This window comes from Eschrichtius robustus, chromosome 1 (assembly GCF_028021215.1).
Source record: "Eschrichtius robustus isolate mEscRob2 chromosome 1, mEscRob2.pri, whole genome shotgun sequence".
In the NCBI taxonomy this organism is placed as follows: domain Eukaryota; kingdom Metazoa; phylum Chordata; class Mammalia; order Artiodactyla; family Eschrichtiidae; genus Eschrichtius; species Eschrichtius robustus.
The window spans coordinates 37,947,946-38,204,022 of NC_090824.1; the positions used below are offsets into that span (position 1 = coordinate 37,947,946).

General features: G+C 39.0%; 2 protein-coding genes across 4 annotated transcripts; both read left to right on the forward strand.

Moving 5' to 3' along the window:
* Positions 1-24,765: 24,765 nt before the first annotated feature.
* Positions 24,766-176,033, forward strand: PPP2R5E (protein phosphatase 2 regulatory subunit B'epsilon). 3 transcript variants are annotated; one of them, XM_068544337.1, is made up of 14 exons: positions 24,766-25,375; positions 27,570-27,733; positions 101,707-101,903; positions 134,311-134,412; positions 140,488-140,580; positions 154,981-155,111; positions 155,274-155,333; positions 156,323-156,431; positions 157,880-157,933; positions 158,036-158,086; positions 159,821-159,940; positions 164,234-164,361; positions 166,485-166,586; positions 171,311-176,033. In XM_068544337.1, exons 2-14 carry the CDS (start codon positions 27,577-27,579, stop codon positions 171,408-171,410), a joined length of 1,404 nt encoding a protein of 467 aa, XP_068400438.1. In that variant the 5' UTR covers positions 24,766-25,375; positions 27,570-27,576; the 3' UTR covers positions 171,411-176,033. The 3 variants fall into 3 exon arrangements, with proteins under 3 accessions (XP_068400438.1, XP_068400456.1, XP_068400447.1); XM_068544355.1 differs by having other exon boundaries at positions 166,485-166,571; XM_068544346.1 differs by having other exon boundaries at positions 27,573-27,733.
* A 56,609-nt stretch (positions 176,034-232,642) lies between these two features.
* On the forward strand, positions 232,643-237,238 carry GPHB5 (glycoprotein hormone subunit beta 5). The gene is made up of 2 exons (XM_068523778.1): positions 232,643-232,846; positions 237,050-237,238. Exons 1-2 carry the CDS (start codon positions 232,643-232,645, stop codon positions 237,236-237,238), a joined length of 393 nt encoding a protein of 130 aa, XP_068379879.1.
* Positions 237,239-256,077: the final 18,839 nt, after the last annotated feature.

A 256,077-nucleotide genomic window follows, 5' to 3' on the forward strand; every position in this document is an offset into this window, starting at 1 on the left:
GTGAGAGAAAAGATAAAGGCCGCAGGAGGGGTCTAATATCAGACTGATGGTGTTATAAAGTGAAAAAAAAATTTTTTTTTAAGGGATGGGAAGGGATTATTAAAATGAAATAACATAGGAGGCTATCCCAGAACTTCAGTCTTTAGGTTGAAAGGCCCAACAAGGGTGTCAAGTGTAATGAATGAAAAAGACCCACACCAAGGCATAGCACTGTGAAGTTTTAGAACTCTAAGAATAAAGAGAAAATCTTAAAAGTTTTCAAAGAGAGGGTAAAAAACAATCACTTAGGAACAAGAATAACATCCACATTAGACTCAGCAAATCTGGATAACAAAAAATGGTAGATCAATGCCTTCAAAGTTCTGAGGACAAATTCCTGCTATCTGAACTTATGCTCTCCAAATTCATGAAGACTACAGTAGATTCAAACTATTCAATCTAAACTCGGATTACAATAAATTTTTTTGACACATCTCTTGCTAAGTGAACACTTCCTTCTTGCTCTCTGAAACTCAGGAACCAAATTTATTTAGCTAACAGTATTCGTTGCTAGCCAAACTCAATGGCTGAACCTAGGAAATAAAAGAGATTTGGATTTCAGGAGATACTTGCTTTTCCAACCTATAATTCTGTGACCAAACTACCCTCATGTTTTAAACTTCAAGTTTAAAACATGAAGAGAAGTTTAAAACATTTAAGACATACAAAATTTTAAACTTTAGTTTCTATGCAGCATTTTTCCAAAGAAGATATACAGATTGCCAACAAACACATGAAAGAATGCTCAACGTCATTAATCGTTAGAGAAATGCAAATCAAAACTACAATGAGGTATCACCTCACACCAGTCAGAATGGCCATCATCAAAAAATCTAGAAACAATAAATGCTGGAGAGGGTGTGGAGAAAAGGTAATCCTCTTGCACTGTTGGTGGGAATGTAAATTGATACAGCCACTGTGGAGAACAGTATGGAGGTTCCTTAAAAAACTAAAAATAGAACTACTATTCGACCCAGCAATCCCACTACTGTGCATATACCCTGAGAAAACCATAATTCAAAAAGAGTCATGTACCACAATGTTCATTGCAGCTCTATTTACAATAGCCAGGACATGGAAGCAACCTAAGTGTCCATCGACAGATGAATGGATAAAGAAAATGTGGCACATATATACAATGGAATATTACTCAGCCATAAGAAGAAACGAAATTGAGTTATTTGTAGTGAGGTGGATGGACGTAGAGTCTGTCATACAGAGTGAAGTAAGTCAGAAAGAGAAAAACAAATACCGTATGCTAACACATATATATGGAATCTTAAAAAAAAATTGGGAATAAAGACGCAGACCTACTAGAGAATGGACTTGAGGACACGGGGAGGAGGAAGGGTAAGCTGGGACAAAGTGAGAGAGTGGCATGTAGATATATACACTACCAAATGTAAAATAGATAGCTAGTGGGAAGCAGCTGCATAGCACAGGGAGATCAGCTCAGTGCTTTGTGACCACCTAGAGGGGTGGGATAGGGAGGGTGGGAGAGAGTTGCAAGAGAGAGGAGATATGGGGATATATGTATAACTGATTCACTTTGTTATAAAGCAGAAACTAACACACCATTGTAAAGCAATTATAATCCAATAAAGATGTTAAAAAGAAATGGAAAAAACCAAAACTTAAATAGGAACACTTGCAAAATAAATTGTTGTTAATTATGGCAAAAAAAAAAAGGCTCATCTAGGAAAAAATAAATAAAATAAAAGTCTATTGGAGGATGTAGTCCACAAAAAATAAGGGAGTAAGTCAAGGGAGGCAAGAGATACCAGAAATCAGTGCCCCAACCCAGTATAGTGGCAGGATAACATTTGCAGCAGGCCCACAATATTCAGTCCAGATTGGAGGAGGATGAGCTATGGGGAGGGAGATGTCCAGGGAGAAAAATGAACTGACAGGTTACCCAATGCATTTGACCATGGGGAAAATGGTATAAGCGGATTAAGCTCACCAATTACAGGAGATCCTATATTGAAAATTTTTAAGTGAAAACCTTTAGAAATAAAAGTTTTTAAAAGATTAAAAAATAAAAGAAAAGCAATAAATAAGATTCACTTAAAGGCATAAGTTAAAAAATAGAAGGATGAGGAAAGGCATACCAACCCACAGAATGGTAGAAAATATTTGCAAATAATAGATAAGAACTTGTATCCAGAACTTATTTAAAAAAAATAAAAAAAAAACTTGCCACTCAGTAATAAGACCACCCAGGGACTTCCCTGGCGGTCCAGTGGTTGGGACTCCATGCTTCCACTGCGGGGTGTGCAAGTTCATTCCCTGGTCAGGGAACTAAGATCCCACATGTGGCGCCGCCAGAAAAAAAAAAAAAAAGGAAAAGAAAAAACAAATCGGTTAAAAAAATAGTAAGACACCAATTTTTTGACTGGTCAAAGTATCTGAATAGACATCTCTCCAAAGAAGATATACAAATGGTCAGTAAACACAAAAAAAGATGTTTAACATCATTAGTCATTAGGGAAATGCAAATTGAAACCACAATGAGATACCATTTCACACCCACTAGGGTGGGTATAATAAAAAAATATTGGTGAGGGTGTAGAGAAATAGAAAGCTTCATATACTGCTGTTAGGAATGTAAAATCGTATAGTTGCAGTCTGGCAATTCCTCAAACGATTAAACAGTTGCTATTTGATAACAGCAGTTCCACTCCTAGGTATATGCTGAAGAGTGTTGAAAACAGTCCACACAGAAACTTGTACATGAATGTTCATAACAGTATTCATAATAACCAAAAGGTGGAAATCCAAATGTCCCATCAACTGATGAATGGGTAAAAGTATATACGTACAATGGAATATTATTCATCCATAAAAAGGCATGAAGTACTAATACAAGCTACAGCTTAGATGAATCTTGAAAACATGCTAACTAAAAATAGCCACAGAAGACCACATGTTGTATGAGTCCATCTACATCAAATGTTCAGAATAGTCAAACCTATAAAGAGAACATATATATATATATAGTGGTTGCCTAGGGCTGGGAGGTGGCGGGGAAATGAGAGGGTGTGAATGATAGCTAAAGTGTATAGGATTTCTTTTGGGGGTGATGAAAATATACTAAAATTGTGGTTACGGTTGCACAACTCTGAGCATATTAAAAACCATTGAATTGTACACTTTAAATAGATGAATTATATGGTATGTGAACCATATCTGAATAAAGCTCTTGCCAAAAAAAGAAAAAAGTATATACCAGAAAAATGTGAACCCAAAAGCCCAGATTGCAATCTTAATTATTGACAAAATAGAATTTAAGGCTAATGTTGATTTCAAAACCAGATGAAAATGAAGAAAAAGGGCCCATTTTGTTTATGAATATATATTCACAGTTAAAAATACTAGGTACAAAATCCAATGGTGTATTTTAAAATACGTGACCAAATAGGATTTATCTCAGGAATACCAGGATGACTCCACATCAGAAAATCTATCAGAATAATGGACAAAAAAGGAAAAAAAGCGTGATTATCTTAATTGGTATAGAAAAGCATATGGTAAGGTTTCACACCTATTTATGAAAAATACAGCATCAAGCCAGCAATGGAATAATTTTTTAACTTGGTTAAGGTTTATATATAAAAAATCTAAACTAAATGTTATTCTTAGTGGAGAAATGTTATTAGATTAAATGCATTTCCTTCAAGACCAAGACAATGGGTAAGCCTATCATAGCATGGATTCTGTCTAATACCATAAGGAAAGATTAAAAAAAAACTATAATATGTAAGGATTGTAAGAGAAGAGGGGAAAAAAAACTCTCCTTTGCAAAAGATAAATACCTGAAAAAATCCAACAATCAACAAATTATTTGAACTATAAAGAGGTTCAGCAAAGTTGCCAGAAGAAAGCCTATAAAAATCCAAACATCATTTCACAATAGCAAAAGTTAAAAACTATCAAGGAATTAACCAAGAATATAAGAGATCTATTTGGAGAAAACTCTAAAATTCCAATAAAAACATAGAAAATGATCTAAGAAACATTCCATGCTTCCAGTGAGATGATAATATTAAAAAAGTGAACATTCTAAATTTAATCTTAAAAATTAATCCCAACCAAATTCCAGTTGAATTTTTTGAGGAATCCAAACTTACTTTAAAATTTGTATGGAAGAATGAGGTCCACAAATAACTAAGTAAACTTTAGAAAGGGGGATTTTCCCTATCAGGTATTAAGATATTCCACAAACTCATAGCAGTAAGAACTGATATGGCCATAGAACAATGTAAATGAATAGAGCTCAGAGACAGCATGGATATATGGCAACTTAATATTTGTAAAGGTGACATAATAGAAAAGGAGAGTTTTTTATTAAGTGGTTTTGAGGATACTAGCTCACTATATAGAGAAAAATAAAACTAGATTCCTTAAATGATAGAATTAAATGATAAAAGGTTATAACTATAAATTTACAAGGACGCATGGGAGAATCTCTCTAACCTAGAGGGTGGCAACTGGCTTCTTAAACTTCAAAAGTATAAAGTATAAGACAAAAAAGAAATTTGATTATATCAAAATTAAGCATTTCTGGTCACAGAACATCTATAGATAAATGACAGAATGGGAGAAAAGATACTTGAAATCAATGAGTGATTAAATGTAGACTATAGAAGGAATTCTGCAAATCAATAAAGGAAAACAATACCAATGGAAAAATGAGCAATGAATATGAAAAGGCAAATTTCAGAAGAAACCAAAGAAATCATCAAACTCCGTAGTAATTAGAAAAATGAAAACAAAATACTCACCTTGTATCTTTTAGAATTACAGAAGTTAGGAAATTAAATGATACCAAGATATTGGAGACATGTGGGCATATAAGAACCCTCATGCACTGCTGATGGGAGTGTAGACACACAGATACAGCTATTCTGGAGAGCAAAAACATATGTGTTCATCTACCCTCTGACCTAGGAATGACACTGCTTGGTGTGATATCCCAAAGATATTTGCATACAGGTCCGTTGTCGGTCATTATTTGTGATGTCATGGAGTTGGAGACAACCTGGATATCCATCCCTGAGAGACAGGTAAAAATGTGGTGGATGTACACAATGAAGTACTCTGCAATACTTACAAACCACAGACTAGATATACTTTAGCCATATGGCTTGATCATAAAAATATAGTACCAAATGAAAATAGTAAGAAATTGAATACATGTGTGGGGAAAACCATTTATATACGTTTAAAATATACAAAAAGCAATTCACATTTTGCAAGAATATACAGACAATTATACATGTTAATCACCTTAGGGTGGTTGCCTGGTATGGGGAGAGAAGGGAATGGAAGTGGGTTTAGAAATAAAAGAGGAAGGGAGACTGAGAGAGGAAGGAAAGAGAGATAAGACAATAATTTTAATAGGAAAGAAAAGAAAATCACTTTGAAGGGATATTACAACCCCACTGGAGAGTTTGAGAGCTAATCATAGGCACATGGAAAACCATGCAAATGAAGAGGCGGGGGATAATTTTTAACTCCAAGGGGGAAAAAATTGTATGAGAAAAGAAATGGAATTGTAGTATACTGCTTGACCCAGGGGCGAATAATATTTATGTAGTCATAGTGTAAGGACAATATTGATTTAATCAAAAGTTGTAAAACTATATTGAGAGCAAGGAAGGAAAGTGAAAGGGGTGTGCAAATGCTTAGCTTTCCTTTTCCATAGTAAAAAGTCAGCATTCTTTCTGTGGATAAATCAAGAAAATAGCCATATAAGCATTATTTTTTAGAAGTATGTAAGTAAATCACCTGCCAAAACAGAAGAGTTGAAAGTGGTTCCCTCTGGAGAAGAAAGGCAGAAAAGAAAGGATAGGAGACTGCTGTATTTGTTGTTCTTTGATTTTTGTTATATGCATACCTTCTGGTAGAATATCAGGATACTTTTGGCTGCAAATAACAGCTCAATTCAAATTAACCAAATAAGGAACATATTACCTTGCATAAGTTCAGAAGTGAAGCATTCCCAGGGCTGGTTGTTAGCAAGAATTCAAATTCTTTCCATTTTTCTGCTCTGCCAGTTTTCATCTTGTCAGGTTCAAGTTCGCAAGATGACTACAATCAGCCAATGAGCACATCCATACTCAACAAAGGTTTTTTTTTTTTTTTAATATATAAATTTCTTTCTTTCTTTTTGGCTGCATTGGGTCTTCGTTGCTGCACGCGGGCTTTATCTAGTTGCGGCGAGCGGGGGCTACTCTTTGTTGCAGCGTGCGGGCTTCTGATTACAGTGGCTTCTCTTGTTGCGGAGCACGGGCTCTAGGCGGGCAGGCTTCAGTAGTTGTGGCTCATGGGCTCTAGAGCGCAGGCTCAGTAGTTGTGGCGCATGGGCTTAGTTGCTCCACGGCATGTGGGATCTTCCTGGACCAGGGCTCGAACCCGTGTCCTCTGCACTGGCAGGCGGATTCTTAACCAGTGCACCACCAGGGAAGTCCCCTCAACAATGTTTAATGGAGACATTTGCTTGTGATTCTTTTTTTTTTTTTTTTAACTTTGGGTTTATTTATTTATTTGTTTGTTTATTTATTTATTTTTTAATGGCTGTGTTGGGTCTTCGTTTCTGTGCGAGGGCTTTCTCTAGTTGCAGCAAGTGGGGGCCACTCTTCATCGCCGTGCGCGGGCCTCTCACTATCGTGGCCTCTTTTGTTGCGGAGCACAGGCTCCAGACGCGCAGGCTCAGTAATTGTGGCTCACGGGCCTAGTTGCTCCGCGGCATGTGGGATCTTCCCAGACCAGGGCTCGAACCCGTGTTCCCTGCATTGGCAGGCAGATTCTCAACCACTGCGCCACCAGGGAAGCCCTGATTCTTTTTATTAACGATTACACACACTTTCTGAGAAGCCGTGCAGCAAGTGTCATTGGCTGAAATTTCATTATGTGCCCAAGCCAAAAATAGTCACTAGCCAGAGAAATACAATCACCACCAACTGGCCCAATCATGATTCACTGCCTATGGTTTTGGAGATAACATATGCTCCTCTGAAGCACAGGGGTTCAGAGAAGGGTATGGAAAAGTAGGTTGGGGTTGATGAATAGTTCTTCTACAGGTACTGATTACTTCAGTTATGTGTATGTGTTACTTCAGAATATTTTTCATTTTATCATTGAATCAAATAAATAAATGTAAGATATTTGTGAGGGAAAACAAATGGTTCTGAAGAACCTAGGGGCAGGACAGGAATAAAGACGCAGACGTAGAGAATGGACTTGAGGACACGGGGAGGAGGAAGGGTAAGCTGGGACGAAGTGAGAGAGTGGCATGGACATATATACACTACCAAATGTAAAATAGATAGCTAGTGGGAAGCAGCCGCATAGCACAGGGAGATCAGCTCAGTGCTTTGTGACCACCTAGAGTGGTGGGATAGGGAGGGTGGGAGGGAGGAGATATGGGGATATATGTATATATATAGCTGATTCACTTTGTTATAAAGCAGAAAGTAACACACCATTGTAAAACAATTATACTCCAATAAAGATGTTTAAAAAAAAAGATATTTGTGAGATGATTAACTTGCACTGTTGTAATGATCAACATGCATTAAATGCAAACTATTATATCTATATATCTATTATATCTTTATTGGACTATTATTTAGAAGAGAGGTAGACATTTAAAAAATTGAAAGGAAAACTACTATACATAAAATAGATAAACAGGGACTTCCCTGGTGGTCCAGTGATAAAGAATCCACCTTGCAATGCAGGGGACGCGAGTTTGATCCCTGGTCAGGGAACTAAGATCCTACATGCTGCAGGGCAACTAAGTGTGTGTGCCACAACTATTGAGCTCCTGCGCCTCAACTAGAGCCCACATTCTGCAAACTACAGAGCCCACGTGCTCTGGAACCCGCGTGCCACAACTGCAGAGCCCACGCACCCTGGAGCCTGCACACCACAACTAGAGAAGAGAAAACCCACACGCCACAACTAGAGAGAAGCCTGCGCACCACAATGAAGAGCCCGCATGCCGCAAGGAAAGATCCCGCATGCCTCAACAAAGATCCTGCGTGCCGCAGCTAAAAATAAATAAAATAAATATTTTAAAAATATTAAAGTAAAAAAATAAAATAGATAAAGTCCAACTGTATAGCACAGGGAACTATAATCAATACTCTGTAATAAACTATAATGGAAGAGAATATGAAAAAGAATATATATGTATAACTGAATCACTTTGATGTACACCAGAAACTGACACAACATTGTCAATCAACTATACTTCAAAAAAAAAATTAAAAGAAAAATTGAAAAATGTGCCAGATGATTTTTGTTGTCTTTTTCGCAAAGTTTATGTAATCTTCTGCCACTGCAATCAGTAATATCATATTGAATTAATTTATTATTCAATTACTGACTCATTAGTAAATCCATCTCTCAGATCCACAAACCAGCTCTCAATTGTCTGGCTTTGAGCTTACTCACACGTTATGTCTTCTGCACTTTAGTGCTGCCTGGGTTTTGTGCTTTTCACTGCCCATTATCTTTTTGACCACGTGAAGTGTCAGAATTAAAATCATACGACTTTGCAGCCTTATCACCCTTCATTCTTCCCACTCTTACACCTTATGCATAAACCAAAAGAAATTACTTGAAATCCCTGAATACACCATGAAAATAATGCAACCACACTTTGCATCAGTTTTGTTATTTGAAAAATAAAGATGAGTATGTGACAGAACCTGCTAATTGTCTCCCATTATCTGTTCTCCCTTTCCATACTTACGGAGCCTCCACATTTCAGGTGGGGATGTAATGCCCAGAATAAAGATTATATTCTCCAGAGTATTCTGCAACTGTTTGTGGTTACAAGACTATGTGGGGGTGGGAGTTCCCTGGTAGCCTAGTAGTTAGGATTCTGGGCTTTCACTGCCATGGCCTGGGTTCAATCCCTGGTTAGGGAACTGAGATCCCATAAACCACATGGTATGGCCAAAAAAAAAAAAAAAGACTATTTTGGGTTAATGAGATGTATGTAGACCCTCCATAAAATGACCGTTGAGTTCCCTGTGCTCTCTCCTGCCATCTGGAATGTGGATGTGATGGCTGGAGCTCTAGCCAACATCTTGGACCAGGAGGATGAAGGCCACAACTAGCTTCTAGAGTAGTTGGCTAAAAGGAGCCTGGGACCCTGACGTTTTGTGGAGAAAGGAACCATTAAACTACTGCTTAAGCCACTGTTATTTTAGGTCTCTGTTGTAAGCAGTGGGACCTAACTGATAACATTGTATAAAGTTTTTAAGATTGTTCAAAACATTATGTGAACTGATAATATGTCAAAGCTCTTAGAGCACTATCAGCTCTTAGAGTGAGTGCAAAGTAATATTTATAATGTTATACTATTTCCATGCTTTGGTAAGGTTGTTCCCTCTGCCTAGAGGTTTATTTGGCAAACTTGTATTTGTCCTTAAGCCCCAGATTAATCATTTCCTTCTCTCTGAAACTTTTTCCTGATCCCCACCTGGGAAGTTAATCCTTCCTTTGCTTTATACTGGTTCTTAATCTTGTGTATACTTTTATAGCAACTTGATATTTCAGTTTACACATTTGTCTCCCTATTAAACCACTCTTTCTCATTGAAAACAAAACAAACAAAAACAACTGGGATTCTCTCTCAGTAAACATAAAAATCTCATGGCTCATGTAGATTCCGATACTGCCCCTAAACCTATTACAATATTAATATGCCAATCCTGCAAACCCCTCCTCACTCCCCGCCCCCAGACCCCTGCCAAAAGATCCTGATGCACCACCCTTAGAGGAGACATAACCCTCCTCCCCTCTCCTGGCCGATTCAGTTGATCAGTTAGGATAAATATCTGTTGGACTGGGCACTGTAGTAGATGATGCTGGAGAAAGAGATTTGGTCTCTGTCCTCACAGGGCCTGCAAGGTGCTAGATGATACAGAGTCTCTAATAATAATAATACGATGTACACAGTGCACAAGTAGGAGGGATGGGAATATGATTCATTCTGTTCTCAGGCGCAGGTTGAGAATAGATGATGCCTGGACTGTATTTTGAAAGAAAAATAGTTTACCCGATAGACTGGAGAAAGGGGAGAAAAGAGCAACAGAAGATAAAATGGGCAGAAGGAACAACATGTGCACAGACGCAGAAGCCTAAAATACGTGGTTAATTTTAGTCATGAGCATCGGACTCCGGTCTTCCTGAGTTTCTCTGCAAACACATTCACAAAACATTTCTTAGGGTGAGTTACCTCTGCAGATGGCTCATCGCATCTCTTATGTCTTGATTTGTCACTGTTTTAATTCTGAGGACTGTGTTTCCCTGAGCCTGTTTCCTAGCCTCAATACCGGTAGATAGTAAGTGAAGTTGTTAATATTACTCTTCTGGAGAAGTGTTCCTCAGTGCCAGTTCAGGGCCTCGCCGTTGACTCATCCTGCAATTGTGCACGTTCAGAAGCTCTTCCTTCTAAAGGCTCATGCCCATCTCTGACGTTCAGAACATTTGCAAGATTGCTTTGTAAAAACTTCCTGCTTAGTTTTTAGCTTTTCGTTTCTAGTTAACAGCAGGTTTGTTAGTTTTCTACCCTCTGTCTTTAGTCCCTAGCCTAGGGGCAATGCTGCATTCATTTAGCTTCAGTCTTCTTGTTTATTTGTTTTTTGGTTCCAGTAGCCTCCTCATTGATTAAACTAGACTGTATTTACAAAGTGGCTTCTGTTCTGAAAACTGGTGACATCCTCACGGTTGTCTGTAGGAGGCAGTAATGTGATCTGTGTGGTTAAGAGTGTGGACTCAGATGTCAGATTGCCTGCGTTTAAGTCCTGGCTGTGTTAATTATTGCTTCTGTGGATTTGGGGGGCAAGTTACATAACCTCCTGTGCCTTGGCTTCCTCATCTGAAAAAAATGGAGCAATTAATAGCCTTTACCTTTTGGGTTGTTATAAGAATTAAATGAATCAATATGGGTGAAGCACTTAGCATAGTACTTGGGACAAGAAAAGTCCTCGATGACATCATCATCATTGTCGTCACTGGAACCGAGTCTGTCAGGTAGCAGAAGTCAGACAAAGTGAGGCCCACGGCCATTAGTCACTGATCCCAAAAATTTGTGCTTGCACAATGTTTTACAGTCTTCGAAGAACTTTCACATTTATTATCCCGCCTGATTCCTTCACTCTATTGGCTGGTATAGCCAGTTATGCCATCTTCATTTTATGGATTCATTCAACACTACTTAGAGAGGCCTCTTATGTGCCAGGCACTGTTATGTTCTGAAAATTCAAAGATGGAAACGTATGGTTCCTGCTCTTTGGTTATCAAGAGCTATCTTTGGGAGTGGGTTTTGAGAGGCCATTTTACTTTCTACACTTTGTTTGAATTTATATGATAAAAGTATATTAATTTTACGGTCAGAAAAGTAAAAGGTGTGGTGCAAGGGAAGAGTCTAATGGTGAGGCAGGGATGCAAATGTCTAATTATAATACAATTGTCATTGTGGAGGTACAGATAAGGGTCAGCGGACATATAGGAATTCCAGGAGGAAAGTCAGAGGAAAGTAGCATTTAAGCTGGGACAGGAATGTTGAGAAGTTTGCCAAGTAAATGAAGAGAGGAAGGTATTCAAGCAGAGGAAGCTTGAACGACTATGGTGTATCTTGAGGAAACTACGGACCATTCAGTGTTGCCTGTCACGAAGTGAGGGGCAAATGATGTAAGTTAACGCGGGTTAGGTAAGCAGGAGTCAGATAATGAAGGGATGTACTAGTCAGAGGTGTTCAGAATTTGCCCTATAGGTGATGGGAGCCCATGAAGAATTTTATGTTAGGGAGTAACAATGATGAGATTTGTATCATTCTGTTGGCAGTGTAGACAAGGGGGACTGATAATTCTCTGAAAGGCTAAAGTGGTCAAATCAATACCAATATCAGAACTCAAGTCTTTTTGACCCAAGTTTAGCAGATTTTGCATTAAACCATGCTGACCCCTCTATAGAGCAGTGTATAAAACGTCCCACTATTTACTGTATTGATTTGCTAGTGTGAATTTAAATTCTTAACTAAGAGAATGGGAAAGAATTTCACAAAATCACTGAACAACTTAACCTTGTCTTTCCTCTCTTTGGAAAGACATGCCTATTAGAAAATACTTTTCTCTTGAATTCCATCTCCTCATTAAAATGGAAGAGAGCTACAATTCATTCATTCTTCAGATATGTGCAGAGCACAGATTCCACTGAGCAATTTGTTCTAGTGCCTATATCCTTTATAAATTCATGTAATTTTTTAAGTCTAAATTTAATTTTCATTGATACAGTGTAATCCCATTTCTCCTTTCATAAGATTATATATTAAGTCCAAAGACATGTGGACAGCAGCCTTTAACAGGAGAGCTTGCTTTCTCATTGAGATAATAACTACCCTCAGTGTGTTTAATCCTCTCTTTGCTTCTACACCCCTGTCCCCAATAGAGGGCATCAGTCAGCCTAATGCACAGCAAGCTGGCCAGCAGAGAATCTTCCACTTGGGGTGACAATGCTTTTGCTTCTGATGCTCTCTACCCAGGGCTCATGCTGTCTGGCAGAAGAGAAGGGAAATACAATCCTGCACTAATAGCGCCCTCTCTTGGCTTTTCCTACCTAGAGCACTGTCCCATCAATCTGGCAGGACCTTAGAATTCCAAGGGTTCTCTGAGCCCGCCAAATCCTTGTGGTTAGTATGATCCTACGTTATCAGCAGAGATTTAGTCTGAATTCATCCTAGGGATGTTATCATCATTCTGGCAAAATTCATGTCATTGAGTGTTTCTTTGCCATCTGTGTTCTACTTCCTGCTTGCTGGAACAAGAAGTGCTAAACTATTCTCTCTCATCAATGACAACACCCACTTCTGGGGTTAAGTTCAATTTTTCAAACTATACCCAGAAACATGGTCTTTTGTTCATATACTTATTCATTTATCCATTTTTTGAGTGCTTATTCTATGCCAGCGACTGGATTAGTTACTTCAGGCACAGTATTGGACAAAACAGATAGGTCCTTCCATCATGTATCTTCTGATCTAGTGACCCTGATAATTGGGGGGGGGGGTATTAAAAGTGAAGAGCAGCTTGTCAACTGAGAATGGGAGGAAATGGAAGTGTCTACAGTTGCCAACATTGTAATTGATGCATCTTAAGTAAGAAGTTTAAACATACTGTAATGTTTGTATATGAGCATGATTGCTATTTTCAATTTAATTAGAGGGAAGGCAATATGCCGCCTCTTAACATGTTGCAGGAGAGTCCACGAGAATGGGGCTATTTGTTTAAAAGATAACTTGTTCCTTAAAAAACTAAATGTAGAATTACCATGTGATCCACTTTTGGGTATATATTCCAAAAGAATTGAAAGCACAATTTTGAAGAGATATTTGCACCTCTATGTTCATTGCAGCATTACACAATTGCCAAGAGGTGGAAGCAGCACAAATGTCCATGGACAGATGAATGCATAAAGAAAATGTGGTATAAACACACAATGGAATATTATTCAGCCTTAAAAAAGAAGAAAATCCCATCATATGCTACAACATGGATGAACTTTGAGGACATTATATTGAGTGAAATAAGCCAGTCACAAAAGGACAAATACTGTATGATTCCTCTTATATGAGATATCTAGAACAGTCAAAAATCATGGAAACAGAAAGTAGAATGGTGGTTACCAGGAGCTGAGGGCGGGGAGGAATGGGGAGTTGTTTGATGGCTAAAGAGTTTCAGTTTTGCAAGATGAAAAAATTCTAGACATCTATTACAGAACAAAGTGAATATAGTTAACACTATTGAACTATACACTTAAAAATAAAGAGGGAAAATTTATATTATGTGGGTTTTTTGCTACAATTAAAGTTTTTTAAAAATAATTTTAGGGGACTTCCCTGGCCGTCCAGTGGTTAAGACTCCATGCTTCCACTGCAGGGGGCATGGGTTCGATCCCTGGTTGGGGAACTAAGATCCTGCATGCCTCGGGGCTCGGCAAATAAATAAATAAATAAAGATACTTTAAAAAGTTAACACAGTTATCATGGAAACAACCGTGGGTGTGATAAAATGAGTGGTGAGTAGCTGTCAGTTAGAAGGCTGGAGTTGTAGACCTAGCACTGCCAATTCCTAGCTGTTTGACCGTGACCTTGGAATTGCATTTAACCTCTAAGTCTCAGTGTCCTCCCTGGTAAAATGGAGATCATGTCACTACTTCAAAGAGTTTTTCAGGGTTAAATGAGATGATGTGTGTGCAAGTTGGCAGACCCTAAAGCACTGTTTTATGGTGAGGATGTGGATTTCTCTATTATCTGGCTTCCCCACTGTTGCATCTGGCCATGCCCAGGCATGGTGGGATGTTGAAGCACCATGAGAGATGTTGAGCTTCTGTCTTCCATTTGTCCTGCTATTTTCTCCACTTCCAGATTACAGATTTTAAAAGTGGAATGCCTAACCTGGTTGCTGATCCTCTTACCAGCAACTGTTCTTACCAACTTCTCTCCAGGCAAGTTCTACTTGCCTCCCTTTTCTTATTTTAGTTAACGCAATCATAGAATTGGAGAGATTAAATACAAACACATGAGAAAATTGAATTGCAATGCAAGATAGTGGGATAACTCCTGACTAGGACTCTTAGAGTAGCTAGGACCCCTTCCTTCTTCTTTGAAGGAAGGAAAAGTCTTGAATAAACAAAACAGGGGAACGGAAGGAAGGGTTAGCATTTCTGGCGGGAGGGAACCTCATGAGCAAAGTTTGGAGATAAAAATAGATGATGAAAGCTTAGGGGACAAAGAGGACACAGGCCTGCTTGAAATGATGAGCCTGAAAGTTGAGAAAAGGATACAGATATTGGGGGGACTTCAGTAGTGGCTGAGGATACTGGATTTTGTGCAGTGAGGAGTTTAGTCATTTCAGTTTGAGAGTGGAAGAATGATCTGTTCAGTGTGGGTTTTAAACTAAAATAATTCTTGGGCCTAACGCAATTGCAATCAAATCTCAGTGAATTATAATATTTAGGAGAGCTCTACAACATGATACCAAAATTCAACTACACGAGTCATCAGGTGAGAATAAGGAAGAAAAAGACTTAAAAGTGTAATGAAGAAGGACTTGTCGTGACAATAAATGATGGTGGGAAAATTGATTATTTATAAAAAATCAATTTAGGTTCTCATTTTACACCATATACCAAAATTAATTCAAGCTCAATTAAACAGTATAGTGTAAGAGAAAAATAGAAAAAAATTAGAAGATAATGTAGATAAATGTCCACATTCTGGATGAGGAAGGAATTTTTTGGACATCAGAATCTCCTATATACTGCTGGTGAGATTGTAAATTTGTACAAACATTTAGGAAAGCAATATGCCCCTATCTTGTGAAGTTGAAGAGCACATACCCTAAGACCTAATGCCACTTCTAGATACACACACTGGAGAAACTACAGTACACAAGGAGATGTTCACAGCACCACTGTTCAAGATAGTAAAATTCTGGAAACAACCCAAACATCACAAAATAAGAGGATGAATAAACTGCAGAACATTTGTAAGTAGAATGCTATAGCAGGGAAAGTGAATGATCCAAGTACCTCTATCAACATGGTTAAATTAAAAACACATCATGTTGAGTGAATAATTATGTTACAGAAGATAATGTACAGTATAACACCAATTGTATACAATCATAAAATATGAAAAAAGTACTACATGCTGTTTAGGAACATGTACTTATTTAGTAAAGTATGACATCATGGGAAAAATAAGCTCCAGATTCAGGGTCATGGTAACCTCTGAGATAGAAGGGATGTGATGGGAGACTGTTACATAGGAGACTTCCACCACGTTGGTATTTATTTCTAGAGTTGTGTGGTTATACTATTGTTATATTACTCATTATGGCTCTTTGTAAGTCTAAAATGTTTTGTTAAATAAGATTTAGGATGATGCATATTCCTTATACAAATTGAAACAGTATCTCAGTATATAATTTAATCTCTACTACCTACCTCTGACCCATGCCCCAAAATAGTCACTGTTAACAGTTCCAAGTATATTCTTCCAGACTTTTTCTAGATATTTACCTTTTCTAGATATCTATATATCTAACTATACGTCAGGTTTCTCCTAATATAAATAGAGTACTACTTAACCTAAAATTTTGTAATTCTTGCTTTTTTCACTTAATGCCATAGCTACCTTTCCATATGAGTACATATACATCTCCCGTATATTTAACGGCTACATAATATTCCATAGTATGAATGTACCATAATTTATTTTGCTATTCCTCAACTGATACATATTTAAGTTGTTTATATTTATTGTTATTAAAATTCTTCAGTGAATATCCCTGGTAAACCTTAGGAGTATTTTTGTTTGAAATATTTCCAGAGGGAGGAATTTTTAAGGCAAAGACTTTCTAAGAATTTATGCTTAGCAATGAAAGAAATCCCAAAGGAAATCTGGTATACTCCTGTATGTAAAAATCAATGTGTAGAAAGCTCATGTAAGTAAATCACGAAAGCATTAAAACTGTAATAGAAAAATAAGCTATGAATGCTAATAGACAATTTGCAGGAAAAGAAATATAAATGACTACTAAATATGTGGGAAATATTTTAACTATTTTAGCTCTGTAATTAAAGAGATCAAAGTTATGATTAGTTTCAAATTTGGGGCCTATCAACTTAGACAAGATGAGAAAGGGAGTGATAGTGTTGGCAATGTGGCGGAACTTAATCAAGCACTTAAGGAATATTCTTATCCCTAGACCATTAATTCCACTATTATAAATTTAATTTGAGGAAAAAAATCAAAGATGTCGTAAGTAGACAATCATCGCATGTGTTCTGGGGCAATGGCTCCTTTTCTTCTTTTTCTTTCCCAGCACACATCGAAACAGCAGAGAGCCCCAATCACTCATTTTGTGCAACACGCCTCTGATGTCCTGACCATAGTTGATTGGACCAGACATGGGTACCTGACCTAGGCTGGACCAAAGCCCCCTATCCAGGGATTCTAGCCTAACTTCTGGATGCTCTCTTAAAAGGAGCCAATGAAAATGTGAGAGCTTGATCTGCCATTTTGCACCATGTAGCCTTGTCCTCGAGAAAACCCCTCTTTAATGAGAGAAAAAAATAGAGTACAATCATAGCAAGGGACAGAGACAAAAAAAGACCTCAGAACTTTCCTGTCCTGCCGTTAGTCCCTGCTTACTGAGGCTGTGTGTCCCTGCCCAGAATTCTAACAATTCCTCCCCTTTGCTTACACCAGCTAAGTCCCTGGTAAGGCTTCTGCTGCTCTGACTCAAGAGAGAGACCTCTAGATTCTGCCTTACCTCTCAATATCCCAGCACACAGAGAGTGAAGGGTAATGAGTATCCTAATTCTTAATTCTGAAGGTGGCCTAGGGAAGATGTGAAGGAATGGAAGGAAGAATTCAACCCCGGTTGAGCACTTATTAATAAAATGAAAACAATCTATGCGACTCATTTGGATAGTTCCTGGCCTATAGTAAAGAATAAACAAATGAACAAATAAGATGTCAAGCCAGGAGTGAATGAGAGCTCTGAGTGTCACAAGGTTCAGCTTATATATCATGCCCTCTTTTTCCTTTAAAATTTTTTTTTCCATTTCCCCCTCCTGGTCACAAGGTATTACACTGGGCTCTGGGCTCCCATAATAATTAGCTCTTGATCATGACATCTTGTAATACACTAGAGTGATAGTACTTATTATGTCTTATTCATATTTGAATTTTCCCAGAGCACAGAGTAGTTACTTAAATGTTTGGAATGAATGCATGAGGGAATGATTAAGTGAAATAATGGAAATTTGGTTAGGAAAGTTCTCCGATATTAAGTGTTTGAAAGGCTTATTGAAATGTACTCACCATCATGATCATGATGATTTCTCTTGAAGCTGAGCACTTGCTCCCATTTGCCTCTGAAGCCAGTGACTTTTAGTTAATTATAACTTTTTTCCTCTAAAGGTCAAGACAGCTGGAATTTTATACTTTGAATGAGTCTCTTCCAACGCTTGTTCTTCAAAAATACTTCTTCATAAATAGTTTGTTCCAGTTGCCAACTGGTTTGTTAACCAGGTCACTTACCATCCAAATCTGAGAATAGAAGTTTGTTTTGTTTTGTTTTGTTTTGTTTGGCCGCACTGCATGGCATGCAGGATCCTAGTTCCCCGACCAGGGATCAAACCTGCGCTCCCTGCAGTGGAAGTGCAGAGTCTTAACCACTGAACCTCCAGGGAAGTCCCAAGAATATAAGCTTTATTGACTTTGAAACCCACCAGACAGAACATTTTCAAATACTACAGATGACTTCTGTCATTATCCCTGTTTCAAAGCTCTTTAAGACTAAGTTTTCCAAAACAAATCTCTTCAATAACAAGAAGGTTGATTTGGATCCACACTGCAACCTAACTCCACCAGCAAAGTGTGCTTCTCACCAAAGACATAATGGGGCTTCTTTGTTATTTTGGAAAAAGGCTTAAATATCAAGGGAAATGAGCTAGAAAGGTTTCATGTTTTCTACATATTCTACACAGCACTATATACAAACCAGATTGTATAGCCCATTTCCCAGGGGAGACAGGCAGTAAAACAGTTTTGAATTTCAGTGCCTGTCTTCTAGTCTTGACTTCTGCCCAAATTCTGCCACTTACTAGCTGTATGACCTTTGAAAAGAAAATAAGCTTTCTGTATCTTAATTTCTGCACCTGTAAAATGGGATAAAATTACTTACATTAACAGGTTATTTTAAGAATTAAGAGAATACATGTAAAATGTCTGCCATTGTTCCTGGCTTATAGAGTGGGAGTTCATGTTGATGATGATGGAAGACTTGGCCCATCGTTTATGCTTTTGTTTTTTTCTTTATGACATTGTATAGGACATTTAACCTCTGTATCTTATTAGTCTTTCCTTCTGTAAGATGGAGAAAAGAGTAGCCTCATATTCAATTACTTGGCCATATCATTAGCAAACAAGGATTTAAAAATAGAGGTAACTTGGTACAGTGTGAAGAGGACTGGCCCTTGGAAGAACTGGATACAAATTGTGGTTCTACTAGTTACTAGCTGTGTGGCACTGGAAAACTTCCCTGATACTCACTTTTCTTATATAAATAAGAAAATAAATAAAAAATAAAATGGAAATAATATGTATCTGCAGAATTAAGGTTCAAATTAAATATTGCATAGGAAAATGAGCTAAATTGCTATGCACATGTTTGCAGTTATTACCAGCACCATACAAGATTGGATATATTGTCCTTATTGTTTTTTTTGTTGTTGTTGTTGCTTGCTTGCTTGTTTTAATAAGTGTATTCAGATTTAAGTTCTCACCCTCTTTTGGTTGTCTTGCCCCTTGAGAACATTTTAGCAGTGATTTACCTTATGTTCATAGGCTTTACCCAATTTTATTGATATGTTAAAAGCAATGTTTGCTCTCTATGACAGATAGATAAGAACCTTAGATGCAATATTCAATCATAGGCTGCACTTTCTAAAATATGGCCTTGGTGTTTTAAGTGACACAGTAAAAATAACCTAGTGAAAAGCAGCAGTTTGCTAAGAATAAAGCTTATTTTCATGTTTGGTAGGTCACTTCACCGTCTCTCCTCATGTAAGTGTATTCTAGGGGAACTTTATAGGTGCAATTCTTAAGAATATCTGCCTTGAGTCTTAAAATAAAACCCAACAAATAAATTCGCCTTGATAAATTACATTAGGAAAGAATTTCTAGCAGGATCACTTTAAATGGTTTTCTTTCATGCTTAGGATTAGATTTCACCTAAAGATTTCATTTAGTTCAACCAGTAGAAAACCCCAGATTCAGGGCCTAAGAGTAAACTGAGGTTTGGAGAGGTTTAGTGACTTGGCCATGCATTATTAGTCAGTATTTTTTTGGGTGTAGGTTATAGACATTCGACTCCAAAGTGGCTTAAACAAAAAATGGAATTCACTGGGTCACACAACAGAAACTAGCTTCCAACATAGCTGAATCCAGTAGCTCCAATCATGTTCTTAAAACTCAGCATTTGCCAACGTTTTTCCCACAGTATTGGCTTCCCCCAGGATGGAGGAGAGGGAGGGAGATGGTCATAAGTAGCTCCAGCTTACATCATTTCTATGGTTTATGATCCAAAAGGAAGAGCGGCATCTCTCTCCCAGCTTTCACAGAGCAAATTTTGTGGAAGATCAAAGTGATCCCCTTGGATCCAAGAGAGATAACCCATCACTCTTGGTTAACAGTCCCACCAGGATCACATGAAGTGAGGAGTGTGGTCCTCAAAGGGAAAGTGGGGATGCATGGGAAGCAGATATCCACCATGCCAAGGCTAGGGCATTATTAAGGTGGGGCTAGGACTCAGTCCTAGTGCCGTTCAGAAGGTTGCAGTGCGAAAGAGAAATAGGTAAGCTTAGAGCAAAATAGTTTAAGCCTCTCTTGAAGGTGTATAAATTAGAGATGAAGATAAAGCTCTGAAATGATGTTAAGTCAAATGACTATTTTTTTTTCTTTTACTTTCAAAAATATATGGATATTGTAAAATGCAAATCCCTGTTATTGCTAATGAATGCTCCTACACGCACTTGATAATTTAGTGTGGAAGTGGATTGAAAGGCATGCCTCTCATTTCCTTGCTCCTTGTTTTCTTCCTGTCACAGAGGGGTATTCCGGAATATAATTTTGAGGGAAAAAAAAAGACAAAACTTAACTTAAAGAAAAATTTCTTTAAGTGAATAAAAAGCATTAAAATGTGAAGAAAGTGGATGATTACGGTAATAACTAGTATTTACTTAGCAGTTAACATATGCCAGGCACTATAGTAAGTGCATAACCTCATTTAAGTCTGATGACCATCCTATGAGTTAGGAAGTGTTATTCTGTTCATTTAGAGGCCAGGAATCCCAGGCTGTGAGGAGTGAGAAATTTGCCCCAGCTCCTGGCTCTCAGAGCTGGGATTCCACCTTGGGTATATCTAATTCCAGAGTCTGTGTTCTCATCATTAAGCTTATAATTAGTTATAACTTTAATTCATTTAATTGTGTAAGTTGACTATTTTACCAGCAAAATTATTGCTTGTGGTGCATTATTTTGTGTTTTATCCTGTGTGAAATAAAGTGCACTTGAAGCTGGCTTTCTCCCTCCCCCCCCCCCCCTTTTTTTTTTTGGTCCATTTTCCTTCCCCATCAGTGACATAGGGTCCCTGTTCCTGCCTTGATCCACTAGTGACCGAGGATCTCTCACTGCTAGGAATGGAACTGGAGCACCTAAACATTTTAAATCTCAAGCTATAATTATACACATTAATCACACGGAAAGCCATGCATGACCTGTGACTTTTGAGGCACATCTGAAAATGCAACTGTACTCGTTAAAACTGTGACCCAAGAAAATGTCACTGCTGAGGGTGTTACCTGTGTAGATAAATGTGGCTCGAAGAAATATAACACCAAAGTCCCTTGTCTACGCTAGCTGTGTATGTAATCTTTTATTGTTTTTCCTAAGAGAGCAGCTCTTGTCTCAGGCTTTTTCACTATTCTTTCCTCTCAGCTCACAACCAGTTTAATGTACCCTCCACCCGCACTCGCAACCGGGCTAGTCTACCTCTGATGATGTCGTCTTATCAGCATAAGGTCTTTTCCTCCTATACTGGTTGATAATTGTTTTGATGATACTGCTGCTTATCTTATCCCTTCTTTAGTTCACCGGTCAGCTACCATTTGATAGACTACTACGTCTTCCAGTCTCATCACATGGCCAGTCTGCCAGTAGGTTCATGATAAGCTCAGCCTTGATGTCTGGGAAGTGAATGCTTTCATCTGATAGCAATGGACAGTGCTTTGTCACTTGATAATGGCTTCCCAGACAGCTATAATGTATTTCTTTCTGTATTATCTAGAGTAGCGGTCTCCAAACTTTTCTGATCATTCATTCCAATCAGTGTATTTTCTTGGGAGCAATTCTTAACCAAATATATGTATATTTATTTGTAAAGTATATATCATCATTAGCTTATCTCCATTATAATATATGCTCAGGGTGAAGTCCATTGTTAATGACAGTGGATATAAATCCACATTCAAATAATCTTGATGAATTTGATATTTTTTAAGCCAAAATTTGGTTGGATTTATTAGATCGTTATTTTAGTTTTGAAATGTGCTGTCAAAAAACCTGATACTGGGAGAAAGGTCAGTTCCGCCATTTGCTTGTTTTCCTGTGGTTTCTTTGCAAAGGACTCTGGTAAACTAACTTGCCTATTTTCTATGGGTTAGTTTAATTAAACCTAGATACTGTAATCAGTAAGTCCACTTAACCTAGCAAACCACAATAAGTCAATACATGTTGACAAGGACTGACTGGGTGGGACCACCACTGCCAACCCCTGGAAATGGGTAACTCCCACTTTTCCTTGAGGACATCTCCTACGATGTTCTGGGCCAAGAGACCATTCCATGGGCTGGGCCCCTCATTAGGTATATAAAATATTATATAAAATATTTGCTTTCTTTTTCGATTAGAACTAAGCATAAATAGATGTCCTCATATTTTCTTCTCCTGCATCCCAAACGGACTGCCTTGCATTCTTCCTGGAATATACATACTCCTGGGATGCATGGACCTCCTTTAGAAACTATTTGTCCAAGGAAAAATCTCTCACATAGGCAAGGATGTTTCCATTTAAAAAAGACCTACTCATTTCAGTTACTCAGCCATTTTACAGAAAGTGAAAGAGTTTTGAAATGAATCATCTTTACAGAGATTCATAATTTGCAAGCAAAATCCCCACTCTACAAAATGTGAAATGTTCTAAGCAACAGCTGTGAGCATTTCAAACGTGCACTACTCTTTGACAATTCAATTGTTGCCAAGGGAAATTGAGTTGGCTTTAAAATCTTCCTTGGTTTGAATTCTGCATTTACCCTTAATCAGAAATTGAGCAAACAAGTTCTGCATGGCTGGGGCACTGAACTTTTCATGAAGACTGGTATGGGAAACTGAGATGTGGAAATGTAAGTTTCTTGCAGGTGGCAAGGAGACTGGTATTCTAGCCAGTTTTGTAAGGCCTAGGGGAGGTGAACTTTTCAGAGCAAACACAGACACTATCTATACAGTGACCAATCACCTGGAGTCAGTAGAGGAAGCCTGCTTCCATATAAGAGCACCATCTTTTCCTGTTTCCCATTTCAGTTCAAAACAGGAATTAAAAAAAATTTCAATGGCACAAAAAAACTTCTTCCATTCAAGACCCATTTCTGGGGATGTGCATAGAAATCTGCAACACTTGAGCGCTAAATAACACAAACAAGAGAAATACAATGCATTTTTTTGTTATTGTCAGTTGTATAATATGTTACAGTTTTATTTATATATAGTTCTATTTCCTAACTGTATAGAAAACATGATATAATGCGAAGGGGAAAAACTACAGAACGGAATACACAATTTTAAAGAAAAAAAATACTGGACAGAAGTACACCAAAATGCTAACAGTGGTTATCTCTGGGTTGAAGGATTATAAACGTTATTATTTTTCATTTTCCAAGTTTTGAACATTTGGTACCCTGACATTTGTACTTAGCATTAAGAATTTCTTCCTTCCTTCCTTCCTTTTTTTTTTTTTTAACCCTCTCAAAAGACATACGTAGAATCCACTCAAATAGAGCAAGAGTCCAAGAATATTCTCTGGAAATGCACCACTTGGCCTAGGACTCATCAAGGATGCAAACATATCTCTAAATATTTTATCACTTGTTCTAGCTAGAGTTAAGTGAAGCCTTCTCCATAAACTCTTTCGGATCCAACTTGCCACTTGAAGAGCTCCCAAGCTCCCTCAGTTTGAAGCTGGGTTTCCCTGAACTCTGTACAGCGGGTGGGCCCAAGAGGTCGATCTCAATAAATGATCACAGAGCGTAGAGACCGCGTTCCCACCTGCACAAGTTACACTGAACTGGCCCCAACCAGGCTTGCAGGAGCTCCAGGGAGCTGATATTCAAAACAGAGGTTTAGGGAAAAGGAGACTAGGCGAGAGAGAATTCGAAGCGACACCCAACCCTTGGCCGGGCCCCAGGGGTTCAGATTTCCGTGCCAGGCCTCCCACAAGGTGGAGCGGAGAGCGACTGCTGGGGGTTTTACAGCCCCGGGCTGCGAGGGGCCCATCTACAAAGGCAGCGGCACCCAGGCTGCCTTTCTTTCGTTCTATGCGGCTTTGGTTCTCGTCCGAATGGGATTCCTCGAGTCCGGAAGGGCCAGCCTCGCCGCTGAAAGGGGAGGAATCAAGGGCCAGGGACGCCCCCACCCTTAGCCGACCCTTGCCCTTGGAATCCTCAGGTTGCAGACGACCGCCGCCCAGAGGATCCGCACAGCGCGGAAACCCATCGCACTGGTGTCAGGCGCACCCCTCCGGGTTTAAGGAGCTCCTCTCAGGCCTGGCAGCGGCGGCGACTCCCCTCTTCAGCCTACCCCACCGCCTGGCGGAAGCGGCGGCAGCGCGGCCGGAGATCGCGGTTGCATCCGGGTCCCTCTCGCCTCAGCCCAATCCTCGTCCTCCTCTCTTCCCACCCTCCTGTTTCTCCGCCCCCCCGCCGCCAATCCCTGATCGGGTCTCAGCCCAACATGCTGACAAGGGAGTGAAGGCGGACGCCGGCCAGTGAGACCTCGCTTCCCGTTTGAAGCCTCCAGTGAGTGGGCGCTGGAGGCGGGCGCTGCTGGCCAGAAGGTTCGGTTGCGCGTGTGCCATGGACTCAGCTGCCCGGTGATATTGACAATAGGAGAGAGAAAGGGGCATTGACGGGGACCCACCGCGGGCACCGAACGGCGGCTCTGGCAGCGGCGGCTCCAGCCCCAGCGGCTCCTTCTTCTCCTTCCTTCTCCTCCTGCTGCCGCTGCGGATCCACTCTTCTTCCCTCCCTTCCCCCCTCCCCTCGTCGTCGCTGCAGCCGCCGGGTCCGGGGCAACGAGCAGAGGCGCCGCCCGCCGGGAATGTGAGCGAGGAGCCACCGGCGGAGCCGCAGCGGGGTCGGTGCCGATTTGATGGGACGGGCCCGCGGGGGAGGATCGTGAGGCCGCCGGAGCGCTGAGGTTCAGGTCCTGCCGTGAGGCCTAGAGGCGCCGCTGCCGCGGAACCGGAGGGACGCCGCTCCGGACAGCCGTCGCCCCGGGCTCCCTGCCGCTGTCCGGACCTCCCCCCGCACGCCCCGGTCCCGCCACCCGCCCCCGCTGCGGCCCTCTCTCCCGTCTCCCGCCCCTCCGAAACCACAGATCATCTTCGGATTCTTCTCCAGAAGCTTCAAGGTAACTTAGTCCCTCCAGCACCGCGGCTCGTCTGCTTCCTTTCCTCCTTTCCTGCCTCTTACCCGACCTCCTGGGGAACCTGCAGGGCACCGGCCTGGGGAAGGCCTGGCCTGGGCCGGCGAGGGGTGCGATGGGGTGAGGTGCGGGAGAGGGAGCGCCGGTCCCACTTGTCTGATTTACCTGCAGATGCTTCTGATGATGCCTTTCATTCACTCTGCCCTCCACCCCCCTTTTTCTCCACCTTCCGGCATTGGAGGCGTATTCTTGTCCCCCTTTATCCACTGACGGGGGCGGGGGGGAGGAAAGGGGGATTGGTGTAGTGAGAAGGATTTTGTAGCAGCTTATCTTCTCCAGGGCTTGGGGTGGCGTGGGGGGCGGGAGGGGGTGGGAGCAAACGGAGTATGTGAGCATCCCTACAGACCAACCTCTTCTCTGCCTTTCTCCTCCACCCAGTACCCCCTTTAGGTTATCCTGTACCTTGGAAATGCCCCGTGCCCAATGCTTAGAGGATGATAAAGCTTCGGGCGTCCTAGCCCAGGGCGAAACCTGTTTCCCCGGGCTTTGTACGGACCCGCTGCTACTGCACGTTCAATTCTGCAGCGCTTTAGGGTTGAGATCCTTGACGTTTATCCTGGGCCGCGGGCAAAAGGGGCAAATGATTAAAAAAAATTTGTTTTTTGCTACCAGTAAATCATCTTTAGAGATGGGAGATAAAGAATAAAGGAGAGACAAAAAGAGTGGAGGCGGAACACGATTTACGGAAATCTTGTGTTGTGAGGGTTAAATGTAGTCTGAATAATTCACATACCAGATTGGAAAAGCAGCCCCTAAATTTACAACATACAAATTGATGTGGAGCTTCTTGCAGATGCAGTCATTATGAATTTTTAAATCATCTTACTTCTTCTATAATCATTCATGGTTTGTAATTCCTTTTTATCTATCACATTTTATTTAAGGCTAAAGGAGATTGCTAAAAACTTTTTTTAAAAAGGAGTACCAAACAGACTTCAAAATTCCAAACCTCGACATCATATGGTTTTGTTTGTTTTTTGTTTATGTTTTTGTTATTTTTACTTTGTCAGAATCCAGTTAATCCAGGTAACTTTTTATTCTCATACGTTCAGGAAGAAACTCCCTTACTCTTTTATTTAGAGGTTAAAAAACACTTATGTTATGTATTGGAATGCCAGGTGAGTAATTGCATTTCAGCATTTCCCCCATGTGCGTTATTTCTATTCAAGTCTGCCATTAATCTTGCATGGAGCATGGAGCCTCAGTGCCATAGAAATGATGGCATCTGTTTAAATTGGTGAATGAAACTGAGCTTAATCCTTGTTACTTTTAGGAAATAGCCTTCATTTTAATGATTTGAGAATGTTAAAAAAAATCCCAAAGAACTGTTCAGTTCCATTAGTTTGATAGAATGAAAATTAATATTTGATGATGAACTTCAAGGGAACTCAACTTGGTTGTCTAAGTAGGCTGTGAATTTGTTTTTATTTCAACTTTGGTGTACCATTTCATCATAGTTTTGTTTATTAAGCTTTAGTAACTTCAGATGGCTTCATTCAAAAAGAAGACTTCTTCGAAATGATTTTAATTATGCCTTTTATGTGTTCTGTTTAAAGTAGCCTAGCTTGTCCTCCTTTGTGGTGTGGTGTAGTTTATCATAGCTAACACAGCACATTGCATTAAAAGTCATGTCTTGGTAGTTGCGAAATTGTAAATTTCACCTTGCTGTGATACATTGGTGTAGATTCTTGAAGTACCATAAGAGTTTCAACTCTGGAGCCCATTCATAATATTAACTATCTTGGGAAAATGTTTGGATGGAAATTTTGTAGCTGCAGAATAGTTCCTCAATTACTTCAGGATCTCAAGATGAGAAGAGCTGTGCAGTTAGAAAATGAGTACATGTTCAAGTATAAATGAACATCTTTAATGCATATTGTAGTGGGAGTAGCACAATGTATTAACATTACAATATTGCTTATATAGTACTTATATTCTATTTTCCACCAAGTTTTTCTGTTTTCCCATGGAACATATGACTGCTCTTAATTGATTTTATTTGCTTTCTTTTAAACATATTCCCATTTTCAAAAATAGTGTATGGGAATTTTAGAATTTGAGTAACTCACTTGTATGCTTCTTCCTCGGGAATGTGTTGATGATACTTCTTTCTTTTCAGTAGGGATATGTCCTCAGCACCAACTACTCCTCCATCAGTGGATAAAGTAGACGGATTTTCTCGGAAGTCCGTCAGAAAAGCCAGACAGAAGAGGTCGCAAAGTTCCTCACAGTTTAGGTCTCAAGGCAAGCCTATTGAGTTAACACCTCTGCCGCTGCTAAAAGGTAAGGCTCATGACCAGGTGATGGATTCCTTTTCAATTGATCCTTTTGTATCTGTATATAATTTTCTTTTTTGTAGCGTTCCATATTTGTTAAAATTCCGTGTTGCAAATTGAAGGGATGGAGGTTTCCGATATGTTGAAATTATTGGTGTGTGACCAGATACACCCACTCCCCCTTTTAAAGGGTTCAATTTAATATAAATAGCCATGGACAAATGAAAAGAAACTTATTATCAGAGAATCTCTCACACTGATAAGTAGAAAAACTGAATGCCACAGAAACTTTATGAGGTCTGGGTCTGTGTTTTTCTTATTGTCTTCTGTTGACATTTATATGTATACATTGTATGCAGTGACAACTACAAATTGTACAGTTTTAATCACAGGAGGTAGACCTAGTAGAGGAGATGGTGCCATTAACTTACATATAGAAAATGATGTTTGAAATAATTCAGTTTTTAAAATTGAGAAAAAATGGTCAGTAATTGATTACATGCATTTTTGTTTTCAGATAGTACAAATAGAAAAAATATTTGATGATCGTATTGTTTATGGAATTAATATGAGAACTTTTTTTTCTAAATTAAACCTTTTACCTTTTGTTTGAGTATGTGGGTACTTTTTGTTCCATTTAATTTTTATCAGTTTGCTTTATGTTTATGAACAAGCATTGTTTGAAATGTATCCGAACATAGCATTTATAGCATGGCGCTATTAGAATCTACTGTTGAAGGTAGATTTTTGTCTGCTGAACACTTAAGAGTGAGGAGAAAGGGGACGTGAACAATACAATGCACTTTAGTGGCGCAGAGGAAATCAAAAAACTTGGTTGCTAGTTAGTTAGTGAACATATATTTCTGTAACAATTTGTGAAATCAGAAGGTATTAAAAGAAAAACTGTAGTGTGACTAGAAAAGATCCTCAAAATGTAGCCTAGGATATTTCAAACTTCTGTTTTTCCCGTATGAACATTTTTTTTTAAGGGAGGGAGATTCATAAATGAGATTTCCATGTTTATACTTGAAATTGGTAAACATGAAATGAATACTATTACTGTAAAGATGATATATCTGCAGTTAATGAAGATGAGCTAGTATGAGTCTGGGGGGAGAAAATTTTGGCTAAAGTTTTTGCTGGTAAAAATGAAAATAATCTTTATGAGGCTTTGGAAGAAAAATGAAGGAAAAACTCGCTAGGGATAAAAGTAACTGTACTTGAAATACAAAGTTGGGAGGTATATTGGATTCTTTAGTAGTTTATTTAATCTGAAATAGACATGTAATAGCTATTAGTGTCTATATCTGGCAAAGGACTTTATTCTGAGGAAGCAGTTTAAACTTTCTTAGGGTTAGAACAGATTTAAACTTTGTTATATTAATTTCTTGGGGCCCATGGTAAACATTTAAATTAGAACTTAACTGACCACTCAGAGCCATGGTGTTGGTTTCGTGGGTAGTGAAAGAAGCATGTGTGAGAAGAATTTGGCACATGTTTTAATATTTTGTTGTTTCTTATCTCATTAAAAAAAAATTGTAATATATATATAACATAAAATTGACCATTTTACCTATTTTTAAGTGTGCATGAAGCATGGCATTAGGTACAGTCACATTGTTGTACGTCCATCACCACCACTCATCTCCGGACTTTTGATCTTTCCTAGCTGAAACTCTGTATCCATTAAACACTAACTCCCCATTACCCCTCCCCCTAACCTCTTTGCAACCACCACTGTCTCTGTGAATTTGACTACTCTAGGTATCTCCTATATGGGGAATCCTACAATGTTTGTCTCTTTTGTGGTTGGCTTATTTCACTTAGCGTAATGTCCTCAAGATTCATCCATGTTGTAGCATGTGTCAGAATTTCTTTCCTTTTTAAGGCTGACTAATATTCCATCGTGTGTGCGTGTGTGTATGTATATATATGCCACATATTGTTTATCCATCTGTCAATGGATACATGAGTTCCTTCCACCTTTCAGTGATTGTGAATAACGCTGCTCTGAGAACATGGGTGTACAAATATCTTTCTGAGTCCCTGCTTTCACTTCTTTTGGGTATATACTCAGAAGAATTGCTGGAGCATATGTTTAATTTTTTGAGGAATTGCCATACTGTTTTCCATAGCAGCTGTACCATTTTACATCCCGACCAGCAATACCCAAGGCTTCTTCCAATTTCTCCACATTCTCACTGACACTTGTTATTTTCTTTTCCTTTTTTTTTCTTTTTGATAATAGCCATCATAATGTGTATGAAGTAGTATTTCATTGTGATTTTTATTTGCATTTCTCTAATGATTAGTGACATTGAGTATCTTTTCATGTGCTTTTTGGCCATTTGTATATCCTTTTCTCATATTTTAAGTGGAGTCTGATAGTATTGTAAAATTTCCAAGAATTCTGCTCTCCAAGAGTATGATTTTTGTGAACTTGTATATTTTGCCAGCATAGGAGCATTGGAGAGCAACAAGATCATATAACACTACATACATCCACAAGCTTAATTTCCAGACAGACTACAAGTGATTCTTGTGTAATAAGCACGTTCTGGGAAAATATTCCGGGAAGCATTCCATAAATTAGATTTCCATATCTGTAGAATAACAAAGAAGTACAATCATGTATAGATTTTAGAAATGTGTATTTGTTCTTGATTATTATAGTGAATGTAAAGAGTTTGTTAAATGACATTTGTTTTCCTTACAATGGATTGAGTTTTATTTGTGTGCCTTCTCACAACTTTAGGAGGTAGTTTATGAAATATAAGGAAAACATAAAAGGAATTTTTTTTTTTTGCCATTTTCTTAGGAAAAACCAGAATAAATTATATATGCATGCCAAAGGGTAGTTATTGATTTAATTTTCTATAGAATTGTTTTGACTGAATTGGAAGGTTTAAGTTAATTTTATTTGGGGGTACAATATAAACTGTAGTTGAATTTTGGGGGTTGCTTTAAAGAGTAAAGAAAAAACATGTCCTTAAGGTCTTTAATTTTAGGGGAGTTTGAAAACGGAAATTGTGTAAACATAGTAATTATGTAGCTCATCTTTTTAATATATAATTTTTGAAAGCTCAAAAATTAGGTATTCATTAATGATCACTTGTTTTGTGTGTTTGCTTTATAAGAATGCTTATTATATGCCTCATAATATTTGACTGACTTATAAGTAACACTGCCATTATTTCTTAGCATTTTAAAAGTCTCTTCACTTGCAGAACTGTAACAAAGTGAAAGGAAAGTTTCATCTCTTTTGCTCTTTTCCTATTAGGTGGGGTTTTGAAATTTGTATCCATGATGTTATTTTTCTGTAGACAGCAACACCAGCATGTAGTTCTGTGTAAATATATCAGAGTGACCTGGCTTTTCCTGCAATTGTGAAATTGCAGGATAGACCTTGACATGTAGACATTTGAGTTTTCTCCATAAAGTACTTCTGAAAATATTTTCAGAAGGTCCTAAAGTTTTTGAGCTTGAAGGACTTTTACTCACTTTCCTGATAAGGGAAATTCAGTAGAGGTTGAGTGCCTTATGTGCTTGATAAGAAAGTAAAGACTTGGATGCTTTCTGGGTGCCTGCACAGCAGGACATAAAGCAAGCTTTGACAGTTACCTAGGTAAGTCGCTGCATAAGGACAAAATAAACACTTAGGCAAATAGACGCACACACATTAATAATAATAGCAATAATAATAAATAATAATAACTACTAGGAGTAGTCGTATCTGGTTAGGTGGTTTATGTTTTCTACCCACGCCATGTTTCCTTCTCTTTTTAACTTTAAACGATTATATATGTTTAGATATGAGTGAGATGTTTTTGAAAGCTACCACCTCTTTGAAAATGGGATTATAATGAAAGTGGCATCATTGTTGCTAGCCTCACAATTCATCATATGTTTCTAAAGCATTTTGCTCATAGTTTGGACAGTCAGTATCAAACACTCCAAAAACTTTGATGGCTAGAGGTGCTGTTCAGCAGAAAGAAACTCTTTGCCCCTGGGTGTTGAAACCTTTAGATTGGTAACGTATTTCTATAACACTAATTCTCTGATGTTTTTTTAACTCTATGCTTATGATTCAGCTTACATTTTTATTTTATAGGGGGACAGTTTGTAAGGACTTGAAAAATTCCAAGTTAAAACTAGTTTGTGTGCTTTTAAAATTATTGGATGGGATAATTCGTCTCTTTCATCTGTATCTGCTTTGTGTAGTGTAAAGGAGCATACAGATAGAATTCCCAGTTTTATAGTGGACTAGTGCTCTAAACTGTATTTATAATGCGAATGATCTCCTAAGAAATAATGTCCTTGATTTTGGCGTTCACTGTCTTCCTTGTAGGTTATGCCATGGTGTCGCATGGGAGGAAGTACACGGGCTTTGTTGCCTGCAAGAGTCCTGGCTAGCTCACTAGCTGTGTTGCCTGGGGCAAGCGAGTTAGCTTTTGAAAGCTTGGTTTTCTTGTCTGTCAAATGGGGATGATAATAAAAATCGAGATGCGGCAGTACCACATTCAATACATTACTAGCTGTTGTCGTTTAACTGGGATTTCAGAAGTTACAATATGAATAATGTGAAATTATTATTTGACTTTTTGTATTTTCCTAGCAAAAAAGTTGAAACTGGAGATTTCTCTGAAAATTATGAAACAAGAGCATAGTTTTGAGGTCATGAACCTTTTTCAACCCCCAAATACGAAGAAACAGTGTGCAAATGTGTTGAATTTAGTAGACTAGTTATTTTAAACATCTTTACGTGGCGGTTTTTCACCTTCTGCATTGGTATCCTGCCACATTTTTTAGTGTAGTGCTTTTTGACTTACTCGTTTTTTGAATAGATAATACAGTTATATGGTTCAAATTCCGAAAGATACAAAAGGATGTATAATGGAAAATCCTCCTCCCAAGTCGGTTTTCCTAATTAGCTCCCCTTCCCAGAAACAGCCAGTCATAATATACTTGTATTGTAGGTATTCTTAAACCCTTGAATGAATTTGAAATGCATTGAGCAGGCTGAAATTATATGCACATTTTGTATGCATTTGTCCATTTTTTAAATGGGATAATTCCATAGCATTTTTCAAATTCTCAAAGGGGTGTCTGAATCAAAAAAGTTAAGAACCATTGATCTAGTTTGTACCTTAGATTAACGATGTATGTTCTTTTTTTTTCTTTCCCATTATAGTTTATTACAAGATGTTGAATATAATTCTTTGTAGGACCTTGTTGTCGTTTATCTATCTTATATATAGTAGTTTGCGTCTGCTAATCCCCAACTCCTGCTTTATCCCCCCTCCCCCCACCCATCTTCCTCTTTGGGAACCATAAGTTTGTCTTTTATGTCTGTGAGTCTGTCTCTGTTTTGTAAATAAGTTCATTTGTAATTGATGTATATTCCTTAGGCAACTAAATTGTAGTGTGAGTGTGTGTGTATGTGTGAATGGTTTTAAAAAAATAATCATGAGCTTTGCTTTTGAACCAGAAGAACATCTGTAAGTTAATAGGTGTTAATATTCAGCTTTACAGCCCTTGAAGCAGTGTGGTAATATATTTCTTTGGGGGAAGAAATTATAAGATCTTGCACAAAACCAGTATCAAATGACACTGTTATCATGTGCGAAAGATTATACTAGTTGTAGTGAAGAGGCATTTCATTCACTTTTAGGTGAGAATTTTATATATCTATATCTATATCTATACCTCCTAATAGTTTGTTTCTGTAGCGTAGAGAAAATTCCCATACAATGTCTTATGTGGGCCAAAATAAATTGAGAGTAAGCGTTCCTGATTTGTGAATCATTTAAAAGTAGGGTAAGCAGCTTGCATTCATATCCGTCCCATCTGAGTGTGATAATTACTGCTTAGTTCTTAACCTAGGGTTCATGGATTTCTCGTTGGGGATAGGGTGTGTGCATCGTGGATGGGCTTCAAGTTTCTAAGAACCTCCTAAAATTATATGTAAAGTTTCTGTGTAGGTGCATTTTTTTTTTTTTTTTGGAGGATAGAGTTCATTGCTTTCATCAACTTTTCAAAGATTTAGCTCTACCATTCCTGCTCTTTCCCCAGAGTTAAGAGCTTTTGGCTTAGACCAAAAGATTGGGAATTATTATTATTATTGTTTTTCCTGAGTATCATGTTAGCTTTATGTGTGCGCAGATGCATTGGATACTTACCAATAAATATTGTAAGCTTTAAACAGAATTCATCATAAAATGGGTCTCTCCAGGATATAACCCATCCAGGGCATAAAAATATTAAGGTGCCAAATGAAACCTCTCCTAAGGTGAGGTGGTCCTTTTCTACTTAGAACTTTCTTCTCTTGACTTTGTATCATTCTTCAAGTTTCAGCACAAATGGGACCTTCTTAGGGACCATCCTTCATCACTTTTAAAAATAGTCTTCTTTGACATTTCTATCACTCTGTTGTTTTTTACATCATATTTATAATCTGAAATTACTTTATCTTTGTTCACTTGTATGTTATCTGTTTTTCCTCCCCCATGAGAATATAATCTTTGGTGTGGAAACCTTGTTTCTCTAATCTCTAGGGGCTAGATCAGTGCCTCATACATAGTTGGTATTCAATAAGTATTTGCTGGTAAATGAATGAACACTGTTAGTTGAAAACATCTAGGTTATTAGTAATAGCACTATAGACATTTATTTTTCCTTTCTAAATATTAAATTTTGCCCCCCAAACCCAGGCCATGCAGATTTTATTTTAACTAGTAATTTACACAAAATTATAAACTTGTTTAATGAAGACTTTATTTTTAAAGGATCAAATTGCTGAGTGTTCACTTAAAAAGCTGAGAGTGGTTTTCTTCTCTGGTAATTCTGCATGTTTCAGGTTAAAAACAGAAGTCATATCTTGTGGAGGAGAGGATGGAGTGGATTTTATGTATGACAGACTAAGAGTCATTCCTTTTACTTAGGGGATTCATCACTTTCATTTTGTAGAAGTTAAGATGTTAAGTACAGTGAAATTTCTTTTTTCTGCTGGTGTTTGGGGACTGAATTATGGGCTGATCAGATCACCAGGCTTTCTTTCTTTATATAGTTTAAGAGAGAATAGCACATCTGATGTTATAATGGACTTTCAGAGCAGTGTTTTATGGTCAAATTTTCTCTTGTCTTTAAAACTTTTATAATAATGTAAGCTCTTAATATTAACTAGATTTTGTAGTGCTTGAAAAAAAACAGTAAAGTTTCTAGATATTACAAAAAGGCTAACTAAAGTAGTTCTTTGGTTTGTTTGCCAGCAATGACATTCTCTTTTACCACTTAAAAATATTTTTCTACCTTTTGTATTGTAAGATTTTATAAAAACAAGACAGGGATCTTATTTTTATATTATAGTAGAATTATGCATAAAGGAACTTATTAATTAAACAGTATAATATTATTATATTATTACCTAATATATAACAGTATATACCTAATATATGTAACATATTACCTGAGGGAGGCAGGTGGCCTCTCTGAGGTAAGAATGGAGGCTCTGGGGTCACACACACGTAGGTTCGGATTCTAGGTCCACTCACAGCCATGTGACTTCCAAGCATTGGTTTTTTTATCTCCAAAATTGGGAGAGGAACCCACTTCATAAAGTCAGATTAAGTGCCATCAAGCAGGTAAAACATTTAGCTCAGTGCTGGCGATGTTGTAGGAGTTGAAGAATATTAACTATTATAATTATAGGAAGAACTGTGTAGTGGAAAATGTATACCAGTGTTTTTCAGTTGATTATTTCTTTAATACATTACATGAATTATTTACACTTAAGGAAGAAAAATATGGAGTATGTGGAGCTGTGAGAATTAGACTTTTAAAGCAAAAAGGAGAACTGGTTCTTGTGGAACAATCTCAGCATTACTGTTTAGTCAACATCAGTTTGAAACTGACTTCTCATTTCAGGAATAAGAACTTAAGGTGGCTCATGTGATTATTTTCAAGGGGAATTCCATTTGTGGAGAGTTAACCAGGAGAAATTATTGTTAGGTAAACTCATTTTGGCAGTTGTCTAGTAGGACAGGATCTGCAAACTTTTTTTGTGATTGCTTACTCCTATCAGTAAAAATAATGTATATTTCTGTTTATATGTTGTACACATGTGCTATTATACGAATATATAATGCACGTTAAGAATATACACAGACATAGAAAGTTAAAAAGGATGATACTGGAAAATGAAATGCGTAGATGTTCTTAATACTTAATTTTTTTTACCTCCTTTTCCTTTGCCCACCCTCCCAGCACATTCACTAACCCTGAACACATCTTTGTTTTGACATTTTGCTTAATAGAGAGAACCTTCTCTTCAGGTTTTGAGCCCCGTTAATTTTGTAGCTTTCTGTTTTGAGCCAGAAAGAGTTGACATTGGAGCCAGATGTGGAGAGTGAATGAGAAAACTTCTTTCTTTATCTTCTTGAGGTTTTTGTTTAGGCTTTTGAATTTATTGCACCTTAAAATCTGAGTTGAGGATTTTGCCAGTTTAAGGAGTATCACAGAAGGTTCTTTGTCGAGGGCTCTTATTTTGCTGTTGATGGGTGGGTTTTAGAGTGTCCTTAACCCTCTTGAAATTCCAGGCAGTTTTTGTGTCTCTGTGCAGACTGACATTTTTTGGGGGCAGAGGGTTTAGAGCTTTCATCAGATTCTCAAAGGAGTTTCCCTAAAGGCTAGCAACCATTGCCTTGGGTGGTAGGTGTCAGTTTCCTCACTCAGAGCAGAGAGAGAGAATTTGTCATATAATTCCTTTCTGCAGAAGGGAGATCTCATGTCAAGAGGTTTCTCCTGCATGTGTTTTCTGATTTTTAATTCTTTTTTTTTTTTTTGATTTTTAATTCTTTTTGATACCAAACAGAATTTTAAAAGGTATTTGAGGGTAGAAGTTACTACATGACTCCAGTGTGGTTGTTTGGAAATTTTTGATCAGTGTCATTTGAAAAATTAAGCTGGGTGAGTAGAACTACCGTTGGTAAAATTGAGAGTGCCTGTAAAATAGCGTTTTCTCTGGAACAGCTGTGGACCTGGAAGAAGTCGGGAGGAGAAACTCAGGTTATCTTTGCTGGTGAAGAAATAATTTAGTAACCAGTGAAGGAGAAGAGAAGCAGTATCTCTTGGTCCTGCTATGTGCCAGGTGAGGTACCACATGGTGTCTCATTGAAGCTTCCCAACAACACCAAGAACAAGGGATGTTTGCTGTTGACTGCGGGTGGAGAGAGCCTGAGTTGGGACCCCAGTTCCCTCTGGTTCCAAAGCCAGGGCCTTTTCCATTATGTGCGTTAGTGGTGGATGAACACAGGTGAGCACTGGAGCTAACAGCCTTCTTGCTCATGCCGTGCTGGGATGATTTATTAAGTGAATCATCTTCCTACCTCTTGTAAGAACCCTGAAAACTGTGAGGAGACTGAGGTGATGAGAAAGAGAAGTGGAGAATAGCAGAGGGGGGAGCGGCGGGGCTGGCTGTAGAACTGGGTGGTGGATGGTGACAGGGAAGAGGTGAGGAAGAGCAGCGGGCCGCACAGACTCAGCTCCGTGGAGAGGCCAAGGCAGTGCCACCAAGAGGCAGACAGGAAGGGTCGCTGGCACCGCACGTTGGCAGGGAGGGGGAGATGCCCCTCTGGACCCCTGTGGGACACAAATGCTGTCACCATAAAGGCGGGAGAGTTAGAGTTTGGTAAACAGGTAGCGTTCTGGCAGTGGTATTTTTTTACCATCATCTTCCCATCTTTGGGAACTAGCATATTGTAGGAAAGGGTATGGGTTCAAGCCTGGGTGATAATTCTGCCTCTGTGATTTGAGATCAGGTATTTAACCTCTTTGGAGCCTCAGTTTCCACTTTTGTAAAATGGGACTCATACATCCCAAGGTGGTTGTGAGGAATGAGATGATGTGGGTAAACTGCTAATGTGTGGTCGGTGGCCTAATAAATATTCCTTCCCTTGTCTGTCTGTTTGCCATTGATCTTTCTTTGAGTCACTCCTGTGGGCCTGCATCGTGTTTCAGAATTCACAGTGTTGTGAGGGAAGGGGTCTGGCAAAAGTTCATCCATTTATGTAGGCACCATGAAGGACTTTCATCTTAAGGTGAGGTTACATTTTATGTAATTAACTCGCCGTTGCTAGTGCCTGGAACACTGTTCAAAGTAAAACGTTAAAACATTAAAAAGAAAGTGGAGAAAATTGGGACTTGCCACCATTTCAGGAAAAGTACTGTCTTCTAACAAGGAAGATACAGGCTTTGGAATTAGCCTTTCACCAAAGCAAGCCCAGAAGACAATATCTGGGAATGGAGGGGTTGCGCCTTCGCCATACCTAATAAGGATATACAGTGAGAGTGCAGAGCGGTTTCAGGCTCCAGAGGACCTCTCATACATTCTTACATTAGCAGTTTGGAAATCACAGCTAGATTGTACCTTCCACATTATAGGCATGTACCACTTTTCTTTTTGAATGAGTATTTTGAATTCAAGGACATTTGTAGCAAAAATGAAGCTTCTTTTGTGGGTCAGAAGGCTATTTCAACCTTTGACTCATCAAGTTAATCTTTCGGAAAGATATAGTGATGAATCAGAAGGATTGGTGTTTTTCCCTAATTTGTGAGCAAAAGTCAAAATGACTTGAAAGCAGTTTGATACAAGGGACTTTCTAAAAAGTAAAAGGATGTTTCAGTACTCTCTGTTCTGCCTTGTCTTCCATGCATTCATCTGTGTTTGCCTCTTCAACTACATCTGCAAGTGGTATAACTAACTGGTGTTTTTAACGATACCTAGTCATTTAGAAATAAATAAAGTTCATTTCGCTTTAAGAAAGCTTAAAGATATTTTAATCAATAACAGTTAAGATGAAGTTCTAAAACTTAGTTGCTTCAGTTTAGGGTGTGGCTGGTTCTTGGAGGTTTATAAGTTTTTAGCTATTGAGGAACCTTGATGTAACCTTTGGCTGCTGAGAAAACCTTGTGCTTTACTATCTAGAGTTAGTTATTTCCTAAAGATTTGGGATAGAGCTATATTTTATTGTGTTTAGATTTATATTTTGACGTTGTAAAAGACATTTCAACTAATGGTGGAATTTGTTTAGGCATTTCTGGTTTAGTGGTATGTTCTAGAAATGGTATATACTTTAAATACCCTTGGGCTTAGGAGTGGTAGGCCCTGTACTACTCTTGAATTATGGTGAGACTCGAATGAAATAAATGGTGTGCAGGTATTTTTCAAAGTATATATGAAGCAAATAGCTATGAAAGGAGTCTGCATATGACCTGGCTAAATCAGTCACATCCAAAGGCCTCAAATTCTCATTTTTGAAATTTTTCTGTGGGCTCTGTAATTCAGTTCATTCATTCATTCATCAGATTTCTGCTGTGTGGTGTGATGTACTAGGCACTGTCCTGGGAACACAGTGATGAGCAAAACAAGAAGATTGATGAGGTACTTCTTCTGAAAAGGCCATTGTAGCTGGAGGTCAGAGACTGATGGAGCTATTTAGGTCGTTGGGCCAAATCATCCAGGCTGGGTTAAAGTTTGTCCTTGACCCTGAGGGCATTTGTACATAGCCGTAAATATACAACGACAGAGTATATAAATCACCCACAAACCTCCTACCTAGTCATGAGTATTTTTCCCTCATGTTTATATATTCTTGTGTTATGCTTCAAAAAATTTTTGTTATATGTGATGATTAATACCATTTTAATTACTTTGAGATAGTCTTATTATTGGAGTTGGAATTTTAAAAAGTTCTTTTCTCTTGTTGTGGTAGCATCATGCTTGTCATCTTATGATACTGAGGTTTCTTTGAAAACAAATTGCCTAATCATTGCTTGCTTTTTGAAAATTATTACCAATGTACTTTCACACTATAAACATGAAATGTACCAACTAAAAAAAAAAAGATATCAAGTCCTTTAAAAACTAAATAAAATCCATCTGTAGGTCCAGCTACATACTCTGTAGATGGCACTGTGTTATTAAAGTGCATGATCTTAAGTTTTCATGTGTTTAATTCACTGTTTTATGAACTGCTGCTTGGAATAGTGGGGAACATAATACATTAGATTTAATTCATTAACAGGAGAAAGGTGTAGAAAGATCAGAGCTAGAATTATTGTCAGCACCACTTAAAGTTCATTAAATGAGAATGCAGGCAACAGTAAAACCAGTTAGGCAAAGCAATTAACATTAGTAAGTGTTATGGTTACTGTAAAGATTGAGAAAAATAAATAATTGAAAGTATTTTAAATTTGACAAATTGAATGAAGTTAAAAATCGAATCCACCCCCTTGTCATTTGCTAATTTTAAATTTTCCTGAGCTATTATGATTTAAATTATTGAGTGTTATCTGTGCTGCATTCTGTAGGTGGTGAAAATTGAGTGGAGTGAGTGCTTTTCAGTACCAGTGCTTGAAGCAGAACTGAATTTGTGGTGGTTTACATAAGGAAAAAGCATAATCTGTGATTACCTCAGACTGTGACTTGTGGGGAAATCTAACAAAATAAGTAGAAACTGTAGAGTCTGGAGTTTTTGACAGTCAGGGCTTAAAGAACCACTCTTGTACCTTAGTGGTTAATGAATTTCAAAATGATTTTAGAGTCCATGTGCACACCTCTAAGTGCAAATCTATATTTAATATTAATATACTCTTGGTAAAATTATTATATTTTTTTACAGTTTTACTTAATGGAATATTTTCTTTTATGTGTTAAAGTAGGTAGGACACTTTACCCACATACATTTCCTGGCTAGAAAGATATCCTTTTTTTATTTTGTACTGTCTTTTAAGAGAATAATTTTACATCATAGCATCATAGTTAATGATTTATACTCATTTCTCCATAAATGCAAGGATAATTAAGTAGTTATTTGCCTCTTTCTTGGTGAGAAAGTTGTGATGTTTAGCTTGACTCATTTGGAAATGATGAGAGATCAAGAACTTCTTCACAGGGTGGTTTTGAGGATTGAATGAGTTAATATAGCTAATGCTCAGAGCAGGGCCCAGATCATGGCAAGTATTATATAAATGTTAGCTATCTTTGTCATTGTCGTTACTGTTATTATCATTTATTTATAAATACTACTTAATTGTCTGTATCTTAAGGCTTGGGTTTCAAGTGGATCCTGTAAAGATGATCTATTTTTGTATACTATGTTTGGGAAGTGGGTGTTTTGTTTTTTAAAATCTATTTAGTCTATACACAGACTAAATTGTTTAAGTAAAACAGTATAGCACTATGTATTACATTTGCTAATGGACTTTAGAGAACATTTAAAATGAATTTTTGAGTGAAGTAACATTTGGAAGCTGTCAAAAAAAAATTACTGAACCCAAGGGCTAGTCTAGCCAAGAGTGAGCTGCATTGCATTATGTTCACCTAGAGCATTGTGTTCACCTGTCTTCCCCAGCTGGTGCATTTGGTGCTTTGTGGGGAGGGTGGGTTGGGGAGTTGCATGTGTGTGATGACACTGAATGAACACTGTCACTGTGAAACATTAGGAGGGACCGTAGGTGGTTGCTAAATGGAGTTAAGATGTTGTTGGATGCTACCTGGACAGATAGGAAATAGCTATCAACCTAACACCTTTCATTTCGTGGGAACACTGAAAAATTGTAAAACAAAGCAAAACAAAACACCAATCCCCACCCCCCACCCCTTCCCAATCTAAAGAGTTTACTAGGAGTTTTGCAAAAGTATCTTTGGAACAAGTGGCTTAAAATATGAGTTTCATGTGTATTAGAAGTTTTTCTTCACCTGTGAGTTTTTACCTAAAGCTATTTTTATGAATTGAGATTTTGGATTTGTTGTGTATGTGTAATTTTGATTAGCAGTGAAACCTGTATTTAGTCTTTATTCAGGCCTAGACCTAGAAAGTTTTCTTTTTCCCCCATGGGAAGTTATGGTTATTACAATGTCCAAAGCACTCTTTTCTCAAACTTAACTCAAGATAATGAGTATTCTCATTGATATGTCTTCAGTTTCTGTTGAGAAATAATGAATTCAAATAAAATAAGTGACCGTGAATTGAAAATATTCATAAAAGCAGAGTGTACATACATTTGAAGTAGGTATATAATGAGGGAAACCAAGGCTCCAAGAAATCACTGGCAGTTCAAAGTTGAATGGGAATGTTAATCAGAAAAGAACTCTCTCTTCCAAGTTACCTATCTCCTTGAGCTGGTAGATACTGATGTTTCTGTTCTACTTTGAATTTTTACTTTTTATCTTAAAGATTTAAAATAAAGACTCACAGACTGAAAAAAAGAAAGCTTCAGTCAAGGCAAGGCACTTTATGTGTACACCATACTGCTTGACTTCAGCTTTACTGAAGCTTGAGACAGTTCCCAGACTTTATTTTCCCATCTGTTTAGAAAATTTTTTAAAACAAAATTTCAACATTTGTTTTTCGTTCTCTGTTTCTCTTGCTTAGTTTTTTTTTTCAGGTGGGTTTACTTCAGGCCGTATTGAGCTGTGACCAGGTCAGCAGTACAGAGGTAGCATGGGAAGCTAGGGAGACTGATGATTAAGACACAAAGATGTTGCATGTCTAGCAAGGTAGAGTTAATGGAAAGAGGATAGATTTGTGAGCCAGCAGCCAAAAGTCTTGGAATTCCAGTCAGTTTTCCTTGCAAACTGGGTGACTTTGGACAGACGACCTTCTCAGAGCCTCAGTTTACTCATCTGTAAAGTGATAATATCTGCCTTGCGGGATTAGTTTGAGAGGCCATGTCTGTGATGTGTCTAGACCAGTACCTCATACATGGTAGACACTTGGTAATTGACACTCGTCATGATATTTCCATCCTTGGGGTCAGGGACCATGTCGATTTATGGTTGTATTCCCATTGTCTAGGATAGTGCCCCCCCCCTCACATCTTCCCTGCTCATTGAGTACCTGTTGAGTGAAGCCATCCTTCAGGTAGGAAAGGAATTCTTTATGTATGTAAAGCAGTGCTGACTCATTCCTTTTTGTTTTCTGATTAGTATCTTAAATATTCTTTTAACAAATGTATATATCAGTATATATTTTAATGTGTAATGTAGTTGTCTAATAAACTGAGCATAACTTTAAAGACAAATGTTTATGTAAGTTAACCTTAAAAATGCATTCCAGTATACATTAGGTGCAAACACATCCTGTTTGATTCCACTTATTCGAGGTACCTAGAATAGTCAAATTCACAGAGTCAGAAAGTACATTGGTAGATGCCAGGGGCAGGGGTGGGGGTGAGGGGGTAGGAAGAGGGAATGGGGAGTTAGTGTTTAATGGGGACAGAGTTTCAGTTTAGGAAGGTAAAAAATTTGGGAGATGGATGATGGTGAGGGTTGCACAGCAATGTAAATGTACTTAGTGCCACTGAACTGTACAGTTAAATATGGTTTAAAATCGTATGTTTTATATTATGTGACTTTTACCACAATAAAAAAACCAAACAAACAAAAAAGACAAATGTTTATGGTTATGGCCCACTCTGGTTAGCTGAAATGGTGCTGCTTTGGACAGAGCACAGTCTCTGAAAGGATTATCAAAAGTTGCTAAGTGCTGGACTTCCCTGGTGGCGCAGTGGTTAAGAATCCGCCTGCCAATGCAGGGGACACAGGTTTGAGCCCTGGTCTGGGAAGATCCCACATGCCGTGGAGCAGCTAAGCCTGTGCGCCACAACTACTGAGCCTGCGCTCTAGAGCCCGCGTGCCACAACTACTGAAGCCCGTGTCCCTAGATCCCGTGCTCCGCAACAGGAGAAGCCACCGCAATGAGAAGCCCGCACACCGCAACGAAGAGTAGCCCCCTCTGGCCGCAACTAGAGAAAGCCCGCGCGCAGCAATGAAGACCCAACACAGCCGTAAATAAATAAATAAATAAATAAATTTATATTAAAAAAAAAATGTTGCCAAGTGCTTTGAAAGGCTTCCTCTTCTGGTTTTATCTTTAGTCTCTGCAGCTGTGATTGAGAGCAGGCTGTGACATGGAGTGAGTGTTTATAGAATGAATGAATATGGTGGTCGTTAAGATATCAAAATATAGTGGGGTCTTCACTGGGTGATTTTTATTTGATCAGCTTTGAAAAGCAGAAATAGTATGCAAACATTAAATGAATTTTAGTACCTCCTTGACAGTAAAACCAACTCAGTTTCCTGTCACATCTTGGGTTTGGATCAAACAGATTTGCCGGTTCACAGTAATTGCTGCTGACACTAACCTGGCACTTTGCTGCTCTCCTTAAAATACACCATAGAGAAGTTTCCCCTGGGCTAGAACCTAGGACCTGAAAAGCATCACGTTTGTGTAGTCTCCTCTGGATGGGGGATGTTTGAGTGAAAGAGTGAGCTGCGGGAGAGAATGTGGATGTTCTAGTCTTTTCTCTCACTTCGGCCCCTCTTGCCTTGTAGGGATTTATGTCAGCTCAGACACACCGGTTCTGGCTCACCATGATTAATGAGAGAGAAGTGCTGTAAAAGTTACTACCCTGGTCCTCTGTGTAGTTTCTCTTTCCTCTTAGGTGGACTTTTTTCTTCACCCAGTGTGTCTTTACTGTTGTTTGGTGTGTGTTCAGGAAATCTAAAAAGCTTATTTTAATTCTAGCCTTAAGCAAACATAATTAAAAAGGAAAAGTTTCTGTTGGCTGTTGCAGGAAGCCCTCCCTGCTTCTACCCCCTGCCTCCTACCCCCTATATATTTTTTTAATACTCAGGAAGAAGTGAATGTTAGGTTATTCATGTTTCTGTCCCTTCATTAGTATAATTAAGAGGTGCAAGGATTCGATGTGGCTTGCTAAAGTTTTAAGTAACATGAGAAGCACACTTCATGGTTCATATTTTTGAAAATCCGTACAGTATTTGGGAAGATTTTCTTTTACTAGAAACCTCATTTTCTGGGCTCTTCATTTTGCCATGCACGCTTTGATAAGACTCAATCTATCTGTCCTTGTCCTTTGTACTTGAAAGGAGATGCAGTGTATATTCTGAATAGACCAGTCTGTGACCCTGGAAGGCCTTTCTTTGGTGAGCATAGCTTCAGAAACGGAGGTAATCAAGATCTGTCACCAGGAATTTCCTTTCTTCCCGAAGACCCATTTCCAAACGTCAAACGTAAACTAAGCCCCTAAACTCTGGCAAGCTCTTTCATTTAACCATCTAAACAGTTTCTGTTTCAGTTCCAAAAAAGGTGATTTACCCTCACCCATTAAATACTTCGGTTTCAAATTTTTAAAAAAATATTTTGTGAGGGAGAGTGGACTAAGAGTGATTATCTTTGGGGAAATAGGAATGGAGGGTTTCACTTTCTACCTTGACATTTAAAAACATTAATTAAAAAACAGAACGGTAGTCCTGTGTCTGTTTTCCAAACTAGTGAAAGTAAGCAAACTAGTGGGAATAAAGTGATCCATTTAACATTGGTGATTGTTAGATTAAGCCTCAGTTGTAACGTGAGAAAATATATACAGGAGTCTTTCCATACAGCATAAATATTTATACTGAAGGTAATTAATAATCGAAGTATTATTGATGTATGTATGTCTGTCCTTCCATCCTTCCATCCTCCATCCACCCATCATCCATCTACCCATCTGTCTGTATCAGTCAAGGAACTGTGACCTCAACTTGTGCTCTCTTTAATATAATTGGTTTCTTTTCTATAAGGGAAGAGCTTTAATTGCTCATCTATCTGGATAACCTTGAAAAAGCATTATTTTTAACGTTTAGAAGGAGGGTAAAGTACTTGGTAATTTTCAGAAATGGTGTGTAGGACATTCAAAAGATAAATTCTATAGGTGTGAAATCTTTTATTCTCACAGTTTTCTGAGATTCTTATCTTGGTGATTTTATTTCACAAAGAACTCAGCTCCCTGGCTGTCATACACCACACTTTAATGAGCTACACAGTAATTTGTGACTTGTGCTCTCTCCTTTTTTAATCAGCTTATCAGCTGATCAATATCATACCCATTCTGTATCAATTTACCTTAGAATTGAAATTTTCTTTTTGTGTAATGCCATTAGAGAAACCAAGAGAGCTTAGTGGTTTGTTTTCGATTTGCCGGGGGGGTAAAAAGATATTGAATCAGCTTTTGCTGTTTAATAAACCATTCCAAAACTTGGTGGCTCAAAACACAGCCCGTTATTTAGCTCACCATTCTGTGGTTTGGCCGCTGGGGCTGGGTTCAGCGACGTGATGGTCCTGGCCTCTGCTGGGCTCACTTTTGCACCTGCAGTCAGTTGGTGCATAATGCTCTCATTCACATATCTGATGGTTGGCTGACCGTTGATTGGCTGTGGCTACAGGGGTGTCTGGGCTGTGTGAGTCTCAACATTTGGCAGGTTAGCCTGGTTTTCTTTACGTGGTAAGTTGTGGGGTTCTGTGAAGCAGTGAGGGAGGACAAGCTTTAAGGCTTAAGTACTTTTCAGATCTCTTGCATTAGGTTTGCTGTTATCCCACTGGCCACAGCAGGTTACAAGCGAGCTGAAATCCCAAGGCTGGAGAAAGACTCCACCCCTTTGTGGGAGGAGCTGTAAAATTATACTGCGATGTCATGAATACAAGGAGGAAAAGAATTGGTGGCCATTTTTGCAGTCTGCCACAGATATTCTGAGGACTTCAGATCTTGGTTCAGTGGATATTGTCTCCCTTTTGAAATACACGTAGAATCTGCCGCCACTTCTCACCACTTCTGGTGCTACCTCCGAGTCCAGACCATGATCACCTTTTGCCTCCTTACAGGTCCCTTGCTTCCACCCTTGCCCCCTGTGCTCTACACAGCAGCCAGAGCAAACTTTTCGAATAAAAGTCAGATCAGGTTCAAAACCTTCCATTCGCTTCCTATCTCTTTCAGAATAAAATTTAAATTCCTTACTAAGGCTGCAATACTACACGATACAGCTCTTTCTCTGACCTCATCTTACGTCACTCTTCTCATCACTCATCCTATCCAGCTACACTTCCCTTCTGGCTGTTTCTCAGATACACTAAACGTGCTCCTGTCTCAGGGCTTTGCGTTTGCTGTTTTCTCTGCCAGATATTCTGCATGGCTCCCTCCTTCACTTCTTTTAGGTTTCCATGTATGTGTCACCTTCTCAGAGAGGCCTTCACTGATATCCCTACATAAAATAAGTCTTTCCTACCAATCTCTGGCTGGCTTTATTTTACTCCCTAGCACTTATCACCACCTGACGTGTTTGTTTTCTCTCTTCTCCAGTTAGAACGTAAGCTCCTTGAGGGCCGCAACTGAGTGTTTATCCACAGTGACTAGAACAGTGCCTGGTGCAGGGTATATGCTCCCTGAGCCTCAGTGGAATGACTGTTAAGTGAAATTCATCACCTGGTCTCAGTGGTGGCTCTTCCCTAGAGCTGGTGATACCTGTGTCCTATCGTTGCTGGGCTAGAGGCAGCGTCTCTCCTCCCGTTGCCCAGTGCTCAGCTGGACTGGTGTAATGATATTTAATGAAGTTTTTATTCTATTTCCCTTAGAAAATTTTAAACAATTTAGATTTAATGGTTTTCGGATCATTTTTCTTTATAAATGTCTATCTTCATGGACTCAGAAATATAATTATTCTATTTTATCCTGATGGCTTAGGTAAATAGATAAATACTTATGTTTTTTTTTTGCAGAGGGTGGCACACAGCAAACTCTCTGGGCTAGACGTGGAGGCTCAGTTGTTGTGGTGTTAATACCTTCTTCTTGTACTCTTGAAATTCCTTCAGTCCCCAAGCCCCTTTTTCTTAGGCCTGTGTACCAAATTCAGGTCCTACTGGGCTAGGCTTCCCCTGAGCTTTAGCTAACCCAGGCATAGGGTTGCTGTCCTTCAAGTGCAATTTGTCTCTCAAATGGCTTTCCTGTAGCTGCCTCTCAGGCCTTGAATCTGAATTGTTAGTCCACAGGAGTTTACCATCTGCAGGTATGTGTTTGTAACATAGAGTCAAACCTCTAATTTGGAATAACGAGATGGGACGGGAATGAGTAGGAGGAAGGGCAGTCTGGCTTAGTGAAGCCTCCAAATCACAGAATACTTAAAAGTAAAGACAATTATATGATTTTTAAATTATAGTGCATATTATAGACTAATATGTTAACTGAGACATAATGAGCCGTGCGAGCAGCGGTATGGAAATATTCACAATTCACAACAAGCCTACAGAATAAACTAAGAATGGTAAGCAGCAAAGTCTTTGTGAGGGTTATTTGACTCAGAATTTGAAGGCTAATCCAAAGAACCTGAAGAATCATAAATTTCCTGAAAGCTTTGATTTGAAAAAGTTACTGATTTTTGTATAGAGCGTTCCCCATTAGTGAAGACCTGAAAGTATGCAGGTACAGATGGACTTGTACTTGATCATAATCACATTCTTCAAGTTTAAAGTGGAAATATGGAAGAGGAGGAGCTGTGACAGGAGGTGTCACCACCTCACCTTGCTTCCTTCTGGATGTTCAGCTAATCCTCTGTGGAAACATCTTCTCCCATCCTAGAAAGTGGGTGGATACGTATTACTTTCTGTTGCCCCAAAGCTGGTTGAGTTAGGAAGTTGGAAAGCAAAACAAGAGGAATTTTAAAATAATTTAGTGGAAAAGAGAGTGCTCATAAATGGCAGCAGGGACTGGGGGACTGTTCTGGTCTCTGGCTTCTCACGATGGCGTGGACAGGGTTAAGAACGTGCACTTTGGAGGCAGGCTGAGGTTTTAGTCCAGATTTTGCCATTTACTGTTCGAGTGATCTTAAATTACTGAACCTCTCTACATCTCAGTTTCCTTTGTCGTAGCGGGGGTGCTGATAGAACCTATATTTTGGATTTTTTGTAAGGAATAAGTGAAGTTAATGTATGCAAAAGGCTTAGTACTAGAAAAGGCACATAATATATACTCAGGAAATGTTAGCTAATATATAGAGAAGGCATACTTTTTCAAGAATTCAGGAAAATGATGGTACCAGAAGGGCTTAAAAAATGGGCACGAGGACACAGTCTTTTGTGACGTTTTGGCCCCTATGAAAATATTGAATATGTGCGTTAGTTTGTGAGAGGGACAGGGCGAGCGGTGACAGGGAGAGGGAAGGGGCTGTCATAGCATTCACAAGGCCTGCAGCTGGGGTGGGTAGCCCGTGGTTTAGCAAGGAATGGGCAGGGCCTTTGACGTGTGCAAAGTGGCTCCATAGAGAGGAGTGCGCGGTTGAGTGAGGAGAGAAAAGCATGTGTGTGGTAGTGGGGGCAGAGAGCTACAGGGGCAGGAGGAGAGCACTGGTGTGGATAGGAGTGTGTTGGGCACCGGGTGGGAGGGCAGGGGGTGGAGTGAGGACTTGCAGGCTTCAATCTGGCAATTATATTTGATGGCAGAGGCATTTAGGAGCCATTCAAGCGAGGCCTCTACAAGGAAGGATGAGACAAACTAAGGCTCTCCTGTTGGTATAAGACAGATCAGTAGGGTAATGCTCAAATTTATCCACTCAGGTGCCTCTAGGCATAAGAGAATTGCCCTTGCCACAATCCTGCAATTTCTTTGAAGTCTTGTTTTTACTTTACAAATTCAGAGATTTTTGCATTCCATAGTATATTAGCTTCTTTTCATTCTAAAAATTGGTGTTTTTGGTAAAGTTTATGGCTCCAGGGAGATGTGCCATGTTTATCCTATGGCTTCTGGAAGACACTCGCACTGCCCTCCTTGGATCAGTCCAGGAGCAAGGTAATTAGTAAGTACGGTATTTGGAATGCGAGGGCCAAGGGCCTTTAGGAGGGCTTCACGCTCAACATCCTGCAGGCAGGCAGGCGGGGTCCCTCATTATTCTTCTTCCAGGCCTTGTAGGCCCCAAATCCTTTCTGTAAGGCATCTAGAGAGTTTTTGAAAGCCCACTAACAGTGCTTTAGTGCTTACTGCTTCCCCACCTTTTTTTTTTTCTTCTCTTCCCATGGCCTAAAATACCCAGCCTCTTTCTTACTGCTTTTTTCAAGAAATTTTATTGAGATATAACTTACATACTGTACAGTTCTCCCATTTAAAGTGTTCAGTTCAGCGTTTAGTGTGTTCACAGAGTTGTGCAACCATTACCGCTGTCTAATTTTGGAACATTTTTGTTCCTCCTAAAAGAAACTGTACCCATTATCAGTTACTCCTCATTCTCCTGCCCCCACCCCTGCCACCCCTAGTCCTTGGCAACCATAATCTACTTTCTGTGTGTAGGTTTGCCTATTCTATTCACATAAATGGAATCGTACGTTATGTGGTCCTTTGTGACTGACTTCTTTCATTTAGCGTGTTTCCAAGGTTCCTAATGTTGTGACATGTATCTGCTTCATTCCTTCCTATGGTTGATCATATTCCATCGTAATACATTTTACTTATCCATTTGTCAGTTGATGAACATTTGGATTGTTTCCATTTTTTGGCTGTTACGAGTAATGCTGTGTTTTTGTGTGGACATGTTCTCAGTTTTCTTGGGTAGATACTTTAGGCATAGAATTGCTGGGTCATATTGTAATTCTGTGTTTAACTTTTTGAGGAGTTGCCAAACCGTTTTTCACAGTGGTGTGCCATTTTGCATTTCCATTAACAATGTATAAGGGATCTGGTTTTTCTACATCCTTGGCAACACTTGTTATTCTTTTGTCTTTTTGATTAGCGCCATCCTGTTGGGTGTGATTTGTACTTTCCTGATGGCTCATGATGTTTAGCACCTTTTCATGTGCTTATTGGTCATTTGTGTATCTTCTTTGGAGAAATTTTTGTTCAAATCATTTGCCCATTTTTGGTTTGTCTTTTTGTTATCGAGTTGCGAGAGTTCCTTTAATATTCTGAGCGCAAGTTTCTTATCAGACACATGATTTGTAAAGATTTTCTCCCATACTGTGGGTTGTCTTTCACTTTTTTGATAGTGTCTTTTGAAGCAGAACAGTTTTTCATCTTGATGAAGTCCCATTTATCTATTTTTTTCTTTTATTGTTTGTGCTTTTCTTCCTGCTTTTTTTTTTTTTTTTTAATTTCCTCTTCTTTTTAAAAAATATTTATTTATTTGGTTGCACTAGGTCTTAGTTGTGGCAGGCGGGCTCCTTAGTTGTGGCGTGCGAACTCTTAGTTGTGGCATGCAAACTCTTAGTTGTGGCACGCATGTGGGATCTAGTTTCCTGACCGGGGATGGAACCCGGGCCGCCTGCATTGAGAGCACGGAGTCTTAACCACTGTGCCACCAGGGAAGTCCCTCTTCCTGCTTTGTAATCCCAAGCTATTCTGTGGAATGTTGGGATAAGAACAAGAGAACCTGGGTTTTAGTCAATTTTACCACTAATGAACTGATTGACAGTGGGCCAGTCACTGTCTGTTTGCCCTGCTTACACCAGTCTGTCCTCCACAAAAGAGATCTTTTTCTAAAAACTCCATGCTGATCATGTCACTTCGCTCTTCAGAAATGTCTATGTTTCTTATTGTCCATAAAGGATAAAATCTAAATACTTAAGTTTGACATTTAAAGCTGGCCCTCTATTTCTTTAGCACATCCTTTCTAGACATGCTGAGTATCTCACCAATGTTTAAACCTATGCTGAATATCTCACCTATGTCATACTCTTTTCCTACTTCATGACTCTGCTTGTGCTTTTTTTCTTGACTAAGAGATCTTTCCCCATCTCCTGTTCCTCTTTATTTAGTAAACTCCCTACTTAGCCTTTCAAGATCTAGGGCAAATATTCATTGTTGTGCCCATGCAGTGCCTGGTACATAGTACATGCTTAATAAGTAATTGTTGAATGAATGAATGAACCACTATATTTTCTTGAAAGCCTTGCCAGGCTTTTTATACAAAATTGTTAGTTTCTATTTTGGATTTCTAGAGTATATGCTTTTTTATGTCTGTGATAATACTCCCACACAGTTTTGTAATTTGTTTGTAATATTTTTCTCTTCCACCCAGTGATACTTTGGGAAGCAGGTGATATGTCCATTATGTTCCCAGCTAAGTTTCTGGCATGTGCAGCAGGATAGTATAAGGTGGTCAGTAAATGTAGCCTGTGAATGGATGAGTTTCTCTGGGGAACTCTGTAAATTAAAGAGGGGATATGGATTGTTGATTCTCAGCTTTCAGAAACCAGGTTAGAGAAAGATTATAAAGCGGATGTAAAAGGATGTGAGGAGTTAAATCCTCAGCAAAAGGTATTCCTTCAAACTTTGACAGAGACTGTTTGGAGACAGGCTGGCTCCACGGACACAGCCTCCCTTGCCTGGTCTTTTGAGAGTGGGGAAGGAGTTGGGGGGAGAGTGAATGGAAAGAGTGTGTGAGGAGGTGGTTATTATTACGGTTCCATAGTCCCCACTGTTTATGTGGATTTCCTCAGTTTTAAAGTAGTTACTACTGAGTTTAATTATCTTTTTAACCTTAGGGATGTAAAGCTGTTTTTGGCATCTTTGGAAACTTCCTTGGGAGTAACCAGATTACGTGATCCTGCTAATGCTATAATAAGATCTTTTCCAGCTCTAAGATTTCATGGTTCAAGACTTTGTCTTACCCATGAAATATTTCTTGATTACTTTAGTCCTCAATGATCTCTGTCTTCTTATCCTAAGTCATGCAAGACATATTTATGTGTACTGCACCGTATCATTCATTCATTCAGGAGACATTGTACTGGAAATGTGCTAGATGTTGGAGTGACCAAGATGACTAAAGCAGCATCTATTTAACAGCATTTGTTGAACATATATTTTATACTATGTCCTAGGGACAAAGTGCGAATAATACAGGCAAGGCTCTTACACGGTACAGGCTGTTACTTTTCATGGGTGTTGGTTTGCTCTCCCTAATTAGACTGTAAGTTGTGTGTTTTGTATTTCATTCCTGCAGTTATCTTAATATCCTGAATAAGTAGTTCTCAAGAATTACCTGATTGACTTCTTGGATGGGGTTCTTTTGATTGCCAGGAAAAATTCTGCTTGCCAAGAAAACACGAGGGCTGTTTGGTGAAATCAGAACTTTGAAGTTTATAATGTATACAATGTGTCTGGGTCTCCCAAGTGGCTACCCAGTTAGTGTGATAGGAATAATCCATACCTGTAGCTGATTTTTCATTTGGAAGAAGAAAAAAAAATTTGGAAGTAGCTCATACTCCCTGGCTGTTTACCCAGATTTCATTTCTGAGTAATGAACTTATGTTTTCAAATTTGGGACTCAGGACCCTGGCATGTGATTTTGGTGCTGCATGCTAAATCAGAACTTCAAAGAGTTTTTCTGTTTTGTTTTGTTTTTAAAAACAGGGCCATGCCCTTCCTAGTAAAGCAGAATTTTTTTGTTTGTTTGAGTTGATTGGGGTTTTTCCAAATGTTTTCCGTTGCAATCTGCTATTAATAAGGGCTTTCAAGGCCCTCGTACAATTCTCACAGTTTCATTATACCTAAGAGGAGATAGACTATTTATGATTGTCATATCATTTTCAAACATTTTCTCCTATTCCGTAGGTTGTCTTTTTGATTTGTTGATGGTTTCCTTTCCTTTGCAAAATCTCTTAAGTTTAATTAGGTCCCATTTGTTTATTTTGGCTTTTGTTTCCTTAGCCTTAGGAGACAGATCCAAAAAAATATTGCTATGTTTTATGTTAAAGAGTGTTCTGCCTATGTTTTCTTCTAGGAGTTTTATGAATTCCAGTCTGACATTTAGGTGTTTAATCTATTTTGAGTTTATTTTTGTATATGGTATGAGAAAATATTCTAATTTAATTTTTTTACATGTAGCTGTTCAGTTTTCCCAGCACTGGTTATTGAAGAGACTGTCTTTTCCCCATTGTATATTCTTGCCTCCTTTGTCATAGATTGACCATAAAATGTGTGGGTTTATCTCTGGGCCCTCTGTTCTGTTCCCTTGATCTATGTGTCTGTTTTTGTGCCAGTACCATAATGTTTTGATTACTGTAGCTTTGTAGTATAGTCTGAAGTCAAGGAGTGTGATACCTTCAGCTCTGTTCTTTCTCAACATTGCTTTGGCTAGTTGGGGTCTTTTGTGTTTCCATACTACTTTCGTATTTTCACCTTACTACTAGCTTTGTATGTGATTGATTTACTACCTTTACTGTGTTTTTGCCTTTACCAGTGAGCTTTTTCCTTTTGTAATCTTCATGTTCTAGTTGTGGCCTTTTCTTTTTTGCTTAGAGAAGTCCCTTCAACATTTCTTGTAAAGCTGGCTTGGTGGTGCTGAACTCTTTCAGCTTTTGCTTGTATGTAAAACTTTTGATCTCTCCATCAAATCTGAATGAAATTTTTTGGTTGTAAATTTTTACCTTTCATCATTTTACATATATCATGCCACTCCCTTCTGGCCTGCAGAGTTTCTGCTGAAAAGTCAGCTGATAGCCTTCTGGGAGTTCCCTTGTACGTAACTTGTTGCTTTTCCCTTGCTGCTTTTAATATTCTCTTTATCTTTAATTTTTGCCATTTTAATTACAGTGTGTCTTGGTGTGGTCCTCTTTGGATTGATCCATTTTTTGTGACTCTCTGTGCTTCCGGAGCCTGAATGTCTGTTTCCTTTCCCAGGTTAGGGAAGTTTTCAGCTATTGTGTCTTCAAATATGTTCTCTGCCCCTTTCTCTCTCTCTTCTCCTTCTGGGACCCCGTAATGCGAGTGTTAGTACACTTGATGTTATCTCAGAGGTCTCTTAAACTGTCCTCGTTTCTTTTTATTCTTTTTTCTGTTCAGCTTCAGTGATTTCCACTGCTCTGTCTTCCAGCTTGCTGATTCATTCCTCTGTATCATTTAATCTACTGTTGATTCCTTCTAGTTTTTTAAAAAAATTTTCTGTTACTGTATGCTTCACCTCTGGTTCTTCTTTATATTTTCTAACTCTTTGTTAAAAACTTCTAACTTTTCACTCTGCTCATCCATTCTTCTCCCAAGTTCTTTGATTATCTTTACCATCATTACCTTGAACTCTTTACTGGGTAGATTGCCTATCTCCACTTCAATTAGCTCTTCTTTTGGGGTTTTATCTTGTTCCTTCATTTGCAGCATATTCCTCTGTCACCTCATTTTGCCCAATTTGCTGTTTTTATTTCTGTGTGTCTGGTAGGTTGATTATGTTTCTTGACCTTAGAGAAGTGGTCTTTTGTAGGAGACGTCCTATGCGTGCCAGCACCCCACTTCCCTCTGGTCACCAGGGCTGTATGCTCTAGGAGTGCCCCCTATGTAGGCTGCATGGGTCCTTCTGTTGTGGTGGGCTGACTGCTATGGGCAATCTGGTAGGTGTGGCTGGCCCCCAGCCCAGTTGGTTGCCAGACCTTGCCTTGTGTGGAGGCTGCCGGCCACTGGTTGGCAAGGCCAGGTCATGAGATAGCTGTCTGCGGAACCCCAGGGTGGGTCCTACAGCTAATGCTGGCTCACTGGTAGGCAGAACAGGGTTCTGGAGTGAGTGGTTACAGGACCAGTGTTCCTGGATCTAGTGTTGGCCTGCTGGTGGGTGGGGCCAGTTCTTGTCGTGGCTGCTTGTGGGTTTCAGGGTGTTCCAAAGCTGGTGCTGGCCTGCTGGTGAGTGGGGCTGGATCCTGGGGTGACTGGCTGAGGAGTTTAAGGTATTTCAGAGCTGGTGTTTACCTGCTGCTGGGTGGGGCCGGGTTCTGGGGTCTCTGGCTGCAGGGCTTTGGGGGTTCTGAAGCTGGTATCAGCCCACTAGTGGGTGTGGCTGCTGGCTGATGGGCCCAAGGTGTCCCAGAGCTGGTGTTGGTCTGCTGGTGGACAGGACCAGGGCCCTGGGGATCCTAGGGCTTTTGCCAGCCTGCTGGCATGTTGCATGGGTCCTGATATGTCAGTCTGTGGGGCTGCGGTGGTCCTGGGGCTGGTGCCTGCCCACTGGTACATGAGGTTGGTCCCAGTCTAGTGCTGACCTTCTAGTAGGTGGAGCCAGGTCCCAGAGTCTCTGACTATAAGCCTGGGGGTCCTGGAATTGGTGTGTTGCTGGTGGGCGGGGCTGAGACCCAGTGAGTCTTGGGGTTGGTGCCTGCCCACTGGTGGGTGGGGCCAAGCCCAGGGGTTCCTGGGGCTGATGCCTGCTCACTGGTGGGTGGGGCTGCATCCTGAGTCCTCTGGTGAACAGGGCCCTGTCCTGGCGTAGCTGTGGTTTCAGGGGGTTTTAAGACAGCCTGCCTGCTGGCGGGTGGGGCTGTGTCCTTGCCCAATTAGTTGCTTGGCCTGAGACTTCCCAGTACTGGTGCTGACAGTCTGATCGGCGGGTCCAGGTCCCCAGTGCTAATAAGCTAGAGGGAGGATTCCAAAATGTCGCTTGCCGACACCAGTGTCCACATGGTTGAACAAGCTCCCAATAATGGTTGCTGCCGGTGTTTGATGTCCCCAGGGGGAGCTCCCGTTGCCTCCTGCCTCTCTGGGAGACTCTGCAAGATCAGCAGGTGGGTTTGACCCAGGCTCCTTTCAAATGACTGCCTCTGCCCTGGGTCCCAGAGCATGTGAGATTTTGTATGTGCCTTTTAAGAGTGAAGTCTCTTATTTCCCACAGCCCTCTGGGTCTTGTGAAAGTCAGTCCCACTGGTATTCAAAGCCGGATGTTCTGGGGGCGTGTCTGGTGCAGGATCCCCGGAGCCGGGGAGCCCAATGTGGGGCTCAGACCTGTTGCTCCTTGTGGAGAACCTCTGCAATTGTAATTATCCTCCTGCTTGTGAATTGCCCACTCAAGGGTATGGGTTCTGACTATACCGCAACCCTGCCCCTCCTACCCATCTCATTGTGGTTCTTTCTTTGTATCTTCAGTTGTAGAAGATCTTTTCTGCTAGATTCTGGTCTTTCTTATCAATAGTTGCTCTGGAAGTAGTTGTCATTTTGGTGTACCTGTGGGAGGAGGTGGGCTCAGGATCTTCCTGCTCTGCCATCTTGCCCAAGCTCCTTGACTATGTAATTCTTGATGTATGGGGTGTACTGCTTATTGGACCATTCCCGTATATTGGACTGCCTTACTAGCATACCTTTCAGGGCTCCCACGTACAGCTTCGTAGATTTTACACTCACTGCATAATGTACAACCTTTTAATATAAAAAATTGTCCATTCTCTCATTAAGATTTTCAGTTCCTTGAAAGTAGGAATAATCTTAGATTTTTATGTTCTCCATAGCACCCAGTTAATTGTTTATATTCAGCTTATTTCTTCTAATATTTTTATCAATTTCATATAACAAAAATATGGTGGTACTATTTTATCTTTTATTTAGGAAAGAACTGTACTAACAGAAATGATTTAAGATTAGTCACAGAGTCTTAAATTTGATGAAAGTTCTTTTTTAATTTTTAGAGTTCTTTTGCCACCAGTGCTTCATTTCCATTATAACTTAGTATGTGATGAGTAATGTTTTAATAACCATTAAAATTAAAGTACTGTTGATTGAATATTGTCTTATGGAATATACAGTTGCTAAAGGAAATTTTGACATAACAATTCCAGTTAGAAGCCTTGAGCTAAGTTTTTCTGAACCTCCCCCCACCACCCTCCAAATGTACAAATTGTTCCTCTGTGAGTAGTTGAATGTGTTTTTTGGTCTTCTTCTGAAAAAGAAAAAAGGAAACTTTTTCAAAGTTATAAAAGTCATGCATATATCATTATAGAAAATACAGATGAACATTATAGAAGGACATAAAAATAATCACCTATTCTCAGCTCCAGAGATGATTACCATTTCAAACATTTTGTTGTATGTTCTTCAGGCTTTTTGGAGGGGAGGGGGTGACTCTGTGTATGGGCTCATGGTCTTGAAAATAATTCTGAATTTATTTATTTACTTATTTTAAAATTTATTTATTTTTACTTATTTATTTTTGGCTGTGTTGGGTCTTCGTTACTGTGCACAAGCTTTCTCTAGTTGTGATGAGTGGGGGCTACTCTTCGTTGCAGTGCGTGGGCTTCTCATTGCGGTGGCTTCTCCTGTTGCAGAGCACGGGCTCTAGGTGCGTGGGCTTGAGTAGCTGTGGCACGTGGGCTCAGTAGTTGTGGCTCACGGGCTCTAGAGCGCAGGCTCAGTAGTTGTGGCGAATGGGCTTTGTTGCTCCACGGCATGTGGGATCTTCCTGGACCAGGGCTCGAACCCGTGTCCCCTGCATTGGCAGGCGGATTCTTAACCACTGCGCCACCAGGGAAGCCCCTGAATTTATTTTTAAATTAACCCCACATTTTTTTGGGAAGGGCTAATTCTATCTTATCCACGACTGTGAGTAATTTATATTAATTTGCCTTTTTTATCAAGTTACATCAAGTAATTGACTTAGCCAAATAGTAGTATATCTCTTGGTTAGATCAGTGCTTGTTGAGCAACAAGACTGAAATATAAAGAACATAAAGCAGTGCCACTAGAATATTAGGTCATATGTCCTCTGCTTCATTCGACTACCCATTTTGGGAACCACTGACTTTTTTTTAATATTGGAAACTGAGCCAAAACATTTTTGCTTGTAGTTTGAGGAAGGAGAGTACTCACGCTCAGCTTCTCTGCATTTTGGAGAATGATGATTCATGACATAATGTGTACATTTCTCCAGTTCCCTTCTCACCCTTCCATCTTCCTGGCAGAAGGAATCCAGATAACTGCTGACTAATGCCAATACAAAGATTTCTTGTATTCATAGAGGGAGTATGGGGGAGTGGAAGAGAACAGGCCTTGGTGATTTGCTGCTTTCTACCTGTGTATGACCCTTGGCAAGAACTTAACCCTTTTGAGTCATAGTTAACTCATCCATTAGAGTCTTTGCTCCAGTGGTCATCTCTGCTGTTATCCTGGCTGTCTTTCGTCACATTTACGTTTCATTTGGTTCTCATGGCAGGTGAGGGAGTGAGGAGGATGGGTATTATCATCCTCATTATTTAGATAAGGGAAGTTACAGGTGGTAGGAGGCAGGCCCAGCACCTCATGCCTCTAGCTCTGGTACCTTCTGCTTTATGCTGTGTTGATGCTTCCATTAAAGACAACAACAACAACAACAACAACAAAACAGAACTTAAAATAATTTTAGATTTAAAGTTGCAAAAACAGAGAATTCAAATTGCTTCCCTAATAGTAGCAATTTACATAACTGTCATCTCCATTTTTTTCTACTGAATATGGTTCAGTTTTGAATATATTTCACCACCATCTTTTCTTTTTTAAACAGCTTTATTGAGATAAACAGTTGGCCCTCCCTACCCTCAGGTTCCAAATCTGTGGATTCAACCAACCGTGGATTGAAAATATTCAGGAAACAAAAATTTCAGAATGCTCCAAAATGCACAACTTGAATTTACTTCATGCTAGCAACTATTTACATAGCATTTACATTGTATTTACAACTATTTACATAGCCATTTACATTACATATTATAAGTAATCTAGAAATGATTTGAAGTTATAAGGGACAATGTGCATAGGTTATATGCAAATACTGTGCCATATATGCAAATACTATGCCATTTTACATAAGGGACTTAAGCACCTTAGGATTTTGGTATGTGGGTGGGGTATGTGTCCTAAAACCAATTCCCTGAGGATACCGTGGGATGACTATTATATGCATACCATACAGTTTACCCATTTAAAGTATACAGTTCACTAGTTATTTAGTATATTCACGGATTTGTGTAACTATCACCACAGAATAATTTTAGAACATTTTTTTTTTTTTTAATTAATTTATTTATTTATTTTGGGCTGTGTTGGATCTTTGTTGCTGAGCGCGGGCTTTCTCTAGTTGCTGAGAGCAGGGGCTACTCTTCGTTGCGATGCACAGGCTTCTCATTGTGGTGGCTTCTCTTGTGGCGGGGCACGGGCTCTAGGCGGGCGGGCTTCAGTAGTTGTGACACACGGGCTCTAGAGTGCAGGCTCAGTAGCTGTGGTGCATGGGCTTAGTTGCTCCGCGGCATGTGGGATCTTCCCGGACCAGGGCTCGAACCCGTGTCTCTGCATTGGCAGGCAGATTCTTAACCACTGTGCCACCAGGGAAGTCCCTAGAACATTTTTATCACCTCAAAAAATAACCCTATACCCATTAGCAGTCACTGTCCATTCCTTCCTCTACCCCTTCCCCCAGCCCCAGGCAACCACTAATCTACTTCCTGTCTCTCTAGATTTGTCTAGATATTCTGGGCATTTCATGTACATTTTCCACCATCTTTGTGTCTTGTTAGCATTTCCTATACAGACTCTAGAGCTACACTTTCTGAGTTTAAATCCCTTACTAGAATCTGACTGTGAACTCATCATTTAATTTGTCTGTGCCTTGTTTTTTTAGTTTGTAAAGTAGAAGATAATGATGGTACCTACGTATGGGGTTTTTTGATATTTATTTATTTATTTGGTTGTGCCGGGTCTTAGTTGTGGCAGGCGGGCTCTTAGTTGCGTCTCGCCAGCTCCTTAGTTGCAGCAGGTGGGCTCCTTAGTTGTGGCATGTGGGCTCATTAGTTGCAGCACGTGGGCTCCTTAGTTGTGGCAGGTGGGCTCCTTAGTTGTGGCGTGTGAACTCTTAGTTGCGGCATGCATGTGGGATCTAGTTCCCTGATCAGGGATCGAACCCGGGCTGCCTGCATTGGGAGCGTGGAGTCTTAACCACTGTGCCACCAGGGAAGTCCCCCGTACATGTGGGGTTTTAAAAATAAAATGAGTTAACATGTGGAAGGCACTTAAAATTGTATCTGTCCCCAATAAGTACCCTGTAAATTTTAGCCATTGTTATTGTGCTATGACCTGTCATATTTCTGATTAATTCATTTTGAAGTTTTCTTTATTAGTATTTATTGTTTCTGTGTTGTTAACAGCTAACCTTAAAGTGTATACAAATTATTCAGGTCAGTTTTAGTACTGTGTCCTAACTCCAGGGTTTAGAATTTAGTCATTGTAAACTGTTTCCTGTCACAGAGACTTAGTTGGTCTAAAAAAAAAAAAGAAAAACAGCCTGCAGCATTTGGCAGTATAATTATGCATCTTCATTTGGCACCTTGATGTGTTTATTTGAATGAGAGATGATGCACCCATCTGATTTAGTTAAAGTAAAGTAAATCTAGGTCATTGGTTTCTGAAAACCAAATTGGACTTCATTAAAGTAAGTTTGTTTCTTGAAAAGTTGCACTTGAAACTGGTTTTTTGAACACATTTGTTTTTCATATGTTCTTATAAGAAAAACTCACAGTGCCCAAAAAACATATCCACCACCACCACTTCCATAGATGGGTAAACTCTGAGGCTCAATTTAAATGATCTGCAGGATAGTAAAATGAAGTGTGAGAAAGTCTGTTTAAAATAGTTATCGTTGTCAAAATAATTTTCAACATAAATGCGAATCAGATCTAGATTAGGACATGTGAGAGGGATTGTGAAATACCAGATAAGACACTAGAGATGCTGGGCTAGGAACCAGAAGTTCTGGGACTACGACTTGCTATCAGTCGTCAGCTGAGCAACCTGGAGCATGCCACTTAGGCACTTGAGTTTTCTCATATGTAAAATGAGACAGTGGGTCCAGGATAGATGGTCTCTTGGGACTCATCCAGAGCAAAAGTTCTTTGGTTTATTTCTCATTTGCAATAAACAAGATACTACCAAACATCGATCAATTCTCTGTGCATTAGTAAGGGAAGGATAGGGCAGAGAAATCACTATATCTGTGTTTTTATTGCTCTTTTCCCCATTCTTATCATTACTCCCACAGCTGTTCTAGTTTCATGGTGAGGTGGCTGTTTTCTGATTTGTATTTATGCATTTCTGCCATGTGTGTTTGTCTCTTTCACAAGCAGCTCTGACTTGTGATACCTTCAAAATCTTATTAAGATTGTAGTTACAGATGGTCTGGCCGGGCAGTGTAGCTCAGGACTAAAATCAACCTTCCCTCGGTGGTGGTAGAAATGGAAGCTGCCTTGTCCTGTGTTCCAGGGTGTTCTGAAGCCTTTTTATGAGTAATTGCATTTCTTAAAAATTGCCTATGAAGTGAATGCTTGTATGTAAATGATTTTTGTGACTACTTTTGATTTTAAATTTGGAATTGTAGTTTTAGAGGGAAAAAGCGTATTCATACCTAACACACAATAAATTGTCACTTCAGATTCCACATACTTACTGTAGAGAGCTATACTGTTTGTAACTAGGCAGTTTTGTATTTCATATTCTCTGCCAGTGGTTCCCAACTGTGGGCTTTAAAAGATGAGCGATATGTAGTTATTGTAAGGGGTTCACTCATCTATGCAAACCCCTAAGCTGCCAACTAAATAAATAGGCCTTGGGCATAAATGTAGTAGTGTTTTTCAGATATATATAGGTGCTTGTGATTAATAAAGCACAAATGTTTTAAAAAACATGTACTGAATTCAGAAAAATCTTTTGTCCTTGTATTTTCTTTAATGATATTAATGATACAATTACTAGCATGTAAAGATCCACAGACACTTAAAAGCCTTCCAAAGGTTCATGTACGTGAAGCTTGAAAAACATTCTTCTCTAAAACCATGTCAAGAAGGTAGTGAAATGGTCAGCTGAACCCACCTGATATAGATTTGTTTAGAAACGTGTATATATTAAGTAGTTTCTGTTTTAAGTAAAACTTAATTTAAGCAAGCTTTGCCTTTTCACTTAATAAAACCCACATTATTTGTCTCTTTAATGGATTTAGGGCATTTGGTCTCAAGACAAAAAGACAAACATTCAAATAGGCCCTCAAGACTTGGTTGATCCTAACTAAAAAAAAGCTATCTAACTTATAAGGGAAAGATATTAACTTCATTTCTAAGATGATTATTTTGTTGACTGAATTGGTATCCTGCTTAAAATAAGACATAAGCTATAGAAACTGATATTGGCAATATCAGTAATAATTGCCAATAATATTTGGCAATATTATTATTGCCAAAGTTTCACTAAATGTATTATCTTCTCCTAGGTGAATAAGGAAATGAGATTTATTGATATTTGTGACAAAAGAAATATGAACAATAGAGATGTGATACCAGGTGTTGCCACTAAAATGAGTGTGTTTCTGGCCATGAAAGGAGCAGTGTTCTATGACAGCTTGCAGCAAGCACTGAGTTACTTTCCAGTTTCTGGGTAGACTTTGAGCAGCCTCATGTGTTTCTACCCAGTTACTTACCCTGTACTCTGTTAGTTACCTTTGGAGAGTGAAGGGCTATGGTTTATCTAGAGATGGTGCTTGTCAAGAAAGAAAAGGATTGTGACCTTACGATGTGAACTCAAGTTTTATGAAATCCCATGGAGCCAGTCTTCAGATCCAGGGTTCTAATTGAATAAAGACCTTCAAGGTTCTTTTGTCATATTGTTCTTTAAATGGAAGGGAAATAGTATCACACTCATATTAATGCATCTCTGTATAAAATATTTAGAAATGGTATCATATGGATGTAGTATATTTGTGATAAATGCCCGAATAAAGGTTAAAATGTCTTGGAAAAATGGGAAAGCTTAAGCAGGAGGAAATACAGTTTATTTTTATAATGTAGAATGTTCCATTTAAAAGCAGTTAAACTGGTTAGAGCTGAGGGTAGAGGGAGGGGTGCTAGGATGGTTTAAAGGCCATAGCTATTACGGTGAGTGCCTGACATTTTGATTTGAACTGTGTCTTCTCGTTTATTGTAGAACCAGAAATTTTTTTTTGGAAAACTACCTTTTCTACTGTGCACACAGATAAAATAGTTTGTTATTCTAAGTCTAGAATTGAGGTTTTAATTTTTATTAATCATCAGGTCTGTCAGTCCTTCACACGTTTGACTTTGGTTATTCATTGGAGATTTAAGTAGGAAAGGAAAAGCCGCATCATTAGGTATTGATCATTTAGATCAGTAAATTGAAAAGAAAATTAGAATCAAATTTAAATTTCACTGCCTGAGATCAGAGTCTGCTAAATTAAACACTGAAACATTTATTAAACATTTCATAAAAACTAAAAAAAAATCTGCTAAATTAAACTACTTCTTTCTGGATATGTTCTTAGTTGTCAGCTGGTTATGGTTCAGGAGGGCAGCTTGGTGAGGTTTCTTACCTCTTTGAAGCTGGTTTGGCAAATTGAATTAAGCCTTATGTGACTTGCTTTGAAGGCATAACAATGTCAGCATAATGTTGGTGAACAAACAGTGGACACCAATACACCCCAGTGTGTGATATAGAATTATCCACAAAGCTTGATTTATCGAAGAAGTGACACACAGAAAAAAACAGTTTTTAGGCCTTAAATTTGAAAAATGAAGATAGCCCAAGTCTAATTTTAAGTCTGTGTCTTGAAAATTACTGTTAAATGGCTTAAAAAAGCACATACTTGTTGAAAAACTGAAAACAAGTTGGTGTATATTCTTTCAGACTTTTTCTTTGTCTGTATCTACACAGATATATACATGTTTATTTTTACAAACATGAGACCATACTCTTTCTCTCTCTCTATATATGTATTTCTTTGTACATTTATTTTCCACTTAACAGTTTGTCTTATTGTTGCTTTTTTAACGAAAAATAGCTGTACAGTCTTCCAAGGTGTGAATATACAGTAATTTATTTAAAACTATTTTCTTATTGACATTTGAAGTATTTCCAATTTGTTGCTATTGTAAACAGTGCTGTGGGAACTGCTTAATGCATACCTCTCCTCGTGCAGAGGTGAGCACATCTGTAGGATAGATTCCTAGAAGTGGAATTTTGAGTAAAAAATAAAGTTTGGTAGATGCTGCCAAATTGCTTTGTAAGTAGCAATTTACATTCCTAGAAGGGTATCTGAGAATACCTGTTTTCCTACAGTTCCTGGATGTTCTCAGTCCTGTTATTGTTTTGCTAATTATATGGGTCACAAATAAAATACTTGGAGACTTTTTTTCCCTCTTATTTCTTTTATTTATCTATTTATTTATTTATCTATTTATCTATCTATTTATTTATTTATTTTTGGCTGCGTTGGGTCTTCGTTGCTGTGCACGGGCTTTCTCTAGTTGTGGTGAGCGGGGGCTACTCTTTGTTGCAGTGTGTGGGCTTCTCATTGCAGTGGCTTCTCTTGTTGCGGAGCACGGGCTCTAGGTGCACGGGCTTCAGTAGTTGTGGCACGCGGGCTCAGTAGTTGTGGCTTGCAGGCTCTAGAGTGCAGGCTCAGTAGTTGTGGCTCACGGGCTTAGTTGCTCCATGGCATGTGGGATCTTCCCAGACCAGGGCTCGAACCCGCAGGCAGTTTCTTAACCACTGCACCACCAGGGAAGTCCATGGTACCTTATTTTTATTTAAAACTGTATTAAAAAAAATAACAATCTGTCTTTAGGGGTTGGAACATCATGTCTTCTGAATAATTATTGTTGGTTAATCTAATAAAGAACAATGTTTACAAACTGAATTAGTTACTGAAGCAGGAAGCTTCACTTCCACTGTAGCTGAAGAACCTTGCGTCATGTGAAGCTCGGCTGGTTCCGATCCCTAGAGTACTTCATTAAATTGTTATCCTTCATGTTTGGTCATATCAGAAACTTCGTCAGAAGTATTTCTTACCAGGTACGCAAGACCAGCTGTTTGAGTACAACTTAAAACCCTACGTACAGAGAAAGCTGCCTTTGATTTGGCGGCTACTGCAGCTTTTTCCAGGTGCTTTTGCTCTCTACCAATGATTCTTGGCCAGGGGCATTTTTGTCTCCCAGGGGACGTTTGACAATGTCCGGAGACCTTTTTGGTTGTCACAACTCGTGGTGGGGGTGTGTGGGAAGGAGATTACTACTGGTATCTAGTGGGGGGAGAGGCCATGGATACTGCTAAGTATCCTACAATTCACAGAACTTCGCCCTCAATAAAGAATTTTCTGGCCCCAAATACCAGTAATGTGAGATTGAGAAACCCAGCTCTACACAAAGAAGTTAGGATGTTTAGCCTTAACAACTATTGGATTCCTTTTCTTAAACTGTACCCCCGTTTCTTGCAGCTTCATGCCAGGTCTGTCTTTAATATGTCAGGATTCCTCACTTAGAGTGACTGGCTGGCGGGTGACTCTAGGGCTACCCTTAGCTACCTTTGGGGACTTTGTTAGAATTTCTAGCTTCTTCATGTTTTGCTCAGACGTAGAGACAGGCAGAGTTAAGTAGAGCTTGACAAAGTAAAGCCTGGTATAAAGAGTCGACTTCTGAGTTCCAGTGAGGACTCTGGTAATTTCTGCCTTGGAATTGGCTATTATTATTTTGCTATTATTTTCCACTCAAATGGAGAAGTAAAACAAATACTCCCCCTCCCCCAACAGAAGAACAGAAGAACAAAACCCAAAAACCCAACCAAACAAAAAACTCCCAGCAAACAAAAACAAAACACCTGGTGAACAAGGAGAGCCTAAAGTAATTATCTTTATCTCACATTTCAAGTTTGTACTTGACTTGGGCTAGCATAAAAGGAAACTAACTGGTATGACTGTCCTGAATGCATTTCCAGTGAAGAGGCTGGGAGAGTCCAAAAGAATGTTTTGAGTCATCAGATCCTTTTAAAATGCCAGATTCTTTCTGTGGGGTTAATTTAAACCTGTTGTGACCCTTTAAAAATCTTCACAAGAGGCCTCAGAGTTGTAACAATATGGAATACTGCTTGTTTCGTGGAAGTCTTTCTAAAGGGCACCTTTATATTTGGCCACATTTCTTACATTATTAACCATCACGTAAGAGAAAAACAGATAGGAATTTTGGGGTCCTTAACAGGAAAGAACAGTTGCTTAGGGTAGAGATTCTAATGAAGTACATTTCCTTTTGAATAAGAAGGAAGCTCTCCCATTGGAAAATAAGGTATATTCTTCTTTATTCCTTTTCCCTGACAGTTTAGGTTTAGGCTAAGTGTATATCAAGGTGTAAAAATTCAGTGTGCTGTTTATTTAAGGTTTGCCTGCAATTCTTGTCCAGAGGTAGTAAGCTGTAAGTCAGGTTATTGAAGAACAGAGAATGGTTGGGTTTCTTTTGTGACCACAGAGTAGAAAGTTTCTGGGCTATTCCAGGTCCAAGGGAATGGGGGAAGTTTTCCCCTTTGTTTTTTGTTGTATCAATTTGTCTCCTTTTTTTCTTTTGTTGCGTTAGTTTAGTGCTTCCTCCCCAAAATAGGACAAACCTCAAAGTGAGCCACATACATGATTTAAAATTTTCTAGTAGCCAGATTTTTTTTTTTTTAAAGTTTTATTGATTGATTGATTGCTTGATTGCTATGTTGGGTCTTCGCTTCTGTGCTAGGGCTTTCTCTAGTTGTGGCAAGTGGGGGCCACTCTTCATCGCGGTGTGCGGGCCTCTCACTATCGTGGCCTCTCTTGTTGCGGAGCACAGGCTCCAGACGCGCAGGCTCAGTAGTTGTGGCTCACGGGTCTAGTTGCTCCGCGGCATGTGGGATCTTCCCAGACCAGGGCGCGAACCCGTGTCCCCTGCATTAGCAGGCAGATTCTCAACCACTGCGCCACCAGGGAAGCCCTAGTAGCCAGATTTTAAAAAAAGGAAAAAGAGACAGGTGAAATCAATTTTAATAATGTTTTAACTCAAGTTATCTAAAATATTATCATTTCAATATGTAGCTGATATAAAAATGAGTTATTTCTTTCTTCATACTCAGTCTTTGAAATCTTACGTGTATTTTATATTTATAGCATACCTCACTTAGGACTAGTCATATTTCAAATGCTCAATAGCTACATGTGGGCTACTGGATTGGACTGAACAGTTTTTTTTTTCTTAACTGAAGTATGATTGACAAATAAAAGTTATATGCATCATTAAAGTGTACAATGTGCTATTTTGATACATGTATGCATTGTGAAATTACCAGTCAGGCTAATTAACATACTCATCACCTCACATAGTTACTGGTTTTGTGTGTATGTGTGACTGTGTGTGTGTGTGTGTGTGTGTGTGTGTGTGAGAGAGAGAGAGAGAGAGAGAGAGAGATGAGAACACTTGAGATCTATTCTTTTAGAAAATTTCAGGCATACATTATTATTAACTGTAGTCACTATATTACATATATTAGGCCTCCAAGAACTTATTCATCTTATAGCTGGAAGTTTGTTCTCTTTGACCAACATCTCGCCATTTCTTCCACCCCCTGGACAGCGCAGTTTTAGTTGATCTGTTTCAACTGTGTAAGAATTTTTATTACTTATTAGTTACAGGGCATTCAGACAAAGGCAGTCATATACTAACACATATAATTTAAGAAAAAAAACCCTTAACCATTCTTTTTTAGGATACTCCAAATGTGTCTGTCATGTTTCAGCATTGTAGTTGATGGCATAAATTGGCCTGGATTTCACTGTGTTTGTGGCTGTGCAGTTTTCCTGTGACGGGTAGTCTTTAAAACCAGTTGTAAAGCTGAGAAAAGTGTCATCTAAGGAAAAAATGACTTGTACTTGAATTAAATTTTAAATTTATTTATTTATTTATTTTTGGCTGTGTTGGGTCTTCATTTCTGTGCGAGGGCTTTCTCTAGTTGTGGCAAGCGGGGGCCACTCTTCATCGCGGTGCGCGGGCCTTTCACTATCGCGGCCTCTCTTGTTGCAGAGGACAGGCTCCAGACGCGCGGGCTCAGTAGTTGTGGCTCACGGGCCCAGTTGCTCCGCGGCATGTGGGATCTTCCCAGACCAGGGCTCGAACCCGTGTCCCCTGCATTAGCAGGCAGATTCTCAACCGCTGCGCCACCAGGGAAGCCTGAAATAAATTTTAATGTACTGTGATAGAAACATTCTAAACCTCAGTGTCCTCAGGAACTTGTTGATAATTAAAATTAAGAATTTTGGTATTTGGTAACCAGCATTGAGTGTGGTACTGTAGTACAAATCCATAAAGAAGAAAATGGATTCTGCCTTTATTAAGACTTTACAAATTAAAGATAGGACTCAGTTGGATTTAAACTTACACTTCTGTAAATGAAACTCTGAGTTTTGAGACATATAATTTGTCCTGGATAAGGGTATGTGAAAGGCAGTGGCACTTTAAAAGTGAATCAACAATATTTTATGCTCATCTTTTACTTTCCGAATATTCTACAGTGAGCTTTTACTATTTTTATAATCAGAAACACCCTCCCTGCCAAAAAAGGGGAAAAAAACCTAGAAGGGAAAAGCAGCACAAAAACAAAAAACCAAAACCACCAGTTGTACACAAAAGTGAGGAGGTTTGAAGACCTGGTTCTAATCCTGGTTTTGTTGTTAATCTTCTGTATCATTTGGGGCAAGTCGGTTAACGTCTTTGAGTCTCTATTTCTTCACCTGTAAAACCAGAAATTAAGTTGATTAGGTTCTTTAGGTCTTTGGTCATAGAGTAATATAATTCCATGGCAGTTTTCACGTAAGACTTTTGAGAACATTTTTAGGAGGAATATGTAGCCTGAAGAGAGTCTTGAGAACTCCTTCTGAAGTCATACACTGAATGAATATTTATTAAGTGCCTCCTAAGTGCCATGCAGTGTCCTTTAGCTCTAAAGAATTTGGAAAACATTGTCCTAAGTAGTAGTGGTGATGGTTGAGATGGGGGTAGAAAGGAGGAATGAAGCACAAAAATGAGAACAAATAATAGAAAAAAAGTGAGTATGTACATAGTATTGTATAAATTAAAAAGTACTTTTTTGTTTAGTATCTCATTTAACACCATTTAATGTTTTGGAGATGTGGGAGAATATACGGAAGTAGTTGGGACCGTGTAAAAGGTGAATAAATAAGAGGAAATTATTAAGAAAACCTTGAGTACTATAATAAAGCAGTATTTGGAATAATCTGAGAAAAGAGTATTTTGACTGAATCTGAGAGAAGAATTAAGAAAAAATGATTGTGTTGAGCTGACAAGTGTGAGGCTGGAACCCTGAAATTAAGTGTTGTTGAGTTTTAGAAATAACAGGAAGGGTTCTTCGGGATAGTAAATATAGAGAGAGTACACAGTTGAGTCTATCACTGAGTTTAAAGAGTTTTGAAAGCTGAATGACCAACTGGTGAAGTAGAAAGGATTAAAATTACAGGTTTGTTAAGAACCTCAAAACATATTCCTCCCAGGTTCATATAGTAGTCTCTGAAATGCTTTTCAGAAACCACTGGATTGATTTCTAAACGCCCATATCCTTGGCACCGACCCTGTCCACTTATACACATTTAACCACTGTGCTTCCCTTCTGCTTTTTTTTTTCAAATTAATTAATTTTTTAAAGTTTGTTTATTTATTTATTTATTTATTTATGGCTGTGTTGGGTCTTCGTTGCTGTGAGCGGGCTTTCTCTAGTTGTGGCGAGCAGGGGCTACTCTTCATTGCGGTGCGTGGGCTTCTCATTATGGTGGTTTCTCGTTGTGGGACACGGGCTCTAGGTGCGCGGGCTTCAGTAGTTGTGGCACACGGGCTCAGTTGTTGTGGCTCACAGGCTCTAGAGCACAGGCTCAGTAGTTGTGGCGCATGGGCTTAGTTGCTCTGCGGTCTGTGGGATCTTCCCGGACCAGGGCTCGAACCCGCGTCCCCTGCATTGGCAGGTGGATTCTTTACCACTGTGCCACCAGGGAAGTCCCCCTTCTGCTTTTTAACCATTTTCAAGCCCCTTTTCTTCTCCAAATGGCTAAGCTGAAGAAGAAAATCATCTGTTGCTCTGGAGAAAGACCAAACATTTGAGAGAGGCAGGATAAATGGTTTTAATTGTTTAATTATTTTAATTCCAAGACTGATTTCCTAGTGGAATATATAACTTTTATTTTAAAATGTCTTAACAACTTGAGCTAATATTTATTTTCACTTTCAAGTCATATATTTAGTTGGTGGCATTATGGAAACTGAGGCAATGTGTTAAAGTACTTAGGATACTGGTTTTGTATTACTTTTCTGAACGAATAACTTGCTTCTCAAAGAGCCGGGGTACCCGTGCAGCTTTATGGGTAGCTGTATTTAAAATAAATTATTTGCTACAGAAACACATGGGTTTCAGACAGCTCAGCTCTATTCATGTTATGTGTTAGTCTCATAGGGGCTACAGGGTACAAATATAATTAAATATAATTCCAAGAGGGCAGATATTATTTCGCCCTGTAATCTAGTTGAGTGCAGTAAGAGAGGTACAAGCAAGGGGTCCCTGCAGTTCAGAGGAGGGGAAAGATCACATCAGGTTGAGGGAATCACCAGGAATGGCTTCATGACAGAACATTGTGCAAGTGACATTTGCGGATGGATGGACATAGAGCCTGGAGGGGGAAGGGGCCAGAACAGGGAGAGTGAAGACTTGCTGGGGGTCTTTTAACTGAAACACAGATAACAATTTGAATGGGGCTTGGAGTTTATATGGGATGATGGGGAAGGAGGAGGTGGGAAAGCAGAGGAGGGATAGGAAAGAAAATGGGAGGGGAAGGAAATGGTGGAGCATGGTGGATCTCATGATTTTTCCAGTTTTATATTCTGTTATATCCCAAATGATGGTGTTGGTAAACAGTTTGTGATGAGAATTTACAGTGTGTAACTTAGTATGTACATCTCAAAATAATATTGGCAAAATGTAAAATACTGGCATATATACATAATAGATCTTTCTGTTTGAGAGAGAGAGAGGAGAGAGAGAGGGAAACTTGCGGAAAAGTGTGTCTTTTGGATTTGTTAGAGAACCTCTCATTTGTGCAAATGTTTCCACTTATAAGCATCATGGAAAAAATATTGCTTCATGGTGAAAATGTTAAAGAATGTGTGTGTGTGTGTGTGTGAGAAAGAGATTGGAGGAGTCGGAAGTTAGGAGAGGGTGGGGGGAGAAAGGTGAGGAGGAGAGGAGAGAAGTGAAAAGAGCGGTTGGGGAGCGTAGCTAGTACTAAATGTAACGAGGACACATTTTTTTTAGAGGAAATGCCTTTGGGAGGCTTCTCTACCACAAAAGTTTGTCAGTATACACACAGATTGCAAATTAATTACAAGTTATATGTTACTAAAAATGGAAACAACTGTAGCCTTTTTTTTAACTACCTTAAAAAAAAGGTAAGAGAAACATGGAAGAGAGCATTCATATTTCATAGTTCCTCTTGTTGAACTATGTATGTAAAAAGTATGTTTTTACTTGAATACCGTAGCAGCACCAGCTCTTCTGTGAGTCAGAGATAGCAGGCCAAAACCCTACAAAAGGAATTGATGCTTCTTTTGGATAGAACATTTACTTTTGTGAAAACAAAGCATGTGAAAAGGCTATTTAAAGACATGAATGGTTGAGTTTGGATATAATAATGGCTTTAAGAGAAAGATTTTTTCCCCCCTTCTCTTGAAGTGCTGATAAGTAGTTTTTAAAATAAGAGGTGGGGTTCCATTGTCCCTTCCTACAGGAGTGTTGTCAGGAGTGCTCCCTCTGAGGAGAGATGAGCAAACCTGCCCAGTTTGCTGCAGGCAGCTCTTCTTTGCTTCCTTGGTCGCCTGCAAATGTAAAATAATTTGTTGGCTTATCTGTTTTCATTGTGAATTATTGAGATATTAGGCCATAAAAGTTGAACTTCACGGTGCCCTGGTAGTGTTTTTAAACTTCTTGTGTCTTTGACTAGCCTGAGAATACTGTGAAGGACTCAGGAAATATACTTGGCCTAGATTTAGAACCTTGTTGTGTCTGGCTTTCCTGATCTTTTGAGTGGGTTCTGAATACTTTTCTTTGGTTTGAATTATAACATTGTTTCTTGTGGTTCTGAAAACTGTCTGTAATAGCCTCATTCTTGTTATTGCCTCATTCTTAAGAAGTTGCTTTTTGCTTTGGGGTAATTGTGGGTGTTTGAGACAGTGCATGCTTAGGACAAATGAAAAAAATATTAAGAGTAGTGTTGTTGCAGGCTACTTCCTTCTGAAAAAGGAAATGAGTAGAAGTCGTTGGTGCTGTCTTTATAATTGATATAATCGTGTGTGTGTGTGTGTGTGTGTGTGTGTGTGAGAGAGAGAGAGAGAGAGAGAGAGAGAGAGAGAGAGAGAGAGGGAGGGAGGGAGAGAAAGGAAGGGAGGGAGGGGAAGAAGGAGGGAGGCGGAGAAAGAGAGAGAGAGATCCATTCTGATGCCTTCAGCTGCCCCTCCCAGGCTAGAATTTTCCCTAATCCAGATCTGCATTTCTAGCTACTCTGTGGTCCCTTTCACAGGTACCTCACATTGAGCGTGCCCCAAATCTCTCTAGGGTCTCTTCTGAGTTTCCCCATTTTAGGAAGTGGCACCTTCATCTCCATTGTGGGGCTCGCTGCATCTATTTGGGCTCCGACTCTTCTACTTCTAGCTGCTCAGTATATGTTTGAGTCTGTCCTGTCCTCTCCTTTCCCCATCACTGCCTCTGCTCTTTCATTTCTTGCCTGGTCCCATGTGAAGCTACCTTTCAGAGCTGCCTGTATGAGCTTTCTGTAGCACAGCTTGGTGGTAGAAAGCCCCCCTGCCCCAGAAGATGGAACCCCCCCTGCTCTGACCCCTGCCTGCCTCTCTGGGCTGCCTCTTCCCCATCATGTACACTAGGCTTCATCCCCGGGAGGCCAGCTGCTCCCAGTGCCCTGGGCTGTTGCTTCTCTCTGGGCCGTGGCACATGCTGTTCTCTGGGCAAGGGGAGCCTGTTGTCCTCTTGTGCTTCTGGCCAACTTCTCTTGCTCTCTCAAAAATTGGCTCAGATGTTCCTTCCTCTGGGAGGCAGAATTAAGTGCCTCCTCCTCCTCCTTCCCTCTGAGCCTTGATCAAATCTCATGTGTTATCTATCACATTGATGTCATAATTAGGTAACTGTCTGTCTTGGCCACAAGTCTGTGAGCTCACCCTACTTAAAATTGTAACCACGCCGCCCTCCCCATTGCTCTTTCCTTGCTTTCTTTTTCTTTTTCTTATTGCACTTATCCCCTTTTAACATACTAGCTAATGTTCTTATTTATAATAGTATCTGTGCCCGATGCTAGAACATAAACCCCACCAGGGCGGGGCTCTTCATCTCTTTTGTTCACTGCTGTATCATCAGTGCATAGAGCAGTGTCTGATACACAGAAAATACTCAAGAAATATGTGTTGAAGGAAATATGTCGGGGCTCAGCTCACAACAGGCATTGGATACGTTAAACTGTTGATGAATAGTTTATTCTGTTATACTTGTCAAGAGGTGTATGCCTGTGCCCTTGTCTGGTACGTAGAAGTAGCTATAATTAAATACTTTTTAGGATTTTTATGCGTTCAAATAAATTTGCTCTTTTGTAAAAAGCTGGCTTACTCTCTGTTAGTTTCAGATGTCCTAGTTGGTGAGATGTGTTTCATGCCAACTTATATTTACCCCCCTTTCTTATATAAGCCAGAACTCAACAACTAAGAAAATATTTCACCAAAACTCATGCTTTCAGAATACCATCTATATAGAGTCCAAAATCACACATACCCCATGGCAACAGTTTTCAAACATTTTTAGTCATATAAACCTGATAGAATTTTGTAGAACGTTGAATTTTTGAATTGATTCTGACAAGTTTATCTTGTATGTTTAGATAATTACACAGTGTGTAATTTCCAGGATATTGTAAATATTGACATTTAGAGAATGTCAGAAAGAGAAGCTGGATGATGGGTACATGGGGGTTTATTATATTGTTTTTCCTTTTGAGTATATTTTAATACAAAACAAAAAGTAAAACAAGACAAAGCATGTGTATTCTGGTGTGAGACCACTGTCCTTTGATGCTACTAACACCATTAGTCTTAGTGCTGTTAACAAAGTAAGGCGTTCTCTTAGGTTGAACCAAATGAAATTGCCTATATTTCATATAGGCCTAGGACCACTTTTGACTTATAAAAATGATAGTTTTATATATTTCGACATAACAATATTTGATCGTATGTATTGGTTTTCTCTCCATACCACTTTCATTTCACTAATTGGAACAGAGCTTGATGGCTCAGGGAGAATTTTTTTTCAGGGTCTTTAATCCTTATAGACAATTTTTTTAGTTAAAATTTGTCAAAAAGATTCTTAATTTGCTGTCAGTATGGTGCTAGGTACTATATAGCTTGAGTTAAACATGTAGCCTTGTCTTACCTCTATGTACCAAATACTTAAGTTACGTTTTGTTCAGGTCTTTATTCCTAAGTGTGGGCAAACAAATGGGTCAGTTCATTTAGTGAGGTGTTAAGTGAACAGACAGATGGAGCTGTCAGACAGATGGAGCTGTCACCTGAATAGTACCTGACAAGTTGACTTTAGAGAGAAATTAATCTCCTAAAGAGCTCAGAGTGTGTGTCTCTGTGTTTTTGTCTTTGTTGTGAAGTATGGGAATAACAGACTGGAGATAGATACCGTTCTTAATGTTTTCTATAGCCAGAAGGAGATTGGTATCTGGAGAAGGTAAGTGATTTAGTGTGCTGTCATGGTAAATCAGGGATAGAGTCAGCTTCGCATGGACTCACAGTGTTGTATGCTCCATACCCTAGACTAGTTGTACTCAGAGTATGCTGCGTTAGCCAGCTTGGTCGTTGTCACCCAGAGTTTCCTGGCTCTCTAGTTAAATGTGTTACTTTTATACTTTTTAACTTAATAGAGGATAAATATTAAGCATTTAATGCATTTTTTTTTTTTTTTTTTGCCTAGTTAGGTATCATATGGCATAAATTACAACAAAACTCTGGCTTTTGTGATATATAGATTTAGACTCTGAATTTTCTTTTTATTTTCTTTTATTTATTTTTTTTCTTTTTGGCCACACTGCACGGCATGTGGGATCCTATTTCCCCAACCAGGGATCGAACCCAAACACCCTGCATTGGAAGCACGGAGTCTTAACCACTGGACCACCAGGGAAGTTCCCTGAGTTTTCTTTTTAGAAAGCTCAGCAGAGAGCTTTGCCCACAGTACAATTTGCTTCGATACTTTAGCCTCACTATAGAGAATCTCAGGCATATCATATGATGATTTTGTGTTATCTCACAAAAGAATAATAATGCTCAGAAATTATCTTGAGTTTATAGTAAAGTACTTTTGTGTTTTGGACGGGAAAAAAAAGTTACTATGGTTTAGAACTGCTAAGCCGTATGATTTTAGTGTCACCTGAGTTTTGTAGGGTGACTTCCTTGGTGCAGTTTTGGATGTATGTTTCAAGTTCTAGGTTTCATGTAGGTACCATGTTTGTATTTTCAAAACCAATAGTTGGAGCTTAGGGTCTGGCAAAGATTTAATTTTTCTTCATGATTTTTGATACACATATGTATAAAACTCAGATCCTATTTAGTTAATATACTTCATTTCACCTTTACTGAAAAATACAAGATCACATAAAAGTGGAACTATCCTAGAAAATCTAAGATGGTGTTTTTCTGATTTTTTGCTACCTGCAGTAAAGAATTCATTTTACAGTTTGACCGCAATATATGCACATCCCCCCCCCCCCAATTAATGCAACAGTGTACATGTAACCAATATAAAAGTTAAATGAAATAAAACTTATACTTACTATGTTAGATGCATTTGTTTATATTATGTTGTTTCTGTTCCACTTCATTTAAAAATACATGGTGTTGCAATTCCCTAAGTTGATTTTGAAAAAAACAATGAAATGGTACATATTGTTACTGTACATATGGTATAAGTGCCTTCTAGAAGGAATTTTGAAGAACTGTATTGAATATCAATTCTTCTGTTCATTATTTGTGTAATCTTTCTTTCTTTCCTCCCTGCCTCCAGTATTTAATGGCTACTCTATTCCAGGCCCTGTACAATACCAACTGTCTAAGGCAGATACAGTCCTCTCCCCCTAGAAGGTTGTATTCATAATGATAACAATGATAACTGCCATCTTCTGAGCCACCTGCAAGGAGATTGGAGTAACATTAAAACCAATAGCTACCACTTACTGAGTGCCTATTACTTGCTAAATGTTGTACATTCTGTTTTCTTTATTTCTCATCACAGCTTGCTGGGAGAGTGGTATAATTTTCCCGTTGGATGAGGAAAGTGAGGCAACATTTAGTCAGTGAGGGAACCAGGATTCTACTCCAAGTATGTCTTATTCCAGTATGTACTTGCTTTCCACTGGACTGTTTGGCTTTTTTGTGAGACTTAACTGCTCTGGGTTTCAATTTCCTTATTCTTTTTTTTTTTTTTTTTTTTAAAAAAAAGGGTTGGATGTTGGATATTAGGTTGCTGAAGACCAGAAGTTGTCATTTGATGTTTAGCAGTTGAAAACAGTAGTCTCAGTGTTCAATTATACAGGGTCGGTGTCCACATCATAAAAATCTTTATTTGATTTTCCCTTCTTTGGTTTCCTTATTATTGTTTCAACAGATGACCAAGTATTAAATGAACCACGTATTAAATGAAATTGAGCTATGTCTTTTTTTGTTGTTACAATTTCCACATTTGAGGCGGGAAAGGAGCCTCAAGTGAGTATTGGAAGAATCTCAAAGCTAAATCAGATTGATTCATTTGCCCATGTTTTGCTTAAGAGCAGTACCAGTTGGAATTCATTGTTTCTCTCATGTAGATTTTTGGGCTTTTAACTCTATTATACACGTTAATTAAGTGCTTTTTCTGTAGGATCCAGTAGTGGATAGATTAGAGACTTAACCTTATGGCTATTCTACACTTACACTTTCTTTGAAAGCGCCTGCCTTAAAATGAGGATTTGCATTTATTTGGCAGTTAATTTTTACAGATAATGTACCTAACTTCTCTTTCCCTCATTTTCCTTATTCCTTCTTCTCCTCTTTCCGTTTCCTTTTTCTATCACTGAATTTTTTTTTTTTTTAACATAAACAAATCAGTAAAATGAAAGAAAATCACATTTTATTACAAAGAGATAAACCTTTGGACAGTCGTCATTAAACTTGGCCATTCTTTCTGAAAGCTTTGACTTGTTTCTTCTGGAGGTGTTACCTATGGATCTATTTCCTTCTCTCTTCCCAGTTTCCTTTTGCTTTCCTCATTCTTTTCTTCTACTGTTTTTATTTTACTTGATTGTTATGAAGATTGGGTAATATTGGTAACAATTATTAGCATTTATGGAGTGTTTATCATGTGCCAGACATTGTTCTGAGCACTTTACTTAAATTAGCCCATTTCACCTGCACATGATGAAGAAGGAACAGAGGCTCTGGTGATGGGTTTCTCCCTGACTGCCAGTGTGACCTTGGGCAAAATGCTTAGTCTCTGGGGATCTTAGTTTCTCCGCTTGTAAAGTGTGGTGTAAGGAGGTCATTTCTGTAAACCACAGAGAACATTGCTTGGCTCTCTTTAAAGGCTCAGTAAATGTTAGCTGCTATTATTTTTTTGTTATTGTTAAAGTAGATTGACAGTTCCTGGAGTGTATCAAGTGCTCAGTAAACAGTAGTTATTCATATTATTTAATATTATTGCATTGCATATTTGCTTTCAGATGGTGCATCGAGTTTGGCTGAGGCAGATATGAAGTAGTAGTAGTTTTATATGCTGTCTTAATTTCTAAATGAGATTTTTTTTTTCTTAGGAAATGATGCAGGTGCCGGATCATGGCTATGATCCAGACATATTTAGTAGATATTGTGGACTTCATAAAGGATACTCCTGAGAACAGCCATTAAACTAAATGAGAAGTAGGGAGAAGATTTGATACTGGTAAAATGGCATTTTAGGTTGCAAATCTAGGGCAATTTGAATCATAATGTATTTCCATGCCCTGTGCTGTCTTATTTTCCTAGAGCAAGAGTGTGAATAGCAAAACACTGGGGTCCTGAAAGGGGAAGCAGGAAGGTGTCTCAGTGGAGAAAGGGAGAAGAGGAGCATTAAGGACAAAGTTCTGGCACCTGCTCATTTTGCCTGGAGCCTTCCTTGATTCCTTTAGATATGCTCTGTCTATTATGGTAGCCACTGCATGCATGGTACTGTTGAGCACTTGAAATGAGGCTAATACAAATTGAGATGTGCTGGGAAGTATAAAATGCACACTGGGTTTTGCAGACTTAATGTGAAAAAAGAATGCAAAATATCTCATTAATATTTTTATATTGATTACATGGTGAATGATAATATTTAGATATATTGGGTTAAATAAAATGTCCTATTAAAATTTTAAAAAAAAGATTTGATACTTGTAAATAAGCATTTTAAAAAGTAGAGATCTGTTTGATTTTTTTTCTTTTTGGTGTATGTATAAGTCACAAAACAGACCCTCTGATACTTTACAATCTAAATGATTCGCCTCATTCTTTAATTTTCAGCTATTATTGGACTCTTAGTTAAGTTTGTGTTAAATATATTGATATGATCTTATGCGTGAATGTCATGAATGAGTAATTTATAGATTACTTTATGACTACTGATTGTTAATGGGTTTGAATCAGTGGAACTTCTAAGAAAGGATGGAAACACAGTGACCACCAGCAGTCTTATAATGAGTTCATTAGGAAAAATAATAGCATAATGAATGAACTGTCAAAATTGGCTTTCTGGTAATATACCGGTATAGGAGGGCATCTAATACCTCAGAACTGATAATCAAAGCCTGGTTAATATTATTACTTGGGTGAATAGTTGAGTCTGTTTTAGAAGTCACAGTATTTTATGTGATATTTGAACCAATTCCAGCAGGGATTTGAAACCCTTTAATTAAAGGCTATATTAATGTAAATTTTGGTATAGGGAGAAGTGGACCTCTTGAAGCCTACAAGACATAGATTTGAATGTGGTCCCTGTTACCTCCTATGTGTATAATTTTGAGCAAATTGTGCATCTTTGGTGCAACTCAGGTTCCTCAATTGCAAAATTAGTATCAAACCTAGCCAGTCTAACTCATAGATTTGTTAGGATCACTAAATGAAGTAATATATTTTAAGGATGCCTTGAAAATCTTTTGAGTACTATACAAATGTAAATTAATATCAGCTCTACTTTCAAATGCAAAGGCATTGTTTGAGGAGTGTTCTGGCTCCAGCTTGTGTTTATGGTTTTAATTTTTTGTTTAGGTTCATCAGTGGGAAGTGTAAGCTTCAAGTATCATGATCCTCTATTTTTTTGACCACTAATTGAAATGAAGGATGTATGCATTTGTGTCTGGCTATATAGACAGACATAAGTACATGACAGCAGTGCTGTTCATGACACTACAGTTAAGCATTTGTCAGAGTTTCCACTGTAAACTTCCCTTTAGATGTTTTTTTTTCCCTTTTTTTCCTTCATTTTAGCTTAGCTTTCCTGTGGGATGAAATTATAGGGCCCGAATGTTTTTGGTTGGAAACTTTTTTTTTTTCCTTTTTAAAATAGGGAATGAATGCATGCTATTAAAAAACTTTTTCTTGCACTTTATAACATTTTATCGTAAAAGTTTTAAAAACACATGTACATATTTTTTCTTTAATGATTAAAAAATGTATTAGATAATTTCACTCCATATTCATAAATAGTTTTTCTTTGCTGTCGTAGTTTTTCCACTTAAAATGATCACTGTCTTCAATGTATTATCCAAGGTAAAGGAGTGTAAATCGTTTTTATAAACTTATGATAAGATCTAAAAACAATGATATCTTGAACACCTGGATACTTATCTCAAGTTAAGAAAAAGTAAACTGCTTATAATATATAAACTTTCTTAGACCTTCATCAGTAAAAATATTCATTGATCTTTGTTTTAAATTTGAGTAAAGTATATTAGAGACAGGCCAAGACTTAGAATACCCATTATATCCACAGACCCTCTTCTAAAGGATGTCATGTAGAACCTTGTGGTCTGGTCTCAGATGATTGGATCAGTGGCCACCTGACCCAAGACCATCCAGTGGATAGGCAGGCCTTTGACCCAGGCAGTAATCCTACCCAAAGTGTCTACCCAACAGATGAGAGTGATGTGTTGTACCAATCAGAACCCCTAAGTTTGAACTTGGCACAGAGCAGTTGAAGGCAGGAATAGAAGCTGAAAACACAAGAAAAAACAGTTATGTTTACAGTGGGGCCACAGGGTAGGATTCCATAAATTCTTGCTGTTGTGTGGTTCTGCCTTTATTGTTGCTTTATTGAAATTTCTTGTCAAGGCCACCTCCAAATCCTGATGAACACATGTCTATCCGCAACACCTGACACTTGTCCACATCCTCCTTGGGGAAACATACTCTTCTTTGGCTTCTGTGACACTCCTCACATTTTCTTCCTACCTCTCTCTGTTTTTTCTCATTTTCTTTGCTGGTTCTTCCTTCTCTACTCCACTTGTATGTGTTATATTTTTCAGGGCTCCTTGTACTTCACTTTCTGCACTCTTACCATAGGTGATATCATCTATGCCATTGGCTTTAAGACCATTTATGTACTGTTGGCTTCCACATTTCTATCTCCAGCTCTGACTTTACTTCAAACTTTGGTCTTGTATATACAGTTACTGACTGGACATCTTCAGCTATGTGTCTCCTAAACATCTCTAACTTAACGCAGTCTCAGTGGAACACTTGATTTCCCCCACCAAACTATTTCTTTTTTACTTAACGACTCCTCTGTTCACCCAGCTATTCCAAGCAGACAACCACTAGTCATCTTCGATTCCTCTCTGTTTCTAACTTTCAAGTCACCTTCATACCCTCCCCCCAGAACGGTTACTATCAGCAAGTACTTTTGATGCCACGTCCAATATATATCTCTAATTTGTCCACTTTGTCTCCAGTCATTATAGCGACTCATAGCAGTAGCCTTTTATATACCAGTGGTCTAATTGGTTTTCCTACTTCTTCTCTTGCCCCTTTTCCATTCATTCAGCTCATAGTGACCAGAGTAATCTTTTTAAAAGTAGAAATCGTATGCTATGTCTCTCCCTCAGGCTTTAACATTGCCATGGGTTTTCACTGCATCTGGAATTAAATCCAAATTCCTTACCTTCACCTTTTGCTCTTCTCTCTTCACCTTGGCTTTTTTCATGCAATTTTTTTTTACATTACGAATTAAAATTTAATATTGAAATCAAAAGCATGTAGGTTAAAACTCCTGAGTGTCTAAGAGCTTGAATGGACTTGATTTTTTTCCTCTTTCGTCTTCTCGTTTCCCTCTTGTTTCTTCTCTTAATTTGATAAAAACCACATCAAAGCCAAATTACAACTAGCTCTGTCCCAGTCTCCCAAGTCTTTGATTTCATTGGGTATCTCTCAGACCTCTTTGGGAACTTGTTTTGTTTGTTTCATTAGCATCAGGAGAATTTCTTTAAGACTACAGAGGACTTTTTTTCCACTTGTATGTCTGTCATACACTGTTAGCATTGGATGTGGATTAGAAGCTCTACTTACTGTTTTTGGTTGACACTTCATCTTCTTGGTTCTCTGTCCCATCCCACACTGAGCTTTCTGCCTCGTTGTTAAGTTTTCTTTATCTTGTTTCTAGCCACTTTATGGTTCTATTTTTTTTTTTTTAAACATCTTTATTGAAGTATAATTGCTTTACAATGGTGTGTTAGTTTCTGCTTTATAACAAAGTGAATCAGTTATACATATACCTATGTTCCCATATCTCTTCCCTCTTGCATCTCCCTCCCTCCCACCCTCCCTATCCCACCCCTCTAGGTGGTCACAAAGCACCGAGCTGATCTCCCTGTGCTATGCGGCTGCTTCTCACTAGCTATCTGTTTTACATTTGGTGGTGTATATATGTCCATGACACTCTCTCACCCTGTCACATCTCACCCCTCCCCCTCCCCATATGCTCAAGTCCATTCTCGAGTAGGTCTGTGTCTTTATTCCCGTCTTGCCACTAGGTTCTTCATGACCTTTTTTTTTTTCCTTAGATTCCATATATATGTGTTAGCATACTGTATTTGTTTTTCTCTTTCTGACTTACTTCACTCTGTATGACAGACTCTAACTCCATCCACCTCATTACAAATACTTCCATTTCATTTCTTTTTATGGCTGAGTAATATTCCATTGTATATATGTGCCACATCTTCTTTATCCATTCATCTGATGATGGACACTTAGGTTGCTTCCATGTCCTGGCTATTGTAAATAGAGCTGCAATGAACATTTTGGTACATGACTCTTTTTGAATTATGGTTTTCTCAGGGTATATGCCCAGTAGTGGGATTGCTGGGTCGTATGGTAGTTCTATTTGTAGTTTTTTAAGGAACCTCCATACTGTTTTCCATAGTGGCTGTATCAGTTTACAGTCCCACCAACAGTGCAAGAGGGTTCCCTTTTCTCCACACCCTCTCCAGCATTTATTGTTTGTAGATTTTTTGATGATGGCCATATTGACGGGTGTGAGGTGATACATCATTGTAGTTTTGATTTGCATTTCTCTAATGATTAGTGATGTTCAGCAACTTTTCATGTGTTTGTTGGCAATCTGTATATCTTCTTTGGAGAAATGTCTGTTTAGGTCTTCTGCCCATTTTTGGATTGGGTTGTTTGTTTTTTTGTTATTGAGCTGCATGAGCTGCTTGTAAATCTTGGAGATTAATCCTTTGTCAGTTGCTTCATTTGCAAATATTTTCTCCCATTCTGAGGGTTGTCTTTTTGTCTTGTTTATGGTTTCCTTTGCTGTGCAAAAGCTTTTAAGTTTCATTAGGTCCCATTTGCTTATTTTTGTTTTTATTTCCATTTCTCTAGGAGCTGGGTCAAAAACGATCTTGCTGTGATTTATGTCATAGAGTGTTCTGCCTATGTTTTCCTCTAAGAGTTTGATAGTGTCTGGCCTTACACTTAGGTCTTTAATCCATTTTGAGTTTATTTTTGTGTATGGTGTCAGGGAGTGTTCTAATTTCATACTTTTACATGTACCTGTCCAATTTTCCCAGCACCACTTATTGAAGAGGCTGTCTTTTCTCCACTGTATATGCTTGCCTCCTTTATCAAAGATAAGGTGACCATATGTGCGTGGGTTTATCTCTGGGCTTTCTATCCTGTTCCATTGATCTATATTTCTGTTTTTGTGCCAGTACCAAACTGTCTTGATTACTGTAGCTTTGTAATATAGTCTGAAGTCAGGGAGCCTGATTCCTCCAGCTCCATTTTTCGTTCTCAAGATTGCTTTGGCTATTCGGGGTCTTTTGTGTTTCCATACAAATTGTGAAATTTTTTGTTCTAGTTCTGTGAAAAATGCCAGTGGTAGTTTGATAGGGATTGCATTGAATCTGTAGATTGCTTTGGGTAGTAGAGTCATTTTCACAATGTTGATTCTTCCAGTCCAAGAACATGGTATATCTCTCCATTATGGTTCTATTTTTAACCTTCTGTTCTTAGTTCTCCATTTGCTTTGTCATTGAGCTTATCTGTTTCTCTAACTTTCACCTTTATGCGAAAATTCTGGAATCTCTATTCTCTAGTTTAGCCCCATGTTTCCAATACTGTCATGAATTTCTCCTCCCTTGCATGCCCTGGAGTTAACCTCACACTCCATTGTCCCCAACACTGAAATACATGAGCTTCCTTTATAAACCCTCTCTGGTGATTCCATTTTTATCAACAGTATCATCATTCTCTCAACCTGGAAACATTAGTAATCTTTGACTGTCTTTCCTTTTCATTATATCTAGTATGACCAAAAAAAAAAAAAAAAAAATCCCTTTGTTCCCATCTTTTAAATGTATCTCAGACTTCCTTTTCTTCCATTCCTCCATTGCCATCACTGTAGTGTAGGCCATCATAACTCTTCATGCTTGGTTTTGGTGACAGAGTTTTGGCTAATTTAATTGCCTCTGTCCAAACCTCTCTAAAACACTTATCGTGTTTGCTTCTGCCCAACAGATCTCTGTAGTCAGCTGCATGAAACCCAGATTACCATGTAGATTACTATCCTTCGAGGCCAGATCTGTTCTAATTCTTCATTCTGGTTTCCTACTCTTCCCAATCAACTATCTCCTCTATCCAGTCAGTCTTGCATATCTTCTCATATTTCCCATATAATGTGCTCACTCTTTTCTTTTTTTAAAAGAAAATTTATTTATTTTGGCTCCGTTCGGTCTTTGCTGCTGCACGCTGGCTTTCTCTAGTTGCAGCGAGTGGGGGCTACTCTTCCTTGCGGTGTGTGGGCTTCTTATCGCAGTGGCTTCTCTTGTTGCGGAACACGGGCTCTAGGTGCACGGGCTTCAGTAGTTGTGGCATGTGGGCTCAGTAGCTGTGGCTCACGGGCTTAGTTGCTCTGCGGCATGTGGGATCTTCCTGGACCAGGGCTCGAACCCGTGTCCCCTGCATTGGCAGGCGGACTCTTAACCACTGTGCCACCAGGGAAGCCCCAGTGTGCTCACTCTTAACCTCCATTTTCTTCCTGCCTAAAATGTCTTCTTACCTTTCCTTTGTTTATTCCTTGTCCTATTCGTGCTTCCCTTAAGTCGCATTGCCATCTACCTGCTGGATGTCTTCTTGACCTTAGGCCCTGCCAGTGATAACAAAGGGTTGAACACTCAGTTTGACTCATCTTATGAAAACATATGAAGGATCAACAAATGTCAGGTGTTCCAGAACAAAATGCAACAGCTAAACCTCTGTGTCATTACATTTCCCTGAAAAGTAAATTAAAGCCGAACAGAAAGAATGTTGAAGTCTTTAAGGTAAGGCAGCTTAGGCGCAAAGGAGAATGTTGGAAGGCCAGAGAAGACTTGTAATCATCATTTGACAGACTTAACACCAACATAAAGAGGTCCTTTAAATATTAACAGAAATAACAAGCCAGCTAGAGAATCTGTATAACCCCTGGTACTTGCATTTTGTTTGGTCAAAGTGGAGATAGATCACTGAGCTCATGCCTGCCACAGTCTGTATTAAAGAATCTATTAAGAGGATTAACCTTTTCAGATAGTCTCTCTAGTGTATGTTGTAGGTATGAGATGAAAAAACAAAAGTGGTTATTGATAAGCCAACTCATGTTACTCTCTAGCAGAAGTGATACAGTGTATAGGTGCCAGATTGCCTGAGTCTGAGGCTCAGCAGGGCTCCTTTCCAGCTGTGTGACCGAGAGCAAGTTACTAAATCTCTCTGGGACTCAATTTCCTGTATGTAAAATAAGGATAATAATGCCTCCTGCACAATACTGTAGAAAGAATTACATGAGTTAATACATGTAAACTGCTTAGAATAGTGACTGTCTCAGAGTAAGTGCTTACTAAGTTATTACTATTATTATGTATACATGATATGGCTGGGAAAGGGTGACTCATTCAAGATTTTCAGAAAGAACTATTTATTGTGAAACAGGAAATGGCTCTTGAAAATGTGTTTCTTTTTTTTCATACCTGATCTGTCCTTGGTGACTCTTGTTTATTTTGATTTATTCATTCATGAACTAATATATTTTGACATTGTTTATAGTGTTGCAGATCCTAAAAGAGCAGATTGTCTGTAGGAGATCATGGCATTTTCAATAGAGGATGGATTTTGAAAAATACTCTAATGAGAGTTGTGTGAATGAGGTTCTCCTGGCCCATCTGGATCTATGAACAATCTATATAGATAAAGCATCTGGTTTTATTGGAAGTTGGAAACATACACATTTTAGCATGTGCTTTCTATTCCCACGGAGAATCTGGTGCATTTTTTTTTTTTTTTTTTCCAGTTTAGGTAGTATGAGAATTTCCGAGCTCTGGATGAATGTCATTCAAAACTCTGCTGAGCTTGCTGCACTTTACCCTTTCAAAGAGACGTTGTCGTTTGCATGCAGTGCTTGGTAACGCTCAAGACTTTGGACTTCAGGGAGGGGCAATGGCTCAGAAGCTATTGCTTAGTTAACTTTGTGAACTCAGTGTGCACTAATGGTATGAACGAACAATGTAAATTTTTTAAACTTCAGAATAGATATTTCATCTTTTTAAGGCTGAGGTGAGTGAGGGTGAGGGAAGGGGGAATTGGGTGAAGGCAGCCAAAAGGTGCAAACTTCCAGTTATAAGATAAATAAGTACTAGGGATGTCATGTACAACATGATAAATATAATTAGCCCTGCTGTGTGTTATATGTGAAAGTTGTTAAGAGAGTAAATCCTAAGAGTTCTCATCACAAGAAAAGAAATTTTTTTTCTATTTCTTTAACGTTGTATCTATATTAGATGATGGATGTTCACTAAACTTATTATGATGATCACTTCATGATGTGTGTAAATCAAATCATTATGCTGTACACCTTACACACGTACAGTGCTGTATGTCAATTATATCTCAATAAAACTGGAAGAAAAGAAAGATATTTTCTCTTTTTATCAAGATGTGTTCTTTTATTCCTGCCCAAGATCTGTTGATAAGGCTTGCCTTATGATGACGTGAAAGTAATACAGATGTCGCTGGAGGGGCTCCAAGTAACTTGCCCATTTTGTTTGAAATTTCCATTGTTCAAATTAGACCATTGGATGAAGCCATTTTGTTATTGTCTATGAAGTCTTTGCAATAGTATAAATATGTTTCTTTGTGGGGTTAAACCCATTAGCCCTTTAGCATTCAGGGTAATCAACCATATTTTCAGAGGACAAGGCAGATATTTGTAAGTGTGGAAAGGTCATGAGCACAGGGTATGATTGTGAAAATACCGTGTGCCTTGGAGAGTTGGAGGTGGGCTGTAATAAGGGAAGTAGAGGATGAGGAGGACAGATTCATTGCTCTGGTCTCCACATTCCTGTTGCCACATATATCTGTCCAAATTAATGTCAAAGAAAGATTCCATTTTGATGTAAAGTTATCATACCTTCTGGTTCTGTATAATGAAACTGCTTCTACACCATGGTTATTGGCCCATACTAATAAAACTGAATATCTTGCAGCCTCAGTTTTCTTATCTGTAAAATGGGAATATTAATGCCTACCTTTCAGGATTTTTGCAAGACCTCAATGAGAGAACACATGGAAGGACCCTGGCTGGAATATTTTAGGTCCTCGCTAAATACTTTTACTTTCCTGTCTTTTAGTCCATGAAATTTAGGTACTTAATTGTATTTTTCTTTATTTTTTGCTCTTATTTACATATGTTAATCTTGCTTCCCACCAGACTGAATTTTTTTGAGGATAAGCATCATTTCTTTTTTTATTCTCTGCAGTATATGCTCTTATAGTACCTTGTACCTTTTCTTCATAGTGCAGCCTGTTTTATATTTATGTATATGACCATTTAATTAGGTTTTCTTCCTTTTCAGTCTGTAAGCTTCATGAAGGCTAGAATCTTGTTTGATCTTGCTCAGAAATGTGTACTTAAGGCCTAAACTAGTGCCTGGCATGTAAAAAGTGTTCTGTAAATATTTGTGGAATGAATGAATGAATGATTGATTATTAAGTTAAACATAGTAGATTCTAAGTGAATACTTGTTCTGGGAAGGCTGAAACTACCTATCATATTCCTTCCAGACTTAGCCTGAAGCCTTGTAGGAGGCTATAAAAAGTTTGCAGAATTTTAACTAATACTTTAGATCTTTAAATAACAGAGTGTGTGGAAAAGAAAAAAGGTTTACAAAATACTTTGAAGTGGTTCAGTACGTGATGTTATTTTAGTGGGAGGTCAGTAATGTTTGTTATAAATATGTTGTTGTAAAGAACGCTTTAAGTGTAAATTACTGTTATTACTTTTAGCTAAAATTTGTAAGCATTAACATCTGTGAATACCAATATTATTTTAAAATTTAGGCTTGAAGGGCAAAGCTGTGAAACACTGTTTATTTTTCTTTCCTTTGCGAACTTTGCATAAACCTGATTGTATCTGAAGGGATCTTTGAGAATGTGTGAGAACCTGGTGTGTCCCGGTCTTGGCAGTGGTCCTCCAGTTTGTTGTACTTCTCATAAATTCTTGCTTTTCTGTTCCCAGTGCTCTGTTAGGCCATCATTCGCTCATCCAAATGCTGACTCTCTTCACCCTTCAGGATTTTGACACATTGCTGATGCATGTCCTGACGGCGGAATCATTTCACGTATTGAATTGAGTCAGCATCTTCACCTTTCCTCTAATCAAATTACAATTTTATTTCAAAGTAATCTCACTGGATATTAGTAGGTCAAAAGCTCAATATTATTTTCTTCAAATATGGCTTACACAATTGGACGCACACACACAAAAGGGGAGGAAAGAAACCCTACGTGTGTCATCAATTTATGTTGTTCATTTGTTAGGTATTTTTTAGAAAGCTGACATTTATGGAACATTTTCCATGTGCCAGGCATTGTGTGAAGCATTTTATGTATTATCTTATGAAATGCTTGAGCTGTCACTGTGACAGAGCTGCTCTTCTTAGATTCATGTTGCAAAGGATAGGCTCAGCAGTGCTTTTTGACAACAACAATGTAGCAGCTAAAGTTTATGAAGCACCTAAAGTGTTCCAGACATTGTTCTATTTTTATTCACTCACTTAATCCTTAAGTCAATCATATGAGGTAGGTACTACTCTTATGCCTTCATTTACATGAGGAAACGAATGTGCTCAGTCTCACCTCTGGTTTTCCACCTAGGAAGTGGCAAAGCCAGGCTTGGAATCCAGCATTCTGGCAGTCTGATTTTGTAGCCCATTGTCTTAACTGCCATCCTACTCCCCAAATTGCCAAGGTGGTACACGGTGGAGCCTGATTAGAACCCAGGCCCCCGACTTCAAAGTGTGGGACCTGAAGAATAATCTCAGCCATTTGGAAGAATTCAGAATGAGTTTATATTTTTTTCAAGTTTCCAATTTTTAATTGTGCAAGAAATTGTGCTGAAGGAAATCAACTTAATTTGGCATTGTAAACATTTCTGTGATGTTCCTCCAGAATTACAACTGACAAACTTTCGAGATAGTAGACTTAGGTGCCCTGCTTAGTGTTAATTTTATTACTCTTATTAACGCCAGATCTTATTTTTCATATTTGGTCTGGCTCCTTAAGTGGAAGACACAGTTGTAGAATATGTTTCCTAAAGGTCATTTTTAGTATAACTGAAGAAAAAATGTTTGTACTACCCAGTGGCATGTTTAGCTAAGCCCTTGGGATACCACATTGGGTAGAGAATGCTGAACTATATCTAGATTCAGTAAAGAGGCTTGTGCTTAGAATTGCCTCATTTGCATGCTTATCTTCAGGTTTCAATGACTCTTCCTACCTTTGGTGACAGATATTTGTAGCCGGGAAGTCAGTAGCAAAGAAGGGACTTCTGTCATAAATATTCTGGTTCTAACTGGTATCATATCTTACTATTTAGTGTTTTAAAATGCTTCTCTGCTCTGAAGGTGTTAAGCTTTCCAGGTACATTCTTTGTCTTTCACAAAATTTCTGTACTACTTTTCTCTAAGTTTCCATTTTGGAGTCAGGCACCCACAATTTTGCATACATATGTACATAATACATGAGTACATACATGTAAGTTCCTGTCTCTCTGTTGCTTTATACTTGACAGTACTGTTTTTATACATAATAAGAAATAAGGTTTCAAAATAGATTTCATTTTTCTTAGTATGGTATTTCAAATCTGAATTTTGGATTTCCTCAAATCTTATATATGGGCTTTACATTTATATTTAATTTCTGTTAATTTGTATGAAGCATAGGCATATTCCACAATTAGTATGGTGTACTACATGCCATCACTGGATTTTATTGCCCAGATTATGACTTTAATTGTACATATACACTCTTTCTTACTCTTGGGATTAGAGGCCATTCCAATGTACTCACTCAGTCCTGTGTCACTCTCAGGAGCTTAAGGTCTCATGTTTAAAACTCCCAGCTGAGGTTCAGAAATAGCATCTCTAAGCTGGCATTGCAACATTGGATTGACTCTTTTTTGTACTTTAAATCTTTTTTTAAAAAAAGTTTAATATCTTTGGTGTCAGCTATAAGTTGTGAAATACCAGACATGGGCTTAATTGATGTTAATGTGATATATATCTATTTAATTTGTTTTTAAACCTCATATCATACTGTTAAAATAGCTGAGGTTCATCTCTTTCTGAACTGATTCCTCCTGATGTTAATCCTCAAAACAAATGGAAAGTAGATAGGCCATTTTTATCCCTTGTAGAAGTAATCCCTTGGGAAGGGGTTTGGGTGGAGGCGGGTCAACTAGCTGAATACTCGAAAATAATGTGTTCTTTTATTGCAGTTTTTTTTTTTTTTTTTGGTGGGGGAGGGTCAACTGAAGGGTAAGTGCTTGCTGAAAAATCTGTAATCCCATTAATTTATTTCTTACCTTATAATCATGGCACAAGTGAAAGTAGTCTTTTTGAAGATTTTTGTTGCTCATACTTTTGAACGTGGCTGAAAATTGGGCTTTAATAGTGCTGACTCTTGGGCACATCCCAGAAGTTTGTTCTATTAATTACTTTTTAATCAGATTATGATTTTATGATTTACTCCTTATCTTAAAAGCCAAATGTGGGAGAGAAGACAAATTGTGGTTATCTGAGGGTTTTTTTTTAATAAATTATTTTTATCATTGTGTTCTGAATTCACAGAATTTTTTAAAATTTTATTTATTTTTTATTTTATTTATTTTTGGCTGCGTTGTGTCTTTGTTGCTCTGCACAGGCTTTCTCTAGTTGCGGCGAGCGGGGGCTGCTCTTCGTTGCGGTGCGCAGCCTTCTCATTGCGGTGGCTTCTCTTGTTGCGGAGCACGGGCTCTAGGCGTGCGGGCTACAGTAGTTGTGGCTCGCAGGCTTCAGTAGTTGTGGTACACGGGCTCAGTAGTTGTGGCTTGCGGGCTCTAGAGCGCAGGCTCGGTAGTCGTGGCGCAGGGGCTTAGTTGCTCTTCAGCGTGTGGGATCTTCCTGGATCAGGGATCGAACCCATGTCCCCTGCACTGGCAGGCTGATTCTTAAGCACTGCGCCACCAGGGAAGTCCCTATCTGAGGGTTTTAAATAGATGGGCTTTGTTTAATTGAACTTTGGTATTATTCGATAAAATTTCAAAAATTAGTATTTCTAAAACTTTATTTTAGAATTTATTTTGTAAATGCTTTTAAAGTAATTTTGAAGATGTGCCAAAAAGGTAAATGTAAGTCTTTCTATACAGAAAATAGTTTTAACAGGAGTTATAAAATAGGGAATTGATTCCATACTGTATGTTGTAGGTACTTGATAGATGCTTGTCAAATAAAGGATAACTTTTTGGAAGTACTTTTGGAAAGCACTCTACAGCCTACAAAACACTTATTCATTTACTTCTCACTCAACCCTGTGCAGTACATTTTCTCAATTTTACAGATAAGGAAACTAATGCTCAGAGAAGTAAGTGGTTTGTCCAGTATCTCCTAGTAAAGCATAAAGGTGTGATTCCATTTCAGAACCGGAGTCAAGGCCAAAGTCCTTACAGTGTTTCCCAAGGCCCAACATGATCTCCTGCACTCCTCGTCCCTTACTCTTCTGACCCATCTCCCTGCTTTCCACTCAGGCTCCAGCCATGTTCGCTTCTTTGCTGATCCTCAGATTCACCTGCACACTCCCTGCTGCCAGGGTACCTTTGCGTTTACTATCCCTCTGCTCAGGCACTTTCCCCCCAGATACCCCCTTGGCTGACTACCTCACCTCCTTCAAGTGTTTGCTCAAATGCCATATTTCAGGTTAATATTCCACTTAAAATCATACCCTCCAACGCAATATGCCTCATCCCCCTTGCCCTGTATATTTTTGCCCAGAGCATATACCATACAATGTATTTATTATTTTTAGTTGCAGTTATTTGTCTCCTGCTGTTGGAATGTAAAGGTCTGTGAGAGAGGGGGTTTTTGTGTCTTTTCTTCGTTGTGATATCCCTGCAGTGCTTAGACCTCAGTGAGTGTTCAGTGAATATTTGGTGAATGAATGCAAAGCCTGTGCTGTTTGCACCAGATCTCCCACTTTTCATTTATTAATGATACACTTGACAAAATTATTAGGATATTTTTGCTATGAAGGGCATCCCAAGTAATACTATTTCATTAGTTTTGTGCATTCACCTTCACTTTGAATTTTTTTTCTGTTGCGTTTTCCTCTCATCTGTGAATATAAACCACTCTGTTTGTTTTTAAAAGTCAGCCAGATTTTTTTTTTTAGAAAGTGTTAGACAGTAAGACATTATCTTTTTGGATATTAATAGGGGCAGATAGTTCAAAGAACTAAGGAATCGTGCATTTTTAAGTTAGATTTTTGTCAAGTCAGCTGGACTTTTTTTTTTTCTTTTTACTTTCATAAATGTATCATTAAAAACCATCCTATTTTAAAATTTTATTTATTTCTTTCTAGTTTCTTTGAGATATAATTGACATATAACATTGTGTAAGTTTAAGGTGTACAGTATGTTGTTTTGATACACTCATATATTGCAAAATGATTACCAGCATGGTGTTAGGTAACACCTCCATCTGGTCACATAATTATGATTTCTTTTTTGTGGTGAGAACATCTGAGATCTACTCTTTTAGCAACTTTCAAGTATATAATATAGCCCTCTTAACTATAATCATCATGCTGTACATCAGATCCCCAAAACCTATTCATCTTATAACTAGAAGTTAATACTCTTTGACCAACATCTCTCCATTTCCTCTACCCTTCCACCCCTGGTAACCACCATTCTAGTCTCTCTTTCTCTGAGTTTGACTTTTTTAGATTTCACATATAAGCGGTATCCTACAATATCCATCTTTCTCTGTCTGACTTACACTTAGTCCATCTTAGTTTTAAAATTTGCATTTCATGACTTGGTATTATTAAAATATTAGGAAATAATTTGTTCTATTAAATATGTTATATTAAACCTTTTTCTCTATTCTTCAGTATAATTTTATTTCTAGAGGTATAAAGTTCTAATTTACAGTTAAAAATATGGGGAAATAAGATTCAATATGTAGAATTTATTGACTCAACCTGCATTTATTATGTGCCTACCATATTCTAGAAACTTCTTTTAGGGGCTGGGTATTCAAAGAAGAACAAGACACATGATGCATCGGTTAAAAAAAAAAAGGTCCCAATGTAATGTGGCAAGTCCTTGAATGGAGTTATGTATAAAGTTTTATGAGGATTTTTATGTTACAGGATTTCTAAAGGCTCCATGGCTGCCATAGAGTGAGGTACTCCTATACTAATGCAGGGTATATGATTATCTTCTCAGCTTTTACAGTTGTCTAAATACAATGGAAATTAGTACTGTCATTACAGCTGGACGTCTGTTATCCGTGCTAGAAATGTTGGAACAAAGGAGTGATGTGGCTCAGAGATTCCCAAATACAGACTAGTGGAAAAGTTGTTACTGGTACTGGGCAAAGTGAAAAAGAAGTAGAAGGGAAGCAAGATCGAGAGAAAACACATCTCTGTGTGTGTATGTGCTCGCATGTGTGCAGGCGCGCACGCGTGTGTACCTATGTGTGGAGGATTGCCACCCTCCTTTTTAAGGAAGGATTTCTAGGTTTGCCCTTTCTCTTCTTTTACTATCCTAAAGGTCCTTTTGTTTTATGAAATTATAGTGGAAATAGGTGGTGGCTAGTTATTATTTTAATTCCTTTTCCTGAAATAAAAAAAAGTCAACCTGCTCTTTTTAATAATTTTACTGGTAAAATCCTCAGAGGGAGCCACTGTCAGGGATACTTTAGAGCACTGTATAATTAATTCTTGCAGCCCTTATTTATTTATTTATTTTGGTATAGCCCAGCATGCTTCAGGAATTCCTTATATTCAAAAGGCCCTGGTCCCTATCCTCCTGGTGTCTCACCTCTGCAAAGAAGCCCGTAGGTAATGAATTGATAGTAGAGAGATTGACCGTGGTAGTCAGAAGCTGTGGTGGCTTCTATCCTGTTGATAAGTTTGGTGGCAGGAAAGTAATCCATACCTATAATTAGGAATTGATCAATTTTTTAAAATAAATTTATTTATTTATTTTAAAAAGAATTTTTGGCTGTGTTGGGTCTTCGTTGCTGTGCACGGGCTTTCTCTAGCCATGGTGAGCGGGAGCTACTCTTTGTTGCAGTGCACGGCCTTCTCATTGTGGTGGCTTCTCTTGTTGCGGAGCACGGGCTCTAGGCGCACAGTCTTCAGTAGTTGTGGCACGTGGGCTCAGTAGTTGTTGCTCGCGGGCTCTAGAGCTCAGACTCAGTAGTTGTGGCGCATGGGCTTAGTTGCTCCGCGGCATGTGGGATCTTCCCGGGCCAGGGCTCGAACCCGTGTCCGCTGCATTGGCAGGCAGATTCTTAATCAGTGCGCCACCAGGGAAGCCCCTAGGCATTGATCAATTTTTAAATGTTTTGTTTTTCTTGTCCTGACAAGTTTCAATGACCACCTTGGCATTAGAAGGTAAAGCACGAGGGATAATTATGAAAGGTTGGAAACAGAAATATTTATTAAAAATGTGTATGTGTGTGTGCATGTGTGTGTTTCCTATTTATTCTGATTAGAACATAGTGTCAAAACAATGTGAAAGCTCTGAATCCTGTGATTTTGACGCTGAGGCCACTATTCTGCGTTAGTGGTCACCTTTGGGTTTTGCTTATAAACTGGAGTGTACATATTTGTCAGCTTTTGGGAAAGGATAACTGGAGAGATCCATGAAAGAATAATAATACATGTTGATTGTCCAAGCTGGGAGGAATCATTAATATATTATTATTATTTAAAACTTTAATTTACCCACCTACTATTGTTCACTCATTTAAGGCTAATTTTGTGCTGTTTAAGTTTTAAAATGTGTAAATACTTGGCAGAAAAGTCAATCAAATTTTCCTGTAGTTTCAGATTACATCTTTTCTTAAACAAATAACCAGCCGTGACAGTTTACCCACTGCTCCAGTGGTGGTGGTGGTTGTTAGCTGCTACTATTTATCACAGTCATTATCATCATCATCATCATTATTGTTATTGGTGAGGGCACTGGAGTTAGACTACCTGGGTTCAGATTCTAGCTGCGGTCCTTAGTAGTGGGTGATGTTGGGTAAGTGACTTAGCCGTCTGGGCCCCTTTTTTTTCATCTGAAAAACTGGGATATTAATAGTGGCCACTCATAAGGTCTTCTGAGGATTAAAAGGGATAATGTGTGTCAGGAGCTTAGCACAGTGCTTTGCAATAGTAAATGTTCGTTAACATTGTTATCATTCTTTTTACCTTGAAATATCAGTACTGGCCTTATCTGCTTTACGGTTTGTTGTTTAATTAATACACCTTGGTTTCCTTCTTTTGATACTATTTTTATTGGTGTAGTAGTTCTATGAGACATGTTTTGACCCGAAAAAAAAAAGGTGTATGCTAATAATCAGCAAAGTGTTTTTCGATCTTCCTAATAGACTGTGAAGAGTTCTAAAAGCAGCCAATTCTACATTCACATATTTATAGCCAAGGCAAAGAAGGAATGCTTTCACTGTTGTAGGTGTTGCCAGGGACCTGCCTTTGCTTGAAAACCAAAAATTTTCACTGTTAGCTTTAAATAAACTGAGAAAGAGAATTTCAAAGGTGAAGGAGATGGAAGAAGGATTTTAAAAGTTATTACTTTAAAAACAGTGGTTTTCAGCTGTGGTCACACATTGAAATCACATGAGCCGCTTCTATAAAATACAAATACCTTGTAGTGGAAACACACCACCACTACCACCACTATCATCAACAACAAACTTTTTTGGAACCCCTATTTTGAATACAGTAATAAAGTAATTGGAATGGTCAGCTAAAATACTTATTTTAGCTCACATGTCAGTTTCTTATTTGCTTATTAACATGGAACTATCTTGTGTAACCAACATGGTATACTTGGGTTCAGTTCATAGTACATGAAGCCTAATTTTCTTATCTGATTCATTGTAAGGATTTATAGTGGTCTTCTTGTTTTAATGAAATATTGTTGGCTATGTCTGTGATTTTTTTTCTCAAGTGTCAAAAGCAATTCCTAATGGAAGCATAGTTCCATGAATAAAATAGGATTCTTTTTAGGTTTTTTGAAATAGGTATGACAAAAAGGGAATGCTACTTGTTGTATCTATGTTTGGAAGTAAAGTTGGTGGCAAGGGTTTAGACAGACCACATGGACAGGCTATTAGGCATTTTACCACATGTGCTAACATACCACACTTTAGTCCTTCAAGGCTAAGTCAACTTAATATTTTAGTGCTAAGCTCTTCTCAGTGCTGTGAGACTAATTTTCTGTAAATATATTCTCATATGCATATGCAGGTACAATTTTCATTGACTTTGTTGAAGTTTTGGAGGGTCGTTTGTGAGGGACTGATCGCATACTTGGATGGGGATGTGTTCACCTTAAGGGAAGTTCTAAAGGATGAGGTGGAAGGGATCAAAGACCACATTTACATGCTCAGTCTCTGCAGGTACCTTTATTTTTTGTGAGAGTAGGGGAAATGGATGTAGAAGGGCTAAGTGTGTAATATCTTAGGGCGTTTTCAGGTGAAAAGCATTGTTAATTTAGAAGAATATTTTTTCCATTTCTTTTGAATGGGAATAACCAGCTACGAATATTGTTCATCAGGAGCTCAAGGTTACTGCTTAGCTTCCAATGCAAACATGACGATTTTATGGAAATATTTATCTATATACATTTAAACAGCTTATGTGTAAATAAGTTATCAGCCCACATTTTTTTTTTTTTAAACCAATCTGCTTGCTTCCTGTGATATTGTGGCTAATCAATTTAATGTTGTGGGCCTTCTTTATTTCCTCGGTCGGCACATTTGCAGGTTGCAATGATTTTCAACAATTTCATTTGACTGGAGTCCCAGAGCACCAAACCCAAAGGACATTGGGCTCATGTTTTATTTCTTGTACCTTTGCTACTTTCTGCTTTGCAAAGTCTTGACTGAGTCAGTCCCCAAGGGAAGATGGGCTGATATTGGATCCATGACTATATGCCCCAAACTTTAGATGGGATGGAACAATGAAAGCTCTTGATTAGGGAGGAAGGAGCTTCTGCCAGTTATAAACAAATAAATAATAAATAAACAACCAGCCCTTAAAATCATAATGAGGGTGAGGGGACGGGTGTGTGTGTGTGTGTGTGTGTGCGTGTGCGTGTGCACGCGTGCGCACATGCGTGCTTGTGTAACTAAATGTGTATAACGCCTGTTGACTGTTCTTTAGACACAGGAGAATCTTTGTCCCTTAATCCTCCCTCTACTGTTGAATTCTGTGCCCATTTTTCCATTACCTTTTGCACTTGTAAATTTTAAAATTATTTGGGTATGAACACCTTGGAGGTGAGAGTAATCATTTCCCCAACTTACTAATGAAAATTGATAGGAGGCTGTTGAGAGATGGTGATAGAAAAGCACGTGTGAGAAAATGACTAATGCTGAAAAGGAAAGAGAAGGACAATACAGTGAGAACTGCAACTGCCAAGAGCATTGACCATTTAGCTGGTCAGTACATTATTTCCTTGGGTGAGAAACATATTCTGGAAATTAAATTAATTCTCAGAGTTTTTCCAGAGCAGTGGAATCTGACCTTATGGAATCTTATCAAGCTGTGATCATTAGATCAGTTACTCTCCCCTTTAAATGAATACTAACATTAGATGGATGGGTTGTTGTGCTAATGACCTGCATGGTATTATATAACCACTTACTGATTCCTCATTATTTATGGTTATGATTCTGTGGGATCCCTCTCCTGCTGTTAGGGACGGCCTGTGCAGGACAGAGAGATGACACAAGCATCCATTGCCTGGTTTGCTTTGGGATTCTGCGATGTCCCTTAATTTTTCTAGTTTACATTTATTTTGAATGTCTATATATTTTTTTCCTTCATCTAAGTTACTAAACATTTAGATTTTCAGGTGGCTTGGATTTGGGAGGTGGGTAGCTTTGAGTTGTTAAAATCTAGTGTTACTGCATGTGGTCAAAATGTACTGCTTGTCTGATTTCTTTTTGTCATTTATGAGATTTTCTTTATGGCCTAGTACCTGATACGTTTTACAAATGTTTCTTTTTTTTTTTTAACATCTTTATTGGAGTATAATTGCTTTACAGTGGTGTGTTAGTTTCCGCTTTATAACAGAGTGAATCAGCTATACACAAATGTTTCTTTAAAAAGAATATTTGTATTGCTACTGGGACTGGTTCCATAGACATTAAACTTGTATCACTGGAACCTTCTGCACTACTCAGAGTGTTCCTTCTCTGATCCTGGCTGGTCCTACCTTTTCACATTCTACTTTTTTTGTATTCCACTGGGTCTAGGGAAATGAGGGCAAGGAGGGTGGGAGCAGCACAGCTATGTGGGGCAGTCTGAGGGCCAAACACTATAGGAAGAGCCCTATGCTTGGACTGTTGTGAATTAGGTCATCTTTCAGTACGAATGAAAACACAATTTAAAAAAGTTGTTATAATGGAATTGGCTCTTTGAGGACACCATTCCCCTTTTTTTTTTTGGTCAGTCTTGATTACTTAAATTCTTTAATTTAGGTGAAGGAAGTTATTTTAGAGGAATTTAGTCTGTGATAAAGGATAAAGCATAGCTTGTTGCTGTGTGTGTTAATTTCTGGGGAATGGGCTAGAGGGGTTCAGCATGATACTTTATAATGAGGGCATGTTGGAAATTAATTGGCTGATTTCTTTCTGTGTTCTTCCTCTATTCTCTTTGTACATACCCTCTTTTTATGGACTATGGTATTACTCCTGTGTTTCACTGAGTTTGATTGTTGCACAGTAGTGAAGAGTTCAGGCTCTGGAGCCAGTTTGCCTGAGTTGGAATCCTGTCTCCACTGCTTATTAGTTCTAAGACTCTGCGCAGGTCACTGACTCTCTCTGTGTCTTGGTTTTCTCATCTGTTAAATTGAAAATAGTACCTATGCACAGGGTTGTTGTCGGGACTAAGTAAGATATAATATATGTAAAGTGCTTAGAATAGTACCCAGTAATAGTGCTCAGTAAATGTAAGCTATTATCATTATTCCATTGGTTAGGTAGATAGCCTGCCTCACATTTGTCTATGACATTATATCAATTTGGATAAATAAAGAATAAATTTCAACTGTCTAACATTAAGAAAAAGAACTAAATGTTAACTGCCTGAATTTTTTTAAGTAGCCAAATGTGAATCTCTTGAGTATCATTGCAGTGACCACAAAGAGTAATCATTGTTGTCACTGCTTAAATGACGGTTTGCTTTTTGGAGGAAAAGCTATCATTTATAGATGCTTTTATGTGTGCTGAGTTAAGCAGTTCTCCATGTACATGGTCTGATTTTTTAAGCATTATTAAAGTTACTGTATCAAAAATAGGATTAATTAAAATTTGTCCTGAAGACTTTAATGTTACATTTATAAGCCTTTTCTTGTTCCCTGTGCAGTGTCAAAACTCCCCTTCAGATTTGAGGTATGGAATCTGATTTAGAACTTAGAAGACTTCAGTAATTAACCATGATGGTCGTGTACATATAATTAGCCATTGGTTAACGATATACAGTCATGTTGATAAGCAGCCTGGTTTAGTTTTTGTTTGTTTATATAAATACCTGAAGCAAATAGCAATTAAAGGGAAAGCTTGGTTTGTCTAAATTTAGTTCTTATAAAGCTTAAATGTTTCGGAAGTGATTAAGTCTAGGGTCACAGAATAAGACATATGTCATGGCTGAACTCAAATCCCCAATTCTTTGACTATAAGATACATTAGGCCTTTGGGGATTTATGGGGTGGTGGTGGAAGGGGCAACTCATTGGTTGAGAATAATTTCTAAATATGTAACTTGTTTTTGCTGAGAGTAGCAGTGGTGCTATATACCTTTAAAAACATTGCCTACTTCTTGTTTCCTTATATCTGGTAGGGAAATCCTATACTTTCAGATGCCCATTGCACCTCATCTAGGCTTACCCCAAAGTTGATGTCAGTAGGTGGTGTTTGGGGGGAATTATCCATGAGGTCCTGGGTACATGGGCTGGCACTTGGGTTGTGGGCTGTGAGGAGGCAAGGGGGTTGTGGAGAGGAGTCATGTGGATCCTGTGACTAGGAATCTAGCCCTCTCTCCCTGCTGCTGGTGGCTGTAAGACGGGTGCTGTTAGCCGTTGCACTTACCTCCACGGAGCAGGTGGCCCACGCTGTGAGGCCACTGTAAAGCATTTACTGGGAGGCTGGCAACTGAGGATGGTAGCAAGTGACAGGCCAAACATTGTTCAAGTCCTTCTTGAGTCGTACAGAAGGAATGGGGGAGTGTGGTTAGAGACCCAGGTGCTGAGCCCAGCTTCATAACTCATTCATTGTGGGACCTCCATGATTGTCTCTAATTTTCTTTGTGAAAAATAGAGAATAATAATATGATGCCACCTGCTTACCTCAAAGAGTGTTCTGAGCATTAATGAGTTAATCGCCTTGGATGAAGGCAGCAGAGGTTCTCTTGTTATAATTTCATCGCCTTTCCAGAGAAGCTCCAGTTTGGTGGAATAAAGTAGTGGAAAGAAGATAGGAGTGGAAAGAGGTATCGACAACTTAGTTGGTGTCTTTCAAGTCTAACTGTAGGTCAGGTTTCCATTCTCGCTGGGGAGTTTTAGTGTAAAATTTCTACATATTTTTTAGAAACGACACCAAACCAAATGTCTGACCTGCGGCCTGTAGGAAAAGAACAGATGTTTATTCTGAGAACATATTAATAAAAATGTTAGTGGTTTTCTCCCACCATAAAGGAAGAAGATGGGTCAAAAGGGAGAGCCTAGATTTTAATAGAGTTTGCTCGCATTGTCCCATTACTGATGTGCCCTTTTTGAGAGAGTTGGTATTGCTCGATTTTGTTGATTTTTCGAGTTTCTTTGACAAAGAAGCTTCATAGATATCAAGCCAAAACAAAACAAGAAATATAAACTCACACACCCAACAGTTGCTTTAAATACCAAGGATGTCAGCATGAAATTAAAATGAATCAACTGACATTTCTGCTTTGAAATTTTTTTAGTGAAATTAATTTAAACCAACAGTGAAAACTTCTGTGTCTACCTTATAATGGAAAGTTTGACCTTTTTCAGTGTTTTTGGCTTAAGGGTGTTGACATTGGGGTGTTTTTGGTTAAAATTTGCTTCAACTCTAACAGCTCTTGGGATTTTGGTCAATCTTTGGTGGCTGAATAGCAAATGCTGTCAATTGTGTTGGTACCATGTAGTTTCCAAAGACAAGGTCTCTGAAGTAGTGGATATGGTATCCCCTCCTGCCCATGTGTAACTGTTTAAAAGAACACTGTTGTCATGTGAATTCTTATTTTTTTGAGCTTGCTTTTGAAGTTAACTTTCACAGAGAATTCCTGTTACCTAGAAATTGATGACAGACTTACACCATTTCCTTTTTTTTTCTTAGACGTTCCATCCTCAGAGCAGCCTGAACTGTTCCTAAAGAAACTTCAGCAGTGCTGTGTCATTTTTGACTTCATGGACACGCTATCTGATCTTAAAATGAAAGAATACAAGCGCTCCACTCTTAATGAACTGGTGGACTACATTACAATAAGCAGAGGCTGTTTGACAGAGCAGACTTACCCTGAAGTAGTTAGAATGGTGAGTTTCTTTTTTTCGCCGCGGACACATTTAAGCACCTTCCATAGGGACTCACAGGTGTATTTACTGCAGGGTCAGGTCACTGGAGGTCACCTCCACAAATGAGAGCCAACCTTCTGAGAGCTAAGCACAAGTAGTCGGCACAATACTAAAATTTGAAGAGCATGATTTCATGAGAATGAAATCCAGAACTTTTCACCTACAACAGTATTGGAGGGATCAGTGACTTCAAAGTACAAAGCAAAGATTGCCAGGGTGTTACTGGATTTCTGGCATTGGGAAAAGAAAAGACACAGGAGAATCAACAAAAGTTTTAGATCTGTGTTTGAAAAATATTCCAGCCTGTTGGATGTCTTGATTTTTTTTTTTTTCTCCCTATTCATTGTGGTATATTAGAAATGGCTTTAAGCTTAATGAAATCATGATATGTAGAATCTAGGTAAAGCCTCTCTTGGCTTTATAAACTAATCATTCTCTTTATAATCTTAAAAACAGGAGTGATGTCTTTCATTATTTCTGAACAGCGTCTTGTAATTTGTGTGGTCATTAAGAGTTACGAGAAGAAACATTATTAGCATAATACGAGTAATTATGTTCTTATTGTGTCAATAATTATATTAGTTTTTCAGAAGCTGAGCCAAAATGTAGTTTTCTGTTAGATTTCTGTGGGAGGGTTGCCTTCCTTGACATCCTAGAGGATCTTGGATCTAGAGAGCACATGATATCTGGAGGAGGTGGGGCTGGTCTACTAACTCGAGAAGTTACGCTGAAGAGATCCAAGGGGGTCAGTGCATCATGGGAAGCCCACTGGGGAATCTCGCCCACCCTCTGTGTACTGCTGAAAATGTACTTAGCCTTTCTTTTTCACTTTTATCACTTGTATTCAACAAATGCAGAAAAGAGACATCTGTGATGGGGTAGTTATGGTTAAAAATGAATAGTTCAGATTTGGGAAGGGACCTGAATTATCACAACTTGAGAAACTATGACAGATATATGAAGGTCATTTCAAAACAATGTCCAGTATATTCCTCAGATCCATATGGGAGTGTATGTTGCATTTGTTAATTTATAGGAACGTAAAACAGGGTTTTGTATGTTAACTGTTTATATTGTGGTTCTTGAGCAGTGGTTCTCAACCAGGGGCGATTTTCCCTGCCAGGGCTCCTTGGCATTGTCTGGAGACATTTTTGGGAGTCACAACCAGGGGTGGGAGGTGGGGTGCTACCAGCATCTAGTGGGTAGAGGCCAGGAATGCTGTTAAGCATCTTACAATGCACAGGACAGCACTGTACAACAATTTTGTAGATAGTTCTACAGCAAAGAATTGTAGATAATTCTACAACAAAGAATTATCTGGCCCCAAATGTCAATGATGCCACTGTTGAGAAACCATGCTCTAGAGTTTGCGTGTTCTTTAAACCTCTTACCCTGACACTTAGGATCTTCTCTAGCCCACCTGCCTTCTGCAGAGCACAGTTCCTTGGTTTTAACCTACCCATGTCCTCAGCTGACAGAGGTATCCACCGTTTATAAATTTCTTCTATATCTTTCCATGGATAGTCCATGAATATTGAAGCATATACAAGCATATATGTATAAATATTGTTTTTTGTAAACACACAAATGGTAGCAGAGTATACTCACTCTCTGTACCTTGCTTTTTTTACTTAGCAGTATATAATGTACATCAGTACATATAAAGCTGCCTCATTCATTTTTATAGCTGCATTTCGTTGTGTGGATGTGCCATAATTTATTTAACCACGACCCCATGAATATCCTTGTACACACCTCAGTTTGCCCTTGTGCGAGAACTTCTGGGTATTTGTGGATTTATTTTGTAATAGCCCTTTTCCCTGTTCCTGGACCTTTGTGAACTCCCTGCCCTCCTGCCTTTAATTCTGATTCCGCCCTTCCTTTCAAGATCTGGCTTACAGTGATACCACTGGTTCCTGAAAAGCCCAGAGTTTTCTCCTTCCTTCACTTCTACCACTTCTTGGCAACTCACCCTTTTAGAATTTGTTCATTTGCTGGTATTTAATCCTTGCACACGTTTATCTGATTTTTCTAATTAGGCTGTAAGTACTCCTAAGCAGGAACTGTTTCGGAGTTGTCCTGCACATCTCTGTGGCCTCTGTAATACCTCCTAGCCCAGGCCTACCTGGAGATTGTTGAATGAATAGATGAATTCCCTCTTAAAATAGGGGCATTTTAGGCTCTCAAATTAGGATGAAGATATTGGATGTCATTGGATTATATTCAGCTTTAAACCCAGTAGCTGGCATAATCCAAAAACCCATTCATTCCTGTGAACCAACGTGGTCCTAAACCAGCTTGAGTCTCTCAAAGGAGACCATTTTCTCTTCTTACCACCTCCCCCCATGCCCCTCTAGCCCAACAAAAAAACTTTAAAAAAAAGACTCCTGTCATTCGTGTGTGAATGTGTACTTTAAAATGTACTTAAGCCCTACTTTAGGAAGTATTGAATCTGTAGCATGCATGCTACTCTAGGGCATTAGATAATTGACTTTCTGGATGATAGTTTAGGGTTCTCAGAGGTGTAATTTATTTTTCATATTTTGTGGTTTGTGAATTTGCTACCTACTAATTTTGCATGGTTCTTAGACAATCTGGCATTTATAGAGAAGGAAGTAGCCTGGCAGAGTAGGAAGAGAAAGGGCTTTGAAACCACACAAACCTGGGTTCAGATGCCGACTCCGGCCATACTTACCTGCTTCATCACTCCGGACAGAGCCCTCCATCTTTGGAGTCCTCAGTTTCCGTGAGGTGCTAAGAGGTATGTGGCATTGGGGGAAGGGCAGCCACTGTCCCTCCTGCCCTGCTCCATGAATAGTTCACCTGAGGAAACTCGTGCTTTGCTTGTACATCAAGGTTCTCACCACCTCAGATACACATACAACCTAGGAAATGGGGGTTTATGTCTCTTCAAGAAGGGTTGGAGCCAAGTCCCTACTTGCCCTCTACTCCCTTCTGTTTTGCCACCTGTGAGCCCCCTGCGTGTAGAAACCCTCGTGCTATTACTGCTCACTTTCCTCATCTGTAACGCACCTACCTTTTGGGTATTTTGTGAGGATTGGCGATGATGTATGTAAAGCTCTTAGAACAGTCCCTAACACATGGCAAGCATTTAATCAATGATACTGGTACTATATTTTGTGATTTCATTATTAGATACTTGACTTTATAATCATTGGGGGAACCCAGAGTTCCTGTTTGTGGACTTGAAATGCTCTGTTGGCTCGATATGCTATATCCCATTGCCTCAGTGGTCCTCAAATTCTGTAATTCCAATCCTGCCTGTTGAACAGTCACCGTCCCCACCTATTCCTCTTTCTTATTACTGTAAAATGAAACTGCTTCACTAGGATTAGTGAGGGAAATGGTAGTGCTTTTAATGAAATATCAATGAAGCGATAGCTAGGTTTTGCAAACCAGGATGAGTGATGACTTAAGATGGCATGTTCTGATGTCAGCATTATTACCAAAACCTGATGGGACTGTACTTTGAGAGTTGCTATGCCTGTTAGGGTAAGAAAAGAGTAGAAGATGAAAGTAATCTATGAGTGTGGAAACCATTTTTAGCATTTAAATAAAGTCTGGATACCACCTACAGACTCTTAGAATTAAGAAAGACAAATAACTCTTTATGTGTAAACAAAATAAAAAAAACAATATAGCACCTAACTCACCTGCAGAAGGGTAGTGTGGGGTAGTGGAAAGAGCCCCAGATAGAGAAAGTAGAAGCCACTGTCCTCATTTCTCATCTTCCACTTAACTAGTGGTGAGACTTGGGTTCCTCTCTAAGCCCCAAGTCTCCTCTTGTAAATGGAGGGAGTTGGTGGTGGTCTCTCACATCCTTCCAGCTCTGAAAAATACCAGCTCCTTCGTCAACACAGTGTAAGAAATTTAGAATGAATTCTGCCATTCTTTTTTTTTTTCTTTTCTTTTCTATTATTATTATTACTTTTGGCCGTGCTGCATGGCATGCGGGATCTTAGTTCTCCGACCAGGGATCGAACCCATGCCCCCTGCAGTGGAAGCATGGTGTCTTAACCACTGGACCGCCAGGGAAGTCCCTGGATTCTGCCATTCTTAAAGTTTACAGAACACTGTCCAAAGTAGTTGCTTCTACTCCGTAAGTGGTTTCTTCCATGTGTTTCTTTCTCATGGGGTCACATCTGATGGAAAAATGAGAACCAGGACTGTTAGTTCCTTAGGCTTTGGCACATGTTGCCGTGTATCATCTCAAGTGTCAGGCTTCTTTCCTTGCGGCAGTATTTTTACCACATTATGCTCATGTTTTGCTTCTGGTTCTGTTGCCATGCATCCATTTAAAAGATTTCTTAGAATTTCTAGCTCTCCAAGTAATCTTGGGTTAATTTTTTTTTTTTTTTTTTTTTTTTTTTTTTTACTCAAACTTAATCTGTATTTTATACTCTTTATATTCACACATCTTCCTTTTCAAAGCCATCTCTTTGGGGGACAGTTCAAATGTGAGAGGAAATCTTAACGGGTGAAGACATCATTTTAATTAATAAGTGATGTTTATTGAGTGATTTAGAGCCATGTTTTTACATTTTGATAATTAAAAAAAGACAGGGCCCTGCTCTGTCAACAAACTCACAGTCTGGTAGAGAGGGCACTCATGTGAACAAATAATAAAATATGTCATATGTGCATTAATAGAAGTATGTAGAAGGCAGGGAAGGAGTAGAGCAAAAGGGGGGTTAATCCGAGGAAGGTAGGGGTGGTCAAGGAAGGCTTTACAAAGTGAGGAAAGCCCAAGTATTAAAAGGTGAAAACATGTTTTCCAGGGGCTGAAATAGTGTTGAAATGAAAAAGAGAATTACATGATGCAAAGGAATTCCCAAACCGCATGATGTATTCAGAGGAACACAAGCAGTGCTGTGTTGTTACAGCATTAAGTGCGCGTGTGTGTGTTGGGGAGTGAGAGGAGGTGAATGATGGCAGTTGAAGATTCAGATGTGGACCAGAAGATCCTGAAAGAACCTCACAGACAGTGGATAATCATTGAAAAGTTGTAAGCAGGGGAGTGACACAGTCAGATTTGTACTGTAATGGCAGTGAGCCAGGTAGATTGGAGGGGGCTGAACTTGAAGGCAGGGAGGAATTGATTAGGGGCCTGTTGTATTAGAGAAGTTGTAGAGGGCCTAAACCAAGCATGGGGTGAAAGTAGAGAAGATGAGGAAAGGATGGCATTTAAGACTCACTAGGAGGTAAAATTGAAGGCACTTAGCATTTGCATTGATGTTTGGAGTGAGAGAGAGAGGAAGGAGTCTAGGATAGCTTTGGGGATTAGGTAGTCATGGTGCTCCTATTTGAGAAAGGTACAGCAGGAGGGGGGGCAGGTTTTTTGGGTGGAAGCTGAGTTGATTTTTGATGTGTTAACTTTGAGGTTACAGGAGTCCTAGATGGGAAAGTTGGAGACTGAGATTGGTAATTATCAGCATGAGAGTAGAGCAGGGGAGAAAGAGAACAATACTGGGACCCCAGGTGATGCAGAGAATCGTTGTGCTTCAGTGCAGTGTTTCGGGGGAGGTAGTGGGTTGTATGTGAAATATGAGGAAGTTGAAATGACGGCTGTAGATAATGATTGCATGTACAGTGGTGGAATCTTGGGTGTACTGTCCTCATTAGAGTAAAACCCTATCACTTCTTTCCTGCACAAAGTATATCTTGTTGCATTGGTCATTTGCTGTTATTATTTTCATATTTTCTCTTTATATCTTGGCTTTTCTTGATTTCAGAGTCTGCCCTACTCCTAGCTCATCTGTGGTTAAATCTCTGTATATCTCAAACTGTAGAATATATGATTTTCCAAAGCGAATGTAGTTTTAAGATAAAATATGTTGTACAACTTTTTCTTCTTTTTTCTATTGAAATCTTTCCTTGAGTCCTTTATATTGTTTCTTGGCCACACATTAGCTTCGTTTTTTTCCCACTGTCAAATTATATCCTGTCACTTGGTTATCTAAGTGCTTTATCTTTTATACATTCTGTGACTTAACTGAAAATCACAGCTCTGGTTAGCCTCTTAATAGGACAATATGGTTTTGTAGAAAAATATGAAGTCGCAATTAAAGGTCTCAGAGTCTACCTACACAGACTCTTAGGAATGCTTTGTTAATTTCATTGCATCCTCTCTTGGCTAAAGGATGGAGGATTTCTTTTCATAAAATAACATCTATCTAAAGGTAGCCTTGGGAATGATAACTACCAGGGGGGAATATGAAGTTTCCATTTTTCATCCTCCTGCATCTGATAAGGAATATAGCTATACATCCCGGCCAGAATTTGCCTTGGAGGCAATTCTTTAGGCCCAAAGGAGATAAGATCTTTTGGTGTGAGCCATTGGATGTGGGATGGGGGAAGGTGGGCTGCTTACAAGATTGGAAATATAAATAATGGGAAAGAGTTGAGTGACATCTGGGAAAGTCATTTAGGAAGTGATGAACTTATTGGGGAGTTTTTAAGGATAGGATAAATCTAAAAGATAGGACCTAAGAATTAAATTAGAAAAAGAATTCCTTGGTGCTTTGAAAAGACTTTAAGGTTATGATGATGAAGATTACCAAAAGATATTTTTAGAATGAGGTCAGGAAGAATTGCTGCTCAAGGTTAGGAACAGATTGTTACCATTTGTAATTTATCAGAGGGTAGAGAAACTGTCAGGCGCTCTGTCCTTTCCTTAAACTATCACTCTGTGCTACTTCAGTTAATGCTCATTTAACAGTATTCATTTAGCATCTTTGGGTGTCCATCAATTGGTTTCATGGGGGTCAGTGGACCTCCTGATGTTGAGTGCAAAATTTTGTGTGTTTTGCCTATTTTTGTGGGAGAAGATCTGTAGCTTTTGATTATTAAATTTTCAAAGATATAATCTGACTCCAAAATGGTTTAAGCTCGATTTTTACATGTGCAGTGCTCTGCTTGATGCTGCTCTGTTGGAAAATATAGGATGAGATTGGAAAGGAGTAGGGTCTTCCCATTTATGGCAGTAACTGAAGATGAAAAATGAAGTTGTAAGAACGATTTCACCAATGAAACCATCCGGGCCTGGAGTTTTCTTTATGGGAAGGTTTCTGGCAGTGAATTCTTTTTTTTTTTTATTTTTTTAATTTATTTTATTGCAGTATAGTTGATTTACAATGTTCTGTTAATTTCTGCTGCACAGCAAAGTGATTCAGTTATACATCTATATATATATATACATTCTTTTCTATATTCTTCTCCATTACGGTTTGTCACAGGATATTGAATATAGTTCCCTGTGCTATACAGTAGGACCTTGTTGTTTATCCATTCTATATATAATAGTTTGCATCTGCCAATCCCAAGCTCCCAATCCATCCCTCCCAGACCCCCTCAATTTCTAAAATACATGTCTGACTATTCAGATTTTTTGTTTTACCTTGTGCCAGTTTTTGTAGGTTTTTATAATGGTTATACAGTTTAGAATTGTGGTTGAATACTTAATCCTTAGAGGTTCTTCATAAAGGTGTGCACTAACAAAAGAAGGTCACCAGCACCTGTAGACCTTCCATTGTTAGCAGCATAATAATCTGCAGCACCTACTGTGTGGATGAATTCAGTCTTAACAACCTTGTTTTGTATTATATATTATATAATTATATTATTTTATTTTATATTATATTTTGTTATAGTATTATTATATATTATTTTATAGATGATGTAAAGGAAGTAGAGAGAGGTTAAGAAACTTGCCCAAAGCTACTCACCTGGGTAACTGGCAGAACTGAGGTTTGAACCCAGTCTGTCTGGCTACAGGGCCCATCCTCTTAACTGCTGTGCCATAATCCTCTCCTGGGATCAGTCTTTCTAATAGGAATGAAGACTAAAATCTCTAAATTTGGACTCTTGCCTCAGTACTATGTTCTCTTCCTTGAGTCCCTCTAAATAGGTCATAAGGCCTTGATGCTTTCCCTCTACCTTTTCCTTGCTTGTCTGTTTTATCAAATAATAGGCTCTGGGGTTAAATGTTTGTTTTTGCTTAAGAAACAGCTTCCCTTTCACTCCCTCTCCCCCCACCACCTCACTACCCTATATATAATAACTACATTGCCTTTGCGTTATTCTCAAATTAACATTTTTTCTCTGCCCTACCACTCCTTCCCAGTAGGCAGGAGTACATGGTGACTGGGGGTAAGGAGCAGCAGGAGGAAAGCTGTGTAGTTCAGAACTCTCCTCTGTTCCATCCTCGAGATGGTTGTATCCCTTAAGTTCATGTGCTCCCGCCATGCTACTTCTCTCTCTGCCCCACCGTTAGAAGCAGGCAAGCTATGTCCGCAGCCAAGGGATCCCTAAATTGCTTGGTTAGCTTGGATTTGGAGCAAGGGAGTTAGATGATTTAAATGTCCCTCCACCTCTATGATGGCCCCTAATCCTTGGAAGCACTTAACATTTGTACAGCCTGCTTTTCCTTTTTGTGGTCCTCTCTGGGTCTGTGATATAGACGGAATGACCTGGGCCACTTACCTAGCTGTGTGATCTGAGATGAGTCTTAATCCTCTTAAAGTTATTACCCACTGTAACTTTATAAAGGTTGTTGTGATGTTGTTACTGTTATCATTATTCGTAGTACCACCTTTGCCACCTCTGATAGACTTAACCTTTTTTGTTTGGATGGATTAATCAGTTTTTCTGGAAAAACTTCTAGTTTTTCTAGAAGTCTTGCTAGCCTGGAAGCTTTTTTGTCTCTTTAAGATGACTTTCCATATCTTTGACTGTTGATTTTAAACTTTAATTCTCTCTGGGAAATTTTATTTTCAAGTCTTTTTTTGAGGGTGTGGGAAGAGCCCTGTAAATCTGCAGGTGCCCGTGTGTGTATAACTGTATATACATGTGTATATATGCTGCCCTTAGTTCACCTACATAAAATTTTTCCTGATATTACTTGCATAGTAATGTCTACACTGTATTAATAATTTACCACTTCTCTCCTGCAAACATTCTCTCTTAAAATATCAGATAGGGATTTTAATGGGTTTAGTTTTAATTTAAACATTTTAAGGAGCAGATTTTTACTCAGGAAGCAGTGAGCTACTCATGATTGCTGTTTGCTTCATTTACAAGCTGTAGTCCCTCTGGCTTAACTGCTTTACAGATTGTTCAGAGTTTTCAATATACTTAAAATGGTTTGACAGCTGTGACTTGTCTAGCACTGATCTATCCAATACTATCATTTCACTGAGATGAGAATATTCCCCCTCTTTCTCCTCCCCCCACGCCCCCAAGCTGGCAGCAGAGTTTTGCAGGATAAGTTAGAGTATTGCATTCAAGTTTTGATTCCTCTTTTATCCCACCTTTTAATTTAACCTTGAAACTGAAAATATGGTTAGCGCTGTAAGCAATACTTCTGGAAAAATCTGCCAAGAAAATGGATGATATAATGATTGGGAAATACTGCCTGTGGTATATATAAGTGGGTCTTAACCTCTAGCATAGGAATTGATGTTAGTTTATATGGCTTAGTCTTCTCTTTACTGAGGAGAGACAGAAATGAGAGAGAGGTATTTATTGGTTGATTCTCTAAGGGGAAAGCCGGTTACACCACAGTGGTGCATTATTAGCAGGAAGAAACGGAGAAAATGAGTGTCCTCCATGTGGCATTCTCAGAGACAGTAATGCTTGAGGCAAGAATTTGGCAAGAAAACAATGCAGGTCATTTCCAGGAGGTAGGTGGCTTCTGACCAATATTAAAAGCCAAACTTGATCTGTAGATGAAAACAAGAAGAAATATGCTCTCTGGTGACTTCTGCAGAGGAAGTTGCCTCTGGAGAGTGAGGGTAAGATGAGGGACTTTAGAGTAAAAATGCAGTTACAATGATGACTAGACAAAGGTGCGGGTTAACGTGGCAGTGGAAGAGGGAGAACGGGAAAGACCAGAGCCTAAGGCAGCGTGCAGGTCCCGGGCAGGAGGAGCAGTGCCAGGAGGGCAGAGGGTGACATACAGAAGAGAGGATGTTTCTGAATAAAAATAGGACCTGTTATAACTATTAGGTAGGTTGGAGAGTGAGTTTATTTTTTAATAAAATTGATAAAGCAAGGTATTCTGGAGAGTATAATGTTTCCTGGCCCTACAGAAAGGTGAGTTACAAACAGAGAGCGGGGGCTGGGCAGGTGCTCCATGGGCTACCTTGAAATACCATGGAATTTCCCTTCCTGAAGAAGTTAAGGCGTTTACGAGAATAGGGTAGAACATTCTGGAATAATGCAGGCCTCTTCCTTTTGCGGGACATTTGGCTTTTTCTCTTAGAAGTTAGAAAAATTTGTTAAGCTTAGTAGATAAGGAGCTAGAAAATTGAGTTTTGTATTTGTGCTGCCATCAGGTATAAAGTGGGGAGTTTGTCATGCCCTATTCTGGAAAGTAAGTGTAGTTATTTGAAGGGTGAAATAATTGGAAGGCAATGGTCTTTAAAAGCACATTGAGAATGGAAACTAGGGACTTCCCTGGCGGTGCAGTGGTTAAGACTATGCTTCCACTGCAGAGGGCATGGGGAACTAAGATCCCGCATGCCTCGCGGTGTGGCCCCCCCAGAAAAAGGAAGCTAAAAGGGTTGGTGGGCAGTACTTGCCCCTAGAACCCTGTCTTGGTTTCTTTCCCAGGAACTTACACCCACTCTCCTGTCTCCCCCTCCAAGATGAGGCCAGCGTGCCTCAGTGAGGCTGGCGAGGGAGAGCTGTCTGTGTGGAGGGGCGTATCTTACTCAATTTATTATGAAGCAGTAGTATCTGGTAAAGGGTGATGCTAATCTCTGGTCAAATGTAGGTCAAGTGTGTTTTGTTTTCACTGCTCACCCTTTAGCTCAGGGCTTTATTTTACTAATGAAGGGTCACAGAGACAGAGACTTACACACAGACACAGAGTAAGGGGCAGTGACAGTTTTGACAGTTTCCTGTTTATTTTCAGTGATTTCATATAAGAACACATACTCAATAGCCGGAAACTCTGCCTCAGGAGCCTCAAGTGTTGTGTGCGTTTTTTTAATTCAAAATTCAAGAGGTTTAAATTTTGTTTTAGCATTAGCTGATTTTGAACCATAAAGTGTTCAAAGCAGATGTTAAAGGACTATACGTGTTCTCACAAAAGCCCCGTGTTGTTATTGTTTTATCAACTTGTGCGCTTTGGCTCTTACCAAAATGACTTAATTTACCAGTTTTAGTACCTTTCTGGGATGTAGGATCCGCAGTCCATGCATTATGATATGTAGCAAAAACCTGGTATCACAGGGCTAGCCTGTGTGTGGGACGTGAGTGCTTGACTGCCAGCAGCAAGATGGCCTGCTCCGTATTTATACACAGTTAAGCACTATGACTATTGCAGTGTTTACACCTCTATTTTTGGATTCCAAGATTTAATATCAACAATCTTCACTTTTGGATTCACTGCTGCATTTCCAATTTTGGAGACAGTGCAATATAGTTGTCTCTCTGTGGGAAACATTTCCCGGTGATGGTTCGTGTGGGGATAATAGACTCTAGAGAGAATTAATTTAACGTTACTGTCAGCATTTCAGCAGGTAAAAAGTTGCCTCTTACTTTGAGCAAAGTTTAGTCTTGAAATAGAAGACGAACGGGAGTGGAGGGTTCGTGGTTGGAATTTGTGGGTAATAAGATGGAGTGGCAGGGATGGGTCTAGATTACAGAGGTCTTGGCAAGCTAAGTAGAAGAGGTTAGACTTAATCTTGTGGACAGCAAGCAGGGAGTTGCTAAGGTTTTGAATAGGAGGTGAAATGTAAACGATATTCTTATTTTTCTTTCTCCTGCCCCACAAAAAAAAGCTTCCTGCCAGCTCCTTTACAGAGATTTTTGGCTGGCAGATTTAACCCAGGATGGCCGATGGCAGAAGGCTGTTGTCCTAATCTTGTCAGATGGTAGCAAAGGAAGAGGGATTGGAAAAGAATATGTAAAGGAACTTCCCCATCTTCTCTCTTTTTTCATGTGCTCATCAAAGAAAGTTTGGAAGCCAGAGAAAAAAATGATCCATAGTTTCGTTATTTAAATTCAATCATTGTCCACATTTTGGCCAGTTTCCTCCTAGTCACTGTTTTAAAATGAGATTTTTCCCTTAAATAAAAAATTTTTAGATATGCTTACATGGAATACAATTTTAAGAACAGGGCTTAGGCAGTGAATGTTCAATGAATTTAGCAATTCTATACACTCATGTAACCATAACGCCAGATCTAGAACATTGCCGTCACTTAAGAAAATTTCCTTGTTCCCTTTCCTGTTTTCCCTTGTTAAATTTTTTTTTCTAATCTTACTATATATTTAATTTTGCATTAAAAATTTCTTTAGAATTATGACGTAGACATGCTTTCATGTAATTAAATATATTTTAAAAACATCGTTCTAGTGTCTGCCTTATACTCCATCATGTGGATATACCATTGTTTACTTAACGGTTTTCCCATTTGGGGACATTTAAACTGTTCTCAAATTCCACTATTAAAAGTAACACCGGGACTTCCCTGGTGGTCCAGTGGTTAAGACTTCGCCTTCCATTGCAAGGGGTGCGGGTTCCATCCCTGGTCTGGGAGCTAAGATCCCACATGCCTCGTGGCCGAAAAACCAAAGCATAAAACAGAAGCAATATTGTAAGAAATTCAGTAAAGACTTTAAAAATGGTCCACGTCAAAAAAAATTAAAAAAAAAAATAAAAGTAACACCACCATTAGCCCCCAGAGACATTGTGAAGGAATAAATAAAATGACTTGTTGATAAGTTGCATAAAGCAGGTAGCGGAGAGGAAGAGTTAAAGAAAATTCCAAAGGGTTAGACAGATGAGAAAGGTGAGAAGAGAATTCTCTTTCAGGGGGAAGTAGAGGATGTGATTGGTTTTGACTAGAATGAATTTGAGATCTAGTGAGATGTCAGGATTGCTCTGTACATAACTTGAAATAATGGAGTTAAGGACATCCTAGTGCCCTGGAAACAGAAGTTATAGTAGAAGAGATGACAGAGAACTGAGTATTGAGACAAGAGCATCATGCCAAGGATTCAGCTTTGCTCGACCTTGAGTTGTAGTGCTGATTTTTCTTTTGAGATTTGTGTACTTGTTCATTGGGTGAAATTGATGACTTTGAGGTATTCATTTGACTTCTTTATTCAGTATTCCAAGATCCAGAACGTGCTTTGCTTTCTATTTTGCTTCACACTAAGACCTTTTACTGTGGTTGGTGCTAATTCTGAGAAAGAAAACTTGATGTGGGCATCTCTCACTTTACCTTGGCTGAGGTTAGAGCAGCTGCCATTTAGTTTTCTTGTCGTTCTACTGGATTCTTTCCCACTTATGGGGGATTGACATTTTTGCATAAGAAAATTAAATTGCCTGAATTAGCAGAAGTTACTGGAGAATGGAAGAAATAACTTAATAGGAAACAATTGCTAACTTTTGAGTAAATAGTGGGAATTGAACACATACATGCTTATGTTTACTTCCTTTATCTCCGAACCCACACAAAAATTACTGAAAGGAAATAAAGCCCACAGGAACAAAGCAAAATGGAGAGGACATCTCAGACTCAACATTTTGGAAACCAGAAAGCAAATGAACTGGTGGTCACTACCCTGGCTGAAAAGAGACAGTTGAACCCTAAGCAACAGCAAGGACAGTTCAGAAGTAGCCAACTCATACCATATTAACCCCTGGAAGGTGCAGAAAGATGCTTTTCAAAGTAAGGGTGCATGGGGGCAAAAATAGGAGACTTGGTGGAAGGTCTGTGTAAGAAGTAGCTGGAACTCCTGATCCTACCCACTCCCCCCAAACCAGGCAGCCAGATGACTGTGCCTCCCAACTCCCAGCAGAAGACTGAAGGGCTGCTCTCTGGAGAGGCTAGACTGGAGGGAATCTAGACTCAGGGATATTAGGCACAGTTCAGAACAATGGTACCTTTCTGAAAGCAGGGAATCATGTTGAGTGGAAAGATCCTTAACGCTCTTCCCCATCCCAGCTCCCAGATCCCTTTTGCCGCTACTCTGGAGATGGATGATTCTTTTCTGGAGAATCAGACAAGCCCAAGAGAAAAGACCCAAAGGCACCAATAAGAGGAGAGTTCCTGGGAGGACGAAAGGGGGGTTGTGGTAAGGAAATGGCCCAGCCGGTCTCAATGCCACCCTCTCATACAGGGCTCCCATTTTAATCTGCCCGGATGTGGCACTGTGAGTAAGAGCACTGATTTTGTGGGTTTGAGTCCTCTCTCCTTGCTCTGTACTGGCATTAATGCTATTAGTTAGCTTTGTGAGATTTTGAATTTTATGTAAGTGCACATGGAGGGGGCTCTGCTCAGACATTCTCCTCTTTCCCTTGCATCCCCCTACCCTCCCGATCTCTTTTCCTGCTATTGGCGCGTTGCTGTCTTCTGATGGGCATGTGGTAGGTCAGACAGAATGGAACAAAAGACAGAGACCTTTCCTTCACGCACTTTCTCCCTTTTGTCTCCTTGTAACTAAATGTTGATGTTATTCCTCAAAAGTGTACCTAGTATTTACATTTGATCTGTGTTCAAATTCTATTGATTCTCTGGTCTTAATCTCTCATGGACAGATCCCTTTCTTCCCATGCAGTGGTCAGTGCTCTGATCCTTCTAGAAACTGATTGTCTAAAGGGATCAAATTATTTTCAGAAAAATCCAGTTACACCAATTGATCATAACAATTATCAACTAAATACTGCTACCACCAACAGCAACAGTAATAACATCAATGAAAACAGGTTTTTGGTTTTTTTTTTTGAAAGAAATACTTAATGAAGGAAATATAAGTAAAAATGATGGTATCCTTGTGAGTTAGGAAAATAGTACATGACCAAAATTTCTATTACTTTAATCTTGTCTTTTGAATTTGGCTATGTATTTAAAAATTCTAATTGGGCAACATAAATTTTTAAACTTCCTTTTTTGTTGTTTGTTCCTCTCTTTCTTCAACTGACTGCTAAGCTTTTCATCATTTTAAGATGTTCTTTCTGCCTCATTTCAGAAATCAGGTTTAATAGAATGGCTGCTATGTCCTAGAAAGCCCTGTTAATACAGATTTAAGGTATGACAATGAATGGGGTAACAATAATTAGGTTGTAATCACTGACTTTAGAAATCTTTTAAATCCTCGTCTAAATTTCCGAGTTGTAAAACAAACCTCACAACTGTCACAAGTACATGTTTCTTAGTCACGTGGAAACAGTGCTCTCTGTCTTTGGTTCTGGTTCGGTGAATGTTTTCTGAAAGGTATAGAGCTTTGTCCACAAAAGTGGTTTTATGATAAAAACGTGAACAACCTTGCTGCAGTAGCTTGACACACCTATGTATCACAATATTTTAGTGCTTATTGTGTCACGAGGACCTGTGCTTGTGGCACACACCAGCATTGCTGAGGTGGTTTTGGTTCAAGGAATCATATTTAACTCAAGTGAGCATGTTTGAATAATAACTTGTGGAAACGCCTGTCTGAACATTTTAATTGTATTGATAATATTACATAGCGATGACAGTTACATATTTAATATATTAGAGAATAAAGTGACACCTGCAGTGGATGGCTTATAGTCTAGGAAGTTGTCATACTGATTTAATTAAATTTCTGCTTTTTAGAGTTAGTGCTAAGGACTTGTCTTTATGCTAGAATACGGGATTTTAATGGTTCCACAACTTTTAAACAGCTTCAGCCATTCACGTAGACAGTGAGGTTTAAAAAGAGAATTTATACCTAGTCTGAAGTGAAGACTACGGTAGATTTATTGCGGTAATTAAAAGACATAGTTTGGCTTCAGAAACAAATTATTGATTGAACAAATTGCCAGTGAATTAAATTAAGTGCTAATTGAAAGTTTGAAAATGTTGCCATTTGTTTCCTAATCAGAGCATCAGCTTAAAAGATATTTATCTGCTCTAAACTCCTTGAGCGTAATTACAAGTGCTTTGGGATTTTTCCCCTTGTTTTTATTTATGAATAATTATTTATCTATAATTACTTTAAAGAGGTTGAGAGTCAGGTTTGAAAGGTTCTTTATCATTGGGACCATTAAGAATTCTTAAATTTGGTGCTACCAAAAGTAACTTGACATTATGTGTATATGCTATTTATTACTTTGATGTTATAAAACATACATAACATAGCAGGGTATCTAGGCAAATTTTATTGGAATTTTAGTTCTTATTCTTAGAGTTTGAATATTTAATACAAATCCTAGTATGTTTGGAAATAGTCTTCTCTGTTCAAACGTCTGAGTTAGAGATTTAAAGTAAGTTTTGTTTATGTTCACACTTTTGTTTTAGATGTAATTGTTTTTGAAAATTGCATCCATGGTAAATGTTGATGAACTACTTATGAGATTTTCCTATTTTCTTTCAAGATTTAGTTTTACTATATCTATTTAGATGCATCTATTGGGCTAACACAAAATACTATGAAAATAATGCACGATGACCTAGCTTCAACATTGCATTTACTGGGCCCTCCGTCTGATTATAAATGCTGGATTAAGTCATTTGTTTCTTTTCAATAGATGATGGATTATGGAATGAATGAATGAAGAACTGGGTGAAAAACTCAAGGATATCATTGAAATAGTTACTTGCATGAGGTCTTAATACAAATAGTGCTAGAGGAATAATGGCACTTTGAATTTTGCTTGAAGGTTCTCTATTTAACATTCTTCATATAGTTCTTTTTTGTTAGAAAATTTGCTTCTTAGATGTAATCCCAAGAAAATGTATTTTATAGCTATGATGTCATTTTTATATTTACAGTTGGTATACTTGCAGTATTGCATAAGTGTATGAAATTATAGTTTCACAGATGAAAGAGGGAGAAATCTTTTTGATATCAACAAGTTCACCTGCTTTTATCAAAGAAAGATGATACTTAATCATCTAGAAAATTTTTTAAAGCACAGGGAAGATGATTTAAGTTGCCTTGTTATGCTGTGGTGAAAGTGGTCCCTGATTACATTACATGCCTGGTTTTCCCAAGCCTTAAGTATTAATAGTGCTAACAAATATATAACTAAAGGAAATAAAAAGTATTCCTATAATACCTTTTAAAAATACTTTTTAATAGTCCTTTAAGTTAAATAGTTGTTTTTTTTTTAAAGTAATACTCATTCTATTGTCCTTACCTTCTGTTTTGTTCTTTATTAATCCTGGCAGATACTTAGTGAGTAGCTACTAGGTGCTAACACATTCTGTTCTTTTATAATGTGCTAGTTATTTTCCTTAAGCAATAACAACAGCAAGATGTTGACCAAAATCATGGTGTAAAGTTAGTAGTTTCTGTGGAGAGGAAGGGACTGAGGACAGTGAGTTTTTATTTATTTATTTATTTTTCTGCAGTGTGTTAAATAACTAAAATATTAGTTTTTTTTTTTTTTAAGTATTTGTTTATTTATTTATTTATGGCTGTGTTGGGTCTTTGTTTCTGTGCGAGGGCTTTCTCTAGTTGTGGCGAGCGGGGGCCACTCTTCATCGTGGTGCGCGGGCCTCTCACTATCGCGGCCTCTCCTGTTGTGGAGCACAGGCTCCAGACGCGCAGGCTCAGCAACTGTGGCTCACGGGCCTAGTTGCTCCGCGGCATGTGGGATCTTCCCAGACCAGGGCTCGAACCCGTGTCCCCTGCATTGGCAGGCAGACTCTCAACCACTGCGCCACCAGGGAAGCCCTAGTAGTTGTATTTTAATATTGCAAGTTAAAAAGTAATAAGTTGTTTAATCAAAAACTGATGAAAGTATGCCTAAACGTATGCCTTCTTCTTTTGCTTCTCGGGCCATGCACTTAGGAACCTTTTAATCTTCTCTTTCACGTTTGGCCAAGACTTCGTAATTTATTTTTTTACGCCATAGTTAACAGTAATCAGCAGGAAACTAAAGAACTGAAAAATAAGAGAGCAGCCAGTCCTTCAAAGCAAGCAGCTGTTAGGTCCTAGGCCTTGCCCGCAGCAATGTCCCTCTCTCCTCCTCTTCCCTCGTGTGTTACAGCGCCAGTTCTGAGTCACAACTGAGTTGTAACCAGTAGAGGTTCTTAATTAATATTGGTGTTATTTTAGGGTTGTCGGATTCAGGTAATAAAAATATAGGGCGCCTAGTTAAATTTGAATTTCAGATAAACAATGAATAATTTTTTTTTCAGTCCCCTTGCAGTATGTGGGACATACTTGAGCGAAAAACTATTTGTTTATGTGAAACTTAGACTCAACTGGTACACTGTATTTTATCTGGAAACCCTATTTATTTCCATTCATTGTATATCAGGCTCTAGGCATTCAGAAATTAGTAAAGAGCCCTTGAGGGGCTCAAAATCTAATTGCGCAAGGTGAGAAGAAGGGATGGGAGGAGCAGAACACCAGAGAGGAAACCATTGCGGTCATCACAGTGTTTGACGATGGGGAGCTGAACCAGACAACAGGGGTGCAGAGCTTGTTTTGTTTCTCTGTTAGTGCCGGGCAAGGTCATCAGCTTAGGCCTGAATGCTCTCAGGTAAACAGTGCCCATGGATGCCACTGAGGGCCACTGACAGGCCAAAAACCTAAGAAGGGGGTGATGGGAAAGGAGGGATGGGAAAATGAGAGAGTAATAAAAATGATAAAAAGAAACGGTGGGGGGAATCAGAGGAAAAAGAGAGAGAGATATAAAGAAGTCGGTTCCATACATGGTCTTCAGGGGTTGGGGTGGAGGTGATGTGTCAAGGAAAGAACCCCAAGAACTCTCTGTGCAGATCACGGCGCTGTGTTACCTTGAAAAACTCACAAGCTCTTTGGACGTCACTTTTCTTATTTCATACAAATGGAGCTGGATTAGATAGTCTCTAACATGATCTGATTCTAGAAGCAACTCAGTGGAATCCTTAATCCTAGGTTTGCTGTCTTTGAGGAGGGCTTTTAACATTCCAGATTTTAATACCCATTCCTCCCATTCCCCCAGCTTTGCTTTCTGTCCTCATCGTCACTTTCTGGAGGCCAGGCCAGTGCCTTCAAGCCTTTAGTTTGATTCCAACATTCAGTGTTTATTGGAATATCGTTGAAATGAAAATGAATTAGACTACCTCAAGGACACTTCTTTCATTCTTTTTTTTGTTTGTTTTTTCTGGCATCACAGAAAGATTTTTATTACTTTTTATTGTTGTTGAATGTGAAGGAAAAAAATTTAAACGGTTCAAGTTTAAATGGATGGTTCTTAAATAATCATTTGGAAGGCCAATATATCATTTTACACTGTGAACTATGTGCCCATATGTGTGAACTGGGAACCACGGGGAAGGGACACTTATTTCTTAATTTTTTTTTTTCTTTGCGTTGACCCCAGTGTAGATTAAAATAAAATAGTTGAAAAATAAATTCTTCTAACATACTTTAACAACTTATTTTGTTCATTTTTTTAAAAATTGGAATATAGTTTCTTTACAGTGTTGTGTTTTTACTTTCTACTGTACAGCCAAGTGAATCAGCTATAGTATACATATATCCCCTCTTTTTTGGATTTCCTTCCCATTTAGGTCACTGCAGAGCATTGAGTAGAGTTCCCTGTGCTATACAGTAGGTTCTCATTAGTTATCTATTTTATACATAGTATATCAATAGTCTTTATATGTCAATCCCCATCTCCCAATTCATCCCACCCCCCCCTTCCCCGTTTGTATCCATACATTTGTTCTCTTCGTCTGTGTCTGCTTTGCAAATAAGATCATCTATACCATTTTTTTAGATTCCACATACACGTGTTAGTATATGATACTTGTTTTTCTCTTTCTGACTTACTTCACTCTGTATGATAGTCTCTGGGTCCATCCACATCTCTGCAAATGACCCAATTTCATTCCTTTTAATGGCTGAGTAATATTCCATTGTATATATGTACCACATCTTTATCCATTCCTCTGTTGATGGACATTTAGGTTGCTTCCATGTCCTGGCTATTGTAAATAGTGCTGCGGTGAACATTGGGGTGCATGTGTCTTTTTTTTTTAAACATCTTTATTGGAGTATAATTGCTTTCCAATGGGCTGTTAGTTTCTGCTTTATAACAAAGTGAATCAGCTATACATATACATATATCCCCATATCTCATCCCTCTTGCGTCTCCCTCCCACCCTCCCTATCCCACCCCTCTAGGTAGTCACAAAGCACTGAGCTGATCTCCCTGTGCTATGCGGCTGTTCCCACTAGCTATCTATTTTACATTTGGTAATATATGTAAGTCCATGACACTCTCTCACTTCGTCTCAGCTTATCCTTCCCCCTCCCCATGTCCTCAAGTCCATTCTCTACGTCTGTGTCTTTATTCCTGTCCTGCCCCTAGGTTCTTCATAACCCTTTTTTTTTTTTTTTTGATTCCATATATATGTGTTTGGATACGGTATTTGTTTTTCTCTTTCTGACTTACTTCACTCAGTATGACAGACTCTAGGTCCATCCACCTCACTACAAATAACTCCATTTCGTTTCTTTTTATGGCTGAGTAATATTCCATTGTATATATGTGCCACATCTTCTTTATCCATTCATCTGTTGATGGACACTTAGGTTGCTTCCATGTCCTGGCTATTGTAAATAGTGCTGCAGTGAACATTGTGGTACATGACTCCTTTTGAATTATGGTTTTCCCAGGGTATATGTCCAGTAGTGGGATTACTGGGTCGAATGGTAGTTCTATTTTTAGTTTTTTAAGGAACCTCCATACTGTTTTCCATAGTGGCTGTATCAGTTTACATTCCCACCAACAGTGCAAGAGGGTTCCCTTTTCTCCACACCCTCTCCAGCATTTATTGTTTGTAGATTTTTTGATGATGGCCATTCTGACTGGTGTGAGGTGATACCTCATTGTAGTTTTGATTTGCATTTCTCTAATGATTCATGATGTTGAGCATTCTTTCATGTGTCTGTTGGCCATCTGTATATCTTCTTTGGAGAAATGTCTATTTAGGTCTTCTGCCCATTTTTGGATTGGGTTGTTTGTTTTTTTGATATTGAGCTGCATGAGCTGCTTGTAAATTTTGGAGATTAATCCTTTGTCAGTTGCTTCATTTGCAAATATTTTCTCCCATTCTGAGGGTTGTCTTTTGTCTTGTTTATGGTCTCCTTTGCTGTGCAAAAGCTTTTAAGTTTCATTAGGTCCCATTTGTTTATTTTTGTTTTTATTTCCATTTCTCTAGGAGGTGGGTCAAAAACGATCTTGCTGAGATTTATGACACAGAGTGTTCTGCCTATGTTTTCCTCTAAGAGTTTTATAGTTTCTGGCCTCACATTTAGGTCTGTAATCCATTTTGAGTTTATTTTTGTGTATGGTGTTGGGGAGTGTTCTAATTTCATTCTTTTACATGTAGCTATCTAGTTTTCCCAGCACCACTTATTGAAGGGGCTGTCTTTTCTCCATTGTATATTCTTGCCTCCTTTATCAAAAATAAGGTGACCATATGTGTGTAGGTTTATCTCTGGGCTTTCTATCCTGTTCCATTGACCTATATTTCTGTTCTTGTGCCAGTACCATACTGTCTTGATTACTGTAGCCTTGTAGTATTGTCTGAAGTCCAGAAGCCTGATTCCTCCAGCTCCGTTTTTCTTTCTCAAGATTGCTTTGGCTATTCAGGGTCTTTTGTGTTTCCACAGAAACTGTGAAATTTTTTGTTCTAGTTCTGTGAAAAAATGCCATTGGTGGTTTGATAAGGGTTGCATTGAATCTGTAGATTGCTTTAGGTAGTATAGTCATTTTCACAATGTTGATTCTTCCAATCCAAGAATATGGTATATCTCTGCATTTGTTTGTATCCTCTTTAATTTCTTTCATCAGTGTCTTATAGTTTTCTGCATACAGGTCTTTTGTCTCCTTAGGTAGGGTTTATTCCTAGGTATTTTATTCTTTTTGTTGCAATCGTAAATGGGAGTGTTTTCTTAATTTCTCTTTCAGGTTTTTCATCATTAGTGCATAGGAATGCAAGAGATTTCTGTGCATTAATTTTGTATCCTGCTACTTTACCAAATTCATTGATTAGCTCTAGTAGTTTTCTGGTAGAGTCTTTAGGATGCTCTATGTATAGTATTGTGTCATCTGCAAACAGTGACAGCTTTACTTCTTCTTTTCCAATTTGGATTCCTTTTATTTCTTTTTCTTCTCTGATTGCTGTGGCTAAAACTTTCAAAACTATGTTGAATAATAGTGGTGAGAGTGGGCAACCTTGTCTTGTTTCTGATCTTAGAGGAAATGGTTTCAGTTTTTCACCATTGAGAACGATGTTGGCTGTGGGTTTGTCATATATGGCCTTTATTATGTTGAGGTAAGTTCCCTCTATGCCTACTTTCTGGAGGGTTTTTATCATAAATGGGTGTTGAATTTTGTCGAAAGCTTCTTCTGCATCTACTGAGATGATCATATGGTTTTTCTCCTTCAATTTGTTAATATGGTTTATCACATTGATTGATTTGCGTATATTGAAGAATCCTTGCATTCCTGGGGTAAACCCCACTTGATCATGGTGTGTGATCCTTTTAGTGTGCTGTTGGATTCTGTTTGCTAGTATCTTGTTGAGGATTTTTGCATCTATGTTCATCAGTGATATTGGCCTGTAGTTTTCTTTTTCTGTGACATCTTTGTCTGGTTTTGGTGTCAGGGTGATAGTGGCCTCATAGAATGAGTTTGGGGGTGTTCCTCCCTCTGCTGTATTTTGGAAGAGTTTGAGAAGGATAGGTGTTAGCTCTTCTCTAAATGTTTGATAGAATTTGCCTGTGAAGCCCTCTGGTCCTGGGCTTTTGTTTGTTGGAAGATTTTTAATCACAGTCTCAATTTCAGTGCTTGTGATTGGTCTGTTTATATTTTCTATTTCTTCCTGGTTCAGTCTCAGAAGGTTGTGCTTTTCTAAGAATTTGGCCATTTCTTCCAGGTTGTCCATTTTATGGCATATAGTTGCTTGTAGTAATCTCTCATGATCCTTTGTATTTCTGCAGTGTCAGTTGTTACTTCTCCTTTTTCATTTCTAATTCTATTGATTTGAGTCTTCTCCCTTTTTTTCTTGATGAGTCTGGCTAATGGTTTATCAATTTTGTTTATCTTCTCAAAGAACCAGCTTTTAGTTTTATTGAACCTTGCTATCGTTTCCTTCATTTCTTTTTCATTTATTTCTGATTTGATCTTTATGATTTCTTTCCTTCCACTAACTTTGGGTTTTTTTTGTTCTTCTTTCTCTAATTGCTTTAGGTGTAAGGTTAGGTTGTGTATTTGAGATGTTTCTTGTTTCTTGAGGTAGGATTGTATTGCTATAAACTTCCCTCTTAGAACTGCTTTTACTGCATCCCATAGGTTTTGGGTCGTCGTGTTTTCATTGTCATTTGTTTCTAGGTATTTTTTGATTTCCTCTTTGATTTCTTCAGTGATCTCTTGGTTATTAAGTAGTGTGTTGTTTAGCCTCCATGTGTTTGTATTTTTTACAGATTTTTTCCTGTAATTGAAACCTAGTCTCATAGCATTTTGGTCAGAAAAGATACTTGGTACGATTTAAATTTTCTTAAATTTACCAAGGCTTGATTTGTGAGCCAAGATATGATCTATCCTGGAGAATGTTCCATGAGCACTTGATAAGAAAGTGTATTCTGTTGTTTTTGGATGGAAAGTCATATAAATATCAATTAGGTCCATCTTGTTTAATGTATCATTTAAAGCTTGTGCTTCCTTATTTATTTTCATTTTGGATGATCTGTCCATTGGTGAAAGTGGGGTGCTAAGGTCCCCTACTATGATTGTGTTAGTGTTTATTTCCCCTTTTATGGCTGTTAGCATTTGCCTTGTGTATTGAGGTGCTCCTATGTTGGTGCATAAATATTTACAATTGTTATATCTTCTTCTTGGATTGATCCCTTGATCATTATTTAGTGTCCTTCTTTGTCTCTTGTTATAGTCTTTATTTTAAAGTCTATTTTGTCTGATATGAGAATTGCTACTCCAGCTTTCTTTTGATTTCTGTTTTCATGGAATATCTTTTTCCATCCCCTCACTTTCTGTCTGTAGGTGTCCCTAGGTCTTAAGTGGGTCTCTTTTAGACAGCATATATACGGGTCTTGTTTTTGTATCCATTCAGCCAGTCTGTGTCTTTTGGTGGAAGCATTTAATCCATTTACATTTAAGGTAATTATTGATATATATGTTCCTATTACCATTTTCTTAATTGTTTTGGGTTTGTTATTGTAGGTCTTTTCCTTCTCTTGCGTTTCCTGCCTAGAGAAGTTCCTTTAGCATTTGTTGTAACGCTGGTGTGGTGGTGATGAATTCTCTTAGCTTTTGCTTGTCTGTAAGGGTTTTAATGTCTCTGTCGACTCTGAATGAGATCTTTTCTAGGTAGAGTAATCTAGGTTGTACGTTTTTCCCTTTCATCACTAAATATTCCTGCCGCTCCCTTCTGTCTTGCAGAGTTTCTGCTGAAAGATCAGCTGTTAACCTTACGGGGATTCCCTTGTATGTTATTTGTTGTTTTTCCCTTGCTGCTTTTAATATTTTTTCTTTGTATTTAATTTTTGATAGTTTGATCAATATGTGTCTTCGCGTGTTTCTCCTTGGATTTATCCTGTATGGGACTCTCTGTGCTTCCTGGACTTGATTAACTATTTCCTTTCCCATATTAGGGAAGTTTTCAACTATAATCTCTTCAAATATTTTCTCCATCCCTTTCTTTTTCTCATCTTCTGGGACCCCTATATTTCGAATGTTGGTGTGTTTAATGTCATCCCACAAGTCTCTGAGACTGTCCTCAATTCTTTTCGTTCTTTTTTCTTTATTCTGCTCTGCAGCAGTTTATTCCACTACTTTATCTTCCAGGTCACTTACCCGTTCTTCTGCCTCAGTTATTCTGCTATTGATTCCTTCTAGAGAATTTTTAATTTCATTTATTGTGTTGTTCATCATTGTTTGTTTGCTTTTTAGTTCTTCTAGGTCTTTGTTAAACGTTTCTTGTATTTTCTCCATTCTATTTCCAAGATTTTGCATCATCTGTACTATCGTTACTCTGAATTGTTTCTCAGGTAGACTTCCTGTTTCCTCTTCATTTGTTTGGTCTGGTGGGTTTTTACCTTGCTCGTTCATCTGCTGTGTGTTTCTCTGTCTTCTCATTTTGCTTAACTTACTGTGTTTTGGGTCTCCTTTCTGCAGACTGCAGGTTCATAGTTCCCATTGTTTTTGGTGTCTGCCCCCAGTGTTGGTTCAGTGGGTTGTGTAGGCTCCCTGGTGGAGGGGACTAGTGCCTGTGTTCTGGTGGATGAGGCTGGATCTTTTCTTTCTGCTGGGCAGCACCGCATCCGGTGGTGTGTTTTGGGGGTGTCTGTGACCTTATTATGATTTTAGACAGCCTTTCTGCTAATGGTTGGGGTTGTGTTCCTGTCTTGCTAGTTGTTTGGCATGGGGTGTCCAGCACTGTAGCTTGCTGGTCATTGAGTGGAGCTGGGTCATAGCGTTGAGATGGAGATCTCTGGGGGAACTTTCGCCATTTGATATTATGTGGAGCTGGGAGTTCTCTGGCGGACCAATGTCCTGGACTCGGCTCTGCCACCTCAGAGGGACAGGCCTGACACCCAGCTGGAGACCAAGACCCTGTCAGCCACACGGCTTGGAAGAAAAGGGAGAAAAAAAAGAAAGAAAGAAAGAAAGAAAAAAAAAATAAAATAATTAAAATAAAAAATAAAAAAAATTATTAAAAAGTTTAAAAGTAATTAAAAAAAAGAAAAAAATAAGAAAGGAGAGAGCAACCAAACCAAAAAACAAATCCACCAATGATAGCAAGTGCTAAAAACTGTACTAAAAAAAACAAACAAAAAAACAAACGGACAGACAGAACCCTAGGAGAAACGGAAAAAGCAAAGCTGTACAGACAAAATCACACAAAGAAGCATACACATACACACTCACAAAAAGAGAAAAAGGAAAAAAAAAAATATTGTTGCTCCCGAAGTCCACCGCTTCAATTTTAGGATGATTCGTTGTCTATTCAGGTATTCCACAGATTCAGGGTACATCAAATTGATTGTGGAGATTCAATCTGCTGCTCCTGATGCTGCTGGGAGAGATTTCCCTTTCTCTTCTTTGTTCGCACAGCTCCTGGGGTTCAGCTTTGGATTTGGCTCCGCCTCTGCATGTAGGTCGCCTGAGGGCATCTATTCTTCACCCAGACAGGACGGGGTTAAAGGAGCAGCTGATTCGGGGGCTCTGGCTCACTCAGGCCGGGGGGAGGGAGGGGTACGGAATGCGGGGTGAGCCTGCGGCGGCAGAGGCTGACATGATGTTGCAACAGCCTGAGGCGTGCCATGTGTTCTCCCGGGGAAGTTGTCCCTGGATCATGGGACCCTGGCAGTGGCGGGCTGCACAGACTCCCGGGAGGGGAGGGGAGGAGAGTGACCTGTGCTTGCACACAGGCTTCTTGGTGGTGGCAGCAGCAGCCTTAGCGTCTCATGCCCGTCTCTGGGGTCCGCGCTGGTAGCCGCGGCTCGTGCCCGTCTCTGTAGCTCCTTTTAGCAGCCCCTGAATCCCCTCTCCTCGCGCACCAGGAAACAAAGAGGCAAGAAAAAGTCTCTTGCCTCTTCGGCAGCTCCAGACTTTTTCGCAGACTCCCTCCCGTCTAGCTGTGGCGCACTAGGCCCCTTCAGGCTGTGTTCACGCCGCCAACCCCCGCCCGCCCCGGCAGGTGAGCAGACAAGCTTCTTGGGCTGGTGAGTGCTGGCCGGCACCGGTCCTCTGTGTGGGAATCTCTCCGCTTTGCCCTCCGCACCCCTGTTGCTGCGCTCTCCTCCATGGCTCCGAAGCTTCCCCCTCCGTCTCTGCCAGTGAAGGGGCTTCCTAGTGTGTGGAAACCTTTCCTCCTTCACAGCTCCCTCCCAGAGGTGCAGGTCCTGTCCCTATTCTCTTGTCTCTGTTTTTTCTTTTTTCTCTTGCCCTACCCAGGTACGTGAGGAGTTTCTTGCCTTTTGGGAAGTCTGAGGTCTTCTGCTAGCGTTCAGTAGGTATTCCGTAGGAGCTGTTCCACATGTAGATGTATTTCTGATGTATTTGTGGGGAGGAAGGTGATCTCCACGTCTTCCTCTAACGCCATCTTGAAGGTCTCCCTCACATGTTTCTTTTTGAATTATGGTTTTCTCTGGGTATATGCCCAGTAGTGGGATTGCTGGGTCATATGGTAGTTCTATTTTTAGTTTTTTAAGGAACCTCCATACTGTTCTCCATAGTGGCTATAGCAATTTACATTCCCACCAACAGTGTAGGAGGGTTCCCTTTTCTCCACACCCTCTCCAGCATTTATCGTTAATAGATTTTTTGATGGTGGCCATTCTGACTGGTGTGAGATGATACCTCATTGTAGTTTTGATTTGCATTTCTCTAATGATTAGTGATGTTGAGCATCTTTTCACGTGTTTGTTGGCAATCTTTATATCTTCTTTGGAGAAATGTCTATTTAGGTCTTCTGCCCTTTTTCAATTGGGTTGTTTCTATTGTTCATTTTCGATAGTTTGTTTTTGAAGGAATAAAGTAGAAGGCTTAGGGCTAGAGCCTCATATATTTAAATATATTAATAGAGGTAGTTTGTGACTTTATAAGTACCTGGATGCATTTTCTTCTAGCTACATAGACTCTTTACAATACTGCTCTGTGGTGAGGAGTGATGCTGGTGGTTACTTGTGGTCATGACACATTTGCATAGCATGCAACTGCCATTACCTATTTAATAATGTTATCTACTTAATAATCCATTTAAAACCTGGGCTATGAATCAGAAGTGGCTGCCATGATAAAGGAAGATTTAATGGAAGCAAATTTATTATTTTGCACAGTGGTTTTTAACCATTTTTAGATCTTGGAAGTCTTTTGAAAGTCTTGTGAAGTCAACTGGCTCTTTTCCCCAATTGGGCTCACACATACAAAGTGTTGCAGAAAATTCAGGGGATTTAGAGGACTCCCCTCTCCCCTGCCCCTTTCCCCCAGCCCATTCAAGGATGACCCAAATTTAAACTCATGATTCTGGAGCTCAAATGTATAGTTAAAGTGGTCCAGTCATTCAGTCCTTCAACCATTCATTCATGAGCTAGACTCTAGGCATTGTGAGAGGCACTGATTTTTAACTCTCCTGATGGTAATAATCTTGTTCAAATTCAAGAGTGCATTTTCATCTTGAAATTAAAAGCATAACTCACATACTGCATGTCGATAACTTATGCTTTTTATGGATTTAGGACTTATTTGGTGTGTCCCAAGAGGATAAACAGCAACTACTGAGTTTCATCCATATTTCTCTTGCTTTAATACAGCTTTTCTTAATTTCCCTTTAGTTATCCATTTTCATTCTTATCTTTATAATTATAGTCACACCATTATAGTCACATCATCTTTCCCCCTAAATCTTTATTTCTAACATTTCTTTGTGCTTCAATATAGCAATCATCTTCAGTGCTACACAGTGTTCTACTAAATAGATGTACGTCTCTAATGTTGGACATAAAGGTTATTTCCAATTTTACACTCTTTGGAGAATGTTGCAAATGACTGCTTTAAGTAGTTTTTTCAGTCTTGTCTTAGATTAGTTTCTTAGGATAGATTCTCAAGGATGAGAGCAATGGTTCATTCATTCATGACATTTTTATTAAGCACCTGTTATGTGCTAGGCAGGGTCAAAGGCTTGGCCTTTTCCATGACACTTGATTTGCTTTGACATTCTTTCCATTCGTGCTAGAGAACTACTTAACCAGTTGAGTTGACTATTAATTGTCCAGCCTAATAGATCCTTGCTTCCTCATTACTCATGGTGAATGTTTAGAAGTACACTAAATGTTTAGAAGTATACTAAAGCGTTGTAAGGAAGGCAGATCTGAAGAAATGGCAGTGTGTGGCTAAGTGAGATGTACATGCCTTTAGAACTATTTGCCGTTTGGATTATTTACACAATTCAACATTCTTTTGATGGGATGATAATTGAGAGATGAAGCTTTGACCAAAAGAGAGGTTTTAGAACACTGTGCAGAGTTAAACATCTTAGGTTAAATAACCTAGGTTTATTTAAATCACTCAAAAATTTAAATTTAAATTTGGTTAAAGCAAAACCAAAACATACAGTTTTATTATATATCCAAACCTTTATTTTGTGAACATTTATTGGATGCCCCATATGTGCCAAGAAAACAAATGTGAATATGACATTGCATATTAGTAATTAGTGGGAAGAGACAAATATGTAAACAAATACTTGCTGCAGCCCATGGTGGGCACCATAAGAGTGTTTATGTGTCAGAGAGTTCAGAGGAACAGAAGTTTGTGTCCTTTTACCCAGATTTTTTATTACAGAAAACATTCTTCTCCTCTCCTCCCCTCCCCTCCCCTCCCTTCCCCTCCTCTCCTCTCTTCCCCTCACCCTCTCCCTCTCCCTCTCCTCTCCTCTTTTCTCTCTCTCTCTCTCTTTTTTTTTTTATTAATTTTTATTGAAGTATAGTTGTCCTTCCTCCCTCCCTCCCTGCCTCCTTTCCTTCCTTGATTTACTTTCACATCTTGGGAGAGGAAAATAAAACTTGTTACAGAGTACAGTAAATATAAATGACGCGCTTGGGATGAAAACTCAACTCAGTTTCTGAAATACACGTATAGTTTAATGAAGATTCAAAAACAAGTAATTAAAAGATTTTCGCTCTTTTGATTACAGTATGACTGGCTGGTTGAAGAGAAGTCATTGGTTGATGGTTATTTGAAAAGTCACCAGTTTCTTTGTAAACATAATTTTTAATAATCATTGGAAGGGACAAAAGTAAAATAATATAACTGTGCATGCTGTAATTAGCCATAGCAAAAATATTCTAATATGATAATTTTTTTTTTTCAGTCATCTAAGCTAAAGGAGAGCAAAAGAGGTAGTCTGCTCACTTTTCTAGAACACTATAGTGGAGCCTGACAGCCTGGGTTCAGTCATAACTGCTGGTTCCTAATGGCAACCTCAGATCTCAGCATCCATGCTGCTAGTTCCTCAGTGGTAAATTGGGGAGTGATAGTACCCACTTCAGTGCTGCTCTATGCTCATCTTTGTCCACCTCAGAGCAACATTTGCTGCTGATGTCCTCTTTTTCCTTCTTAAGACACTCCTCTCTCCTAGCTCCTAAGACCCCCAAACTCTACTGTTTTTTTTCTCCTACCTCCTACTCCTTTTCATTTGCCTTTCTTGGCCTTTTTTTTTTTTTTTTTTTCCTGTCTGGTTTCTAAATGTTGGATACCTCAGGGTCCTTTCCCTTCTTTCTATTCATTCCTTTCCAAGGAGATCCCTTAGTCCCATGGCTTTAAATATCACCTACATGCTGATGAATCCCTGTATGTCTCCAGTCCTGACCTATCCAGCTCTGAGGTACAGATTCATGTGCCTGATTGGCTCCTGGATATTGCTCCTTTAACATATTTCTAACTGGATCTCTGGATCTCCCCACCAAGGCAAGGAAACAAAGAAAACTTCCCTTTCCCAGTCATCTCCATCTTTGGTAAACGACCTTATATCTGTGACTCATCCTTGAATCTTTCCTTTCGTTCACCCCATACATCCAAGCCAGCAGCAAATACTACCTCCAGAATATATTTTGAATCAGTCTATTTCTGTCTTCTCTGCTAGCCATCATCATGTCTTGCCACTTCCACAGACTTCTAACTTGTCCCCTTCCTGTCTGTTCTATACATAGCTGCCAGAGTGATTTTTTTTTTTTTTTAAGTAAAAATCAAACCACGTCACTTCTCTGTTTAGATCCACTGGTGGCTTCCCATTGCGCTTAGAATAAAATCAAATCTTCTTTCCATAGCTTACACATCTGGGTTCAGTTTCCATATCTAGAAAATAGGGATAATCATGACTTTAACTAGAATATGAACTCCTGGAAGGCACAGATTTTTATCTGCTTTGTTCATTGCTATTGTCCCAGTGCCCAGAACAGTGTGTGCACATAATGGGCACTTAATAATTATTTGTTGAATGAGTAAACACATTCAGATTATATGGGCCTCCAGAAGCCTTTCTTTTTCCCTCTTCCAGAGCAACATATTATAGCTTCGTATTTTCTACTTTATACAGAAAGTCCAGCAAAGGCTTCTGGTGCAATCTCTCCCCCCCCGCCCCCCCTTTTTTTTTCTGGGCCGCAGCGGCGGCTTGCAGGATCTTAGTTCCCCAACCAGGGATTGAACCCGGGCCCTCCGCAGTGAAAGCTCGGAGTCCTAACCACTGGACCACCAGGGAATTCCCTCCCCACCCCTGTTTTATTTTTTAGATCTGAGGATACATTTAGGTCATTAGGAGAGGATAGATAAGTAATAGAACAAGAAACAGAATAGAAATTGGAAGGAACCCTGGGTAGGTTACTGCAAAATAGTAGCAACAGCATTTTAAAAATAAGCATTTTACCAGAGAAATCTTGGAATATATGCAGAAATAGTAGAATAGTAAAATGAATCCTCGTCTCTTCATAGCCCAGTTTCAACAGTTATCAACTCATGGCCATTCTTTGAGCATCCAGGATTTAATCTGGAAATTTCCCATGGTAAAGGAATACCTGGTCTATAGACATTTGTATTACAGATGTATCTTACCCTGGACATTGTTACTATTTTGTAAACCAACTGAGAACAGATTAGATACGATTTTAAGAACTTCAGGTTCTGGCTTCCCTGGTGGCGCAGTGGTTGAGAATCTGCCTGCCAATGCAGGGGACACGGGTTCGAGCCCTGGTCTGGGACGATCCCACATGCCGCAGAGCGACTAGGCCCGTGAGCCACAATTGCTGAGCCTGCGCATCTGGAGCCTGTGCTCCGCAACAAGAGAGGCCGCGATAGTGAGAGGCCCGTGCACCTTGATGAAGAGTGGCCCCCACTTGCCGCAACTAGATAAATAAATAAATAAAATTAAAAAAGAACTTCAGGTTCTGAAATATCTTTTCTGATTTGCTTTTTGTAGATGCCTGAAATTTTTCTATTAGTATAACTGTAAATTTGCAAATCGTGAATAAGCCTGAGAAGGGAAATACATGAAACCCATTAGCAGTTATTTATGTTTTAGTGTAAACTGATTAATTAGGAGCACGTTTGACTGGTACGTAACGAAGCACAAGCTTTGATAGAAGGCATAAGATCACAGGGACCTGGGGTGGGGAAGGCCTTATAAGGGCTACAAGTACTGTTCAAGAGGGTGCTGCTCTGCTATCTTCCGTCTTTTCCTGGAGGTGGTTCTGGCCTCAAAGCCTATAGAAAGAGTTCTCCTTCCAGTCTGGTGGTGTTCCTGTCATCTGTCGTCTGGGTTCCCTTCTGCTGGCCGCAAAGACCTTGTGTAAGGCTGCTGAGGAGGTGATTCCATTCCAGCTAACTCTGCTGCTTGTTTATTTTTAGGTGTCTTGCAATATATTCAGAACTCTCCCTCCTAGTGACAGCAATGAATTTGATCCAGAAGAAGATGAACCTACCCTTGAGGCATCGTGGCCACACTTACAGGTACTTTGAACTACCATTTGTTATAAAAGAAAGATCCATTAACTCATTAGCTGATTAGCATGGGAATCCCTTGAAGGCCTTATTCACCAAGAAATCAAGTTAGAGTACATTACTGGAAAGCTAGAGAATGCTTTTTATGTTTCTAACTGTTGATAATTAGGATGCCAAAAGAATAAAATGATAAGCACTATAAGGCTTTAGGGTGGGCCCTCCTGGGTTGCATGCTCAGCCAGCAGTTTTATTAGAGCTTCTATGTGATCCTTCCTGCTGGAGGCTCAAACAAGAACAGAACTATTTTCACATTAATATTAGTTAGATGTGATTAGGTCACAGAGTACGTACCTCATTTTCAGCAGTTAGGTACCCGGGGGACTTTGAATGCCTGTCTTCATGATAACCACGAATGTGTTTCTTTATCCTGGAAGGGCAAAATCAAATTGCAATAGCTATTTCACAGTGTTGTAAGGAAGAGCAATAGCTGAGAAAAATCTTGTGCAAAGGCCAATTTTGCACTCTTGCACTGAGAAGGCCATGTTTTCCAATCGTCCTCATGTGCCAGGACAGATTCGGACCGCCCCTGCATCTCCTTTTCCAGCACCAGGCCCATTTGTATTGTATTTACTTATCCATACCAGCCCTTTTCCATCCTCCTTTCCTGGCTGCCTTCTTTCAAGGCCAGCATTTCTCAAATGAGTAGAACAAGGAAATGTGAGTGTAATGAACCTCAAAGCCATTTTTCCATTCAGTTAGAATGTCCTCAGAGGCTGGGTGACAACTAGTGAGGAGGGAAGGGGTGGTAGAGAAGGAATATGACCTTGTCCATTTTCACCCTAAGGCAGAAGTCACTGCATCTTGGTAGAAGTGTGCTCATGGTTATTAGTTGACTTTCTGAAGGGCAGAAAACTATGCAGCAGGGAGATAAGGCCTAGAGATATTCTAAGGGTTTATTTTTTTCCCTACTTCAGAATTTTTGACATAAATTTGCAGCTTTCCCTGTCCTGCTTTGGCAGCTCAAGGTTGCTGCAGATGTACATGTAATGCTCTTTCCCCTAGTTATGTGGAGAGCTTTCAGGGGCTGTGTTTTCTCAACTCTTACCTAGGCATGTTATACATATGTATTCCTGCTACCAATGCCAAAATACAGGGTAAATTAGTTAAAACATTGTAGTTGATTTACTATCTTAGATGCTTGATTTTTTTAATAAGATGCCAGACATACTATCTGTAATCTAAGAAATTTGCAAAACTACTTGTGCTTTTCATGGTGTATCCCAGATTGTGACAAAAAATCCAAAAAAAACCCCAAAAATGGAATTACTGTTTTGAATGGATGGACTTTTTGTCATGTCTTATTCTTGATGCTTGGCACCAGTTCACAGAAGTGCAGTATAGTCTGGAAGAAATTTAAAAAACAAAGCAAACAGAAAAGATACTTTTCTCAGAAAAGTCCTGCATCTTGTGGCTGAAAAGACAGGGAAGGAGATGTCTTCAAAGCTTCAACTTGTTGTCTTGTCTACATCCCAAAGAAGAGAGAGTAGACCATTCTTGCCATTTGCAGGAGCTTTTTGAATACTCTAAATCATGATCGCCATAGATATAAATTTCTCCTAAAGTATGATAAACTTTATCATACTCAATATTTAACTCAATATTTCAGTTAATCCTTCCTAAGCTTAATGACTCTATAAAATATGGGTCTAAATTAATTTCTAAAGCTATTAAGCAGAATTCTGCCACCAAAAATCTTGAGCTTACACTGTCTTTACTACAGGAACATTAACCATTAGTCATCTGCAATGCTTAAAACCAAAGCAACAGTGAGGAGTGATGCTGAGACCTGTACCCTTAATGGATCTAAAGTCACAAACTGTATTCCGAAACAGGCTGGTTTCATCTGTGTTGACATCTTGTTTCAGCCTGTAGTCCTCTCTCCCCTTCTTTAGCTCAGGGGGAAACATGACATAGGCTGGATCAGGTAAAGAAGCCTGTATGAGAAAAGAATGAATATATGTATATGTATAACAATCACTTTGCTGTACACCTGAAACTAACATAACATTATAAATCAACTATACTCCAATAAAATTAAAATAAATTTAAAAAAAAAGAAATCTACTCTTAAAATTCACGAATCAACCTTCATTCATAGCAAAGGCCAAGTCAGAAGGCACTATCTTTTGCTTTATGGAAGTGTTTGTACTGGCTCCTGACTTATCTCACGAATTCTGTGTTTTCTTTGTATATTCTGACTCCACAAGTTAGTCACCTTTCCATTTTCACTAATAAGTGGTTTTAGTACTGACAAGAGCCCTTGTTGAATGTTTAAGAAAACTTCTTTTCTGTTCGTGATAGGTCATTCATGTCGTGGTGACCCATCACTAAATTCAACATTTTACTTTATGATTGATCCAACAATCGATTTTTCCAGACCCAAACAGCACTTTCTTCAGCCTTTTCACTTTTTCTTAACTCCAGCATTAGCAGCGTGCTGCTGATTCTGGCCCACATTTTGCAAGGAAGCACGGCGTTTATTACCAAATCTCTGACAATAGTAGAGAACAACAGAATCACATTATGGTTGTTGGGTGGTTGGCTAGGCTCATTGCCTCACTAGTTGTCTGCTCCTGCACACTCTGATTTTAATTGTGGCTAGTATAGAATTACTCATTACAACAAGTCATGGATCTTTGAGGATATTTAAAAATAAGAAAAAGTATAAAATCTACAAATTTTTAGTTGACATATGTCAAAAGGTCTACTGTATGTGTGTCATTTGATCTTTTCTATTATCTGCATTGGTATCTTTTAAACTGGTATCCCATGGTTACCATGGTTATTTTTTGCGTATTTTTTGAAATTGGGTCTGTTTTTCTAGTAGAATACGATTTTGTCGGACTTCCATTTACACTTAAGGGATTGTTTTTAATGCTTTACACTGGGGACTGAAAAACCAGAATGCTAAAGTCTTTTTACTCATGTTCCTTGAAGAATTCACTTATGTGACCTTGAAAAGTAATTTATCCTCCCCAGTCCCTAGTCTTTCCCTTTAGAAACTCAAGGGAGATTTTTGATTCTGAGGTAAAATCTGTCTGTTAAAGTAGAGAACATTTATGCTTATTAATTAATATGTCTGAAGTGTTTCCATCAAACTTTTTTAAACCATACTGCTTTCAAGGGACCAGAGGGGAGAGGACATTTTGCCAATCCCACTGGAAAGCCCTGCTTGCCCACAAGTCAGGCCTGGAAAATGAGAATCTCTCCACTTTGTGGGAATCAAAAGAGAGATGAAACCCCTTTTTATGGGTTATTTGAACAAGGCTGATGTTCTGTTTGTAAAACCAAGAGTTGAAAGATTAGTGTATTGAAAAAAGAACAATTCTTCTAGGGGGTGTTTGAACTCAGGCATTATTATGACTAGAAGTACAATTTGGCAATGTTCAGATCACTGGGAAAGAAGTTTCTTCTGAGTTCAGAGTTCCAGAGAGAAAAACATAGTTTTATAAAGAAGTAAAATCCTAACGTGAATACCTAATATAAATGTTAGAGTCTGAAGTCACAAGGTCACCATGTGACACATTTAGGTTAGTGGTATCTGTAAACCCTTAAGGGGGGCCTGAGATCTAATTGTCAGTGGCCTGCAAGGTCAAAAGTAGTTTTATAATAATACTGTATTATTTGCTCCTTTCACTGTGTTGACATTTGCACTAATATTTGTAAAAGCAATGGTGTTGTACTAACACAAATAAGGCAGTTGCGCCCAACTGGTCTAGTAGTCATATTCTTCGCTGCCATGCACTTACAATTAAAAAAAAAAGCCAATTTCAATCAAGAATGTCCTTGAAGAAGCAGCAAAAATTATTAATTTTATTAAATCTTGACCTTTGAGTACACATTAAAGATAATATTCTTCATGATGAAATGGGAAGTATGCATAAAGCACATCTGCTGCATACTGAATAGTTATCTTGTGCTAAAACATTTCTGTGATTGTTTGAGCTGCAAGCTAAACTAGCTGTTTTTTCATGAAGTGTCATTTTTACTTGAAAGAATACCTGACAAACTATGGTTGTTCTGACTTGGGTATTTGGTGGATGTTTTCTCTAAAACAAATGAACAATTGTTTTACTACTGATAAAATTAAAGCATTGAAGAAAAATATAGAATTAGAATTTTGGAAAAACTGTATCTTTCCTTTATCTGTTACCTTGAGCTTTACAGCTCCCCAAAGCGTAAAGACTTTTTTTTTTGATAAAGTTGGAGATATTAAGGAATGTGACTTTTATTGATACTATGTAATGAAATGTGTCAACATTTGAAAAATCTCCATAACTCAGTGAACCAGTATTTTCCAGTTGGCCAATGAATGATGTCAGGCAATCATGCATGGGTAAAGATCATCCAAAGTGCAAGACAGATGATTGGAATTTAGTTTAATGGTATGAAAAATTCATTGATACAGTTTCAGATTCTACAACTGCAACTTTTCTTCAAGAAATGACTGTCGAGTTCTGGTGTAGTATCAAAGAAAAGTATCCACAATTACGTGAAAAAACTATGAACATACTTTCCCTTTTTCATGCTAGTAGATTTGTGTGAAGCTCGATTTTCTTTATATACTTTAACCAAAACAGTATATTATGACAGCTTGAATATGGAGGCAGATAAGATTCTGTCTTTTCATATGCTGTTAAAGAGATGTACAAAAATAAAAAACAGTGCTTCTCTCCCTAGTAACCTTTTTGGAAAATAAATTTGTTTTTCACAAAAATATGTTAGTTATGTTAACATGTGATATATTTTATTGTTCTAAAATAATAAATATATTAAATTTTCTCAATTTTTATTTCTACTTTCATATATATATCTCACGTAAACAGAAAGCTTTTTTGAGTCTTCAATAATTTTTCAGTGTAAAGGAGTGAGACTAAAAAGTTTGAGAATGCTGTTTTAGGCAATAATGACAGTAATGACAGTGGTGATATGTGTTAATCACTGTACAGAGGGCAATATATATATATAAAATCACATTTAATCTCAGGGATTATCATCCCCATTATACAGTTGAAACAACAGACTTTTAGAGAAATTAACTTGCCTAGGGCCACACAGTTAGTAAGGGGTAGAGCTAGGCTTTCAACGCAGTGTCTACCTGTCTCCTGAAAGTCCTGGTTTTGATATACTGTTGTATACTACACCAGGATTTAATGTATACTTTAACATAGATTTATTTTGCAAAGAGCGTAAACAGTGATCCCCCACGGTTTATCAAAACGGTTATTTGAGGTTGACTCTGCAGATGAGACGATTCTTACTCTTTGCAGATGACAATATCCTGATACACCATCATATATTGCTTAGAGGAGTGAAAATTGCCATAAACTCTCTAAAAGGAAATAGGTAATGAATGTTGAAAATCCTGACATGTTTGGATATCTTTTGATCTAACAATTCTACTTTTAGAAATATTTCCTCATGAAATAATTGAACACGTGCACACTGATGCATGTTATATAATGTACATTCTGGCATAATTTAATAGAGAAGTAATTTAAAAACTACTTAAGTGTCTAAGCATAGGATATTGGTTAAATTAATTATGAGTATTGGAGTTATTCATTATAAATATGTATAATGGACTGCTTGTAGTTTAAGAATGATGGCTTAGATATCGTTGGCATAGATTGTCCACAATATATTGTTTAGATTGTAAAAGTAGTTTTAAAACTATATTATTTATATATATATATATATATTTATAGTACATTGGTATATTGTAGAAGTATAGAGAAAAATTGGGAGTTTTATACATTAAAGTGTTAACAGTGGTTAACTCTTAATGGTGAGATTATGGGAGATTTTTATTTGCTCTCTTTGGCTGTGTTTCCAGATTTTAAATTTAAAAAGTTAAAAATCGTAACAGCAGCTGTGAGCTACAAGAAAGGCTAGCACTGCTAGTTGAATGATATTAAAACCTACTAAACCCCTTGTCAGTTTTAGTATTAGAGCTTTTTAAGGTTTTTGATACTATTCTCAGTGAATTATATTTTGAAATTAACGATAACCTATTTGTTGCAGCTTGTATATGAGTTTTTCATACGATTTTTGGAAAGCCAAGAATTCCAACCCAGCATTGCCAAAAAATACATAGATCAGAAATTTGTATTACAGGTAAGCACATTATTGTGGTTGCATGTATTTGTTTTTCAGTTGATAACAATTTATCTCATTTTCTCTTGATGTTTGTTACAAAATCTTACAGTGACAGTTATATCACCCTGTAAACAAATATATACACATAAGTTAGTTTTCATTATTGCCCATTAAAAGTAATAGGTACCTCTTTAATTTATTGTGTTGGAAATTAATTACATTTTAAACAACAAGGAATGCTAATGCCTAAATCCCTGCAGTTTCCTTTCTTAAAGTTTAATTATAAAGGAATTTCATTTGTATAACCCTAGTTTTTGTGAATCTTTATGTAAGCTTGAAAACTTCTATTTGCATAAGGATTTTAAACTATTTCATACATCTGTTAAAAGTGAGTAGGCATGGTCTGGAGCATAGGTAAGCTTTAATAAATAATCAAAGTCAGGGTACTGGTGAGCTTTCACAACTAGGAAGTAGCACAGCTTAACACCTTAAGATTCCCTTGAAGAGATTAACTCTCACCTATCTGTTTGGAACTTTTCAGGGTACCTACGTACTTTTCTTGATTTGTCATTTTACATTTTATAACTGTAAATCATATATTTTTACCCTGGAATTGGGTACTTTCATGGCCCTGAATATTTAGGTAGTATCTCCTTGCTCTTGTTAACATTCATCTATAAAACTGCGTACTTAAGCCAACTGACGTATGGATTGTTGTAACTCCTTTCTAAGTGATTAATGAGATGCCTTATGTGGAAAAGAATAAATATCTCCTAGTGAGCCAATATGCAGAACTTCAAATTTAAAGCATTACTTTGGAGAGAATTGATCTCCTATGCCTTACTTGGATAAAGGTTGATAACCTCAGTGATGACCTCATTCCCCCTCCTTAAATTGATACATTTAGAATTCTGGACATACTAGGTTGAGAAGCCTTGGAAAAGTGAGATTTGATATATAGCTAGAGAGGTAGTAGATAAATAGGTAGATTCATGGATCACTTGGAAATAGATTGATCCAGACCCTTATCCCAAGTAGGTAAAATGCATTTCAGGCAAAACAAAAGCAAGACATAACAGGTCTGTGTTTGTATTGGAAAGTCCTTGCATTTCTGTAGCACTGTATAGTTGTCAGAGCACCTTTACATGCATTATTTAATTTGATTTATACAGCGATCTAGAGGAGACATGGCTAAGTTTTGTGCCCATTTTATAGATGAATAAATCTGAGGTCTAGAAAAGTTATCCAGGTTTCCCCAGCACATTTCCTATTCTGGTTTTCTGTCCATTAAACCATGATGCCTCCTTGTGATTCCCTTTACCATAACTTGGAATGACTTCAACACAGGAGTAGCCTCCGTCTCTCAACACTGATGAAAAACAAGGTTCTCTTACATTTATGGTAAATTAAAGTGCCCGAGAGGATCAGATAATGATTCAACAGTAGACACTGTGTTTAGTTGACATGGAAACAGGAAATCCTGCAAAGGGCCCAGTCAGTGTGCTCTCCCTGGTCGATGGGTACCGATAAAGCTCCTAAAATTAAAACAACAGAGAAACCCAGACTTGGAAGGGACATTCTGGGTTGTCTCTTCTAGTTCTTTACGCCGTGAATCAGTTTTCTTTGAGACCCTGATGAGGGGTGACCTCTCCTTGCCCTTTTTCAGTGAGGAAGGGCCACATACTCAGGTAGATTGTTCCGTTTTTGTTAGAAAGTTATTTTTTATGTTGAATCTCCCTATACCTGATACCTTTTGGCCTTATTTCTTCAGAAGAGTCCCTTAGTATATCACTAGCCCAGGCATAACCTTTCAGGTCTTAGAACACAGCTTTTGTATTTACCTCTTGCCTCTTTTTCTCTAAAACAGCAGTTACAACTCAAATGCCTATAGGCTCATTTATAATAGTCTGGTGGCCAGATGTCAGCCAATAGGAGGCAGACCAGCTCCTACTGAAGGGAGCTTTGACTATACCTCTTTCTTCAGTTATTGCCAGACATTTTTTTTTTTTTTCCAAGAGAAATTTTTTTCTCCCAAATTCAGTTTTTTTGTGAAATTTTCTGATAGTTTTAAAATCCTGTTCAGAATGAATTAAAGCCATCTGTCTTCTGGATCTAGCCTACCAGCTGTCAGTGTGTGTTCTCTGCTCTAGACTGAGTCCTTAGTTCTGTCAACCCTGTCTCATTTGTCAGTTTTTGGTCTTCGACATGTGTCCAATTTGTCTTCAAGGATGACATCTATGACATGTATGAACATGGTGCCCTGAGCCTGGTCAATCCAATGCAGCTTAGAGTTGAGGGTCTCCATTCCCTTGTCTGGATGCTAGGGTTCTTAAAGGGGAAGTCTCATTAGCTCTTCTTGCTGTTCCATGACACAGCTAACTTAGGTTAATAAGCTTGTGGTCTTAACTGACTTCTAATTTAGTTTTATGCATGTTGTCATAAACCCGTTTTCGTTTTTCCTTGTTCATTTTACAGTTTGCTTTTTTATCTAGGTGTAGGATCTGACATGTATTCCTATGGAATATCTTATCTCCCCAGCCTTCTGAAATCTTTCTGGATCTTGATTCTGTCATCCACCTTACTCACTGTGCCTTCCAATCACATCTGTGATTACTAGCGATTGGTCTCTTTGATTAAAATTGTTAAACTAGCCAGGACTCAGGATAGAGGTCTGTGGCATGCCTTTAGCAACTTCCCTTTATTTTAGCACAGATTCACTAATAACAGTGTTTGGATTCCCTCCTTAAGCCGGTTAGAAATTTACCCTAGGATGGGGGCTTCCCTGGTGGCACAGTGGTTAAGAATCCGCCTGCCAATGCAGGGGACACGGGTTCGAGCCCTGGTCCAGGAGGATCTCACATGCTGCGGAGCAACTAAGCCCATGCACCACAACTACTGAGCCTGCATTCTGGAGCCCACTAGCCACAACTGCTGAGCCCACGTGCCGCAACTACTGAAGCCCGCGCACCTAGAGCCCTTGCTCCGCAACAAGAGAAGCCACCGCAGTGAGAAGCCCGTGCAGCACAATGAAGAGTAGCCCCCCACTCACAGCAACTAGAGAAAGCCTGCGTGCAGCAACGAAGACCCACCGCAGCCAAAAATTAAATAAATAAATTTACTTTTTTAAAGAAGTATCTTAAAAAAAAAAAAAAAAAGAAATTTACCCTAGGATGTCCTCATCCTCACATTTAAAAATTTTGTTTATAAGGAGAGTGTAGAGACTTCGTCAGATGTGATGGTAGAAGCCAGGACTTCATGTTTACAGCATTCCCCTCCTCTGTGGACCTTGGAACTTTATCATAAAAGGAATGCCAGAATTCCCTGGCTTTCCAGTGGTTAGGACTCTGCACTCTCACTGCCAAGGGCCCGAGTTTGATCCCTGGTCAGGGAACTAAGATCCCTCAAGCTGCGGGCACGGCCAAAAAGAATAATAATAATAAATAAAAAGAAAAAGAAATAAAAAGGAACGCCATTCGTCTGCCACGGGGCATTAGTGAACTTCTGGCGGCTACTGTTGGTTTACTGGTAATGTTGCCCTAAGTACTTGCAAATCATGGCATTGATCATCTGTCCCCAAGTTTTGTGAGAGACAAGTAGAAAAGTGTAAATAGTGAAGCTCATCTACTTATGCTTTATGTTTTCAGTCCCTGCCTCATTTTTTCAACTTTTTTGCCTTCTTTATCTTCCCTCTGCTGGATCTGTTGATGAACTCAGCCTTTAGACCAGGGCTCACCTCAGCGCCTGCATCAGTTATGAAAGGGTCAGTCAGGGTATTGGTGGAATTAATGTCACCACTGAGTGGTACTTGAATGTAATCATGTGACTAACCAGTGCACTAATTTTCATGTTGGGGATAAGCTCTGGTTGCCTATCAGCTGCCATCTTCCAAATTACCCTGTTCGTTCATGTTCGTAACCTGTAAAGTTGGCCTCCTATTCCTTTTCCTTCCCTAAGTTTGCCCCAACACCTTTTAGGAGTGGAGACTCAATCCCCTGCCTGCTTCTCCTAAGCTTCCTTCCTCAAGAGCTTTGGTCCCGACTTGAGACCTGATGGCAATGGGTGAGCCTTTTGGAGCTTGAGCGTTATTGCTGAGATTCTATTCTGTTATCCCCCATCCCACCCTACCGTCCTCTTCCTCTGACCACCATGCCTTAACTGTCCTTGAGCTGGCAGGTCCTTCGTATGTCTGTACCGCCTAGTCAGCTCATTCATTTTGCACACCCTCAGTTTTCCCTCTTTTTTCTCTACCCCATGGACTCCCAGGGTGCTACCTGGTCCTAGCCTGGTTTTCTTGTGCCATGGGAACCCTCATACTTTTCCCTTTTGCAAATCAGGATGACATTCACCTTATTCCTTTTCTTTGAGCAGATTTCTTATTCTCTGTGGATTCTCAAAGATCTCAAAAAGAGTTTTCAACTCAGAACTCTTTTATTTAGTAAGACATAATTTATTCTAGCCACAAGATTTACACTTACTTTCTGTAGCAGCTAGCTGTATTCTTTACAGTCTGTTCTGACTCTGATTCCTGCATCCCCAAAAGCAAAATAAGAATTGGGCTGTTTTAACAGGATGTAGTGGAGAGAAACTTAGAAGGCTCTGGATTGGAATCCTTACTCCCCTATGTACTGTAAGTATATTTTAGGAGCTAAGAATATGAGCTGTGGGATAAGAAGAAACTGCATTCAAACCCTGGCTTTTCTGCTTACTTGCAATGTGACTTTCAGCAAGTTAATACACGTGCTACCAAGCACGAGTTTCCTCATTCATGACATGTAGATAACAGAATAAGTGAGATACTGTTCAGTAAAATAAGATATACCCCCAAACTGACAACTGTTAAATCTTCTTAATTGAATTGGCACTATGGATACAAACACAGGCTCCCTACCTTCAGTCTTAAACAGGTACTGAAAACTTGGGCAGATAATTGACTATTTTGAGCCTCAGTGTTTTCTTCTGTAAAATGACAATAACAGTCGTCTTTCTTACAAGTTACAAAAAAATAGGCTGTTATGATAAAATAATATGACTTGTATAAATGTCTGCTGGTAGCATATATGGGGCCTAATAGTTGCTCATTAAATATCAATTCCTCTTTTCACATCCTCATATTATATTACCGGTCCACATTGGTAGGATGTCTTATTTTTCTTGATTCCAATATTAGTTTTAAAACTTCTACCTTTTGAAACAAAATTTTAAAATTTATGTGAAACTTACAATAAAAATTTTGCAAAGAAGGCTTGAATAAATACAGAAATGTAACATAATCCTAGGTGGGAAGACTTGCCATCATAAAAATGCCCATAGACTCTCCAAATTAATCTGTACATTTAGTGCAATTCTAATTAAAATTTCAGTAGTTTCTCTATTTGAAAATTTCAGAGTTCATGAAATAAAAAGTTTCTGAAAAAGAAAACTAGTGATACTTAGACATTAAAACAGACTGTAAAGGTACATTAATTAAAACAGCATGGTATGGGTACAGGAGACTGGAACATAGTAGAGGCTTGGGTGGAAAAGACCCTTTTTAGTATGCTATAAAACTCATAAAAAATATATGAATAAATAGATAAGATACCTACCTACATTCATATATATTAAATTGGTATAATGCTCTGAAGAGGAGATCTGACAGAATTCTATTGACTCAGATTGTGACTGAGCAATTCCATGAGAAGTAGATGTGTACACCAAGCAATATGTACAAGGATATTGAATGTATCATTGTTAATGATTATTAGAAAATCGGAAACAATTTAAAAGTTCTTCAGTAGGGGTTGGTTGAATAAACTGTGGACATTCATTTAATGAAATATTCATCAGTCTATAAAAGGAATGAGATAGAGCTACACATGATGTGTTTTTAAGTGAAACATGCACATTATGGAACAGTATGATATTTTGAACCTGAGTCTGTTATTTTAGGGAAAAGGAATGTTTGTCTCTGCACTAAAAATTTTGGAAGGAGATACACCACGTTTTTATTAATTGTCTGGTAGGGTGTAAGATTATGTGTGATGATCTTTACTTTCTAATTTCTATTTTTTGCATTTAAAAAATAGTGAACATGTATGTTATAATCAATAAGAATAGTCAAAGTATTTCAATTACAGCTACATTATCATTTTGTTGCCTTGCATTTTTTGTAAAACTCAGCTGATTCTGTGCATTAATCTTCCTAAGACTATTTTTTATAAGACTATGCCATTCTTTTATACTTAACATTTCTTTGTATTTCCTTCCTTTTATCATTTGTGCATGTCCTTTTAAAGTCTGAAGCTCGGTGGCAAGCTTCCTGTGTTGCCTCAAGGGCCTCTTTCAATACCTCTCGTTTTAATTCCTCAGCAGGAAGCAATATAGATTAGTGGTTAAGTGTATAGACTGGTTTGGATTCAGACTCTACCATTTTTTAGTGCATGACCTTGGGCAAGTTATATAACTGCTGTATGCCTCAGTTTCCTCTTCTGGAAAGTAGATGCAAAATATCCATTATATGATAGTAATTATGTTGTAAGGTTCTTGTGCAGATTTAATAAGTGTATACATATATAAACACTAAGAACAATTCCTGATAATAGTAACTGTTCAGTAAATGTTACACTGCTGCTGTCACTACTATTTTTATTAGGATCAGTTCTTGTTTTTAAAACTTTCTTTACCATTATTTTCTAGAACAGCCTCAATCCAGGAAGTTACATGATGTTAGTCTGTCATGTCTTACCTAGCATGTTATTAATTTTTTGAAATCTAACTTTTACCATTCTAAAAAATCAAAAAGCCCTTTGGACTCTGCTTATATGGTTCTTCGTGGGCTGTTGGGATTTTTAAAGATGTTAAATGTGGTCTCTTGTCCTTGAATTCTCATCAGTTCCACTTCACCAACTGATTTCTTCCAATCAGTGTTAGAAGTAAATGTTTACTTAGTGCCAGGAGCATGTACTTTTTAGTGTGTAAGAACCAGGGAAAGCACATTCAAATCTTTACAGAGGCCAGACAAGTGATACATAATGAAGTAGTCTGGGTGTAACAGAAAGGAGTTGATGGAAACAGTGGTGACCTAGAGAGCTCGGACCCTGCTGCCAATCTGTTTCTGTTAACTGTTGGCTGATTGCTAAGTGGGCCAAGTGTTGCTAGATTCTTCTGATTTTTTAAGAGAACCTGGAAATCTAGATTTTTGTATGGGCCAGTCAAAATCGTCAGTGACTTGTACCTTTGAAGGGTTTGCTCTTTTTTATTTCAGAATGGACTAGTTTGTTTAAATTTCGTAGTAATTTTTGTTAAATCTAGATTTACATAACCTTTAGCATTTCTTATGTACTTAATCTAAGTCTTTACATAAGGAAGCTGTCAGAGACTTATCAAAGATAGTCGATTGATTAAATAGTGCCCTTGTGTCCATGGTAATGTTGTTGATTTTAGACTTAGGTAACTTAGCTATAAGTGTGTTGGCTTGCCTAGGCTTTGGAAACAACCTTGTCTATTCCCAGTAAAGATAATTTTCATCTGCATTAGGGTGGTTGGGAAAACGGTTTCTTTATGACACTTCCCTCCCCCAAGACCAAGAATGAATTGCCAAACCTTGAATTATGTCAATGGGTGAATTGTCGTAGTAAGAGTTTAGTAGCATATCTCTAAAGACTGCTTTCAACCATTCTGCAAGTCTGAAAAGTAGTCAGTGGTTGCTAAGAGATGTACTGTTCAAGTATCTCCATAAACATATGTACTGCTGGAGATAGCTAGTTAGTAATTTGTACTTCACATTTGCGGTTATATTTAGCTGAAAGGTACTGTAATTATCATGCAAATTATGCAAGTCATCCAGCCTGTCCTTAAAAGTGACCTTTTGTTATTGTGTTTTAAAAACTGAAGACAAATTGGACATGACACAAAACCAACCCGTGAAAAAATGTTAGGTTCTTAACTGAAATAAAATTCACGAGGCCTTGAATCTCAGCTCTACTACAAAGAACTATTTTCCAAACAAGTTCCTTGAATATGTCAAAATGCTTACATTTCTCTCTCAGAGTCTATAGCAAATAAAACTTTAGAGAGTTTATTTCTACCAGGAATTTTATCAGATAGCCATTACCAGTTAACAATAAATCGCCCCATCCCATCCTGTCCAACCTATAACTCAGAAACCTTAAAAAAGGTCTGTACTGCTCTGACTTCTGCATCCAGAGCCAGCTTGGTAGGCAAGCAACTTGTGCAGGGGCGGAGGGCCCTGTGCTTAGAAGGACCTTGTTCATAGTTTAATGCTTTGCTGTTGCTGTCTTGAAATTCTTAGTACTTTTTGAACAAGGAGCAGTACGTTTTCGTTTTGTGCTGGGCCCACAAATTATGTAGCTAGTCCCTGCCTGTATCCCACTAAGTGCATCATTATGTACCATAGCAACTCTTTCTTGAAATGCTGACCGAATTGGTTGTCTTAAAATTTTAAATCGCAGGGTTTTCTTGAATCAGTTGGAATAAATGCTTGAAGGAGAATAGAATGGACTTCTCTACTTTGTAGGAAAAATGCTGAAATTAGGAGAGAAATAAAAGCTTGTGACTTGGCAGAGTTGTTCACGTTTGTATGACTGACACCTTTGAAATTTTTATACTGAGTTATAGGGGTCCTGAAGTCAGAATTGCTAGAAGCTTATAATGTGCAACCGTTTGATCCCTTGTCCATGCTGTTCTTGCTCAGTGGTTGCCCATAGGTCAGTTCATTTCATATGTTGGTCCTCTTGAGTTGTTATGATTCACGGGAGTCAGGCTGCCGCTGGCTTTTCTTTCATGGTTCTGGGCTATTTTCTCCAGGTGCTTTATTACTTGATCGAGGTGAAGGTATTAGGAAGATATTTTTTTTTTTTCACCTAGCAGAGTAGCTTAAGTGAAAAACAAAGCCAGACATGTAGAGATCTGATTTTAGTTTGGTTTAAAACATTGAGAATACTAATTTCATTGATTATTTACTCTTTCTTTACATGAAGTAGCGCTGGGCATTTGTTTCTTAATGTAGAAGAGGATAATGGGCTTTTTGTTTCAAGTCTTTTGCTCATACGGTTTATAAAGAAAAATAGCAAGCCCTGCCTGATCCTTCCCCAACCCAGAGTCTCATTCCCTATAGGTAACCACATTCAAATCTTCTTCTAGCTGTTTCCTCATATGTATCTCCATACTTCTAAATAGCACTCTTACTGCCGTTTGTTGATTTTTTTCATCTGTTCCTACTATAAGCCATTACATGTCTCCCTCTATATCTCCCTGCTTTATGTCTTTCCAATGCAGTTATGTCACAATATTTAATTCAATCAAATTGTAGTGTTTGCATTAGTATGACTGTGTATATGTTGTTCAGAGCCAAGGCACACATTATGCTATAATTACATTTCTTTTCTTGTAGGGCTTTTTTTTTTTTTTTAACCCCTAGAATTAGTAGTTGCCTTATTTTTCACTTGCTTGCTTTCTTATGTAGTCGTCATTAGTTCATCCCTTAGTTCTCTGAGAGCACCATACAACTCTTCCCAGTCTGGCCCACGCTGATAACTAGTCTTTTTTTTTTTTCTCTTGGAGGCCTTTTTTCTGGAGCTCCAGTCATCCTGCTCTAGTTGGCACTGGTTGCTTTCTCTAGGCTGTATCTGCAGTGGCCATCCTGGGACTTACCTTTTCTGGACTATGTCTTTATTTCCTTGGTTTCCTCTCTTTCGTTTTGGTGGGATATATACTCTAAATGCTTCCTAAGAAAGCATGAATGGGATGTAAATTTTTTGAGCCCTGCTTCTCTGAAAATGGCTTTATTCTACCCACATACTTGATTGATGTTTTGGCTAGGTTTAGATTTCTAGGTTGGAGCCCATCCTCCCTCAGCAGTTTTAAGGAATTGCTCTATTGTCTTCTAGCTTTAAGTGTTGGTGTTGAGAAGGCCTGTGCCAGCTGAATTCCTTATCCTTTATAGTGACCTGTTTTCTCTGTAAGCTTTTGTGATCTACTCTTTGTCCGCAATGTCCGGAAACTTCAAAGTGTTGTGCTTTGTTGTGAGTCTTTGTTCATTTATTGTGCAGAGGACATAATGGCCCTCATCTATATTGAAACTCATGTATTCATGTCCTTTTTTCCTGGAAAATTACATTGAATTATTTCTCAGATAATTTCCTTCTCTTTATTTTCTCTGTTTTTCTGTCTCTGTACCCATTTTCTGTCTCTGTACCCATTTAAAATGTTAGTCATGTGTTGGACCTTTTGAATTGATCCTTTAGTTTTCTTATCTTCTTTCTTCTGTTACAATCTTCATCGTTTGGTTATACTTTCAGTGTAGAGTTGCTCATTTTAATGCTCCAGTCTTTCTGAAACTTTTATTTCTGTTACATCTTGAATTTCCAAAAGCTCTATTTTCTGAATATTCATCTGTAATAGCATTCTGATTTTGTTTCAAGTATCTAGTAGATTTGTTTATTTCTGGGGATGTTATAGGTTCTTTTTTTGCAGTTTTTTTCTGCTTCTTGCAGTATGGCTGTTACCTCTGAGTTCTTTATGATTGTTTGTTTTGGTCTCTATCTTTTATGTTAGAGTGTTTGGTGATCTTTGAGAATATTCGTAGTTATACGTTAGTCCAAAAAAAGCCTCCTAGAACTTGTGTCTGTGAGTGTGAGTGTGTGTGTGTGTGAGTATGAGTATGTGTGTGTGTGTATGTGTGTGTGTACGCATAAGTGGGAGACACGTGGCACGTTAGGCAGAGGCCTTGCCATTTCATTGAGAAACCTTCAAATATTAGTGTATCTGCAGGTGTTTTCCTCTTGAGGCTGTCAATTTCTCCAAAAAGGGACCATCTAATCTCCTGCCTCAGTCAGAATTGAGAGCTTAGTCAGGGAAGGGCCTGGCAAAGGTCATGTTCTTCAGCATGCAGAATTTTATTAAATCCCATTATTTTCAATAACTGTTTTACTTTAGCTATATCTGATGTCCCCAAGACTAGAGACTTACTCATTTATTCCCTCCAGACCTTGATTTTAGATCTTCAGTACACTGCATGGGACAGAGGATCTGGGAGGTCTTGTTACTCTTTCTCCAAGCTTTCAATCAGTTCTCCTGTTTCTAGCTCTTCACACCCTTGACATCAAATATATCTGGTACCTTCAGTTCTTATGCCTTTTAAGGGTTCTCTGGTGTGAATTGGCTTGCTTCTTGTTGGTGTCCCTCCCTGCTGGCAGAATTGAAAAACATTTAGCAGAGTGGAGAAAGAGGAAACCTAAGATAGTTACCCCTTGCCATCTACTTTCCATCTTTGAGAGATGTGCGTCTAATCTGCTGTCCAATCCTTTCTGCCCCATGGATTTCTTCCATTTTTATTCTTTTTACTCTCACTTCAGGGAGTGTTCAAGAGGAGAGAGGTTCAATCCCCCAAGTCTAACTGAAAGACCCTAACTACGTTTTTCATTTTGCCCTTTTAATTTCACTGTAGATTTATTATGAGGTTCAGGGGATGTTCTTTGGCTAAATCACTAGGCAGTTCATCTCTGTCTGTTAGCTTCAGGAAGGCTGATTTTGTAAACTAGGAGACAGCATGTTGACAGGTCTGTCTTTGCTCTGTAATCACCCTGGAAACTCTCCAGCTTCACTTCTTTGACAACAAGTTGCCTGTTACATTGTAGGGAGCATAGTCTACCTAGGCATTTACAGATACTGGATTATATTTTTCATTGCTTTTTTTTTGTGGGGAGTGTTTGAAGTGTATATATGACTAAGCACACAAATATTACTTTGTTTTGGAAGTTAGAGCTCATCCCACTCTCTCCTCTTTTTGGGCCTGTGCACTGTTCTACCTTTTCTTTTGTCTCATACATCATGAAATCATCAAGAGTGTGTTCTGTAGAGCAGCAGAAAAGTAGTTTATATACTGCAATTCATCTTTCTCAAAGAACATAGAATATATAATATTTGTGGCTTTAAAACTCACTCAGGTTAGGTGCCTGGTAATACATTTTCTTTGAGGGCCTAATGGAAACATGAGTTAAATAATTTTTGTTTAATTATTATGTGTTCATTAAACTCTTAAAGATTAACAGTACATAAGCATGGTTGATTCAAGTTTTGCTTAAAGTACACCCCCTCAAACCTTCTCCTACATTAGTTGCAAATTACTCATTAAGCCCTTTTACAACACTTGAAAATAGAAACCAACTAAAAAAATAGAACTCAAAGGTTAATTATTTCCATTAACAAGGAATGGAATGAGTAGGTTAGAACTCTTCTGTCATTTTATGCAGGCATTAAGTAAGAGATACCGAGCCGGTGGGGCCTTTTTTGCCCATAGGGTTCACATCTTTCTTTCTTAGACTGTTTCTTGTGGAAATGTGTAGTTGACTTGCTCATTGCTTTCCTGTGGACTCCAAGTTTGTTCGTGTGTGTGTGTGCGCACGTGCATGCGCGCAGCAAAGAGGACAATCCCTGGTGCGTGCAGAGATTGACTGATTGACTGGTTGATTGATTGCATGACTAAGTAGGCAGAGAGATGGCAGGTATTTTAACCACGTCTTCTGTTTAGATAGCTGCTGGTGAAAGTATGTGTTATTGAATCTGCCATGAACACTTCCTTCACCTCTAACTCCTAATTTCTTCATGGATGTCACTTCCCATAGGAGCCTTCCCTGATCACTCCACTTCTCCCAAATAGAGTAGATGTGTCTGCTATGTATTTATATAGTACCCTGAGCCACTTACCATGCTGCTTACTTCCCTGTATCCCTCATCGCGTTAGGCTCTGTAAAAGCAGTGTTGCTCATCATTGTCTGTAACTCTGTCTTTTGTTCAAAGAAAAGCACCAAAGTAGATGATTTATTTGATTACTGCCCACTGAGTTCTTCTGCTGTCGGTCTCAGCCTCAGTCTTAATCACCTGAAATCATGCTTTAGTCTGTCATGATAGCTTTTTTTGGTAATTAGGGTAGTCTATTCATTTGTATGCTGTCTATATGCTCTTGAAATGTTTCGCTATAAAGTCAACATTAGAACTATGAGTTTTGTTTTATTGCAATGATAATGAAGGTATGAAGAACTCAGTAAAATTCAAACCAGTCTCCAAGTTTGTTCTTCAGCTAGAGGAACCTGCCCACTATTGTTTTTTAAAAGAAAAATAGCAGCCTTATTGAGATATAATTCATATACCATAAAATTCAGCCTTTTAAAGTTTACAATTTGATGTTTTTTTAATATATTCCACAGAGTTGTGTAACCATCACTGGTATATAATTGCAGAACACTTATCATTTCCCAAAGACACACCATACTCGTTAGCAGCCACTCCTCATTCTGCTTTCTGTCTCTATGGATTTGCCTATTCTGGATATTTCATATAAATGTCATCATACAATATGTGGCCTTTTTGTGTCTGGCTTCTTTCGCTTGGCATGATGTTTGAGAGGTTCATCCATGTGGTAACATATTTTTGTACTTCATTCCTTTTTATGGCTGAATAATATTCCACTCTAAGCACACTTCACAGCAGTTCATGGGCATTTGGGTTATTTCCACTTTTTGGCTATTATGAATCATGCTGCAGTGAACATTCATGTACAAGTTTTTGTGTTGACATATGTTTTCACTTCTGATAAGATGTGATCTTATCAGGATTCAGTTATTGCCTTTAGATTACAAATGATTGGGAACTTAAAAATAATGTTATTCATGTATAACATACATACGGAAATCTTAAGTGTTTACTTCAGTGGTGAACACACCCATGTGATAAGAGCCAGGATCTAGAAAGAGAACATTGCCAGTATTGTTGGGAACTTTGATGTTTGCTTTGGTGTGGGTTATCTAAATTTATTTGAATGCTCTGGCAGAGCTGAAAGCTTAACTATATATTTGGAACATAAGCTCAGTAGATGGCTTATTGTATAGAATTGCGGTGATTGAGGTAATGGACTCTAGGGTCTCAACTGCTTGGGTTCAAATCCCAGCTCTGCCACTTGAGACCATGGGCAAGTTACTTAGCATCTCTGTGCCCCAATTTCCTCTTCTGAAAAATGGGAATAAGACTATCTCATAGGGAGTATTAATATAAGTAGATTGCTTAGAAAGTTGCCTGATGATCATACTAAGTGCTGTATATGTGTTACCCATTATTATGATTATTGTTATGATTGTTATTATTGTGTATATCTTCTCTAGAGTATAAGCTACCCTTGTCTGACTTATTTATCACTGTATTCCCAAAGACTAGCACTGTGCCTGGCACATAATAGATTTTCAGTCATTTTTTGAGGAAGGAAGGAAGGGAGGGAGGGAGAAAGGAAGGAAGGAAGAAAGGAAGAGAGGGAGGGAGGGAGGAAGGAAGGAAGGAAGGAAGGGATTTTAAATAATGAGTGGCAGAATTCCTAAATCCTTTTCTGAAACTGCTTTTGACAGCTACACTGTCTTTTATTTACAACAGCTTTTGGAGCTGTTTGACAGCGAAGACCCTCGGGAACGGGACTACTTAAAAACAGTCTTACACAGAATTTATGGCAAGTTTCTTGGTCTTAGAGCATTTATCCGAAAACAGATTAACAATATTTTTCTAAGGTAAGTGGAGGGTGGGGGGGAGAAGGAGAAGCAAAGTTGGTGGTTTTATAGAAGTATTAAGTAAACCTCAAATATTTGACCATAGTGTGCTGACTTTTTCTCTTTTTCTTTTCTCTCCTCTCCTCCCCTCCCCATCCCCTCTTCTTTTCTCTCTCTTTTTAGGTTTGTTTATGAAACAGAACACTTCAATGGTGTAGCTGAACTGCTGGAAATATTAGGAAGGTAAGCACATTTTTATCTAATTGCTAATCTCAGGTGAATGTCGTTGTGACAGGTTCAGGTGGCACAGGGAAATGCTACCCCAAATCCCTTGCTTGTATGTACATCGGGTCTCATCTGTGCTTATAGCGTGTTTCCCAGCTGACTCTACAAGACACAGTTTTGTGTTTCCCTTGTTCCATAATTATGAATTGCTATTTTTTGGGAATGACTGAAAGAGCTAACAGTTTATTCATTATTCATCTAATTGCAGTCAGGCCAGTTACTCCAAAGCATCTTATTCTTGTCAGTTTCGTTTCTAGGCTACCTATCCTCTGCCATAATTTTTGAAAGTAAGTTTATAATAAGTTAGAAAGATTGCCATTTTCAAAGGGTCCATGTACCCAGGTGAAGTTCTTGAACAGCTGCTGCCTGGAGTAGTGGAATGAATTGGAAAGAGACAGCTGTTGTGTGGGTTTCTACACACAAGAGAGCTAATGTAACTGGATGATGTGATTACTTAGTCTCTCCTCCTAATATGAGGAGAGAGGGAAGGTGGAGTCACACGGTTCTCTCTGGGACTTCCCATTGTTGGGCTCTTTACCCGGGGGTATTCTTGGCCTGAGCCAATTTCAGGAACGGGAAGGAATGATGTCTGGAAATGGAAAGGGTCATCAGTGAGCAAGGCAGGCGATTATTTGGGGAAGGAAAAGAGGGAAGGAAAAATAAAGAGTTGTTGATACAAAAGCTTTTGGGAACTATCCAACTAGGTGTAAGAGCTCAGGAGCCTTTGCTGGGAGATCAGAAGCAAATTTCCTTCTTTTAAATTTCCTTCCTACTTAAAGATATTCTTTAAAGCAACTAAGAAGTCTTGAATGCCACTGGGGTGGGTTTTGGGTTGTTCTGGACTCAACATAAACTGATTAAGATTTAACCTAATCTCACAAGAACAGTGTCTCAATTTAGCTTGTTGTGGTAACATTGCTAATTCATGTCTCTTTTCTTTTTCCTAGTATTATCAATGGCTTTGCTTTACCTCTTAAGGCAGAACACAAACAGTTTCTGGTGAAAGTGTTGATCCCTTTACACACGGTCAGGAGCTTATCACTCTTCCATGCCCAGGTAGAATTTTGTACAACTACTTTTGGAAGCAAAATAAAGTTTGCAAACCCAGTGTTTCGTTGATATTGTTATTTACCTAATTTACACAAACAAAACGCTTCTTAAAGTTTAAAATATTCCCCAAGGCAAATAAAAATGTGTATATATTTTCCTATGTATAGGAGTGTCATGGGAATATTTTTCAAGTGGGAGGAGCATTTGTTTAATCATATCATTTTACAGAGAGAACTTAGATACTTGCCCAAGTTCACACAATTATATACTGAACAGGTTGCATATAATAAAATGTAATGGGCTTTTCAGATTTGGACCTTTGTACATGTGTAATCATTTTGGGATGTTCTTGAATCTTTTAGCTCATCCTCATTTTGCATTAGTCTCTCCTTGCCCTTTGCCCCCTCTTCTAGTTCATTCACCATTCCTTTCTCACTTTCTATATACAAATAACACTCTCACAAGTAAACAAATCAATCAGTGTTTTCACTTACTTTTATTTTTAGCCTCCATTACTTTAAAAAGCATACCCTGTCTAGTCCCCACTCTAATTTCCCTGCTAACACTGCCTTGCATGGTAAGCATGTCACTAGGAGGTAGATAAATGATCTAGTGGCATTTTAATTTTACCAGTTCAAACCTCTGACGCCCTCCTCCTTGCAATGGGAATGTTTTGAGTTTGCGTAAAAATGTAACACATTTTTCAGAGTGGTGTTCCTCTTTAAATGTGAAATGCTGTGTTTCGAGGAGAAATTAGTCCATGTGCTTCTAATTTAGAACACCATCAAAATGTTGTTTGGCAAGAGTGGATTTCTTGTCCAAGAATCTTTACGAGCCCTTTTGCAGATCTTGTCTCTAGTTTTTGAAATAGGATATCACACTTTACGATCATTTACAAATTCTTACCTCAATGAGTTAGCATCAGATGTAGAACTCTTCGTGTTTGTCCAGGGCTCTACCTGTGGCAGGTACAACCTTTTATCTTTCCATGAAGCTGCTTCAGTGTGCGCGTGCCATTTCATGCCACCAGCAATGTTTTTAGTAAGTGCCTGCTTCTCATGTAGGACTCTTCTGGAACCACAGTAAGACCCAATGCTGTTGATGTTCCAGCAAAGAGAAAAGAAGCCCATGAGATGTAGCTCAAACTATATGTAGATGAGATACTTTCAGAATATACTGGATGTGCTGTTTCACCTCTGCTTTTCATTAGCTGAATATTTCATGTCCCAATATTCTTTTTAAAAAAATTTCCCTGGAGCCTTGTTAGTGTCAATCTTTGGCTTGAAAAAGTAGCTTCATATTTTGCTTTATATATACTTTATTTTAAAAATGAATTGAATGTGAAGTTATTAAAACCAGACTCTGGAAACTTTTTAGGGCTTTTTAATAATACATCTTTGAGCCCTGAGTATATAGAGTTTCCAATTTTGTCTTTTGTCTGTTTCTTTCTCCAGCTGGCATATTGCATAGTACAGTTTCTGGAGAAAGATCCTTCACTCACAGAACCAGTAAGTATTTTTTCCATAATTTCAAAAAACTTCAGAAAGACCACTTTTCATGGCGTATATAAGAAAATTAACTGCAATTTGTTTTTCTCCTTTTCATTTTAGGTTATTAGGGGATTAATGAAATTTTGGCCCAAAACATGTAGTCAAAAAGAGGTAAGTGTTCAATGTCAGTGTGTTAATAGCTTACTAGATCACTGAGATAATAAGCATGTGTAAAAATGCATTATCTCCTCTAATCCTCACTGTAACTCAGCAAGGCAGGACTGTAAATATTCTCATTTTACTAGTTATGAAATTGCTATTTAGAGGTTAAGTAGCCTGCCTGGGTGTGCTAAGTACAGGTGATTAGGCCACAACCTGCCTCCCTGATTCCTGAACCCTGGGCTTTCACCCTGGGCTGCTCAGCCCTGGGTAAGCCCAAGGCAGACCCCAGTCATGTGTCCAACTGTCTAGCTCTAGTGATGTCCCCTTCCTAGTGACCACCTACATAATATGAAGGTTTTGCTGTCACTGTTGATAGATGCTACAGCAAGCTGCCCCAATACCTACCTTAAAGCATCATGTAGGTGGGATCTTACTATGTACAATCTTAAAATATATTACAGACCTTTAGTTTCAGCTGTTCACAGGTGGCCCTGGAAATCTCTGATCTACAATCATTTGTACTTTTGCCAAGACCTAAGTGGGCATGTGCTGTGTGAGGTTGCCGTGGAGAAAGTGAGGCTCTTAGCTTCGCGGTGAGCCTAGCTGGGCCCCAGATCTGCACCCACTTTTCTGAAAGGTTAGAAACCATATGGAAAATGGCCCAGAAAGAAAAGTCAGCTGTTAGTTTTTTCATTTGGAGAGTATTTTGGAAGAACTTCAGAATGTTTCTTAACAAATGGCAAGGCTCGACTCTATTTCGCTTTTAACGGAAGCACCCTCCTTCTCAAATCAGCTACGATTCTCCAGAACCCTACTTTACACATTTTCAGAAAATCATCTAATTTCTTAATACCTGTTAGGTAAGATTAAACTATGCATTGCTACCCAGATGCATCTCAAGATATGAAAACGTCATTTTTCGTACTTTAATTGCAGGCTTAATTTTTTTTCTAGGCAGTTATTTCTTCATACCTAAATAGGAAAGTGGTTTTTATTTCTCTGTCAGTTTTCCATTTTATTTAAAACAAGTGACCCTACTATTGATTTGACTCCATTTTGTGATCTAAAAGCTCTGGTTTTGGAGGCAGATGGTACTGAGGTCACAAGATTCATTGTGCTCTGTAGCGAGTGAGTGCGTTCGTATGTATATGTGTGTAAGTGTGGAGATTGGGTCCGTGTGTGCTGAGGGCTTTAGAGTGGCGTGTGTCTGTGGCTGAACCTCCTCATTTGTGTCTCTCTGACTTTGTGTGTTCTGCGAACTGGTGTCTCTTAGAGGAGCGCCTAACACATAGCAGGGGCTGTAAATGTTTGGCAAATATCTGCATGTGCTGCTGCCGTGAGCTTTGTCCATCGTGCAGGAGGGCCACTTGCCCACTGTTTTAAAAATATGGAGGAGAGGAGGAGAGCCCCAAAGGGATAGTCCCATTTCCCAGGGCCCTGTGGCAGTGTGTAAGTACCCCTCATTCTGTATAATAGATGTAGCACATAGAGTATTTTTTCCAAAGTAAATAGAATCACATTTTCAGTGCCATAGGGAATTTGTTCTTAACAAGTACTCTCTGGTGAATTCCTTGCGAAATGAACATCTAACATAAGTTAAACCCTGATTTGTGTTGTTCATGTTTGGTTTTATGTATAAATTTTCATTATATTAAAACTGTGCAAAACCCTCATTAATCCTCATTGTCCATATGGATTTTTTAATCAAACACCTGACACTTTGTGTTTTGCGTGTACTTCCAGGTCATGTTCCTTGGGGAGCTGGAAGAAATATTGGATGTGATTGAACCTTCACAATTTGTTAAAATCCAAGAACCTTTGTTTAAACAAATTGCCAAGTGTGTCTCTAGCCCCCATTTTCAGGTTAGTAATAAGAGGGCATGAGCCAGAGGGGCTTATACAACACGTATTATTTTGGTAAAGTTTCATCGGTATTGAAAGAAGTGTAACGGACACTAGCTACCTGTTGTTTTTATTGGCTGTTTTTTCACACGATGACAATGCTTTTGGTAATCACCACCTTCATCTTAACACTTGCTACATGACAGCCACTGTGATGGTGCTTTCTGCCCAGTAACTTGAATCCTCAGGACCACTCTGCAAGGAGGGCATTATGATTTTTACAGATGTGAACACTGACCCTCAAAGTGGTAAAATAACATGTCTCAAGTAAAAGGGCTGAATAAGAGGTGAACTGGTAGGGCTCCTATAGTGTGTAGGAGAGAATGCTGAATAAAGCTTAAAAGAGAAAGAGAATGCTGACATTCTGTACTGTGCCAGATGTTTTACATATGTTACTCCTAAACTTCAGATTATCCTCTGAGGCTTCCCCCCCCCCACCACCAACTTTCTAGATGAGAAAAATGAGGCTCAGAGAATGATTTGCTCAAGTTCCCCAGTTAACAGGGAGTGGGGAGTCCCATAGGCGTAGCTTCTGGTGAAAGCCCATGCCCTTCCTGTGGCACCACTCTGCCTCCTTGTGGCCGCTCTGGGAGAACACAGGGAGGGTGAGCCTGGGCAACCCTTTTCTCGACTGGGGACATTTTAGCAGTGCTGTGGGACCCACACTGGAGAGAAGAAGGTGATCTTGGGTGAAACACGTTAGGTTCATACTTTGGCTGTCTCACTAAAGGTCCAAGTCACAGACCTAGAGAATTGACTCTTTATATACTGCCTGTTGATTTGAAGACACTGTTCAGATTGTAGTTGGCAGCACAGAACCCCATTGCTAACATGGGGGACTTGATGGTGGACTTTTCTCTGAGCTGTCATTATCCTGCATAGTTAGAGACACTGGCTGTAGTTGTTGTTTTAATTTTTGACCTAAAGACATCTTAGTATGTCAAGTCAGTGATCTTATGACAACCTTGCAATTGTACCACAAAGCCAAAACAAACAAACAAACAAAAAAAGAGTAGAAACCATTACATGAACCATTACCTTCAGATGATATGACACGTCTAGATTTTTTTTTAAATGCGGGACACTATGTAGATGTGTTACATGTTACACATGGCCTGTGGTGCTCAAATATCTGGATTGTTTACCTTATTTTTCAGTTTGTATCATGTGTTTGTGGTAATGGAGGGCAAAGAGCAGGACTCTCTTTTCAGATGAGCACCACCAGGGAGCCGTAAATGAAGCTCAGAAGCTTAGAAAGGAGACAGAGTGTCGTAATTAGCTAGGGCTGTGTCTTAGGGCTACTCTAACGAAATACCACAGACTCTGGTGGCTTATAAACAACAGAAATTTTTTCTCACAGTCCTGGAGGCTGGCAGTCTGAGATCAGGGTGGCAGCACAGTTGGGTGAGGGCTCTCTTCTGGGTCGCAGACTTCTTGCTGTATCCTCACATGGTGGAAGGGGCTAGGGAGCTCTTGGGAGCCTCTTTTAAAAGGCACCAATCCCATCATCTTTGGAGGTTAGGGTCTCAACGTAGGAGTTTTGGGGGGACACAAACATTTAGACTGCAGCAGGCTTCCATAACAAAACACCCCACACTGTGTGGCTTAAACAACAGAAATTGATTTCTCATAGTTCTGTAGGCTGGAAGTCTGAGATCCGAGTGCCAGCGTGGTATGCTTCTGTGAGGGCTCTTTCTGGCTTGCACATCTTCTCACTGTGTCCTCACATGGCCTTTCCCTCCTGCATGCTTGAGGAAAGAGAAGGAAATCTCTCTCTTCCTCTCCGTATAAGGCCACCAAGCCTATCGTATTAGGGCCCCACCCATATGACCTCATTTAACCTTAATTAACTCCTATCTCCAAATGCACTCACACTAGGGGTTAGGGCTTCAGCATTTGGATTTCCTGCAGGAGGGGGAGACGGGGATGGAGGTAGGGGGGTGGGGACACAATTCAGTCCATAGCAGAAGGAAAAAGAATTTTAAATTCCTTGACAGAAGTAAAACTGAGAACAAAAGAAAGAAGGAGAGTAAAGAAGTTCTTTGTTCATTCATTGAGTATTCATTGGTTCATCCAGCAAACATTTATTGAGTGTCACCCTGTGTAGTCAGATGCCGCTCACTACTTGCCCAGGTGTGGCACTGGGGTTAGAAGGCTCTGAGCTAGAGACACTGCACTGTGTGTGTGCGGGAAGACAGTGGGTCCCAGGAAAGTAGTGGTTCTGTCCTGCTGTCAGACATGCTAATTTTCACTTTGCATAAACAGTGCCTTTCCTCTTTAAAGGGCTTTGCTGGATACTGACTTTCTTTCTGTAAGTGATTTTACATATTGATAAATAGATACGTAGAGCTTAGGATACTTACTGGCATTAAGTAGCAGGTAAATACTAGACTTGTAGTTGGATACAGGAGAAGCCTAGGTCTCTCTTCCTTTACCAGCATCCCCTTGTGGCCTCTTTAAAAGTTTCTCCTGTGGGCTGTTTTCAGAGCAGCCTCATCCCTGTTCCTCCTCTTCGCCCCGCCCTTCCCTTGCCTTGTGCTCTGCCTGCCTCAGCCACACGTGTGCTTCGTGTTTCTAGACACGTTGTCCATGTTGGTGCCTCTGCCCCCCTTTCCTGTAATTCCTTTGGCCTGGAATGCCCTTTGCTTCTTTCCTTCATCCTTCAAAGCCCAGCTTAGATGCTATGGCCTACGGTACATTTCTGCCACTCTTCCTCTCCCCCGAGTCATCTGGATTGTTCTTTCTGCTCTTTCCTCTGGCACTTTATTTCTAGATCTGATACAGCATCTATCACAGTTCATGTTGGATTGGGGATCGTGGAACCCCCTTTCCCTACCAGCACACGAGCTCCATAGGGATAATGGAGTGAAGAGGTGAAGCAGGGACTTAGGGGTCTGTCACTTGCTAGCCATGTGACCTTGAGGCTATGGCTTATCTCCTCTGAGCCTCAGTTTCCTCATTTGCAAAATAGAAAAAATGGTACCTACTCTGTGTGTTGGTTGTGAGGATTAAATGAGAAAATATGTAAGTGAAACACTTACCACAGTGCCTGGCATATAGTAAACATTCAATAATTGTGAATTTTTTTCTTTGTACTCTCAGTGTCTAGTGCCTTATGAGACCCAGGATTTTTTTGTGAACCAAATTGAATAATGTAAATGGAAAGGTTCTAATTTCTCAGAGTCTATTGGTGGGCACAGGTTGTACCATTTTATTAAATTAAATGATTACATTTAAGTTAAATTTAAATTTATTTAATTAAAACATAATTTCTTAATCTGTATGAATAAAAGAAGCCACTCTTTTTTCCCTTTCCCCATATAACTACTCTTTTTAGAGGCTTTTAGATTTTTTTTTTTGAGACTTTGGTTTATTGGAATTATTATTGTTATTTTAGATTACTTTTTAGATTTTTTTTTTGAGGCCTTCCTCTGAATTCAGAGAGTCAGTTGATAAATGTGGCAGTCAGAAAAGAGGGGTCTGAGATAGCAAGCGAATGTACGTACAGCCAGTATCCCTGAGTCCTAAACTGAGTGACTTCCTCCTGGCTTACCCAGTTCAAAGGAAGGGACCAGAAATGAACTCTGGAAAGAGTCTGGGCACTAGACTCACATCCCAGTTTATCATTGACTAGCAGTGTGACTGTGGCCAGGTTCCCGATCTCTCTGACCCTCAGTGCCCTCTTCTGTACAGTGGTTCCCACTCCTTGCATGGTGGTAAGGATGACATTCTGCCTGCAGGGTGGGCACAGTGCCTGGCCATAGGAGGTGCTTAGCAAATGCGCCTGCTCTGCAGGGATGGGCAGCTGGGTTTTCTTCAGCAGCTACTGACTGAAGGCCAGCCACGCGCTGCGCCTTGTGGTTGACCTACAGTGTGCGGGATGAAAGAGGTGAGCCAGGAAGGGGATTAAAGTGATGGGGAAAACAGTGTAGCATATAGAAGTAGGGTGAGGGTGTCTGGAGCTTGCGAGCTGTGTAGGGAAAATGTGGAATCAGATGAAATGGGCATTGTTAAAGGAGAATATAAATAAGTAGGTAGGAAAACTTCTTTTTCTTCCCCAAATTGATGAACCACTTTGGAACTTTCTGAAAGATTTTAAACCCCCAAAAATGTAAAGTGTGATTAATATTTAATTTTATACTTGATTGAATGATATTAAGATAGTCTTAAAGTACTTTTGTTTAAAGAGATTATAATTTTGTTTTATCTTTGTCTTTCTCTCTCTCTTAACATTTTATTTTTCTTTTCTCAAAGGTGGCGGAAAGGGCACTCTATTATTGGAATAATGAATACATCATGAGTTTGATAGAAGAAAACTCTAATGTCATCCTTCCCATCATGTTTTCCAGTCTTTATAGGATTTCAAAAGAACATTGGAATCCGTAGGTTTTCACAGTTTTCCCCCTCCGTCCCTCCCTCCTCCCCTTCCTTCCTTCCTTCCTTCCTTGCTTCCTTCCTTCTTCCCTCCCCCCACCCTCCATCCCTTCTTCCCTCTTTCTCTCTCTCCCCCTCCTTTGGCCTCTCTTCCTCCCTCCTTCTCTTTTGCTTATTAATAAAATGTCTTGTATGTATGCTATGTGTCAGATGTTGTGCTTGATGCTGAAGATAGATATGTGAACAGATAAAATCCCTACATTTTAGACATTCACTGACTGGTTGGGGAGACCCACAAATAAACAGATATTTTATAAAACAGTGTTTTAAGTGCTGTTGTATTCAGATATCTGTTTACTTGAGGGCTTCTTGACCTGTCTGTGAATGTAGCAGAGGTATTTTGGGGATGCTCTGGGTCAAGAGGAGAAGTTTGTGGATATTGATAGGGTGATGATGCTCAAACTGAATCTTAAAAGAATTTGGCAGGTGGATGGGATGGAGAAGTCCATTCAGACAGTGGGTCTACCCATCACAGAAAAAAGTCACAAAACGGTAAGGAGCACCTGTCATGTTCTGAGACCTGTGAATTTGGGAGGGCTGAAGCACAAGGGCTTTTGGGGAGGTTGCTGGAAGATAGGGTTAGAAAGTGGAGTGGTGCCCACGTGAGTCTTCACCAAGTGGATGATAAGGCAACACTAAAGAGTTGTAAGAAGGGAAGTGCTCTGAACTGATTTGCATTTTAACAGGATCCATTTCTTAAAAACCAGTTCAGTCACTATATGGGTTCTCTAGGGGGAGAAACATTTTAAAATGTTCAAAGAGGATTTTATCATCTAGTCTTATGGAAGTTAAAGCATTCTGTACTTGAAGAGCTTTACATATTTCTCTGTGGAATAGAAAGAAAATTTAATGTGGCATTAAAAATTAGAGATAATTTAGTATATTCGTAGTATGTTTGTCTAAAAGTTTTACATACAGCTATAAAATACCATATTTCTTACTTTTCACATTTGTCAAATTTTATGACTAAAACTTATAAAAATAAAGAGCTAGCAGACAAATCTCATTATGTAGATAGCCTCTGGAGAACCTAGAGAGTGCTTCTAGCAAGTGTCTGTAACTGCTCAGTAGATTGTATTTGGCTCTTCTCCATCACTGCCCATCCTATTTGAGAAGGTCGTTCCCCATAAGTTTCCCTTTTAATGGACACAGGGCAGAAGCAACACAGCAAGTCCACTTTCTTATGAATGTTTTAGAAACATCAAACCCAGGGTTTATTATATGGCCTAACTTTTACCAATGCCTTTTTCAGTGGTATTCGAAACACATTAAAGGGAAGTAATGTCGTGTAGTTTTGCAAAGGGCAATGTTATTTAGACTCTAGTCTGAAGATACCAAGCCCGTCATGGCAGAGTCCTCACATTGCCAAGAGCTTATTCTTCCACTGGATAAGCATAGGCAGCCGTTTGGCTCTTTAGCTGTTTAGTATTCCACAGCTAGTAGCAGCCATCACCAGCTTGCCAGTTACCTTACCAGCCTGTGTATTGGGTCAGCAAGGGGACTAAGGAGTGGATGGACTGATGCAAATCCCAACTAGAGACATAACTCGTAGTAAACTGCCCAGCTTCCAGAGGCTTGGTATCATCTTTGAATATGAATTATAGATATATAAAATTTGTTACCATGGGAACAGCCTTTGATTTTGATGAATTATGTATATTATCACTTTAAAAATAAAACTCTATGCAAATTCAGGTCTCAAAGGTTGGTCCTACCACAGGTGCTCATTTTTAGGGTGAAGTTGCTTTATTTTTATGCTTGCCTTTTTATTAAATGAAATTAACAAGTGCCCACAGGCAAGTCTATTCTGGGTACCCATAATTAGGAGGGCAAAATTAGATTTTGTTTTTCTAATCCTGCCAACCCCTCAGAAAGATATCTTACCTAAAGAATGTAGCTCTCTTGATGTGGAAGTGAATTGTAGGTCATTTCTAGTTGTTCCAACTAAAAAGGGATGGAGACTATGCAGTGTGAGGCGCTCGTTCAGGTAAAGGCTGTACACCCGCTTTCTTCATTCAGCATCCCATTATGTGGGACTAACCAATACGTTCCCTCCTCTCTGTGCTTCCAGGGCTATCGTGGCGTTAGTGTACAATGTGTTGAAGGCGTTTATGGAAATGAACAGCACCATGTTTGATGAGCTGACAGCCACATACAAGTCAGATCGTCAGCGGTAACTTTTTAAAGCTTTTTTGTCAGCCGTGCATAATACTATTGAGTTCTTTTTTTGGCTCTTTGCTGAAGTTGCCTAACTGTACCTGAAATCCTAAGCAGCAAATTTTATTTATTTCCATATTCATTTTCGCATGCTCATTAGCTGCGACTTTATTAGTCTGCCACTGGGTAACAAAGTGTCATTTTGAAAAAGGCTGCTTTCCTTCTTCCCTTCCATAATGTTTCTCTTCTGCCTCAGGGTTAAGAGCCTGGCACATAACTGGTATTTCAGGTCCACTTAAGGGGACCATCAGGTAGTTTGCCATCTGGAGTCGCTCCCATTCTGAACTAGAATGGGGCTGATTTTGTACTTCACTCCAGCAGCAGGAGAGATGAGGCACCGTTTTTGTTTAGCTTTTTGGCCCAGAACTTACTTTCTATACTAGAAGCCAACAAACTCCTTACGATTTAGAGAGCAGTGAAAAGAACAAGGAGGTAAAGTGTATTATACAAATCTTGAAATGTTTAAGATCAAAGGGGAGCAGAAACCAGTTGAACTCTTTATAGTAAATGCTCTGGTTTAGTAGGCCTTCCTTGAGTTCGTTTACATGATTCTTCAATTTTGTTATTTCTTGTTCAATGTGTTCACTTTCCAAAAGATGTTGTCTTAGTCCGTTTGGGCTGCTATGACAAAAGACCACATTATGGGTATTTTATGGGTAGCTTATAAAGAACAAAAATGTATTGCTTACAGTTCTGGAGTCTAGAAGTCCAAGAGCATGGCACCAGCATGGTTGGATGAGGGACCTCTTTCTGGTTCATAGCTGGTCTCACTATGTCTTCACATGGTGGAAGGGACGAGGGATCTCTGTGGGGTCTCTTTTATAAAAGAGCACTAATCCCATCCATGAGGGCTCCACCCTCATGACCTAATCACTTCCCCAAAGCCCCACCTACTAATACCGTCACCTCTGTGGGTTAGGATTTCAGCATATGAATTTTGGGGGCACACAGATGTTCAGACCCTGGTTTGATATACTTGGAGAGATTGAGGAAAGTCTGGAGAGCTTGTTAGTAGTTGAGCCTCTGGGTTGGCTTTTCTCATCCAGAAGAAAATGTCAGCTTTGTGTATATCATAAAACCACGGACCTGCAAGGATCCCAGAGTTTTCATACTCAAGACCTGGCTGAACCTCCTGAGCAAAACTTTCTGTGGTTCCCTTGCATCTTTGCCCAATTTTTAATGTGTTACTTGGATTTTAGATAAAAAGAGCAATGAAAGGAGAGGTTTGGTGGCAGGGACAAAGGACCTTCACAGTGATTTTTTTTTTAATTACCAGGATGCAGTATAGAAAAGCGACTTAATTATGGAATATGGCAAGTGTTTAATGGTAGAGAGAAGAGCCTGAGGTTTTTTATGCCACATTGAAATAAATACCAGTTATTGGATATGTTGTACCATACCTAAAGAACTTTTAATTTACTATACAGTATTTATAGTTGCTGCAAATCATTAAATTTATAGTAACCTTCCATGTTCCAAACTTAAATTAAAATCTTTAAAAAAATGTTATTTAAGTAAAGGAGATACAGGACACATTTTTATATTGTGACATACAATTAAGGAGTGCATTGTACATAATATCCTTTCTTTTATGGTAAGTAAAAGCCCATTTTTATTGTCCTAGTTGAATAAGGATTAAATCTGTAGAATTCCATTAAGACTATTAAAGACCTTATTTCTAAAATATTCAAATCGATTGAATTAAATTCATTCATTTCTGTTGAATTTCAGAACTGTTTTCTGATCATTTATCATTTAAACTAAATAGGCCAAACTCTTGAAAAGGATAGGAATGAACCAAGGGGACCAGGAATAGACACTATGAAGCTGATTCTGATAATCTGGTATATTAAAGCGACTTATAGTGAGTGGACTTTCTTAATGACAGAAGGGTTTTCTTAAAGCCAGGGTAATATTTTGTCAAGTGAGCGATAGAAGGTTGTACTGAATAGTTGGAAATACTGGTTTTTCCATGGATGTGGGAAGAGAAAAAGAGACTAAAGAGATTTATTTGGTATTGTTAGACAAGAAATGAAAGGAGGATTTCACTTCCGGAAGGCAAGAAGTAACTAACTGTTTCAGTTCAGATCAAAATTTTTTAAGTATTACAAATCTGAAAACAGGTGGGTGGAGTAAGTAACACTGATAGATATTGATACATATGCCAACATTAGTGCTCTGTGAAATTGAAATTGGAAGAGAGTTTGACATTATCCCTAGTATGACAACTTGGTGGAGTTTTAAATTGCCACCTACAGGGAGAGAGAAAAGTGGGAAAGAATGGGGGTGACAGAAGCTATCTCAGAAATATTTAGGATTTTTGAAGATAAAGTTGTCAGTGTAAAAGATGTATGATAACTCAGCAAGAAGTTCATCTGGAAGAAAAGCCCCACAGGATAGACTGCGATGATTGCCATGCAACTCTTGATCAAAGGCTCGTGAAATGCTTCAGTAACAAGATGAGTGTTTTAATCATGTCAGCACTTAATTTCAACTGCAGATTAGGGCAGTGAGAACCTAACATATGTTTAAGCTGTTTTTTAGTTGGATAAGGTCTCTAAGCCCTTGCTTCCCATCTTCTTCCTCCTCCAAATAGGAAGATCAATATGCATTGAAACTCAGCAGGATCTGTAGAATTTACTTTTAAATCAGTGTTCTGTGATAACATTTATTTAGACCTAATATTATCCCCAGACTGTACTGAGAAACCAAAAGTGGTAATTTACCAAACAGCTTGCTTTACAGTTAAGAATCTAGTATCCATAATGGTTGGAGAATTATCTAATCTTGCCCTTGTTACCCTATAAATAAAAATTTTCAGGATCAAAATTACCAAATAGGTAATTGTTTGAAAAACTATTACACTCATTGAAATTCATATTGTGCAGATTGTATTTGAGCTGGTTGGAACTAGTTGTAGTAAACAAGGCTTAAATTACCGAAATAATAATTATAAAATGATAATATTAATTACCATATTATATAATTAAATGTTCCCTCAATACTCTAGTGGAATGAGGTTATAGAATTCCTTAGATATTTCTAGAGACATTTTGGCGGGGGGGATGAAGATTAATTTCTGTTGCTGTAGATATCAATATAACTTTAAAAAAATTGGTGACAATAAAAAATATGAGGCAATGGAATTATATACACATTTCACTTAACCTATGTGGATTTCCTTCCCTGAGTACATATTGTACTGTAGTGAAGTACAAAATTCTTACTTAAGTGAAGTTAAATTCTTACCAAGTGAAGTTGCACAAGGACCATAATCTGCCATGCCTGGGGTGGCAGAGCCCCTGTTTTCAGGATTTATCTGAATTTATGGATTCACAAATGTTATCTGGGTCTGCTGTTTACTGGTTCATCACAACATGAAGAAACTAGGGACAGTGTAGTGAATTATTTTTAATAAATATGAAATTATTTAATGTATAGTATAGCCATGTATTCCTGGTTTGTGGACTTACTACTTCATTGATGTTAAAGTTAACATTCTTTATTTTATAAAAATATGGTAATCTAAAAATGTCCTTGGCAAAATAAAATTTGTTTACCCTATCTATCTATCTATCTATCTATCTATCTATCTATCTATCTATCTATCTATCTATTTATTTTTGGCTGTGTTGGGTCTTCGTTGCTGTGTACAGGCTTTCTCTAGTTGCGGTGAGTGGGGGCTACTCTTCGTTGAGGCACCCAGGCTTCTCATTGCAGTGATTTCTCTTGTTGCAGAGCACGGGCTCTGGGCACACGGGCTTCTGTGGCTCTAGAGCGCAGGCTCAGTAGTTGTGGCGCTCAGGCTTAGTTGCTCCACGGCATGTGGGATCTTCCTGGACCAGGGCTCGAACCTGTGTCCCCTGCATTGGCAGGTGGATTCTTAACCACTGCGCCACCAGGGGAGTCCCTACCCTATTTTGAACATCTAGTTTTTTGGTAAATTTTTCCAAACAGTGAAATCTGAAAAGTCTGGAAGTCATTAGTCAAATTGATATTGAGCCAAATTTGAAGGCTTGGAACATTAAAAATTTAATACCCAATAATATCAACAAAGTTCTGTCCAGAATTAAAACTGAAATCACAGAAGAATGTTTAATTTGTCCATATATATAGGTATAAAATAAGTTAGTAATGTGGATTTTGTGGTTTAATACTTGTAAGAACAAGATTCTGCTAAAGAGTTTACATATACATAATGTAAGAAAAATGAGTAATAATAAAGAGGAAGTATATTTTCTTGACCTACTACATTCTTTGTATCGGTGTCATCTCTAGCAACCCTTTTGAGAAACTATTTGGAGACAAAAAGAAAATCAGATTTGAACTAGACCCAAAGTAAAAATGAATAATGTACCATTGGTTTTAGGCTAACAGATACATAAAAATGATCATCATTTTTCTTTCTTGGTAATTTTGAAGTTAATTTTCTTTATTAAGCTAAGTATAAAGGGATATTAATGTGAAATATTAAAATATTCTTGTCATCTCCTACTCTATTTTATGTCTATATATGTGTCAAGAAAAAATAAAAAGCAAGAGAGAGAAAAACCAAAAATGCCAAACTTTTCAGAGACCTTTTAAAAAGTCTGGGGAAAAGTATGTCAAAGGGGCAGTTATTGTTGGATAATCTCTTTACACTTTCTCAGTTGTTTACCTTGTATTCTATTTTTTCCCCAGTGAGAAAAAGAAAGAAAAGGAGCGTGAAGAATTGTGGAAAAAACTGGAGGATCTGGAGTTAAAGAGAGGTCTTAGACGTGATGGGATAATTCCAACTTAACAAAAATAATGACAACAACCTTACTAACCTGTGGAGTCACACATTTATGTAGTAGAAGATGGAGCAGCAGTTTTCTGTATTGTGCAACTTTACAGTAGATTTCACATTTGTTTCATTATTACAACAGCACTGTATATACCTGTCTCTAAGTAAAGGAAAAAAAAAATAAGGACTTCAGTCCAAAGTTTGGACAGTAGATGGACTTCTCAGAACTTGGCAAACATAATCATTGTTCTAACCCTCTTTAAAAAAAAAAAAAAAAAAAAAGCAGTCTTCGAAGATCTGTCAATGAAATTTGTATATTAAAATTCCATTATTGGGAGTTCCTTATTTATCATTAGCAGAGAGTATGAAACAATTTTCAAATGTGAACAATCTTAAATTTAGCTTGTCTTTCTGCTAAGCTGTTAAGTGTATTTATAGTAAAGGAAGGGAAAAAAAAGACTGTCATTTCCTTATAAGTTTGTATAACATCCTCCTCTGGGTAACTTGACTGTAATTTGACATCTTTTCCTTTTGCACATCTTCATGAGTTGAATGTCCACGTGGAATGGGGCCGTGAATTATAAGGGTCCCTGATAAAAGTTTTGTTCACTGGAGCGAACATCTTTCCAGTAAGCAGGTAGTCCTGGTACTCCTTTAGTTTTAAAATTAGGAGTAAAAGAGAGCAGGTGATAAACATAGTAGGGAAGGGAATTTTGGATTCACGCATCAGTTTATGGTGACTCCAAATCAATGTCTTGAATCCTTTGAAAACAGGCACTGGGACATCATAGGGTTCAGTACCTGACCAGTATTAGTTATGTACGTCATTGAACACACAAACCAGAGATGTTTTAGAAATGTCAGAAGACATCCTTTTGGACCATTTTGAAATAAGAAAGACAAACACTAAACAGTACAACCATGAAATTGATCACCAGGATTGCGAACCTAATTGGGAATAGAGTTGAGCAAACAGCTTGGACTGTTTGGAGTTGTTGCCTTACTTTTTAATATGTATTTATAAAGTATTCCAGCAAAAGAGGATGAAGCCTCTGGGAAAAAAACAAACGTATTACAGTGTTTTTTGTAGATTCTCATTCTATATCCCATCACAGCGCCAGCCCTGTTTTTAGCCAGAAAGGATTCAGGATAAACATTATTATGCATTCTGAATTGAATGCGTATTCCTAACTACTGTATTTGTTACCAAAAGTGGTTCTACAAATGCTACTGAAAAAATCTGGAAATTCCTAATGTCCTGAGTATTAATAATAAAGTTTAAAAATGCTTTTATATCAAAGGTGCATTGTGACCAAATTGTTTAAGAAAAACAAAAAACAAAATCTAAGGCTGTATTATAGATCTATCTTATTGGCTCTCTGCTTTGTATTTAAAAGAGGAAGCTTACATCTTGGGGAGTTAAAATGCTGATAAAACTTGTGTACATTATGTACTTACCTAAAGCAGTTGCATTATTGTGTACTGAAAGATGTGTGTTTTGGGATTTATTTCCAGGATGCTTTTGCTTGTTATGGACTTGGCAGCAGTGAGTTGATAATCCTAAACAATCCCTTCCAGCAGTATTCGTGGTATAGAGCTGATTCTGCGTTCCTGTGTTGAATTGTGATAGTAGCAAACAGGAACATATGAACTGTTGTTGCTCTTAATAGAAATATGGTATCAATATGGGCTTGTATATTTTCTTCCTTCCATTTAAAATATAAGGTAAAATATGCAATTTTATTCTTTACAAGAAAAAAGGAAAAATAAGAAGCCACTGACCTTTCTCCCCTATTAAGTGTTTCAGGATTATCAGGTCACAGTTTGTGCGTAGAAGTCAGCTGATTATGGATATTGTCATCTCAATAACTTTGTAAAACAAAAACAAAATTTGGCATTGTTAATTCTGAAAAAGAAACAGCAGTAAAAGAGTCATATGCAATACCAAACACAACATGGTTTAATGGAATTAATAGATTTTTTTTTTTTTTTTTTTTATAGAACATTAATGGGAATTCAATGTAAAGCTGGCAGAGGCTGCCAAAGATGAAAACAACTTACTTTAAAAGTACTGGAGCAAAGGTGCAAGTTCAAATGCTAAAGATAAAAATAAATTTGTAACAAATCATCTCCTTTAGCCCTTTGATTTTAGCCTGTTAGTTTTAACTCTGCTTTACATTTAATTTTGACAATATAAACTTTTGTTTGCCATTAATTCATCTTTTTAGATAGAGGACATTACAATCACAGGTTTATGAAATATCTCTGCCCATTAGAATGAAATGCAGTCATTTGAAATGAGAAAGACCAGGATCCTTTTTTGCACCTCACCCAGTCCTCAGAGTTAAGGTGAGAGCTACACCGATATCCTTGATGTCAATTTCATATGTTGATCATTCCAAACTGAGAAGAATAAAGCCAAATTTTAGACATATTTAAAGAAGTTATTATAGATATATGTCTAAAATTCATAGGGCAACTTCTGAGAAGAAACACTGTCTTTTCTTTTTTAACTGAAAGTGACAATGTGGCATTTGTCATGTTGTGTCCAGTGATGCACAGTAACTGAGGTAATCTGACTGTTGCACTATGTGACATATTTAAGGACGTACTTGCTGCATTTGCAGCAGCCCTCTCTTTGTCCTTTCCCACATTTCTGCTGTTGCCGCAACTTGAGTTAATTGTGACAAATGCATCTCTGTGTTATATTTTGTTTGCTTCCTAATTTCCAGAACTATATATAAATATATTTTTTAAATAGCAAATATTGTAGTTAGTGAGTGATGATCGCTCCAACCTTATCCCTACCATATTGGTTTCAGGGGTAGGATTAAGCGTGTCTTTGGAAGAAAAAACAAAAAACAAAAACAGAACCCTGTGGTTTAGAAGGATGCTGAGGCCTTAGGCTGTGGGCCTAGAACAACCATGTGAGTGAATTGACCCATCTCATACTTTGAATCAAGCATGCATTCCTTTTCTCATTGTGCAGGTGTCTCCAGTTGTTTTCCTTCAGTGTTTTCGTCCTTTTAAATTTTATTATATTTTGCTCTCCCTGACATCTGTTTTTTATAAAATAAAAAATAAAAAAAGTAAGACATAGATAATACCCTCAATGCCTCTGGATACTCACAAGCAGGGTTACGCTCCTTCGTCTTGGGCTTGCTTGCCTAGATGGAAGGGTTTAATTTATTTTGTACCTCCTTCTATGCGTGGGACAGTCCAGGGTGCAGATCTAGGAATTGCTTATAATTGCACCTGCTATACTTAAATGTATAGCCCTAGGCTCAATCACACTATGGAAAGAAAAAAAAAAAGTATATTTAGAGCTTTAAAAGCTTTTTTATTTTTTTGTGGGGATCGGGGGGTGGGAAAGGGAAGATGTATGGATGTTATTGGCATTTTTAAATGTTCAGAGGTTTTTGTTTTGTTTGTTTTGTTTTGTTTCTTCTGTTTTGTTTTTTCTTCCCTTTAATTGGATGCACTGACCTGGCCCAAGAAATGAAGAGATTCTCTCTTTTGATGCTATTACCAATGTTATAACAAAGTGACAGTCACCTGTAGCAAAAAGGTGGCACCAGACATGATCAGTGATATTTTATTTGCACATCAATATTTTTATTTTTATATTCTGGCTCAGCTGCTTCTCTGAGTGGAGTTAAGGAATGAGCCACAAAGGATTTTTGTAGTAGCTATATTGGCAATGCATTTTATATTTCTCAGTATTTAATTTTGAAACTCTAAAAGGATTGTGCATCTTGAGAGAAAGTTGAGCAAATTTTAATCTAGTGTTAATTTGTGCTGCTTCTTGTGCACGATAGCAGCAGTAGTATCTCTCTTGGAAATAAACATCCCATATTATGATGTCTATGAATATAGGTTTCCTTTTCTACCCTCCCTCCCTCCCTCCTTCCTTCCCTCCCTCCCTCCTTTCTTTCCTTCCTTCCTTCCCTTCTCTTTCTTTACTTTTTTTGGAAATCACTTATTGTATATAAGTTGTAATCCAGACCTCATGTATCAATGGGGAACTTTCAAATATAAATATTACCAATGCATTTTCTGGTTGTTGTCTGATTTTTGATTGAGGTATAATGAGAATGACATGTCCATTGCTTTTGGTTTGAGGATTTCGCTTTAGCTTCATAAATCTTTTGGTATTTTAGTATTTCATTGTTTTAGCAGGAGAGGGCAGCAGAAGTTCATTTTCCCTGTTAGAAATGCTGTGGTTCATGATTGGTTTTAAATTTAGTCGTGTGTGTGTTTTTTTAAACAGCATCTGTTTGTGGGTAGAGGTAAAAATGAAACATTTTTGCTATGAGAAGTTGCATATGAAAATTATAGACTGGGTCAACCAGACAGTGAAGACTTCTGATCCACATTAAAGTTAAAATGCCACAAAGCAATCTTCCAGCACTGGCTAAAATGTGCTACTTCCTTTTCAAACACAACAAAATGCAAGCCGAGTCTTAAAACATTTGGAGTTTTAAAATGTCTTTCTTTGAAAATGATTTACTTTCTTCCAAGTGGTAACAGAAACAAACATGAAGGTGCTCCCAAAGGGAAATGTAACCTTCCCCTTTCACAGGTGTGTGAGAGGTTCTGTACTGTGGGTGCATCCTAATAAAGAAGCAGTGAAGAGTTTTCAGGTGCCTGGCTGTGTGTATTTGTTTGTTTGTCTGTTTCTGACGTCCATGGCCTTTTTGAACCACACTAATGGTAGATTTGATCAAAGTAGCTGTGAGGCAGTGGGGTTGGTATGTTCAGGCTTTCAACTTGAGAAAATCAGTTTGTGATTAGGGAGCGGTCCAATGTCTATTGCTGGATAACAAACTACCCCCAAAACTTGGTGACAGAACATTTGTTCACAAATGTAAGGTGTGGGCAGGACTTGGCAATAATGTCTTGTCTGTGCTATTCAAGTATCAACTTGGGTTTATCAAGTGGGGTAGGAGAATTCATTTCCAACATGGCTCACTCATTTGGCTGTTGGCAAGTTGGTGCTGGCTGTTGGCTTGGGGTTCAGCCAGAGGCCTCAGTTCTTCTTGGCATGGGCCTCCTTATGGGGATGCCTTCTTGGGCTTCCTCACAGCATGACAACTAGGAATGAGTGTTTTAAGAGACAGGAAGTGGGCACTGCTAATACTTTAAGGCCTGGGTCCAGAAACTGTCATGGCATCACTTCTGTAATATTTTCTTGGTCAAACAATGGCGAGGTCTGCTCAGATACAAGTGGAGGGGACATAGGCCTCATCGTGATGTGATGAGAGGAGTATCATCTGTAGCCAACCATGGGATACTTTCTTTGTAAAGCATTTGATTTAGGTGTGCTTTCCTCTCTTGGCTAATTAAATCATATCAGATCTGGAACCATGTAGAGTTAACCAATTACTGTTTCATGTTCAGTTAAACTCTGACTTGGGGAGGGAAAAATCTGTGTAAATTTAGCACTTTTGTATTTCAAAGCATGACCATTTTAACATCTGAAGGTCGTAAGTTATTTACCAAGAAGAAACTTGTAACAAAGAAGGGTTAAAAGAAATTTAGGGTTCAAAGAAATTTAAGAGTTGATTTTCATGGAATATCTAATCCTTTCTATAACATTGCCTCCTGCCTGTAAACACTGTATTATAATGGAGGCAAAGTTAATGTACAGTCCAAATCCTATTTCCTGGAGTTTTATATAATATTGTGTCCTGGTGGTTTCTCTTAGATCAAATTCACGTTAGATTTTTTTTTTTTTTAACAGAGACTAACTATGGGATAGTTAACCAAGACTAACTATAGGATAAGGGGAATTAAAATTAGATTTTTTTCTGATTATGATACATGTTCAATGTATAATTTATTCTTGAAAAGGAAGATTTTAAAAAACAAGTTTAATAGCTACATGCTGTGCCCCATACCTAAAAGTCCACTGCAAGTCATGTGCATTCACTGATTGATTGGAGCAGTGTTTATTGATTACCTCTGCCCATAGTCTTGCCTATTCTCTGATGTGCAGATTTCCTGCCTCTTTAATGTCTCATTTAATTTATTTCACCTCTTGCAATCAAAGTCTGAATTAATCGTACAATTTGAGTCACATTTTGCTGCTACCAGGTGATATGAGGCCTCAGAACCAGGATGGATATCAGCCACGGCCCCCTTTGTCCTCCCCAAAGCTCTTCAGGCGAGATGTCTCTGTCTAGAGTCACCCAAGGTGATGGCCGTGGACTTGGAAATCAGAGACTCTTGGGATCATTTGGCTTCTGACATTTATCAGCTGTGTGACTTTGGGGAAATCGCTTGATCTAAGCCTCAGTTTCCTTTGTAAAATGCAGGTAAAATGGTACTTATAGTGTTGTTATATTCCATTAGGTAATATATGTAAAGTAGTTAGCATAAAGCTTGGCACATGGTAACCTGAAAAAATATTAATTATTACCTTTAATAAATGCTTATTTTATTAAATCCAAAAGTTAAACCCAAAGTTAACAAAAGGATAGAAGTAATAAAGATTAGAGCAGAGATAAACAAAATAGAGGATAGACATCAATGAAACCAAAAGTTGGTACTTTGAAAAGATCAGCAAAATGAACAAGCCTTTAGCTAGATGGACTAAGTAAAAGACTCAAGTTACTAAAATCAGAAATGAAAGTGGAGGTATCACTGCTGATCCTACAGAATTAAAAAAGAGTATAAGAGAGTACTATGAATGTATGCAAAAAAAAAATTGGATAGCCTACATGAAATGATTAAATCACAGTGAAACAGAAAATCTGAATAGACTTGTAGGTAGTAAGGGGATTGAGTCAGTAATCAAAAATCTCCCAATAAAGAAAAGTCCTGGTCCTGACGGCTTCACTGGTAAATTCTACCAAACATTTAAAAAAAGAATTAATACCAATCCCTCTCAAATGTTTCCAAAAAATTGAAGAGGAGGGGACACTTCCTAACTCATTCTGTCAGATAAGCATAACCCTGACACCAAAAATAGACAAAGATACTACAAGAAAAGAAAACTAAAGGCCAATATACCTTATAAACATGGATGCAAAAATCTTCAGCAAATTACTAGCAAACAGAATTCAGAAGCATATTTAAAAGGATTTTACACCATGACCAACTGGGATTTATTCCTGGAAGGCAAGGGTGGTACAACATACAAAAATCAATCAATGTAATACACCACATCAACAAAATGAAGGGGGGGGGAAAAAAAACCCCACACAATCATCTCAATTTATGCAGCAAAAGCATTTGAGAAAATTCAACACATTTTCATGATAAAAACACTCAACAAAATAGGAATAGAAGGAAACTACCTCAACATAATATTGGGTGGGCCAAAAGGTTCGTTCCTGTTTTTTTTTTCCCGTAAGATGGCTCCAGTAGCACTTGGTGGTCTTTAGCTTCATTCAAAACAATTTGTTAGATTGTTACAGCTATAATACCAGTGTGCATTTTAAAAAATACATAAACATTGGTGAATTTTTGTGTAGCCATTTTAATATTGAAGATGGAAGAAAAAAGCAACATTTTCGACATATTATGCTTTATTATTTCAAGAAAGGTAAAAATGCAACTGAAACATACAAAAAGATTTGTGCAGTGTATGGAGAAGGTGCTGTGACTGATCCAACGTGTCAAAAGTGGTTTGTGAAATTTCGTGCTGGAGATTTCTCGCTGGACGATGCTCCATGGTTGGGTAGATCAGTTGAAGTTGATAGCGATCAAATCGAGAATGGAGACATGAATTGCGAACAGTCAACGTCATACCACGTGGGAAATAGCTGACATACTCAAAATATCCAAATCAAGTGTGGAAAATCATTTGCACCATCTTGGTTATGTGAATCACTTTGCTGTTTGTGTTTCACGTTAAGCGAAAAAAACCTTCTTGACCATATTTTCCCCTGCGGTTCTCTACTGAAACGAAAGGAAAACGTTGCGTTTTTAAAGCAAATTGTGACGGGAGATGAAAAGTGGACAGTGTACAACAATGCGGAATGGAAGAGATCGTGGGGCAAGCGAAATGAACCACCACCAACCACACCAAAGGCTGGTCTTCATCCAAAAAAGGTGATGTTGTGTATACGGTGGGATTGGAAGGGAGTCCTCTATTATGAGCTCCTTCCGAAAACCAAATTATTAATTCCAACAAGTACTGCTCTCAATTAGACCAACTGAAAGTGGCACTCGACGAAAAGCATACAGGCTTTGTCAACGGAAAACACATAATCTTCCATCAGGATAACACAAGACCACATATTTCTTTGATGACCAGGCAAAAACTGTTACAGCTTGGCTGGGAAGTTCTGATTTATCCGCTGTATTCACCAGACATTGCACCTTAGGATTTCCATTTATTTAGGTCTTTACAAAATTTTCTTAATGGAAAAAATTTTAATTCCCTGGAAGACTGTAAAAGGCACCTGGAACAGTTCTTTGCTCAAAAAGATAAAAGTTTCGGGAAGATGGAATTATGAAGTTGCCTGAAAAATGGCAGAAGGTAGTGGAACAAAAGGGTGAATATGTTGGTCAATAAAATTCTTGGTGAAAATGAAAAATGTGTCTTTTATTTTTACTTAAAAAACCGAAGGCAAGTTTTGGCCCACCCAATAAAAGCCATGTGTGAAAAATCCACAACAAACATCATATTCAATGGTGAAAGACTGAAAGCTTTTCCTCTAAGATCAGGAAGAAGGTGAGGATGCCCACTTTAACTACTTGTATTCCAGCATAGTGGAAGTTCTATCCTGAGCAATTAGGCAAGGAAAAGAAAGAAAAAGCATCCAGATTGGAAAGGAAGAAGTAAAATTATTTGTTTGCAGATGGTATGATGGTATAGAAAATGCTGAAGGCTCCACAAAAAGTAGTTAGAACTAATAAATGAATTCAGCAAAGTAGCAGAATACTAAGTCAACACACAAGAATCAGTTTCATCTCAAAAAAATGTTTGGAATCTTAAGCAAGTTTTTTTCAGGAAATAGATTTTTAAAAAATTATTCCCAACTTATTTGATGAAGGTACCATTACCCTGATACTAAAACTAGTCAAATGTATTAGAACACTAATAGTACAGAATACTACAAACCGTTAACTCTCATAAATGTTAATACAAAAATGCTTAATAAAATATTTGCAAATAAAATTCAGCAATATTTAAAGAAAAAAATCAGTTTCATCTCTGTACACAATGAATAATTTGAAAAGGAAATTACAAAAACAATTTCACATACCAATAGCATCAAAAAGAATAAACTCCTTAGGAATTAACCAAAGAGGTGAAAGACTTGTACAATGAAAACTATAAAACGTTGCTGAAAGAAATTAAGACATAAATAAACGGGAACATATTCCATGTTTATGGATTGGAATACTTATTATTGTTAAAATGTCAGTACTACCCAACATGATCTACAGATAGAATGCAATCACTGTCAAAATCCCCATGAAGTTCTTTTTGCAGGAATTAAAAAAAATCCATTCTAAAATTCATATGGAATCTCAAGGGAGCCTGAATAGCCAAAACAATCTTGAAAAAGAGCAAAACTGGAGGATACACACTTCTTGATTTCAAAATTTACTATAAAGCTACATTAATCAAAACAGTGTGATGGTTTTGGCATAAAGATAGATGTATAGACCAATGGAATAAAATAGAGAGTCCAGAAAGAAACTCATATATATGGTCAAAAGACTTTTAATAAGGTTTCCAAGACCTTTTGAAAAGGATAGCATTTTCAAAAAATAGTGCTGTGAAAACTGGATATCCACATGCCAAAGAATGATGTTGGACCCTGTCTAACACCATATACAAAAATTAACACCAAATAATAAAGGACCTAAATGTATGACCTAAAACAATAAAACTCTTAGAAACATAGGACAAAAGCTTCACAACATTGTATTTGGCAATGACTTCTTGGATATAACATCAAAAACACAGGTAACAAAAGAAAGAAATAGGCAAATTAGACTTCATGAAAATTAAAAAAAACGTGTGCATCCTAGGACACTATCCACAGTAAAAAAGCAACCCACAGAAAGGCAGACAATATTTGTACATTAAATATCTGATAAAGTGTTAATATCGAGAATATATAGAGAATTTTCAAAAACTCAATGATATAAATACCAAACAACCCAATTCAAAAATGGAGAAGGATTTAAATAGATACTCCTCCAAAGAAGATAAATGAATGACCAATAAGCACATGAAAAAATGCTCAACATCACTAATCATTAGGAAAATGCAAATCAAAACTTCAGTGAGAAAACTCCTCACACCCATTAGGATGGCTACTATCAAAAATCAGAAAACAACAAGAGTTGGCGAGGATGTGGAGAAATTGGAACTTCTGTGCACTGTTGGTGGGAATGTAAAATGATGCAGCTGCTGTGGAAAACAGTATGGCAGTTCCTCAAAAGATTAAAAATAGAAATACCATATGATCTGGCAATTGCACTTCTGAGTATATACCCAAAAGAAGAGAAATCAGGGTCTCAATGAGATATTTGTACACTCATGTTCATAGCATCATTATTCACAATAGCTAAAATGTGGAAGAAACCCAAGTGTCCATCAACAGATGAATGGATGAGCAAAATGTGGTATATACATAAAATGGAATAGTATTCAGCTTCAAAAAGGAAGGAAATTCTGAGATATGCTACAACATGGATGAACCTTGAGGACTTTATGCTAAATGAAATAAGCCAGTCTTAAAAAGACAAATACTGTTTGATTCCACTTACATGAGGTACTTAAACAAGTCAAAAATTACAGAAAGTGTAATGGTGGTTGCCAGGGGCTGAGAGTAATAGAGAATGGGGAGTTATATTTTAATAGGTATAGAGTTTCAGTATTATAAGATGAAAAGAGTTATGAGGATAGATGGTGGTGATGGTTGCCCAACAATGTGAATGTATTTAATACAGATGACCTGTACACTTAAAAATGGTCAAAATGGTAACTTAATTTTATGTGTGTTTTACCTCAATAATTAAAAAAATACTACCAAACCATTTTCTACAGTGGACATGACATTTCACACTCTCACCAACAATGTATGTGAATTCCAGTTGCTTCACATTCTTGCCAACATTTGGTGGTGTCACTTTTTATTATTTTAGACATTCTGGTGTATGCATATAGAGATGCCTTATTGTGGTTCTAATTTGTATTCTGATGACTAATTATATTGAACACTATTTTTTCATGTGTTTTTTGGCAATTTGTGTATCTCCTTTTGTGAAGTATCTGCTCAAATCTTTTGCCCATTTTGCTTTATTGTGTTGTTGATCTTTTTATTATTGAATTGTAGGGGATCTTTATATAGCCTGGATAATAATTATTTTCAGATAGATGTTTTGTGAATATATCACAATGTTTTGTGAAATTTACTCCCTACCTGATGAGCAAAAGGTTTAAATTTTGATGAGACCTAACTTAACATTTTTTTCTTTTTATGATTATTGTTTTTTGTGACGTATGAAATCTTTCTCTTCCCCTGCTTCCTTTCCTCCCTACCTGCCAGACCAAATTATACTCTCTTATGTATTCCCTTTAAGAACTTTATAGTTTTTACTTTTATGTGTAGGTTCATGATTCACCTTGAATTATTTTTTTGTGCATAGGTTTAATATAAAAATCTAGATTCTTTTTTTCTGTATGGATAGCATATTATTGCAGCATCAATTATTGAAAATTCTCCCCAAATAATTGCTTTGGTGCCTTTGTAAAAAAAAAAAAAAAAAAAAAAAAAAAAAAAAGGCTACCATAAAAGTGTGGATCTAAATTTAGGTTCTCTATTCTATTTCAATGGTTGACTTATTGATTTTTATACCAGTACCACAGTCATGATTACTGTAGCTTTAAAATAGTCTTGAATCAAGTTGTCTAAGTACTTCAATTTTTTATTTCATTTTCAAGATTGCCTATTATAGATCCTTTGTATTTTCATATAAAATTTAGAAGAAACATGTCAATTTCTACAAAAAAAAAAAAAAAAACCTTGTGAGATTATGATTAAAGTTGCATTGTATCTCTAGATAATTTTGGGAAGAATTGACATCTTCATAATATTGAGTATTATAATCCAGGAACATGGTATTATTCTTCATTTATTTAGTCTTTAATTTCTCTCAGCACTTTTTAAATTATTTTCAGCACAGATATCCTGTACATCTTTTGTTAAATTTATTACTAAGTATTTTATGTTTTTTGAAGCTGTTATGAATTGAATTGTTTTTTAAATTTCCTTTTTCAATTGTTTGCTGTTAGTATATAAAAACACAGTTGGTTTTTGTAGATTAACTGCCATCATTAAACTTTGCTAAAAGCAGTTATTAGTTCAATTAGTTTTTATAGATTGTTTAGAATCTCTATGTAAACAATCATGTTATCTGCAAATAGCAAGTTTTACTTCTTTATTAATGGTCACTAAATTTCTATTTGTTTTATTTCCTTTTTCTTGCCTTGTTGCAATGGTTTAGACTTCTAGTATAATATTGAATAGAAGTGTTGAGACTGGGCATCCTTATCTGATCTTAGAGGGAAAGTGTTCATTATTTCTCCATTAAATATAGTGTTCACTGTAGGTTTTTTGTAGATGCCCTTTATCAGATTGAGAAAGTTCTCTTCTATTTCTACATTACTGAGAGTTTTTATCATGAATGAGTGCTGAAATTTGTCGTATGATTTTCCTGCATCTATTGAAATGATCCTATAATTTTTTCCTTTATTCTATTAACATGGTGAATTGCGTTGCATTTCTGGGATTAAAGATATATATAGTTTATACATCTATATAGTGACCCTTGAACAACCTGGGTTTGAACTGCACAGGTCCACTTATAAACAGATTTTTTTTTCAACAAAAAATACAATACTATATGATCTGCAGATATGGAGGGCTGACTATAGGACTAGTGGATTTGGGTATCCGTGGTGGATCCTGGAACCAATCCCCTGCGGATACTGAGGGATGACTGTAGTTATATGTATACATGTTAATTTCTGATGACAATGCAGTGTTTATTCAACTTGATGTTTCTCTAAATATAATGCGTCATTTCTTCTGGCTATTTTCAGGATTTCCTTTATCTTTTGTTCTCTATTTGCTTCTGATCTGCCTAATGGTTTGCTTCATAATTATCATGCTTGGAGATCACTGAGTTGCTTAAATCTCTACATTTATATCTGTCATCAGATTTGTTAAATATTTTGGTCGTTATTTTTCAGATATTTTTTCTGTCCCATTCTCTCTATTTTTTTTCTTCTGTGACGCTAATTAATATGTACTTAAATCTTTGTTATTATATTATAAGTCACAGTGGTACTGTTCAGTTTTTAAATTATATTTTATTAAGATAGAATTCACATAAAATTAACCATTTTAAAGTATACGTTTTACTGACATTTTGTACATTAAAAATACTGTACAACCTTCATTTCTATTTCGTTCCAAATTTTTTCACCACCCCAAAAGGAAACTCTGTACTCATTAAGCAACCACTTTCCCATTCCTCCCTCCCAATCCCACAACCACAAATTAGCTTTCTGTCTTTATGTATTTACCTATTCTAGATATTTTATATAAATGGGATCATATAATATGTAACCTTTGTGTCTGGCTTCTTTCACTTAGCATATTCTTTTTGAAGTTCATGTTGTTACATGTATCAGTACTTCATTCCTTTTTATTGCTGAATAATATTTCATTGTATGATATACCACATTTTGTTTATCCATCATCAGTTGATGGACATTTAGGTTGTTTCCACCTTATGGCTATTGGGTATAGTGCTGTGATGAACATTATGAGTTTTGTTTAAATATGTGTTTTCAATTCTTTTGGTAAGTAGGTAGGAGTGGAATTGCTGGGTCATATGGTAACACTATGTTTAACTTTTTGAGGAACTGTCAAGCTGTTTTCCACAGCAGCTGCATTGTTTTACATTCCTGCCAGCAATGTATGGGGGTTCTGATTTCTTCACGTCCTTGCTAATGCTAGTTATTTTCTGTTATTATTCTTTATTATAGTGACCCTAGTGGATAGTCTGTTCATCTCTTAAAAATATCTTTTTTCAATGTTCTTTAAATTGAATAACTTATTGATCTACTTCAGGTTCACTGGCTTTTTCCTCTGTCATCTCTATTAACTGTTATGCTCCTATAACAAATATTTTTCTTTTAGATACTGTATTATTTTAGTTTTAGAATTTTCTCTTAGTTCATTTTTCTATTAGATTCTATTCCTCTGTTGAGATTTCTATCTTTTCATTCATTGTGAATATGTTTTTCTTTTTTAAAAAAATTTATTTATTTATTTATTTATTTATTTATTTATTTATTTATGGCTGTGTTGGGTCTTCATTGCTGTGCACAGGCTTTCTCTAGTTGCGGTGAGCAGGGGCTACTCTTCTTTGCAGTGCACAGGCTTCTCATTGTGGTGGCTTCTCTTGTTGTGGAGCACAGGCTCTAGGTGCACAGGCTTCAGTAGTTGTGGCATGTGGGCTCAGTAGTTGTGGCTCGTGGGCTTTGTTGCTCAGTGGCATGTGGGATCTTCCTGGACCAGGGATCAAACCCATGTCCCCTGCATTAGCAGATGGATTCTTAACCACTGAGCCACCAGGGAAGTCCCAATGAGTATGTTTTTATTAATATCATTGAGCATAATTATAGGAGCCATCATAAAATTCTTGCTTGCTAATTCTAATATCTGGGCCATCTCAGGACCTGTCTCTTTTAATGGTTTTTTTCTTGAGACTCTGTCACAGTTTTCTGATTCTTCATATGTTGAGTAAATTTGAATTTTTGTCCTGGATATTTTGAATATTATGTTATGGGAACTCTGGATTATGTAATATTTCTCTGAAGAGTATTAATTATTTTATTTTAGCAAAGACTAATTTGAAAGGACTCAAACTACAAACTCCAACTCTTGGGCAGTAGCTCAAATCTTAGTTCAATTCTTTTTTCCTTCTCCGGAGTTTGTCCCATGCATGTGAGGGTCAGGCATTAGTCATAGATTTGGGTTGAGTTATACACAAGATTTGGGCTCCTACTGTCTAGTGCTCTCCTTTCTGTGATATTACCCTCACTTTCCAATGGCTGTGGTTGCCCTGAACTCTGTCCTCTTGTTCTTCAGGGAAGAAAAACAGTTTTTTTTATTTGTGTTCTCCTGCTTCACCTAGTATTGACTGTCAGGCTAAAACACATCAAAAGGAAGATTTACCCAGTGTCATCCTTTTTCCCAAGTGTTGACTTTCCTCCAGAATATGCCTTTTAGTGCTTTCCAATTGTTTTCCTCTTGCTCTCGCTCTCTCTGTATTTTGGCTACATTTTCCCATTTAAATCTGCATGAGGAGGTCTAGCAGAATTTTAATCAGATATTCTTAAAGCAGATCTTCACTCAAGGGCTATCATATGGGGACACATGATTCCCTTCCTCCCCCACCCCAACATATTCTGCATATCAGGCAGTGTACTAAGCCAAGATTAGTATTTCCCACACATCAGTGATTTATATATCACTGCCATGAATTTTGCCACTTGTAACATTACATTTGCAATTTTTGTTTTTTTTTTACCACACCGTGTGGCTTGTGGGATCTCAGCTCCCTGACCAGGGATTGAACCTGGGCCATGGCAGTGAAAGCCTGGCATCCTAACCACTAGGCCACCACGGAACTCCCTACCCTTGTGATTTGTTAGCTATTTTTAAATGAATCATATTTTCATTCAATATTATTTATTTATTTGCTTTTTAAATTTTTTATTTTTGAGATAACTGTAGACTTGTATACAAGAGTTGAAAAATATTACCGTAAATTCCTGGATACCCTTCTCGCAGCTTCCCCTTATGTTAACATCTTCTATAACCATAGAACATTTATCCTTGGTACAAGTATCCTAGGTATAACACTATCAACTAAAATACAGAATTTATTCAGATTTCACCAGTTTTCCCATTAATGTCCCTTTTCTCTTCTAGCATCCAATCCAGGACTCCATATTATATTTAGTTGTTACGTCTCCTTAGTCTCTTCGACTCTGTGACACTTCCCCAGTCTTTCCTGATCTCTCATTACTGACAGTTTTGAACAGCACTGGTCAGTTGTTTCTTAGAATGTCCCTCAATTTGGGTATTCTGATGTTTTCTTATGGCAAGGTTGAAGTTATATGTATTATTTCAGGATATTGATAGGATGATTCGGAGATGATGTTCCTCCCTCAGTGCATGAGATCAGGGAGTACATGATGTCACTGTTTATTATTAGACTACAGAGAATATTTACATACTCACATTAATGCAGTCCCTGATTATTGATTGATTGATTTTTGATTATTGATTAAAACAGTGATATATTGGGAGGATGGGAGAGGGGAGACACAGGTTGTGCAAAACTGAGCTAAATCCTTGACAATGTCTATAGAATTTCCAAATCAAGAAATAGCAGCATAAGCAATTGGAAATGTGGAAGCTATTTTACTGATAGCTTACAGAGGTAAAACTGGCTAAAAGTAGTCAAGGGGAGAGAGAGAGAAGAGACATCATGAAGAAGAGGCATAACTGTCTTTTGCCAGAGTCTCAATGCCTGAGAAATAGGTCAAATAAATAGTGTGCATTCTTTTTTCAAAAGCTCAGTGGAGCAGACCTTAGAAAACCTCCCCAGCAGATTGAGACATGCCTGTTGGTATAAAAGGGGCTTTCTTCAGGCCAGGGTGATTACATATGTATAGATAAAGCAGGTCCAGGTCAAGCATTAGGAAGTAACAGGCCGAGCTGATATCCCCCAAGACACATAATTATTTTTTGGAGCTTTTGAGAATGCAGGGGTCAGGAATTGACCTCTGCCACTGTTTACTCTATCCCAGATTAGAAAAAACCCTGGCACAGATAGACTTCTAGTTTGCTTGAATGAGGAAATGTGAACATCAGATGGTGTTAATTAGTTAGGCGTTTACAGGCTATTTCACTGACACAAAAAGGATATTATCGCTGTTCCCCCTTGCACTTCAGCACCTGGATTGTCTCAGACAATAGTGAATTCACATAACGAGCAATCTGAAATGGTAAGTGATTATGATTGAAAAAATTGGGCTTGCGGAACCTCAAAGGCAGGTTCATTTCCTTGTTAGAACTCCGGAATAGCACTGTCCCTTTAGAAAGCCTACTTCTGGTTCCAGAAGCTCCAGCAATCCAGGAGGGGGCCACCTGGAGGGGCCTGAGAGGGGCCAGTCAGGAGAGGGAGAAGAACTTTCATTATTGCTTCTGCAGACTCTGAAAATCTGAGGGTGCAAAGGTCATGAGGCATCCTTGTGGGAGTGGAGTCCTGTACTCTTCTTATTGGTAATTTGATGGGGAATCATCACAGGGAGAAACATCTGAAGGTCCATAAAACACCACATGAACAGTTTAGCTAAATTACAGCAGTGGGAGAGGGAAGGGAAGTGCTAGGAAGAATCATTTCAAAAGCTCACAAATAAAAAGCATATCAATTTTGCCGGCTTTATTTTCATTATGAAATTTTATGTACCCTTTCATTTTTACTATTTATTGAGGTATAATATCCTTGCAGAAAAGTGTACGTGTCACACGTGAACAACTCACTGCATTTTTACTGATTTCTTTTTAGAGATAAAAACAAGAAACCAAAGTGAGAAGTAGAAGACAGGTTGGGAGAGACTATATTCTGCTGGCACCATCTAGGGACAAGTGGCCTGATGCTCTGATGTATACCTGATGGCCAGGTGTGGTTTCATCTCCCTGGAATTGTCTCCACTCCTCTAAGGACCAATCAGGATTGCCTCAGGCATGACCTCCTGTGAGGATACCCACAGCAATGGTAGTCCTGCCAACTTCGTGGCTGCACCCAGCAACACCTGGGAAGACAGTAAGTCTTCATGTATAGGCTATAAAAGAAATAGGACTATGAGTGATTAAGGGAATAAATACAAAGTCCCTGCTATGGTTTTTCCAGGAGCCTCATGGTTTGTTTCCATCCCATGACACATCACTGATTCAGATAAATGAAAGAAAAGGCAGTGGAAGAAAAGGCAGTGGAAGCTGACGAAAAGGCAGTGGATTGCTCTGAATATCAGATCATGTCGATCCCCTTCCAAAAAAACCTTTCCATGACTGCTTGATACATTAGGAATAAAATCTAGACTCCCAAGAGTTGTCTACAAGGTGCCAAGTTATCTGGCACTACCCAGCTCTCTGACCGTCTCACTTGCTACTCCCCATCTTTACTCACTGATCCTAACTCCACTGGTTGCCATCCTGTTCCTTGGTTCTGCCTCAGGGCCTTTGTACTTGCTGTTTCCTCTGCCCTAGGAACTTTGTGTTGTTGGCTGCTTCTCACTTTTTAGTTCTTTGCTTAGATGTTACCTCATCAGTGGACTCCCCTGATGGTCTACGTAAATGAAGGAGTCCCTTCTTCCGAATCACTCCCATCTCATCATCCTCTTTATTTACTGAATAGCTTACCACAGCTTGAAACTACCTTTTATTTATTTGTTTATTTTTTCACTTGCTTCTTATTTTTATTGCCCCTTTCTAGAATGTCAGTTCCATAAGGGCAGGCTTTACCTGCTTCACCGATGGCTATAAAGTAGCCCCTAGAATAACAGTGCCTGGCACGTAGCTGGTGCTAAGCCTGTATTGAATGAATGAGTAAATGAATAGTGAACAATATGCGTAATAAACATATTAGGCTAAGGTATTTGCAAGGAATGAGCCAATGCTCTTCTTATCTTTGGAAGCCCCCCCCCCCGCCCCGGGGTGCTGAGCATAGAGGTCTGAGTGCTGTGCTCTACATGTAGAATTCTGGAAAGCCCAGGCTAGGTTACTAAACTCTGTATTAGTTATCTATTGCTGTGTAACAATTTACCACAAACTTAGAAACTTTAGAAACTTGAATCACATTTATTAGCTCATAGTTCCTTTGGATTAGGAGTCTGGGCATGGCTTAACTGGGTCTGCTGCTCGGGATTTCTCATCAGGCTGCGATCAGGGTGTGGGCCTGGGTTGTGGTCTGTTCTCAAGGACTGACTGGGAAAGGAACTGCTTCCAGGCTCACGCGGTTGTTGGCAGAATTCAGTTCCTTGCAATTGTAAGGCTGAGAACCTCAGTTTCTGGCTGGCCATCAGCTGGTGCTGTCCTCAGTTTCTAGTTGGTTGTTGGCCAGAGACTCTCCTCGGTTCCTTGTTATGAGGGCCTCCCCAACCTGGCTGCTCGCCACGGCGAAGACAGTGAGGGAGAGAGAGTCTGCTACAAGATGGACATTACGATCTTACGTCATGTAATCGCAGAAATGACAGCTCGTTTCTGTTGCCATCTTCTAGTCTAAAGCAAGTCACAGGTCCAGGCTGCATGCTAGGGGAGGAGATGACCCAGAATGTGAATGCCAGGAAGCAGGGATCCCTGGGCCATCTTAGAATCTGCTTGTCACTCTCCAACTTCTGGCTCCCAACGGTTCACACCCTCCCGCGCATCCCTCCCCCACACAAAATACATTCACCTCCTACCAAGAAGAGCCACGAGTCTCACCCATTACAGCATCTGTTCAAAGTCCAGCATCTCATTATCCAAATCAGAAACTGCACTCTGGGTAAAATTCCTCTACATTTATCAATTTTTAAAACTAAAGAGACAATATGGGAATAGAATCTAAAAAAGAGTGGGTACATGTATACATGTAACTGATTCACTTTGCTGTACAGCAGAAACTAACACAACATTGTAAATCAACTATACCCAATAAAAATTAATTTAAAAAATGAGAGAGATAACTTTATCCACCTCTTGCCCCTACCCCCTACAACGGTGGAATATAGGCATAGAATAATAGCTACAGATATTCCTGTTCAAAAAGAGGGAAACGGGAGGTAGAAAGGAGTGCTGGGAATAATCTTCATTGGCTCTGTCCTTTGGGTTCTTGCTTTCATCCTCGGAATGATCCTTCTTTTTTTTACTCCTGTAGTAAAATGTACGAGGAGACAGGTGAATTGTGTGGAAACTGTTAAACCAAGAAACAAGACTTAATGATTTTGAAAATTATTAGACTTCTTATATGTCAAAAGATGCTAAAATTAAGAAATGTTTTCCTTGTACTGTCAGGAAAATGTGGCATGGAATAAAAGCCAAATCAGTTTAGGTTTTCTCTCTCACGTGCCTCAAAATTCTTCCAGGCTCCACACAGCTCCAAAGGCATGCTCATATTGTCAGGTATTTGTCACAACAGCACCCCACTTCCAAAGACCAAAATCTATATTGATAAGTTTTGTGTATGACTCTCACCAACCTGAGTTAAGGGAAGATGACAGTTGACTCACTTTGATTCCCCAAGAGCTGAGTAAAACCTACCATACTCCCAGCAGCATGTGAGGTGCAAGAAAAACTACTCGGTGGCAGTTACCTTTTTGGGCAAGGTTGATACTGTTGTCCTGACTCTGTTATTCCATCATCGTGGATAGATTTCTCTGCACATTTATATGCCTGTGGGGTTCAGTCTGTCTCTCTCTGCTGAGTGAGTAGAGCAAATTGAAGCCAAACCACTGGGTGTAGATATGGGCTTGGGGTTTCCGGGAAATATTAGCAGCAAGGAGGACACAGCTAGGTGAGAGTGGCTTAGAGGGGTATTAGGGATGGACCGTTTGGTGGTGGGTTTGTGCTTTGTGATCTTCAACCCATTTGAAAACGTGGATTCCCCAGCAGGCTATTGGGCCCCTGCCTGCATGTTTCCTCCAGCAGTCTGACCTTTGCGAGGATGAACACTTCCTATGATGGCTGTCCCCAGGGGTGGCAGCCAGGGTACCCCAGCATCCTGACACATGGTAAAGATGTTTCAGGCTAGAAGACCCTACTGGCAACCCTGTTCTGCTGCTAACAAGCCAAGCTGGCAGTGGGACTCTATGACTTTGTCCACTTCTGGGGATACACCCTGAAGGTGAGCCTTGGGATCCCAGCTGGGGGTCTCCCACAGCTCAAGAGTGCTGCTTGGCATTCATGCTTGGTCCCTACTAATCTGGAATGTTTCTCTATAGCAAATACCAGGATGACAAATATATAGACATTTGAGTGCCTTAAGGATCATGCCTGTCTAAATTGTTATGTATCACATGAGCTTAATTCAGCATGATCTCATGAATGCCATGGGCATGCCTTATATCATAGTGTCTTAACATTTCAGTTGACCGAGTGACTCATTCTTCTGCATGGGAAATTGCTACTGCATGTGCAGCATCCATCCCTACACATGTTTCCATTTCATCTAGGTCAATATATTCCTCAGTTCCAGCCAGGATCCTATTCTCCGCTGTCGTGTAAATATATTCTTTCTCTTTTGAAAGATTCATTTTTACTTCTTCTCTATTAGGAAAGTGCCCTCAATCATGGGTGGTCCTGCCTTGTAATTATTCCTAAGAGCCTTTGTCCAACTTTCTGATAAACTCTAATTAAAACTCATTGTCTGTTTTACTTTTCTGGGTGGATGGGAGGCAGGGTTCCCAGGGACAGGGTTGTATGGTTTACAATAATTTCAGCTGATGTGGGAAACAGGCAGTCTTAGAGTCTCTTGCTAAGTAGAAAATGCCAATTCTTTAAAAAAAAAGACAAAGGTACTTTTTGTTTTATTAGCTCTGTTGGCGTAAGTTCCTATTCAGGTCAAGTTATATCACATTATTTTTGATCATCAAGCTTGGAGTGTCACTTGTCCAGAAGCAAAGGATAAGCTGTTTTAAGCAGAGGCAAGTGTACCATTTCTTCATCCCTGCCCGCCTCCCTTCAAGAGAAGTTAGCCCTTCTCGCTTCTCTTTTCCTAGCGTGTAGTGAGTTGTATTATGCCCCCCCTCAAAGATATGTCCAACCAGAACCTGTGAATGTGACCCTACCTGGAATGGATCCTCGCAGAGGTAATTAAGTTAAGGATCTTGAGTGAGATCATCCTGGATTTAGGGTGGGTTCTGAAACCAATGTCAGGTGCCCTTAGAAGAGAAAGGCAAAGGGAGATAGAGACACAAATTAAGCTCCTTGGAGTTCTAGGATGAAAGACTGGAAGCTAAAGGGATCAAGTTGTTAGCCATGGGGTTAGAATACAAGTATGCTTATACTTTCCTCCTGATCAGGAGGTGAAAAGCTAGGTTTAAGAAGCAGCCACTATAGAGAACAGTATGGAGGTTCCTTAAAAAACTAAAAATAGAGCTACCATATGACCCAGCAATCCCACTCCTAGGCATATATCTGGAGAAAACCATAATTCGAAAGGATGCATGCACCACGATGTTTATTGCAGCACTATTTACAACAGCCAGGACATGGAAGCCATTGTCCATCAACAGAGGAATGGGTAAAGAAGATGTGGTACATATATACAATGGAATATTACTCAGCCATAAAATGGAAAGAAATAGTGCCATTTGCAGAGACGTGGATGGACCTAGAGATTGTCATACAGAGTGAAGTAAGTCAGAAGGAGAAAAACAAATATCATATAATATTGCTTATATGTGGAATCTAGAAAAAATGGTACAGATGAACTTATTTGCAAAGCAGAAATAGAGTCACAGATGTAGAGAACAAATTTATGGTTACCAAGGGGGGAAGTGGGGGGTGAACTGGGAGATTGGGATTGACATATATGCCCTACTATGTATAAAATAGATAACTAATGAGAACCTACTGTATAGCATCGGGAACTCTACTCAGTGATCTGTGGTGACCTAAATGGGAAGGAAATCCAAAAAAGAGGGAATATATGTATACATGTGGCTGATTCACTTTGCTGTACAGCAGAAACTAACACAACATTGTAAAGCAACTATACTCTAATGAAAATTAATTAAAAAAAAAAGAAATCACACATAACACAAAAAGATGGTATTCTTAGGTTCAGTGTACGTGAATGTAAATAAGTACTAAAAGCAAAATTTAAATGCTAACCACACTGTTGAAATACACGTGAAATAAACCACGTGTGAAAACCTTAAAAAAAAAAAAAAGCAGTCATATATGTGCTCAGTTATTCATTAGAGCATGGTTTGTGGTAGCAGAAGATTGGAGACAATGAAGCAATAGGGGACTGAAGGACTATACTATGGCATACCATGCAGCTAGTAATAAAGGATGAGGGAGATCTCTATGAACTGATAAGGTGAGATCTCCAAGATATACCATTGGGTTAAAAAAGCAGTATTGGGCTTCCCTGGTGGCGCAGTGGTTGAGAATCTGCCTGCCAATGCAGGGGACACGGGTTCGAGCCCTGGTCTGGGAAGATCCCACATGCCGCGGAGCAACTGGGCCCGTGAGCCACAACTACTGAGCCCGCGCGTCTGGAGCCTGTGCTCCACAACAAGAGAGGCCGCGATAGTGAGAGGCCCGCGCACCGCGATGAAGAGTGGCCCCCGCTCGCCGCAACTAGAGAAAGCCCTCGCACAGAAACGAAGACCCAACACAGCCATAAATAAATAAATAAATAAACCCAAAAGTTAAAAAAAAAAAAAAAGAAAAAAAAGCAGTATTGAGAAGAGTTTACACAGTATGCTTACAGTTTTTAAAAAAGAGGGGAGGGCTTCCCTGGTGGCACAGTGGTTAAGAATCCGCCTGCTAATGTAGGGGACACGAGTTCAAGCCCTGGTCCAGGAAGATCGCACATGCCATGGAGCAACTAAGCCCGTGAGCCACAACTACTGAGCCTGTGCTCTAGAACTCATGAGCCACAACTACTGAAGCCTGCGTGCCTAGAGCCCATGCTCGGCAACAAGAGAAGCCACCGCAATGAGAAATCCGCACACGGCAACGAAGAGTAGTCCCTGCTCACCGCAACTAGAGAAAGCCTGCGTGCAGCAACGAAGACCTAACGCAGCCAAAAATAAATAAATAAATTAATTAATTTTTTTAAAAAACCTGTATTCTTAAAAAAAAGGGGGAGGGAATAAGATTTTGGGAGTATTTCTCTGTATTTGCCTAATGAAATACTGGACGGTTATGTAAGACATTAATATAAATGATCACCTGTAGGGGGCGAGGGCAGAACTCGGTGGATGGGGACAGTGTGGGAGTTAGACTTCTAACATTGATTTGCTTTTAAAATAATGTAAATATGTTACTTTCTCAAGAAAAGGAAAGGATTAATAAGATTTAGGTTCTCTTTCTTCAAATATAACATATAAAATCTATGATATATAATAATATATGATAATATATTATATATAAAACTATATAAATGTGTATATATACACATATATATATATAGCCTATCATTTATCCATCCAGAATTTAAAAATTTATCCTGACAATTTAGTCTTTCACTTAGAGTAAAGGCCTTGAGAAGACGGGTGTCCAGAGTGAGGAGAGAGCAAGGAGCAAGGCTGGTGAGGGAGGTGAGGGCTAGATCACACACAGCTTTGCAAGTTGTATTAAAGCATTCGGATTTTATCCCCAAAGCTATCCAAAGCTACTGAAGGGGTTTAAGACAGGGAAGGACTGAATACAACTTCTTTATTTTTAAAATATCTTTATTGGAGTATAATTTCTTTACAATGGTGTGTTAGTTTCTGCTGTATCACAAAGTGAATCAGCTATACGTATACATATATCCCCATATCCCCTCCCTCTTGCATCTCCCTCCCACCCTCCCTATCCCACCCCTCTAGGTGGTTACAAAGCACCAAGCTGATCTCCCTGTGCTATGCAGCTGCTTCCCACTAGCTATCTATTTTACAGTTGGTAGTGCTGAATACAATTTCTATGTATCACCTTGGCTGCTCAATTTTTTGGCCATTTCACTGATAGAGTAAATTGAAGTTCTTTGCAACTCCCAATACCATCTCACAAATCATTATGAATTGACCATATTGCAGGGCAAAACACTTTTGAAACTTAAATAAAATTCAGTGCCATTAACAGATTAATCATCGAATATACAGACAATTCTTTCAATTAAAACAGCTTTGCCTAAAAACTATAGGAATTTGATTTTGAGGTTCAGGAAGAAATCTTGGTAGTTGGTGCCAGTCAATATGTTACTGACTTCATAAACATTAATGAAAGTTGGTGATCACCTCATTGAAAATGTATTGAGATTTATTTTAGTTCTACCATGAATAAGTTTAGGTAAAAAATGATAGTGATTTCCAGAAAGAATTAACCAAAAATCAAATTTATCTCTCTCTCTTTCTCCCTCAACCCAGCTTTCTAGTCTAAGTTTAGTCTATCTTTTACGTAGGGCAGTGCTTCTCAAAGTGTGGCCTTTGGACACTGAGACCCTTTTAGGAATCTGAAAGGTTAAAACTATTTTCAGAACAATATTAAGATGTCATTTGCTCTTTTCACTGTGTAGATATTTCCACTGGTAGTGTAAAATCAATGAAAGATAAAAGTGCTGGCAGATAAGAGTGCTGAATTAAGGTAGTGGACACCAAACCACAATAAAAGTAATTGAAATTTTCATTACCACACATTCTCACTTAAAAAAATGATGCTAGTTTCAATTAAGAATGTCCTTAATAAAGCAGTAAAAATTATTAATTTTACTAAATCTCAGTCCTTGAATGAATTTAATGTTTGTGTGATGATGATATGGAAAGTGTGCATAAAACACTTCTGCTGCATATTGAAATATGATGGTTATTCTGAGGAAAAGCACTTGTGTGACTGGGATGGGAGCTGAATTAGCTGATTGTTTTTCATGGTGCACCATTTGTACTTGAAAGAATGACAGACAAACTGTGGTTATTTATTTATTTATTTAACATTTTATTAGAGTATAATTGCTTTACAATGGTGTGTTACTTTCTGCTTTATAACAAAGTGAATCAGTTATACATATACATATGTCCCCATAACTCTTCCCTCTTGCATCTCCCGCCTTCCCACCTTCCCTATCCCACCCCTCTAGATGGTCACAAAACACTGAGCTGATATCCTGCTGCTATGTGGCTGCTTCCCACTAGCTATCTATTTTACGTTTGGTAGTGTATATATGTCCATGCCACTCTCTCACGTTGTCCCAGCTTACCATTCCCCCTCCCTGTATCCTCAGGTCCATTCTCTAGTAGGTCTGCATCTTTATTCCCGTCTTGCCGCTGGTTTTTCTGACCATTTTCTTTTCTTTTTTTTTCTTTTTAGATTCCATATATATGTGTTAGCATACGGTATTTGTTTTTCCTCTTTCTGACTTACTTCACTCTGTACAACAGTCTCTAGGTCCATCCACCTAACTACAAATAACTCAGTTTTGTTCCCTTTTATGGCTGAGTAATATTCCATTGTATATACGTGCCACATCTTCTTTATCCGTTCATCTGTTGATGGACACTTAGGTTGCTTCCATGTCCTGGCTATTGTAAATAGAGCTGCAATGAACATTTTGGTACATGACTCTTTTTGAATTATGGTTTTCTCAGGGTATATGCACAGTAGTGGGATTGCTGGGTCGAATAGTAGTTCTATTTTTAGTTTTTTAAGGAACCTCCATACTGTTCTCCACAGTGGCTGTATCAATTTACATTCCCACCAACAGTGCAAGAGGATTACCTTTTCTCCACACCCTCTCCAGCATTTATTGTTTCTAGATTTTTTGATGATGGCCATTCTGACTGGTGTGAGGTGATACCTCATTGTAGTTTTGATTTGCATTTCTCTAATGATTAATGGTGTTGAGCATTCTTTCATGTGTTTGTTGGCAATCTGTATATCTTCTTTGGAGAAATGTCTGTTTAGGTCTTCTGCCCATTTTTGGATTGGGTTGTTTGTTTTTTTGATATTGAGCCGCATGAGTTGCTTGTATGTTTTGGAGATTAATCCTTTGTCAGTTGCTTCATTTGCAAATATTTTCTCCCATTCTGAGGGTTGTCTTTTGGTCTTGTTTATGGTTTCCTTTGCTGTGCAAAAGCTTTTAAGTTTCATTAGTTCCCATTTGTTTATTTTTGTTTTTATTTCCATTTCTCTAGGAGCTGGGTCAAAAAGGATCTTGCTGTGATTTAAGTCATAGAGTGTTCTGCCTATGTTTTCCTCTAAGAGTTTGACTGTGTCTGGCCTTACATTTAGGTCTTTAATCCATTTTGAGTTTAGTTTTGTGTACAGTGTTAGGGAGTGTTCTAATTTCATTCTTTTACATGTAGCTGTCCAGTTTTCCCAGCAACACTTAGTGAAGAGGCTGTCTTTTCTCCACTGTATATTCTTGCCTCCTTTATCAAAGATAAGGTGACCATATGTGTGTGGGTTTATCTCTGGGCTTTCTATCCTGTTCTGTTGATCTATATTTCTGTTTTTGTGCCAGTACCATACTGTCTTGATTACTGTAGCTTTGTAGTATAGTCGGAAGTCAGGGAGCCTGATTCCTCCAGCTCCGTTGTTTCTTTCTGAAGATTGCTTTGGCTATTCAGGGTCTTTTGTGTTTCCACACAAATTGTGAAATTTTTCGTTCTAGTTCTGTGAAAAATGCCATTGGTAGTTTGATAGGGATTGCATTGAATCTGTAGATTGCTTTGGGTAGTAGAATCATTTTCACAATGTTGATTCTTCCAATCCAAGAACATGGTATATCTCTCCAAATATTTGTATCATCTTTAATTTCTTTCATCAGTGTCTTATAATTTTCTGCATACAGGTCTTTTGTCTCCTTAGGTAGGTTTATTCCTAGACATGTTATTCTTTTTGTTGTAGTGGTAAATGGGAGTGTTTTTTAAATTTCACTTTCAGATTTTTCATCATTAGTGTATAGGAATGCAAGAGATTTCTGTGCATTAATTTTGTATCCTGCTACTTTACCAAATTCATTGATTAGCTCTAGTAGTTTTCTGGTAGCATCTTTAGGATTCTCTATGTATAGTATCATGTCATCTGCAAACAGTGACAGCTTTACTTCTTCTTTTCTGATTTGGGTTCCTTTGATTTCTTTTTATTCTCTGATTGCTGTGGCTAAAACTTCCAAAACTATGTTGAATAATAGTGGTGAGAGTGGGCAACCTTTTCTTGTTCCTGATCTTAGTGGAAATGGTTTTGGTTTTTCACCATTGAGGATGATGTTGGCTGTGGGTTTGTCATATATGGTCTTTATTATGTTGAGGTAAGTTCCCTCTATGCCTACTTTCTGGAGGGTTTTTATCATAAATGGGTGTTGAATTTTGTCAAAAGCTTTCTCTGCATCTATTGAGATGATCATATGGTTTTTTTCCTTCAGTTTGTTAATATGGTGTATCACGTTGATTGATTTGCATATATTGAAGAATCCTTGCATTCCTGGGATAAACCCCACTTGATCATAGTGTATGATCCTTTTAATGTGCTGTTGGATTCTGTTTGCTAGTATTTTGTTGAGGATTTTTGCATCTATGTTCATCAGTGATATTGGTCTGTAGTTTTCTTTCTTTGTGACATCTTTGTCTGGTTTTGGTATCAGAGTGATGGTGGCCTCGTAGAATGAGTTTGGGAGTGTTCCTCCCTCTGCTATATTTTGGAAGAGTTTGAGAAGGATAGGTGTTAGCTGTTCTCTAAATGTTTGATAGAATTCGCCTGTGAAGCCTTATGGTCCTGGCCTTTTGTTTGTTGGAAGATTTTTAATCACAGTTTCAATTTCAGTGCTTGTGATTGGTCTGTTCATATTTTCTATTTCTTCCTGGTTCAGTCTCGGAAGGTTGTGCTTTTCTAAGAATTTGGCCATTTCTTCCAGGTTGTCCATTTTATTGGCATATAGTTGCTTGTAGTAATCTCTCACGATCCTTTGTATTTCTGCAGTGTCAGTTGTTACTTCTCCTTTTTCATTTCTAATTGTATTGATTTGAGTCTTCTCCCTTTTTTTCTTGATAAGTCTGGCTAATGGTTTATCAATTTTGCTTATCTTCTCAAAGAACCAGCTTTTAGTTTTATTGAACCTTGCTATCGTGTCCTTCATTTCTTTTTCATTTATTTCTGATCTGATCTTTATGGTTTCTTTCCTTCTGCTAACTTTGGGGTTTTTTTGTTCTTCTTTCTCTAATTGCTTTAGATGTAAGGTTAGGTTGTTTATTTGAGATGTTTCTTGTTGCTTGAGGTAGGATTGTATTGCTATAAACTTTCCTCTTAGAACTGCTTTTAGTGCCTCCCATAGGTTTTGGGTTGCTCTGTTTTCATTGTCATTTGTTTCTAGGTATTTTTTGATTTCCTCTTTGATTTCTTCAGTGATCTCTCAGTTATTAAGTAATGTGTTGTTTAGCCTCCATGTGTTTGTACTTCTTACAGATTTTTTTCCTGTAATTGATATCTAGTCTCATAACGTTGTGGTCAGAAAAGATATTTGATACGATTTCAATTTTCTTAACTTTACCAAGGCTTGATTTGTGACCCAAGATATGATCTATCCTGGAGAATGTTCCATGAGCACTTGAGAAGAATGTGTATTCTGTTGTTTTTGGATGGAATGTCCTATAAATATCAATTAAGTCCATCTTGTTTAATGTATCATTTAAAGCTTGTGTTTCCTTATTTATTTTCATTTTGGATGATCTGTCCATTGGTGAAAGTGGGGTGTTACAGTCCCCTACTATGATTGTGTTGCTGTCGATTTCTCCTTTTATGGCTGTTAGTATTTTCCTTATGTATTGAGGTGCTCCTATGTTGGGTGCATACATATTTACAATTGTTATATCTTCTTCTTGGATTGATCCCTTGATCATTATGTAGTGTCCTTCTTTGTCTCTTGTAATAGTCTTTGTTTTAAAGTCTATTTTTTCTGATATGAGAATTGCTACTCCAGCTTTCTTTTGATTTCCATTCGCATGGAATATCTTTTTCCATCCCTTGACTTTCAGTCTGTATGTGTCCCTAAGTCTGAAGTGGGTCTCTTGTAGACAGCATATATACGGGTCTTGTTTTTGCATCCATTCAGCCAGTCTATGTCTTTTGGTTAGCCCATTTAATCCATTTACATTTAAGGTAATTATCAATATGTATGTTCCTATTACCATTTTCTTAATTGTTTTGGGTTTATTATTGTAGTTCTTTCCCTTCTCTTGTGTTTCCTGCGTAGAGAAGTTCCTTTAGCATTTGTTGTAAAGCTGCTTTGGTGGTGCTGAATTCTCTTAGCTTTTGCTTGTCTGTAAAGCTTTTAATTTCTCCGTCAAATCTGAATGAGATCCTTGCTGGGTAGAGTACTCTTGGTTGTAGGTTTTTCAATTTCATCACTTTAAATATGTCCTGCCACTCCCTTCTGGCTTGCAGAGTTTCTGCTGAGAAATCAGCTGCTAACCTCATGGGGATTCCTTTGTGTGTTATTTGTTGTTTTTCCCTTGTTGCTTTTAATATGTTTTCTTTGTATTTAATTTTTGATAGTTTGATTAATATGTGTCTTGGTGTGTTTCTCCTTGGATTTATCCTGTATGGGACTCTCTGTGCTTCCTGGACTTGATTAACTATTTCCTTTCCCGTATTAGGGAAGTTTTCAAGTATAATCTCTTCAAATATTTTCTCAGTCCCTGTCTTTTTCTCTTCATCTTCTGGGACCCTTATCATTCGAATGTTGGTGCGTTTAATGTTGTTCCAGAGGTATCTGAGACTGTCCTCAATTTTTTTCATTCTTTTTTCTTTATTCTGCTCTGCAGTAGTTATTTCCACTATTTTATCTTCCAGGTCACTTATCCGTTTTTCTGCCTCAGTTATTCTGCTATTGATCCCTTCTAGAGAATTTTTAATTTCATTTATTGTGTTGTTCATTAGTGTTTGTTTGCTCTTTAGTTCTTCTAGGTCCTTGTTAAACGTTTCTTGTATTTTCTCCATTCTGTTTCCAAGAGTTTGGATCATGTTTACTATCATTATTCTGAATTCTTTTTCAGGTAGACTGCCTATTTCCTCTTCATTGGTTAGGTCTGGTGGGTTTTTACCTTGCTCCTTCATCTGTTGTGTTTTTCTCTGTCTTCTCATTTTGCTTAACTTACTGTGTTTGGGGGTCCCCTTTTTGCAGGCTGCAGGTTCATAGTTTCCGTTGTTTTTGGTGTCTCTCCCCAGTGGCTAAGGTTGGTTCAGTGGGTTGTGTAGGCTTCCTGGTGGAGGGGACTAGTGCCTGTGTTCTGGTGGATGAGGCTGGATCTTGTGTTTCTGGTGGGCAGGTCCACGTCTGTTGGTGTGGTTTGTGGTGTCTGTGGCCTTATTATGATTTTAGGCAGCCTCTGTGCTAATGGATGGGGTTGTGTTCCTGTCTTGCTAGTTGTTTGGCATAGGGTGTCCAGCATTGTAGCTTGCTGGTCATTGAGTGGAGCTGGGTCATAGCATTGAGATGGAGATCTCTGGGAGATTTTCACCATTTGATATTACATGGAGATGGGAGGTCTCTTGTGGACCAGTGTCCTGAACTTGGCTCTCCCCCCTCAGTGGCACAGCCCTGACGCTGGCTGGAGCACCAAGAACCTGTCCTCCACATGGCTCAGAATAAAAGGGAGAAAAGGAAAGAAAGAAAGAAGAAGATAAAATAAAGTAAAATAAAGTTATTAAAATAAAAAATAACCATTAAGAAAAAAATTTTTTTAAGTAAAAAAAAAAAAAAAAAAGCAGACAGACAGAACCCTAGGACAAATGGTAAAAGCAAAGCTATAGAGACAAAATCACACACTGAAGCATACACATACACACTCAGAAAAAGAGAAAAAGGGAAAAAATATATATTGTTCCTCCCAAAGTTCACCTCCTCAATTTGGGATGATTCGTTGTCTATTCAGGTATTCCACAGATGCAGGTACATCAAGTTGATTGTGGAGATTTAATCCGCTGCTCCTGAGGCTGTTGGGAGAGATTTCCCTTTCTTTTCTTTGTTCGCACAGCTCCTGGGGTTCAGTTTTGGATTTGGACCCACCTCTGAGTGTAGGCCGCCTGAGGGCATCTGTTCTTCACCCAGACAGGACAGGGTTAAAGGAGCAGCTGATTCGGGGGCTCTGGCTCACTCAGGCCGGGGGGAGGGAGCAGTACGGAGGAGGCGGGGCGAGCCTGCGGCGGCAGAGGCCGGCGTGACGTTGCACCAGCCTGAGGCGCGCCGTGAGTTCTCCCGGGGAAGTTGTCCCCGGATCACGGGACCCTGGCCGTGGCGGGCTGCACCGGCTCCCGGGAGGGGCAGTGTGGAGAGTGACCTGTGCTCGCACACAGGCTTCTTGGTGGCGGCAGCAGCAGCCTTAGCGTCTCATGCCCGTCTCTGGGGTCTGCGCTGATAGCCGCGGCTCACGCCCGTCTCTGGAGCTCGTTTAGGCGGTGCTCTGAATCCCTTCTCCTCACGCACCAGGAAACAAAGAGTCAAGAAAAAGTCTCTTGTCTCTTCGGCAGCTGCAGACTTTTTCCCGGACTCCCTCCTGGCTAGCTGTGGTGCGTTAACCCCTTCAGACTGTGTTCTTGCCACCAACCCCAGTCCTCTCCCTGGGATCCGACCGAAGCCCGAGCCTCAGCTCCCAGCCCCCGCCCGCCCTGGCGGGTGAGCAGACAAGCCTCTCGGGCTGGTGAGTGCTGGTTGGCACTGATCCTCCGTGCGGGAATCTCTCCGCTTTGCCCTCCGCACCCCTGTGGCTGCGCTCTCCTCCGTGGCTCCGAAGCTTCCCCCCCACCCCCCAAAAACGTACCCTATCCAGGTACATGGGGAGTTTCTTGCCTTTTGGGAGGTCTGAGGTCTTCTGCCAGCATTCAGTAGGTGTTCTGTAGGAGTTGTTCCATATGTAGATGTATTTATGATGTATTTGTGGGGAAGAAGGTGATCTCCATGTCTTACTCTTCCGCCATCTTGAAGCTCCTCTCTAGTAAGAATCTGGCCCGCGGTCCCAAGGACTGTCGCGGCTTCGGCTGGTGGGTCCGCTCCAGAGCCGGCAGCCTCAGTGAGGCCGCCCTCCCCTCGGGCTCCTGGGCAGTTCAGTCTGTGCTTATTTAGAATTGGGTACGTGACAGATATTTTCTGCCAAAAATTTCAAGTGAACCTGTCACTTCAAGGAAAATAACTGACAGTATTTGTTGGCAAAATGAAATTTGAGATTTTAAGGGAAAATTAGAATTTTGAAAAACTTGTATCTACCACTGTGAGCTTGTCAGTTTCCAAAAAAAAAAAATGTAAAGACTTTTCTGATGAGAGTGCTGGTGAAATTAATGAATGTGATATTTCGATATTGTATGATGAAATGTATGAACACTTGAAACATTTGCACAATTTAGTCAACTAATGTTTTCTACATGACCAGTGCCGTATGTGACAATATCATGCCTGGGTAAACGATCCATTTAAAGTGCAAGAGAGACAAGTGGATTTTAATGTAAGTCATTATGGAAAGTTCATTGACGTGGTTTCAGATCCTACATTATAACCAGCCCTTAAGGAACTACCACTTGTTGAGTTTTGGTTTCATATCAAAGAATACACATTATCATCACAGCAATATGTTTTTGGATCCGTCTTCTAGAGTAATGGAAGTAAAAACAAAAATAAGCAAGTGGGACCTAATTAAACGTAAAAGCTTTTGCTAATTATTAGAGAAATGCAAATCAAAACTACAGTGAGGTATCACCACACACCAGTCAGAATGGCCATCATTAAAAGGTCTACAAATAATAACTGCTGAACAGGGTGTGGAGAAAAAGGAACCCTCCTACACTGTTGGTGGGAATGTAAATTGGTGTAGCCACTATGGAGAACAGTATGGAGGTTTCTTAAAAACTGAAGGTAGAGCTACCATATGATCCTGCAATCCCACTCCTGAGCATATATCTGAAGAAAACTCTAACTTGAAAATATATGTGCACCCCAATGTTCATAGTAGTTCTATTTATAATAGCCAAGACCAGCAAGACATGGAAACAACCTAAATGTCCATTGACAGATGAATGGCTAACACACAAACACACACACACACACATGCGTGCACACACACACACACACATGCGTGCACACACACAATGGAATATTACTCAGCCATAAAAAAGAATGAAATAATGCCATTTGCAACAACATGGATGGACCTAGGGATTATCATATTAAGTGAAGTAAGTCAGACAGAGAAAGACAAATATCATATGATATCACTTATATGTGGTATCTAAAAAAACTATACAAATGAACTTATTTACAAAACAGAAATAGACTCATAGACATAGAAAACAAACTTATAGTTATCAAAAGGGATAGCAGGGGTGGGGCGTGGGGGAGGGGAAGGATAAATTAGGAGTTTGGGATTAACATATACACACTGCTATATAGGGAATAGATAATCAAGGACCTACTGTATAGCACAGGGAACTATAGTCAATATCTTGTAATAACATAATGGAAAAGAATCTGAAAAAAGATAGCTATATGCACATCTGTATAACTGAATCATTTGGGTGTACACCTGAAATTAACACAATATTGTAAATTAACTATACTTCAATAAAAAAGTTTAAAAAATACACATTATTTGAAAAGAGTAATAAAATATTCCTCTCATTCCCAACTATGTATCATTATGAGACTAGACTGTCTTCACATACATCAACAGAAACAACGTATCACAACAGATTGAATGTAAAAATACTTATGAGAATCCAGATGTTTCTATATTCCAGCTATTATAGCAATTTGTAAATGTGTGAAACAGAGCAGTTTCTGTTACTACTTTTTTTTGGAAAATATATTTTTTTTCCACAAAATGCGTTATTTATGTTAACCTGTAATGAGCTTACTATTGTTATTTTAAAATGAATTAGTAGCTAGATATTACAAAAAATCTATGGATATTTACCATGGTAGAAATGAAACTAAGGATTTAATGGATAGAACTTAAATAAACAAAAGCTCTTGAGAGTCTTCAGTATTTTTAAGAGAATAAAGGGATCCCGAGATGAAAGAGTTTGAGAATTTGTGGTCTAGAAAAAGCCTATGTTCCTTCATGTGCATATCCAATATTACTCTTGTGCTCAATGATTTCAAGTGAGAAAGTCTTTAATTTCAATATTCTCAGTTGAAGTGAAGCACAAACTAATATGTACATAGAATAGACAATAATTGAGATATTTAAAATTTTAAATATCACTCTTGGTAGTTTATTATTCTCTCTTCCTGTAAAATGGGGTTAACATCACCAATTTTATGGGGTTGTTGTTAGGTTGTTGTATGTAAAATGCTTGGCATGATTCCACTTGCCTCTCAGGGTTCTTGATTATCATTTTTCAAGTAGATGTCTAAATATGCTTAAGTATGTTGACTTTATCTGGGTATTATATTCCTCTTTGATGGCTTTGCTGGCACATTCCTGTGTGGTATCTGTTGTCCTGCAGCTCTCCCCTCATCATCCAATGAAAATTCCATATAAGGAAAACTCTAGATATTTTTCTTCATGCCCTATAAGGAAAATGAGTCCAAGTGGTAACCTCTGAGCAACAATTGTTGCTTTTCTAAACAGAAAAAGTGATGAAGCCTGCTACAGAATATTCCTTATGGAGAACTGGAAAACCTGCTAAGACACCACCTTATTCTAAAGCCATCTTGGAACCTTCGTGAATTTGAGTGACGAGTTCTTAAGAGGAGAGATTATGCAATTCTATTATTGCATTGAAAAATCCCTACTCATAACCTTTTCTTTTTCCTTCCACTTGACAAATTATTCCTAAAAACCATTGCCATTACTACTAGTTTCTGATTCACCTACAACCCCTCTCAAAAATCCTTGGCTGTGATGCCTGAGATTTCAGAACAGTCTGGCTCATTATTGTGGCTGGAAACCAGATAATGAAATTTATGTTTGGCTTAACTACCAGGGAAAAGAGCATGGAGAAATAAGCCATATGTAGTCCTTCTAGTATTTTCCTTTGATCAAATGTCATAGTCATGAATAATAGAAATCCTGGTTTAGTTGGAAAGTTGACTAAATAGCACAGAGTTACTATGTTATTCTAAAGTAAACAAATGTGTCTTTTGTTGTCTTTTTACAGATGGATTTTAAAAAGTTTTATATTTTAATGGTATGGATTTCATTACCATTGATGACATCTGATTGGCAGCTTACGAACATGAGTTGGAAGAAGATTAATTCTCTAGGGGAAATTTTGGAAATGACTTGAGAGTATTTTGTTAACAGGTAGGTATCCTTTCTGAAGGAAACCTTCTCAGTATCTAGTCATGGGAGAGGTGAGATAGAAACCCACTCAGAGCCTGCTGGAGAGAAACTGGATAACGGAATTGGAAGAAACTTACATAAAGTTTAAGTAAATATTAGCTTAAAATAAGCTAATATTTTTCCATATTAGCTTATTATAAGTTCTGAATACGTTGGCTTTGTTTGCCTAAGCACTGACTAATTTATTCTAACATTGGATTATTGAAGTCTCTTGCTTTTCTGTCTTTCTCTTACTTTCTGATATTTGTGTATTTCATTACTCATAAACATTTACACCAAAAGATGAGATTATAACAAAGAAGAAATTTACAGCAAGATGGAAGTCTGATGGTTACTTTCAGCTTGCCTTTCCTCATTTATAAAATGAGAATGATAATATTCCCTACCTCATAGTGTTGTTCTAAAGATTAAAGAGTTAATATGTGTAGAGTGCTAACATAGCGGCTGGTACAAGGAAGATCAACACATATGAATTGCAAATCATTTTATGTGAATTAGTTTTATAGATCGAGGGGAAGAGGGGGTCAAATTATTGGCTGAAATGAGGCTTAGATTTTATCTATGTTTCCATCAGTTTCTCGTGAATTAGCTGGTCAGAAATATTATCAACAGTATACTTATGAACTCACCTAAGTTATTGTGCTTCTGAACTTTCTGACTTAAATAAATGAATATTTCAATTTAAGTGAATTCAATGCTACCTCCTTGTTACAGCAGTGTCATGTGAGTTACAGCCTACAGTTGAGTGATTCTACTCTGTTGGTTTCATTGTATCAGGTGAGATGGGGCTGCAAAGAACAGAAAATTGGATTAACAGTGGCTTAAATAATGAAAATACTTATAAATTCACATAATAAGAAGTCTGAAGATTGGTTACTTTAGTGGAACAATGGGAGGCAGGGACTTCCATCATCACACTGCTGTCCTCATCACACTGGCTTTTGTTCACAAGCTTGTCTCCTCCTGTTTACTAGAGGGCTGCCTCAGCTCCAGGCATTGTGTCCTCATGTTACTGCACCCAGAAGAAGGAAGAACAATTTCTCCTTATAGGTCTCTTTTCTTTAGAGGGGAAATTCTTCCCTAGAAGCCTCCCAGGAGACTTACTTGCCTTTGCTTGTGTTCCCCAGAATGCAGAGTCTGAGCATCAAAGTATTCGATCTTAAAGGGGAGAGCAAGGGAAGCAAAGAAGTACCCATCTGAGGCAACAAGAATTAACAAGGATGAATAATAATGGTGAATTTTGTCTAATGATGGCCCTGGTCTTCTAGTGTATAAGACTCTCTCTCTTTCTCATTCTCTGTGTGCATCTGTTTGTGTGTACACTCATGGGTGTGTATGAATTCATTGATCCGTTTCTTTCATTCATACATAAATTCAATATGTACTGAGCATTGACTATGCTGTTTGCTGGGATTCAGAGACAAATATGAAACAGCCCTTGATGCAAGGACTCCATGGCCTGTCAGCTCTCCCTTGTCCCTACTCACTCACCCAGTTCAGACTCCTGCTTCACTTCCTCATCCAATTTGTTGACAACCTCTCAAGCCCCTGCCTTTTAGCAGTCCTGGAAACCTCCCAATCTTGCCTCAATTTGACTCTCTGCTTTCTGCAGTTTGGCTGACCTTGGTCACTGATTTCTGCTGAATAAAATCATGCAGACCTAGGGATTAGTGTCTCTACTAATGTGTATTTTCAGTCCTATCTGAACTAGGAATAGCTGTGATTCTTTGGAGCAACTTTAGTTCGGATATATCTATATAGATCCTTAGGGATATATACAAGTATGTCCTTATGGATGTTTAAATCTTCCTTACACCTTTGCTTTGGATGAAAGAAAACTTAGAGCTGAATTTGTGCTTTACTGTAGCACACGAGCAGGAGCTCACCGTGTGTACAGAGAGACACACTGGAAAGGGACTCGGCTGCCTGGCTGAGGGGAGAACCTTCCCACGGCAGGAGCGTTATAGCGGAAGGAGCCCTGGGCTGGGAGTAGGCACCCTAGAGGGTGGTCCAGTTCTGTCCCTTGCTGGTTGTGTTCTGGGGCAACTCGTATCAAATTTCCTGGCTAGTAATGCAATATTGTGCATCTTCAAATCTTCTACTGTTCCTTCTCATTCATTACAAAATCAGTTTTGGATGTTTATCATGAAAGAGCTTATAGATGCTGGATAATGTTCAGGCTCATGTCATGTGAGTAAACAATAGCCTTTTTGAAGAAGACACCCTTGCAAGACAATTAGAAAGAAGCAAGAAAGTTTTACTCAAAGTCTTACCTTTTCTGTGTTAGAAACAAAAGGCTTGCCTTTGCTATGGTTGTTTGCAGCCCCCAGCACTGGGGGTCAAGAAGGAGGCCAACTTACAATAGTTTGGACATACCTGATGTTGAGAAAAACAGCATTTTCAAGACATGTGAAATAGTCACCCCAAAATGTCTTAATATAGTTAGTGACAACTCAACAGCTAATTAAAAAGAAAATAATTATATGGGATTTAAAGTATCTCAGTGAAGGAGTCACAACGTAAAAAAATGATCAAATATTTTTCAGGAAGGATACATTAGAAGTTGGTTTGTGCTTTTGCCCCAGGTTGAATAGGATATTGTGACACTGTTCAAAGGGTAGGCAATACTTCAGATGGTTTTCAATGTCTCTTTGCGGCTCTCTTTCCTAGGAGATCACCCTAGCGCAAGAGCTGTGCCTGGAGCAACTTTTAATCAAACTATTGGTTTACCAGTTTAGGGTATCTGGCTGGTGATGTGTTCTCAGTAACTTACAGCTGGGCTCATTTTGCTGACAAAATATTTTCTCCTGTGTTGAATTGCTGCCGTTCTTCACGTTGCCTGAATATGAATTAAATGACCTTTAATTTCTGTGGGAGAATATTGTATTTTGTAGATGCTTCATGTTTTGATACTGATTTGCAAAAAATGCTCTCTGGTGAAATGTGTTTTGCACTGCAGTTTCCATCTCCTTCTCCCTCCCAAGAAAGGGGTGTATTTGGCTCTCTTTCTCCCAGTGCTCAGTCTCTCCCAGGAGGAAAATTTTTGAGGCAGCTCCCCTAAGAGTGGTACTTTATTCAAGACGTAACACCCCCCCTCCCCCAAATGATTGTGTTTTAAGACCCCAAGAGGCTAGTTACTCTATCAGAAAGGGTTCCCTGGGCTTGAGGAGTTCTCTGAAGTCAGAGATTGTATTGGTCATGGCTGGTTGTCTAAGACAAAGATCCACCCACTCCTTCCTCCTGCAACCCATGTGAGGCAGTGGAGGCTGACTCCAGCCCTTCTCCAGGGGTGGGTCCTAATTCATGTGAGCCAAAATTGGAATTCAATCCTCCTTTTCAGTGATTGGTTCAGGGGTGGGCATGTGAACTAAGGGGGCTCAATCAGACTGAAGGGAATGACTTTTATTTCATGATGGGGGGGAGGGATCATAGTTAATTTTATGTGTCAACTTGAGAGAACTCTGACTAGTATAGGGGGAGAGTCTTGCTCTTTCTCAAATGGACATGAAAGAGAAAGCACATTGCTCCAGGTGCTGCTGCAGCCATCTTGTGACCACGAGGGCAGGCTCCTTCTGAGGATAAAGCAGGCTTACTAAAGAGGGAAGACCATAGAGAACTGCAGAGAAAGAGAAAAAAAGCCTTACTTTTTCCTGGAGCTTGTCCTACCTTGGGGATTTAGCTTTGTGAGAAAATAAATTCCTTAATTGTTTAAATCTGTGTGAGTGAGATTTTCCTATTTTTTTCAACAATGTATTTAACATATTACCTACTTAGCAACTACCGCGAGCCAGGCGCTGTCCCAGGTACTGGTGAAAAGTATGGTCAAAGTGGCTACCTTCATGAAACATGCCTTCTGTTAACAGAAAAAACAATACACACATTTATACATAATATGATATCAGGTAATCAAGCAGGGTAAGGAGGTAGGGAGTGTTGATTGGGGGTCATATATCTGAGAGGTATGCTATTTGGTCAGGGAAGTGAATAAAGTGAGGGAGTGAGCCATTAAAACATTTGAGGAAAGAACTTTCTAGGCAGGGGGAACAGTAAGTTCAAAGGTCCCAAGGCAGGAATGTGCTTGGTATGTTTTAGGAAAAACCCAAAGCATTGGTACAGCTGAATGAGATGGAGATTGGTGGTAAGAAGGAAGCAGTGGTGAGAACATGTGGGTTGATAGACTTGGAACTGCCTGTCTACGTGAAGCAAAGCTATTGGAAAATATTGAGAATGGGAGTAATTTGTAGCCCAAAGCATCCTAATGGGTATAGAGGTAAAGTGAGTTGGACCTGAATGTACAGTCTGCAAAGATCAGGGCACACTGATAGCAGGATTTGCCTTTGAACCTTTGAATAGTCATTGCACCCATTTAGTCTTCAAGGAATTCATCAGATCAACTAATTGTTGTTGCATTCTTATAGGTCTAATAACCAAAATTCAATATAACTATGCACATATGTGTAGATATACAGATGACATTGAGAAAATACCTATCTTTCCTATTTTACTTAGAATTTAAATATTAGTTTAAATTAGGAATAACTGTTGTATTTGTTTTGTTACAGGCAGCCTCTGTTGAGATGACATCATGTGTTTTTCCTCTTTTGATCTATTAATATGGAGAATTATATGAACAGATTTCCTGTTACTGAATCATCCTTGCATTTCTGGAATAAAGCCAACTTGGCCATGGTATATTATTTGTTTAATATGTTGCTGGATTCAATTTGTTGATATTTTGTTTATCATTTTCATATCAGTATTCATAAGAAAAATAAGATTATAGCTTTCTTTTCTGGTGCTCTCTTATCCTGGTTTTTGTATTAGGGCCTTTGTAAAGGCACTTTGTTTTTCTTCTCTCTCTTGGATTATTTAAATAGTTTCAGAATTTTCTTTCCTTGAAGATTTGAAATAATTTGACTTTTATGGTGAACACAATCTACTCAACTTAAAAATTATTCTTAATATGACTCTCCAGTTTTTGTCCACAGGCTGGCATAATTGTTAAACAGATATAGTTATACCAATATTTATTTTGTACAATTTTGCATTCTGATTTTTTCCCCTTAACTTTGTTTCAAATGCTTTTCCACATGCTACAGTCTTTATAATAATTTTAATTGATAAATATTATTCCATTGTGTGGATGGACCATAATTTAACACTTTCCTATCCTTGCATGATTAAGATATCTCATGTTGCTATTTTTGTAAAATAATGCTGCAATAAAGGCACTTTGCAAAGTTGTATTCTAATTTTAGATTTTTTCCCCAATTAGGATAAATTCCCAGGAATGAGAAGGTAGAAAACTTTCTATGACTTTTAAGACCTCTGGGCAAATTATTTTCCAAAAATATTGTACAAATTTACAAGGTCTCCAGAATTTTGATGCGTTATTTGCACAACATTTTTGTCAGCTTTGGATGTTATTTATATATACTTTTTCTGTTGTCAGGTATGAAATAGCATCATAAAAATCTAGTCTCCAGTCTCAGGGGCAGGAGAATGAGGAGAGTACTTTCCATTAAATGCTGACCTTCCCACTGAGATTCCAGGGTTGATTTAGTTGCTGTCGTTTCTTGGGTGTAGTAAGAGTTAGTCCTTAGCTTTGTCTGAGACCGGGACCCCAGCTCTTGGCTGCATTGTACCGACGGAAGCCAAGGTCCAGTATTCAGACCTGGTCACCTTTTTGGTTTTATTTGTTTTGCTTTTTAGTTAACATTGATTGCGCTCGTACGATGCCAAGCACAAAGTCTTAACTGCGTTTTCTTATTACCAACCAGGACACATGGCTGGAGCACATGAGGACTTCTTTTTTTTTTTTTTTTTTTCCATATTTTAAATTTGTATTTATTTTTTGAATTTTATTTTATGTATTTTTTATACAGCAGGTTCTTATTAGTTATCCATTTTATACATATTAGTGTAGACATGTCAATCCCAATCTCCCAATTCATCCCCCCGCCACCACCCCTCCCCCACCACTTTCCCGCCTTGGTGTCCATGTGTTAAACATGAGGACTTCCGCGGGCAGATGGACCAGGAGCTGCCTCTGGTGGCCTCGTTTCAAAGACAAAATGCCTTCCAGCTTTACTTTCCCTCAAACTCAATTGAGTGACTATAAACACAAATCGCTGTCTTCTGAGCAGGCTGGTAGCTGGCTCAGGGAAGGGAGAAAAATCTTGGCTCTTTGACACTGAACTTGAGGTTCTTCCCCAGTTACTCTGTATAAAACAAAACACCACTTGCCACCTCGGCAGAGAAGACCTCCTATTTTTGTGAAATCAAAGTACTTTGTAACCATGACGAACTTCCGATGTCAGTAAACTGTCCCCAGAGAGAGGTTCTGGTTACAAAAGCCTCACATATGATAACCATGCTGCTGGAATTGTCGCACGGGTGCTGGCCCCAGGAAGGAGTCTGATCTCACCGTACCTGCCAGGGCCTTAGAGAAGGATTAACTGAAGAGCAGAAACCAATTAAGACCATTTCTATGGTATTTAAATTTAGTTTTAAAAGTGAGCCCAGGCAATTCAGAAAAAGAGAATACTCCTGTTTTCATGATGATTGGAGAAAAGCAAGTGGTAGAATCTAGAAACCAGACTTCTGCTCTTAAGTGAGTAAAGAGAATGAGGGGGCAGAGAGAAGAGGTGTGCTCTTAGATTAAAATTCTTCTTGAGTGACATGCTAAAGCCTGGTGCTTTCCTAAATTTGAAGCACATCAGACTTGCTATTTTTTGCCTCTTCCATAAACTATGAGTATACAATCATTGTTTAATAAACACTTATTGAACATGTAGGATATTCTTAATTATGTACGTATTTAATCCTAGGGATATGAAATCAAATAAGATTTTGTCCTTACCTTCAAGCTGATTGTGTCTAGCACAGGGGAAAAAAGTACACAATCGGGCTTCCCTGGTGGCGCAGTGGTTGAGAATCTGCCTGCTAATGCAGGGGACATAGGTTCGAGCCCTGGTCTGAGAAGATCCCGCACGCTGCGGAGCAACTAGGCCCGTGAGCCACAACTACTGAGCCTGCGCCTCTGGAGCCTGTGCTCCGCAACAAGAGAGGCCGCGATAGTGAAGAGGCCCGCGCACCGCAATGAAGAGTGGCCCCCGCTTGCCCCAACTAGAAGAAGCCCTCGCACAGAAACGAAGACCCAACACAGCCAAAAATAATATTAAATAAATAAATAAAAGAGCCTTCCCTAAAATTAAAAAAAAAAAAAAGTACACAGTCATAACAATGATGGGTGTTAGGTCAAGGTGCTGTGGGAACCATGAGGAGATAAATACTTTGGTTCAAATGAGGCAAGTATTAAGCTCTGAGGCTCCTTATTTGACTTCTTGCCCCTTATGTTTTGTTTTTTTTAAAAATTTTATTGGAGTATAGTTGATTTACAATGTTGTGTTAGTTTCAGGTGTACAGCATAGTGATTCAGTTATACATATACATATATTCATTCTTTTTCAGATTCTTTTCTCATATAGGTTATTACAGAATATTGAGTAGAGTTCTCTGTGTTATACAGTAGGTCCTCATTGGTTAGCTATTTCATATATAGTAGTGCTTGTATGTTAATCCCAATCTTGTCCCTTATCTTTGCTACATATCTTTTCTGGAAGATCTTGTTCACCCCCAAGTGCTTCCACCACCGCTTGTGTGCAGATGATTCAATTGTTTTCTCTCTTGCCCTGATCTTTCTCTAGATTGCAGACCTATGTGTCTACCCGTGAGTAGATGTCTCCATACAAGTGTCTGGCAGATATTTCAAAGTCAACCCAAAGTGAACTCACCTGCCCCCAAACCTATTCCCACACAGTACCCTGCTAGCCAATGCTACCACCATCTACCGAGTCACAAGGCAGACACTTGGGCCATCTGAGATGCTTCCCCTCCTTCATCCTTTATACCTAAATCCTGTCGAATTAACCTCTCAAATAGATTTCAGTTGCTCTCCTTTTTTATCTATACTTTCATTGTCTTAGTCCACACTCGGGATTCTCCCCTCATTACCTCAATGGTCTCATGTCTGGTCAGAGTCTTCTTTCTCCAATCTCACCCTCCCTCCCCTACCACACACACTTTAATTCCCTGGGTCAGAGGGATCTATTTGAAACTCATATCTGATCATATCACTCCTCTGAATAAAATCCTCCAGTGTCTGCCCAGCAGAACCTGGCCCTTGCTCCCCTCTGGCTGTGTCCTCCAGCTCCTATCACTCCTCCCTATGCCCAAATGACTTTCGATTCCCTGACCCTTCTGCGTTCTCTTTCACTTCTGAGCTCTTTCATGCTCTTTCTTCTACCCAGAATGCCGTTTCCTTTCCCTTAACATGTTCACTCCTGTGTCCTTCACATGATCAAAGGATGCCTCTTCCCAGGAAGCCTATCCTCCTTCCTCCAGGATGACTTAAGTGTCCCTCCAAACCTGTAGCCCCCTATGCATATCATAGCCCTTATCACTGTTGAAATTACTGACTTATTTTTCATTCTATTCCTCTAGACTAAGAGCTCCTCAATGGCAAGAACTGTTAATATGTTCTTCATGTCTGTCCCCGCCCCCCATACCTAATGGTGCCCAATAGATGACAACAGGATGAATGTTGTTGAAGAGACAACTGAAACTCCCACGTCCAAAAAACGTGGTCAAATATTTAGGACCAAGTAAATGATATTCTAATAGATCTTACAGAACTAACAGCAGAACCATTGCTAGAGAACGTTTGGAAGTTTCTTGGCTCTCTTGCTGCCTTCCAGCAAGAGAGCCAAGAAATGAACAAATGTTGCCTGAAAAAAACTCAAAAGGTGAATTATTGAAATTAGACAGGTAAGACTGACAGGTGTACCAGCACTTTTGAAGGCAATACTTATGGGTGACCATCATGAGCTCACCAAACAGTCATGTCAAACTAGATAAGGAAGATATAGAGCATAATGATTTCAGAAAAATGCCTAGAATGTGTTATTTTTCCTTTTTTGGCAAGATGGAGGAGAGGTCCAATATGGGTGGTGGTCACTAGTGCTATTACAGGGCCTCTGTTCATGGCCTCATCTGTTTTCCCCTCTTCCCTTGAACCTACTCAGGCAGATGGGACCACTGACCAGTATTTTAAAAAAGAATTGGATGAAAGGGAAAATACTCTGCTAGCGGGTTCAAAGAAGTTGTCATATTAATGCACATTTGCCCTGTCCCATTCTTCCCTTCTTGACATTTTGAGGCCATCATAAGGTCCTTGGGGGGACCTTTGGGTAGGATGAAGGAAAAGATTATGAAAACTTCTTTATCTCTCTTTCCTCTTTGTTTAAAAAATATGTAAGTTTTAGCCAAGAAATACATTATATGGTTAAAAACTCAAACACTATACCAAGAGTTAGAATGAAAAATGGCATTCCCTTGCTCTACCCCACCCCACTTCCAAGTTCAGCTACCCTAGAGCAACACTTTTCAACTCTTTTTAACTGTTTCTTTTGTAGCTTACTTCTCCATTTCTAAATAATATGCCTATACTGTAATTTCTAGATTTATAAATTTTAGATGTTATTTTGTTGACTTCATATAATGAAGATGAAGGAGCAGGGTGGTATAATAGAGCACACTTATATCACCAGCCCCCTTTCCCTTTCCCCACCTTCAAATGGGGTCACTATACACCCTTCTCCAGTTTGAGTTTGTTGTTCTCTGGGCCTTCTGTATGGCTATCATTTCTGGACTTCTCTTCAACTCTCTCCTGCCTTCGATCCCTGATTCCTGGATTTTATGTTTTCTTCTTCCTTTATTTACTTCCTTGTTTATGTTCTTTGCTAGCTTCCTGAGAAAGCGTACATGGGGTGTATACTTTTTGAGATGTTGCATACCTGAATATTTCTTTATTCTACTTTAATGCTTGATTGAAAATTTGTCTAGGTGTAGAATTTCCTAAGATGAAAATACTTTTCATTAGAATTTTGAAGGCATTTTTTCCATATTACTGTGAAGAAGCTCTGGTGAAAACAATATTATGTGTTCACCCAATTTATTTCATTTTCTTCTTGGGCGTGCAGGACGGCCTTGTTCCTCAGCCTAATTTGCAGTTAGGTCAGAGCCATAAGATTGAGTTATGGCCAGTGGGATGTGGGTGGACGTGATGTGCCCACTTCAGGCTGCACTGTCCTCCAGGCTCTCTCTTCCCCTTCCATGGTGGTCCTCCAGGCCACACCTTGAAGATGGTGTTATCGTAAGATGGACCCTCTGTCCCTTAATGATGGCAGAGCCCTGCCCTCTGCTTCTGCTGACTGTGAGTGATTTTATTTGGTAAGCCATTGAGTTTGGGCACTTTTCTTAGCTGATCCTGATTAATAAGTAAATCCTATGCCATTCTGATTCTAGTGCCTTCTTATGTGACTTGTTTTCCATGTGACCTATTTTTCTCTTTGGAAGACGGATGGGAAGAGCACAGCATGGATATGACATCTGAGAACATGCCTGAAGGAGGAGTTGGAGTCTGCTGGGAAGAAGGAGCTGTGTAAGGTAGAGCACAGCAGCTTGGTTGTATAATAGAGTAAGAACGTTTGAAGAGCAGTGAAAAGTCTGCGCAGGAAGTCATTCATTCATTCTTTAAATCTTCATTGAGTGTCTGTTTACTGTCAGATACAATACTAAGGGGTGGGAAGACAATGGCCCTTATGGATTAGTGGTAGAAATAGAAATGTAAACAAAATTAAAAAAAATATTTAAATACTGTAGAGGAATATAACATAGTGGTCAAGGGCATGGGCTCTGGATACAGACTGCCTAAATTCAAATCCTGACTCTATTACTTTTAGCTGTGTGACCTTGGGCAAGTTACTTAACTCCAGTTTTTTTCATATGTAAAATGGAGATAACAACATTATAACAATATTCTTGTTGTGAGGGTTAAAAGAGACAATGACACGTAAAGTGCTTCATATGTATTGAGCACAGAGTAAGACTAAAAACATTAGCTGTGAATGGAAGCTGACGCTAGGACCTTTTATAAGCTGTGTCAAGGCATTTGGGCTGTAGCCTGTAGACATTAGAGATCGTTTCAATGCAGAGATGAAGGAGAGATCCATTTTTAGTGCCTTGTCATTCTGCTTGTCTTAACAAAACTCAGTTTCAAGGGAATAACAATTTTCCTAAACTCTCGTAAGCCCATTACATGGCTACTCTGAACAACAGGCTTGGGGCAATTCACAAGTTCCTATTTGTATTAAGCTGACACTGGCTTCAAACTTCATCATTATTTACTAGTTTTGATTCCTTAAGGCCAATGTAAGTCAATGTGAGTAAAATTGTTTCCTTTCATAGCATTTCTTAGGCTGATTGTGATTTGATTCACTGCTTGGAGACATTTGAATGCACAGTCATAGAACCACAGACTGTCAGGGCTGGAAGGGGCTTCGGAGATGCTCTCATCCAAACCTCTCGCTTTGCAGATAAAGAAACTGAGGGTGGTGCTTTATTTTTCTATGGTCAGCTGTGCTCCTGGCAGTAACTGTTAGTGTTTGAGGGTAATAAGTTATCATGACTCTCTCCTTGCTCTGAGCTTGGAACTAATAGAAAGATAGGACACAGGAATCTGACAGGAGGAGGTACAAATATTGGCTTTCCTACTGAATGAGGTTAAATTAGAGAGCACAACTTGACATGGCCTTTGCTCTCACTCAAACCAACACATGTGACAGGCACTGGTGGTTGTCTACCTGACACATCAGTAGGTGCCTTTCTCCCTTGTGAGCAAAGCTGGTCTTCCAGCTGCAGACAAGGTACTCCCATTCCCAGTCTTCCTTACAGCTAGCGCGTGATTGTGTGGCCTGATTCTGGCCAACGTGATTAAAGAGGAAATCGGAGGAAACTTCTGGAAGACGTTTTCTCTCTTAAAAGAGAAGTGCTGTGACAAGGTGTCGTACTTTCCTCTCTTTATTCCCTTTCTTTCCTTCCTTCCTTCCTTCCTGTTTCCCTCACTCCCCCTCTCCCTCTCCCTCCCTTCCTCCCTTCCTTCCCTCCTTCCTTCCTTTTTGCTTTCGGACACTGTTGCTTAAGGACACTAAGTTTGGAGCTGCGGCAGGTCATGAAGGGAGGCATGTCAACACGCTGGGGATCGCAGACGAGACAAATGAGCAGCACCTGGGTCCTTGATGACACTGTTGAGCAACCACACCAACGCCGGATCGTCCTGACTCCGGGTTTCTTGTTACTTAAGCTCAAGTATGCTTATGGCACCTTCAGTGGCTTGTTATTTGCAGCCAAAACCACCCCAAGTGATAAATCTACCTGAACTCTAAACCTCCAGGATGCTGAGTCACCTTGTTTATTTCCCAATCTCATCATTGGATCAGAAAAGAGACAGAGGGTGGAAGTGTGGAGTAGAGAGACAGAGGGCTGAATTGTTCTATCCAGTCTCTCCTCTTGCCCACTACAGACAAGTGAGAATGGGAGATAAGCATCCCTTCCTCCCAACTAACCCCAATCATAACACTGGAAATTGGAGTCTAAAAATACAAGGGCCTTGTAATTTTTTGAAGAGTTAGATCCATGATCTTTACGTGATGAACAGAGTTGAATTGTGGTGTGTGTGTTCTGATAGTACTTCTAAAGCTTCACAGGCGCAGTCTTTTGCAGGCCTCACCGGTCTTCAAGGCAGTGTAGAAAACAGAGCATCAACAGCAGTGTCAGGCATGCCTGAAATACGCATCTCGTTTCCAGAGTCCTGGACGTGAACAATGCAGAAAGGATGAACCTAGCGACCACATATTTGAGGCACAGTAATTTCATTATGAAGTTTCCTTCTTTACTTTTGCCCCTGAGGGGAGAGGATTATTAAAATTATGTCATTGCCCATCAGGCTGTCAGAAAAGCCCAAACTCCTTTTTCCAAAGAGAGCTACAGAATAGCAGAAGTGATCGAAGCGAAGAGCTGGCTGCCAGTCAAATCTGATTTCCATAGTCTCCACATTTCTTTGATGAGCTATTTCAAGCTGCAAAGAAGGAAAATGTTTTTTCCTTTCCAAGTAATTGAAGTTAGTCATAAAACTCAGCCAAACAGACCAAGGTGCCGAGGAGTTCCAAGAAGCAGATATGTGCCCTGCCTGACCACTCACATGGGGGAACCTGTTCATATTGGTAGGGGGTGGAAGCCATCAGGTTTAGTGTCCTGTGATGGGAAAGAAGATAACGGGGAAGTGGGTGCTGACCCTGCTCCCTGGGCCTAATGCTTCCAGAACTGCTTGTTGTCTGGGTGAGTCCACACCCCTACACGTGGGCCCCACATTGCACTAACTCAAACCTCGTGGCATTTCACGATGACCCTGCACTGTCCCACTGAGTTCTCATTTAGATATGGGAAGGCAGATCTTGTTGGATTGACTATTTGCTTTTCCAGAAATATTTGCCAAACTTTAATGGAGGTTCACAAAGTTTTGAGTTGGGGGAAAATGGGAATAAGTGATATTTGGTGTTCTCCACAAGCATTCAGTTTTCCTCAATTACTTGTTTATTGCCTATTCTGTACAAGCGCTGAGGATGGAAGGGTGAACAGGAGGGTGACAGGGCAGCTACTTGGAGCTTACAATCTAGTAGGGGTTGGAGACAAGTGAACCGCTGATGATGGTCCCATATGAAAGGAGCTGCAATAGGGGAGGTATGAGGCATGATGAGAGCTCATGTCTTGGGCATCCATCTCAGACTTTGAGGATCAGGGAAGGCTTCTTGAAGGAAGCAAGCAGCTAAGCCAAGTCCTAAAGGATGAATAGGGGGTGAAGCAGAGGTAGGGACTGGGGAGAGGAAAGGGCAAGTGTGAAGGCCAGATGGGAGAGAGGGTGGTCCTTGGCTCAGGCAGAGAGACCTGAACTTGGAGTGAGAATGGGGAGGGGCTAAGGAGAGAGCTTTGTTAAAGAGTTTGTTTTTGTCTTGGGTGGCATGGGGAGCAGTGATGAGTTTAAACCAGAATGTACAAATCGTGTTTAGACTGACATTGACAAAAGATCTTTCTAGGTACAGTGAAGAGAGAGGAAGGAGTCAGAGGCATAAGTAAGAAGGGTCTTCAAGGGTTTTGAATTAGGAAACTGAGTCACAAGGTATTTAGGAGATAAAACTGATAGAATTGTATGTGGGGGGGGGGGAGGCAGGGAGGTGCTTAGAATGAATCTCAAAGGGTTTCATTTACAGAGATGGAAAATGCCAGATGAAAGGGGTGGGAAAGACCCTGGAGAGAAAGATAAAGAACTTTGTTTGGGACATAATGAGTTTGGGATGTTTCTGTGACATCCAAATAGAGAGGTCATGTAGATAGTGAGGAAGTCAACAAATGGTATTAGACATTTGTGTACTTAATATTCAGACTGTTTCAGCTTCATGTTCTCGACCTTAGCTGGCATTCTATCCATGGCTTGTTAACTCAGATTCATGGGTTTGAGACTTTTACTTTATTCAGCCCTTAAACATCTCAAACTACATCTCTAATCCTTGGCCAGCATTTTGCAAATGTGGGTCACTTGTTCCAAGAGACACCCAGGGCCCAGGGACCACAGCTACAGAGAGAAATGGGTCTTAGGTCAGCCTTAGAAATACTGCTGTTCACTATATCCACAGCCATCATGGCTTCAAGATCTTATACTGTATTTTCCTTCCCCTCAGCCTTTGCCTGTCCAGCTTATCCTTTAGGCTGGTGATTTTTTTCAAAGCCTATCCTTTATTATGAAGTTCTTCCATTCCCTTGATTATATTAGTGTCCCGTCTCTGGACCTGAATACCATTCTGGCTTCATCATTCACTAAATGTCACGGCCATCTCTACTTAGGAGAAATTTCTCCCCATAATTTATTTTGGTGTGAGCTCCTCAGTGAGGTTAAGGTAAGAAGCAGTGATTCAGTTAGGCAGACCAGCACATTTCTAAAGACTGAGACTCTCAAATCAAGTAATTAGGCTCAGCAGATCAGAAATCAGGTTCTAGATAAATAAGCATTTTGATAAATTCTGAAAAAAAATCATCTCTTTTATGGACTCCTTGCTGCTTCAAGTGTTGAATTTCACATGCATCAGCTGCACGAGCTCAGCTGGCGAGGGCTCAGATGCTTCCATAAGATTGATCTTACGATCCCTCACTGCAGGCCAACGTTTCTCACTGGAACAGCATAATAAAGTGGCTAAAGCAGCCGCATAGAGGAAAAAGCAGTCAGTCAGAGCTGAATTTGAATACTAGCTCCATCACTGATTAGTTGGAAGGCCATGGTCGATTTGTTTAACTTCTTTGGGGCTCAGTTTCCTCATCATAAAGGTAGATAATAATACTTCATAGGATTGTCGTTGCTGTTGTTGTGAGAATTAATAGTCATGCCACATGGAAAAGGTCTAGAAGAAGTTCAAATAATTATTCCTTGCCACTGGGTAGCACCATCTATGCATTAGACCTATGCTGTTCAATATGGTAGCTAGGGCGTGTAGCTCTTAAGCACTTGAAATGTGGCTGCTTTGAACTGAGATATGTTGTCAATGATACATATCAATACAGATTAGACTCCAAAGACTTAGTATAAGAAAAGGATGTAAAAAGAGTATAAAGAATTTCATGAATAATGTTTTATATTGATTACATGTTGATTATATGATAATATTGGGTACAATCTTATTTCTGGAGTTTAACACACTGGAATTAATTATTACAATTAATTTCACCTTTTCCTTTGATTTTCTTAATATGGCTACTAGAAATTTAAAATTGCGTATGTGGCTTGAATTCTATTGCTATTGGACACCTCCGTTTTGGACATAGGACTTATACTGAAGGACTTCTAACATACGAGACTGTAAGCAAAGGACTCACCTGGATCGCCACAGCAACCTCCCCAGCTGGTGTCTTTGTTCCATTCTGTCTCCTCACTATGCTCACAGGATCTTTCTTGGCTCCTACTTTATGTTGGAATAAAGGTTGAACCCTTCAGAGTACCTGACCCGTAGCCCATCTTCTGCTACCATTCTCATCCCTGTCTATCCTCCTAAACACACTCTATGCTCAACCATGATGACTCCTTGTAGCTTCCCAAACTCACCACATCCTCATTATTCATTCAGTGAACAGTTTTTGATAATTAACTGTGAGCCAGGCAGTGTTTTAGGCCTTGGAGAAATAGCAGTGAGCAAGACAGATGAAGAGTCTGCTCTTTTAAAATAATTTTTTTGGAATATAGTTGATTTACTATACACAGTAATGTTGTGTTTTGTTAATTGCTGTATAGCAAAGTGATTCAGTTATACCTATACATACATTCTTTTTAATATTCTTTTTCCATTATGGTTTATCACAGAATAGTAAATACAGTTCCCTGTGCTGTAGAGTAGGACCTTGTTGTTTATCCATTCTATGTATACTACTTTGTATCTGCTGACCCCAAATTCCCACTCCATCTCTTCCCCCTCCCCTTGGCAACCACAAGTCTGTTCTCTATGTCTGTGAGTCTGTTTCTGTTTCATAGATAAGTTCATTTGTGTCGTATTTTAGATTCCACATATAAGTGATATAATATGGTATTTGTCTTTCTCCTTCTGAATGACTTCACTTAGTATGGTAATCTCTAGTTGCAGCCATGTTGCTGCAAATGGCAATATTTCATTCTTTTTTATGGCTGAGTAATATTCCACTGTATGTATGTACCACAACTCCTTTATCCATTCCCCTGTTGATGGGCATTTAGGTTGTTTTCATGTCTTGGCTATTATGAATAGTGCTGCTATGAAAATAGGGGTGCATGTGTCTTTTTGAATTATAGTTTTGTCCAGATATCTGCCCAGGAGTGGGATTGCTGGATCATACTGCAACTCTATTTTTAGTTTTTTGAGGAACCTCTATGCTGTTTTCCATAGTGGCTGTACCAGCTTACATTCCCAACAGTATAGGAGGGTTCCCTTTTCTCCACACCCTCCCCAGCATTTGTTATTTGTAGACTTTTTAATGATGGCCATTCAGATTGGTGTGAGGTGTAGTTTTGATTTGCAATTCTCTAATAACTAGTGATGTTGAGAATCTTTTCATGTGCCCTTTGGCCACCTGTATGTCTTCTTTGGAGAAATGTCTATTTTGGTCTTCTGCCCATTTTTCTATTGGGTTGTTTGTTTTTTTGCTGTTATTGTTGAGTTGTATGAGCTGTTTGTGTATTTTGGAAATTGTTGGTCACATCGTTTGCAAATATTTTCTCCCATTCTGTAGGTTGTCTTTTCATTTTGTTTATGGTTTCCTTTGCTGTGCAAAAGCTTATAAGTTTAATTAGGTCTCATTTGTTTATTTTTGCTTTTATTTCGATTGCTTTGGGAGACTGACCTAAGAAAACATTGGTAAGATTTATGTCAGAGAGTGTTTGCCTATGTTCTCTTCTAGGAGTTTTATGGTGTCATGTCTTATATTTAAGTCTTTAAGCCATTTTGAGTTTATTTTTGTGTATGGTATGAGGGAGTGTTCTAACTTCATTGATTTACATGCGGCTGTCCAACTTTCCCAACACCACTTGCTGAAGAGACTGTCTTTTTCCTGTTGTATATTCTTGCCTCCTTTGTTGAAGATTAATTGACTGTAGATGTGTGGGTTTATTTCTGGGCTCTCTATTCTGTTCCATTGATTCATATGTCAGTTTTTGTGCCAACATCATGCTCTTTTGATTACTGTAGCTTTGTAGTATAGTCTGAAGCCTGGGAGGGTTATGCCTCCTGCTTTGTTCCTTTTCCTCAGGATTGCTTTGGCAATTCTGTGTCTTTTATGGTTCCATATAAATTTTAGACTTACTTGTTCTAGTTCTGTGAAAAATGTCATGGGTAATTTGATAGGGATCACATTAAATCTGTAGATTGCTTTGGGTAGTATGGCCATTTTAGCAATATTTAGTCTTCCAATCCAAGAGCATGGGATATCTTTCCATTTCTTTGAATCATCTTAAATTTCCTTCATAAATATTTTATAGTTCTCAGCCTAAAAGTCTTTTACCTCCTTAGTCAGGTTTATTCCAAAGTATTTTACTTTTTTTGATGCGATTTGTTTTTTTACATTCCCTTTCTGATATTTCATTGTTAGTGTAAAGAAGTGCAACTGATTTCTGTATGTTAATCTTGTATCCTGTTACCTTGCTGAATTTGTTTGATCAGTTCTAGTAGTTTTTGTGTGGAGTCTTTAGGGTTTTCTATATATGTCAAAAGAGTCTGCTCTTAACTCTAATGGTGGAGTCGTGTGGTTTCCTCTGCCTGAAATGAATTCTCTCCCAACTTGCTAGAGTCACCTCGCTAGGAAATAATCTAAGGTCTCCTAGCACCCTATCTCCATTTTTACCACTGCACTTATCCCACTTAATGTTATATTGATTTATTTTTTTTATGCTTCTAATTCTTTTTATTTCTTAACAGTAATACTTAAAATTTTTTTTTATGAAGAATACTTTTTCCATTAAAAAATTGAGATATATTTGACATTAACATTGTATTAGTTTTAGTGGTACAACATGATGATCTGATATATAAAATGGTTACTACATTAAGTTTAGTTAACATCCCTCACTACACATAGTTACAACATTTTTTTTCTTGTGACGAGAACTTTGAAGATCTACTCTCTTTTCAACTTTCAAATATACAATACAGTGTTGCTAACTATAGTCATCATTATGAACATTACATCCACAGGACTCATTTATTCATACAGAGACATCCTGTGTCCCATTCATCCAGTTTCCCTCAGTGTTTTTTATACTTAAAACTGTAGTACAATATTATATTATCAGGGTATTGACATTGATATAATCACCCATCTTGTTTACATTGACTCAGTTTACTTATATCTGTGTATGTGTGTATATTTAATTCTATGCAATTTTATTACATGGTTTGTTCATTTATTTACCACCACGGTCAAGAGCAGAACATTTCTATCATCACAAAAATCCTGCATTTGCCCCTTGTAACCACACCCACTTCTTTCCTATCTCTGGGTCTCCTTGACCACTGGCAACCACTAGTCTGTTCTCCATCTCTAGAATCTTGTCATTTCAAGAATGTTATATAAATGGAATCATACAGTATATAACTTTTTAAGATTGGCTTTTTCACTCCCCACGATTCTCCAGAGATTCATGAGTTGTTGTGTGTTCGTTCCCTATTATTGCTGTGTAGGATTCCATGATATGGGTGGACCACAGTTTGTTTAACCATTCACCTGTTGAAGGACACCTGAGTTGTTTCCAGTTTGGGGCTATTATGAATAAAGCTGCCATGAACATGTGTACAGGTTTTTATGTGAACATAAATTTCCATATCTCTGGGATAAATGCCCAAGAGTACAATATCTGGGCCATATGTATGTTGGTTTATTTATCACCCTCGCTAGACTTTTGACTCTTTGGGGGCAGGTTCTTAGCTCTGTTCATATTTGCATCACATGTACTTAGCATGTGTCTGACACACGGTAACATTCAATAAAATATGGAAGGACAGAAAGAAGGAAGGAAGAGGAGATAAAGAAAGGGAAGGAGGAAGGAAATCTATCATTACCCTCAGTTGTTAGCTATTCCACCTTCATGCCTCTCAACAACATCTTTTTATTTATTTATTTTTAATGAACCCAGTGACTTCAGTGCTAGACAATGCCTGGCACATAGTAGTAGCTTAATAAATATGTGTTAAGTTATATAATGAGAACGCTGGAGAGTAGAACAGCTCTCCTCTTCTCTGTCTCCACTCTCCCATCACCCTGCTCCATCTCTCAAGCATAAGCATTGGCGCACACAGGCACACGCACGCACTCTGGGGCCATGATCCTAGGAACCTTTTTCTGGAACAAAGCCAATAACTAACAAATGAGGTGCTGTTGCTTCAAAGCTTAGCTAACAACAACCTTGGCCTTGTCTGTGCGACCGCCTAGGGAATTACAAATGAAGGATTTGGGGACCCAGCAGCTTTGTGGACTCATTCCAATGAGAATACAGGACGCACTTGAAATAAAGAATGATTCTTTGTGACTCATTAAGCTCCTCTCTGTTCCTCTCTATTGGGCATGTGTCTGCCATGCCCTGCAAATCTATGACATTCAAAAGTGGAAGAGTCAGGCGGAAATAAAAACATTCCACTTCAGCTCCTAAATCATGTTCCCCTTAATCTGAAATAAATCTGTGACAACTGACAGATACTTCTTTCAGAAAGTTATGGAGAAAGGCTTGACTTGCCCTAGTAAATCAGACACAGGCTTCATTATTTTTAGTCTCGTTAGAAAAAACGTTACCATAGCAACTGCACCATCATCTAGGGCAAATGTTATCCCTTTAAATCAATAAAATGAAGAGCTATCCCACAAATGCCCAGTGCTTCCAAAGGAAGAAATGACTTTTCAATAAAATTAATTTCTTTCAAGACTTCACCATTCATCTTCGTTTGTAATCCCAGAGTTTTTTTCCCATCTAAATAAGGGATATTAAAAGCAAAATTCAACTTTGTAAAATCCAAGGCTGACCTTTCTTGTATCTGTTTGCAGAAAATCATTAATTCTCTTACTTCCTTGAAACACATAGCTTCATTTGTGGCTTTTTTATTCATCCACAGGAGGCATCATGCTAATTAATTTGGCCCTTGGACAGAGCATTGTGAATTCTGAGAGGACAACGTGGAGAAATGTATCAGAGCACGCGTGTCTTTTCTCAACTCTTAAGAGATCATTGTAAGTGATGCAGCAGACAGCAGAGTTCTTGTGGGCCCTCACTTAGTACCTGTGGGACAGAAGTTGGCTCAGTTAGTTTGACTCCATCCTTGGTCAGAACTGAAATTGGGAGTATTCATGACGATTTATTAATATATTAAAACTTGGTATTGTGGTAAAGCTTGCATCCACGAAGTGTGAGATTTGGACCTTAAAAATTAAATCTAATATGTCAGACCTTTTTTCCTACTTAAAAATGCGTCAATTTTAGTGTCAGCTCAAAGCACCACGGGCTGTGGGGAAGCATGGTTGGTACCTACCCATGTCTCCTGGTTTCAGAATGCTGAGAAGTTCTCCTAGCCTCCAAAGACTTTGCTTCCTCTATTTTCTGACTCGTATTTTTTGTTTTTCACATTTAATACCTTTGAAATTAGGATATGCCTAATAATTAATGGACATAATTTTTTATTGGCAGATTTTTATTTCTTAGAGGTACACACAATGTTGATGGGGAAAAAAGTAAAGCATTTATTGCCTGCTTATCAGGTATCAAGCACTGAGATAAGAAATTTATAGACATTAATTTGTAGGAGGCTCACATGAACCCTATGAAGGAGGCATTTTCAGTGTTGTAGAAAACAAACTCAGTGTGTTATGAGACTCCAAGATCACAAGCTGGCAGGTGCCAGAGTCAGACAAACACAAATCTAGATGACTTTATGATGATATGAACCTTTGGATTCTCCATCTGACTTGCCCTCAGCTTGTTATCTTCGTAAATAGTTTCGCAAACCTTTAAATTCTGGTGCTAGGAAGGACCTTATGAGTCATAGGGTCCAACCCCATCATGTTGCAGAAGAGGAAACTGAGGCTGAGAGAAGTAACTTGCCCAAGGCAGTCACAAAAGAAGTTGTGCCACTGAGAATCAGCATGGCTAGGCCAGGGAAGGGACCTACCAGGCTCTTGCAATATCTCCATCTCCTGCACAGATTGTACACTCCCTGGTCCTCCCTGTCTGGGGCTGCCCGTCCTGGACCAGGCCTCAATCTTTCAAGGCACTGACACTCAGCTCATTCCTCTGTTTTCACGCTCCCCTAGACCTCAAGATGATTGCTCTCCGACGCCCCTTCTCCCCTCTCCTTACCCCTAGTGAACTTGTATCTTGTGACTCATCCTCCAAGGTGACAACGAATCCATGTGAAGATAATGGAGCAAGATGAGAGAAGATGCCCTAGAGCCTGTGCTTGGAGACATTGCACACATCTTTGCTACAACAAGAGAGGGACTTTAGTGGTGGGAACATCAACAGGAATGGAAGGGAAGGTGGCAGATACAGGCTAAATGGAAGGGAAGGTGGCAGATAGAGATCCTGAGATATTCTGCAGGTATCAGGGCCTTAAGTAGCCTTAGAAATCACACAGCAACCTCTCACTGCCTCTAGAGAGGCAGGTGGCATGGCACAGTGCACGGATTGCAAAAAGGTGGCATCCATATACCATTCCCCTCTCCTACAATCATGATGAAGTTGGTGGGCCACAGCCTTCTGCACTGGGAATGGATTCAAGGGCCTTTCTTAACACAGTGTTCCAGGCGGCACCTTCAATTGACCGCAGTTGATTACGGGGATGAAACAAACCTATTTGCCATCCTCAGTGTTGTCAAAGGCTTTGAAGGCAGGTAGCTTACAAAATAACTGAGCCTCCATTTCTCCCAGTGGAAAAAAGGAGATATTAATCTTTGATTTACAGAATTGTTATAAGATTTAGAGATAACATATGTAAGAGCACAGCAGATACCATGGAGTCTGGTACATAGTAGGTGCTCAGTGACCATAAGTTGTCATTCTTATGAAGTTAATGCTGATGGGGAGTAGTCAGGATGCCACAGCTCTGCATTATAAGGAAGTTGGGGATTGTGAAAGAATGGTACTCTTGGCCTCCTTTTGTTGTCTTTCTTTATCTTGTGACATTGCAGACACAGGTATGAAAGTTTCAGGTCTCATCTAAAAGGGTTGAACAGTCTCAGGTCAGGATGGCAGCTCACCGCTGATTGGCTAGCTCTTGGCCCAGCAAGTTAGGACTCTCACGCCAGGTAAGCAGTCTGTCCCTATAGTACCCCAGGTCTGGTTATGCTACTCACAGGCTGAAGGGCTGAAGAAAGTCCTTTATTCCAAGCCTAGTTCAATTTCTATAAAATACATATAATAAGCTGACCCTAGAGATGGGTGTATTGATGGTATAGTGATAGATTCACTAAGGGTTATTATATGTTGTGAAAAAAAAATCAAACCCTTAATGAGTAGCATGTTTATTTAAAGAACACCTTTCTTTGCAGAAAATAGAAATGTTTTAACTTCTTTATTTTGTATCATTTATTTATTTAATGTGCATCTTAAATGTCTTGGGCTATGTCATTATTAGCTATGATATGTAAACTCCTAAAGGCAAGAATGATGTTTGCTTCATTTATTTTTTAGAGCACCTCGAATAATTCCATGAACAATGAAGTTTTTTCATCCATTTACATGCTACAGTTGCAGACTGGAATATAAACTGTGTCTCACACTCATAAAGAATACCATTTCATTCTTAGTTTAGACTTTTAAGAACCTGAAATCAAATGAAACAGTTCCATTACAACAGCATTGAATATTCTTACATGCAGCACAAATGGATACTTATTGGTTTCTTTTAATTTTTAAAGTATCAATATTAATTGAATTTCTATTACAAAAGCCTGCCCCAAGTAGAAAATGTGAAAAATGCTGAAAACTACTTAGAAGAAAAGTCATTTTTAAGTACCATGCTGGAAGATAATCATGTTGAACACCTTAATATTTTTTTCCTGTGTGATTCATTTTAAAGTGTTATTAATATGATCTAATCCTTAACTCATTTTAAGACATTCAAATGTTTCTTCTCACTGTGATTTCCATCCTTTCAGTTAGTGATCCCATGTTCTCTCCAGGAAGAATTATTGTTTTGTTATCTTTCAATATATTGAAATGTGTTGTGAGTTAAAGGAAAGAGTTTGCCATGAGCTGCTGGTGACTGCCTCCTGTTTCGAAGGAAAGTTGTGGTTACCGCGAAGGAAAATCTAATCCAACTTGCCCCAGTGCACTTGCTCTCCCAGAGCCAGGTGAACTACCTTTGACTGTTTCCCTAGGATTATGTCACCCACCAAGGTAACTTTCTGTTTCAGTAGGCGATGTTAAGAAACAGAACAACACCCTTTAAGTTAATCACTTTTGGAAAATAGAGAATGGCTTTATATCCCAAGGCTTTGATGTGTTTAGTGGTTCCTGTAAGGCTCTGCCTCCCTTTTGTTTTGATTGACGAGACCTTTCCTATATATTTGAGCAATCAAGCAGCCCAGTAACAGAGGGTAGAGGCATTTACCCAGAGCAAACTTGTACCGCTCATTGTGACTTTCCAAAGTCTTGGGTGCAAGTTTCAGCTTTAAAGAAGAGGTAGCTCCAGTAAAATCAGGTAAGTGCTTCTCCATACTTGTAACTTCATTCTACTTGAGGGTAAGTCCAGATAGCCTTGCTAAGGTGACAGATCAGAAGTAGGAACTGGGAGATCAGTTTGGGAATAAATAACTTTGCAGCCAGTTTTAAGTCATAATGAATTGGGGGTGTTCTATATGTGTAGTGTCCACCCTCATTTCAACATCCAGGTATGTTCCGTCTGGTGGGCCAAGCATGAAAGGAGTGATTCTGGCTCCTGAAAAAGCATAGGAAATGACCAAGACCCAGAGAGGATAGACAGTAGATTGGTAGTTGACTGGGGTTATGTTTTAAATACCCGTGATGCTTTCCATCATTTGGATTTAAATTCACTCACTATGAGGTGCCTATTAGAGTGGAGGTTAGACAAGAGGGAATTTGTAGCAAGTAGGACACATTCTTATGAATGGCCACCAAGTCAGGTGTGAGGGTTCACATCTGCATATCCAAGTTTTGTGGTGGGTTGGGTTAGTAGCAATACGTATGGGGCATAACAATTATTGTTTTTTTACCTCCCCCCTCCATTCCCCATCCATGACATTGGAAATATAATTGTGAGCAAAGCATGTAACATAATTCCAAATACCCTGATCTGAATGAAAAGGATTTGTGTATATTCCTGTATTATGTTAGGATATGCATTACTTTTGGTGTTACGCATATTCTGTGTTCATTTTGAAGAGACGATTGGAACGAACTTCTTTCACCCACAAGTCAAGTCCAGCAGGTGGAATGCTATAAGGAAAAGCCTGAGGATGCCTTTGGAGGGTTGGATGTCTAGTGAGCTCAGTGGGTCCATGGAATCCATACTGGAGCCACTTGGAGGAAACTTTGGGCATTTGTGTTGGAGTTTGTGGGCATTTACAATTTCTTGGCTCATTTCTCCTGAAATGCTAAGAGCCATGTCCCGTTGATAGTGACCATCACATTGATGGTAGTCCCATGGAGGCAGCTGGATCTGTTAATAAACTCTCTTTCCTCTCCCTCTCGGGGAACAGTATGAGGCTGGCATACTTCTTCCTTGGCCCCGCGGCCCTCCTCCTCCTGGCTGGCTGTGGCTGTGTCCTCAGCACCTCCGGCGGGAACCTGCACACGTTTGTCGGCTGTGCGGTGAGAGAGTTTACTTTCCTGGCCAAGAAGCCGGGCTGCAGGGGCCTTCGGATCACCACGGATGCCTGCTGGGGCCGCTGTGAAACCTGGGAGGTGAGTCCCAAGACAGGCCTAGGTGGCAATGCCTTCAGGGCCAGCCCCTTGGCCTGATTCTTAAGTATTCACTTTTTAATCAAATGAGATAGAGCTGGGGTATCTACATTTTCCTGTGGATCAAACAAACAAACAAAAAACAACTACATGGTATCCTCCAAAAATAATCTGAAAGAAACAAGATACTGCCCTTCTAACAAAGCATTGATAAAATTAATAATTTGATTGACACAGGGTTGTCTATTGGGGAATCATCTCTGGGAGGTCAAGATGTGCTATCTTTCTACCCATTTTATAGATGACATGGAAGAATTCAATTGGTGGCTGACTGCAGAGTCATGTAGGGGGTCAGTGGAAAGTTTGGAGTAAATTCTTGGTGCAAGCTTGTAACCCAAACTCTTCCCTGTATTCCTCCACCAGTGAAAAAGCCAGCCATTTACCGAGAGGCCCTAAGCTAAATAGCAGGCGAGGGCGGGTCCTCAGCCCCTCCTTCAGTGCCTCATCCACAGCCCTACTCTCTTTCCACCCCCTAGAGTAGTTCCTGGGGCCCCTCAGGGATTATCACTGACAGATCCCTTAAGGCCCTTCATATAGTATTATATCCAGCTTTTAAAGAGACAATACATTTAACATGGGATAAAAATCTCAAAATTAGAACCCTGCTGGGCTGAGAGGAGATGTTTGAGGTGTGAGGAGAAACAGGGCCTTTCAGCATCCCATCAGATCACACCATGTAGTGACTGCTGCCTCTTCCCACTAGGGCTGGAGTTGGCTCCTAATGAAGCACTAGATCTGATTTTGTCACCCTGACTCCAAAAACTGTTAATGACCACCAAATACTGCAAATTCAATAACCGACTTTTAAGGTCCTCAGCAATATGGCACCTGCCTATTTCCCCAGTGACTACACATATTCTTAGTTCTGCCTAAGAGATTGGATTCCTTTTTTTAAAAACATCTTTATTGGAGTATATTTGTTTTACAATGGTGTGTTAGTTTCTGCTGTATAACAAAGTGAGTCAGCTATATGCAAATGTATACCCCCATATCCCCTCCCTCTTGCGTCTCCCTCCCACCCTCCCTCTCCCACCCCTCTAGGTGGTCACAAAGCGCCGAGCTGATCTCCCTGTGCTATGCGGCTGCTTCCCACTAGCTATCTATTTTTCATTTGGTAGTGTATATCTGTCCGTGCTACTCTCTCACTTCGTCCCAGCTTACCCTTCCCCCTCCCCGTGTCCTCAAGTCCATTCTCTACATCTGCGAAGAGACTGGATTTTAAAGGTTTTATTCAATGCGCCTCATGAAATCATACTTTTGGTCCTTTTCTCATATTCCTGCTCGTGTTTATTCCTCAGTGCCTGTCTCCAGTGCCCACTGCTCTAAGCCTTTTCTGACTCTCTGCTCAACCCATGGCCATCGTCTACTTTTAGTCTTACTTCCTCCCCCCTCCCCACAGTAGGTTTTAAGTTTTTTGCCGGTAGAGGTTCATTCTTGTGCCTTTCACAGCTCTTGTCAAATGACATGTACAAACAAGGCATTCGATAAATGTTGAGCTATAAGGGATGGATCCCCTCCTGGAGTCATACATCCTCTCGCCTAACTGAGCCAACTTAGAAGTCCACAAGCACCATGAGAAGACACTGCCATTAAGAAAAGTATCCTTCTATTCAGGGACTCAGAGAGCAAACTGCTGTCGCTTGGATAAAATTATGGCCCCGTGATTGGAATTGGATTATGGTGATGAAACCTCTAACTTAAATGAAATGACCCCACCAAGTTTGCTTCGTTTTTTTCCATCATTCGGGGGCTTGAGACCTAACAGTGAGATGAAAATTCGGGTGTTGCAGATACTGTGGCTGTCACATGACATCAAACTTATGTGGGAAACTTTCTTGTATTCAGGGCGTGGTCTGGCAGTGCCTTCCCCTGCTCACAGCTGTGTCAGGCTATTTGGAGCTCTCTGTGGGCCAAAATCTCAAGTTACCATTTCCCCTTAATTCAACCTATCTTCTCTTGCCCTTATAAATCAGTGAACGGCTTTAATTGGGCAATGGTCACCCACAGGAGGTTAGGGACTCTGCTCTCACTGGAGAAATGGAAGCACTGAGACTATGAAAGAGCCAGATTCTCCTTAATGTCAGCCAGCTTTTATTTATGCCTTTACTGTGCTCTGAAAAGGGAGGTTACATCTAGAAAATAAATAAAAGAATGAGATTTAGTTTTCCCACAATCTGAAAGTTTCTGAGATATAAAGCACTTATTTTTGGTAATTTAACTGGGAAGCCTGTCTGAAAATAAGGGTGTTCATGACGACAAAGTGGCTGGATTCACTTTGAAGGTGGAACTATTGCTGAAAATAGCCTTTGTTCCTGGTCCGGGTTTAGGGTTACCAGAGTTAGCAAAAAACCCAACCAAACCAAGCCAGGAGGCCACTTAAATTTGAATGTCACATAAACAACTGTTTTTTTCTTTTTGATATAAGTCTGTCCCATGCAATATTTGGGACATACTTATACTAAAAAAAATAGTTGTTTATTTGATATTCAAATTTTACTGGGCATCCTGTATTTTATCTGGCAATGCTGCCTGGGATTCCAGACTACTGAGGGTAAGAGGACATGAAGCGAACTGAGAAAGGGTAGAATGTTACCTGAGAAATAGGAGGGAGAAGTGCATATTGAGTTCAGCTCTTCTACATGGTCCTTGACAGAGGCAAAGCCATTATTTCCATGACATGCATGTAAGAATTTCATCCTGGGCCTCCATTAAACATATTTCATTTGCCCAGGACAAGTGAAGCTGTTGTCCTCTGAAAGCTTGTTGGTTGTTTTTTTAATTATTATTGAATACTTTCTTGCTCTTATAATTGCTCTGATAAGAACAATAGATTACATTTACTCAACACTTACTTGGTGCTCGGCAGGTATTACATACACCATCTTCCCTTATCTCCACAACAAGGCTGGGAGGTAGGTATTTTGTTTTACAGTTGAGGAATCTGAGGCTTCAAGAAGTTAAATGGATTTTCCAAGGTCTCCAGCAAGTGGCAGAACAGGGATTCAAGCTCAGTGTCTCTGACTGCAGGGTTTGAGATTTTAACTACTATTTCGTGCTGGTTTCCTGATCTATATGCTCTGTTTATCAAAATGAACTTTGGATGCACGATTTCTAAAAGGTGAAGGAAGAACGTGAATCCCTCGATTATCAGAACCAGCGCACAGGGCATTCAGGAACCTGGCTTGCTCTGTTTTCTTTCACTGATTCAACAAATAATTGTTGAGAACCTCCAGGGTGCCAGGTATCTCTAGGGAGTAGAGGCACAGCAGTGAGTAAAACGGGCAAAAATCCCTGTCTTAATGCAGTTTTCTTTCTAGAGTGGGAAAAATACAACACAAATAAATAAAATGTATAATATGTCACAGGGTGTTGACAAGTGCTACGGAGAAAAATAAAGCAGGAAGAGGGAGTGGAAGTGGCAGCGTGGGAGGGGAAACGTGGCACCTTTAAATAGGACGGTCAGGAAAGGCTTTCCTGGGAGGGTGACGTTTGAACAAAAACCTAAGGTTGAAGAAGGAGTGAATCACAAGGGAGAAGAGCGTTCCAGGCAGAGGGACCAGCACGGGCAAAGGTCCTGGGGTGGCACCGCTCCTGGTGGGTTTGGGGAAAAAGCAGGAGACTATTGCGGCTGGAGCAGAGTGAGGAAGCCAGCAAGACGGGGTCACTGGGGACATGTCAGAGGTGAAGGTGCAGGGAAGATGATGTAGGGTCTTGAGGGTGAGTGTAAGATCTTTGACTTTTGCTCCGAATGAGATAGGAAATCATAGAGGCTTTGAGCAGAGGGGAGATAGGATCTTACATTTTAAAAGGATCTCTTGGGGCTGCCCTGTCATAAATAGACTATAGGGGGTAAAAGAAGAAGTGAGGGGACCAGTTAGAAGGCTTTTGCAATGATCAAGACTATTCATTTGCTAAGTATTTATTTAGTACCTACTCTGTGCCATGGGCTCTTCTGGCAGTTCAGGATACGTGAGTGAACAAAACCACCTTACTGCTTTCAGGAATTTGCTTTCTACTGGGAGGAAACATATTAACGAGTAAAGAAATGAATACCAAGCTAGTCTCTGATAGCGATAAATGGTACCAAGAAAATGAAACACGATGCTATGTTCTAATGGGTTTTCTGTTTTCTACCTGTGGGGACAGAAGCCCATTCTGGAACCCCCCTACATTGAAGCCCATCATCGAGTCTGTACCTACAATGAGACCAAACAGGTGACGGTCAAGCTGCCCAACTGTGCCCCGGGAGTCGACCCCTTCTACACCTACCCCGTGGCTGTCCGCTGTGACTGTGGGGCCTGCTCCACTGCCACCACGGAGTGTGAGACCATCTGAAGCTGGGCGACCCTCAGAACACAGCTGGCGGCCTGCGGCCTCACGGACCCACCTGCACGGGCAGCACAAGCAGCTATACCCCCCCTGCACTCAAGGACTGTTTAATTTCGACCCTACTTGTGGAGGAGGTTACCTGTCTCCCTTACCCGCCCTCAGGCGCAAGGCCGAGGCAGCATACTTATGCTAAAAATGCAAAACAACATTTGTGCCTTCGCTAAAATAAATTCTCTGGTCCACACACTGCAAATTAATTTTTCTTTACCTTGAATTTCAGAACATAATTCATATATCACAACCCTCCTCCACTTTGGATTTTTAATAAGCCAATATTTTAAATGCATTGGGCATAATTAGGAAATGGGCCTAGAAAGACTTTAAATTCTCATGTCTTATGTAATGACGGGTCTCCAACTGGATTTATGATTAAAGCGCCAGAAATTAATAAAACCATGCTTTAGTCCTCATGGCCTCCAAGAAAATCCAATTGCAAGCTCCCTTAGAGAAAATACTTTCTTTTCCTTTTAACTGAGCAATTACCGACACAAGAAATAGAGACTGCTCAGATTAAAAAAGGGAGGACGATAGAGGCTCAAACTGAAAGGTGTCTGGATTTGGGTGATTCTTTTCCCAAGCAAAATTCCCAAAGTCCCTTTAAGATCCTTATAAAGAGACCCCTTTGTGAATAAAAAAACTCAGAAAAAATATGTAATCAGAGCTATCATATACACTTAAAAAAAAACCATGAAACTAAACTCATGTTTTTAGACTCATGTGATGCTCTCCCAAAGCCATGCCCCAAATGATCAATCACAATTATTCTTTCCAACTGGGAATATTTTAAATTTAAATTGTAATTTTTTTAAACTCAGAAGTTTTACATGTTTGTAGGGGTAAAACTGTACTGCTGACTCAGAGGAAAAAGTCTGTGATTGTCTAGCTCTTGCCCTTGCTAAAATCTTACAGCAGCTGATTCTCTGTGACTTAAAAAAAAAAAAAAAAAAAAAAACTCTAATGTTACACAGGTGTCTTTAATTCTGACATTTTTAGGGTTGAAATGAACCTTGTTCCTTTTTCACATTATGCCAGGAAAATCTGTATTAATGCCAATAAAGCATGTCTTCTGTCTTTTGAATTCATGAAAACTTTCAAAACAGTCTTTTTCATCTTTAATACCCTTGGAATAACAACAACAAGCACACTTAAAATGACCTGCGAGGTTATTTTTACTTGCACATTAATTTAGGATGTCATATTTAGTAAGGGACACCGACAGATGACTGGGTACCATGAGTCCCAAAGGTGGCTCAATCTGTATTCACATCCCTGGCATTTCATCACTAGGAACCAGGGGTCCTCCTTGAATGAGGAGTCAATGAGTCCCCATGAAAACAGTAAAGCAAATGTTAGGATTGATGGTGCAGGACTGGGGTGCTGAGGTGGATGACCAGGAACAAAGGACAAGAGCAAAATCCACCCCAACCTTCAGTGCAGATGTGTTAGTAGGCAAGAGAGTCACTCTAACATGAAAAGTACTTGAGTGCCTTGGGGTCTCTGCTGGGTTGGAGGATGGGGATTAAGGATGATACCCGATGGCACCACTCAGGTGTTTTCAACCCACCCTTAAGAACTTCCCTCAGGAGTTTCTGGGAGAAAAATCTGCTTCTTAAAGAAACTTAGGGAAAAAAGCAGAAGCAGGAAGGGCTTGCCAGAATTTGAGAAAAGATGACTGTAGCATCCTTAAGGTTCCTGGTGGGAAACAAATGATATACTGCGGTTGCATATTGAGGAGAATTCAATGAAGAGACTATTTACAAATGTGAAGACAGAGTTAAGGAAACCAACAAGGGGGTGGTGAAACACTCCTAAACACTTGTTTGAAGCAATGGGTAACCTAGGCTGAATGACCAGGAAGAAGTGATGATCAGGCCCTACAGACAACTGTAGGAGAGGAACGCGTGGCAGGGGCTGTGGCTTTTCATAGGAGGGTGCAGACATTACCAATCTGAGGCCTGGGAAGGAAGGAGGTGAGGAGCAAATACTTCAGCCTCACTCTGCTCCCACGCCCTGATCTTCTGCCAAAGCAAATGGGAAGGCAGAGAGTAAGGGAGCCCATTGGTTCAACACATAAATGTTGGCAGCCTGGGAAGCAGGTAGGAGAAGAGTGGATCTAAGGGGGCCAATGGATAAAATCACCCATAGGTATCCTTTGGGAAGCTTAGCCGGAATGCCATAGGCAGTAGTGTTGGCCGCGAGAGCCGTAAATCCTGCAGCATCACCATTACTAAGACTCCTCTGTGATGAATTGGGATGGGATACACGTGGAAAGGTATGTGCTGGCGAATACAATATTGACAACATTTGAGAGATGTGGGAACAATGGTAATTATCAGGACTGTGGATTAACTGGTTGTTAAGTGCAATCAAAGCACTCAGGGCTTTGATTGCCCTGAGTGAAAGGGCAACGAGGCTTCAAATGAAAACCTCGTTTGAAGAGTCTCATTCTCCTGAAGCTGGAGGGCAGACTGTGCTGAAATTCAGGCCTCAGACCTGATTGGAAGAGCAGGTGAATCATCAAAAAGGCTGAGTCCATCACCCTGGCAGTCAGTCTCCTATACGTAAGGTCCTCATAGGGAGGGCGCGGGACACAGAGACCTGCAATGGGGACAACCCCTAGATGAGCTTGAGGTTCCCTTGCTGAAGGGGCCGGCTCCTTCTTCCTAGAGGAGGCCAGCCTCCGGTGCCTGGAGACCAGGCTGAGGCCCCATCTGAGGAGGCTGCTTTACATGGTGATAACTTGCCCTCCTCAAATACCATCTGCAACCCCTCATTTATTCTACATGGATAGTTAGGGTCAAGTCTCAGGATGACCCGGCTGGGGAATGACTTTCCCTGTGGTGGGAGGAATGAGATTTTTCCAGTGAAGGAAACTCAGGACTTGACTAATGCAGACATGGATCCGGGGAATGCGCTTAGGAATGGATCTTAAGGGTGTCAGATGGGATGAGGGGGAGGGTGGCAGAATATAAGCCCGGATAAGAAGAGTTTATTGGGGCATTCTCTCATGACTCAGGAGGTAGCATCTTCATGAGGGAAGCTGGATCTCATTCCAGTTTGCTGTTGGGATGGCTCCCTAAAGCTTGGAGGAAATGGTGGCTTACATGAACGAAGAGAAGACGCCAGACTGTCCTGGCAGAGTATTTGAGGACTAAAGGCTCAGAGAAGGGGGCCTGCTGTCTTCACCTGGAGAGTTCATTGGATACTCCCCTCACTGAAGCCATGAGGAATGCACAAGTGAGGGACTTCTGCATCACAGGGAAGCTCAATGGTGGCTGTCCTTTGTCGACTGGGTTGATGGCAGGAGGAACTGCCATGGACCGGGCTTCCTGGTATCGGCAGAAGTGAGAGGGGCCTGGAATAGCAGAGACCAGGTGGTACCATGTAGCTGTCAGAGGCAAGGTGAACGTAGTTGCCGTAACAGGCAGAAAAGCTGCGAAAGCAACTGGAGGGCTCTAATCCGCAGGATCTGTGGTGCTGGCTAAGAGTCCATGGTGTTCCCAGTCCATGGTATCAAACAACTTCTACAGTAAGTATTTATTACAATCAGAAGCATTATTAATGAAAAGGGGGAAATGTCTGTCACTGATAAACTTGAATCTTTTTCAAATCTCTCTCTTCCCTCTTCCCGTCTTCTTCTCAGCCATTCTCTTTTTCTCCCTCCCTCACTTCCACGAATATTTATGAACTATAATTTTGTGCAAGGCACTGTGTTTGGGAAGTAAGATATAAATATTGCTACCATTTATGGATTTCTTACTATAAGCAGGACCCTTTATATTAATTCTTTGTAATTCTGTGTCAACCATGCTCACAGGCATTGTAATTGCCATTTTACCATCACCATTTTACAGACGATGAAACCAAAGCTCAGAGAGGTCAAGTAACCTGCCCAAGATCAGACAGCTGATTGGCAGCACATGCCAGGTTTCTCTGAGACAGAACTAAATTCTTTCCATTGGAGCATGATGGCTTTTTGGAGTGTTCCTTCCAAGTTGTTCCTGCCTGGAGAAGTCTTTGAGTTTACTGATGTTGGACAGTCTCTCACCATTGATAAGCACGTGTGCAGTCTCTTCTGGAGGAAGCTCTGTGCAAGCTTGGGCTGTTTTATGGAGATTGTAATTTTTCTCTGGTTTCCTTTATAACCTCTAGCAAGCTAGTGCTTTGCTACAGCTCAAACCAAAGCTTATAACAGGAGAGACTGAGGGAGAAAAAGAGCAGAGCCTCAAAGGGAAATTCAAAGAGACTGCTGCGGAGATGAAGGCTGTATGCTCTCAACTCATCTCCCAGGCAAATGTGGACACTGGCAGAGGGATGGTGGTCCAGTGCCTATTGGGGGAGCTCTAGATAAAACCAACTCTCAGCAACTCCTTACTCTTGGAAATATGTTTATTTTGCAATTAACAAAAGGTAAAGAGAAGGAGAATTTCCTAGATTTTTTTTTTTTCATAAGAACGTTTTTCAACGGAGAATGTAAATGCTCACCGCTCATTCTACCTCCGAGCTTATTAGTTCCACTGATTGAATTCATGCTTTCCTTCTTCCGCTGATTAGGAAATGAATGAGCCACCAGAAAAGCACCAAATTCTGCTGAAGTGACTCAAAGAACTGTTCAAATTAATTAGGTTTTAAGTATACTAAAAAGCATTTCTCAGATAGTAAATAAACTGTATATCTAATAGAAAATAATGTGGCATTGATAAAAACAAATTGCATTTCATCAAGTTTTCCAAGAGGACTGATTGTTTTTTTCATTCAGGAGACATTTTCTTTCTTATTTTTAAAAAAATAAATTTATTTATTTATTTTATTTATTTTTGGCTGCATTGGGTCTTCACTGCTATGCACGGGCTTTCTCTAGTTGCGGCGAGCGGAGGCTACTCTTCATTGCGGTGCGCGTGTTTCTCATTGTAGTGGCTTCTCTTGTTGCGGAGCCCACGCCCTAGAGCTCGCGGGCTTCAGTAGTTGTGGCTTGTGGGCTCTAGAGCACAGGCTCGGTAGTTGTGCTCTGAGCCAGGAGACATTATCTTAAAGATAATATGTACCTTATCCTTTTTTTGGGTTTTGTTTTCTTCAAAATATTAAAGCAAATTATTAAGAAGTAACTTTAAAAGGATTCTTTAGCAACTTCTGAAAATTTTATTTGCTGTTGAAAATTTCTACTAGAGAAACAGTTTACTGCATTAGAAGAATTTGGTCCTTATTGGCAAGACGAATCTTCTGGCATTTCTTTTACAATGATCTCCCTTTGTTTGAATGAACAGGGTTGTTTGGAATTGTGTACAGGGAGGTCTAAAAGGCTCGGTAGTTGGTTGTTGTGACCCTGGAGTATATGAAGGGGGTGCTAAAGACCTCTGAGGAGGTGATGTCTAACAACAGGAAGAAGAAATAGGGAAAGGATGAGAAAAAGGGGAGCAGGTGCACAGCAATGTAACCGGTGGTGTAAGCAGAGACTTGCTCCAATGTTAAGGAATTTAGAGGGACTATTCGAGTCTCTAGGTCCTCATTAGCAGGAGAAAAGCAAACAGTTCCCAAGCTCTTTGGCTTTATTTTTGGCTCTAAGTTCCTCTGGCTGTCTTTCTTTAGCATATTGAATAATTGAGTTTTAAAAAAAAGCTTCCTGATACACAAGATCAATTATATGCTTTGACCTTGACTGTGGGCCATTGGGGCTTCTGGAAAGTCATTCAAACCCCAAATACAACCTCTCCCAAACAAACAAACAAACAAACAAACAAACAAACAATCAAATACACACACACAGACACACACACAACCTTCCCCAAAAGAGAAAAGACATTTTGCTTCAACAAAGAATATCAATATTACCAAGATGAGAATGGTAATTTTTTTTTTTTTTTTTTTGGTGATGCTGAAGATACAATTACCAGCAAGGGATAAATATAAATATCCCTGAGTCACAAATAATATTATACAACTTAAAATCACTTGAAAGAGCATTTATTCACTTAAACTCTCTATATACACAATAAAGGATGTTGATGAATTATTATTAGTCATTATCTCTCTGAAGTACACATGCAGAATTATGCACTTAAAATAGAAATTTAATCCTGTGAGTGTGCAAGTTCTTTCCACAGGAAATGCATGAACAGATCACACTTTCTTGGTCTCACTCTGTTGCTCATGCAGAGATTATCAAGATATGGAGAGATGCATCCTCAGAGGAAGGTGATCTAAGCTTCTAGGCTGTTCTGAACCTCCATCTTCCATTATCCTCTTGGCATCTGCATATCAAAATTAAAATATTTGGGAGGACCAATTTTACTGAGTGGAATTAAGACATCCAGCATTTAAAAATACGTTGTCTTTAAGAGGAAGATTTTGCTCAGCTTTTGGCTCCTGTTAGAACAAGCTTAGGAAGCTAATGCTGAAAATCTCCCCATTGAAACATAAGCACTAGTTAATGAGAAAGTCCAATTGAAACTGGTGGCAAATTTCAGCATGAACAAAATCTGAGCCACCTTCTGGACAAACCAAAAGGAACTAATGTACCATAATTTCACTCATGCCTGTCTCTACGCTGCAAGTTGCAGATCAGTGGAGTAGAAGCAAGTGGGCTCTGATTGGGGGCTTCTCTTCTTCGGCACTTGATTATTTCAATGTGCTTAATTCAGTAGAGGGCTTTCTGATTTCTTGGACTGGGATTTTGTTTTACTGTTGCAATAAAGGGACTGGGAATCAAACATTTAAAAATGATAAGTAAATGGATTCCTAAAGAGAGATTTATTGTTGACGCCAGTTTTCTTGTCCTATTAGTTTCTTATGAAGAAGATAAAATCGGCTTTATTTTGCAGCCTGGGGAAGGGAGTGAATGGGTGGAGGTGCAGGGCTCCAGGAGGACGTGCAGTCCCTGGGGTAAGAAGCACTTTTTGGCACCTTGCACTGGTGGTTATGACCAAGAAGTAAACGGTACATTTGCAATAATGAAAATCATCTTTGGTAAGACTTTGTTTTTGGATTTGACTGAATTCTTCCAAGAATGCTAGCCACTTTGGGTAGCCAAGCTGCTCCCAGATGTAAAAGCTGTCCCACTTTAAAAGCTGTACCCAATTTAAGGATATATTGGGACCCAGGTGTTTTCCTGCAGCCTTGAGCATGAAGGAACAGCTGACTGACAGGACCAGAGTCAGAGCTGTAGGGGGCAGAAGGTTGTCCTTCTCAGAGGAAGTGGTCCCTTAGTGACGGTACCTGCACAATGACATCAGGTTCTTATTCTGGGACGGAATCACTGATACCCTAGCCAGAAAATTAGTAGGCCATTTGTAGGTAAAAAAGAAGTGGTAATCTTTGCGCTCTTTCTTTCTTTGTTTGAAAGTAGATATGATTTCCTTCAGAATTTCTGCAGCAACAATGGAATTTGAATCAGATAATAGGCTTAAGCGTGTGTGTGTGTGTGTGTGTGTGTGTGTGTACAATTTTCAATCTTTAAAGGGCTCTTGTACACAAGGTAGGGTATGGGCGGGGTGAACAAAGCATGGTCCCTTGTAATGTTTAGTAAAAAACACGTTGAATAAGTGATAACAACTCTGGTCTGTGCTTAGGACAATAAAGATATAAATCTGGGAGATACCCTTTGTAGAGGACAAGCTGTAGTCAATCCTTACTCTGGCCTCTAGAGCACTGTCTAGAATATTGTCTTAAGCAATGAAGAATAAAGCTTTACTAAAAGTTTTATGCCTCAGAAATTTGTTTTATCTTCATTTTATAAGTTTACAACTTTACATGATATAAATCTTGCTTATTTTTTAAATTTTAATTTATTTATTTTTTAACATCTTGATTGTAGTATAATTGCTTTACAATGTTGTATTAGTTTCTGCTGTATAACAAAGTGAATCAGCTATACATATACATATATCCCCATATCTCTTCCCTCTTGCGTCTCCCTCCCACCCTCCCTATCCCACCCCTGTAGGGGGTCACAAAGCACCGAGCTGATGTCCCTGAGCTATGCAGCTGTTTCCCACTAGCCATCTATTTTACATGTGGTAGTGTATATATGTCCATGCCACTCTCTCACTTTGTCCCAGCTTACCCTTCCCCCTCCCCGTGTCCTCAAGCCCATTCTCTACATCTGGGTCTTTATTCCTAACCTGCCCTTAGGTTCTTCAGAACCATTTTTTTTCTTTTAGATCATATATATGTGTTAGCATACAGTATTTATTTTTCTCTTTCTGACTTACTTCACTCTGTATGACAGATTCTAGGTCCATCCACCTCACTACAAATAACTCAATTTCCTTTCTTTTTATGGCTGAGTAATATTCCATTGTATATATGTGCCACATCTTCTTTATCCATTCATCTGTCGATGGACACTTAGGTTGCTTCCATGTCCTGGCTATTGTAAATAGAGCTGTAATGAACATTGTGGTACATGACTCTTTTTGAATTATGGTTTTCTCAGGGTATATGCCCAGCAGTGGGATTGCTGGGTCGTATGGTAGTTCTATTTGTAGTTTTTTAAGGAACCTCCATACTGTTCTCCATAGTGGCTGTATCAATTTACATTCCCACCAACAGTGCAAGAGTGTTCCCTTTCCTCCACACCCTCTCCAGCATTTATTGTTTCTAGATTTTTTGATGATGGCCATTCTGACCGGTGTGAGATGATATCTCATTCTAGTTTTGATTTGCATTTCTCTAATGATTAGTGATGTTGAGCATCCTTTCATGTGTTTGTTGGCAATCTGTATATCTTCTTTGGAGAAATGTCTGTTTAGGTCTTCTGCCCATTTTTGGATTGGGTTGTTTGTTTTTTTGATATTGAGCTGCATGAGCTGCTTGTGTGTTTTGGAGATTAATCCTTTGTCAGTTGCTTCATTTGCAAATATTTTCTCCCATTCGGAGGGTTGCCTTTCAATCCTGTTCATGTTTTCCTTTGCTGTGCAAAAGCTTTTAAGTTTCATTAGGTCCCATTTGTTTATTTTTGTTTTTATTTCCATTTCTCTAGGAGGTGGGTCAAAAAGGATCTTGGTGTGATTTATGTCATAGAGTGTTCTGCATATGTTTTCCTCTAAGAGTTTTATAGTGTCTGGCCTTACGTTTAGGTTTTTAATTCATTTTGAGTTTATTTTTGTGTATCGTGTTAGGAAGTGTTCTAATTTCATTCTTTTACTTGTAGCTGTCCAGTTTTCCCAGCACCACTTATTGAAGAGCCTGTCTTTTCTCCATTGTATATTCTTGCCTCCTTTATCAAAAATTAGGTGACCATATGTGTGTGGGTTTTTCTCTGGGCTTTCTATCCTGTTCCATTGATCTATATTTCTGTTTTTGTGCCAGTACCATACTGTCTTGATTACTGTAGCTTTGTACTATAGTCTGAAGTCAGGGAGCCTGATTCCCCCAGCTCCATTTTTCGTTCTCAAGATTGCTTTGGCTATTCGGGGTCTTTTGTGTTTCCATACAAATTGTGAAATTTTTTGTTCTAGTTCTGTGAAAAATGCCAGTGGTAGTTTGATAGGGATTGCATTGAATCTGTAGATTGCTTTGGGTAGTAGAGTCATTTTCACAATGTTGATTCTTCCAATCCAGGAACATGGTATATCTCTCCATCTATTTGTATCATCTTTAATTTCTTTCATCAGTGTCTTATAATTTTCTGCATACAGGTCTTTTGTCTCCTTAGGTAGGTTTATTCCTAGATATTTTATTCTTTTTGGTGCAATGGTAAACGGGAGTGTTTTCTTAATTTCACTTTCAGATTTTTCATCATTAGTGTATAGAAATGCAAGAGATTTCTGTGCATTTATTTTGTATCCTGCTACTTTACCAAATTCATTGATTAGCTCTAGGAGTTTTCTAGTAGCATCTTTAGGATTCTCTATGTATAGTATCATGTCATCTGCAAATAGTGACAGCTTTACTTCTTCTTTTCCGATTTGGATTCCTTTTATTTCTTTGTCTTCTCTGATTGCTGTGGCTAACACTTCCAAAACTATGTTGAATAATAGTGGTGAGAGTGGGCAACCTTGTCTTGTTCCTGATCTTAGTGGAAATGGTTTCAGTTTTTCACCATTGAGGACAATGTTGGCTGTGGGTTTGTCATATATGGCCTTTATTATGTTGAGGAAAGTTCCCTCTATGCCTACTTTCTGCAGGGCTTTTATCATAAATGGGTGTTGAATTTTGTCGAAAGCTTTCTCTGCATCTATTGAGATGATCATATGGTTTTTCTCCTTCAATTTGTTAATATGGTGTATCACATTGATTGATTTGCGTATATTGAAGAATCCTTGCATTGCTGGGATAAACCCCACTTGATCATGGTGTATGATCCTTTTAATGTGCTGTTGGATTCTGTTTGCTAGTATTTTGTTGAGGATTTTTGCATCTATGTTCATCAGTGATATTGGCCTGTAGTTTTCTTTCTTGGTGACATCTTTGTCTGGTTTTGGTATCAGGGTGATGGTGGCCTCGTAGAATGAGTTTGGGAGTGTTCCTCCCTCTGCAATATTTTGGAAGAGTTTGAGAAGGATAGGTGTTAGCTCTTATCTAAATGTTTGATAGAATTCACCTGTGAAGCCATCTGGTCCTGGGCTTTTGTTTGTTGGAAGGTTTTTAATCACAGTTTCAATTTCAGTGCTTGTGATTGGTCTGTTCATATTTTCTATTTCTTCCTGGTTCAGTCTCGGCAGGTTGTGCATTTCTAAGAATCTGTCCATTTCTTCCAGGTTGTCCATTTTATTGGCATAGAGTTGCTTATAGTAATCTCTCATGATCTTTTGTATTTCTGCTGTGTCAGTGGTTACTTCTCCTTTTTCATTTCTAATTCTATTGATTTGAGTCTTCTCCCTTTTTCTCTTGATGAGTCTGGCTAATGGTTTATCAATTTTGTTTATCTTCTCAAAGAACCAGCTTTTAGTTTCATTGATTTTTGCTATTGTTTCCTTCATTTCTTTTTCATTTATTTCTGACCTGATCTTTATAATTTCTTTCCTTCTGCTGGCTTTGGGGTTTTTTTGTTCTTCTTTCTCTAATTGCTTTAGGTGCAAGGTTAGGTTGTTTACTCGAGATGTTTCCTGTTTCTTGAGGTAGGCTTGTATTGCTATAAACTTCCCTCTTAGCACTGCTTTTGCTGCGTCCCATAGGTTTTGGGTCGTCGTATCTCCATTGTCATTTGTTTCTAGGTATTTTTTGATTTCCCCTTTGATTTCTTCAGTGATCACTTCGTTATTAAGCAGTGTATTGTGTAGCCTCCATGTGTTTGTATTTTTTACAGATCTTTTCCTGTAATTGATATCTAGTCTCATAGCGTTGTGGTCGGAAAAGATACTTGATACAATTTCAATTTTCTTAAATTTACCAAGGCTTGATTTGTGACCCAAGATATGATCTATCCTGGAGAATGTTCCATGAGCACTTGAGAAAAATGTGTATTCTGTTGTTTTTGGGTGGAATGTCCTATAAATATCAATTAAGTCCATCTTGTTTAATGTATCATTTAAAGCTTGTGTTTCCTTATTTATTTTCATTTTGGATGATCTGTCCTTTGGTGAAAGTAGGGTGTTAAAGTCTCCTACTATGATTGTGTTGCTGTCGATTTCCCCTTTTATGGCTGTTAGTATTTGCCTTATGTATTGAGGTGCTCCTATGTTGGGTGCATAAATATTTACAATTGTTATACCTTCCTCTTGGATCGATCCCTTGATCATTATATAGTGTCCTTCTTTGTCTCTTGTAATAGTCTTTATTTTAAAGTCTATTTTGTCTGATATGAGAATTGCTACTCCAGCTTTCTTTTGATTTCCATTTGCATGGAATATCTTTTTCCATCCCCTCACTTTCAGTCTATATGTGTCTCTAGGTCTGAAGTGGGTCTCTTGTAGACAGCATATATATGGATCTTGTTTTTGTATCCATTCAGCCAGCCTGTGTCTTTTGGTGGGAGCATTTAATCCATTTACATTCAAGGTAATTATCGATATGTATGTTCCTATTCCCATTTTCTTAAATGTTTTGGGTTTGTTATTGTAGGTGTTTTCCTTCTCTTGTGTTTCTTGCCTAGAGAAGTTCCCTTAGCATTTGTTGTAAAGCTGGTTTGGTGCTGCTGAACTCTCTCAGCTTTTGCTTGTCTGTAAAGGTTTTAATTTCTCCATCACATCTGAATGAGATCCTTGCTGGGTAGAGTAATCTTGGTTGTAGGTTTTTCTCCTTCATCACTTTAAGTATATCCTGCCACTCCCTTCTGGCTTGCAGAGTTTCTGCTGAAAGATCAGATGTTAACCTTATGGGGATTCCCTTGTGTGTTATTTGCTGTTTTTCCCTTGCTGCCTTTAATATGTTTTCCTTATATTTAATTTTTGACAGTTTGATTAATATGTGTCTTGGCGTGTTTCTCCTTGGGTTTATCCTGTATGGGACTCTCTGTGCTTCCAGGACTTGATTAACTATTTCCTTTCCCATATTAGGGAAGTTTTCAACTATAATCTCTTCAAATATTTTTTCAGTCCCTTTCTTTTTCTCTTCTTCTTCTGGGACCCCTATAATTCGAATGTTGGTGCGTTTAATGTTGTCCCAGAGGTCTCTGAGACTGTCCTCAGTTCTTTTCATTCTTTTTTCTTTATCCTGCTCTGCAGTAGTTATTTCCACCATTTTATCTTCCAGGTCACTTATCCTTTCTTCTGCCTCAGTTATTCTGCTATTGATCCCATCTAGAGTATTTTTAATTTCATTTATTGTGTTTTTCATCATTGCTTGGTTCCTCTTTAGTTCTTCTAGGTCCTTGTTAAATGTTTCTTGCATTTTGTCTATTCTATTTCCAAGATTTTGGATCATCCTTACTATCATTATTCTGAATTCTTTTTCAGGTAGACTACCTATTTCCTCTTCATTTGTTAAATCTGGCGTGTTTTGACCCTGCTCCTTCATCTGCTGTGTGTTTTTCTGTCGTCTCATTTTGCTTATCTTACTGGGTTTGGGGTCTCCTTTTCACAGGCTGCAGGTTCGTAGTTCCCGTTGTTTTTGGTATCTGTCCCCAGTGGCTAAGGTTGGTTCAGTGGGTTGTGTAGGCTTCCTGGTGGAGGGAACTAGTGCCTGAGTTCTGGTGGATGAGTCTGGATCTTGTCTTTCTGGTGGGCACGTACACGTCTGGTGGTGTATTTTGGGGTGTCTGTGGCCTTATTATGATTTTAGGCAGCCTCTCTGCTAATGGATGGGGCTGTGTTCCTGTCTTGCTAGTTGTTTGGCATAGGGTGTCCAGCACTGTAGCTTGCTGGTCGTTGAGTGAAGCTGGGTCTTGATGTTGAGATGGAGATCTCTGAGAGATTTTCGTCGTTTGGTATTACGTGGAGCTGGGAGGTCTCTTGTGGACCAGTGTCCTGAAGTTGGCTCTCCCACCTCAGAGGCACGGCCCTGATGCCTGGCTGGAGCACCAAGAGCCTTTCGTCCACACCGCTCAGAGTAAAAGGGAGAAAAAATAGAAAGAAAGAAAGAAAGAGGCTATAATATAGTGAAGTAAAATAAAGCTATTAGAAAGCAGAGCTATACAGACAAAATCTCACCCAGAAGCATATACATATACACTCACAAAAAAAAGGAAAAGGGGAATAATTAATATATCCTGCTCCGAAAGTCCACCTCCTGAATTTGGGATGATTCGTTGTCTATTCAGGTATTCAACAGATGCAGGCAGATCAAGTTGTTTGTGGAGTTTTAATCCGCTGCTTCTGAGGCTGCTGGGAGAGATTTCCCCTTCTCTTCTCTGTTCGCACAGCTCCTGGGGATCAGCTTTGGATTTGGACCCGCCTCTGCGTGTCGGTCGCCTGAGGGCGTCTGTTCCCCGCCCAGACAGGACGGGGTTAAAGGAGCAGCTGCTTCGGGGGCTCTGGCTCACCCAGGCCGCGGGGAGGGAGGGGTACAGAGGAGGCGGGGCGAGCCTGCGGCGTCAGAGGCCGGCGTGACGTTGCAGCAGCCTGAGGTGCGCCGTTTGTTTTCCCGGGGAACTTGTCCCCGGATCACGGGAGCCTGGCGGTGGCGGGCTGCACAGGCTCCCGGGAGGGGCGGTGTGGAGAGTGACGTGTGCTCACACACAGGCTTTTTGGAGGCGGCAGCAGCAGCCCCAGCGTCTCACGCCCGTCTCTGGGGCCCGCGCTGATCGCTGCGGCTCGCGCCCGTCTGTGGAGCTTGTTTAGGCGGCGCTCTGAATCCCCTCTCCCCGCGCGCGGTGAAACAAAGAGGGAAGAAAAAGTCTTTTGCCTCTTCGGCAGCTGCAGACTTTTTCCCGGACTCCCTCCCGGCTAGCTGCGGTGCACTAACCCCTTCAGGCTGTGTTTACGCCGCCAACCCCAGTCCTCTCCCTGCGATCCGACCGAAGCCCAAGCCTCAGTTCCCAGCCCCGCCCGCCCCAGCGGGGGAGCAGACAAGCCTCTCGGGCTAGTGAGTGCTGCTCGTTGCCGAGCCTCTGTGCAGGAATCTCTCCGCTTTGCCCTCCGCAACCCTGTGGCTGCGCTCTCTTCCGTGGCTCCGAAGCTTCCCCCCTCTGCCACCCACAGTCTCTGCCCGCGAAGGGGCTTCCTAGTGCGTGGAAATCTTTCCTCCTTCACAGCTCCCTCTCACTGGTGCAGGTGCCGTCCCTATTCTTTTGTCTCTGTTACTTCTTTTTTCTTTTGCCCTACCCAAGTACGGGGGGGAGTTTCTTGCCTGTTTAGAGGTCGGACGTTTTCTGTCAGCGCTCAGTGGGTGTTCTGTAGGAGCAGTTCCACGTGTAGATGTATTTCTACTGTATCTGTGGGAAGGAAGGTGATCTCCGCGTCTTACTCTTCCGCCATCTTCTCTCCTCCTCCTATTTTTAGTTTTTTAAGGAACCTCCATACTGTTCTCCATAGTGGCTGTATCAATTTACATTCCCAACAACAGTGCAAGAGTGTTCCCTTTTCTCCACACCCTCTCCAGCATTTATTGTTTGTAGAATTGTTTGTAGAATTTTTGATGATGGCCATTCTGACTGGTGTGAGGTGATACCTCATTGTAGTTTTGATTTGCATTTCTCCGTCAGCTCCCATCCAGCTTCCCTCTTTCATCTTCTCCGACTTGTGGGCTAGGTAGGAGTTTAATATTGTGACAAAGGGCACAAGCTTCTTTTGCAGATTGCCTGAATTATCAAAGTTAGGTGACTGGATGATTGGAGGCTGCTGGTTTTGGAGGGTGTCCTGCAGAGGTGGGGGCTGCAGTGCCTCAGTCTGGACACTGGTCTCTTTCTTATTTCTTCATGGAAAATAATTTTGGAGGGCATTTTTTCTCTCCCTTAGAAACACCAGAAAGACTTTCAGAAAAGAAGTACTTTAGATTTATCAGATCTTTCAAACCAGATGCTGCTTTTCTGCTTTTGATTCCAAAATATGCTGTTTCTGCAGCTGGGAAGCACATGACAAGTAAAAGAAAGGACTCCTGAAAGCCTGTTTATTCATCCAGTAAATGTAAACAGCTCAAATATTAGCCTAAGGAATACCCAATAGGTAGCATCAGAGAGACAGGCGAAGCTGGTGGTTTCATCATCTTGGCAGCTACATATTTGGGTGTAAAGACTGATGATAAACTTTTTGTTGTCTCATAGGCCAGTATTCTCAAATTTTAATGTGCACATAAATCACCTGGGGGTCTTATTAAAATACAGCTTCAGATTCAGTAGGTCTGGCCTGGGGCTGAGATTCTATAGTCCTAACTATCTCTCGGGTAGTGCCCATCCTATTAGTTCCCAGACTACACTTTGAGTAGCAAATTTCCCATTCTAACAGAGGCCTGGGGAAGGCAGTTTTCTTGAGTGGCTGGTAGGGACACCCTCAGATAACCCAGAAATGACAGTAGGAAAAAAAGACTGTTAAATGAATTAAAAGTACATGGCACAAGATAAACTGCAAGGTTAGAGTACATGAAATAATATTCCATTAATTATGAAAAGTATACACAGAATACATAAGAAGCAGATTGTAAGAAAGGCAATCCATGAGCAGGTCAGCCATTCTCCCCTTGTCTATCATTTCCTCCGTAGAGATTACATGGGGAGGAGTGTGGACCATTTCCATTGGGATAAAACTCTGTTGAGATGTACTTAAACAGCAATTACTGTGTACTCAGAGTAAAAAGCAATTTAAACCAGGTGACGAGGAGAATGCAGAATTCATTGGGCTTCTGCCCACAGCCCCTCTACCCGAAAAAATCCGATTGCTTACAAAAATTGATTTAAAAAAGAGCAGGTGGTGATAATTTTAGGTGCATATTTACAAAGCTACCCTAAACATACCACCCTGCCATGAAAGAGTTTCTATTTTTTCTCAAAGAATTAACATAAACTCAAAAGGCTGCCTTGTTCAGGGTCTCTGGGAGGTGAAGTGTGCTACTATGGCTTCTAGATGAGACTCAGCTCTGGGCCTTATGGACCCTCTCCTCAGATTACCCCAGGAATCACATCCCCTGAAACATTGATCAGGTCCTGTTCATCAAAGATAACTGCATATACTGGGAGGCTTGGAGGACATGGCTGAAAATACAACAAAATCACACCAGCTACAGTATCATGAAGTTTCTGAGTCACTGCAGAACTCAGAATAAAGTGAAATTACCAGGGTAGAACATGTTTAAAACATGCACAAAATGACTCTGGATTTTAACATAATAGTCCCTAAGGAGAAAAAAAACATAGATTGTGACCAAGATTAATCATGCAGCTTTTCCTCTAATTTCCTGTAGTGGAAGTTAAAAGCCAAGAACTGTTACTGAACTTGCACCCTCCGAATTCGCAGATGAGCCAAACCCTCCTTGACTCATTCCTGTCCTAACCCCAAGAGACCTCCAAAGAGCAGGGCTGAGCCTCTAATGCCTGATGTGCCTCTGCGTAGAGCTTGGAGCTTTAATTTCCCTTCTGGTCTTTGTTGACCATGGAAACACCATGAATTGTTGCTTTATCTCATATTTTGGTACTCCGTTATTGCTGTTGTACATTTTATTTTATTTTGTTTTGCAGTTTAGAGATGTTTTAATTTTAGGAAGGTAATGCTGTTGTGCATTTTCAATGCAATTAGAGATATTCTGCCAAGATAAATAAATATCCTTCATACAAGTAACTGTCTTTCCAGATATCCCACAGTCATCCTTTGCAGGTTTTAAGTCACATTCACTCTCAAGGAAACTTTCAAAATAATTTATTCACTCATATTTCTCAGTAAGTTTCCCTTGACTGCCTGCTCCATATTGGCAGAGAAGGTGTGAGGGGGATGACCTGCACTGCTATTTAAGACCCAAAGAGCACTGTCCAGCATTTCATCCATTTTTAATGAATCACGAGGTGGAATTATCTAGGATTATCACACGATTAGCTCTGTTGGCTGACTCTGCTTAGATACCCAGAAACATGGGATGCTCTTCATGTGAATGGTCCTGCTTTCTTCCCTATGCCTCTAGACACCAGTCAGAGGTTAGCAATTCCCTGGGAGAATTGTCAGCTATGTGTTTTTGTCTTGTATTTGGTTATAGCTTTTTTCTCCATTCTCTAAATGTTTCCTGTTTAAAAGTACCTAACTTCCTTTGCAAGAAATTCGGTTTCCCTGACCTTCTCTCTCTTTTTTTTTTTTCTGTTTCTAATGGTCCTTGAAATGAAAATGTTTTCTTGAGTTTCCTTATTTGTACTTGAGTCATTATACTCAATGACTCAAGAGAATAGCTGGTGACCTGGGGTTCTCTCTGTTGAAGAGAATGCACATTTTGCATTCTGGCCTCTAAACATAGGGGTAGATTTAAAAATGAAGACATAAATGGTTAATCATCTCCAGCATGGTGTCAAACATTCCTTTAAAGTTAAACCTTGATTTTTAATCTTCCATCACTTTGGTCTTATGGATGAGTTTGCCTTTATGAATGCAATACTGCTTCTTTAAGGCTGACCTCAAATCAAATATTTCTTCTTGAAGACTCTCTACTTTGCGTGGTTATTGCTCATAGGAACCAACACTCCTAATGATATTTTTGTTGGCTTCAAATTCTGGGCTAACTTTTCAAAATTTTCTCCTGGAATTGTGAATGTGGTTGTGACTGCCTCTTTACTACCGTTTGAATATTATTTCCTTACTGGTGTTCTATGAAAGTTGTGTATGGTTACAGCCACTTCATCCGGTACCTCTCTTATAGACCGGAAATCTTTCAAATGGTTCTTTGCATGTCATGATCAAACATATTTTTATTAAAGTCTCAGGACCAAATCTCTCATCCTCTCATATGTGTATGACTCAGTTTTTGATTTCCCAGTTTAGTGCTGCCTGGTTTAGGGTGGATGTAGTTACTGCATTCAGTAATTGCTCTTGGAATATAAATTTACTTGGCAGAAAGCAGCCCAGAATTTTCCTGTTAACACAGCTCTGACTTGTGTCTTAGTCCTTTTGTGTTTCCAAAGGAGTCTATTAATTCTACCAAACAACCCACCATCTGACTGAAAAAAAAAAAAATCTGTCAAACTAGCTACTTGATTAAGCCATTAGATTGAGATTACATTACATTGTATATTCCGGATTCCAGGCATATTAGCATGTAGATCAGATTCTTGTCTCTAGGTTATTACTAGTTTGATGGATTATCTTATTCTAGTGGCCCATGCCATGTGTGTGAAATGTGGCTAGGATCTATAGGATAAACAGATATAACTCGGGTAATACACCTACAAAACTCCAACTTAATATGCTGATAATGAATAGATTATAGTATGGAGTTGAAGGGCACTGGATGGGAAGCAGAAAAGCTGAGATCTGTCCCAGCTTTGTTGCAACACATCTCTT

Coding starts and splice junctions, on each gene's coding strand:
- PPP2R5E (XM_068544337.1), top strand. CDS start 27,577: ATGTCCTCAGCACCAACTACTCCTCCATCAGTGGATAAAGTAGACGGA. Junction 27,734..101,706: donor ACCTCTGCCGCTGCTAAAAG/GTAAGGCTCATG, acceptor TTTTTTTCTTAG/ACGTTCCATCCTCAGAGCAG. Junction 140,581..154,980: donor ATCAGAAATTTGTATTACAG/GTAAGCACATTA, acceptor TATTTACAACAG/CTTTTGGAGCTGTTTGACAG.
- GPHB5 (XM_068523778.1), top strand. CDS start 232,643: ATGAGGCTGGCATACTTCTTCCTTGGCCCCGCGGCCCTCCTCCTCCTG. Junction 232,847..237,049: donor GCCGCTGTGAAACCTGGGAG/GTGAGTCCCAAG, acceptor CTGTGGGGACAG/AAGCCCATTCTGGAACCCCC.